Source organism: Pseudorca crassidens, chromosome 3 (assembly GCF_039906515.1).
Source record: "Pseudorca crassidens isolate mPseCra1 chromosome 3, mPseCra1.hap1, whole genome shotgun sequence".
NCBI classification, from domain to species: domain Eukaryota; kingdom Metazoa; phylum Chordata; class Mammalia; order Artiodactyla; family Delphinidae; genus Pseudorca; species Pseudorca crassidens.
Window position 1 is genome coordinate 30,614,012 of NC_090298.1, and position 208,860 is coordinate 30,822,871.

Consider the following 208,860-nt stretch of genomic DNA (forward strand, 5'->3'; position numbering starts at 1 on the left):
TGATTGTACATGTGATGGATGATGAATACCAATTTGGGCATGTTGAGATGATCCTGTATATTTTCTGATTTAATTGCTTGATATGATGTATTATATTTTATATTAATAAGTTCACATCTTTGCAATTCTGTTATGAGCATAATTATTATGGTGAATTCTTTAAATAACTATTGAATTGAGATTTTTAGTATTTAATTGAGGATTTTCTTTAGTCTCCATTTTAAAAAATTTTGGTCATATTTTAGTCTCAGAATTCTATTAGTCTAAGAAAAATAAACAGGGTAATTTAAATCACTTTTAAGTTCTGAATTAATTATAAACATAGAAATCCTTCATTCCATAAAAGTTTAGATGATCTGTCAAGACTCAGTAATATTTCAGGATAATTTTTAAATAACATTAAAAGTATGTATCTTTGGTTGGTTGTTCTTGGTCAATGATAAAAAGTTTGTATTTAAAAAAAAAGTATGGGAAAGAAAATTACTTTTAAGCCTACCTTTCAGAGATAACATTTGGTATATTTCTCTTAATCAATTTTTAACTTATAAAGTTGGAATTATAATATTTATGCATATATATACTCTGATTTTTATACTCTATTATGTGCTTATTCTCTTAGAATCTAATTTTTAAAAAAATATATATACTTTTTATAACATTCAATTGGTAGACATTTAAGTTTTTACATCTTTGATATTATAAGCAGTGCTTTGTTTTTTTATGATTTCCTCCAAAATACTTGTTTTTATATATATATATATACACACATATACATATATATATATATATATATATATATATTTTTTTTTTTTTTTGTACACGGGCCTCTCACTGTTGTGGCCTTTCCCGTTGCGGAGCACAGGCTCTGGATGCGCAGGCTCAGCGGCCATGGCTCACGGGTCCAGCTGTTCCACGGCATGTGGGATCTTCCCGGACCGGGGCACGAACCCGTGTCCCCTGCATCGGCAGGCGGACTCTCAACCACTGCACCACCAGGGAAGCCCCAAAATACTTGCTTAAAAAGTCTGTTCACATCCTGAGTTCTGTTAATTTACCCAAGTAATGTATAATTTTTAAGTGGATCTGTTTTGTTTTTACATTTAAAATTTAGAATTTTATCTGTAACTTATTTTAGTGAATGTGATCATCTAGTTTTTTTTTCATTCATTTATTTTTCAGTTATTCATTCAGTGAATGTTTATCAAGTATATATTCTGTTAGGTGCTGGTAAACCAGCCATGGTCCCTGCTGTAGTGGAATTCACAGTTTAGGTGGTAAAGGCAGACATAAATCAAATAATCATACCAGTAAATGTATAAATGCAAACTGATATTAGTGCCCTAAAGGAAAGGAATTGTGGGGTCCTTGGCAGCAGGGAGCACGGTATCGTTCAAAGCACTGGGAAGAGAGCCAGGGTGCCTAAAGCACAGATTGCAAGGTAGAGATTAATGTGAGATGAGGCTGGAAAGGTAGGCAAGCGCACACTATGCAGAGCCTTGCTCCACATTAAGAATTTTAATCTTTATCTTAAGAGTAATGAGAACCATTTAAAGATTTTTAAGCAGGAGGCTTACATGATCAAATTTATGTTTTCAAAGGATTGCTGTGGCGGCAGGAGAAAGAGTTGGAGGGGGGTCATTGTGGGTGCCAGAAGCCCAGAAAGTAAGCTATTGCAGTAACAGGTGAGAAATGATGGCAATCACTTCTGGCTACCAATGATAACTAGTGACTAAGACTGGAGACAGAGAAGTGACAGCTTCAGCAGGTACTTTGAAGACAAAGTGAAGATTTGGTGGTTGACTGAATTGGTGGGGTGCCTGGGAGATGAAAGGGAGGGGTGTCATGGGCACTAATCTCATAAGAGGGGCTGTATCCTCACGCCCTCATCTAATCCTAAAAGCCCTATCTCCTAATACCATCATATTGAGAGTCAGGGCTACAACATACGCATTTTGGTGAAGGACACAAACATTCAGGGCATAATAGAGCCCAAATAGCTAACATGATTATATTTTGTTTGGTATTGCAAGCAGGGTAACTGAATATACTGAACTTGAGACTGCAGAGAAAAAAATAAAAGAACTGATGAGTTGGTGAAAGAACTATACTTATTAATATTCAAACCAGAACATGGGGAGTGGGTAGATGTTACTTGGAGTGTGCATTCATGTCCCATATCAGAACTGCCTTGTGCTAAATGGAATCACAAAATTTGTAGAACTGCTGAGCTATTTAGTAGAAATAAAATCAAGATTTCTAAAGAAATTCACAAATTTTCATTAGCATGAATTATGCGTTGTTTCTGCAGCTGACTTTAGAGTGATGTATTTGAATGTTTTAAGTCTCTGCCTTGTAACATCGCTGTACTTAAAGAAGTACTGATTACGCTGAAAGCAAACTATGTCCACGAAGAACCCTTAGAATCTCTAGGATATTGAGGATGAATATATACATCGTAAGTAACTCTTATGAAATTTCTGGCTCTGTGGCCAAATTCTTGCAATATACGAGTCTTCCACCTCTGTTAATGTGTATTATATTCCCTTTCCTGAAACCATGGAAATCAAATCTGAGGGCCCCTTTCAGTAATATAAACCTGGAGTGAAAACTGAGATGTGTCCTCTCTGTATAGAGTCCTTGTTTTTTTTTATAATTTTTAGCATCTTTATTGAGATAGAATTCATATGCCATAAAATTCACGCACTTGAAGTGTTCAATTAAATGGTTTTTAGTATATTCACAGATATGTTCAATCATTTCCACAGTTAATTTTAGAATATTTTCTTCTCCACTAGAAAGAAACCCTATGCCCTTTAACTATCACCCTTCCCATTCACTCATTCCTGACACCCACAGCTCTTATGCAACTACTAATTTACTTTATGCCCCTATAGATTTCCCTGTAATACACCATTGTATGGATATAGTACATCTTGTTTACACCTTTGCCAGTTGGTGGACATTTAGGTTGTTTCCACCATTTGGTGATTCTGAATAATGCTACTATAAACATTTGTGTGCAAATTTCTGGGCGGACATATGTTTTCATTTCTCCTGGGTATAGCTAAGAGTAGAATTGCTAGGTTATATGGTAACTAGAGGCCTAATCATTTCAGGAATTGCCAGACTGTTTCCCAAAGCAGCGGCACTATTTTACCTTCCCACCAGCAGTGTATAAGCATTCCAGTATTTCCACATCTTTGCCAATGCTTGTTATCTGACTTTTTTTTTTAAGATTTTTTTTTTGATGTGGACCATTTTTAAAGTCTTTATTGAATTTGTTACAATATTGCTTCTGTTTTATGTTTTGGTTTTTTTGGCCATAAGGCAAGTGGGATTTTATCTCCCCGACCAGGGATCGAACCTGCAACCCCTGCATTGGAAGGAAGGTGTAGTCTTAACCACTGGACCACCAGGGAAGTCCGATTATCTGACTTTTTTATTCTAGCAATCCTAGTGGGTTTGAAGTAGTATCTCATTGTGGTTTTGATTTGCATTTCTCTGGTGACTAATGATGTTGAGCATCTTTTTATGTGCTAAGTGGCCATTTGTTTTTCTTCTTTGGAGAAATATCTACTCAGATCTTTTACCCATTTTAAAAGCAAGTTATTCGTTATTTTATTATTGAGTTGTAAGGGTTCTTTATATATTCTAGATACAGATCCATTATCAGATATATGATTTGCAAGTACTTTTTCCCATTCTATGGGGTTTTTTTCCCCATCTTCTTTCTTGATTGTGTCTTTTGAAGCACAAGAGTTTTTAATTTTGAAATCCAAGTTATCTTTTTTTGGGGGGAGGGGTTGCTTGTGCTTTTTTCTCATATCTAAGAATCCTTTGCCAAATCCAAGGTCATAAAGGTTGCCCTCTGTGTTTTCTTCTAAGAGTTTTATACGTTTTGCTCTTACATTTAGGTCGCTGATGCATTTTGAGTTAACTTTTGCATACGGTATGAAGTAAGGGTCCAACTCCATTCTTTTGCATGTGGCTATCTCAGTGTCCCAGTACAATTTCTTGAACAGCCCTTTGTTCTTGAGAGCACAGTTTGATCTGATGTATAGTAATATTCTCACTTACTTTTAAAAATTGATTGAAGACTAGTAATTGGCCCATAATTGGACTATTATATGAAGAAAGCTGAGTAAACTATTTGGACACTATAAAGCTAAATACTTTTGAAAAGTTAATAGATTATAATTCCATTATTGTTATGATTTAAAATGTATGTGGCCCAGAGATATATGGATTTCTTCTTTTTTAAGATTAAAAAAATATTTTATTTATCATTATTTATTTTTGGCTGCGTTGGGTCTTCGTTGCTGTGCGCGGGTTTTCTCTAGTTGCGGCAAGCGGGGGCCACTCTTCGTTGTGGTGCACTTGCTTCTCATTGCGGTGGCTTCTCTTATTGCGGAGCACAGGCTCTAGGCGCACAGGCTTCAGTAGTTGTGGAGCCGGGCTCAGTAGTTGTGGCTCATGGGCTCTAGAGTGCAGGCTCAGTAGTTGTGGCTCATGGGCTCTAGAGTGCAGGCTCAGTAGTTGTGGCACACGGACTTAGGTGCTCCGCAGCATGTGGGATCTTCCCGGACCGGGGCTCAAACCTGTGGCCCCTGCATTGGTAGGCGGATTCTTAACAACTGTGCCACCAGGGAAGCCTTATGGATTTCTGATTGTTGTGTTTCACTACTGAAAAAATGGATATCTCTAGACTATGCTATGTTTGCATAATCTTCATTTCAACCCTGTTATGCTAGTTTTCTGTCTTACTAAATTAGGTGGCAGGAACAACGAAGACTGTGATATTACCCTTGACTAGAAGAATCAAAATGTATGGAGACAGTGGAAACCGATGATGACTAGATAGATATTATGAGAGGGTTAGTCGTAAGAGAAACAGGGGTTAAGAAGGAATGATCTAAGTGAAAACAGCAAGAATAGTCAGGTAGATAGGCTTGCAGATTGGACTGGAGTGGCAACTTGGGGCTAGTATAGCAGAAACTACTTGGAAAGTTTGGACGCTGTTGCTAAACTTTCTAGATCTGGGTTGTAAATATTATATAATGTTAAGAAGAATTTGCTTCTTAGAAATAAAATGTCATTAACCTTTTCTATTATTCTCTTTTAAGAAAGCAACCTCTGTTCTCTTACTCTCCCATTTCCAAGTAAAATGTAAGAGAAAGAGACAGTAATTGAATACTTCCAAGATTAGGTAATATTTTATAGGTTATTGATTTTAGAGCCAAGCATCTGTTATAATATTTAACTAAATGTGTTATAAATAAAAAGGGTTCTTTTCAAATATTTTAGGGGAAAGTGGTGGATTATTAAACCATAGCAGACTTTGGTAGCTTGCTTTTTCCTTCGTAGTCCTTATAATTCTTTGGCTCTTTCTCATTTTATAAACTCTCCCTGGGTTCAACTCTGTGGCTTCAACTATCATCTATATGAAGATGACTCTCACGTCTTTATCCCTAGCTCCCAAATATCCACACATATTTTCAGCTGCCTATTGGATATTTCTTACTGGGAGTCTAATAGGCAACTCGGATTTAATTTAACCCAAATTTATTCTTACTCCTCTCTGCTCTCAGCCTGCACTTTCTCTTGTATGTATTATCTCATTTATTGACACCAGAGCCCTTTTAAAGAACTAAATCTGAATTGTCAGTGATCCTTGAGTCCTCCCTTCCTCACTTTATCTTACTTTACAATTCATTGGTTCAAGGAGTCCTCAATTCTAGTTTATCTTCCAAATCTACCTCCATCTGTCTAGCCATGCTCCCATAACCCAGCCTTCATTGTCTCACTTGAACAATTACATTAGCTCTCTTATTCACGTTTCTCCAGGCTCCCTCACATAGCATCTTTCCTTCATTCAGTTTCCTAAGCTTCTTTCTGCTTTAATTGAAATTTAAAAAGCCACATCAAGAGTCCAAGTGAGAAAGTTCTGTGTCAAAGAGCATGAGTACAAAGAGTATGAATACTCAGAATATATTTCTAAATAGTATGAAACTTGCAGGTTCATACTTTTATTTTTTTTCTAATGCAATAGGTACTTTTTAACGTTAATTTGCAGAGTGATTCTGAAATGCAAATTTTATCATATAATCTTGGGTGTAAAATTTTTTAATGTTTACCTGTTGAGTGTGGGATAAAATCCAAACACTTTATACTGGAGTAAGCAGATCCCAGACTCCTTACCTAACCTGCATTCTAACCAAACCAATTTTCAGATTATGAAATACAAGGAACTTTCTTATGCATCTATACCTTTTTATTTTTTAAAAAATTTTTATTGGAGTATAGTTAATTTACAATGTTGCGTTACTTTCTGCTGTACAGCAAAGTGAATCAGTTATACATATACATATATCAACTCTTTTTAAGATTCTTGTCCCATATAGGTCATTACAGAGTATTGAGTAGAGTTCCCTGTGCTATACAGTAGGTCCTTATTTATCTATTTTATATATAGTAGTGTGTATGTGTCAATCCCAATCTCCCAATTTTATACCTTTTTATATGTTCCTCTCCCTCTTTAGAATGGTTGATTTCCTTTCTTCCCGTCTTTCTTTGCCTGGAAAATTACTTCTCCTCTACTAATGTTCAAATTTTACCTCTCCTGTGAAGCTTTTCTCAAAACCTCCAGGTATCTTTAGTACTTTCATAGCACTTTTGATACAACTCATAGTCATTTATTTCACTGTTTTAAGGGTATTTGATCTAGTCTTCCTCTTGGCTGTGACTTGTATGAAGAAAGAGACAAGGCTATTCATTTGGATTTACTGTTTCCAGTAGATAGGTGCTGGGTACATGCTTGTCAAATGAAGGCTCTACAGTAAAAATGTTGTAAATGTAAGTAAAAAACACTTCTCTCTTAACTTTGGATATACAAATTCAAAATTTCTTTAAGAAAACCTTGTCTTCTGATACTCAGAATTAAAAACACATTTATTCAGAGGTCACACTTAACTCTTGCCATACTGAATATAATAGTTACATTGTAATCAGAATAATTTCAAACCAGTTTTCCGATGAGCATTTCTTAAACCGAGATTTCACAACCATGATGTTTTTACAGGAATATTATAGGGAGAATTAAAGCCCAAAATATTTAATGTAAATACAAGATTAAACATTAAATCATTATTAATTCTAAACTAAAACAAAATAGACATTAAAATTTTTTACATAACGCCTACAAGATGTGCAGTAAGTTCTTCAAATTAAAAATACATTTGCATATATAAAGTATTGTCAAGTACTACTATAGCTCTTCTAAATTCATAATAAGCTATTTCTCCTTACATAAAGCAAAAGTTACATAGTTTGTCTGGATATGATCTTGAGAGATCAGCTGAATATATTGGAGAAAGCTAATGAATGTTGATGACTGAATTAGGAAGAAGGCAATAGCGAGAAGGCTACACCAGAGAGGTGCTTTAGAAGAGATGCAGAATTCAACAGTGTAAGACCAAAAGAAGATGATAAACTAGAGACATGACTACTAAAGCAATTTGGATTTTGGTGTTGTTTTTTCAAAGAGAAAATAAAATATTTCAAATGTCTCAAGTGCAGCGTTAAAAACAGTATTCATGTGTGGGTATAAATTCCTGACTAAAATGTTGTATTTAATTTTTTTTAGGGAAAGCAAAATTCTTTACTCAGACCTCATTTTGTTCACTGGAAGTCACTGTTTGGGTGCTTTTCTTAATCTGTCACCATTCCCTATTCTGGAATAAGATAAGGTATGAGCTATTTTCTTTCCTTCCTCTGGTTTTATCTTTACAGAGCTTTAGATGTTAAATAAAAACTAGATAAAGCAGAAAAACATACTATGTATTTTAGACTCTGAAATGTTGACTTTGGTGACAAAGTTAATAGTTTCTATTGAATTTTGATGAATTAACCCATTATCATGCTTATCAATAAAAAAATGGTTCATGGCAAAGCTATTGCCACTTTATTAATGAAATTTTTAAAAGATCAGTATAGCATTTTCCATGGGTGAAAACACTAACAAAATTTAAAATATAATTAAAAGGTCAGGCTGTTTATGCACTTTTTAAAAATTAATTAATTAATTTATTTTTGGCTGTGTTGGGTCTTCATTGCTGCGCGCAGGCTTTCTCTAGTTGTGGCGAGTGGGGGCTACTCTTCATTGCAGTGCTCAGGCTTCTCATTGCAGTGGCTTCTCTTGTTGTGGAGCACGGGCTTCACTAGTTGTGGCTCACGGGCTTAGTTGCTCCGCAGCATGTGTGATCTTCCCAGACCAGGGATAGAACCCGTATCCCCTGCATTGGCAGTTGGATTCTTAACCACTGCTCCACCAGGGAAGTCAGTTTATGCAATTCTAATAGTCCATATTTATAGCAACTTATGTGTAAAAGAAGCACATAATTCGTAGTAATACTGGTTGAATTCTTTTTTGGCACTAAAATATCTCTACAGCTGCTATTAGATGAATTTTACTTATTGGATATTATTGCTGTGATTAACTGATTTGACACCAGATGACAATATATAATGTCAGTATAATGTAGTATTATAAAAGAACTAACTTACAGAGGTTTACAGTCTACCTTCTAGTACTCAATATTAAATGATTTGCTTCTAAGTGCCACCTCCTTGGATTCAATGGGCTGCATATTGAATTTCTATGACTATTCACATAATATTAATGAAATTAAATCTTTCAACAAGATGTAAGAATGAATACATGCTCCATGTCCTGTGGAGATAGTATGTGTTCAAGAAGTATATTTTTAGAATGAACAAACACATAAGTAAATATACCTATAGCTAAAATCTCCCTGAATCCATTGTCCTTCTATGCTTTGGACAGTATGTTTCCACAAACCTTACAATGAGTAAGCGGCTAGACTACCATTATTTAGTTTATTAAACTAAAATTGTTTGAGCCTTTAAATTTTTTAATTTTAATACAGTTAGCTAACACCCAGCTCTTACAATTTTACTTCGAATAATCATTCTATCGGAGATTTTGAGGTACTTAGAATATATTAAATAAGCTGACAGTACAACTGTCATTTAGCTACTATATTCCTCCAAACATGTCACAAATCAAGGTATTACTTTTTGTTTTGTTTATAAAGGGTAATGGAAACAATTCTATTTTTTATTTTTAAAGTGAAAAATCACCTCATATTAATTCACTGTAATCATTCTTTATTAAAATTTATCCTTTGTTTTTTAGATTATCAAAGTACATACAATTTTAATGTAAGATCAATCTATTTCTGCCAACTTGATCATTTTATAATGTGCCTATTAGAGACTAATTTCAGCTTTCAATAAAAATGGAATTATTAAGAAATGGTTTACTGTTACATCTAGTGAGTAATTCATCATGGCCCTAGGTACTATTTTCTTTGGTTTTCCATCTTAGGTTATAATACCAAGACATTTCCACTTTTATATTTCTACTTGAATTGCTTCTGCTTAATGGTTAATAAACTTTGCTTTGTTCTGATCCACCTAAGTTTCACCACCTATAGCAGAAAGAAAACCAATGTTAGTTTGCGTATTTTACTCGTTTAGTTTTTAACATGTTTTTAAAGAATTCTCTTTTATGCTACACATTCTTCGCAAGGCTGCCCTTAACTTAAGCGTAAGTGTTTCCTTTCAGATCGCTTCCTGCAACGTAATTTTGACAGAATTGTCCCCCTATCCACATCTGATACATTGGTAGCCTTCTTAGCCTTCTACTTGGCTTTTTGGTAGACTAAACTGAACAGCTGCCACAACAAACTCACAACAGGAAGTCATGTGGTCTTTCTTTACACTCCTATCTTTCAGGACTGACTTGGCTCCCTCTGCTGGTTAGTAATATAATTCCTTTCTTAGTTCAATAGGGTACATATTTGTATTGGTGAAGTATTTGGGGTGAATAAGCTTTGGTTCAATAATTGAGTTTGAGATTCTCATGTCAGTTCTCTAGAAAATTTTGTGTTTAGCTGAGGTTTTAATCAAACTAGGCCTTAAACATCTATAATCAAAAGGGAGCTGGTATCATATGTCTGAAAAAAAACCTTTCATTAACGCTCACCAACATTACAATACTGAAATCTATACTGAAATAAGGTGAAATGGTAATGAAATGTTTAACTTTTTCAAAATGTCTAAATTTTATTAAAACATTTCAGTATAACATAATTCTCATTTTCTGTTTGGTAGGTAGTTTTCATCCCACTGATCACACTATATTGCCTCCCTTTTAATTCTATACACAATTCTCTCATTTTAAAATTTCCCTTTTAAATTCTGCACACAGTTTTAAGTACATTTATTTAAATACACAGATGAGCTAGATGGCAAATGAAAGTTAACTATTTACTTAAAGTTAAGAAATTATTATTTACTTTGGCCAGAGAGAAAAACCTTATTGAAAGTTTGTTATTTTTCAGGAGTTTCATTTTCAGGGAATAACTTGTTCGTATGATAATCACTTTGTGAAGGTAGCAGTTTGCTTTGCACTCCTATGACTAGTTAATATCTGTTTTGAGATTGAAGGGAAGGTAGGAAGAAGCAGAAAAACATTTTTTGCGTTTTATTTATTATTCTGCTGTATTGGGCATCTGAGATTAGAAAATGCGCTACAACAAATCAGTAAGAAAATAGTTATGGACCTAAACACACCAAATTTAGCTCCACTAGGAAAATAATTCCTTCTCACAACTTCAACCAAATTTGATGTTTCCATTGATACATAGTTTATTACCTACCTCTTACCTTAAGATCACCTTTCTGTAACCAATATCAAACTTCTCTAAAATATCCTAGTGCCTCCTCTAAAATTCCTCACTATTTCATAGGCAATCAGAACTTTCTAGCATTTTTCTTTTTCATTTTCTAAGGGGGGAAGTAAAGGAAAATCTGAACGGTAGATAAAACGCTACTTTTTCTGGCCTATACCCAGAATAAAAAATATATTTTACAAGGTAACCCAGCACATGCACACACATAAATGGAATGAATGTTTATAAATACAGACTTTACCATGTGTGATATACTCTTAGATTTTCTATTCTTTCCTCTATTTCAAATAAAAAACGCTAGTCTCAACCCACTGAATTTATTTCATGACCCATAATGGTACATGACCCAGTTTTAAAACACTGGTCTAGAGGAGGTGCTTTGAAATGTGCATCATAAGCACTCCCTTCATACCTATTTTAGATGTTAAGTTTTTAATGGATTTTGTATTTTTCCTTCATTGATAAAATCTTTTTTTAAACAGTGTTGTTCCAGATTAGTTTAGTATTAAAATGCGTGTAGAGTTTAATTCTCTGGTTCACATTCAGCATATGCATAGGTTCCATTAAGATGAGGCTTTCATGATGATTTAATGACCCTAAATAATTTTATATTGAACTTATATTTCAGAAGTGCACTTTTTGAGGGCCCTACAGTAATGCAATGCACAGTGAAACTTGCAATGTAGTATAACACAGAACTAGTCACTTTGATCCAGGAACATAAGGCATAGCTACACAAAAATATAAAAAACAATATAGGAAAGTCACAGGATTATAAATGGATAGCATGAATAATAAAATCTATGAATTTAGAGAAAATCCTTAATTAGAGGCGAGAAGGATTCATGAAAAGACAAAGCCTGTTCTCCAAGGCCAACATGAACTAAGTCATTCAGGGGAAAAACAATTCATTTCTATCATCTTAACAAAAATCGATAAGATATGCTGAATAACCTTCATAAACACTATCACAAATTTGATAAAGGTATTTACTTTGAGAACTTGAAATAGAAACATTTACAGACTATTTGATATTTTTGTAGCTCACCCTCAAATCAACATCTATAATTCTTTGTCAAAGTTTAAGATAAAAACATTCCTAAAAGTAACTTTAATTATCCGATATGTGAAATAATTTTGGTAGTTTGAAATAATCTATGAAACGTATATACATGTCTATTTTTTCAAAATCTGTTCCTGTAAGTTAATTTTATCACTAACAAATGATAAAACTGGTAGAAAAAATGAGAAGAAAATTATTTTCTAAAATTTTTTATTCCTATCATTTTATGGCAAATTGTATTTATCTTAAAGAAAAATATTTTCAATAAAAATAATTCATAATTTGCCAATTGTACCAATTCCTGTTGATGACATTCAGTAGTTAATACTTAAAATCCATTTTAAAATATTTTATTAAATCTTTTGCCATTTATTGATCAAGAATACATACAGGAATATCCAGGAATCTCCTTGGCAAATAAAATGAGTAGTGCAACCCAGTTCTTAAAGCAAGGAGGCAATATTAGGTCAGATTAAAGGTTTACTGGGCTACCCTACAAACTAAGAATTGATACATCAATGATCTAACAATGAAACATAAGCCCACCATAAATCAACTGATTTTGGACATAAAGGTTTTAAAATGTAAGAGCAAAATAAATAGATGGTGGTGAGGAAAATAATTATTAAGCAAAAAGACCCCCAAAAAACAAACACCAAGAAACAATGAAATAGAGAAAACACTAAGATTATATTAATAGTCTACACAAGATCTCAACTTGGATACTTAAATTTAGGCAAGCAAAACACTTGATTTAATGCAGAAATATCCTGATATGCACTGAAACAATTTCATTAATTCTATGATTTGGAAAAAAATTGGTATAAACTATATACAAGTTAAAACACTTAAAGGCAGGGACCCTGTCTATTTTTAATTCACTAATGTTTAGGAGGTGCCTATTGTAAAGCTAATTATAGCACCTAGTTAAGTCCTTAATAAATGAGAGAAGAAACTAAAAAATATCTAAAATTTTAAATTAAATGCTACAATAATGCCAAGAATTTCGTTACCTGGACATGCAAAATTATCAGCTTACCAGTAACATTTAAGGAAGTATATAAGAAGATAATGGTGCTTCTCTAAGCAAACTGAAATATTAGTATTTTGAAAATGAACAAAAAACATATTCTAAACCATCTATATATTAAAGCTATTCTTTAAGATTAAAAGGTACACTTATAATGAACAAGCGGATTTACTAATCAGTGTCTAATTAATTGTATTAATGGTTATAAAATACCTTTTCTTGTCCAAAAATTCCATACATGAAATATGATTATTTGTAATATCACTGCCAAAGGCTTATAGCATAGTTGTTAGTTTCCTGGCATTTGTATTTTAATTTAAAAGCCCTGTTTATCCAACCACTAGAAAATAAAAATTCTCAATTTGTTTCAGTTTTCAAAAATCATTTATCAATTAATTTATTGGTATACCTGGTGCTTATCATAAAGTAAGTAAATGTAAATGAACAGCAAACTAAGAGGTGGATTAAAATATCCACACTAAGCCTGACCTCAGCATTCACTGAACCTTTTCTTCAGAAGGAAACTGTAAAAATAAATCTCACTAGCGTTGGCTTTGCTTGACAGCATAATTGAGTAGTAACCAAAGTAGCCATATGTGGTCCTTTAAGCCTCAGAAACACAGCACCTTTTGAATCTTTGTGCTGGGCACACATTTTGTGCCCGATAGATACTTGCTGAATGAACTTTTACAGTAGTGCTGGGTTTGTGCTAAACCAACCAAATTTTCAGACTTTAATTTAGTGATTAAATGATTAAACGATTTTGCAAGAAAGAGGACAGACTGGATGGAGAACGCAGGTTGTCATTCAGGAAGAGAGCAAAGCTAACTGCCCCAATATGCATACGATTATATAATCCAATAATGCACTGTCCTCTAGCAAGCCCATTTACAGAAACCCCAAAACAAATAATTATCACAGTTTGTGGGCTTCTGGTGTTGTTGTGGACGACTTTCAATATCTACAAGTAGTACCGTTTCCTAGAACTTTGTAATAAACTTGCATTTTTTTCCCTAGGTTTTTTTTTTCCCCCATAAATCTTTCATAAAGTTCTCTGTAGTGTGTAAGTATATACATATGTAAGGGACAGAGTTCAGAAACTGGTGTATTGTGTGGGTGGGGTCAGGGCCCTTACAATCGTCATTCATTCATTAACCAAATATTAAGCATCTGCTGTGTGTCAGGAATTATTTTCTCCACAAAACAACAGTGGAGAAAAAAAAAAAAACCTCGCCCTCCTAGAGCTTACGTTATTCTATTGGTTAAAACAGATAACGAGATAAACATGTAAGATATGTAGAACGCCTGAAGGATAAAATGGGGAAAAGGTACCGGGAACTAGCAGTTTAAAGAGTGGCCACGGAGCCCCGAGGACACAGTTGCGCAAAATCCTGAAGGTGAGGCAGCAAACTCTGTGGTCCTTGGGGAAAGAGCCTGGCCGAAGGAAAAGCCAGGACAGACGTCCTGCCTGCAAGGCGGCCGAGGAAGCCTCCCCCGGCCCCACCGCGCGCACCGCCTTTAGGCCGCGGTCAAGGCTTTGGCTTTTACTCCCAGCTAAACAATGGCAGGGTCTAGAGTCAAGGAGTGACAAGATCTGATTTAGTCCTTCGAGTGATGTGAGGCAAAAGGAATAACCTGTGGGGAAAATTTTCCTATTTAAGCGTACCGGTACATATGCATATATAATTAACATACCATTTAAGTAAACTCATGAAAATATAACACAGATTTCGTCCCGTTTGAGTAAAATTAGCTTACCTATGCACTTTTTACCTGAAGAATAGCCCCCTTTTAATGTACAGAAGTAAACTTAATAGTGACCTGTACGGTAAAGTTATTTCACGTGTTTCAGTCAGAGACTACAGGAGGCTTGGAACTGTACACACAATCACATTTGTACTCCAGCCTTGGCCAGTACCTCACTGTTTCGAACGTAAAGGAAAACGAAGTCTGAAATCGTCTGGCCCCAGGCCCCCCCGCGGCCCGCACTCCGCCGGCTCTCCCCGCGTGCTCGGCTCCACCCACAACTAGAGGGGGGCGCGGACTGGCTCCTCGCTCGAACAGCGTCGCCTATAGGCCCTTCTCCCGACTGCTAGGCAAGAGCCAAAACCACAGGCAACAAAATGCAAGACCAGAAAAGACCACATATTTCCAGAAATATATGCATCACAAACATGGTTCCATTTCAATCCAGCTGAGAATCTTCGTCTCCTCCACGCGTTGCGTTCTCACTCCTCAGAAATAATGCAGAGACTGGCGTAAAGTCTGGCCTCTCAAAAGGAGAGAAAGGTGTACAATACGATACATCCATCCACCCGGCTGCAGGGACACCATTTAAAAAATGCTCGGTCGCCGTCGGATCGCGGGCGTCCTCTACGTGGCCGCCCCGAGCTCGGCTCCCGAGAGCTAAAGACGAACAGTTGGGGCGGCGTGCGCGGGCTGCGAGACGGTCCGGGCCTGAGCGCCCCCCACGCACGCTACCACCACCGAACTCGGGCCCCGCTCCGGTCGGCCTCCAGGAAAATAAAGACCGGGAAGACCCGGCCCGCCCGTGCCGCAGCGAAAACGCCGCTCCGCAGGATCGACACTAAAAGGCAACATCCACAGCCGCCCTGAGGAGAAAGGCGCAGAGGAGAGCCGCCGCCGCCTTGCTGCCGGCCGCCGCCCGGCCCCGGGTGCGGTGCGGAGCGGAGCGGAGCGGGCAGTGCGGTGTAGCGCAGCCGAAGACGCGAACCGAAGTGGCGGCGGCGGCGCGGCGGTGGCGGAAGTGGAGTGGGGAAGAGGGGGTGGTTGTTAGTGTTTGGCGCCGGCGGAGGGAGTCATTCCTGCAGCTGCACTTCCGGTCGGCATTTTGTTCTGAGAGGGAGAGACGAAACGAGAGAGACACACACACAGGGCTCCTTCCCCCCCCGCCCTCCCCCCCCTCCCTCCGTCGGTACCGACTCACCCGACACCACCAAGCCGCAGGGAGGGACGCCCCCGCCGACTGGAGGATTGGTTCCCGGGCCGGCGGCGATGCCCCCCCGGTAGCTCGGGCCCCCGGTCGGGTGTTTGTGAGTGTTTCTATGTGGGAGAAGGAGGAGGAGGAGGAAGAAGAAGCAGCGATTTGTCTTCTCGGCTGGTCTCCCCCCGGCTCTACATGTTCCCCGCACTGAGGAGACGGAAGAGGAGCCGTAGCCACCCCCCCTCCCGGCCCGGATTATAGTCTCTCGCCACAGCGGCCTCGGCCTCCCCTTGGATTCAGACGCCGATTCGCCCAGGTAAATTCCTGCTCTTTATTTCGGCGGCGGCGGCGGCGGCGCCAGGTCCTCAGCGTCTCTCCTCCTCGCTCCCCTCCCCGCCGTTTCCTTAGCGGCCCCAGGTCTCCTCCACGGGCGAGTCTAGAGTTCGCTCCTCTCTGGTGGCAGCCGCCCTGGGTGGCGGTGGTTTGGTACCCTCTCCCGGCCGGCTCCGGTGGCGGGGACTGGGCTCCTGCCGGGCGGCCGGGGAGGCGTAGGCCCGGCGGAGAGTGCAGGCCGCGGGCCAGCGGAATCTACTTGAGCTCGGGGATTAGGAGAGCTTCGGGCTGAGCGGAGCTACTGCTGGTCGGTGACAGGCCTTGCCCGGGAGAAGAGCCGTAGCTAGTGAGGAGGCGGAAACAATACAACTAACAGCAAATGTGCCTTGACCGTCCCCATATTTACAACTTTCCTGGTCCGGGAGTGGGGAACGTCCCAGTGAAACAAACAACCCCCCTTCTTCCCCCTGTGACCCCATGAAGGGAGGAAGTAGTTTCAGTTAGTGAGACAAATGTAAATACTCAGACACGGATCCAGTGGTAATTCTTTTCCTGTGTAAAACTTGTTTGGACGTTGGAAAGTTAATAAAGACTCATTTTCTTTTTAAAAAGAATTAAGTCGTCCACATGAATATTTCATATAGGAACCCGTAGTGTGGTAGACAACTGCATATGACCCCCACCCACGCAAAGAGCTTTTATGTTGCTGTTTGACAGTGTGTTGCACATGGACTTTTTATTCAAAGACAAGTATAAAGTACTTGACAGGTTTACCCTGCCACTTTATATTTGTGTGCGTTGTATAAGGACAGTTTTAAACGATTATACATAACACACTTAGGTACTTCCTGATCTAAACGTGTAGAAGCTTAAAAAAGATTTTTTAAATATTCTGAGAATTGTGCTGAGATACAGGTACAACCAATTTTCTTTAGAAGGATGGAAATTAAGTTATGCTTAAAATCCCTGGGAGGTTAAAAAAAAATGTAGAAGGTGCCATCCTTTCATGTCAGGGCAGATCTTCTTGAGGTCCCAGGATTGTCATTGGCTGTTTGTGCCCATGATGTTTGACTGTGTAATGAGAGAGGTGTCATTTTAATAGGTCAAATGTATCTGTAAATGCTGGAGAAAAAGGTCAGTTCTATCTTAAATTCTAGTTCACAAATAAGTTAAGTGTTTAGGTCTTGCTTATGGAGGCGTTGGTAATGTAGGTTGGCATAAAGGAAAAACCAGTTTAAAAGTCCTCAGCCATACAAGTTGCACAGAAAAATAAATGTACCTGGGTTAGACTGTTTTGATACTTTGTCTCATAGTCACTGAAGGAAACCTTTCATTGCTTAAAATGAAGCAACACTGATCAAAAAAGTCCCTTGTTTTATTAGTGGGTGTTAACATTGGTTCGAATTTTTTGTGTCTCATTGAATTATTATTGTCATTGTAGAAGTAACTTTTCTGAAGGTTGTTCTTGAGTTTGGCCCTCTGCTTAAAATAAATTGTTCCACATTTCCTGCAAACGTATGGATAAATGTTAAAAAGAGTGAAGTTAATATAGCTGTCACGTACGAGGCATGTTTTTAATGCTATAAATCCGTGTAGTAGTCAGTAGCGTGTCCGTGATTTGTATTGGTCAGGGAGCAGTTTGAATTTTAAAAAGCCTGAAGCTCCTGCTGAGCCCCAATCCCGGCCTCCCTCCCTCCCACTAATCTCCCATTCCTGTCTTTGTGCTGCCTGCTCCTGTTAGACACTGTTTGCTACAGGGCCTCAGGCCTACACTGGGTGGGGGGCACGCTAATGGGGGCTGGGGAAGGGGGGGGAGAATACAGAAGGTAGGAACAGTTCACTTCTTAAGCGGAGGATTTGGGGGTGGGAGGCGGGGTAAGGGCTTCAATGTAAATGTTTAAAAGGCCCTTATATGAACCTGCGATTGTCTTTACAACTTAAAATACTGAGACCTATGTCAAGGGATGAACATACTTCTACTAAAGGTAATGGAAAGAGGAGTTCTGCTTGCTTAGTTTTCATCAGCAGGAACAACTTATCTTTAGCGTTTTATATAGTTAAAGGGAGCTTTCTTACACAGATGTTTAAATCAGTATATTAGATATCTATTTATGTGACTGATTTTTTATTGTGACTTGGAATTAAAGTGAATTAGTTCTTATCAGACCCTACTTTCCTAATTCTACATATTTAGTAATCTGTAAGTAATATAGGTTGTGTGATAGCTTTCGTTCAGATACCATAAATATTTCTTTAAATTACATTGAAAATATTTTTTGTTTAGTCCAAACCAATTAAATAGATTATTTTTAAAGGAGACATTGTGAAACTTGAGTAAAACCTAAACTTGAACTTTACATTTTTGATAACTTAGTTGGAAGGAATAATTTGTGTTTCCCTAGAGATTAGGAATAGTCTGCTCTACCTCCCCTGTATTGGTCGGGATAGTCACCAGTGGCTAATCTTGTATTTCCATTTTTTTTTTTTAATTCAGCGAAAGGAAACAACTATAAGTGTTCCAGAAATCTTATAATGCTGGTTATATTATAGGATAAATATTTCATAATATACTTAGAAGAAATTTCAACAGTATGGTTTATTGTTTCTTTTGAGTCTGCAGAGTTACCAGTAACTTATAATAATTACTTGAAAAGAAAGTAGTTTTAAAGTATATCATGAAAGTCTAGTAAATCAAATTAAAGTTGAATAGTAAATAATTACTCTAGTGTTTTGAGATGAGTATATTGGATGCTTCCTTTTGAAAGCCATTCAACAAATTTGTTTACTAAAGTTATTCGAAAGCCTTTTGAACCTGTGCTATGGATCATTATTAATACCGTCCACCTTTAAGAAGAAAAGAGTTATCTTCGAAGAAAGACTATTTCAGATTCTCTTTGGGGATGAAAAGTGAAAGTTTTCAGTTTGGTAGTAAGCCTAGTTTTGGTTTTCTGCATAATGATCATTATTAAATTTCAAAAATATTATGAGCAAAGCTGTACCAATTCAAACATGAAGTTTTCTTTATTTGGAGCCAGGCTACCCAACTCAAACATGTATTTTCTAAGGCTTCCTAAACTAATTTCATATTTAATTTTTTGGTACCAATTCATCATCAGACTGCTATAGAAACATTTGAACCCATCTGTGTTATATTTTGACATACTCTTCTATGCTATTTTTACTCTCCCAAAATAAGGTGTAAAAATTAATAATAAGGAGTAAATAAAAACTAAAGAGTTTGTGTTTTACACAGTTTCATTTAACTTTCCGCACTCTGTTGCTTATTAGGAAAAGCATAATTTGTAAGTAATTCTGAAATTTTTAAAATAATGTAAGATTTCAGTTTTATATAAAGTGACTGGGAAGACTGAGGTAAATAAAAATTCTTTTCATAGAAATGTAACTTCAATTCCGTTTATCACATTTATTTGCCATAAAACGAATAGGAAATTACTGACTAGGAACTTTATAGAAGCCTGGTAATTAAGTGTTTAGTTGACATCTTTAATATCCTGAGCATACTAAGTTGGCTTTGGTGGTAATGTATGGTCTTATGTAGCTTTTACAAATCATTTAAAAATATACTTTTTGAACAAAGTTTTTTTCTATTTTTAGCAGATGTCAATAATTATTCTCTGTATTTTTAAGTCAGTCCTTTTTCAGGGTGACCTGAGTTCATTCATAAATATTCTCATTTCCCTGCAAGGTAAATGACCAGCGTGATTTCCATTTTTTGATGAAAAACTCAGAGGCCACATGATTTGTAGAGATTCATGTAGTGACTCAGTGGGAGATTAGGTATTCTCTGACTCTTAGTAGTTTCTTATTAGATTATGTTGCTGTAAGAAACCTGTGAGCTTTGGTCATGAAGCTAGGTATTGCTCAGTGCTGACACTGATACCATTTGTGATTTTTTTCAATTATCTGAGTCCAAGGTGCTTTTCTCATCTCCATAGAGAGATATGATACTTGTCTTTTGGTTGTATTTTCCTGGTATGAAAATAGTACTTTTACATTAGAAATCTTGACCTTGTGTGTATATATTTGGTGTTCAGGTGATTAAGTTTATTTACATATGTCCCTCTTCAGGAGTGTAAGTGAATTAACTGTATGTGTAGTAAATAATGACTCCTTAAAGTTTTATTCTTATTCTGTTTTTTAACTACTAGAGTGGAATTTTAGTGTTTCTAATTGATTTAAATGCGATTTTAAACACCAAGTCTGCAGTCAGTTTTAATGAATTGAGTTTTGTCAGATTGCATTATGTTTTAAGGCAGGTTTCTTTCTATTCCCAAAGTGATATTACTAGGAGAGATCATTTCTTGATACAGCATTGCCAGCTAGGTAAGATTTTGAGGGGTTATTATTTGCCAGGAATTGTGTTAACGTGTGTATGCCCCCCCAATATTACCTCATTTAATTCTTCTAACAGGCTCCTGAAATAGAAACAATTATCATCCACAATTTACAGATGAAGAAACTGAGGCTGAAAATGTCAGAAAACTGTCTATTGTCTTATTAGTATGATCAGTCTGATTTATATTTGTTCTTAAGGACTTAGGATTCCACATTTCTGGTTTTAGTAAATTCTTAATTATTATCCTTTAGTTGCTCAGTTGAATCAATACTTAAAAGTCATGTAGTCAAGGAAATTATGTACTTTAGGCAAAGAACTAAAATAGAATCTAGACTATATATGCTATATATATTAATAATAATTTCAATAATTTTGAAGTCAGCACATCTTTACTGTCTTACATTGTAATTTTGAGTTTGTTAATCTGAATTTTTTACTTCTTTTAAGTTTTTTATATTGAGTTGAAACTGTCAGAGCATCTTTTTAGAAAGGGAAAATTGAGCTTTAGAGTGATTTTATTCATAGAAATGTATATGACCAATTTGTATTGTAGTAGATGAATCTATAAATTAGTATGACTGGTACTTTTTAAAAATTCCAGTATTTATATAGCCAAAGAATGTGGATTGTTTTGACGTTCTCAGCTTGGGAAGTTGTGCACTTATTCCAGAGCTGTTGCCATTACATACACTCTTATGGGGATTCTTTTAGTGAATACCTTTATAGACCTTGAGCTAGTATTTTTTTCTCATTCTTAATGGCATACGTTTATCTTCAGGGGTGAATTTGAATTTTAGAGACAGTAAAAAAGTAATTTAGAACTTAGGAAAGCTAAGATTTAAGATCTTTTTTGTGTCAGGCATTGTGTTGAGTGCCTTACATTTGTAATATGTAATATTATTGAGTGATTCCCATGTGCCAAAAACTGTGCCAGGAGCTTTATATGGATTTTCTCAATTCTTCAAGGTATAGTATGAGTTTGGTTATATTTATTACTCTAAGATATTTGAGAAAACTGAGATATAGAATGATTAAGTGACTAAGGTCATACAGCTAACAAGTGGAAGAAAGTGGAGAAAGGACTCTGGAGTTGATGCTTCACCCACCACCCTTAACCACTACACTGTTTATCGTGATTACCTCCCAACTATCCAATGAGGTTAGTGATAATGTTCTTGTTTTACAGACAAGGAAGTTGAAGCTCATCATGTTTAATAACCTGTCCAAGGTGGCAATTCTAGCAGGTGTTAGAGATAGGATCCCAACTCAAATATGTCTAATTCTAAAACTTCTATTCTTTCCATTCTGCCACTCTGTCTCTTCAAGATTTATAATACTTTTGTTTGTTTTTTTTTTTTGATAAAAAGAGTAGGCTTGATTATAAAGTAGTGAGACTTGTTTTTCTTGTGTGGCTTATAAAGCTATCCTATGGCTTAAAAAGAGGAATTCTAAAGTTTTTTGGTCAGTTATAGCTGATACATTATCTGATTACAGTCTTTTAAAATACACCTTGTTAACTTTACACTATACAAAATGTTCCTATGTACAGATGTGCATTTAAATAGAATATTGATGTTAAATATAATGCATGCTGTATTTTTTGAAAGTGTGGAAAAGCCACTTTATTTTCATAATATTGTGATTCTTGAATTATTTTTTATAAAAACATTAAGCATTAAAAAATATTCTCAAGAATACACTAAATTTTTAACATAATGTAGGTAAATTTTTTTGCCATCTTACGTTTGTGTAACATTTAACATGATATAGCAAAACTCTTAAAAATTTTCTTTTGTATGTATTTGCCTTTTGGCAGAAAGGAAAAACTTTAACAGGATGGAAAAACATGGAATTAGCAACATTGATTAATTTATTTATTTAAATAATTTTGTATACTTTTACCTCTCCTGAGAAATTCAGAAGCTGTGACATAATTTTGAAATACTGGATTCCTTTTCGTTAGAATGAACACATTTGGGTCACTTATACTCTCAATTCTTTAGTCTTGTGCCAATAAAATGCATGTGTACTTCATAAGTACTGTTTTTTAAAAATAGTCATTGATTCTAGATACGTTAAAAACTAACAGTGCTTGAAACACTAATGAATTATTAAAATTCAAACTATAGTTTACTGTAAAAATATTAATATTTATGATGGTATATTTAATTTCTTTATTTACAAACAAACAAGTCCTTGAAATTAGTCCTAGTAAGGAAATAGGAGTTTTTTCAACACTCAGTTTTCTCAACACTGCTACTTGGCAACCCGTTTGGGATTTTATTTTATTTGTTGTTTTGCTTGGTTTTTTCCTATATTTGCTATGTTTTATTTTATTTGGTTTTTTTTTTAATTGAAGTATAGTTGATTTACAATATTGTATTAGTTTTAGGTGTACACCATATTGATTCAGTATTTTTGCAGATTATATTCCATTATAGGTTATTATAAGATAATGGGTATAATTCCCTGTGCTATCCTGTATATCCTTGTTGCTTATCTATTTTAACCCTTTCAGGATTTTAAAATCTGCTTTTAGTTCTCTTTGTCTGATAGGATTGCCAGTTTCTACGTAAAGAAATTGATGATCTGAGTATAGGCTATACATAATTTAGTTTTTCTTTGGTAATGACCAAATTGAAATTTTACATGGGTATATATTGGCCCTAACTCCCATTAAAGAAAAGTACTGTTCTTAAAAAATTGTTGCACATAACATAATCTTTTTCCCAGGGTTCTGCCTATGTCTCAGAAAACTCTTAAGGTTGAAAGTTGAAATGTAATGGCCTAAAAGCTACTGCTATCATTTTTTTCCCTTTGAGAAAAGAATTAAGAATCCAGTATTCATGCTGTAACCTACTCCAGGTTATCCTGAAAGGCATATATGCAGTATGCTTTTTATTTAACTCTACTAATATTCTGTTTCCCTTTTCTTATGTATCTCTTTCTCTCTCTGTCAGTGTGCAATCTTTATCTCCCCCCCTAAGCAAATTTTTACACAGCTTGGTGAATATAGGTGATATTTTTAATGTTAATGAAACCTAGAGCAGTTTAAAAGGCCTCAGATTCTGAGATTTTCATAAGTTCAAAATATTGCTGGTGAAAAAGCATTGACACTAACTGTGAAAATATATACTAGGGTAGCATTCTTACTTTGTTCTGGAGGTGTGTTACTTCTCAAAACGTCAGCTCAAGGACCAGAAATTTTTTTTTAAGGAGAAAGAGAAGGCATGGCCTTTTTTGTTTAAGTTTCCCTGGCCATTTAATTTCATAGCATTTGTCAGTTTATTGCTTATACCTCTTGATAAAATAATTTGTTCCTATGTTTTTCAGACATACTAAACCACCAGCTCTATGAGAGCAAGGAGACATTTTCATGTTTATGTCTGTAACACCATCGCAGTGCTTGTCCTGTGCTATAGGTATTCACTACATTTTTGTTGAACTGATTAATTAGAATTAAACTATATGATAGTATTTACATATATCCCAATCAGTACATACATCACATAACTTATGTATTAAAAGAATCAAAGAAAAACTTAAAACAGTTATTTTTTTAGCTGTTAAGATTGTAAAGCATAGGAAGGAGCTTTTGTTTTGCTCCCTTGGGCAGTAGAATTGAGAGTAAGATACTGGGATTTATTGTAAGAGGGAAAGTATCTAAATACTTTGTTTTAAGCTTAAGATTGGTTTATTGTAGTTTTTGTTTTCTTTGCTAATTTAAGTATTATATATAATAACAATTTAGATAATTAGAAATACATTACAGCACATTAAAAATGCTGTTTACATATAATAGTGATATGGTGACTGAATTTTTTTTAAGTAAGACTTATTGAGGTATAATTTACACTATAAAATTCACTATTGCCGTTGTACAGTTTGATGAGTTTTGACAAACATTATCTTGCAACTGCTGCCTTAATCAAGACATATAATATTTCCATCACCCCCCAAAGTTCCCTTATATCCTTTTGTAATCAGTTTCCTACCCCTAGTCTAGCCCCTGGCAGCCAGATCTAATTTCTGTCCCTGTAGTTGTGTATTTTCTAGAATGTCACGTAAATGGAATCATACTTATATAGGCTTCTGGGTCTGGTTTCTTTCACTTAGCATAAGGCTTTTGAGATCCATCCATGTTGTTGCCTGTATTAGTAGTTTGTTGGTATCTGAATTTTGAAATTGAATTTGATATACTCTTTAACTTTGGTACTACCCTGTCAAAAAATACTTTGAATAGTTTTAGATATTTGTCTCAGATTTTGCAGCTGCTTTATTATTGGACATAATTTTACTTGCCCATGTTTACCCCTCAACTCCAAAAATCTTGTAATTTACATTACTGTTGAGTGGCATGCATTTATACTAGTCAATTCTGTTAGGTTAGCTGCTCTACCAAGTAGGTAAAATAGACATTGCCCTCTTTTTCATCATAATTAAAATAGGTAGCATCGTGTATTTTGAACATACAGCACATAGAAACTGGAACAATGGTGCAGTGATAACTCATCCAGAAATTGAGTTTACACTTTAGTATAAAACTGCTGTTTATACTAAAAATAGAGCATAGGTTATAGTGAAGAACAGTCATCGCTTCTCCTCTAATCCTTAAAGTTAGAGAAGTAGTGCTATTTCCTGAAAGTTGGGGCAGATAATGATGAAAAAGAGTTATTTTGTTTGACCACCTATTTTGTTCCCCCTCCCTCCTCCCTTTTTGAAACGGCTTTCTCTCTTGGGTGCAAGGATATCAGTCTCATTTGTAGACTCTTTGCTAGCTCTTCCATCTCTGCGCACTCCTTAAATATTGGTATTCCCAAGGTGGTTCTTCAACCTTCATTCTGTTCTCTCTTCCTATTGATTTAATCTATTCATTTGACTTATTTTACATGCTGATGACTCACATATCTCTCTCCAGAATATAATTTTCTTCTGAGACAGATCCAGCTGTCTTACCAGGCACCTCCTGATGTCCCATAAATACTATAAATTCAAAAGTAGTGTAGAAGTCTGAACTCATGTGTCAGTTCTTCCCTAACCTTATCCCCTCCCACTCAAAAAGGAAAAGTATTCTTAGAACTATGTGAAGTAGGTTAATGTTCCCATCATTAACTCAAGTTGCCTAAACTAGAAACTTGGTGATAATGCTTGACCCTTCTTCTTTAGTGTATCTCCAAACAAGTTGTTTACCCAGTTGTTCACCCATTCATAGCACGTCCCTGAATATCACTTGAATCCATCCCTCCTTTACAGTTTGATTCTGAGAGTGGGCGTGTACGTGCAGCTTGTTGGATGGAATAATTTATAGCATTTTAGGAAAGATTTAGAGGTAATTGTGAAAGATGTATTTAGTGTTAGGATACTTTTTGCTCATATGCTTGGGCTCTGATATTTAAAATTACGGTGTAACTTTCAGTACCTTTCATGTTTTATAGCTTAAATGTCAATGTTTTCTGTACCCATTTCCATATCTAAAATCCAGAACTTCTTACGTTAGAACCCAGTGTATCAAGTAGAACAGTTTGAACTCAGTCTTCTTTCCATACCTTACTTTTAGAGCACTACATTTCATGGATGTGTACGTTCATTTAAATGCTGCATGTTTATGTGTTCAGGGGCAGAGTCTGAATTGAGAAGAAAATGAGAATGTAGGAGCAAAGGAAGGCTTTTAATTGACTTTCCTGTACTGTGGAAGCAAGTTTACTTGTATAACATTTTCATTTTTATTGCAGGTAACAAAACTAAAGAAGCAAATGCAGTGGGGATATGATACTGTTCAGTTGCTAGGCATGCAAACATTTTTAATGGCAAGAGTCACATATACTGTCGCTGTATTACATGTTTGTGAGTTAGGAGGTTGTTGCTCATGGTTTTGTATAACCTTGCAATGTTTCTTCCTTAGAATAAGAAGTTATCTCCTTATTCCCCAGTTTGAACAGAAGGGTATGCTTAGAGTCACTGATTTAAATAACCCTAAGTATCTCTTGTGAAGGGCATCTTAAAATGTGATGCTACCTTGAAAAATGAAGTAAACATTTTCTTCACTGTATCTAGAATTTATAACTAAAGAAATAATAGGCGCTGTATTTTGTTCTAGTGCTAATTGCCATGTTTTTGAGAAAATGGGATCAATCCAAAGGCTGTTTACAAAGACTGACCAAGAACCTTGCCTAGTTATTGAGTTGTGGTGGCTTGCACATAGTAAGCATTCAACGAACAATTGTTGAATACATGAATTTGAATTATATTTTAGTTTTGAGATATAGGACTGATTGGAGTGACAGCAGATAGGTGGGGCTTGCTAAATATTAAGCAAATTTGATAGAGGAAAGAGAACACTGAGCCCGTAAAAGGTAGGACAGCCTTTAAAGCAAAGAATTGTGTAATTTAACTACTTGTATTTGGATAGTTAGGTTTGTTTAGCTGGATAAGAGGAAGATCTATGTACAGAAGTGTTTTTGAATTCTTTCTATTCTTTTATTCCCACTCCAGTTTTGCTTCTGATTTCAAGTGTTAGCTCTGGACTTCCATCTTCAGTGGTAAGGGACGATGTAATAGGCTCAGGGATAAAATGACCTGCATAATCCAGATATGCATATTAGGACATGGGAGGTGTTGGTGGGAAAGGGAGAGATATTATAGTTCTTCAGTCGTTTCCAATTATTCATGGTTTTTAGCTTATGTCAAAGTGCCATTGTCCTCAGTATTGAGATGAGGGGGCCTAAACACTAGAATTTAAAACGACTTAGAGATTACAACATGCTTGTTACTATGCTACCTCGATCTTGAGCCATGTTGCCACCTATGCTAATTATCATATGGTTTTAGTGATTCTGTTTTCAACTAGACGACAGCCACCAAAATTTTAATGTTCTTTATAAAAATTTCATACTTCAGCCATTCTCCATTCCCTTAGTTTTCTTGGGAACCAAAACTACTTATAGTTTGCTGGTATGATAGGTAAGGCTAAATTGTGGGATTTAGAGCTTAAAAAATTTTAAGAATCTCAAAGCGAAAGCTTTTCCCTCTCTTTTTTCCTTTAATTATAGAAGCAGTATGGAAAAAAACTACATGCTATTTGGAAAATAGGAAAAAAAATATAACTCATATTTTATGTTTTTCCCTACTATGTTTTTAATAAAAATATTTGTAGAATATAATTATGGTTAAATATGTATTTACGGTATAAATATATGTACCTAGTCCTGTTTTCTCTTAAGGTTTTATCATAAAGATATTCCTAATTTTTTTTTTTTTTTCCTAATTTTTTAGATAGTGTTCATAAATATTTAAAATGTTACCCAACATTCTGTCAGTGGATGAACCGTAATTTTCTTAGTATTCTACTTTGGACATTTTACTTGCTGTCACTTCTTTCTGTACGAAAATGAGGCAGTGGAACATCTTTATATGTACAGTTTTTTTCCCCCTTTGGGGACTTTATTCATTTAGAGTAGAATTCCGTTAGTGGTAGTTAGGCCAAAAGGTTTGAACCTTTCTGTGGCGCCTAATATGTATTTCCAAAAATAGTTTTACCCTTCCATAATCTTTATTTTCGTTCACGTCTTAATTCATTCAGTGAATTCATTTCTTTCATATGATGCACCTTTCCTATTAAGATTATTGTTAGGTCATTTAAATGCTCATCTCCTCCACTGTTGTGGCTGTGGTCTCTTTTCAATATATTTTTGAACTTCATAATAAAAATAATGGGTTTTTCAAACTGGGTATATCATTTGGAGGTATTATATAGTGAAATTAGCATAGAATCTTGTCTGAACTAGCTACTAGCCAAGTGACATTTAGACCGGTCATTAAGCCCATTTCTTCAGCTGTAAACTGAAGGAGTTCTCAGCTTTTAGGATTTTTGTGGACTAATAAAAACACAAAGCAAAGGGGGAAAAAAGGAATTTAGATAAATGAAAGAAGAGAGTAGGTAGGTCCTAGAGATACAGTTATAGTTAAGGGATCATCAGTCTTTTATCTGCAGAAAAGTAGTAGGTAGATTTTAGATTGGAACGTATGAAAAAGAAAAATCAGTTTTTTGGTAGGTCCTATTACTTAGACTTAATTTTTGAGATATGAAACATCTAGTGTGATGTGGACTTGGCTTTGATCTCATATTCATTCTTTTGTTCATCAAACATCAAGTGTTTCCTCTATCTCAGGAACTATAAGGCATTACAAGTGGTGAAATAAAATATTTCACTCTTGCCTTCAAGGATCTTACAGTCTAATAATAGATAAAGATTTTGTTACAATATCAAGATTAACAAAGAGGATACAGTAGGAACACTGAGGGGGATCACCTAATTTAGGCTAGAGATGATGTATAAAGTAAGTTTAGAAGGCCATTAATTAGACTTGGGAGTCTGGGGCAACAGTTTGATTTTGGAAACTGCAGATGCTTTGATTATTGGAGCATAGGGCTGGAAAAGGAGCGTGCCAAAAAGATTCGAAGCTACAGAGAGGGGCAGGGTCCAGATTATGAAGGAATGTATATGCCTTTAAGAATTCTGCATTGGCTTCTGAGTTGAGGATTGATTCTCAAGTTCCTTGTTTCTGGGCCTTGAAGTATGAAAGTTCCATTCACTAAAGATCAGGAATATAAGAGGAGAAGTTTATAAGAGTTGGAAGATGGGGTTGTAGAGGAAGGGAAGGAGATGATATTACAGTTTTAGGCATGTCAGTGGGACATTCAGGTTTGTGGTAGATATGAGAGTCTCAATACTTCAGAGCTGAGAAGACATTAGCCTTTTCTTTGGCAAAGTCATAATTATGAATTAGTCTATTAGAGAATTATTTTTATGAGGACATTTCTAAATCTATGTAGACTTTTAAAAAGGATATGTAAAATTTAAGTTTAAAACCATGTTGATATCCTAGAATTTCTTTTATTACCTTAACTGAGACCATCCAAGGCAATATTCAATTTATTATTATAGTTCTCATATAGATATACAAATTAGAATTAGCATATAGCTTTTATTTATTTATTTAATTTATTTTTTAACATCTTTATTGGAGTATAATTGCTTTACAATGGTGTGTTAGTTTCTGCTTTATAACAAAGTGAATCAGCTATACATATACATATATCCCCATATCTCTTCCCTCTTGCGTCTCCCTCCCTCCCACCCCTCTAGGTGGTCACAAAGCACCAAGCTGATCTCCCTGTGCTATGCGCCTGCATCCCACTAGCTATCAGTTTTACATTTGGTAGTGTATACATGTCCATGCCACTCTCTCACTTCATCCCAGCTTACCCTTCCCCCTCCCCATGCCCTTAAGTCCATTGTCTAGTAGGTCTGCATCTTTATTCCCATCCTGCCCCAAGGTTCTTCATGACCTTTTTTTTTTTTTAGATTCCATATATGTGTGTTAGCATACGGTATTTGTTTTTCTCTTTCTGACTTACTAGCATATAGCTTTTTTTTTTTTTTTTTTTTTTTTTTTGTGGTACGCGGGCCTGTCTCTGTTGTGGCCTCTCCCGTCGCGGAGCACAGGCTCCGGACGCGCAGGCTCAGCAGCCATGGCTCACAGCCCCAGCCGCTCCGCGGCATGTGGGATCTTCCCGGACCGGGGCATGAACCCGTGTCCCCTGCATCAGCAGGCGGACTCTCAACCACTGCGTCACCAGGGAAGCCCACTAGCATATAGCTTTTGAAGCCAACATAAAATGAATAACTTTTGGCTGGTTAGTAGGAGTACAGTCTACCAAACACTGTATCACTTTTCACATTTTGGATGGAATGGATATTAAAAAATTTAGTGACTTGGTCAAATTGTTGTAGATACTAATAGTCATTTGAAAATTTCTTTCAAGGCTGACCTAGAAGATCTCTCCAAACAGTCTTAAATCAGGGTTAAAAGTAGTATTTAAAAAAAAAATCTTACTTGGTTTAAATTACCAGAAGATAATAATACCATTTCTTCTTATGGCTTTGTTTTCCAGTGTACTGACTATTACTATGAACTTAGGATAACAAAATGAATGTTCTTGTATGACTATTTTCTATTGTATAAGGCTGTTCTTAGGGCCTTCCTGGTGTATTTGTCTATCCAACATAATCTGAAGACTGCTTCTTTAGTTGGTTTTATACTAAATGCATACATATTATGAGATCTTTAGTGAGAACTATGTTGCTTTGCTCATGAGGGGATTGTCTTTACAGATATAATTTAAGGCCTGCTTTTAGAATAATTAAATAAAAAATGAAAAGCAGTAGCTTTTCAAAAGTATTATATGCAGGAATAATTATGAAGGAATCAAACTGATTTGTCAAAAATAATTTACCAGGTCAATATCAAAATGAAAATGAGTGCTTTCCTAGTATTTAAGTACATTTAAGTAAATGTACTTCTTGTTTTTTGTTTTTTTTTGGATTAGAGAGTTGGCGTGTCAGAATCACCTAGGGAACTTTTTCTAATTATAACCCTTTTATGGAGATGTAAGGTAAATTTTATAAGTTTCTCTATTAGCTAGTTCCTTAGTAATCATTCCACAAGAATTAATTGAATAACTATTGTGCTCTCAGCAATGAATTCTAGGCCTTTGATGCTAGGAATTTTTTTCAGCCTCCCTCTCAAAGTTTACGTGGGTGCCTAAGAGATGCCTCTATTTTATTTATTTTTTCTATTTCTATTTTATTTTTTCTATTCTATAAAAATATCATCTGCGAGGCATAAAGGAGCAAAGAACCATGGTGAGCAGAGTTATTAATGCCTTAAAATTAAAAATAGAGGTAGAATGGAGTGGAGTTTCTGGATACGAGAGAGATTGTAGTAGAATCAAGGAAAGAAGAGTAGCAGATACTACAAATGAATTTGGCAAAAGAATTAGTGAGAAAAATTGAAGTTAAAAACTCAAATACAGGGCTTCCCTGGTGACGCAGTGGTTGGGAGTCCGCCTGCCGATGCAGGGGACATGGGTTCGTGCCCCGGTCCGGGAGGATCCCACATTCCGCGGAGCAGCTGGGCCCGTGAGCCATGGCCGCTGAGCCTGCGCGTCCGGAGCCTGTGCTCCGCAACGGGAGAGGCCACGGCAGTGAGAGGCCCGCGTAATGCAAAAAAAACCCTCAAATACAAGTTAGCAACAGTACTTAGAATAAAATAAAAAATGATGAACTGACTGATCTCTTCGTAAGGGTGGCTTATGTTTAGAAAGTTTACTTAAAAGTCAAAGTGCCTTATTTTATACATGTTGGATATACACTTTTACAAAGTGATGTGTAAAATGCTTGGAACCGTGCTGTGCACTTACAATAAGTCCTCAGCAAATATTTATTCTTCCCAAACCCGTGTCCCCCGCATCGGCAGGCGGACTCTCAACCACTGCACCACCAGGGAAGCCCATATTTATTCTTTTTATTTGTTGACAGCTACCTTTCTAATTGGTGATTTGATGAAAAACATACTTGTCAAGTATATTTTTAAATAAAAGTCTGCTAGTTTGTGACATAATAAATTATTATTAGGAAGGTATTGGATAAGAAACAGAAAGTTATCAAATCAACTCAAGTTCATCTGGTATTGAAATGTGATAAGTACTCCTTCACAACACAACTTGGCTATATACCCCAAATCAAGTGAAGTATCCCAAATAATAACTCTACTTATACAAGGAACTTCATTTAACTCATTCTGTTATCTAAAGTTAATTATGCCTCTAAAGGTATTGTACTATACTGCTGTGTATGGCAATATACATATATATACAAATATATCCACTATATTTTGTTAGCTCATTTTGTATTTTCCAGCTTCACACCTTTTAGTCAAAACATTTACCTCCTTTTCTCTCCATCTATCCAAATCCTACCTTCTTTCTATCAAGATCTTAGGGGTTTTGGGTAGTAATGGAGGTAGGTAGCGTATTAGAGTCACCTGGGGTTTTTGTGGGTTTTTTTTTTTTTTTTCCCCAAGCTTACATTTCCTCTCTTTGCTCTTGCCCCAATTCATGTGATCTCTTCCTTTTCTAATACATACCGGAGTGTAGGAGTTAGTAATTTAAGTTATATGCTGACTCATCACATTTTCATATTGTATATCAAGCTATGGCTTATTTTGTTTCATTTTCACGTTATTTATATTATCAATCAGATTATAAACTCTTTGAGGGCAGGATCTGCCTGTGGTACCTTATAAAGTGTCTTGCCTGGAGCAGGCTTTTAGCAAGCGTTCGCTGATTAAGTGGCTCATCTGAACTAGTTTGAAAAGGTTTGGAAACTATTTCACATTCTTAAAAACCATAAAATTCACTCTTTTAAAGTGTACAGTGGTAAAAATTCAGTGGTTTTTAGTATATTCACAAAGTTGTACAACCATCATCACTGTCTAGTTCCAGAACATTTTCATTCCCCTGAAAAGAAACCCCATACCCATTAGCAGTCACACTCCATTCTTCCCACAGCCCGCGGCAACCACTATCTACCTTCTGTTGCTATGGATTTCCTTATTCATATAAATGAAATCATACAATGTGGCTTTTTTGTACCTGGCTGCTTTCACTTGGTCATCCATGTTGTAGCATGCATGAGTAGTTAACTGCTTTTTATGGCCAAATAATATTCTATTGTGTGGGTATACCACATTTTACTTAACCTTTTGTCAGTTGATGGACATTCGGGTTGTTTTCACCTTTTGGCTATTATGAATAAAACCTCTTCTGTGTTTTCAGTTCCCCTGAGCAGATACATAGGAATGGAATTTCTTGGTCATATGCTAACTGTATGTTTAACTCTTTGAGGAACTGCTAGACTGTTTTCCAAAGAAGCTACAGGGTTTTTACATTTCCATTAACACTGAGGTTTACACTTTCTCAGCATCATCTCTAATACTTGCTATTGTCTGTTTGAGTATAGCCATCCTAGTGGGTGTGCAGTGGTATCTCACTGTGGCTATGATTTTATTTTGGGCATCTTTTCATGTGCTTATTGGTCATTTATCTCTGGAGAAATGTTTATTCTAATCGTTTGCCCATTTTTAAGTTGTATTATCTATCTTTTTATTCTTAAATTATTAAAATTTTAATATATTCCGGATATGTGTCCCTTATCAGATGTATGATTTGCAAATATTTTCTCCGATTCTGTGGATTATCTTTTCACTTTACTTTCTTGATAGTATCCTTTGAAGTGCAAAAGCTTTTCATTTTGTTGATGTCTGATTTATCTGTTTTATTCCTTTGGTTGCTTGTGCTTTTGATACCATGTTTAAGAAACCATTGCCTAATCCAAGATCATGAAGATTTACACCTATATTTAGTTTGAGCTCTTTAAGTCTGATCCATTTTGAGTTAATTTTTTGCATATGGTATGAGGTAGGGATCCAACTTCATTCTTCTACATGTGACTATCCAGTTGTGCCATTACAATATGTTGAAAAGACTGTTCTTTTCCCATTGAATGGTCTTGGCACCCTTGCCAAAAATTAATGTAAATATAAGAGTTTATTTCTGGACTCTCAATTTAATCCATCAATCTGTGTGTCTCGCCTTTTGCCAATATCATGCTATTTTGATTACTGTAGCTTTGTAGTAAGGTTTGAAAATGAGAAGTATGAGTCCTCCAACTTTGTTCTTCTTCCAGATTGTTTTAGTATTGTGGACAGTGTACAAGTGTTGCACTTCTTTTGTTAAATGTGTTCCTAAGCATTTTATTCTTTTTGATGATACTGTAAATGGTATTATTTTCTTAACTTCATTTTTCAGATTGTTCATTGCTAGTGTATGGAAGTACAATTGATTTTTATATATTGATCTTGTATCTTGCAACCTTGCTGAACTCCTTTATTAGCTCTAACTTATACTCCTTTCTCTAGGGACAATTTACGTTTGTTCAGTATGGTTCATTCTGTTCTCCGTTCTTCCAGACACTACATGCCAACAGTAGTTACAAGACAGAATTTTTCCTGTTGTCCAATTCTGCTGCTTTGTGGGCTGGAAAAAAACCAGACAAACTTGTACATATATGGAAAGTAAGATTAGATAGCTCAGAAGAAAAATTATGGTCACATTATGTCAAAATTTTCATTTAGTGCTATCTGGCTATAGCATAAGATTAAAAATTGAGGAATTGTGATCTAGAACTTAAAGCAGTGTGCTTTACCTGTAGTAAGGGCTATCTCAAATGTTTGTTGCGGGAATAAATAAGTGCTTATGATAACGATGTGTATATATGGATGCAGAATAAATTCTGTTGGTTAGTAATTTCTAAAGTCTTTGTTTTCCACTCGTCAGTAAGTGATTTTCATTAGTGCATCTGGAGAGCTTGAACCATACGGGATGTGGGGTGGGGGGATAAAAAGAATGACTAGGCAAAGAGGGTAAGAGTATTAGGGAAGAGGAAAAGAAGGTAAGAGAGAAGAGAGGCAAGGAGGCAAGATTAATAAGTTGACTTTTGTTAATACAAGCAATATAATGATATAAAAAATATATCTGCTGATTAGAAACAAAAGAAGAGAAACAGTGATAGTGCATTATTATTCCTCAAATTCAAACTTCTGTTTTCTTTTAAAATTTATTTATTTATTTATTTTGCGGTACGTGGGCCTCTCACTGTTATGGCCTCTCCTGTTGCGGAGCACAGGCTCTGGACATTGCAGGCTCAGCGGCCATGGCTCACGGGCCCAGCTGCTCCGCGGCATGTGGGATTTTCCTGGACCAGGGCACGAACCCATGTCCCCTGCATCCGCAGGCAGACTCTCAACCACTGCGCCACCAGGGAAGCCCCAAACTTCTGTTTTTTTAACCTGAGTCAGAAGTCAACCTAAAGTGGCAAGTACGTATATAAAAAGATGTTCATCATCAGTGGCAATTAGAGAAATGAAGAGGTATACTCTAGTTAGCTTATGATGTGTTCTGTTGATCAACAAGGATTAATCAAATGCAAAAGTACCTTAAAATTGTTCTTATTAGATAAATTTTAGCTTCCATTAACATTAATACTGTTCTTATCACTAACCTTTAAGTGTTGTAATACATATAAAAATGGGTAGGGTAGTTCTTCCTGCTCTCCCTCCCCCTCTTTAAACAAACATTTATCAAAAAAATTCTATATATTACTCATGGTCATATTTAACACTCTTAGAAAAAACCTTCTGGAGTAGATATTATTTGCATTTCCAGGTAAGGAAATTGAAGCTTAGGAAGTCAAGGTTATACAGCTTACACAGGAGGAAGGAGAATTTGAACACAAGTTTTTCTGATTCTAAAGCCTAGTTTTGAAATCTTAACTACTATACAAGTACTGCTTCTCCAGTTCCTTTGAGGAGCCTACACTGAGGTTGATAATGTTATACATAATACTCCTTGGATCCTTAAACTATAAATAACTATTAAGTAAGATTTAAAGCAGAATTTTAAAGTTGGATTTTAATTTTACTTCAGAAAAATCTCAGGTCTTTGCTTTTGGAAATCAAATATAGTGTTTGCCCATTCTTTTAATGTTGCTGTATCACTCAGTTTTTGTGGTTTCAAAAATTTCTTTAGTGTCCTCACTTTGGAAAGTTGGCTCTTAAAACTCACGGAGTCAGGCTTTGAGTCCAGAAGCTAATAGACTCAGTAAAAGAGGAAGTCCTGGGAGAGTTCCTTGAATAATTTTAGGATGATAAGTTTAGCTTAAAGAGATGGTGGGTCAAAGTTAAGAGTAAAAGAATTCTGAGTTTTCTCTGTTTTGAAAACTTCTGTTTTATCTTAGATCTTAACCAGAGTAAAAAAAAATAAGTGTAATGTGGTTACCTTATAAGTACTTAAAAATTAATATGTATTATATTTCTTTTTGATTGAGCCTCTGTGGAAGTTTTATATCATTTGCTTTTTTGTTATACCTTTCTTGCGGAATTCCACATTCAGTGCACATCTTTGTTTTGAGTTTGGTTTTGTTGAGCTTTGAACAATAGGACTTTGTAGAATGAAATTTAGTTTAAAGAAATCATCCAAAACTTTGGATGGTGTTGTGCCCTTTTAAAAATGACTTTTTAAATAGGTTTAAAATAACTGATAATCCTTCCAAAGGATTGCTTTCTAAATCTTGGGTCAGAGACATGTTTGGCTCCTGATTTTGTGAACTTTTTCAATTTTAATCCTCAGTTTGTTTATTTTTTTCCTTTCCTCTTTTTTCATCAATTACTGCAGGTCTCTTACGCTGTTCAGAACATCCCTTCCAATGTATATCAGTTTCTTATTTTTAATTCTTAGTTTTTTAGATTTTAGGCCCATAGTGAATTTATTAAGGTTTTCTGTCTGTTATTCAATATTACTTCTTTTAAAAAAAATTTTTTTTTTTTTTTTTTTTTTTGCGGTACGCGGGCCTCTCACCGTTGTGGCCTCTTCCGTTGCGGAGCACAGGTTCCGGACGCGTAGGCTCAGCGGTCATGGCTCACAGGCCCAGCCTCTCCGTGGCATGTGGGATCTTCCCGGACCGGGGCACGAACCCGTGTCCGCTGCATCGGCAGGCAGACTCTCAACCACTGCGCCACCAGGGAAGCCCTAAAAAAAATTTTTTTTTATTGGAGTATAGTTGCTTTACAGTGTTTCAATATTTTTTTCTTTAAGGAAATCTTTTTTTTTTTTTAAATAAATTTATTTATTTAGGCTATGTTGGGTCTTCGTTGCTGCGCACAGGCTTTCTCTAGTTGCGGCGAGCAGGGGCTACTCTTGGTTGCGGTGAGCAGGGGCTACTCTTGGTTGTGGTGCATGGGCTTCTCATGGCAGTGGCTTCTCTTTTTGCACAGCACGGGCTTTAGGCACGCGAGCTTCAGTAGTTGTGGTGCATGGGCTTAGTTGCTCCGCGGCATGTGGGATCTTCCCAGACCAGAGCTCAAACCCGTGTCCCCTGCATTAGCAGGTAGATTCTTAACCACTGCACCACCAGGGAAGTCCAGTATTACTTCTTAAGTACACTTATACACAGAGTTGAAAGTCCTGCTACTAATAGAATCAATCCCAGATTGTATCATCAGAGACTATGTCTGTGGATAGATTAAGTGTTATTTTTAGTACTCTTTTGGGGGGACATTGTGACAGACTAGGGGTACTTAGTGCCTTGGTTGATGACATTATTGCTTCCTATACTTTGTAGAACCTAGAAGGAGTGAAACAGAAAAGTGTCCTTTTCAGTTCCTTAATGATTTAGAAAACAGAAGAATTCTTTACTAAAACCTTTAATTGCCTTATTCTTAGCAATGAGGATAATAACAGTAAAAGCAATAATGGCTAATATTTATTGAGCTCGCTGTTTTGAATATTTTACTTGCATTATTTAATTCTCACTACAATCCTTTGAAGTATACATATAGTATTATCCCCAGTTTACATATTAGGAAACTGATGCTTACAAAGAATGTGACTTGCCCAAAGGATAAGAGAGGGAAGGAAATCTCATGAGCAATTCGGAGTTGGCATAATTAAAATGAAAATATGCTCTCCTAAGTTGAATTAGACTCTAAGTTCCCTGAGGTCGAGAACTTAATATCATTTTTATTGCTTTGTTTGTATTACCTAATGGGATTTGAGTTTTGCACAAGTGCCAGGTGTATGGTATATACTTAGTTTTTTAAAATGAATAAATGAGGTTGTGAGAGGATGGTTCATTAGCCTTAGCCATGAGTCTTCTGGATGGAATCCATACGAATCTCATTTGCATTGCATACTTGTTCTTTTTCTTTAGACTACCATTTACCCTGTATCTGGCAGTGTACCTGGCACGTTTCTGTTCATTTTTCAAGTTCCAACTAATTCCATCTTTTCTGTTACCCCTTCTTGTCTCTTTTAGGCAAGATTTGTTGTTCCATTCTTTATCTGCCCATTTTTTTCCCTTTAGCCTTTATTATAATACCTATTATATCATATTGTAATTATCTTCTTCCCCTATCCTGGGAATCCGTATAGGTCAGGAGAAGGTTGGTGGTAGACTGTGTCTTATTCATCACAATTAAATTCAACAATGAGTATAGTTTCGGGCACTTTAGGTGCTCACTAAATGTTTGGGGCTGAATGATTTCATACAAACAAGCTAAAAGTAGACTTGTGGGTGAATGTTGAGGGACTTTATTTCAATGCTGTCCTGTCTGAATTACTGTCATTTGCTTTGTGACTTTAGATTAAGAAAAATCATTCCTCTAAACTGCTTTCTTTCAGAAATAATAATTGAGGAGATACTGTAGTATCTCAGGATTGTTACTAGGGCTTTCTAAGAAGTTCTTTGACATCCTTACCCTTTGGGGAAAAAGATTTAAGAAAGGAGGAAAAAACTTCATAAAAGATGTGCTCATAGATAAGCCAAATATCTAGGAATGAACAAGTTATTTAACAATTTGATTAATATTAGATTAAATTTTAGGATCCTTAAATACAGGACATAAGTCAGAATTACATTTGTTCTTACACATACCACATTGCACATGGAATTGTTTATGAGGTTCAGTAGAGATAATAAGAATAGAAGTGCTTATAAATAGGATAGTGCTATATGTTAGTTTCTGCAAAAGGAATTTTATTAAACTATTAGGACGCTGTAAATTAAATGATTCTTAGGAATTTTGTCAAAAACCATGTTAGTTACCTATTGCTATATAACAAGTCACTCCAAAATTGCACAACTTAAAACAGTAAACGCTTATTATCTCCCAATTCCTGGTTTAGCTGGGTGCCATGTAAACTCTGGGTGTCTCCCAAAGCTACACTCCTCCTACAGTCAAGGCATCATTGGGGGCTGCCGTCATCACAAGACTCGACTAGCAGAGGATCTGCTTCCAAGCTTACTCACTTGGCTCTTGGTGGACTCAAGTTCCTCACTGGTTATGGGCTGGAGACTTCTGTTCCTTGTCGTACGGACCTCTCTGTAGAGCAGCTCACAATACAGCAGCTGACCTCCCTTAGAGTAAGAGAGGGTTCTCCTAGCAGAAGCAGTAGTCTGTTTATAATGTAACCTCAGAAGGACATGTTGTCACTTTTTCTGTTATTGATTTGTTAGAAGCAAATCACTAGGTTTAGCCCACACTCAAGACGAGGGGGGGTTACACAAGGGCATAAGTACTGGGACGATGGCATCATTGGGGGCCATCTTGGAGACTTCCTACCGCAGTGCCCTATGGGATTAGAGTAAGGATTTAAGTATTGCAAAAGTTCAAAAATGCAACAAAAATAAGAACAGGTCGGGAATTCCCTGGTGGTCCAAGTGGTTAGGACTCGGGGCTTTCACTGCTGGGGCCTGGGTTCAGTCCCTGGTTGGGGAACTAAGATCCTGCAAGACACATGGTGTGGCCAAGAAAAAAAAAAAAAGGAACAAGTTGAGTTTTTTAAACATACTTTTAATGCATAAAGGATAAATTGCCTAAAATTATTAGTCAAGATAAAAAATATGTAGTTTGTCAGGAATCAGTTGGAAGAGGTAATAAGGAGTGAATTTGAGTAATCTAACTTTAAAGATAGTATTACTACAAAGTGTGCCTTCGTGGAATAGGGTCCTCTCTTGGTATACATTTCTCGTTTCTGTGTTGATTCTGATATAGAAATCTTTTCCTGGTTGAAGGAGATCCACTAATGGAGGATTCTTATTTGAAGATATGAGACTTAATAGTGGGTGATTGAGCAGAAAAGCCTACAGTTCGCTTATAAGATCAGGGTTAGACTTGACTATGGAATACTTTCTTAAATTTAGTTTTTCATGTACGAAAAGGGCAGTTTCCCTTGTGCTTTTTTTTCTCTTTCCTAAATTAGTCTTAATGAGGAATGTATGTGACATATAAAGAAAACTAAAACTTTGAGAAAGGCAAATAGAGAAAATATTTTGAAGATACCTATTTCTGAATCATTTTTTGGTTTAATATATTTTCAATCAAAATTCAGTGAGGTGTTGTGGAAACTTGAAATAACATTTATGTAATTTATCTAAAAATAAATAAGAAAAATTTGAAAACTATGAGTTAATAGGGAGGGGAAAACAGACATGCTTTACCATATGTTAAAGCATATTACCAAGTGACAATAGCTAAAACATCACTATACAGTAAATCATAATAGGTAAGTCAGTGAAACAGAGCAACCATAAAATAAATCCTGCTATCAACTTATGTCTGCAAATTAAATATATAATCAGTATAATATGTAATATATAGTATATAATAAATATACATAAAATATGTAAATGAATTGTGTATTTTTAGCTCTCCTAGAACAATTTTAAATAGTGATAGTGATACTAATAATAATATGATATCTTGGGACTGTTTTAAGACTAGTTTTAAAAAGAATAATTTATGTTAAACATAATCTTGGGAGCTGTTTACGTAATTTTTCCCGTTAAAATCATTGTGTTGTCTTTATTAGTCTTTCTATTAAGAATGACTTTTTTTTCTAGCAAACTACTAATACAGTGGCTTTTTAAAATTTATTCTGTGTTCATTGAATGTATCAATGAAAATAACAGTCTTGGTGGCTCCGAGTCTTCAGTGCTGTCTACTCTGATTCCATCTCCACTAACCACTTTAAAAGTTATTCAGTAAATAACTTCTTTGGCAAAGTGAGATGTCCAGGAACCAAGGATCTACCTGATGCTGTTCCATTCAGCTCCAGGTCTTGCTCCAGTGGGAAATAGATTTATAATGTTAAAATGATTCACGTTCTCCAAGTCCCACCCCCCAGCTTACAGCACAGAAAGATGCCCAGTATACATTATAAGCCTGTATAGCTTCATCAGTGGTCTTAAAATGATCTTAGAAGTGGAAGCCAGTAGTCCTCTTAGGTAATCTTTCTTTTACTGTAGCCTCAGACTCAAGGTTTTCTCCTTTCCTTTATTTATTTATTTGTTTGTTTATATGAAACATACCACTGTAACCTGAACAGATTTTGTTTTATTTATTGTTAGCTTAAAATTGTTCTCTGCAGAAGGAAGTGAGGTGAAAAGTTGATTACAATATATGGACTTTTCCTCTCTCCCTAATAATTTTCCTTAAATTAACTACGTACATTGATAAAAAAAAAATTAATTGACTTTGTTGCAACCTGACTTTTTATTTTGTCAGTATGTAGTTATCTTTCTCACTAAGTCTTAAATAGAAAGTATAGTTAATACTTAGTGATTTCTGAGTATTGGAGAAAAGGGCACAAAATTGAAGAGTGCTAGATTTTGAATATTTTCTAGAACTTTAACCTTTTTGTTCTTTGAGGGAATGATAGCTTATTAAACACTGTATTGCTATGGGAAAACTGATCCACAAGAAATACAAATGAGTTTCAGAGTAGTGCTAAAATGCTGTGGTGTGTTTCTTTGCACAGGTAATGACTGTGGTAAACTATGGATTCCACCTGTCTTGGTGAGCCATTTCAGGTGTCTGCATTCTGAAACAGTGGTTTTCAAACTTTGCTACATATTACAGTCACCAGGAGGGTGACTTAAAATCCTGGTTTTCCCAGCCCATACTCCTAACAGTGAAATCAGTATATACAGGGGTGGTACCCAAGGCATAAGTACCTGTTTAGAGTTTTCCAAGTGACTCAAGTATGCAGCCAAGTTTAAGAAACACTCTTAAGAGATGCTCACTGAGCATCTTTTTTTTGTTTTTGCGGTACGCGGGCCTCTTACTGTTGTGGCCTCTCCCGTTGCGGAGCACAGGCTCAGCGGCCATGGCTCACGGGCCCAGCCGCTCCGCGGCATGTGGGACCTTCCCGGACCGGGGCGCGAACCCGTGTCCCCTGCATAAGCAGGCGGACTCTCAACCACTGCGCCACCAGGGAACCCCTACTGAGCATCTTTTAAAATGCAGATTATGATTCAGTAAATCTGGAGTAGGGTCCGAGAGTCTGCGTTTCTAACAAACTACCAGCTGGTATGATACTTCTGGTCTGTATTCCACACGTAGAGTAGCAAGGTTCCAGAGTACTAAATGGCCTAGATAGACTTTAGTTGTTTTGATGTCTTTATTCAAAAAATACTTCATTCTGTTCTTGGTCTCATAATTGCAAGATATTTTGTTAAGTGAGTCCCATATGCTTTTCTATTTTAAACTTCACAACACACCTGCAAGAGTGTAGTACATGTTCATTATGAAAAATTCAGATAAGTGATGAGAAGAATAATAAAATTAGGTAGCTACCAGAAATTAAAATCATACTTTTTTATAGCTTTGTCTAAGACTCCAGGTAAAAGAACTTTAAGAAGCGTTTCATTATGTTGTCCCCTTAGGTAAAGGAAACAAAATACTGTGGGAGCAATATGGCTAAAACTGAAATGCATTTGCTCGTAAAAGACCAGAAACAAATATGCCAAAATATAATGCAGTTACAATACATTAGGGTGACAGAATTATAGGTACTTTCTCCTTTTACCTTCAGTCTAAAATATTTATAACGTGCATATATTACCTTCACAATAAAAAGAAAAGAACCTTAGACTTCTCAAAAATGCCTCTGAAGAACAGGCTTGACTACATAATTGACAATTCATATGAAAATCACCAAGATTTCAATAGATGAGCAAAGAATAGGTACATACTTTCTCCTAAAAGAAGTGCTTTAGAGCTGATTTCCAGTGCTGACAAGGTACAGTAAAACTAATATATTCATTAATTTCTGGTGGCACTCTGCAGCCTTTTGAAAGGCAATATGGTTAATGCAAAGAAAGATTATATTTAATATAATGCCAATAAAATACAAAAGTACTGTACACACTCCAGCTGCCACTATGCAGAATGTTTACATGCTGAAAGACAATTTTTTGAAGTAAAATCCCTGATTTGAGTGTAAAGAGATGAGACTGCAAAATGCTTTAATATTTACCAAAAAAATTATTTAATCTTGCAAACTGTCTCTTCAACTTAAAAAAATCAAGCCTGTCTAAGTTAATTTTACATATGATAGTCTTCTGACTATAGGGTGAACAAACCATATTTTATATATTATGGATGCTTAGGTTTTATTTGTTTTTATGTTTTTGGCCCTCTTCAGTCTATGTCCTATAGAAGTTTCCTAAATAATAAACCAATTTTCATCGAGATTTGTTTGTAAATTTCCTAATATTAAAGAGCCAACCTTTTATCGAAGGTTTTGTGTATGTATGTATGTATGTATGTATGTATGTATTTATTTATTTATGGCTGCACTGGGTCTTCGTTGCTGCGTGAGGGCTCTCTCTAGTTGCGGCGAGCAGGGGCTACTCCTGGTTGTGGTGCGTGGGCTTCTCATTGCAGTGGCTTCTCTTGTTGTGGAGCACGGGCTCTAGGTGCGCAGGCTTCAGCAGTTGTGCCTTGCAGGCTCTAGTAGTGTGGCGCACGGGCCCAGCTGCTCTGTGGCATGTGGGATCTTCCTGGACCAGGGCCCGAACCCCTGTCCCCTGCATTGGCAGGCGGACTCACAACCACTGCGCCTCCAGGGAATCCCCTAGTGAAGGTTTTTTGAACTGACTTTGTATGTCGTACAGGTACTGTGTAGGGAACACAGAATTAGGACCACAAAGAAATTAAGATTTTAAGAAATAAAAAGGTATTAAAGATGTTGCTTCAGAAATGACTGAAGGACTTGGGGCATCTTTAAAAAATAATCTCTAAGTTCTGGTTTCAGTTTCTTCTTTCCAGTATCCAAGGTTGCATCCAAAATAGTGCAGCCACTGCCAAACATATACCTTAAATCTTGGAGAGCAAAGAGAGAAATAATCTATGCCAGTAAGCCACAACAGTCAAAAGTTGAAGCAGGGAATTTCAGAAGTAATAAGTCAAATGCAGTTTCTTTAGAAACTTGAAGCCTTACCAAAGGAACTAGGTAAAGGAAAAGAAACTTACAATATTGCAGATAGTTCACAAAGCTCAAATTGTTACTGTGTCCCCACTTGAACCTCTGTGACTGTCTTTCCAGGCTTCTTAAACCTGAAATTGAGCAGCATACCCCAACTGTATATTTCCCAAACACAGGTTGGGTGAGTTCTGTTGGCATTTTGGGCAAGACATTCATTGTGCTGGACTGCTCTGTGGTTCAGTGTCTCACTCACTGTTGTCAGATGCATCCCTCAGGTATTATGAATACCAAAAATGCTCTCATAGTTTTCTGTCGGTTGATGAGTGAGTACCACCTTCCGTTGAGAATTTATCAGTCTAGTCTCTAGAAGAATGCCAGTTAACTCTTTTAAAAATAGATTAACTTAATGTTGTAGAGTTTAGATTGAAACTTCACATTGGACATGAGTGAAAAAGATTAGAGTTCAGTGTATTGGGAGGGATTTGGGTCTTCTTTTTTCATTCCAACAATTGATGGTTTAGAAATGCAGGAGAGGACTTGTTACAATCTTTTTGGAGGGTGATTTTGCACTACTGTGTCAGTCTAAATTTTAAATGTCCATTACTCACTAACACCACTTTGAGGAATCTGGCCAATAGAAATCTTGGAGGGCATAAAAATTCATATTTTAGGATGTGCATTTGCAGTATTGGTAATAGTGCAGTACAAATACACAGAAGTTGAAAAAAACAAACAATTAACCAACAACAAAAAACCCCACCCAACTAAGTGGCTATAAATAGCAGTTAAATAGTTGATAGTATATTCTGTACATCTACTTTTTTTTTTTTTAAAGGAAGTAGGACTCTATATACTGGACAAATTGTTAACAAACAATATACCATTAAAGGGAAAAAAACAAGTTCGAACAGTATGATTATTGCAGTCCCAGTTTTGCAATAAAATTGTGTGTGCATTCAAGTATATGTGAGGCCTGGAAGGTGATTTTTGATACTGTTTAAATGAATAAATTAAAAAGTAGAACCAACCAATTGTAAAACAGATAGCTAGTGGGAAGCAGCGCATAGCACAGGGAGATCAGCTCGGTGCTTTTTGACCACCTAGAGGGGTGGGATAGGGAGGGAGATGCAAGAGGGAAGGGGATATGGGGATATGTGTATACATACAGCTGATTCACTTTGTTATACAGCAGAAACTAACACACCATTGTAAAGCAGTTATACTCCAATAAAGGTATTAAAAAAAAAAGTAGAACCAAGACTTTCAAAGGTTGAGAAAGCGACAGTGTAATACTTTCTTTGTTCTAGCATACAGTTAGTTCCCCTATCATTTAACCTTCATTTCATCCTTTTCCTCCTTTAGAGAACCCAATTACATTCAACAGAAAAGCTTGCTTCTTGAATCTCTACATCAAAAGGCTTGAAAAAGATCTAGTAGCTAATGGGTCAGCACTTTCTTCATGGGCACCCTAGGCTCAAAATTATTTTTTGACTATTTCTCTCTTTCCTTGTACCTCTTCTTCACTTCAGTTGTTGGGTCCAACCTGCAAAACATTGTTCTCATATGTACCTTTGTTCTTATTGCTTTTACCCTAGTTCATATTCTCATTACTTTGTTTGGACTATTATAGTAACCTATGAAATTGGTTTCCTTTCAGCTTCAGCCCATTCCATTTCCTTGCTAAGCAGTGATTTCTGAGCATATGATAGTCAGGGTTAGTACTGTTATCTTAAATGCGCTTGCAGAAGCAGTCTTGTGTTGTGTATTTTCAGCTGTGCACAGGATACCCCAATAAAAAATGTTGCTTTTGCAATTTGTACCTCTTTCCTCTGTAAAGAAACAAACTTTTATCTCACCTCTTTTAGTAGTGGGGAGAAAAGGTAAAAGAAAAGGGAGATATAGAAGCTGTTACTACTGTGTTTCAGTACCAGTGTTCTATCCCTAAATAATTATTACATAAGCTTATACACTAATTCAGCTCTTCCAGGAGGAAAGGATGTTATTATAACCAAGATTTAAAGTAGTTTTATTTATGGGAAGAGCTTGCATGGTGAATTGTGTTTTAGGATAGAAATGCTATAGTGAATAAGCATGTCTGCTCTTTTCATATCTTTTAAAGTCTTGGTTTGCTTTATTCTTTTGATGTCATTCATCTTCCCTTTGAGAAATTCTTAGCCAAACTAAGAGGAAAAAAGGATTTTGTTATTGTGATCTGTGTCTTGACTAGCATTGTATGAAGACTGTAGAAATCTGGAGAAACTTGCTTAGAAATGGTCAGATGTCCTTTTGAGAGCAGATTCTTATTTAGAGGGCAAAAGAACCTCAAGAGCTTTTCCCCAAATGACACTTAGCAGATTCTGAGATGGCATCCCATTTATTACCATTCTCCCTTTGAGAATCGGTTTTAATGAGCCATTATTACTAAAATAATATGTCATATTCCTCATGCGTGTAGGGGCAGAAAACTGATTTAGAATAGTCGCCTTAGAGAAAGTGAGTTGGCAATAATTATGATTATTTTCTTCACACTCATGCCCAAACCTTTCATATTCTTCAAGGCTGCCAACTGCCACCTCTTCTAGGAAATCTTCCCTGACTTCTTTCCAGCCTTTCCCACTCAGAAATAATTTCTCCCTCCTCTGAACTTACTTGGATCTTATTTATGACCCTGGTAGTTTTCCGCCTACCTGTAATTGTATGTGTACCTTTTTAAAAAATCTATGTTCTGTACTGGAAACTCTTGCTAGAACAGGGTAGATGTCTAACTTTTGTATTTCTCACAGTACTTAATACAATACCTTGCACATACTGTAGAGGCTAAGCAAATATTTCCTGATCAAAGTATTTGTTGTGAAATTTACATAGAATAAAGTTCATGAACTTCAAATGTCATTGTTCTTCTATCTCCGTGAAATGCCTTTTGCCCCAGAGGAAACTTATGGCAAAAATTATAAAGGTGATATCCAGTGACTAAAGTGAAGAGAGTGATGTAACTGAAAAAAGTACCAGTGCAAGTTAAGAAGTGTCTAGAAATGTAGATAGGCAATCAACTTTGTAAATCTGTGTAGGTGATGTTGAGTTTGAACTCTTGTTATGTTCCTCAAAGAGGAACCATCGAAAGGTTTTAAGAGGTGAGTCATTTGATCAGATTTGTGTTTTGAATACATTAAACTGTTACAGTGAGGAAGGTATATCTTAAGATGGTAGCTGGGACCCAGTTAGGCTATTGTAAGAGGTCTAGTAAAGAAAAAATCCTAAAATTCTAGAACAAAGGCAGTATAGTTTGATAGAAGAGAATGGATTTAAGAAATACAGATTAGGGCTTCCCTGGTGGCGCAGTGGTTGAGAATCTGCCTGCCAATGCAGGGGACACAGGTTCAAGCCCTGGTCTGGGAGGATCCCACATGCCGCGGAGCAACTAGGCCCGTGAGCCACAACTACTGAGCCTGTGCGTCTGGAGCTTCTGCTCCGCAACAAGAGAGGCCGCGATAGTGAGAGGCCCACACACCGTGATGAAGAGTGCACCCCGCTTGCCACAACTAGAGAAAGCCCACGCACAGAAATGAAGACCCAACACAACAAAAATAAATAAATTAATTAATAATTAAAAAAAGAAATATAGATTAAATTGATAGGTCATCTTGGTGTCTTAGTTGATGTGGGTTAAGGCAGAGAGAAGTGTCTTGACTGGGCTTTAGAGATTAGATGAAGTGCTGATATTTGAGTTAGAGAAGGAATATAGGAGGAAGGAGAGAGTAGCATTAAGTTTTGTGGCTGAGTTGTTTTGAACATGCTACTGTAAATTTGAATTGTCTGTAGGACAGCCAGTTGAAAATACCCAACAGTCAGTTGGTTATATAAGCCTCAGGCTTAGGGAGCGTCATCGGCATGCAGTTTCAAAGTAAGAGTGGTTAATGTTTTCCTGGAGAGTATGTATTCTAGAGTTTAAAAACTCATTTCTTCTTCAGTGCTTTCTGTGATGACCCCACTAGCCAAGATTTGTTATGGTTTACTTTCTATATATTTTTTATTATAAAAACACAATCTCTTTTAACTTGACTCTAATCATGAGGGAAAAAAGCAAAGCAATTGAAATTAAGGAAAACTCTATGAAACAATTGACATTAACTCTTCAAAATATCAGTGTCTTGAAAGATTAAAAATGGGAATTCCCTGGCAGTCCGGTGGTTAGGACTAGGTGCTCTCACTGCCAGGGCCCCAGGTTTGATCCTTGATCCCTGCTCAGGGAATTAAGATCCTGTAAACCACGTGGCACGGCACCCCACCCCCCAAAAAAAAAGAAAGAAAGAAAGATTAAAAACACAGGTCGGGAAATGTTTCTGGGTTAAAGAAGACTAAAAGAGACAATGACCAAATATAATGTCATCCTTGGTTAATTGATTGAATGATCCTGGATTGCCCCTTTAGGGGACATTATTGAGGTAATTGGGGAAATTTGAATACGGACTATATAGCAGATAATTTTATCAACATTAAATTTAAGTGTGATAATTTATTATTGTGCAGGAGAATGTCCTTTTTCTTAGGGTGAAGTATCATAGTGAAACTAAATCAAGTGGTTCAGCATCCAAAAAAAGAGAGTGTATAGGTAAAGAGAAAGGTGTAAAACAAATTGGGTTTGTATTGTAAGAGTTTTTTTACTTATGTGAAAGTGTATTTTCATAAAATTGTCTAGTTTTCCAATTTTCCATTGGCTTTTAAATATTTCAGCCATGAAATGATAAACAGGTCGTTTCTACTTGTAGCCCATTAACCAGAACCAGTTGCATGGCCCTACCCTATTGGTAAGGGTCTGGGACATGTGGACAGCACATGGATACTTGGTGAGCAATAAATGTCTCAAATTTTGTAGTTCACCTCAAGAAATTTTTAGCATCGATAGTCTTTAAAACCTATGGATAATGGCCATTGTTGCCATAACTCTGCTTATTAAACTGTAGGAAAAGTTTTTATTACTTTTAGTGTCAGGAAGTAGCTTATTACTTTTATATTAACTATTTCTCACATAACCCATTTTTATTTATTACCTTCAAAACTGTATAGTAAATGTAAACTGAATTTGAGGGAAGTTTAGTAATTTGCCCAGTTACAGAGTATATCATTTGGAGAACTTGTGTTTTGAGATTTTGCTTTGCCATTTTATTATTTTTTTTAATTAATTAATTTATTTATTTATGGCTGTGTTGGGTCTTCGTTGCTGTGCACGGGCTTTCTCTAGTTGCGGAGAGCGGGCACTACGCTTTGCTGTGGTGCGTGGGCTTCTCATTGCGGTGGCTTCTCTTGTTGCGGAGCACAGGCTCTAGGCGCGCAGGCTTCAGTAGTTGTGACACGCGGGCTCAGTAGTTGTGGCTCGCGGGCTCTAGAGCGCAGACTCAGTAGTTGTGGTGCACGGGCTAGTTGCTCCTCGGCATGATCTTCCCGGATCAGGGCTCGAACCCACGTCTCCTGCATTGGCAGGCAGATTCTTAACCACTGTGCCACCAGGGAAGTCCCTGCCATTTTAATTTTAATGATAGCTACTTTTAAATACTACTTTAACATCAGACTTTTCTTGAGATTTTTAAAAAGGGGGTTTCCTCAGGTTTTATTTTTTATTTAAAAATTTGCATTATTTACATTTAAACTAGCATTAGGTACTGTTTTTTCAGTGTCGTCTATCAACCACTTGTATATAACCCTGTATATAATCATTCCTTTATTCTTAGGCATTTAACTTGACATTTCTCAGAGGTAAACATTCTAATGTATTTCTGAACAAATATCCAAAATGTTTATCTTAAATGCATTTGAAAAAGCTACATAGATTAATTAAACCTATATAAACTTTAGTAACATATTTCCGAGGTATGGTTCAAAATTAATTTCTAATATTAAAATTTTGGGTAGAACTACAAATAATAGAAAACTTCATTTTGAATATCTAACCTTAGGATGTTTGTTCTAAATCTATTACAAACAAAATCAGTTAACCAGACTCCTTGGTTGACCAAATTGGGTAAATTATAGGCCAAAGCTCTTGTTAAGTGAAGTTCTGAGGTCAGCATGGGTTCAGTACAGCCTTTTTGCCTCAGTAATTCTTTTTTTTTTTTTTTAATTTATTTATTTTTGGCTGTGTTGAGTCTTCGTTGCTGTGCGCGGGCTTTGCGGCGAGCGAGGACTACTCTTCATTCCGGTGCACGGGTTTCTCATTGTGGTGGTTTCTCTTGTTGCGGAGCACAACAAGGCGCGTGGGCTTCAGTAGTTGTGGCACACGGGCTCAGTAGTTGTGGCTCGCGGGCTCTAGGGCACAGGCTCAGTAGTTGTGCACGGACTTAGTTGCTCCATGGCATGTGGGATCTTCCTGGACCAGGGCTCGAACCCATGTCCCCTGCATTGGCAGGCAGATTCTTAGCCATGGTGCCACGAGGGAAGCCTTGCCCCAGTAATTCTTGATGGGAGTTTTGTTCTCAAAACAATACCCTTATGAAAACACATTGGAGCTGTATCATAACTGTAGAATCAAAAGGAGATAATTATTTTAATATTAAGAATGTATTAAGGTTTATATGCTTGAAACAGTAACTTTCTTTACCTTTTGTTCATTCATAGTCAAAAGAGGATTTTTAAAAAATAGCCACTCCTATTCATCATTCTCATTTAAGTCGTTTCTGACCTTTCTTTTGACATAGAAAGATGGTATAAATCTTATTGCATGGTAGTATGCGGTAACACATGCCTAAGGCTCTCCATGGCACGCCTTCATCTTTTGTGGAAGTGATGCTAACTGAACACATCAGAAATTCCTTGCATTTGTATCAGACTCCCTAAGGATCCAACTGTTAGCTTATAAGTCAGTGAAATCATATTTCATCATTTATTATCATTGGTAGGACACAGACTAAAAAGAAATGCAGCTGGTATCCATTTCTTTACCCAGAGCATTATCTTCAGTGGAAAATATATGTGAAATGACTGCACTCAGCTGCAAATGAATTGTCATTGTCATTTTATTTGTGGCAGTTTTCCTTTCTTTTTCCCCCAAACCATCTATTTCCTGAAGAAAAGGAAAATTAGTGAAATTTCTTCTCTCAGAATACTTTATCCAAGTTTGAAGTTTCCTAATGAAACTAGATAATTGCCTTCTGGAAGGTACAAGTTCATTTTGATGTTTGAATTTGTTTTTCTGGTAAGTTAGACGGATGACCCCTGTTTTCGAAGTTATTTACTAAAGTATTGCTTTAATTGAGAAGAAACCGACAGCTTTCTCTGAAACTTTCAAAAATACAAGTAAGCACCTCGCCAAAGTAAAGCCATCTCTTTATTTTTGTATTGGACATGCCAAGGGGTTTTTTTTGTTAAGTTTTAAAAGAATTTTATTTATTTAATTTATTTTTGGCTGCGCTGGGTGCTCATTGCTGCCCATGGGCTTTCTCTAGTTGCGGTGAGTGGGAGCTACTTTTCGTTGCGGTGCACGGGCTTCTCATTGCGGTGGCTTCTCTTGTTGCGGAGCATGGGCTCTAGGTGCGCGGGCTTCAGTAGTTGTGGCATGTGGGCTCAGTAGTTGTGGCTCACAGGCTCTAGAGCACAGGCTCAGTAGTTGTGGCACACGGCTTAGTTGCTCCGCAGCACGTGGGATTTTCCCAGACCAGCGCTCGAACCCGTGTCCCCTGCATTGGCAGGCAGATTCTTAACCACTGAGCCACCAGGGAAGCCCCTGCCAAGGTGTTTAATACCAGTGTTTCACTAGATGAAATTGTGGGACAGAATTGTTAACCTCCCTTCCCCCCAGGAGGGGACACATTTAACACAAAAAGGGTAAAGTAGGAAAGATAAAACTTCAGAATCAAAGACAGTCCTTCCACATATTAGTTGACAGTATCAGATTGATATATTTATGTCTTGCATTTATCTTTAATTCTCTTTTCACCATGTGCTTCTGTGAACTTTATTTTCATCCTTATTTGAAAAGCATGATTTTGAACGTTATCTTGTGATGAACTTTACAGTGCTTATTGCAATAGAAAAGGAGCTTTTGATTTTGTAGGGAAAGTATGTGGCAAGTACATGACTAGTAAAACAAAATATTTTCATTTGAAGTAAATTTGTTTGCATAAGCAGAGAATTCACTACTTTTTTCCTAACACAGCAAATTGATCCATATGCATGATGAAAAAAATCCTCTGATGACATTGACATACAGATTCTCATTAATTGCAGTGTTCACAGGGATAGAATTTTTTTAAGTACCACACAAACCAGGTGTTTGGTAGCCATCAATACTGGGCTGAATACTCATTAAGCCAAGTACAGACTTTAACAGAACTATCTTGGTTATCTTCTAAAATTATCCTTTAAAACTTGTTGTCAGATATTCTAGTTTATCTTATTAATTCTAAAATGGATTGTGACAGGGAGTCCATATAGTGTAGTCTTTAATGACTTGGACCCTGAAGCCAGGTTTCCTGGGTTTGAATCCCAGCTCTGCCACTTACTAATTATGAAACTTTGGATAAAATGGATTGTTATATTTGAAACTCACTAAAATTTCTCTTGCACATTTGATGTTAATATTCTTTTGCCATTTTCAGGATATAGGCTCTCATCATTTTTAGCTGTTACATTAGGTAGCCTTTTTGGAAGGGATAGGGGATGCAAATATCAGAAAAATATAAATATTGCACATTATGTCCCTGATTTCATAGGTAAAAAGGAGTAGTTAAAAAAAGAAAAAGCTTCACAAATGACACAAATGCAAACATTTTCAAAGACTAGGAAGACATAAATAGATGATGGCAGAACTTGAAAGGCATTTAGGTCTGTGTCACTTGAGAAGCACTTGTTGCAAGCATCTTACCGATTTGTGCTGCGAGCATTTCAACAAATAGCCATTTTAAAGAAAAACATTAGGTAAATAATGGTACACAGGTGATACTCAGATATGGTGAAGTCGTACAGGTAAACCTTGCATTAGAAGTGAACGTTTTAGGACGTATGTGACTCTCAACTTTTGATATTTGACTATGCAAGTTTAGAGTTGATACTTTAATTTTTTAGTAGGGTGAATTTGGGATTTATTGACTGATATTCTTTGGATAACAAAGAACACATTAATGTAGAATGAGAAACAGTGTTCTCAAATGGTAATTACAAGACTTTCATATCTGTGTTGAAGCATGGACACAGCACATTATGTTCTTTGGCTATTAAAATAGACTCATTTTATAATTGTTTTCCAGCAAAGAATAACTTTGCTTGTTGCCATGGCCACCACCACCATTGCATTCCTCACCTCAATGGCTTGGCTACCTTATATATTTTCTTCCCCCCCCCCCCAATTTTTATCTATCTATTTATCTATCTATTTATTTATTTATTTTTGGCTGCGTTGGGTCTTTGTTGCTGTGCGCAGGCTTTCTCTAGTTGTGGTGAGCAGGGGCTACTCTTCGATGCGGTGTGCGGGTTTCTCATTGCAGTGGCTTCTCTTACTGTGGAGCACGGGCTCTAGGCGCGCGGGCTTCAATAGTTGTGGCATGCGGGCTCAGTAGTTGTGTCTCGCAGGTGCTAGAGTGCAGGCTCAGTAGTTATTGTGCACAGGCTTAGTTGCTCTGCAGCATGTGCGATCTTCCCAGACCAGGGCTTGAACCCGTGTCCCCTGCATTGGCAGGCGGATTCTTAAGCACTGCGCCACCAGGGAAGTCCCAAGCTACCTTATATATTTTCAATGGCATCTTTAACCTGTGTCTGGGGTCTTGCATATCTTTTTGTTAGTTTCCTGTTTTCTTCAAAGACCACCTGAGCCTTTTCTCTCATCTTCAAGTACTTTGTTGTCTAGTTTTAGCAACTTTTGAAAAAGCTTAAATCATAAGGTTTAACCATAATGTTTAAATCAAACTTCGAAGATGTTTAAGTCATGCCTAGACTCAGAAATAGAGATCTGTATTCCCCAGCCTCTTCTCTACATGTGCCATAGGCACTTTACTCTCCATTCCAGTTCTTTGTTTTAACTACTGCAAAGTTATCTTTTGATTTTGTCATTGTGGGCCTATGTAAATTACATTTTACCATGGGTCAGGTAAAATTTCTATTGCTGCCCATTTCCTACTCTCTTGTTTTTTACATATGACCTTGGGTTTTGACCCATTTCTTAAAAATTGTAATTTCTTTATTGTAATTTCTGTACTTTTACTGTAAATATGCCTGTTAGTTTGATTTTTGAATAAGGAAAATCATGCTATTCATAGTATAGGTTAAATCTCATTTTGAGGTTACCCAATTTGGGAGTATATTCTTAGAAAGAAATTTTTGAGTCTATTAAGAGCTACATGTGAAAACTGGAGTTCAATTTTCCTTTGGCCGTTAGCGAGTGTTACACTTTTAAACTAGGATGAGCTGTGGGAAGTATCAAGCACACTTCTAATTTCTCTGGGCTCACTCTGGCTTTCTTTCTGTGGTATTTGGGACTACTACACAGTGAAATAAAACTTATATTAGGTTTTATTCTAGAAAGTCCTGGATTTGACTTTCCTGCTTACTCATTTTATGAAGTTGGGCGAGTAACAGTCCCTCTGAGATTAATTTTTTTTTTTTGCTTTTCTAATATATCACCTAATTTATCTGAAAGCGTTGTTATGCCTAGAGTTGATAATTTTATGTATCATGGCAATTTTGTTGACAAGATAAATGAAATGTCAAAACGCAGACCCTTGTAAATTGGTTTATCTTCTTTACCCTTCCTTTGATAAAGGGGATTTTAAAGAATGTGAGTGGTGACAGGGTAGGCAGTATGTTTGTAGATTTGAACTACCGCTTTCTTTCCACCACCTTTCAGTACTTTTAGGTACTTCCCAGTAATATTTCTGTAGACAGAGTTAAAGAAAAATACATTTGAAATAAAATATTTGTTATAACTGAACTGATTAAAGTTGGCTTCTGTGGGCCAGTGATGCTGTTCTCTAAGTTGAGGGTATTATCTTTATTGATATCTCTTAATTTGGTAACTGGGTTATTTTTACATTTTTAAAAAAGTTTTTATTAAAAACTACTTATCAGGGTCATCTGCAGAAATTGACCGTATCTCTCTTGTATAGTTCTTTTTTCTGTGACCTGAAACATAGAGTATTTGGTTATATTACTTTACAACTTAGGTGTATTCTTATAAATACTCATCTTGTGAAAACTCATATCCAGGAGAAATCCTTTTCTGCAGGCACAGAAGTTACTTATAACTTAGCTCAGTCTTTTAACCTCTTTTGGCTTTCTGTGTAAAGTCTGTGTTATATACCAGCTGTTTGGCTTGAATATGAGACTAAGGGGATATTTATTAATAAGTGATAAAACCCAGCTAACACTGGTAGGTGTCAAAGTGTTCACTACTATTTGTAGAAACTTGAAATATAGTAGTATATGAGAATTACAAATAGAGTCTTTTCAGTGTTTAGTCTTATAAGGTGTAAGGTGAGATCCAATTTCGAGAGTGTTTTATTGATGACTAATTTCCATTCTAGAAGTTCCTAATGAAGGTGGTTAAGAATTTTGTTTGCAAGTTCCAAGTTAGTTGTCTGCATTCTAATAATTGTCCTATAGATGGCATTGTTATAATTTGTTTGCTCATGCCTTTGCTTTCCACAAAGATCCCTTATTTTCATCTTTAGGACTTTCTGATTTATTAATGTTTGCTTAAGTGATTAATCAAACTAGATCAGATAATACAAAATTCTATGAATATAGCTGTTAACTTTGGATAACAGCTATTTTTCTCCTGAACTAATATCTGAATTTTTAATCTTTTAAGTGTTAAAACAAGTTAGCACAGAATATTATTGAATTAAAATTAAATAAAATTATTTTATTATAAATTATTAATAACACATTTGAATAATGTGATTGCTTTTTATGTTTCTTAAGGAAGTTTTATATAAGTTCATATAGTTTCGTAGTTGGTCAGCATTATAGAAGTTTTTTAAAAATTGTGTTAAGGGCAGGGACACGGGTTCGTGCCCCGGTCCGGGAAGATCCCACATGCCGCAGAGCAGCTAGGCCCGTGAGCCATGGCCACTGAGCCTGCGCGTCCGGAGCCTGTGCTCCGCAACAGGAGAGGCCACAACAGTGAGAGGCCCGCGCACCGCAAAAAAAAAAAAAAAAAAAGAGAGATCATGGTTCTTTTGCTGTTTACAAAAACCTTAGAATATTTTATTACATACTGAAATTTGCTGTCATAATCGCAGAAAGTTAAAGTAGTTATATGTTGTCATTTAAGTTTTAAGGAGTAAAGTGGGAAATAAGTTAGAAATAGTACATATATTTGGTTTCCAGAAAAAAGGAAAAGAAAATATAGGTTTATTAAATTTCTTTGTTGCTGATTTAATAAAAATGTTACTATTTGAGTTATCTCTTGCTGTGTAACAAAATACCCTAGAATTAAATGTGGCTTAAATTAACAATCATTTTCTTATGTCTCAAGATTTTGTGGGTCAAGAATTCAGGTAGGGCTCAGCATTGTTCATGTGGTGTTGATGGAGATTACTTGAGAGATGTTCAACTGACTGGTTTGTATGGTCCAAGCTGGGCTCACCCAATGAGTGCTACTTTAGTGGAGATGGCCAGAAAGCTAAACTCAGCTGGGACATCAACCAGAGTACAGAATCACAGACATAGAATCACCAGCATGACTGATTCATGGTAGTCTGACATTTGACATAGTGGATCAGAGCTCCCAGGGAGTATAATAAAATGCTTGTGTGGAAGCTGTAAGGTTTCCTATAACTTAGCCTTGGGAGTCCCAGGTCATTTTTTGCCATATTTTATTTGTCATGAAAGTCACTAAGGTCAGGCCAGGTTTAAAGGGAGGGATATTAGACTTCACCTCAATATGAGGTCTAGCAAAGAATCTATGGCCATTTTTAATCTGCTACAGTGAATCACACCAGTTATCTGAGATTGTGCAAATTCAAGTGAAAAATGAATTGGTGGTAGAGAGGGCAAATGATTTCATGTATTTTCTACCATGAACAGATTTAAACAATTATTGTTAGAGCAGCTGTAACTGAAGATCTTTTCCTGGAACTCAAGAAAAATATTTATTGGTTTGATTTGAAAGGAGATGGTTTTTTAACATTAGAACTATAAATCCTTTTCCCTATAAATGTGTGTATTCTCCCTGTAATATTTGTTTTATAATTAACAGTATAAAGCCATATACTTTTATCTCACATGTCTTGAGTTCAAGAAGTTAGCTGTATGGGATGTGATGAAAGACAAAGAATCCCCTGCTCCATTTCTTAGCTTCTGAGCCAACATTATATCTTTTTCACCAGTTTATATAACACTTAAATATTATAAATAATGTTTCCTAAAATAAGATGCAGGCTAGTATTTTACTGAGCGAAGAAAAGAGTGTTAAAGCACATTTCTGGTTAAGAAATATTATAATTCCTATTCAAAACTTGTATATCATTTTAAAGATTCTGGTTTTTATCCTGACTGAGAAAGGAAGTTATTGAAGGATTTTGATCAGAGAGGAGTGACATGATCTGACCTATATTTTAACATAATATCTGGCTGCTGTGTCAACTTGACAAGGAGTGGTTGGGTTAGAAAAGACCAATTAGAAGCCTATGAGGGAGGAAGGCGGCTTGGAAATGGTTGAATTCCAGATATATTTTGAAGGTAGAGGCTCATGATCCAAAAGTGGGGTGAGAAAGATAGAAGTCAAGAATAATAACAAGGGGCTTCCCTGGTGGCGCAGTGGTTGAGAGTCCGCCTGCCGATGCAGGGGACGCGGATTCGTGCCCGGGTCCGGGAAGATCCCACATGCCGCGGAGCGGCTGGGCCCGTGAGCCATGGCCGCTGAGCCTGCGCGTCCGGAGCCTGTGCTCCGCAACGGTAGAGGCCGCAACAGTGAGAGGCCCGCGTACCGCAAAAAAAAAAAAAAAAAAAAAAAAAAGTCTTACAGCATACTTCTAATGAAGCGTATTGTAGAGTCATTGAATTCTAATGAAGCATATACTGCAACCTGATTGCCACCTTCCTGGTTTCATATAACATTGTCAACAATTGTTTCAGTGATTTTTCTGTAGCTCAAAAAACAAACGTTATTATTTGTAAGGTTAACAGATTACTTGCTGCTTTTACTTAAAAGCCAATGTTAGTATTATGGAAATATATTTTTGTTGTTGTTGTTTGTTACCTAAATTTTTTTTCCCTACCTAAACACTGTAAACCTTTTGACAGAAAACTTTCAGTCTATCAGAAACATTATAATTTTCAATTATTTGTACAGTTTCTTCACATTCGTTTAAAAACTTTGATTTTTAAGTAAGAATATCCAGCTTTATTGATGGAGCTGTTTGAGCTTTTAAGTGGATATAATCCCAATTCAAGAGCCTAGGCAAAAAATAAGAATAGAAAAACACAAGTTTAATAGAGGAATTAATTGAATTAGAAGTACAGGAATTAAAGCTTTTAAATGAGGGTAAGGTTTCAAGAATAGAAGAAAATTTCAAAGGAGGATGGTATTCAGTTCTGGAATAACACAATAATATCTAGAATAGTGGTTTCCAAAGTGGTGAATGTGTACAGGAAAAGGTGTAGTATGGTGGGACTAGGGATATGCAAAATAATTTAAGCTTATTGTGCAAAGGGAATTAGAACCTGTAGACATTTTAAAAATCTTATCCTTTTAAAATGTGTATGTTGTGGCTTTTCTAATAAGCATAATTTTTGTATATTGGAGATGTAAGCACAAACAATATTTATTGAAAGGAATTGTTTGGAGATCACTGCTGTGAAGTATCTGAAAGAAGTGTGGAAAAATGGGCATGGGCTTTAAAATCAGATAAATTTAGTTCTTTTAAATTTTGGCTTTATTATTTATAAGATTTCTAGTAACTATGGCAATTTAATTATTATTATTTTTTTAAATGTTAGGGTTTTTTTTTTTTCTTTTTTTAATTTGGGTGCACCAGGTCTTAGTTGCAGCACACGGGATCATCGTTGAGGTGTGTGGGATCTTCACTGTGGTGTGCGGGATCTTTAGTTGCAACATGCAGGATCTAGTTCCCTGACCAGGGATCGAACCTGCGTCCCCTGCATTGGGAGTGCCACGAGTCTTAACCACTGGTCGGACCACCAGGGAAGTCCCTATTTTGAATTTCAGTTTCTCCAGTTATTAAATAAGGTAATTCTCGGGCTTCCCTGGTGGCGCAGTGGTTGGGAGTCCGCCTGCTGATGCAGGGACGCGGGTTCGTGCCCCGGTCCGGGAGGATCCCGCGTACCGCGGAGCGGCTGGGCCCGTGGGCCATGGCCGCTGGGCCTGCGCGTCCGGAGCCTGTGCTCCGCAGTGGGAGAGGCCACAGTGGTGAGAGGCCCGTGTACCACCAAAAAAAAAAAAAAAGGTAATTCTCTTCATGAGGATGTTTTGAGTACTAAATGAGATAATAAATATGTAGAAGGCTCTCTAAAATTTCCCTTCCTTGTTTGTAGAATACAAAAGGAACCAACAATTGGGGTTACAAGAGATTTGTTCATAGGGTGAAAAATTAATCATTTGCTTAGCTGTTGCCTAGATATTTTCCCTGTGATTATTTTTTATAATCTTCTACCATTTTCTTCTTTCAGTAAAACCATAGTCAGTGCACAGAAAGAGCAGGAAAGTTAGGAGAAAGTTAGGAAGACCGGAAAAGATTGGGAAGCTTTACAATTAACTTTCAAAAGTGTGCTCTTGAATGTGTCATTTTATCTCTTTGCTCATATGTAAAACAAAGGGATTGGACTAAGTTATTTATAAAGATGCCTTCCTTCTCTTAAGTGTCAGTGATTCTATTCAAAGTAAGGTAATTGTATTGAATGTAACTGCCATCATAGGGTAAGTGAAATAGTCTTTACATGCACGTGACAGTGAACTTTCTTAAATAAACATGATTGCTTTCCTTATTCCTCACTAGAAGTTTTAGTCAAGTGCAGGTTAGAGCTAGTTAATGCCACCAAATCAGTGTCTGTATTTGAATTCCCAGAAGTTGTTAGTATATGACTAATATGTACAATGTTTTTTAAAAAATTATGTATCATTATCTTTTTAACCAGTCTTCTTTTTTTTTTTTTTTTTTTTTTGCGGTACGCGGGCCTCTCACTGTTGTGGCCTCTCCCGTTGCGGAGCACAGGCTCCGGACGTGCAGGCTCAGCGGCCATGGCTCACGGGCCCAGCCGCTCCGCGGCATATGGGATCCTCCCAGACCGGGGCACGAACCCGTGTCCCCTGTATCGGCAGGCGGACTCTCAACACTGCGCCACCAGGGAAGCCCTCATTATCTTTTTAAAGAAAAAAAATATTGAACTATGGAAAAACATATATAGCCAGCTCAGGGAGAGTAATTTCTCCAGTTGCATTTTTATTACTTTATTGAGGTATAGTTTACATGATATAAAATTCACCTGTTGCAAGTATACAATTTACAGTGTTTTTAGTAAACATTTAGAGTTGTGCAGCTATCAACACAATACAGTTTTAGGACTTGTCCATCACCACCAAAACACCCCACAAGCTGATCTGTGCTCAGTTCTCACTCCTATACCCCTTCCCCAGCTTCTGGCAACTACTGATCTACTTTCTGTTTTTATAAATTTTTCTGGACATTTCATCTAAAGGGACTCATACTATCCATGTAGTCTCTTGCACCTGGCTTCTTTCATTTAGCATAAAATGTTTTTGAGGTTCATCCATGGCATAGTGTTTATCAGTATTTTGTTCCTTTTTAATTTCTGGATGATATTTCATTGTATTAATATACCATATTTTATTCTTTCATTAGTTGATAGACATGTGGATCATTTCCAGTTTTTGACTATTATGAATAATGTGTTTTTGAACATTCATGGACAAGTCTTTTTGTGGGCATATGTTTTCACTTCTCTTAGGTTCCCAAGAATGGAATTGCTGGGTCGTATAATAAATTAGCTTTTTAAGAAACTGCCAAACTGTGTGGCTGTACCTTCCTACCAGCAATGTATAGGGTTTTAATTTCTCCACATTCTCCAAACACTTGGTCTTTTTTTTTTTTTTTTTTTTTTGCGGTACACGGGCCTCTCTCTGTTGTGGCCTCTCCCATTGCGGAGCACAGGCTCCAGACACGCAGGCTCAACGGCCATGGCTCACGGGCCCAGCCTCTCTGCGGCATGTGGGATCTTCCCGGACCGGGGCACGAACCCGTGTCCCCTGCATCAGCAGGTGGACTCTCAGCCACTGCGCCACCAGGGAAGCCCGGTCTTTTTGATTATAACCAATTTAGTGGGTGTGTTGTAGTATCTCATTGTGGTTTTAATTAGCATATTCCCAGTGACTAATAACGTTGAGCATATTTTTGTGCTTATAAGTCATTTATATGTCTTCTTTGGTGAAATGTCTATTCAAGCAAGTCTTTTCTCTTTTTAGATTGTTGTCTTATTCAGTTGTGAGAGTTTATCTGTATTCTGATACAAGAGTATTGCCAGAAATATTATTTGCTTATTATTTTCTCCTAGTCTGTAGCTTGTCTTTTTCTTGTCTTTTTGGTGTCTTTTAAAGTGCAAAAGTTTTTAACTTTAAGGAAGTCCAGTTTATCAGTTTTATCTTTTATTCATCATACTTTTGTTATCTAAGAACTCTTTGCCTAAACCAAGACTCAAAGATTTTCTCCTGTAGTTTTCTTAAATGGTTTTATTGTTGTAGCTCATACATTTAGGTCTTTGATCCATCTGAATTAATTTTTGTGAATGGTATGAGGTAAGGGTTCTCGTTTTTTTTTTTTTTTTTTTGCAAGTGCTATCCAGTTATCCCAAAACCATTTGTTGAAAGACTATTCTTTCTCTCATTGCATTATCTTGGCAATTTTGTGAAAATTCAATCAAACATAAATATAAGGTTGTTTTTCTGGACCCACATTCTCTTCATTGAATTATCCTTATACCAATATTACACTGTCTTGATTACTGTAGCTTCATACTATGTTTTGAAATTGGGTAGTAAAAGTCCTCCAACTTCCTTGTTCTTTTTCAAATTGTTTTGGCTATTCTCAGTCCTTTGATTTCCCTATAAAATTAGGATCAGCTTACTTCTATTTTTTTTTTTTTTTTTTTTGCGGTACGCGGGCCTCTCACTGTTGTGGCCTCTCCTGTTGCGGAGCACAGGCTCCGGACACACAGGCTCAGCGGCCATGGCTCACGGGCCCAGCCGCTCTGTGGCACGTGGGATCCTCCCGGACCGGGGCATGAACCCGTGTCCCCTGCATCGGCAGGCGGACTCTCAATCACTGCGCCACCAGGGAAGCCCCTTCTATTTTTTAAAAAGGCCAGATGGGATTTTGAAAAGGATTGTGTTGAATCTATAGATCAATTTGAGGAAAATTGCCATATTAACAATATTGAGTCTGTTGGTCCATAAGCATGAAATGTTTCTGTTTATTTAGATCTTTTTCTTTGAGCAGTATTTTGTAACATTGTATAAATCTTATACTTCCTTTTTTTCACATTTTAAAAATTGAACTTTTAATTTTGTGATAATTGTAGAGTCACATGCAGTTTTAAGAAATACTACAGGGAGACCTCTTGTACCCTTTACAGTTTCCCCCAGTGGTAACAACTTGCAAAACTATAGTACAGTAAGTATCACAGTCAAGATGTTGAGATTAAAACAGTCAAGGTACAGAATATTTCTGTCATCACAAGGATCCCTTTTATTGCCCTTACCTAACTCCCACTTCTCCCTTCTCCAACCCTGATACTTCTTTTAAAGGTTTTTTTCCTAAATATTCTTTGTGGTGCTATTTTGAATGGAATTGTTTTCTTAATTTCATTTTCACATATTTGCTAAAATATAGAAATGCAGATGATTTTTGTACTGTGATCTTATATCTTGTGACCTTGCTAAGCTTGTTTATTGGTTCTAGTAGTTTTTTAATGGTTTCTTAGGATTTTCCATATGCAGGATAATGTCATCTGGTAATAACAGTTTATTCTCTTTTAATTTTTTAAATTTAATTTTTAAAGTTTCTTATTTTTTGACAACACTGCGCTGGCTATAACCTACGGTACAACATTCAGTAGAAGTTGTAAGAACAGACATCCTTCTGTTATTCGGGGGAAAGCCTTCATCATTAAGTATGATGTTAGCTGTGGACTTTTCATAGGTATCCTTTAATAAATTGAAGAAGTTCTCTTCCATTTCTAGTTTTTTGAGCATTTTTTATAATGAATTGATATTGGAATTTGTCATATGCTTTTTCTGCATCTTATGAAAATGATCATGTGGTTTTTTTCTTTATTCTATGAATATGATGTTTTACATTAATAGATTTTCAGATCATTAAACGTACCTTGCATTCTTAGGATAAATCTCACTGGGTGATAATATATAATCCATTTTAATATGTTGTTGAATTCAATTTGCTAATTTTTTAAGAAGGATTTTTGTATCTATGTTAATGAGGGATATTGATCTATAGTTTTCTTGTGTTTATGTCTGGCTTTGGTATAAGGTAATAATGACCTCATAGAACGAGTTATTTCTTAAATATCTCAAAAGCTTCATTAGTTAAACCATCTATTCCTAGGCTTTTCTTCGTGCGAAGATTTTTAATGTGTAGTTCAGTGTCCTTAACTGTTATAGATCTATTCAGATTTTCTGTTTCTTGTAGTCAGTTCTGGTAGTTGTGTCTTTCTAGGATTTTTGACTTTTTAATGTAAGTGCTATGATTTGTTGGTTTAAAGTTGTGTATCATATTCCATTGTGATCCTTTTCATTTCTATAGGGTCGGTAGTGGTTTCTTCTTTTCCATTTCTGATTTTGGTCATTTGTATCTGCTGTTCTCTTATTTTATTTTTTTTTAATCATTCTGAGGGTTTGTCAATTTTCTTGATTTTTTTTTTTTTTAAAGAACCAACTTTTGAATTCATTGATGTTTCTCTTTTGTTTTTCTGGGTTTTGTTTCATTCATTTTTACTGTAATCTTTACTATTTTAAAAAAAATAAATTTATTTATTTATGGCTGCGTTGGGTCTTTGTTGCTGTGAGCAGGCTTTCTCTAGTTGGGGTGAGCGGGGGCTACTCTTAATTGTGGTGCGTGGGCTTCTCATTGCGGTGGCTTCTCTTGCGGAGCGCAGGCTCTAGGCATGCAGGCTTCAGTAGTTGTGGCACATGGGCTCAGTAGTTGTGGCTCGCAGGCTCTAGAGCACAGGCTCAGTAGTTGTGGCCCACGGGCTTAGTTGCTCCACAGCATGTGGGATCTTCCTGGACCAGGGCTCTAACCCGTGTCCCCTGCATTGGCAGTCAGATTCTTAACCACTGCGCCACCAGGGAAGTACTACTATTTCTTCATGCTTTGGATTTAATTTGTTTTTTTCTGGTTTCTTAAGATATAGAAACTTACATTACTGATTTGAGACTGTTCTTTTCTGATATAGGCATTTGAATCTATAAATATTCCAATAAATACTGCTTTAGTTGTATCCTATAAAGTTTGATGTATTGTATTTTCATTTTTATTCAGTTCAAAATATTTAATTTCCCTTCTGCTATCTTCTTTGACCCAGGAGTTTTCCCAGATTTATTTCTGTTACAGATTTTTAATTTTATTCTGTTATTATCAGGAAACATCCTTTTTGTGATTCTAAATTTGTTTAGATTTGTTTGTGGCCCAGCATGTGGTCAGTTTTGGAGAATGTTCTGTGTGTGCTTAAAAAGAATGTGTATTCTAAAAAAAAAAAAAAGAATGTGTATTCTGAACAGTCTTTGGGTGGAGTGTTTTATGAATGTAAGTTAGGTTAAACTGGTTGATAGTGTTACTCAAGTCTTTGGCATCCTCGCTGATTTTCTCTCTAGTTCTGTTTGTTCATTCAATTTCATTATGTCACTTTTTGCCTCACGTGTTGGCAGCTCTGTTGTTAGGTATGAGTGAATACATTTGTAAATGTGATATCTTCCTGATGTATTTATTAACTCTTTTATCATTATGAAATACTCCCTCTTTGTCTTTAGTACTGTTTATCTCAAAGTCTATCTCATTTGCTATTAATAATAGCCACTTGAGCTTTCTTATTGTTACTGTTGATATGGAATAAATTTTCCATTCTTTTACTTCCAACCAGTTTGTATCTTTGAATCTAAAATGTGTCTTTTGTGGAAGTAATGTCAGTTGGTCTGGGTAGTTTATCCATTATTTTAACGTCTTGCCTTTTGAATGACATGTTCAGTCTATTCCCATTTAATGTAATTATTGATATGGTTGGATTTATGCCTGCCATTCTTATCTTACTGCCTTCTTTTGTGTTAAATATTATTCTAGGGTACCGTTTAAATTCTTCCTTTTTTTTTTTTTTTGCCACTTTTACGAGTTGTTTTTTTAGAGGTTGCTGTAGGGATTACAATATGCATCTCAACTTATCACAGTCTACCTTTATAGTTGAATTTTTATCCCAATAGAGTAGTGGAAAAGGAAAGTTAAAACTAGATTTGTCTAGAATGGTAGTCGTAAAGTATTTTCTGAATAATCATACATTTTTTAATACAATGATGATTCTGTTTATATTTCTTTTTTTGTTTTATTGTGTTTTTTATTTGTTTTGTGTTTTTGTTTGTTTTAATTGAGGCATAGTTTAAGTTTCAGGTGCACAACATAGTGATTCACAATTTTTAAAGGTTATACTCCATTTATAGTTATTATAAAATATTGGCTATATTCCCTGTGCTGTACAATATATCCTTATAGCTTATTTATTTTATACATAGTACTTTGTACTTCTTAATCCCCACCTGTATCTTGACTCTCCCCCCCTTCCCTCTCCCTACTGGTAACCACTAGTTTGTTCTCTATATCTGTGAATCTGCTTCTTTTTTGTTATATTCACAAGTTTATGTTTTAGATTCCACATATAAGTGATATCATTATAGTATTTGTCTTCCTCTGTCTGACTTATTTCACTAAGCATAATACCCTCCAAGTCCATGCATGTTGTTGCAAATGGCAAAATATCCATTCATCTTTTGATGGACACTTAGGTTGCTTCCATATCTTGGCTGTTGTAAATAATGCTGCTGTGTACATTGGGGTGCCTATATCTTTTCGAATTAATGTTTGTTTGCTTTGGATACATACCCAGAAGTGGAATTGCTTCATCATATGGTAGTTCTAGTTTTAGTTTTTTGAGGACGCTCCATACTGTTTTCCACAGTGGCTCCACCAATTTGCATGTCCACCAACTATAAACAAGAATTCTCTTTTCTCCACATCCTTGCCAGTGTTTGTTACTTATGGTCTTTTTTTTTTTTTTTGGCTGCATTGCATCTTCGTTGCTGTGCGCGGGCTTCCTCTAGTTGTGGCGAGCGGGGGCTACTCTTCTTTGCGGTGCATGGGCTTCTCATTATGGTGGCTTTTCTTGTTGCAGAGCACAGGCTCTAGGCACGCAGGCTTCAGTAGTTGTGGCATGTGGGCTCTAGAGCACAGGCTCAGTAGTTGTGGTGCATGGGCTTAGTTGCTCCGCGGCATGTGGGATCTTCCCAGACCGGGGCTCAAACCCATGTCCCCTGCATTGGCAGGTGGATTCTTAACCATTGTGCCACCAGGGAAGTCCCCTACTTATGGTCTTTTTGCCGATAGCCATTCTAACAGGTGTGAGGTGATATCTCATTGTGGTTTTGATTCACATTTCTCTGATGATTAGTGATTTTGAGCATCTTTTCACATGCCTGTTGGTCATCTGTATGTCTTCTTTGGAAAAATGTTTATTCAGGTCTTCTCCGTATTTTGTTTATTTTATATTTCTAAGCTATGATATTGTTCTAGTGTGTTTTCCATGGTAGTTAACTATGCATTTCAGTATTTTTTTTTTTTTTTTTTCTTGGCTGCGCTGGGTCTTAGTTGTGGCACGTGGGGTCTTAGTTGCAGCATACGGGATCTCGTTCCCTGACCAGGGATCAAACCTGGGCCCCCTGCATTGGGAGCACAAAGTCTTAACCACTGACCACCAGGGAAATCCCATGTGTCAGTATTTAATAGAATTTATATCTAGTTAAAGGTGGTATCAGAAGCTATATTGAGTTCTGTTATTATGTGAGTTTCACAGTTAAAATAAATTACCAGTTTCCCTGTTACAACAGCTGTAGTAATGACATTTCTCCACACTGTTGCTCCCCAAAAGTTTTGTAAATATGCAGCATTTCCTGTTTCTTATGTAAAATAAGCAAGTTGGACTAGTAATCCTTAATTTTTCTTCTACCTTGAAAATTTTCTGATTCTATTTAGTCAAAAGATCTGTGGAAATTATAATATTTAATTTGAAACATTTGCATAGTGGTTATTTAAAACTTACCCATTTTTTGGCTGATATCTGATCCGATAGCAGTAGAGACATTTCTGGGCTTTGGTTTTAGAGAACTTCATCTCTTAATTTCAAGAAGAAAAAAGAGGCTTGTAAATTTAGGAGCCATCACATGCCGAAAGTAGAAGTTTGTTTTTAATATCAACTTAATGGTAATTTTTGATAAAGAATTTAATTTTTTTTAAGGATTTAATTTTTTAATATAGTAATTAAATCTAAGACTGAGCAGATTTTAGTTGTGGTTTCAGAAATCAATAGCGAAAATTACCAGAGTCCATTTAATTCAGCACAGATATCAAGTGGATCTGATTTTTTACCTCTCCTGTTCCCTCATCAGCTGTACAGCATTTATGTTTGATAAGTAAGAAGTTAGTAATATTACTAGCTTCTTATGGAGCTGTTTGGGGCTTTATCCTAGATTTTCCCAAGGATTTTAAATTATCAGTTTGTGTAAAAGTTCAACTCTAACTTTTCTAATCTCCTTAATAAGGTTATTGAAAGGGGGGAGGAGAATTTTAGAGTTTAACTGATAGGTTTCTCTTAAAATGTGTTTCCCTTTCCAATAAAAACAGATATGAGGCTGCTAATATAAGCTTAACGTGAAGATCATTGTTTTAAGGTCATCTGATTATGTTCAATTATGACTCCCTGCTGTCATCACCTTATATATGGACTTGCTTAGCATCCACATTTCAAATTCTTTTTACCTTGTGTTTGATTCTGTAAGGCCTTGAGTTATTTGTCTAATTCATCTTCTAGCAGTTTCCCACTGTTTTCATTTCTATTTAACCTACTAACCATGTGACCATCATTTTGTTAGGTATTATGGGAAAACGGAAAAAAATTAATGAGACAAGATTTTGCCCTTAAGGAGCCAATGAAATGATTAGAGAGAGTATAGCTATACATGGCCAGATCCTGAGTTGTATGCATGTAACACAGGAGTTAATTAAAAGAAAAGATAATGAAGTATGGTAGTGGAAGAAGATTTCAAGGAAGAGGAGCTTGAAGAATGGGTAGAAATGGTTGGATATAGAAAGGAAAAAGAACAGTATAAGGAAATGTATTGGTGCAAGATTTGAGGATAAGCATGTTTTGGAAATAGTGAAAAGACCAGTCTGGCAAGAATTGACAGTTTATATTGGAATAAAGGAAAATATACTTGAAGAAAAAACTAAATTATGGAAAAGATTAAATGTGAGGATAAAGGCTTTGGAATTAAGTTTGTAGATGTTTTTATTATAGTTAATTATGGAAATAAATAATAAAAACAATTGTTTAAAGGCAATTCATTGCATACCTATATGAAGGACAGCCGAAAGTAGAAAAGTACGGAAGTTTAAAAAAAAGACTAGCTCGTTGGTAATCAGAATAATCCAGGTGCCTGAGAATGAGATTTTTTAAAAATGCAGGTTAGAGTTTGGGTGGATTTTTTTGTTTGTTTGTTTTCTGTTTTGTTTTGATGCTTATAACCCAAGAGTTTGGATTACTATGAATGGGAACAGTGGTAGAAATCATAAGATACAGGAATTGATTTTCATTTTAGAAGTGTTATTTGAGGTTCTGACACTTTGAGGGAGATGATTGTTGAATGTCAGACGTATTGACACATTGGTACTGTAAGAGTTTGAAGTGCCAATGAAGAATCATGAATGAATTCTCATATAATGAAGCCATACAGGTCTTTGAGAAGCCCATGAAAGTAAATGAATTTTGGAGGAAGTATACATAGAGTCGAGTAGCTAGACTTGAGAAATGATGAAAGGTAGTAAACCATTGGAGAAAGTGGAATCAGTGAAGAGTTAAATCAATAAGGTACAAGAGAGAAGATAGGGTTACAGAAATCAAAGGATTAAATTATTGCAGGATGGAAAGACTTATTCACAAGCAAAGTCATCCCTTGGTATCCACAGGGTAGATTAGTTCCAGGACCCACCATGGATACTCAAGTCCCATAGTAGGCCCTCTGAGTCCACAGATTTGCATCTGTGGATTCAACCAACTGCAGATTGTGTAGTACTGTATTCACTTTTGAAAAAAAAAAATCCACTCTGTGAGTGTGCCCCCACGGTTCAAACCAGTGTTGTTCAAGGGTCAACTGTACTGAATGTTTTAGTACTGTTTTTCTTTACCCTGATACCCCTATTTCTCATCTTATACCTTAAATTCAAAGGTCAGTCATAGGAACCCTCTTGCACTGTTGGTGGGAATGTAAATTGAATCAGCCACTATGGAGAACAGTATGGAGGTTCCTTAAAAAACTAAAAATAGGGCTTCCCTGGTGGCGCAGTGGTTGAGAGTCTGCCTGCCAATGCAAGAGACATGGGTTTGAGCCCCGGTCTGGGAGGATCCCACATGCCGCGGAGCGACTAGGCCCGTGCGCCACAACTACTGAGCCTGCGTGTCTGGAGCCTGTGCTCCACAACGAGAGAGGCTGCGACAGTGAGAGGCCCGCACACCGCGATGAAGAGTGGCCCCCGCTTGCACAACTAGAGAAAGCCCTCGCACAGAAACAAAGACCCGACACAGCCAAAAATAAATAAATTAATTATTAAAAAAAAAAAACAAAAAACTAAAAATAGAACTACTATACGACCCAGCAATCCCACTACTGGGCATATACCCTGAGAAAAACATAACTCAAAAAGAGTCATGTACCACAGTGTTCATTGCAGCTCTGTTTACAGTAGCCAGGACATGGAAGCAACCTGTACATTGACAGATGAATGGATAAAGAAGATGTGGCACGTATATACAATGGAATATTACTCAGCCACAGAATGAAATGAAATGGAGTTATTTGTAGTGAGGTGGATGGACCTAGAGTCTGTCACACGGAGTGAAGTAAGTCAGAAAGAAAAACAAATACTGTATGCTAATGCGTATATATGGAATCTACAAAAAAAGAGAGAAAATCATTCTGAAGCACCTAGGGGAAGGACAGGAATAAAGATGCAGATGTAGAGAATGGACTTGAGGACACGGGCAGGGGGAAAGGTAAGCTGGGACGAGGTGAGGGGGTGGCATGGACATGTGTACACTACCAACTGTAGAGTGGAGGGCAGCCGCGTAGCGCAGGGAGATGGGCTTCGTGCTTTGTGACCACCTGGAGGGGTGGGATGGGAGGCTGGTGGGGGAGATGCAGGAGGGAGGAGATGTGTGTGTGTATAGCTGATCCACTTTGTTGTAGAGTGGGGGCTAGCACACCATTGTGGAGCAGTTGTACTCCAATGAGATGTGAAAAAAAATTAAAAAATAAATTAAAAATAAATAAACAAAAAAGTCAGTCATACTCGCTCCCTTGCATACATTTTCAGTTCCTTTGGCCTTCTCTGTCTTGGCAAAACTACAACTATGGTTAAATTTCACTCTTAACAGTTGAATAGAACTGGAGAAAAATAGTAAAACCATGATGACTGGTCTTACTCTAAAATAATAACAACAACAGTATACTCTTAATGCTCTCAGCATTTATACCACACTTATTTGATCCTTTCACTTTCCTAGGTGACTATTTCATAATTTCTCCCCGTCCTTAAAACCTTCAGCATTTTCTCCCTCACTTTAATTTTAGCTGATGAACTTACTTTCTGTAACAGTGAGAATATTGAAGCAATCATAAGAGAGTTTTTATAAGTACCTGGCATCACATTTATTTATCTATCTACTTACCACTCTCTATACTATATATGCTATAGAATACATGTATACTCTATTTTCTCTTCTGTCACTATAGGTGAGCTGTCCAGGTTCCTAAATCCAACCCTTCCACTGGGGTCTCACTCCCTCGCGTACTCAAAGATACCACACTCCTGTATTCTCCCCTCTTTCCTGTGTCATTTTTTTCCCTCTTGATCATTCATTTTCATGAGCATACAAACATAATGTTATATCTCTCATTTTAAACAAAAACTTCCTCTTCTCTTGACCCTCCTGCTACTGCTCAAAATCTCATCTCCCCTTTATAGAAAGTTTGTCTGTAATTCACTCTTATTCCTCTCCTCCCATTTTTTCTTAAGCCTATCCTAAACAAGTTGTTGCTGTTACATTCCTTTACTTTCTAAATTGGTCTTCTCAGTGTTACCAGTAATTTCCATGCTGCCAAGTCCAGTGGTCATTTCTCAGACTTCAGTAGTAAGTGACACAGTGGAAGATGTTCTTCACTTGACTTCCAAGACCATATTGTATTTGAATTGCTTTATTAACACCACTGCCAAAATAAAACACACTAGGCAAGTTTCAGGATTTCTCTTCAATCTTTTCTGTCCTTAGAATATATCCCAGTGCATTCGTTTACCAGGGCTGCTATAATAAATTACCACAAGTTTGGTGGCTTGAAACAACAGGAATTTATTCTCTGACAGTTCTAGAGGCCAGAAGTCTAAAATCAGGGTGGTAGCAGTCTCATTCTCCCTCCAAAGGCTCTGGGGAAGAATTCTTCCTTGCCTCTCTTCCAGCTTCTGGTGGCTCCAGCCATTGCTTGGTTTGTGACTGCGTAACTCCAATCTCTGCCTTCATCTTCAGGTGGCCTTCTTTACTGTGTGTCAGTGTGTCTCCCAATTCTGTCTTTCATAAGGACACGTTCATCAGAACGTTCGTGTCCTTATCGGCCCTGATTTAGGGCCCACCCTAAATTCAGAATGGTCTTATCTTGAGAGTCTTACATTCTTACATTTGAAAGACACTTTTCCCAAATAAGGTCACATTCATTGGTTCCAGGTGGACATATTTTGGAGGAGGCCGCAATTCAACCCACCACACCCAGTAATGGTTTACAGTAAGAGCACTGTGGTGAGAATTACTTGGATTAAATTTTTGTGTGTGTGATGATGTTATTGTTTGATAGTATAGTTATGCTGCTTGTGTTTGATTTTAGGGTTTGCTTTTTTATTCAGTTTGATTTAATATTGATTTTTGAATGTAACATTTACATGGTTCAAAAGTCAACACTGTATTTGGAAGGTATACTCAGAAGTCTTGCTACAATTCCATTTCCACCTTCCCTATGGATAATGATTTCATTACTTTCAAGTTTATCTTTCCTGATTTCTTTTTATGATTAAACAATACCTATATATAGTTTCATTTCTTCTTCTTCATTAGAGAAAAGATTGTACTCTGTATATACTTATTTGGTACCTTGCTTTTTCCACTTAGTTTATCCTGGGAATTACTCTGTCTTGGTTCATAGTTATTGCTCATTCCTTTTAACTGCTATATAATATTCCACGATGCGGATGTACTATGGTTTATTCAGTCAGTTTCCCATGCTTGGACCTTAGAATGATTCCAAATATTTATACTGCAAACAGTGCTGTAATGAATAACATTGTGCATATATGTTGTACATATTTGTGGAGGGTCAATTTCTAGAAGTGAGATTACTGAGGCAAAAGTTTTTGTAAATGCATATGTACTTCTGTTAGATATGCTAAATTCAACTACATTTTGCATTCGTACCAGCAATGTATGAGAGTGCCTGTTTCTCCACAGCCTCCACAATAGTGTCTTAACATTTCTCATTTATCAGGTTGGCTAGAATTCAAAAACTTGCTTTCTCAGTGTAGTTTTAATTCACATTTCTCATATATTAAGAGTAAGGCTGAACATCTTTTTTTGTGTTTAAGAGACATTTTATAACTTTTCTATCGAAATGATGACAAATTGATTTTGAATACTGATTCCACATTTTAACTAATTATTATATTTTGGGCTAGTCATTTAAATTTGTTCTCATCTTTAAAATGAAGATAATGAGACATATTCATTGGGTTATTATGAAGATCAAATGAAAAATAAAAGGAGAAGAAAAGCAACTGGCACAGTGCCTAGCTCATACTAGCAAGTGGTAGATACAAATTTTTTTCTCTCCTTCTATGCTGCAGAATATAGGCCATATACTGCCTACAATTAAGCAGTCTAGTAAGTGTATGGGGCAGGGGGGACTTTTCTATAATGGAGAATTTGTGATGTGTTAAATACTATAGGCAATATTGCCTAGAGTAAGATGTTTTATTAACTTTCTGGCTTTCAGATTCTGAAAATTGCAATAACATTTTGCATAATTTATAGTTAGTAGAAATTTGGCACCATGATCTGCTCATTCATCCATGTATTAGAGCAGCATCAGAGTTTCTTTTTGAAGAAGAAGATTCTAACCTGCCTGAGGTTTCTATGTAGAAGTGGGACATGTTTTGGGTAAACTTCTTAAACTTCATAATGTTATCTTCTCTTCATTTTCCTTGCCTTGATTGATTGTTTGGTAAAACATATATTGCTGCCCTTAGTAATATTGCATGTTTGTATTCCACCATGTACTCTGGACCATCTCAATTTTTCAAAAGCCCAGTTCTGAGAAAATGTATTAATGGAGGACTGCTTAATGGCGATATTCTGTCCATTCCTCTGAATATTTAAAATCTTACTCTTAGATTAAACCATACCATTAGAGATCCGTGTACTTGGATAGATTGCATTATTTTGGCCCCTTGTAGATTTGCTTTTACTGAATTGTGCATTTAGGATGTGATTTTTTTTAAGACATTAAAAAAATTAACTCAAAACAGATTTTTGGTTTTTTTAGGGATGCTTTCAAAGACTTTCTCCATTATATCATCCAGAATCTTCTTTATGAGGACTCACTGGTGAAATTTCTCTCAGATTACAGTATCTTAGAAAAGCTGGTACTTCTCCTGAGCAACTGATTCACTTTTAACAGGCACTGTGTATTTTCTTCTTTGCCTTGCTAACTAGGAGGCTTAAGCCACATTTGAAGGCCAACTCTCGGAGTTTTGGAGAGCAATATGCTGTGCTTTACTCTGTGCTATTTTTACTTATTTTCTTTCTCTATTTATTTTCTTTATCCCAGTGTATCCTTTGCCTTGAATCCTTCACCTATTTATTTTTCATCCTATGTATTCTTCTGGTAAACTGCCTCAAATCCTCGTGAAACAACGCAGGATGTGGTGTCTTATGTTTATGAATGAATGGGTATGTGCATATTACACCTTCAGTTGCCCAAGCTAGAAGCTGTAAGTTGTCCTAGATTCCCTCTCACTTACTCTCCACATCCAAGTTGTCACCAGATTTCTCTCTTTTATCTCTGTATATCTATCCCTTCCTTGCTGTTACCTTGCTGTGTCTTGGTTCAGGTCTCATTGCTTCATTACTTTATTTCCTACCTTATTGTTCTGCCTACCTTCTGGCACCTTCCTACAAGTCTGGCACCTTTTCCTTTTCCACAGTGCTGCTATAGAGCATGTTCTAATATCAGAACCTGTTCATATCATTTTCTTAATACAAAAATCTTCTACGACTGCCTGTATCAGTCCAGTCATATTTGGACTCTTTAATCTAGCACATAAGGCTTTTTAATGATCTGACTTCTGTTTAACCTTTCCTCAGTCCACATACTTGTCATGCAGTTTCACACCTATCTGCCTTTGCACTTGCTTTTCCCTCTGCCCAGAACACCCTTCCCACTCTTCATCAGTTCCTACCAAGCTTTCAAAATTCATTACAGGTGACATCTTCCTCAAAAGGTTTTCCCTGTCTCCCAGCCCAGTAGTTACCAGTGTGGTCCCTGGATCAGTAGCATTTGCATCATCCTGGAAAATTATTAGAAATGCTAAATCCTTGGGTATTGCTCAAGGCTTACTGAATTAGAAACTCTGGGCATAAGGCCCAGCAATCTGTGGTGCCCATTGGTTTTCAGATTTTAGCATGCATCAGAATCACTGGGGGTGGGGGGTGGGGGCTTGTTAAAATATCAGATTCCATTTCTGAAAAGTCTTGGGTTGGGTGGGTGTGATGCATTGTATTAATAGCCCCAGTTCTTCACCCCTCCCTGCATCCAAGCCCTTTCCCAAGTGACTGTGTAGTTCCTCCCACTCTTAAAGAAGCAGAGAATATTTCCCTGCCCCTTGACTTTGTATTTGGTCACAGGACATGCTTTGACCATTGGAATTAGTGGGTGTGACATGACCAAAGGCTTGTAAAAACGTTTGCAGGATTGGGCTTGCACTTTTTGTGCCTCTGCCATGTCTGAAAACCAACATGTCCAGCCTGGCCCACTGGTTCTAGGAGGAGATTGAGAGACTATTGTTTTAAGCCACTGAGTTTTCTGTTGCATATATACCTAGGAGTGAAATTGCAGGGCCTAGGGTAATCACCTAGCAGATAATGTCCCTTATCCAAAGTGGTTGTACCCATTTTATATGCTCCCACCAGCATTGTATGAGCATTCCTGTTGTTTACTGTGCTGCCATTCCAACAGTTGATTAGTCTTTTTAATTTTAAGTGAATCTCATTATGGTTGTAATTTGCATTTTCCTGAAGACTAATAAAGTAAAGCACCTTTTCATATGGAAAATTGATCCAGTTTTCCGTATTATGATCTAAGCTCTGTGAGGGCATACAGGGATTGTTGTCTGTTTTGTTCACTGCTGTATCCCTAGCCACAACAGTGCATTGCACATTGTAGGCATTCAATAAATATTTGCTGAATAAACAGTGTAAGAGCAGAACTTGATGAGCATTGAATTGAGAATTTGCTGACTTTGGCTAATAATTTATTCTGTGACCATATTCAGGATACCTGACATCACTAGGTCTTGGTTTTCTTGCCTGTAAAATAAAAGAGTTGGTTATCCCTGAGATATTTTTTGCCTATGAAATTGTATGATTCTGGAATTTATGAATTGCTTTTTCACGTTTATATTATTTTGGGACCCCTGCTTTTACATATTTGTTTTCTCTTGATTCTCTGTTTTTCATTTAATGTGCTTGACTTACAAACGATACACCAGTAGCAGAGAGCACAACTAGCACTGTATCTAAATATTATTCTCCACTAAATAGAATCAGAGCGCCTCCCTCAAGAAAAGGCTGGTTTCCACTACCGGGATAGGGAAAGTACGAGATGCAGTTGGAACATCTTCTTGCACTGGAAAGTAAGGAATCTCTTAAAGAATGATAGAGCATAACAGAAGGACAAGGAAGTCAGCTTGAAGGAGCTGCCACTGTCCAAATCTGGGACAATTTGAGCATCAAAATAAATGAATAATAATAGATTGTAACCCATTCAATAAAAAAGAAGTTCCCAGTCCATACTGATATGAATGAATGAATGAATAGGGAGGAAAGGATGTTCCATTACAGTAGAATGTCAACAAATAAATATAAAATCATTAATGGTGTTAAAATTCAGGAGTAAAAGTTCAATGGGAATCAGATATTTAATAGCCTCTCTCAAAGTCTCTCTCCGCAAATTACTTATTAACTAACTGCAAGGGGTAACTTTATAGTGGAGAACATGTCCCACACCACATTAAAGTGACCAAAGTTAACATCACCAAATTAGCAAAACAGACTGGTATCAGGTGCTTCCTGATATAATGCACTAAGAACCTTTGGTATACCTACCAAAAACGCATCACCTGAATCCCAAATCTACAGATTTCCCTATCTACAGTGATTTGAATTCAAGTTAATAAAGACTAAGTAGAGTCTGTGTGAAAACGGAGAAATGGATTAAAAAATTAAGCAACTGCAGTTGATGTGTTCAGTAACTAAGATATGTAAATGGCCAGTAGATTACTTTTTTTTTTTAAAGTGGCATGAATCGAAATCAAAAGCCCCTCAACCTGGCCCATCAGGCTAGGTATGATCTAATTTGTATGTACCTTTTCTCCTTAATCTTGTATCAGTCCATCATTATGTACAGCCACATAATCTTCTTTTCCTTTGTACTAGGTTCTGGCCTTCTGTAGGGACTTTAACTTGCTATTCACCCACCCCCCACCCTGTCCCCATTTCTTCTTCCCCTTTTGCCTATCTAACTCTTATTCATGAGACTTCCTTAATGAGTCATGGTTACTGCCCACCCTCCAATATAAACTTGATACAGCCTTTTCTTCTCTCAAAGTGTCCAATTCTTTTCATTTAGGAAAAGAGCAAGGACTCCAGAATGTTAAGATCAGGCACTCTGGAATCAGACCTTGGGCAAGTCACTTACCTTTATATGCCTCAGGTCTTATTATCTTAAATGAAATTAATAGTAGTACCTGTTTGATAGGATAAGGATTAACTGAATTAAAATATGTAAATATGAATGAACTAAATATAAATTAATATGAAATTAAATATGTAAATCCCTTAGAACAATTCCAGGCATATATTAGATGCTAAGTGTCACCCATTATTGTTGTGAAATGTATCACAATATGTAGTTATATGTTACATGGTGATTATTCATAATATCACTTCTACTGGACTCTCTAAGCTCTATGAGGGTATTAACCAGGTCTGGTTTTTTTTTTTTTTACCACATTATACTCAATACCCACCATCTGTCAGATCCTATTCTAGGTGTTAGGTGCTAAGTGCATAACAGTGAATACATAAAGACTTAATGTTTTAAAAATCAGGAAATCAGGTCATCAAGAAAAAGGAAATGAGTCACTTACAAATTTCATCATCTACTGATAGGCATACTTAATATTATCAGGTACTGGTAAAGAGAAGCTAAACTACTTCCTCAAGTCCAGGCAATTCAGTATTCTGATTGAAATTGAAAGTGTTTATTTCCATTTTAAGTTTAGTTTGCTTTCGTGTTTATGTGTAATAGTGACTTGTGTCAAAATATTATTTGAGAAACCAACCTTTTTATTTTTTTAAAAAACTTTTTAAAAAATTTATTTATTTATTTATTTTGGCTGAGTTGTGGCATGTATGCGGACTTCTTAGTTGTGGCATGCATGCAGGATCTAGTTCCCCGACCAGGGATCGAACCCAGGCCCCCTGCATTGGGAGCATGGAGTCTTACCCACTGGACCACTAGGGAAGTCCCCAAACCTATCTTTTTACATCCCTCTTTTCTGCACACCTTCCTCCTCCCCACCAATTTTACCTAGATTTCTTAAACAACTATAAAAGTCCTCTATAACACACAAAGTCATTTTATTCTGTATTTCCGTTAACCTTCTACCTTAGAATATAGTTGATGTTACATTTTCTTTTTAAGTAAACTTTCATAGAAAGTTTACTTTTGTGTAACTCATCATTATATAAATCAGAAACTCCACTTAAAATTTAAAAATCCATTTTTCCTAATGAAACATTAGTCAGACTGATAATGAGAGAATTTAAATAACCAAAAATTGTTTTAATTTTATATACAGAAAGGATATGGCATTTGATGTTATAAACATCTGCATTTTATGATTAGTTCATTTTTCAAAAATATACATCCTTAATTTATATACTTATGTCCTATAAAGTGACATAGTGGGAGGGACCTAGTGGAAATTATTTAAAAGTTTCCTGTAGGTATGTGGATGAGAAATTGCTTTTTCCATTTATTGTTTCTTTTCCTATAAATTGAACTATTTAAAATAATTTTGATATTGAGCTTCTTAATAAGGAGTTGTTTGTTATTGGTTTTAACTGATTTTTTACAAGGTTATCTTCCCTGAAAAGGTACCCCAATATCTTTTCCACATTCATTAGTTATATAATAATTATATTTGGGTCTCTTGAATTCTTTTACTGTTTTTTTAAAAATACCAATTACAGAAATAGAGTCTGAGGGAAACATGGTATCTTAGTCCATTTAGGCTGTTATAACAGAATACCATAGACTGGGCGGCTTATAAACAACAGAAATTTATTTCTTACCATTCTGGAGGCTGGGCAGTCCAAGGTCAAGTTCCCAGCAGATTCATTGTCTTGTGAGAGAACCCACTTCCTGGTTCATAGATGGCCGTGTTCTTGCTGTGTCCTCATATGGCGGAAGGGACAGAGGAGCTCTCTGAAGTCTCTTTCATGATGGCATTAATCCCATTTGTGAGAATTTGACCCTCATGACCTAATCACCTCCCATGGGCCCCACTTCCAAATACCATCACACTGGGGATTAGGGTTCAATATACGAATTGGCGGGGGGGGGGGCGACACAGACATTTACTTCATGGCACATGGTTTAGCAGTAATAGGTCTGATAAAGAAAAGGCTTTACTTAATTCTGACTTAAATATGAGACAATGATATTTTGTACCCAACAAAAAATTTCCCTTAATTAAAAAAAAATTTTGAAACTTAACACATTTTAAATCAACTATATTCCAGTAAAAATTAAAGAAAAAAAAAGAAAAAGCAAGATACATATGAAAAAAAAGCTGTTTATTATGGAAAACTTTGTATGTGCAAGGTAAACAGAAGAGTTTAATGAATGCCCAGTGTCTATCACTCAGCTTCCATAGTAATCAACATGCTATCATTTTAATTTCATCTATACCATCATCCATTCTCTAACCATTGCTAAATTATTATCATTATTACTTTTGCAGTATTTTGGAATTTGGTAATATTTAGATATATTGAAAAATAGAAATCTTGGATATACTCATGTAACCAATATCTCTCCATGATATAGAACATTTTGATCACACCAGAAAGATTCTGTATGTCTCTTTGTAATCAAATCCCACCACCACCATCATAAAAGCATATATTTATAAGTTGGACTTCATCAGAATTCCAAAAGATATTAAGAGGATGAAAAGGCAAAGCAAAAGATGATGATAAAATATTTTTAAATAGTATCTAATAAAACTTTTATCTAAAGCATATAAATCATGCTCTCAGAAGTCAGCAATAAGATTGCCAACCTCTACTCTAGACCTGTACTTACTGGACATCAAAGCAGAGATGTTGAGTAGGTAGTTGGATATATGAATATAGTGTACGGGGGAGAAGTCAAAGTAGGAGACATAAATTTTAGAGTCATCAGCATACAGGTGCTATTTTAAAATCATGAGATCAGGGACTTCCCTCGTGGTGCAGTGGTTAAGAATCCACCTGCCAATGCAGGGGACATGGGTTTGATCCCTGGGCCGGGAAGATCCCACATGCCGTGGAGGAACCAAGCCCGTGCGCCAAAACTAATGAGCCCACCTGCCACAACTACTGAAGCCTGCGCGCCTAGAGCCCATGCTTTGCAACAAGAGAAGCCGCCGCAATGAGGAGCCTGCGCACCGCAATGAAGAGTAGTCTCCGCTCACTGCAACTAGAGAAAGCCTGCAGGCAGCAACAGAGACCCAATGCAGCCAAAAATAAATAAATAAAACTTTTTAAAATGAATGAAAAAAATCATGAGATCAGATGAGATCAACAGCAGAGGTAGGACAGGAAGATGAGAAGGAACCAAAATAGGATTCAGGAGTGGCCTGTGTCCTATGAGGAAAAACCAGAAGAATATGTTGTTCTGGAAAACAGAAGATTGATCAACTCTGTTGAATGCTAAGTGAAATCAGATGAGATATGAGGTTTGTCCATCACGCTTAGCAATGTAGATGCATGCCATTACTAACCGTGGCAAGACTTCTGGTGGAATGATAAGAATAAAAACACATACAGTGTGGTTTCAAGAGAAAGAAGAATTAGAGATGAATATGGACAACTGAAGGAATTTTGCTGTGAAAGGAAACAAAATTAAGTAGTTGTTTGATGGAGGGTATAGGAGTCAAGGGTTTTGTGTTTTTTGGGGGGGGGAGTAGTAGGAGTTATCAACATATAGATGTTCATATGCTGATTGGAGTGATCCAATAAGAGGGAAAATTGATACAGGAGAGAGAAGAAAGTTGCTGGAAGTGACATCTTTGAATGGGTTAGGGCAGAAGAGGGATCATTAATGCACATTATGCATGAATGATCATGATTTTTTTGCATAACTTCTGTGTATACCCTTTCTCAATTGTTCTTTTAGGTACTTTAAGTAATGATCTTTAACTCTTGAATTGGAAGAATTTCCTAAAGTACTTGAAACATATCCATTTATTCTCCTACTGAGTGTCTTAAAGAATTTATTGTTCCTAGGGAATATGTCACATAATGAGGATCAAAATAACCAGACAGAGGACCTGGATAGGCATTTTCCCAACGAAGACTTATAGATGGCCAAGAGGCATGTGAAAAGATGTTTGACATCACTAATCATCAGGGAAATGCAAATCAAAGCCACAGTGAGATAGCACCTCACACCTGTCAAAATGGCTACTTATCAAAAAGTCAACAAATAAGGGAACTCTCATGCACTATTGGTGGGAATGTGCAGCCACTGTGGAAAACAGTACAGAGGTTCCTCAAAAAATTAAAAATAGAAGTACCATACAATTCAACAGTTCCACTTCTAGGTATTTTTCTGAAGAAAACAAAAATACTAATTTGAAAAGATACATGCACCCTATGTTCATAACATTATTTACAGTGTATGGAAGCAACCTAAGTGCCCATCGATAAGTGAATGGATAAAGAAGATGTGGTTATGTGTGTGTGTGTGTATATACACACACACACACATTTTTTATGGCTGATGTCATTTGCGACAACATGGATGGACCTAGAGGGTATTATGCTAAGTGAAACAAGTCAGACAGATACCATATGATTTCATTTATATGTGGAATCTAAAAAATAAAACATGAACAAACATAAGAAAACAAAAACAGAGATACAGATACAGAGAACAAACAGGTAGTTGCCAGAGGGGAGAGAGGTGAGGGGATGAGTGAAATAGATGAGGAAGATTAAGAAGTACAAACTTCCAGTTACCAAATAGATGAGTCACAGTGATGAAATGTACAGTGTGGGGGATATAGTGAATAATAATGTAAGATCTTTGTATGGTGACAGATGGTAACTAGATTTCCTGTGGTGGTCATTTGAAATGTATAGAAATATCAAATCATTATGTTGTGTACCAGGAACTAATAACATAGTGTTATGGGTCAATTATACTTCAAAAACAAACTCGTAGAGAAAGAGATCAGATTTGTGGTTATCAGAGGCGGGGGTTGGGAGGTAGGAAACTGAATGAAGGTGGTCAAAAGGTGCAAACTTCCAGTTGCAAGATAAATAAGTACTAAAGATGTAACGTGCAACACAATAAACATGATTAACACTGCTGTATGTTATATATGAAAGTTGTTAAGGGAGTAGATCCTAAGAGTTTTCATCACAGGGAAAATTTTTTTTTTCTTTGTATCTGTATGAGATGATAGATGTTCACTACACTTATTGCGGTAATAAAAAAAAAAAATTTCCAAGTAGCCAGAGTTTTTTTGAAAAGATTCTTAGGGCAGCCAAATTCCAAGTAGCTAACAGGACCAAGATGGCTAATAAGACTATTACATACTTTTATCATTTAATATTAATGTAGAAGTCTTCATGTATTCAGGCTTTTCTTATATTTTATATGCATCCAAAAAATTTGCTTGTGTGTGTTTAAACAAAAAGAATTACAGACTTCAGGATCTCTTGCTTTCTAGTGGTGTTGAATGATCAATTCAGAAGAATCTGGCCAATATATTTGATGCACTAGAAAAAAAAAGTGAATTAAAAATTTTTACAGTAGTTGAAAGTGTGCCCTCTTGTGGACTCTTCAGTAATTTTACATAAAAGCATTTTCTCTCATAATTTAGATTAAATTAATTGTGTATCATCAAGTGTGTAATGGTCAAAAGTTGTAGGTTAGACCTACATCCAAATGTTATAGTTCTTTAAGACCTCAGCCTCATTTAGAAAGAAATAAAATGACCATTGTTTGATTTTTGCATTTCTAATACCATTGTATAGGAAATCATCTTGTGTTATAAGAATCAGTCTTAAACTATATTGAGATAGGCTCTTTCTTTTGCAGTGGAAAAGAATGAGAAATAAAATTTTCGATGTGAAGGTGTACTAGTAACCCAAATAACTCGTAGTAGCACTTGGAAATTTCCTCCATGGCCTCTATGTTTTAAAAAAAAAAACAAAACAAATTCCAGGGCTCAGGACTATTTTTCTCCTGATGAAGCTTGCAGTTTTGTGTATTTTGTTATCATTAGACATCATGTAACTACTCTGCACCTCTGTAAGTCAGTTTAACTGTCATAATCAAGGGGGACCTTTTAAGGTAATATGAACTTTTGTTAAAGTCAGTTCAAATAAAAATGCATGTGAAATAAATTGATAAGAACAAGACTGATTAGAGAAATATATAAAGTTATACTAATTGTTTTACTTCTCAGTGAACATACACATATTCTATAAAGTGCTTTTGAGACACCCTAAATCTCAACCAGATTTACTTCTTAGTGACTTCTCTTTCTCTCTCTTTTTTTTTTTTTTTTTTTTTGCGGTACGCGGGCCTCTCACTGTTGCGGCCTCTACCGTTGCGGAGCACAGGCTCCGGACGCGCAGGCTCAGCGGCCATGGCTCACGGGCCCAGCCGCTCCGCGGCATGTGGGATCTTCCCGGACCGGGGCACGAAATCGTGTCCCCTGCATCGGCAGGCGGACTCTCAACCACTGCGCCACCAGGGAAGCCCTCTTTCTCTTCATAATAGTACTCAGTAATGTAAATATATCTTCCTATTACATACTAAATATATTAAGATATAACAACATTGCTGAATACGCGTTATTGGTATCCAGCATGGTGGCTGCAGAGAGCTCAGGATTCCAAAAGCAAAGCATGTGTTTAGAGAGAGCTTTAGAGCTTTGTTTTATTTTGCATTTTTCTTATTTAATGGAAATAATTTAGAACTATAGAAAGGGAGAAATGTTTTAAAGAAGTGAAAATTTTTACAGACAGCTGATTGGGAACTGTTTTTGAGCTAGGATTTGAAGAAGGTCTTTTGGAAGTGTCTTTAAACAGAATGAAAAATTCATTCTTAAATAGTAGGCAGCAAAAAGGAATCTGGAGGTAGCTTGATAAAGTGAAAGGATTCTGCTGGAGAGGTGCCACTCTAGGGGGTCGCTGTTACCTATTTAAAATAGTAAATAGTACAACATGTATTTATTTATTTACTTATCTAGCTACGTAGGATTTACATGCCACCTATTTCCCAAAAGAATTTGAGATAGCTTATTCTATTAAATGTAATATAAACTGAGACAATAAAACTGTACTAGTTTTAAGCCCTCTCGGGAGGGAGCCTCCTTCCTCACCAAAGAAAAAAGAAGGAAAAAAAGAAATTAACATTACTAAGGAAGAAAAGTGCTAATTAGCTAAATAGTCCACACATATAAAATGTTGGTTTATTCAAAATAATGTTATAATCATGTAAGACAATGTAGTATAAAGAATACTGAACTAGAAATCCAAACATTTGTAGTCTTGACTAGGTCACTTACAAGCTGTGAGACCTTCAACAAACATTTAGCTTCACTGAGGAACATTTCCTTTACCTTTTATTGGTTTGTCTTTTCTGTCCTAGCAATGTAGATATTTCCCAGTTTTATGCCCTTCAGATATGCTTGAGAATGTAAGGTTTGGTTAGAAACACCTGAGTTCACATATCAGCTCTGCTGTGTGCTGTGTAGCCACAGGCAAAACATTTAGGCTTTTAGCCTTATTTTTGCATCTCTGAGATAGAGATCATCTTCACAATCCTCTGACTTTGGTAATTAAGGAAATGTATGTGTTAATGTCTGGCATGTAAGAAGTGCTAAAAAAATTTCTACTACAAAAGTTACCTGGTCTCTTGCCTGTCTCATCTGTTATTATAATTTAACTGTTACCAGTCTTCTATGGATCACTTCCATATTTATAACTGTATTTCTGACCTCTTTTGTCGATTCCAGAATTTCCAAGTTCCTACTTTAGACATCTCCTACAACTGGATGTTACTTTGGCATTTTAATCTGAATGAATCCAAAATCAGACCATCATTATATTTCAATATTGCAGTATTCTTCCAACAACTTACTGCCTCTATTTTCATTCTCTACCACCCCATCTTCCTTATCACTCTTATTTTAGTCTTACTAAGTTCATTTATATCAAGGGTATTAAAAAAAAAAATCAGGGCTTCCCTGGTGGCGCAGTGGTTGAGAGTCCGCCTGCCGATGCGGGCGACACGGGTTTGTGCCCCGGTCCGGGAGGATCCCACATGCCGCGGAGCGGCTGGGCCTGTGAGCCATGGCCGCTGAGCCTGCGCGTCCGGAGCCTGTGCTCCGCAACGGGAGAGGCCACAGCAGTGAGAGGCCCGCGTACCACCAAAAAAAAAAAAAGAAATCAACATTTCATAACAAATACTTTTGCAGGGTCTAATTCATCTTTCTGGCCTTATGCTCTGGCCAAAGTGCTTATTAATGTACCCTGCATATTATATTAGTCTTTAACACCTAGCACCGGGTCTTCATACAGTAGATTCTTAACATAGGTTTCATAGATAATTATACAAATATACCACAGAAATCTGTGTACATATAGCAGCACCTGTTAGAAGGCTCATTTAATGTTTTTTATTTCAATACATATTCTATATCATTGTTGTTCTGATTTATAAAATAATTGTCTAATAGTTTTTTTTTAAATCCAAGCAACACAGATATAAATATTACAAAAATAGGAATTCCCCAAAATACCAGAATACATCCTAACCATTGCTAATGGTTAAAAAATATATTCTTAAAGAACCTTTTTTCATGCCTATCATTTGTATAAACATGTATTTTAAGCAAAAATGGGCTTGAACTGTACACATTGATATTATTTTCAGTTTGCAGTATCTATATGAGAAGCTAACATCCGTCTTCTCATGTAGATACAATTTAAAAACAGGAAGAAAAAAGGGAAAAAATTTTTTTCTCCTTGTACCTCTTAGGATTTAGATTTATTCTCTTAACAACTTTCCTATATATCATACAACAGTATTAGCTATAGTCATCATGTTGTACATTACATCCCTGCTAATTATAACTGTAAATGTGAACCTTTTGACCACCTTCCTCCAATCTCACGAGCCACTCCCCCACCCCCGTGTCTGTTTACTACAACTCTTATCTCTTTTTCTGAGTTTTGTTGTGTGTTTGCGCGCGCACGCATGCGTGTGTGTGTTTAGATTCCACATATAAGTGAGATCATACAGTATTTGTCTTTCTCTGACTGATTTCACTTACCATAATGCCTTCAAGGTCCATGTTGTCACAAATGGTTCAGGTTTTAATTCAATTATTGTTTTTCCTTTTCTCCTCCTGGAAGATACACTCCCTTTATAACATTCCCATAGCCAGACTCAAATTTCGAACGATAGAGACTGTTGCCATCTTGTTAACCATTGTACTTTGCTTGGCTAGCATAGTGTCTGACACAGTGACACAGAATACGTATTTTGGATGCATCGTCATGAAGGGCTCAATACTATAAAAGCACAGTGTGTTCTTTTGGCTACCATTTATAACTCAAGGAGTAGCTAGCTGTGTGGGTTTGGATGAGCTATTGATCTAACCTAGTATGACATTTTGAGACTATTTTAACTATCAGGTAAAAGGAAAATGCTTTAGTTAGGTCCAAAAAAAGGTGACACATATTTTCTGGAGAACAATACAAAGTACAATTTAATGGAATTTCACTTATTAATTTAAGGCAGACTGAATGGCTATTATGGGAAAAGTTACCAAATTGATATCTTATATTTAGCATACATTTATCTCATCGATGATATGCTCAGAAATGGAGGAAATAAGGGGTTTGTGCTTGACAATATTTAATAAAATGTTATTATATTATGCCAATTTTTAGAAGTTATTAACTCAGCATAAAAAGTATGAGGGTGTTAACTTATTCTTTATAATCTTTTATCAAAGACTGATTTTCTTCAACGTGAGTTTTGCTTACTGCTCTATAGTCCGATCAAGAAGAAAGTAAGAGTACTTGAAGTACCATAAAATGTGAACCAAGTTCAAAATAGACATGGTTATAAATTATCAAGTAAGGAATCTGATTCCATAAAGCCATAGTCGCCTTACTTTATATTTACATGATATAGTTTACTGAATAATATTCATTTAAATTTGATATTTCAGTCGAGCTATAAAATAATATTAGAAAAAGAAGGAGACATATCTGCATTTATGAAAGATTTCTGAGATAATGTGACAAATCAAGAAGTTTCCTCATTAAATAAAACTGGAATATTAGTACCTCAGGTTTATATAAGAATTGAATGAGAGTACATTTGATGTGTTTATTACCAGTTTTTATTATATAGTAGGTCCTCAATAAATGTTAGTTATCATTTCTACCAGTTTTTCACTACTAAAAAAGTGCAATTGTTGAGACAGATTATACACATTTTGGGGCTGTGGGGTACAAAGTGGCCGTCCAGGCAAGTTTATCTACCATCAGATTATGAGATTGCCTTTTATTCCAAATCCATTTCAATTTGAATATTATTATTATAACTTTTACCAATACTGTTTTATTTTCATTTCTATCATTTACATTAGGAAATCATAAATTTTGAAGTGAAATTAAATGAGTGAAGGACTAGGGTCTTTAAAAATCTTGGCAAGTGCTTAGAAGTTCCCTTCAGACTCATTATAATGGGCTGAAATGGAAATTTACCAAAATATCTTCCACTAATTAACGATTAGTAATTGTAGGTGTCTTGTATTGAAAGACCCCTTTCCCCTTATGCACCTGTGTTTCCCCTCTGCTCCTCCGGAAGTGTTTTTCCAGTTAGCAGTAACATTGTTAACTTTCTGGATCACTTACTATGTGCCAGGTAGTATGTCAAGTGATTTACATGCATTATTTTATTTCATTCTCATTACCACTTACGCAGTGGGCTACTTTCTTTACTCTTCCATTTCTTTAAATCAGCAACTTTCAAACTGCTTTGATTTGGTGACCCATCATTAGAAAGACATGTTACCTAGACTCTCAAAGCAATGTGCAGTGTAGCCTTACAGTTCTATTCTCTCCATCTCTCTCAGTATTGCTCTCAACCCACTAAATTTATCTTACAATCTACTATCAGTCACCATTCACAGATTTTAAATAAAGCACTGCCTTAAGCGACAGTTCTAAAGCACTCATCATAACCTTTACCATTTGGTTACCATTTCATTCTGGACACATTCTTCCCCAGAGATGATGACTTTCAGCTTCAGTTTTGGTAGTTTCATGAAAGACAGTGTACTTTCACAGAGGCAGGTGAACCAAACACTACCCAATCCAGAGCCAGAAATGCCATGTCTAATTAGGAGTGTGTATATTCACTTTTAGAGTTCTAGGAATGTTGTTTCTTGATGGTCTTTGGTCACCTTCTAGCATAAGGCAGCAACATTTCTATAGATTACTCATATTCATTAAGATCTATGACCTTAGCTACAATTATAAGTCTGTTTCTACCAAAGTCTTCTGTTCTTCAAAATCTTCGATTACATGAAGTTGTCACAGTTCAGCAGTATGGTGTAAATATTTGTCAGTAGCCAAATACTTAATTCATAGTTAAAGCACCAGGCAAGCACTGTTGCTCCCTGCTTTTTCCCCCGCTTACTCCCAGTTTTGAGTTGACATCAGAGTGTTTAGATGCCTTTATTATATCAACTGAGAAAAATATTATGGTTAGATTTATTAATCTTCCAATTCACACGTGGTAACTTAATATGTAAATCTTTTTAGGCTAAAAAAACCTCCAGCCTAGGGTTGGGTCTACTTTACATGTTACTTTTCTGAAATTCAGGAAAATAGAATAAAGTCAAATAGCCCACAATAGAATCCCCTAGCATATTGTTCTTTATGGGTTCCTATCCTCTGAATTAAATACTTAAACATGGTCACTTGTTACTTAATCTGCTTGAATGAATATGGCAATTTACGTGTTCAATAGTGAGTCATGTATGAATAACAGGAGGTTTTGTGCAGTTCCATACATAATTTGCATTCAGTGATTTTTTTTTCCCCCATCAATTACTAATCGTAAAATGGAACTTTCTTATTAACCTAAACTTAGAAAAACTGTACTGTGTTTTGATGACTCTGTCAGCTTTTAAATTCTGACTGATTTTTTAAAGTGCTTGATGCAACTGTTAAATATGCAGTGCTTCTTTAAACTTCTTTAGTGATTATTAAATAATCAAATTAATTACTTCAAAGTGTAAAGTCCATCGTGTAGCAAAAGGAAAAATAGAGGATAGCCAGTAGTAATTGTATCTTTCCTATACTATTTCCTGTGCCTTTTCCCTATAGTGGGCTTCTACTAGCAAGTTTTGTGTCAGTCATTCATCAAAGGAAAACAGTGTTTTTTCCTTAGCCAGCTACTAAAAAAGAATGTACATATAAAAGTCATTAAAGGAATAAAAAGAAAAGGAAATGATTACTGTTGATAAAAAGACAGGATAGTTGTTATCTTTAGAAGGAGCTAGATTGCTAGAGTGGTTCCATGGATGCTTTTTAACTGTTAAACCATACATATATGTTTTAGGAAGTTTCTCAGTATATCTCATTTATAATAAAAGTGAGGAAAAAGAAAGTTCTTAATTTTAACTACTTATATACTTCTACTTTTTTAATGAAAACAACTTAAATTGTAAAGTTGCATTAAGATATAGGAGTAAGGGGAGTTATTATTATATCATTACACTGTTTTGAAGTTTTTAATTCAAAAAACTTAGAGGTTCTCTTAAAAGTTAATGACTAGCAGGTATAACCTCAAAAAACAAAAACATTTAAACTGTTTAAACTAAAAATTACAATTCAGTTTTCTATTTTAGCACTATGTCTTGGATAATTGATGTAGAGCAGACTTCTTTTGTTTGCCATTTATTTTATGAAGCTATTTAATAAGACAAATCTTTTAATAATGTGCACATTATTTACTAGAAAGGCAAGTTGAAGCTAAATTTTTATGTATTTATGATGTGGAAAAGAAAATAGTGCTTGTCAAAATTGAGTATCCCTGTCTGGAAATATAGCCTACTAGTTACACGGACTCTTGAGCCAGATTGCTTGGGTTCTAATCTTTGCTCCACAAATTACTTGAAACTTCATGTAAATTAATTTCCTCATCAGTAAAATGCAGAAAATAATAGTACCTACTTTAGTTGGTTGTTGTGAGGACTAAATGAGTTATTGTATACAAAGCACTTTGCAGTGTGTAACATACAGTAAGTGGTGTATGCATGATGGCTATTATTATATAGCTTGAGCAAACAAGAAAAGCAGAAAATTTTATTTTTTAAGCACTTCCCTAGTAGTAATATATTCGACATATTGTTACAAATAATTGTCTGTTTTTTGTTGCAGTGTTTGGGAAATGGGAAGTAATGACAGCTGGCACCTGAACTAAGTACTTTCATAGGCAACACCATTCCAGAACTTCAGGATGAATGGGGATATGCCCCATGTCCCCATCACTACTCTTGCGGGGATTGCTAGTCTCACAGACCGTAAGTTTGGTTATTTTATCTAATTTATGTTCTACTCTGACATTGATTTTTAAAGAGACTATAACATTAATTATTTGCAGCGTCATAAATAACAAAATGTGTAAAGATTTTAGATTTTGAATGACACACAACATTATTTTCTTTGGTTTATTGGCATAAATGTGAAAGTAACAGAATTAGTGTAGTCAACTAATAATAGATAAGACCTTAATTTCTGTTTCATGCTAAGGACCCATTAAGAAATGGTAGTGTGTGTTTGTTTAAAGGTCTTATATGATAAAGGGATAAATGCAAAAGTAAGGATCAAAGAAGATGAAACAAAGCATTAAGAAAAATCAAAACCAGAGAAGCATGGGTTTGCATATAGGAACTATTACAGACTTTTAAAAAAGCGTTTATGGAAATGGTAAGTGAAACTGCCCTTCAAAGAAGAAAATTTGATAGCCCAACATAATCTGATTTCTTAGTGACGTTTATTTTGGATGTCATGTTTAGTAATCTTTTGGAGTTTGTCATAGATGTCAAGAGCCTATTTTACCCTGAACACTTAAGTTTAAGAACATCTTCATTCTCTTGAGATTTAATTAGTGTAGCATAATATTTTAGGGACTCATTCTTTTGGTAGGCAACTCTGATTCTCAGTCCCTGGGTAATGGTGCAAAAAGCTCCTCACAATGTTAGTCTTTATCCTACCTGAATAAAGGGAAAAAGAGATATGAGAGGGGAGGGTAGACTGTGAGGAGATGACATACTTTTCTTTGTATAGCAAGCATTATGCAAGATATGGGGCTTCATAAAAGGAGCTATAAGAAAATAACTTCAAGAAATGTTTTCATCTGTTTTCCCCAAAATACTATTTTTTTCTGTTATTAATTTCCAGCTAGTTTAAGTGGGGGTAAAATAGATAACAGCCTACAGCTTTGCAGCAGGGCTAGTTTATAAAATCTGACATAACAAGAAAGTAGCCAGTAGGGTTAGAATAACTCAGGTAAGAAAGCTTTTGAAACAGTCTTTAGTTTTGGTTATCACTTTGTTATAGGTAAGGCATAAATTCATATAATATGTAGGAGTACAGAATCAAATATACTACCAGGAATTTCTTTGCTGGGGGGGGGGGTGCGGTGTCTGCCCATTATCTCAGCTGTACCTCATTTTAAAAATTTGCCCAATAAGCCCTACTTATTAAGTAATAATTTGTTTCCAGTGTTTTTATTAATAGAAACCGTGTTATTACCCATTGTGGCTGAGTGGCATGATAGTTATACTATATAGGTGATTAGAAATTAAACCAAAAACAAAGACACTGTAGTTAACTTTAACTATTAGTTTAGACAAATGAACAAATTTCATTTATATGAAGACATTAAATAACTGAATTTAAACTACTGTAAAACGTTTATGCCCTTTTGTTTGCTGTCAGAATAAAATGAAGAGAGACTATTTAGTAATTTATAACTTAAAGCAAAATTCCTTAGATATTTTTCTTCCTTCAGAATCCTATTCTGTGGACATTATTCTGCTACCAAAGTGAACTCTTTATTTTTGTATTTATTTAAGCTTTTAAAAACACACATTACTTGTCTATCTGGTGAAGAGTCAGGTATTGTTACTTGGTTTATTTATTTGATTCTGATAAATCTTATAACAGAAATAATACAGTCTCAGTTCTTGGAAATTACTTAGTTTTTAACCCTACTTTTTTTACTCACTTATTAAATTAATAAAGATTTAAGACATGAAAAGTTAGCACAGAGTTTTATTCTTAGAGAGTAGTATAATCTATTATGGTCCAAGGGACGTTTGGGGAGTTTTAATAGAGTTGTTTGGGGTTTGTTGGGGGAGAGACGGAATGCCTTTTAATAAATTTGTCACATTTATATTTATAACTTATTTTTAATCCCCAAATACCTTTAAACACTAAAGAGATTTCTTTCTGTCACTCAGTTTCTAATAATATGATTTTATTCCCAATAGTCCTGAACCAGCTGCCTCTTCCATCCCCTTTACCTGCTACAACTACAAAGAGCCTTCTCTTTAATGCACGAATAGCAGAAGAGGTGAACTGCCTTTTGGCCTGTAGGGATGATAATTTGGTTTCACAGCTTGTCCATAGCCTCAACCAGGTATCAACAGATCACATGTAAGTACAATCTGAAATAAAATGAAAAGTTTTGGTCTTACTAAGAGAATCAGTATTCCTGGTTTTACTTTCATTTCAAAAAATTTTAATACATAGTTTATTTTAAATTATTTGAATATCCAAGTGAGAATATAGCCTGTGATGAGATATTAATGAGATTTAAATAGGCCATAGTTATTTTGAGACAGTAGTTCTGACCATGTGATTCTATGAGGATCTTTTCGATTCTTATAATAATCATGGGATTCATCAAGACGGATGTGTGCAGAGGTCTAATGTTGCTCACGAAGTTAGCTCTCTTTTTCCTGGAATTGCTGGAGTAGTTAGAATTCCCAGGCACTAGGGACTTTAATGCTGGCTTTATTTGGAGTAGGCTTATATGCTTTTCATGTAAAGTATAACAGGAACTCAAAGATTAACTTCAAGGCTACTACAGAATTTGGGACTAATTTTTTTCTAGAATTTATCATACAATCTGAACATAGGTGTGTATTTTCACACAATAGACTTTTCAAATAATATGCACTTAAATTACGTAGCCTATTTACAGAACTTTTGCACGAGTAGACTTTTTAAAATTTACTTTTTACTACAAAAGCAGTAAATACTTGTAATATCTCAACACAAAAATGTAAAAAAGTTCAGAAGCCACTACTCAGCGGTACTCATGTGTCCTTCCATTCTTTTACTGTTGGTTAACTTAAAGTTCATTATTTAGGGGAATGAGGATAAAGCACATTATAATGGAGAGGTCTCTGCCATTAGCTGTAGCACATACTTCAGGGCCATTTTTAAAGCTGATGAATTTAGGTGAAATACTAAATGTGAATTTTCTGATAGAGAAACTGAGAAATGATTGGTTATGTCACTCCAGAAATTCAACAGTGTCTAAATATTATATCACTTCTTATACATGTACATCCTTAATCAAAAGTTTTCACCACATATTTAAAGAGATAAGGGAAATAGCACATGTATAGTTATGATTTACTATATGGAGAGCTGCTTTAACATTGCCCCCAGAAATTAATTTTATCAGTGGATACCATCTTTATGTATCGTACTAGATTTAATGAGTGGAACAGTGACGTGTAGAATATAAGATTTAAAATACTGCCTATATTTAATTTTTTTATCATTTACCTTCCATAGTTGTGAACTTAATTTGCTACTTCCTAATTGCAGCTATTCTTAACCACTTGCTTGGGTTTTTTCCCCTGATGGCTTTATTTGAGAAGAGAATAAAGAGGGGAAAATTATGTAACCTTGGGTCTTGTCTTAACCAATGTGCCAACATTATTTCATTCAGAGGACATGCTCAAAAAGACAGATCCACTCACATTCAGATGTAAGGGAGAAAATATATTCCAAGCCCAAATATCAACTTCTGTGCATAATTATCACTTCTACCCTTCCATTATTTTGAATAGTTTAGAATAGACACTATTTTCTCCTTTGAAACTAATATGAACATTCTTAAATAAACTTAAAATTCCATAAAATAATGTTTGGGGTTCTTTTTTTTTTTTTCTGTTTAAAATAAAATGGGGGGGGGGAAGAAGTCCGTAGAAGAACTCCCCTCTATCATTTTTTTGATAATTCTCTTTCTTCTAGGATTAGCGTCTTCAAAAATCCACGAAACTGTTAGACATGCTTGTGTAATTTATTTTTATACCATAAGTCTTCTTGATTTTCTGCCTCAGCATTTTCTGAATTTCACTGGTGAATTCTTAATCATCCATCACTGTTTTAATGTTTTGTATTTATTTTTTCAATGCCAGAGAGTTGAAAGATAACCTTGGCAGTGATGATCCAGAAGGCGACATACCAGTCTTGTTGCAGGCCATCCTGGCGAGGAGTCCTAACGTTTTCAGGGAGAAAAGTATGCAGAACAGATATGTACAAAGTGGTGAGGTTTTTAATAATTGAATTTCATAGTATATATATATATTTTTAATGTGTCCCATATTAGAACTTGTTTCACATGTAATTAAAGTCAGGTGTGTCCTTTAACAAGCTAGCTTGTCATCTGTTAATGCCGTGTTGATACCTTGAATGAAGCCAAGAACGAAAAGGAAACTAAACGGATGTTAACATTCTTGCAGTTTAATATGTAACTAAATTCCTTGGGAATTAGGCAAAGCTTAATATGTGGTTTGCTAGATATTTCAGACTTTATTAGTTCATTCAATGAAAGAGCTTTAGGAATTTTTTTATTTAAAAAAAATCATAGAATAGATATGAAAGGAGTCTTCATTAATCAAATAATAAATAAAAATATCTGCAGAGCTTCTCAACATGTAGTACATGTATAAATAATTATACCAGGTATTAATTTTAGAATCGATGGTGACTATATTCATGGTTATGTAGTAATTGGTTTAACACTTCTGTTGCCTTAGCAATAGAAAAAGGTTTATAATAAGTATTACTATTAAGGAAAATTCTATTTATAGTAAGCATTAGAAAACCCATAAAAATGTGATGTCCAACACAGATATGATTTTTCTGTAGTCAAGAAGAACCTTTAAGTTAGGAGCATTGTTCTGGTCTGAAGCTTACTGAATCAGGCAAGCCCAAGTACTTGCTTCCCTCTCAAGATTAAAACAGTCAGAAGGGAATAGTTTAGAGAACCCAGGAAGGTCTAGTTTATTTAATTGGTTACTTGTATTCAAGAATATTGCCACATTTATTGACAGTACCTCCATGAAGCTTGCCATTCCATTTCTTAGTTTTATTTTTTAATAGTATTACTTTGTTGATTCTTTATATTTGTGTGTAAGTTGTGTTTTTAAAGCAATTGCATAGTTACTATCCATTTCCCAAAGTGAATCCAGGGAAATTTCCTTTCAGGAAATCAAAGGTAGGTATGCAGGGCAAGACTGTATCTTCATCAGAACTAATAAGCTAGATGGCAGTCGTAGGAGACAGATAGGAATGGTGAAAGGAAAGCTAGAATTACACATACTCTGGAAGAGTGTTGGAATGAAAGAAAATATGGAGAGATTGTTGATTGGAAGAAAGGCTATAGGCATACCTCGTTTTATTGCACCTCGCTTTATTGTGCTTCTCAGATATTGCCTGTTTTACAAATTGAATGTGTGGCAACCACACACTGAACAAGTCTGTCAGTGCCATTTTTCCAGCAGCATTTTACTTTGTGTCTCTGTCACATTTTGTTAATTATCACAATATTTGAAACTTTTTTATTATTATTGTATGTGTTCTGGTGATCTCTGATTGGTGATTTTTGAAGTTACTATTGTAATTGTTTGAGGGCACTAGGAACCGCGCCCATGTAAGACAGTGTAATCAATAAATGTATGTTTTGGCAGGACTGGCAGTTCCCCTCTCCTTGGGCCTCCCTATTTTCTGAGACACAACAACATTGAAATGAGGCCAGTTAATAACTCTACAATGGCCTCTTAAGTGTTCAAGTGAAAAGAACAGTCACATGTCTTTCACTTTAATCAAAAGCTAGAAATGCGGGCTTCCTTGATGGCGCAGTGGTTGAGAGTCTGCCTGCCGATGCAGGGGGACATGGGTTCGTGCCCTGGTCCGGGAAGATCCCACATGCCGCGGAGCGGCTGGGCCCGTGAGCCATGGCCGCTGAGCCTGCGCGTCCGGAGCCTGTGCTCCACAACGGGAGAGGCCACAGCAGTGAGAGGCCCACGTACTGCAAAAAAGAAAAAAAAAAAGCTAGAAATGCTTAAGCTTAGTGAGGAAGCCATGTCAAAAGCCAGGATAGGCCAAAACTAGGCTTCTTGTCCCATATAGCCACCTAGCAAAGGAAAAGTTCTTGAAGGAAATGAAAAGTGCTATACCCCAGTGAACACTTGAATGTTAAGAAAGCTAAATAACCTTATTGCTGAGATGGAGAAAGTTTTAATGGTCTGGGTAGAGGATCAAACCGTCAGAGCATTCCCTTAAGCCAAAGCCTAATCCAGAGCAAGGCCCTAACACTCTTCAATTCTCCGAAGGCTGAGAGAGGTGAGAAAGCTGCACAAGAAAAATTTGAAGCTAGCAGAGATTGGTTTATGAGATTTAAGGAAAGAAGCTATCTCCATAACATAAAAGTACAAGGCAAAGCTGCAAGTGCTGATGTAGAAACTGCAGCAAGTTATCCAGAAGATCTAACTAAAATAAAAAATGAAGGTGGCTGTGCTAAACAAAAGATGTTCAGTGTAGACAAAACAGTCTTGTATTGGAAGAAGATGCCACCTAGGACTTTCATGGCTGGAGAGGAGAGTCAATGCCTGGCTTCAGAGCTTCAAAGGACAGGCTGGCTGTCTTGCTAGGAACTAATACAGGTGGTGAATTTAGGTTGAAGCCAGTGCTCATTGACCATTCTGAAAATCCTAGGGCCTTTAAGAGTTATGCAAAATCAACTCTGCCTGTGCTCTATAAATGGAATAACAAACCTGGATGACAAACATGTTTGTTTATAACATGGTTTATTGAATACTTTAAGCCCACTGTTGAGATCTGCTTTTCAGAAAAAGATTCCTTTCAAAATATTACTGCTCATTGACAGCACATCTGGTCATCCAGGAGCTCTGATGGAGATGTACAACAAAACTAATGTTATTTTCATGCCTGCTAGCACAACATCCATTCTGCAGCCCATGGATCAAGGAGTCATCTCAGCATTCGAGTCTTATTAATTTAAGAAATACATTTCATGAGACTCTAGCTTCCATAGATAGTAACTCCTCTGATGGATCTGGACAAAGCAAATTGAAAACTTTCTGAAATGTTTCACCATTCTAGATGCCATTAAGAACATTCATGATTCATGGGAAGAGGTCAAAATATCAACATTCACAAAAGTTGGAAGAAGTTGATTCCAGTTCTCATGGATGACTTGTGAGGGGTACGAGACTCCAGTGGAGGAAGTAACTGCAGATGTGGTAGAAATAGCAAGAGAACTAGAATTAGAAGTAAAGCCTGAAGATGTGACTTAATTGCTGAAATCTCATGATTAAAGTTTAATGGATGAGGAGTTGCTTCTTGTGGATGAGCAAAGAAAGTGGTTTCTTGAAGTGGAATCTACTTGTGGCTGAGATGCTATGAAGATTGTTAAAATGACCACAAAGGATTTAAAATATTACATAAGCTTTAGCTGACAAAGTAGCAGCAGAGTTTGTGAGAATTGACTCCCAATTTTGAAAGAAGTTTTACTGTGAGTAAAATGGTGTCAAATGGCATTGCGTCCCACAGAGATGTCATTCATGAAAGGAAAGAGTCAATCAATGCAGCAAACTTCATTGTTGTGTTATTTTAAGAAAGTGCCAGAGCCACCTCAACCTTCAGCAACCACCATTCTGATCAGTCATCAGCCACCAACATTGAGCAAGACCCTCCACCAGGAAAAAGATTACAACCTCACTGAGGGCTCAAACAATGGTTAGCATTTTTTAGCAATAAAGTATTTTTAAATTAAGGTATGTACATTGTTTTTTTAGACATAATGCTATTGTACATTTAATGGACTACAGTATAGTGTAAACATAACTTTTATATGCACTGGGAAACCACAGGAAATTCATGTAACTCCCTTTATTGCGATATTTGCTTTATTGCGGTGGTCTGGAACCGTATCTGCAATATCTCTGAGGTATGCCTGTAATAGGAAATAGGATAAGGGCATTGAGTATAGGATGACGTAAATAAATGTAAGGTTGAATAAAGGAAGTCTTCCGAGGCTATTTATACTACATTTTTATAACTTATATCTTTAATAAGAAACTTCGAGTATTCACCTTTCAGTCGCATATTTTGTGGTTTTTACTATATATGCTTATTTTTTAGTCTGAAACATTGTTTCATTTCTCCATATCCTACTTTGTAAAAACAAACTAGCATTTAAAAACTGATTCATTGCATGTTGTGATTTTTTTTTCCTAAGCATTTTCCATCTGGCTTTAAAATTTTAAAAGGTGATTTTTGGTTGTTAAATGTAAATGTGAGTCACACATTTGGAAAAAATTTAATAATGTGCACATCACTTCGTTCATAGTTCTTTGGATCTCTGAGAGAATCAGAAAGGACTACTAGTATTTCATTTGCCCCTTTTATTTATAAAGCCACTGCCTCCAAACTAGTAATTCCAGCTTGTCACAGTGATGACTGTTAATTCAGGAGAAAATACTTTTTAATTCCCATCTCATGGAGTCTTGCCCCCTTTCTCTCAAAAAAAAAAAAAAAATTCAGCAACAGTAGTTATAGTAATTAAATTATTAAGCCATGGAATGTATGATTTAGTACTGAATTTGAGTTGGAAGAGAAAATTCATAAATTGAAATTTAGACTACATAGAAAACACGCTATTAGTGTTAGACTTTGAGGTGCTCTCATCTCATTCAGCCACTGTGGTAGAGCTAGAATCCTTTCTGTAGTTCCTGGCAAATGAACATGTAACTTCTGTTTGAATGTTTCTGGTGAAAGGCACTTTTCATAGCAGCAGCAGGAAATGAAATTTGGGGAAATAATGTGATACTTGAAACTCCCAGAAAGATTGGCTATACATACCATAAGAAAGGTCAGAGTTAATCATAGATTTTTATCTTTGATTTTAGAGTGTCTAAATAGCTGAATTTTTCTGCATCTCCTATATAACAAAATGCCACTTATGCAACAATTGAAGGAACAGTGTCTAACTTGAAAAGAAATGTGAGAATCTGAAAGCTCTTTTCACACTTTCATTCATTAAACAAATATTCACTTAATCCTATTTTATGGCAAGAATTACTGTGGAAGAAAGAACAGGAGCATTCTGTTGTTTGTTAACAGACTTTCAGATGGTAATTTCAGTACTTCAGACTTTGGACCCTTAAGTAAAGTACTTTTTAAAACTTAGGTCCCGGGCTTCCCTGGTGACGCAGTGGTTGAGAGTCCGCCTGCCGATGCAGGGGACACGGGTTCCTGCCCCAGTCCGGGAAGATCCCACATGCCGTGGAGCGGCTGGGCCCGTGAGCCATGGCCGCTGAGCCTGCGTGTCCGGAGCTTGTGCTCCGCAACGGGAGAGGCCATAACAGTGAGAGGCCCGCGTACCGCCAAAAAAAAAAAAAAAAAAAACTTAGGTCCGAATCACAATGAAATAGAGTTGTAAAATTAAGCTCCTAAGGTGGGAGATGTATGTAATAAAGTATTCCATGTAATAGAAAAACCATCCAAAAGCCTGTTGTAGACAGAAGTGTGTAGTATTTGGAAAGAGGTTAGATAGAGCAACTTCTGAAAGTTCTTTTCAATTCTAAGGCTAAATGATAGGACAATAAGTAAGCAAGTAAATTTAAAAACAAAAAATTATATCTCTGTCTCTGTCCCTGGATTAGTTATATGCTAAAAGGATGTTTTGGTAAAATTGGTTGTACTTGAAATTTATAGTTTCTATATTTTGCTCTACAAACTTAACATGTTGGTCAAAAAGAAAAGAACAGAAAGAACTTTTGAATGTTTGTGAAAGAATGGTTGATTTAAATCACTTAAAGAATGCTTTACCATTGGAAGAAAATAACATGTTTTACCATTTTTGTATGTTGTGTAGGAATGATGATGTCTCAGTATAAACTTTCTCAGAATTCCATGCACAGTAGTCCTGCATCTTCCAATTATCAACAAACCACTATCTCACATAGCCCCTCCAGGTAATGTATATATCATTTTATTAAGTACTGTTTTCTGTAGTAAATATGCTTAGGAATATATAGTGTATACATACATTTAGGTAATGGTGAATTACGTGTAGTTAAAAAGTTTAGATGCTTAGCCTTAAATAGTAACCCACATGAATATTTGCCTTAAAATGTTATATGTGGAAATGCTCTAATATACTAATTTAAATAAATAGTAACTTATTTTCATACAAACAAAAGAATGTGTTAAAATAACCAGCGTGTTTGAGATAAATAAGAAAATTCATTGAGTAGAATTTAGGGAGCATGTAAAATAAATGAATTACTCCAGTTTTTACAAACTGCTTAATATAACTCTTAGATTATGAATTGTGAATGACTTTTGTATGTTATTTATTTTTCAGAATTTTTCTGTGTACATATATTTTATACAAATTAGAGTTTGGAGAATTTTATGACAGTGAAATATCAAGGAATATCATATTTATTTCATTTCCTGATATTGTTTATTTGGATTTTGGGTTTTAGCCGGTTTGTGCCACCACAGACAAGCTCTGGGAACAGATTTATGCCACAACAAAACAGCCCAGTGCCTAGTCCATATGCCCCACAAAGCCCTGCAGGATACATGCCATATTCCCATCCTTCAAGTTATACAACACATCCACAAATGCAGCAAGGTAAGAAAGTTGCTTGTTTATTTAAAGGGAATGCCTCTAGTTCCCAGCAAATTCATTTTTTTCTTTTTATAAATTTTAAAACACAAATACTAAACTGTATACTTTTTTGTCAGTGAACGTTTCTTTTAAGCTGTGGCTTATATTATTAAAAATGTTACATTTATTACTTGGGAAGTCATCTGGGAGATAAAAAGATCAGTGTAATTTGACTCTTTGGATTACCTTATTATATTATACAACTGAGTATATCTGGTTATGAAATTAGGAACTGCTTTATTTAATTGGGCTTCTTACAGTAGCACTAAGTCAAAGAAGAATTACGTTTTAATTAGTAAAGTATATGTTGTGTGAAGATTATAATATCAAGTAGATACAGTACTGGTAGAGGAAAATTAATAATCTTGGATTCAAAATTTTCTGGGATTAGATTATTAGTTCTCATTTGAAGTCAATTGTTGATAATATGATGTCTTTTTTTTTTTTTTTTGCGGTACGTGGGCCTCTCACTGTTATGGCATCTCCCGTTGCGGAGCACAGGCTCCGGACGCGCAGGCTCAGCGGCCATGGCTCATGGGCCCAGCCGCTCCACGGCATGTGGGATCTTCGCGAACCAGGGCACGAACCCGTATCCCCTGCATCAGCAGGCAGACTCTCAACCACTGCGCCACCAGGGAAGCCCTATGATGTCTTTTTAAGATCATACTGCGTTGGGCTCTATGTCATGGCTATTAAATAATGTATTTACTAGTATATTGTACTTTTTTAAAGAAATTTTGAAAAGTACAAAAGATAATATAACAGATATCTGTGTTTTTATCCCTCATAATTAACAGCAAATTTTTAACATTCGCAGTCAGTCATTAGTACCTGTTTGTATTCTTGGTTTTTTATTATGCATGGATCAAAACATGCTTCATTTATAAACTTTTATCTTACAAACTTTTAACTTAGTGTCATCTATTAAAACAGCCAACTTCTGGTTTTCCAAAGCTAGATAATGAAATGGTAGGTTGAGCCTATTTGATACAGTAAGTCAAGGAAAAACTTGGAGACCAATCACACCTTTGGAATAGACACCTCCAAAATTTTAGAATTTAGTGTGAGTACTGAACAGAAGTATGCGTGTATATGGGCTCTTGATACTTGTTAAATATTACTCTGGTATGCCAAAGTTATGTGAAACATTTTAAATGTAATTAATAAAGAGGGAAAATATTGAAAGGACATATTTGCTTCATACGGAAATATCCACATAAATATGTGTAGAAAAAAAACATAAATTTTTACTCTAAACACTGTTGTTGTTTTATAACAAGATAAACCCAGCTTTTTCAAAAGAATACATTGAAATCACAAAATCAAAAGAACAATGTAGTTTGAGGGCCTATTCAGTAATGAGTCATTTCTTAGAAATTCTCAGATACTTGAGAGACCAAAAATAATACAAGGGATTAGCCCCACACAGATACCAAAATTACTGTAAATAAGAAAATTTAATGTGGTAAGGAACAAATAGATTGGTAAATGGGACAGTAATGGGTCCAGAAATAAGGCAGATGTCTGTGGGAATATAGAGTTTGTGAAAGGTAATATTTAAGAAACACTTTATAAAAAAAACAAAAAAAACACTTTATATTATAAAAATTTTAACCATGCAGAAAAGTTGAAAGAATAGCACAGTGAAACATTTCACCAACAGGCATTCTGCCTCTCTGTCCTTAAATACATCTGCTAGGAAGTCAGTTCTCCTTTATAAACACCAAGTGTAATAATTTACCCCTAAAAAAATTAAGAACATTTCTGTAGTATCATCTGATGCCATCTACATTGTTTTCACCAGTTGACCTCAAATATGTCTTTTATAACCTTTTTTTCCCCACATAGGATCTAATCTAGTTTCTCACACATTGCATTTGGTTTTTACATCTCTTGACTCTTTTAATCTAAACAGTCCCATACCCTTTCCCCATGACAGTAATTTTTGGTTTTTTGAGGAGTCTGTGCTACTTTTGTTGTAGAATATCCCATATTCTAGACTTCACTGTTTCCTCATTGTGTTGTTTAATTTGCTTATATACTTCCTATATTTCCTACCAACTGGAAGTTATCTTTAAAGGCTCTGTTAGTTTCTAGTTGTATATTTTTGGCAAGGGTACTAAATAAGTAATGTTGTACACTTGATATTGCATCACATCAGAGGGCATATAATGGCAAGTGGCTTCATTATTAGTGACATTTAGGTGATGACTACTCCATGTCTTCTTTTATAAGGAACATAATATTTCTTTGCAATCAGTGAGCAATCTGTCACGTGATATTTTGAAATCATGTAACTGTCCTATTTCCTATTAATCTCTATCCTAAAGGGTTTACCATCCAATAATGATTCTCTTTTCATCAATTTTTACACTGGTCATTGGAAAATGGTGATTTTCCAATTTTGTCATTCTAAAGATGGTATTTTGAATCAGTGTGTAATAATGGATTGTTTAATAAATCATGTTGGATTGGTTGGCTAGGCATTTTGAAATTTTATTTGGATTCCTAGATCATCTAGAGCAAAAGTGTTCTAGACGGATGAACTATTTACATTTGTATTTTAAGTCATAAAATTATAAGAAGAAGGGGCTTCCCTGGCGGCACAGTGGTTAAGAATCTGCCTGCCAATGCAGGGGACACGGGTTCGAGCCCTGGTCCGGGAAGATCCCACATGCCGCGGAGCAACTAAGCCTGAGTGCCACAACTACTGAGCCTGCACTCTAGAGCCCGCGAGCCACAACTACTGAGCCCGTGTGCCACAGCTACTGAGCCTGCGCTCTAGAGCCCACGCTCTGCAACAAGAGAAGCCACCGCAATGAGAAGCCCGCACACCACAACGAAGAGTAGCCCCCACTCTCCGCAGCTAGAGAAAGCCCTCACACAGCAAGGAAGACCCAATGCAGCCAAAAATAAATTAATTAATTTAAAAAGAAATTATAAGAAGAAAACATGGGGTGAATTTTGGATACCTTAGGGTCGAGAAGGCCTTGTTTCTAAGCAGGACTGGATTCTAGAAATGGAAAAAAAACCCAGATTAATTCTAAATTTCTGTGTAATAGGAGAGAACAAATAAGAACAAGTAAATTTAGGGAAAAAACTTTTTCAATATTTATTACAAAGTATTAATTTTAAATACAGCAAGATCTTATGCAGGTTGATAAGAATAAGACAAAAATAGACTAAAGAATTAAACAATTTACTGAAAAAGAAAAACAAAGTGGATACGGAAAGATTTAATACATATACGAAAGTACGGTCAACCTGGCTCACAATTAAAGAGATGCAAATCAAAATTAAATTGAAATAAAATTTTATATCTGTCAGATTAGTAACATTTTATAGTGTGCAGGGAAATTTGAACTTCATACAGTCTTCATAGGGACATAAATTGATAAAACCATTTTAGAGAGCAGTTTGACAATATCTGTTCCCGTTTAAAATACATACCTCCTTCAGTTGTTAAAAATCTATCTCCCTGGGCTTCCCTGGTGGCGCAGTGGTTGAGAGTCTGCCTGCCAATGCAGGGGACACGGATTTGTGCCCCGGTCCGGGAAGATCCCACATGCCGCCGAACGGCTGGGCCCGTGAGCCATGGGCGCTGAGCCTGTGCTCCGCAATGGGAGAGGCCACAACAATGAGAGGCCTGCGTACCGCAAAAAAAATCTATCTCCCTTACAAGTAGGAGTGGGGCTAAAAATGCTCAGGCAGTTTTATCTCAAGTTCTAGCAAGCATTCATGGAAAAGATATTCTATTCTTACATGGATTAAAGACTAAGTGTGAAGAAACAAAACTATGAAACTTTTGAAAGAAAATATCAGAGAGTAATTTTTATGATTTTGTGTTCAGTAGGGAATCTGAATGTCCAATACACATGAAAGATGCTTGGCTTCACTGTTAATTAAGGAAGGAAATGCTAATTAAAGTGGCTATCAGAGACATTTCCCATCTTCAAATTGATGAAAATCATTGGCAAGGATATAGAGCAGTATGAACACTTATCTACTACCAGTAGAGTGAACATAAATAATTTGGAAAGCTATTCGTTAATATTTAGTAAGGTTTAAAAACAGGAATATCCAGCAATTTCACTCCTAAGAAACATTTGTAAAAAAGTCATATACAAGAATACACATTACAGCATTGTTTATGATGACAAAAATACTCAAGCGATCGAAACTACTAACAGGGGACTTCCCTGGTGGTACAGTGGTTAGGACTACACGCTTCCAATGCCGGGGGCCCAGGTTCAATCCCTGGTCCAGGAACTAGATCCTACATGCATGCCACAACTAAGAGTTTGCGTGCTACAACTAAGAGTTTGCATTGCCACAACTAAGGAGCCAGCAAGCCTCAACTAAGAATCCCGCTTGCCGCAACTAAGACCTGGCACAAACAAACAAATAAATATTTTTTAAAAATAAAAAAATAAACTAGTAACACAAGGATGGATAAAGTATGTACATTATGCAGCAGAATATATGTATTTATTCAAAGTAAATGAATTTAAAACTACATATATAAAAATGGATACATTTCAACACAATATTGAATTTAAAAAGCAAGTTATAGAAGGATATATACAATACATATACCATTTATACAAAGTTATAATGTGCAAAACAGTGCTATGTGTTATTTAAGAATATATTCATTTATAGCAAAGGTAAAAAGGTATTCATAGGTAGAGTGAACTCTAAATTCAGTATAGTGATTACTTTTAGGGAATAAGGGGAAAGAAATAGAGGAGAGGAATATGCAGATATATGGAGAGCTTCAGCCATATCTAATGTCTTATTTCTTTTCAAAAATCAATCTGAATGACTTGTGGCAAAGTGTTAAGATTTGATCAAGCTCTGGATAGTCAGCCAGCTCATTATATTAGTCTTTGTAATTTATGTATGCTAAAATATTACTTGTGAGCAATTATTATTGTCCTGTAAGAATTTTAACAGTTTATTTTTATAAAGCTTTTTTAAAATTCTTATTAATTTCAGCATCGGTATCAAGTCCCATTGTTGCAGGTGGTTTGAGAAACCTACATGATAATAAAGTTTCTGGTTCGTTGTCTGGCAATTCTGCTAATCATCATGCTGATAATCCTAGACATGGCTCAAGTGACGACTACCTACACATGGTGCACAGGCTAAGTAGTGACGTATGTAATATATTAGTTGTCATTAAGGTAATAAAATAGTTCTAATATTTGTCTTATAACCTAGTATTTCAGTTCTGTAATTTGAAGGATATCTACCTTTTATTGAGGATTATACTGGGTCTGAGAATCTAGCTGTACCTGTAGAGCAGGGTTGATAAACTGGCCAATAGTCTGACCCATAAACTAAGACTGATTTTCACAGTTATAATAAAGAGTTTAAAAGAACAACAACAAAGAATGTTATGTGACAAACTGTATATGATCCATAAAGCCTGAAATATATACTATCTGTCCCATTACAGAAAAAGTTTGCCAACCTCTGGTCTAGAGGTTGAGGTCCTTAATGAAATATACTTCATTTTTAAATGTTTGCTCACACAGATGTCCTCTTAAATAATGAGCCTTTATTTATTAGTGCTTAGCTCTTTTTCCCTCTAAGACTTGTACAGAAATTTTTTCCCTGAAATTTAATGTTGCTTTAATGTTACTGAAATATTCCACATACTGGAAATCTGTCTTGTCATTGGTTTGGTGGTATTATCGCATAAGTTACATGTATTTAAGTTTAACAAAGATGACATTGGACTCTGCCCTCAAGACATTTACATTTACAGCCTGGTGGGATGTTCAGAGCTCCTTTGGTAGAAAATAGCAAACAAAAATGGAGCATACTAGTAATACCAGTTTTCTTATTCATTGCTATGCTTAGGCTGTTGATTCTTTTGGATACAATTTCAATTCTTCTAAGATATACCACGAAGAAAACAGGAAAGTGCAGAAGAATAATGCTTTTGAATACCAACACTTTACCTGTCAGTAATTTATGTCTTTTATTGGTTCTCTTTAAGATTTCTATAAAGCCTCTTCTATCATTCAAGATATAAATGTTATACTCTATTCCTAGGATGGAGATTCTTCAACAATGAGGAATGCTGCATCTTTTCCCTTGAGGTCTCCACAGCCAGTATGTTCCCCTGCTGGAAGTGATGGAACTCCAAAAGGTATCATTGTAACTAAAATTTCCTTAAATTTTTCACATTTCAAGTTGAGTAAAGAATTCAGACTTCTTAATGCAGTTACCAAAAATTATTCTCTATTGTTTTTCACTTATTGTAGAAAAAAATGAACCTGTACTTACTGATACTGTTTTCAGATATATACAGTATCATTCTTACTAATAATCCAGTGGTCTTTTCAAACCACAGTCTTTTTCATCTTTCTTAAATATTTGAAATTATTGATCAGCTTTCCCTAATCTTCACCCTCCCCCCCAAACTTATTTTATATTGAATCCACCTATTTTCCTCATCCTTTTTTCATTGATTTTTTTTTTTCTTCATTAGCTCTTTTCTCTGCTCTATCGTTTCTCAAGATTTCTGTCATTAGATTTTTAATCTTCCATTGTACTTTTTTCCTTGGCTATTTTACTCAGTTTTGGTAATAGCGTTTGTTACTTTTATGAACAGGGCCCCCAGATCAATGTCTTTTGCTTCCAGTCCTGTCTCCCAAGTTGTAATTTTTCATTTCCGGACAAAACCTCCTCATATCTAGCTGGTATTTCAAATTCATGTTCAAAATTGTACTCACTGTTCTTTCTGCCATTCCTGTTTCTCTTAATGCTATTCCAAATCCTGAATTATCTTTAAAGTCTTCTCTTACTTCTTAGGTAGTCATTTATCAGAATCTGGCCTGTTCTATGTTAATTACTTCACTAGATCTCTTACACCTACTTTCATCTCTGCTTATTAAAATCGTATTAATTCTTCAAATTCTAAGTTAAATGGGTGATCTTCTATTGACCCTTCCCTGGTTTCCCCAAGCCGTTAGTTTCTGTTTTTTCTAATAACTTATCCTGTACTATCTTATGGACGTGAATTTTATTTTATTTATCTTCAAATTCCCAAAGAACCTTGCGTGGTCTTCTGTGTATAATAGAGTCACAAAATTCTGAGTCCATGTTTGAACTATTTTTTAAAATACTTAAAACTAAGGTCTAATAATTGGAGTCATCCAAGTTTGTTGGAAGAGAATATTGTATCCACTTTAAAGAAGTAGCTTTTAATTAATTGCAATATAGCTGATAATAAATTTTATCTATCTGTGACAAATTCTAATTATAGCCGTCTAAAACATGGACTGGTCTGCCTCATTGTAAAGATTTTTTTTTTCAGAGATTATGTTCCAACTCTTTGATCAGGGATATTCTTCATGTGGTGAAAGTTGAACTTTTATGAGCCATTCTAATTCAATAATTAGAATTATGAGCCATTCTAATTCTATAATTCTGTGAATTTCCAGACATAGAAGTAACCCAGCTTCTGAAAGAGAGAACAACTTCCAGAGTAACTCTATTTGTACTTTAGGTGTCAAAGTTAGGTACATATCTCACAAGTATTTTCAGAGTAAGAAATAATCAGAGTGCCAGGGAGGAATAACAGTGGGATAGCTGGTTGCTCTAGATAACCAGACCATTTTTCCTCTAACTGTTGAGGATGGATAGATGAGTGAATGGATGAATGGATTGTTAGGTGGATAGATAACTTTAGATAGAAAGAGAAGAAAACTTTAGGACAGTTAACCTCACGAACACATTAGTCATCAGAAGCCTCTATTTCTGTTCGTGAGGGGTTTTTCCAACTAGTTTTGAAGGTTGAATGCATCTTCAATTAGCCTAGTTTAATTTTTAGATAAATTGTTGGAATTTAAAGTTTGTTCTAAAATATATATAATGTGACATGTAAACTTTAAATAAAAAGGCAATATGACGTGTTATAATGTGTAAGATGTTATGGAAAACCCGAACGAACATTTTTTGGCCAACCATATATAAAGCACTTTTAGCTTGACTGATTTTTATAATTTCCCATGGGTTTTTTAAATTTTTATAATTAATTCAAAGAAATGTATATATTATTCAGATACAACTATACTTTTATTTCTGAAGCATATTGATGTAGTTCTTCCTCATTGACAACTTGTTAACTAGGAAAAATTTTCCCATTCGATTAGCTTACTTTTAACACTTCCTTATATCGTATAGTGTTTAATTTAATGGGATCTGGGCTGAAGATATTTTATTTGCTGGCCCTGCATATTTTTCTAATAAAAGGAGGATTAGCAAGCTGAAGAGAGTATGTGAATGATGTTAAGTGGAGGGAGAAAGAGAAGACCACATAAAGGTATAAATTAATACTTTACCACCAATTTTTTAAGTAAGTGAAGACTGATCATTGTAATTTTTCCCACTTCCTTTTTCTTATACCATTAAGTATTCCTGTGAGTGTACACCCTAGGATTATTTTTTTTATTTTTTTGTAATTTGACAGACTTATTTTTACTTTATACACATCAGTTTTCTTAGATAATAAGTGAGAGAATAGAGATTATCATACCCAAAATATTTGTGTTGCATCTTTAGAAATAGTGAAGTCTTTGCCATTTTCAAGCTAAGTATTTATATTTTTTACGTGAAAAAATAGAAATAATACTGGTCTGGAAGATGGAATACTCATATTTTAATTCAAACCTGGATCATCTGCCAGCAAGCAAAAAGACCATGGGGGACACATCTTTAGGCTTTCTTTTCATATTCTGTAAATAAGTAGCTTGGATGAGATAATTTAACATTTTTTCTAGTGGTACTGTATTGTCACTTATTTAATGTGTCTATCACATTGTCTGAAAATGTAAAACTAGCACAACTGTTCGTTCCTGTTGAATTGTTTTTCTAGGATCAAGACCACCTTTAATCCTACAGTCTCAGTCTCTACCTTGCTCATCACCTCGAGATGTTCCACCAGACATCTTGTTAGATTCTCCAGAAAGAAAACAAAAGAAGCAAAAGAAGATGAAATTAGGCAAGGATGAAAAAGACCAGAGTGAGAAAGCTGCAATGTATGATATCATTAGCTCTCCATCCAAGGACTCTACTAAACTTACATTAAGACTTTCTCGAGTAAGGTCTTCAGACATGGACCAGCAAGAGGATATGCTTTCTGGTATGGAAAATAGCAATGTTTCAGAAAATGATATTCCTTTTAATGTGCAGTACCCAGGACAGACTTCAAAAACACCCATTACTCCACAGGATGTAAACCGCCCACTAAATGCTGCTCAGTGTTTGTCGCAGCAAGAACAAACAGCATTCCTTCCAGCAAATCAAGTGCCTGTTTTACAGCAGAACACTTCAGTTGCTACAAAACAGCCCCAGACTTCTGTGGTACAGAATCAGCAACAGGTATCACAACAGGGACCTATATATGATGAAGTGGAATTGGATGCATTGGCTGAAATTGAGCGAATAGAGAGAGAATCGGCTATTGAAAGGGAGCGCTTTTCAAAAGAAGTTCAAGATAAAGGTAAAATAGTCTCATTACTACCACTTCATGCTCATGGCAAATATTTAATTATAATGTCAAAAAAGTTTTTTAAAGTAACTCTTCTTTTTCTCATTATATTTTATAATTTTTAATGTTTCTCCTCAATTATGGTTTTATTACTAAAATGCTCGTCCCTCAGAAGTTAAAGCTTAATTTCATTTTTTATCTAAAACCACTATCTGAGATATGGTAATTCTATATAACACATCTGTCACCTATTATATACCAAGTGATTTTATCTGTGTTTGTCTACTAAAATGAACATAAGCATTTCTATATTACATGTGTTTTCCACAAGTTATGTTAATAGAATTTTGCATCTTTATCTTTTTTCTACCAAAACAAGGTTAACCGCTATAGAATTATTTTGAATCATTACATTTACGAAAAGTTTGTATGTTTATTATGCGATTAGATTTTTCACTTAGTTTCTAATTCTGTCATCTCTTAATAAATGTGAAGGTTTTTTTAAGTAAAAAAATTAGGAAAGAATTTTAATATGAAATAGCAAACTTTAAGAATCAGGGATCTTTTGTTGGTGATTATGGTTAAGTGTTCTCTTTTGTCTGACTAGTATATTAGGATGGGTTTTCAAGACACCTGTTCTATGAGTTTATGGGCTTTCTTTTTGTGCTTTATAAAAATTATAATCAAAGTAAGTTTTGTTAATTTCTTGATTATTTGGTGAACATTATGTATCAAATCTCTTAAATTTTTAGAGAGACTAATGAATCAGTGGTTGAAATTAGTAATTTATGAATTTGATGTCTCTACAGTAGACGCATATACATATTTGAACATTCAAACCAAAGAATACTTTAATATTTAATTTTATAGTTAACTATTCTAGATTAATTTATAGTTCTTAGAGTTTCTATTTGGTCATTATAAAACAAAACTTCTTGATGTTGACTAGAGCTCATTTTTATCTATGATCTTGTTCATTATGTGACAGGATCATTTCTAGATAATTGTGTTCCTCTGCTGAGAAACATGCTGAAGATTCATACTATGTTTCCTGTCTATCATTTGTCTCTTTTTAATGTTACTGGAAAAACAGACTGTATTTGGTAATTGTTGTATTACAGTGTTTGCTAAGTGCGTAAATCACGGGTAGATGCAAATAAAGAGATTGCTAGAAATCTTCATTTTATTGGCTAGGGAACTGGTGGTGTTTTTTTGTTTTGTTTTTAACTAGCAAATCATGGACATTAAAGATGAAATAAAGTGTTGCTTGCCCTTTTTCTCTTTGCTTAGTAGTGTGGGATTTAGGAAATAACTCTATGTGTTCCAATATATATCTCTTCCTCTAACCTCTTATAAAAGTATACGCATGTCAAATGAAGAGAGCAATATTATTCAGCTGCTCTCAATAATATTAACCTTTCCAAAATTCCTGAGTCCTGTGACAGTTTTGCAGAAAACATATACAATTGTAATTTCTTGACCAAGAAATATTAGTTGCCTTGAGAACTGAACTTTTGCATGACGTTTTAATCTGTGTTTTGGAAAATTATATTCTTTAAAAGGAGTATAATCTTTTTTTAATGACCTGATTGTTGGTAGGAATGAAAGCAGAGGAAATGGTGAACTTTTTTTCTTACTTTTTTGAACTTTTACTCTGTCATATTTGTTAAAACCAAAGATTTTACTTATAAAAACTGAATGGAAATAAGGATAGTAAATAATGCTAATTGCATGTTAGCAAACTTATTTTAGACTACTAACTTTTCTTTGGGAGATTAAAACAGAATCGACGAACAGCATCATACTGTTCTTCCTGACACTTGTTATGTATATTTTAATTTTAATTATCAGTTTTCTCTGTAATCTCTGATGGTGTGACTATAACAAAGATAATTGAAAAGTTGAGTGAGCAAAGTTGACTTACAATTTTGAAACAATGTAATTTGACTTACAGAGGTATCTGGTTCTATGAAGATTTAAGGGAAAAGATGAACTATCTGATTTTCAGTTTGATTTAGATGGTTTTTCCAAATTGGTTATGCTGATTTGGCCGACCTCATATTAGTGCTGTCATCTCTAAATTGCCTTCTGACAGCTTTATTTGAAAGCCTTTGGAATTTTAGGTACCAGCTAACATTTGTATCTTGTCATTTTATATTCAACTTCTGCATTGTATGATGAGATAGTGTTTTATATATAAGCAGTTATCTTGAGATTTTGGAAAGATTAAAGGGTTGGTATGTTGCTCTAAGTTTGTAGGTGAGGTCATAAATAAAAGTAAAGTTTTCTGAAGTGGTAGTCTTACAGTCGGCCCTTGAGAGACGAAATACTTCTTTGAAATGAATTTATCACTAGTTACCACTACATTTTAGAACTACTGTATATTGTAAAATTGATATTTACTGTATTCTAAAGTTTGACACTGAGTACTTTTTTATAACTATTTTATTGCTGGTAGCAAGGAGCAAACAAGACTACTTGTGTGGTATACATGGTTTTACTGAGTGCTCTGCTCTAGTTTCTGAGCTTGTTTCCCATTATATTCATTTGTTACGAATGAATGAAGCGTTCCCCTCGATAGACCATAAATCAAAAACCTGTACCTTGTAAATAGATTAGAAAGTTTGGCAAACATGGTTGTTTGATAACTATGGAATTCAGGAAAAGAGAGAGAATACTCTTAGAAATATTTTACACAGGCTGTGGTATAACCTAATACACCTCTGTTGCACACACAGAAGACACTTTTCTGGCTGCTAGATATTTATGTTCCTTTGGCCTGTTCTCTCTTCTTTGGAGAGATTTATATACACTGATAGGTTAATTCTGTGCAACCTAATATTTTATAATATTCCTGAAGGACCTTCTTCTCAGTCTTCTGCTCAAACTTTTAACATCTGTAATTACATAAATTAATTTCAAAAGGCTCTTTTTCTTTGCTTCTGGGATGAGCTGTCATAGACATTAATATCTCCATGTGCTGAAAATTCCTGCTTTCTCTTGTTTAAGAGGGGGTTTCTTTGTTCATCTTTGCCTGTTTCATCTTTTCCCAAGGTCCACTTTCCATGTTAGCAAGTATAAGGAATGGTCTAGCTTCACTAATGTTTTTTATGATGTTAAAATATTCTTGCACTGTAACCCTGATTAGAAGTAAATTATTATCTATTGTCATTTGGAATAAGAGACTGGGATTTGGGACAGGAATAGGACAATTAGTCACTTAGCCTGTACTGTGGTTTAGGTATGGGACTTTTTCATTTTTTAAAATTGGCTATTGTGTGTACAGTTGTTCTGCTTTTTGCTTTAAGTGTTTTCATTTATCACTTGTAGATTTAGGCAAGTGATATAGTTTGTTTCGTACAAGCACAATTGAGTTCACAATTTCTTTAAGGGCCAGATATTATTTTCAAAATACCAGTATCAAGATGACAAGTGTTGTTGGTCTTAAAATTATATCTTTTTGTATGCATTTTCTTCAGGAACACCTGTATTTTGATAGCTAATTTTATGGCTCCCAGTGCTTTAGAGGGCTTACAGGTAATAGTGTCCCAAATATTAAAATTATTCTTCATAGAGATGGCTTTCCATCATTAGGTGAAGATTATTATATAATGAAGACTGATAACAAAAGTGAATAGACAAAAGTGGCCTGTGCTGATTCAGAGGCACTTTACAGGAATAAGTTCGTGGTGGAACTGAATCAGATGAAGTGAATCAGAACCTGCATGCTCTTAACGTATCCAGGAGTTCTTGCAGCAGTAATGTAATTTTTCCAGGTTTTACAGAACAGATGTAGTACCTTTCAATAGTTGAAAAATTTGAACTTTGTATTTAGCAATATTTTATGCATAGTAGAGAAAATTATAAGATCTTCCCCAATCTTCATACACCACTCATGTGCAAATGCTTTTCATGTTTTTATTATAAATAATCATAGTATCTATAAAGATAACTAAATCGAACATGATAATTCTTTGAAATTAAACACTTTGCTAAATTTCCATTTTAATAATGAAAGATAAATTAGAATGAGGTTAATGATCTATTAATTATTAAGTATTTTGTAATCTTTTAAAATTTAGCCTTCAAGTTATTTTAATGTTCTTCTGAAAGATTGTTCATATTTATAGGATGAGCCACAGATCTCTTAAGAGAGATCTTCAGATGCCTGAGATCTATGTTATTAATAGTTCTTAAGTATGCTTAGGTTACCATTTTAATGACTTTCATGAAGCATATTTCATTGAAAAATATAAAAATCTTAGATTAGATTATACTATTTAAATTTCTAGATCCTTAAAATTTTTTTCTAAATGCTTATCATAGAAGTTTAAGGGATAAGTATAAGGTTACAAGCATCCTGTTTTTGAGGTAATAATTATTTGGTGTGCCCATTGGCAAGATATAAAGATGATTTTGTGTGGCAGAACATTCAAAAGCAAAATTCTATAAATTAGTATTCTAAGTGCTTTTTTCTTAGGTATTGATGCAGAAAGCTTCATATAAGTTCTTACCAGGTTAGTTTTAACTAGGGAAAACAGTTTAATGATAATATACTTTATTATTATCATCGTGTAGTTATTTCGCAAGTGGAGTATATGTGATGATAGATTTGACTTCTGAATTACTGAAAAAGCAGAATGGCTTAGTTCTTCAAAAAATTACTGGCAAATATCTGAAGTAAATTTTAGTAATATTTGATTAGATTGTAAGCTGTAAGGGACTGCTACTTCTCACTTTCAAAACAAAATGATGAAACTTTGGTGTATAAAAGCATCATTACTATTAAAAACATTTTTTTCAGAACTTGGTTCCCTAATATTAAGGGGCTGTTTTTAGTGGTCATTTTGACTTTTCACCTTGTGATCTTTTCCTTAAGTGATACTGTATCACATTAATGAATAGTATAAGAGAATCTAAAGATTCTCCTGAATAATAAAAAAGATTAAAAATAACTTTTAAAACAGCCAGGCAATTCAGCAAGTATCATTAAAGCAGGCAAAGTCTCAGGGTGCTATAATGTTATAGTTATATATCATGTTATGATTCCCAAGACCTAATTGGAAATTCAATTTATAGAATTGGAAATTCAGTTTATAGAAAATGACCTAGGAGCCTCTTGAGTCAAGTGGAATCATGCACAGAAATACATAGCTGTTAAAAATACCATGACATTTTATTATAGTGGTAGATTTGTGTTTGTGTGTATTTTTGTCTTTAAATTGCACATAAATACTGTAAATAATTTCTTCTTAAGCCAGTATATAGACCCCTAGAACTTTATGTTGAAGAGCTGAAGCATTTTTCTTCAGTTGAAGTTGCTTAAGAAAGATAGCATTTATCTAAAAAGTTCTTATTATAATGCTTCTCATTTTTATAATTATGTTTCCTTGTCTAAAGATACTTCTAACTGTGTGTTAGCTTTTAAATTCCATTTGTGCTGTTGACACCTTGAAGAATTTGAATCCTGGATCAAAGGTTAATAACAAACTATTAAATTCTTTTTTTTTTTCTTACTCTCCTCATTTACCTATTTTCCAGTGGCATGATTTCTATTTTCTTTTGAGTTTTATTCTTTTCCATACTTCTCTTACATGTGACAAAAGCACCCTGTTTTGTATGTTGGCAAATTTGGGGCTCTTTGTAGTTTTTATTCAGTTAGCAGTTTAAATGATCTTTATACTATACTTGTTAATATTTATTGAGGTACAGCAAGCATGAATATTTCCTCAAACATTGGTTTAAAAGTATTATGCCATTCGTGCCTACTATTTTATATATGTGTATTGACATTTGCATTCACCACATTTTTAAAAAATGTGACTTTAAAAAATAGTCAAAGTCCATATGGTTTTTAATAAGATAAGAATATATGTCTGTTACTGATACTGAATATTTATCTTTGAATTTCAGATAAGCCTTTGAAAAAAAGAAAACAAGATTCTTACCCACAGGAGGCTGGGGGTGCTACAGGAGGTAATAGACCAGCTTCTCAGGAGACGGGTTCTACGGGAAATGGGTCAAGGCCAGCATTAATGGTTAGCATTGATCTTCATCAGGCAGGAAGAGTGGACTCTCAGGCCTCTGTAACTCAGGATTCAGACTCCATAAAAAAGCCTGAAGAAATCAAACAATGTAATGATGCACCTATTTCTGTTCTTCAGGAAGATATTATTGGAAATCTTAAATCTACACCAGAAAACCATCCTGAGACTCCTAAAAAAAAGTCTGATCCTGAGCTTTTAAAGAGTGAAGCGAAACAAAACGAAAGTAGATTGGCAGAGTCTAAACCAAATGAAAACAGATTGGTAGAGACAAAATCTAGTGAAAGTAAGATAGAAACTAAAATTGAGGTGCAAACAGAAGAACCTAAACAGAATGAGAACAGAATGATCGAATCCAGACAAAATGAGAGCACCGCAGCCGAGCCTAAACAGAATGAAAACAGAGTGTCTGACACAAAGTTAAATGACAACAAACAAAATAATGGCAGATCAGAAACAACAAAGTCAAGACCCGAAACCCCAAAGCAAAAGGGTGAAAACCGACCTGAAACTCCAAAACAAAAGAGTGATGGGCATCCTGAAACCCCAAAACAAAAGGGTGATGGACGGCCTGAAACTCCAAAGCAGAAAGGTGAGGGCCGACCTGAAACTCCAAAGCAAAAAACTGAAGGTCGGCCTGAAACACCAAAACATAGGCATGAAAATAGGAGGGATTCTGGAAAGCCATCAACAGAGAAAAAACCTGAAGTGTCTAAACATAAACAGGACATCAAATCTGATTCACCTCGGTTAAAATCAGAAAGAGCTGAAGCCTTAAAGCAGAGACCTGATGGGCGATCTATTTCTGAGTCACTAAGACGTGACCATGATAGTAAACAAAAGTCAGATGACAGGAGTGAATCTGAACGACATCGGGGGGATCAATCTAGGGTTCGAAGACCAGAAACATTGAGATCCTCTAGTAGAAATGAACATGGCATTAAATCTGATGGTTCAAAACCTGATAAAATAGAAAGAAAACACAGACATGAATCAGGGGACTCACGGGAAAGACCATCTTCTGGGGAGCAGAAAGCAAGACCTGACAGTCCTCGTGTTAAACAAGGAGATTCTAATAAATCAAGACCTGATAAGCCTGGTTTTAAATCACCAAATAGTAAAGATGACAAAAGGACAGAGGGTAACAAGAGTAAAGTAGACAGTAATAAAACACACCCTGACAATAAGGCAGAATTTCCAAGTTATTTGTTGGGGGGCAGGTCTGGTGCATTGAAAAATTTTGTCATTCCAAAAATCAAGAGGGATAAAGATGGCAATATTACTCAGGAGACAAAGAAAATGGAAATGAAAGGAGAGCAGAAAGACAAAGTAGAAAAAATGGGATTAGTTGAAGATCTAAATAAAGGAGCTAAGCCTGTAGTAGTCCTGCAAAAACTGTCTTTGGATGATGTTCAGAAACTTATTAAAGATAGAGAGGATAAATCAAGAAGTTCCCTTAAACCTATCAAGAATAAACCATCAAAGTCAAATAAAGGTAAGAATACTTACTCTGATGTCATCTGTGTTCTAGTGAGTTTTCTTTTAAGTTTTAGGGTTACTATGGATAAAAAAAATGGAAATTTACAAAAATTGAAACACTACTGCATGGAAAGAACAATATAAAACAACAGTGAAATTATTTGCTGTAATAATAGATAAAAAGTTCTCATTGAAAATTCTTTTTCTCCCACCCCTACTACTCACCGTAGTCGTGATTTTTACTGTTGGTTCACAGAGAAGAGTTCCTTTTGCTGTTTAATTATTTCAGTATTTTTGAAAGTTGCTTGCTAATCAAGTGAACGATTTGAATGGATGACTGAAATAGATGTATTTAACAACTTTTTAAAAAGTTATTTTGACTGTAGAGAGAATCCATTCTCTATAATTAGGTAATAAATTGACTGAGTTTTAATTTCTAAAGTCTCAGTAAAGCTATGTGGTATAAAAAACTCAACATTATAAATTCTTTTAAGAAAATTAAGTGTCTCTTAATATTGTTTTCTCACAGATCTGTCTCTGAGTTAATTACTGATGAATAGTTTGAATGTATATAGTTTAGAAAGTTATATAAAAGGTTATTTCATCTTTTTGTGGAGGAGGTGATTAGTTATGAATGTTTCATTTTTTAAAATATGTAGTTTTACCCTTTTCTGTGGAAGAGTAATAGGGAATGGTAGTTACCTCTTAAATTGGGTTAAATCATCAGTTTTAAAGGTTTTTTGGTATTTTTATTTGTTTGGGTTTTTTTTGTTTTGTTTTGTTTTTGGGGTTTTTTGTGGTTTTTTTTCTCATGGTTCTGAGTTAAATTCTCTGGTTACATAAATAGTATTGTTTCCAGGAGGAAAAAAAAGTCTTAAGTGCTGAGAATACAGTGGCAGTTTGTATAGAAAATATTATTTTGTGTTCTTTTGTATACTATTTTTTTATATATGTATATATAAAATTTAATGATGCTGTGTGGTAAGACCTGTTTAGCCCATGCAATATAAATAGATTGGGATATAGTTTTTAAGGCAACAGAGGTGATAGTTTATTTGATTTTTAAATTCATATTCTATGAAAGAAGTTCATTAAGAACTTAGATTTATACTTATTAACAAATACATGAGGGGCTTCCCTGGTGGCGCAGTGGTTGAGAGTCCGCCTGCCGATGCAGGGGACACGGGTTCGTGCCCCGGTCCGGGAAGATCCCACATGCCGCGGAGCGGTTGGGCCCGTAAGCCATGGCCGCTGAGCCTGTGCGTCCGGCGCCTGTGCTCCGCAACGGGAGAGGCCACAACAGTGAGAGGCCAGCGTACCACAAAAAAACAAAAAACAAAACAAAAAAAACCCCCCCCCAAAAAAAAAAAACAAATACATGAAACTCTAGAGTTGTGATGTCCAATATGACAGTCACTAGCCTCTTTAGGCTATTAAGTTTAAACTATATACAATTTAAAATTTATATTTTCAGTAGCAACATGTGACGTGTTTACCTTATTAACACAGAGAGAGAACATTTGCATCATCACAGAAAGTTGTGTAACTGCACTTAATGTATTAGGAGATACAGAAGGTGTATTGGTTATTAGTTTTGTAAAATGCCGTTGTACCTTCTCTATCAAAAAAAGTTCGTTGAAAACAGTATTACTACTAAGAACTGTATTCGAATAAATAACGTGTCACGACTAATCTGTTTTTATTCTTGTCTTCTCAAACGTTTACTTTCTCACTGTTAATTTATTTGGTTTTGTCTTTCAAAAATGAAAACAGATTGCCTCTGAATCACTAATATTTGTACTATTTTAGTGAAGCTTTCAGATTTTAAATTACGGCTGTCAGATCTATAAAAATTAATTAAGATTTTAGCTTTAATTAATAGTCTTTAGTATTTAACTTGAATGCATGTTTTCAGAATCGTTTAGGTAAAAGAGCTTGTTAGAATGTAGTAGCTTGCACTAGAATTGTTGTCTTTTAGATAAAGATTGTCTTTATTAATTTTCACTGAAAGTTTGGAAGTGGCTTATATATATAAACTAAAGAGTATAAGTTATACAACTTTAGAAGAGTCAGATGGAAAGATGGAAAGTGGTACCCTCTTGTCCCCTTGATCTAGACCATCTTTTTCTCCCCTGCCCTCTGTCAGCTTATTTATGCCAGCCTTGCTTTTCTAAACTCTGTTCTAACAAAGAATCCTTATAGCTGAATATCAAGAAATGAATATAGCTCCTAATTAGTAACTGCTGTATTATTTCTCCTGGTTTTTTCCACATGTGATTTCATTGCTTGTGAATACAAAGTTTTTAGTACTAATCCAGTGTTTTTCCTAAATATACCTTTTAACACAAATGTATATACTTGATATGTTGATGTTAGTGAGTAATCTGGGTGTGTCTGCCTGTTAGAGTATGGTGTTTGTGTGTATGCACGTGCATGTATGTATATACACACACATATATCAATATATATGCAACTATATTAAGTGAACCTTTTCATCAATGCTTAGGTTCATTTCGGGATCCCATGTAGATATCTTTTTGGCTTTATTTATACCATAGAATTAATATCTGCTTTTCAGCAATGTACTAATTTTGCTTTTATTTTAGATCTCTGCTACTAAGTTAACAATAGCAGAGGTATATAATTGTGGACTTTTTAAATTACATGCATAAGAAGGCCAGTTGTGGATTACTGACGCTTTGTAGTACACATTACTTGGTATTTTCTTCAGAGAGTCACAGAAAATCACATATTCTGACATATTGGTGTTTTCTAAGTAAAAACTGAATATTGCTGGGATACTTTTTTGTTGATCCTTAGGGCCAGAATTCTTGGTAGGTTTTCCTTTCTTGGAAGAGCCATAAAATTTCATCTGATACCCATATTTAAAATAGCCATCCTTTAGGGTAATTTTAAATTCCTTGAATATGCTTTAAGCTGGTAAATTTTGCATGGTAGGGGTATAGGTTTATGACTCCCAGTATAGGTTACTTACTTTTGTCTGTTGTGTGAACTTATTAAATGTAAAGTGACATTGTTACATTTAATTTTATTTCTGTGGGGATCTGTGTATGCCCTAGTACCTAGCATAATACCTAGTACGTAAAAAGAGCATATTGCACTTCCCTGGTGGCGCAGTGGTTGAGAGTCTGCCTGCTGATGCAGGGGACATGGGTTCGTTCCCCAGTCCGGGAAGATCCCACATGCCGCGGAGCGGCTGGGCCCGTGAGCCATGGCCGCTGAGCCTGCGCGTCCGGAGCCTGTGCTCCGCAACGGGAGAGGCCACAACAGTGAGAGGCCCGCATACCGCAAAAAAAAAAAGAGCATATTAAATGCCTGTTTAATGAATAGACTGTATTGCTACCATGTTAGAAAAGGCTTTTGTGTGCAGATTAAAATTGTATATGTATCTTTTATGTTCCCACCTGTAGATCCTAGCTCAAAAGCTACATAATTTTCAGCTGTTCCCTGAACTTTGTAATACCTCTTTCCACCCTGTCAACTACTAGTTTTTGTTAAGCTCCAAAGGAGACCTACTCATATTCATGTCTGTTTAATTTATTCTTTACCTTTATTTTGCTCTATAGCTGTTACAAGATTGGCTCAGAATCCATTCTGTTCTGATTTCCTGGGGCTGTTATCTTCCCAGTCTTTTTACCATCACCTTGTTTCTTCCTTGCCAAGGGGAGATGGGAGTGGAGAACCAACATAACCTTTGTAAAAACTTTAAATTAAAAAAAATATCTTCTATCTATTAAAATATACTTCAAGCAGTATACTAAATGCAAAAATAATGTCTTTATGGTTAAAATATTTTTACTTAAAATATTATCCTAATATACCCTAATGTACAGTATGTCTCCAAATTAAAATATAAACTTATACCATCTTTAAGTCTGGGCATGATCATTAACTAATTTGCAGTATGTGTTGCTAACAGTGTATTATTTTTAATTACACACCATAACAATTTGATTTTGGTTTTTTACAATTCCTGAGTGTCTCAAAATACCTAAGCTTTATATCCAAGGAAATCACTTTTTCTTCTTCCTCCCCTTACTTCCTTCTTAATAGTGTATTGTTTTCCATCATTTGCACTTACTGCTTTCAAGAATATAACATACCATCTGTTATTTGAGATCATGGCCTTTAAACTAAAAAGTTATCTAACAGCTCTAATAGTCAATAGTGTTTAAAATATAGTGCTCATTTGATTAGTTAATGATTGCAGTCATTATTAGAGGCAGTTATTTCACCTCAGTTACTACTGTAGTAAAATGTTGGTCACTAAAATTAGTTTTTGCCTTTTATGTAGCATTCATATTTTATGTAGTATTGGATTGTGTTTAGGACTCTAGGCTTCGTAATTCTGAGAGAAAGTACTGTTTCTGAGTGAATTTTTGGCATAGTTTATGAATTCCTAAATTGAGAAATCCTCAGTAAAGTAGTTATGATTATAATATTCAAAATCCTTAATTATGCTACAGTAGAAATTTACTTTGGCTCATTTGAACAATATATAAAATACTTTTCTAAAAAAATAAAACTTTTAGTTTCCGTAAAGACTTTATCATTAGCTTTATCTTTAGGAAGTTTTTGGAGAGTATTTATTACAGAAGTTGGCATAATACACACTTGACTTGTGATTTTAGAGCAATACTTTGAAAAATTTTGTCCATGATTTCTATTTATAGAATTTCTCTGGTTCAGATATTACTCAGTAGATAATTGATATAACTATTGATTTAAAGAGATTCATTAAGTAGAATTTTTTCATAAAAATTAAATGTATTGAAGTTTGCTAGCAGTGTTCTCTTTACTTCCCATTCATTATCTCAGGCCAGCTAAGGTCATAGCTTCTATAAGTTTTTCTTATCTGTAGAAATAGATATATGGTTGAAGGGTGAGAGAAAACAAATGATTAATTCTAAGAGAACCCTCTACTGTTTATGAAGAAATACACATTACTCCAACATACTGAATTCTCTCATTCTAAAAAATGTTTTTGAAACCCACCCCTACAAGAGCGTGGTACAGATATTAAGATAATGAATACCTACTTGATAACTGTAACATTGTATGTATATCATAGTATTATATTAAATAGTTAATATATTTTAATATTATTGTATATAGTATAATACAGTATGTTATAATACATATTATAATGTATTATAGTATATCAAGTAGGTATTCATTACCTTAATATCTGTATCAAGTTCTCGTATGGGGAGGTTTTCAGTAGTTTTTTTAAGAATTCAGTATGTTAGAGTAATATATATTAGAGTTAACAGTATATGCTGTACTATACTATGATATAATATGATACAATATAATATGAATTTTTAAATATGGATCCTCTTCTGCACCTACAAAAAAATAGCATTCTTTGACTACTGACATGCTAACTTTTGACAATTCCGTTAAGCCCATTATACATTGTAGTTCAAAGAGCACTGGAATCAGAGCCTTCAACAAATCATAGCCTTTCAAAGCTCTGATTCAGAGTTCATTCACTTTTAAAATAGAGGAACCAGTTTTTTTCCTACTTTGTGCAGTTATGAAGACCAAAGTGAATCTTATAGTCAGAGCTAAAATTTGTCTAGTTTTTTTATATAAAGAAATGTAGTCATCCCTTTTTTTTTTTTTTTGCATTACACGGTCCTCTCACTGTTGTGGCCTCTCTCGTTGCGGAGCACAGGCTCTGGACGCACAGGCTCAGCGGCCATGGCTCACGGGCCCAGCCGCTCCGCGGCATGTGGGATCTTCCTGGACCGGGGCACGAACCCATGTCCCCTGCATCGGCAGGCGGACTCTCAAACACTGCACCACCAGGGAAGCTCCAGTTATCCCATTTTTAATTGAATTTATCTAATGAAGTAATTTTTTAAGATAAGTCTCACTTGTGTATACATACTTTATATTCAGTGTATATCTGAAAACATTGCTGCCATCATTTATTTCATTCCAGTTTTATTGAGATAAAATTAACATATAACGTTGTTTTAGTTTAAGGTATATAAAATAATGATTTGATATACAGTCATCTCTCGGTATCCACAGGGAGTTGGTTCCAGGACCCCTCACAGATGCTTTCAGGTCCCTATATAAAATGGTATCATACAGTCAACTCTTTGTATCCGTAGGTTCCCCATCCGCAGATATGAAGGGCTGACTATACGTATTTATTGTGAAATGATTACCACAGTAAGTTTAGTTAACATCCATCATCTCATGCTGTACATTGTATTCCCAGAACTTATTTATCTTATAACTGGAAGTTTTTACCTTTTGACTGCCTTTACCCATTTCATCCACCTCCTACAGATTGCAAAGATCAATCTGTTCTTTGCTTCTGTGAATTCTGTTTTTGTTAGATTCTACGTATAAGTGAGATCATACAGTATTTGTCTTTCTCTCTCTAACTTATTTATCTGTCTTAGCATAATGCCATCAGAGTCCACCCATGTTGTTGCAAATGACAGGATTAACTTCTTTTTTTGGTTGAGTAATATCCCATTGTGTCTATATGCCACATTTTCTTTATTCACCCATCAATGAGCTAAACAACTTAGGTTTTTTTCCCATGTCTTGGCTATTACAAATACTGCTACAGTGAAAATGGAAGTGCAGATATCTTTGAGATAATGGTTCCATTTCCTTCAGATATATAACCAAAAGTAGAATTGCCCAATCATATGGTAGTTCTATTTTTAATTTTTTAAGGAACCTCCATACTGTTTTCCATAATAGCTGTACCCATTTACATTCCCACCAGCAGTACATAAGGGTTCCCTTTTGTCCACATTCTCATCAACACTTATCTGTTGTCATTTTCATAATAACCATTCTAACAGGTGTGAGGTGATATCTCATGGTTTTGATTTTCATTTCCCTCATGATTAGTGATATTGAGCACCTTTTCATATACTTGTTGGCCATCTGTATGTCTTCTTTGGAAAAATGTCTGTTCAGATCCTCTGCCCATTTTTTAATTGGATTGTTTGGTTACTTTACGTATTGAGTTGTATGAGTTCTTCATATGTTTTAGATATTAGCCCCTTATCAGACATTGGATTTGCAAATGTTTTCTCCTATTCAGTAGGTTGCCTTGTTTTGTTGATGGTTTCCTTTGCTATGCAAAAGCTTTTTAGTTTGATGTAGTCCCATTTGTTTATTTTTGCTTTTGTTGTCTTGCTTTTGGTAAAAATCATTGCCAGGACCAATGTCAAGGAGCTTACCGCCTGTTTTCTTCTAGGAATTTCATTGTTTTGGGTCTTACATTCAAGTCTTTAATCAATTTTGAGTTGATTTTTGTGTATGGTGTAAGATAGCTGTCCAGTTTCATTTTTTTGCATGTGGCTGTCCAGTTTTTCCAACACGATTTAATGAAGTGACTATCATTTTCCCATTGAATATTCTTGGTGCCTTTTTGGTAAATTAATTGACCATATGTGCATGAGTTTATTTCTGGACTCTCTGTTCTCTTCCATTGATCTATGTCTCTGTTTTTATGCCAACACCATACCACTGAAATTGCTGTATCTTTGTAATATAGTTTGAAATCAGTAAGTGTGGTGCCCCCAGCTTTGTTCTTCTTTCTCAAGATTGCTTTACTCTTTGTCTGTTTTGTGGTTCTACACAAATTTTAGGATTGTTTGTTCTATTTCTCTGAAAAATGCCATTGGAATTTTGATAGGGATTGCATTGCATTGAATCTGTAGATTGCTTTGGGTGGTATGGACATTTTAACAATATTAATTCTTCCAGTCCATGAGGATGGAATATTTTTCCATTTATTTGTGTCTTCTTCAGTTTCTTTCATCAGCTATGCCTTACAGTTTTCAGTATACAGATCTTTCACCTCCTTGGTTAAGTTTATTCCTAGATGTTTTATTCTTTTTGATGAAGTTATAAATGAAATTATCTTAATTTCTCTTTCTGGAAGTTTGTTAGTGTATCAAAAAAGAACTGAATTTTGTATATTGAATTTGTATCCTGCAAATTTACTGAATTTGTTTATTAGTTCTATCAGTTGTGGTATAGTCTTTAGGGTTTTCTGTGTATAATAACATGTCATCTGCAAATAGTGACAGTTTTACTTCTTCCTTTCTGATTTGGATGCCTTTTATTTCTTTTTCTTGCCTAGTTGCTCTGTCTAGGACTTTCAGTACTATGTTGAATAAAAGTGGCAAGAGTGGCCATCCTTATCTTGTTCCTGATCTTAGAATGAAAACTTTCATCTTTTCACCGTTGAGTATAATGTTAGCTGTGGGCTTGTCATATGTGGCCTTTATAATGTTGATGTACATTCCCTCTGTACCCATTTTGTTGAGAGTTTTTATTGTGAATGGATGTTGAATTTTGTCAAATGTTTTTTTTATGCATCTATTGAGATAATCATGATTTTTATCCTCACTTTGTTAACGTGGTGTATCATTGATTGATTTGTGGATGTTGAACCTTCCTTGCATCCCTGCAATAAATCACATTTGATCATGGTATGTGATCTTTTTATTGCTAATATTTTGTTGAGGACTTCTGGATCTCTGTTCATCAGGGATATTGCCGTGTAATTTTTCTTTTCTTGTAGTGCCCTTGTCTGATTTTGGTATAGGGGAATGCTGGCTTTGTAAAATGAGCTTGGAGCTGTTTCCTCCTCTTCTATTTTTAGAAGAGTTTGAGAAGAATTGGTTATTAATTCTTCTTTAAATGTGTGGTAGAATTCACCAGGGAAGTCATATGTCCTGGGGTTTTCTTTGTTGGGAGGTTTTTGGGACCAGTCACCTAGTAATTGGTCTGTTCAGATTTTCTATATCTTCATGATTTAATCTTGGTAGATTATATGTTTGTAGGAATTTATTCATTCTTCTAGGTTGTCCAATTTGTTGGTGTATAATTGTTCGTAGTAGTCTCTTACAGTCCTTTGTATTTGTGTGGTATCAGTTGTAATGTCTCCCCTTTCATTTTTAATTTTATTTGAGTCTTTTTTTTTTTTCTTGGTAAGCATAGCTAAAGGCTTGTCTACTTTGTTTATCTTTTCAAAAATCCAAGTCTTACTTTCATTGATCTTTGCTATTCTCTTTTTAGTCTCATTTTTGTTTATTTCTGCCATGGTGTTTGTTATTTCCTTCCTTCTTCTACTAACTTTGGGCTTAGTTTATTCTTCTTTTTCTACTTTATTCTTTTTTTTCTAGTTCCTTGAAGCAAGTTAGGTTGTGCTTCTGTCATTTCTTTTTCTCACTGTGTATATATATTAAGGAAAGGATCTTATGATCCCTGCTCCTAGTTTCTATATTAGGTAGTAGTAAATTGTCATTTACATAAAAAACTTCTAAAATAAAATGTTTCCTTTTGTAGTTCTTCCTCATGGTAATTTGACAACTGCACAATATCAAAACCATGATGCTTAAAACAAGAGTTTTCTTAAAATCTTTTCTTGTGCATTCTTCATTTGTAACAGTGTTCTTTCAGTTGCTTTAAACCAACTCCTTGGTATTTTGTCTTCATTAAATAAACCAATTTGCAATGGCCTAAACTGTGCAGAATATACCTATATAGTGACTGCACTTGCAGGCTGGGTGGCACTTTGTTTCATATTGAATAAAGTATAACAGGATATAAATTGGGGTTAGGCAAACTTCTTGTGTAAAGGCCCAGATAGTAAAATATGTTAGGCTTTGTAGGCCACTTATCTCTAACATTGTAGTACGAAAGCAGGGATAGACAATATGTAAATGATTGTGTGTCAGTGTATTCTAATGAAACTTTATATACAAAAACAGGTGATGGGGCAAATTTGACTCACAGGCTTTAGTTTGCTGAACATAATATAAATATAAAATTGAAATTTTATATAGGTGCATCTGATAACTAGATTCCTTATTCTGTAGCAAATGAGACTCAAAATTTGTATTTCACACTATCATTTGAGTATTAAAAAGACTGATCTAGATAGAGTTTTGAATTATTTTCCTATTTTTTATCCAATATTTATAAATGTAGTATGAAATTAGCCAAATATAATATTTTTGCCAGGATATTTAATATTTGTGAGCACTTAGTTTTATGTAGTAGAATTATATATGTTATTCGTATATTAATATATAATTGATATATTAAATATAAACATATAACAAGTGTATACAGGCTGAAATTACCTTTAAATATTTTATACTTGTTGCATGTCAATTATGAAATCTTCTCTCCCATCTTTTCATTTTGTGGATAACTTCTCTGTAATTGTCAATGTAGAACAACTAAGAACTGCTTTCAGGGTTTAAAAAAGAATTTTCAATTGGAAAAATTTCTTGAAAAATCTCATAAACTTATTCTAATGATTACACTAATCATTCAATAAATATTTATGGCCATCTTCAACATCCCATGCGTTCTGCTAGATGATGCAAACTGGAACACAAGTCTGTGACTTTATCAAGCTTATGATCTCATGGAGAATATGGGTAACTAAAGATACAGTGACAGTGTAATATTCTTAAGAAAAAAGGTGTATATGAATCCAGAGGAATAAGGAATCACATGTGTTTTTAGCACAAGGGCAGAAGGAAAAAGCACTACAAGTTTAGAGAAGTTAAACATTTGGCTAATTTAGAGTACAATGTGGCAGAAGTAAGGTAAGAGTAGATTAGTTAAAATTAAACATTGTTTTACAGCCATTAGTAGTAAAAACATAATCAGGAAATATGCCATTCCTAGTGTTGTTAGAAAATGTTTTTCTAGCATATTATAAAATAAATGTTGCTAAAATTCCCTACGTATTCAACCTAATTTAATAGTAGTTAATTGAATAGCTAATAAACATAGTTTAATACTTGATCAAATTGATTAAAATATTTAAATAACAGATGTCAACAGTGAATTTTGTTGTCCTTGATTTCATATTTTCTGGTTTCTTCGTGATCTTAAACATGTTAAATAGTTAATATTATTTTGAGCTAAATATTCCTTTCTAAAGTTTGGCATGATAAGTATATAATAGTAACATTACCACTTTTCGAAAATGGTTAAATTCATGGCATCTACTTACTTTTTTCCCGAGACATATTGAATATCTTTTAGAAGATTTCCTTTCTAATGTCTTTCCCCTTCCAGTCCATCCCACAAATTACTGCTAGAGTAACATTTCTAAAGTACATTCTGATTCTGTCCCTCCTCAAAAAGACTGTAACATCTAAACCCTACCTACTTTCATGGGCTTACCTACTTTTTCTCCCTATTGAATATCATGCTCTGTCCAGAGCAGACAGAGCTGGAATGCTGTAAAAGGGCTACCAGTTCCTAGTGCTTGTCCCCTGTTCTCCATCCTCTACCTCAGTCCACCTCATCTCTGTTGAAAACCCACTGTGTTCATGAAATACCTCCTAATCCCTCACAAATAATCATTGACCTTTTTCTTGTTTCCATAAAATATAACTTTTATTTCTTTAGGAAAATTCATCTCAAGTTGGTATAATATTAGCATTCATTTCCTTCAACTCCTGTTACAAATATCTTTTACAAAGGTGCAATGTAGTATACCTATCATTTTGCATTCTGTTTTCTTTACATTTACTATCTCTGTACTAACATTGTTCATAATTATACTTAATATGATTTACTCTTCCACTGTGTTCCCCTGTTGTTGGACATTTTGATATTACAATAGATAAAACTGATCTAAACATCTTTCTTCATAGAACCTTTTGTTATACAAATTTCCTTGGAATAAATTTCCAAGGATGGTATAAATGGGTTGAAGGATTTGAACACCATTTGCTGTGTGTTATATATTCTATCTACACTGTTAGCAGAATCTGAGTGTACACATTTCAGCAAATTGCAAGCAGACCTACAGAACTCAGAAGGAAAGCATAGATCATTTTATATCATTTCAAACAGTCTTATGCATAGCAGTTAACTCCTAAAGGCATTGCCATGTAAAGCAAAGTGGAAAACTTGATCTTTTCAATGATGATCATGAGTCAAGAAACTTGTCTTGTTAAAAAAAGATGCATAAAGTGCTTTTTTAGAAAGGTTTACATAAAAAATAATTAAAAGAGTAATTTCTGAGTATCCAAGGTTTTATTGTAACAGGGCTTCAAAAGTGTAGTATTGGCAACTTTTATATCAGACTTAAAAATGTAGATAATTAAGTTCTCTGATACAAGGTAGTGAATATTCTATCACCATAAGGTAGTGAATATTCTATCAACTTAAGGTAGTGAATATTCTGTCAACTTATAATGAGTAGAATCACTTTGATTTGAGTATATTATTTAAATTATAGTTTATTTTTCACTGAACCTGTAGTTTAAGAAACAATGGGCTGGGAATTCCCTGGCGGTCCTGTGGTTAGGGCTCCACGCTTCCGTTGCAGGGGGCATGGGTTCAATCGCTGGTCAGGGAACTAAAATCCCCCAAGCTGCCTGGCATGGCCAAAAAAAAAGAAAAAAAGAAACATTGGGTAGATTAAGTTAGAAGGACCTTTTCAATTTGAATTGATTCCTGTTTTGAGAAACATGGCAACCATAAAGTTTGATTGTGACCTAAGACAAATAAGATGCATGTTGTGACCTAATATGCACATACAAACACATAATAACAACACCTACCTTTACTACAGGCATAACACTAACATCTTCTCTTTCATTTTAAACATATTGCTAGTCAACACCTACAAAACTGATTCCACAACTTGCTTATGGGTCACAATCTGCAACTTGAAAAATTGCTGGCTAAAATTTAAAGGGAGACTTGCCAGTTCTTAGGTTACAGCATTCTTTATATAGTGATTATATAATGATGATTTACATTAGTTTCAGGAGTATTTCTCAAAGACCATCAGGAAGAGAATAGCTTCAAATTTGACCCTGATGACTGCTCCATAGCCACAAATGAATAACTAGTCTTTCTTTTTAAATTAAAAAAAAAAAAAATCCTGAATAAGCTTCTAGCTAATGCTTAGGATTTCTGCCTCTTTACCAAAATTATGACAACTTTAAACATGATTATCTCATTATACATCATTTCTTTTTATCCTGAACCATCACAAAAAAACATACCTTTCAGTTATTTCTTAATCCTTTTCTTCTAGAGGGTGTAGTCTACCTGATCCCCTCTTTCCTTAAATTAAGACCTCCTCTTCAGTTATAAACAGATCCAACCCCCTTATTATCCTGATGACTGTTAACATCTACTGTAGAAGATGTGAATTTCACTCCCCTCATTTTCACTCAACCAAGGAGCCTTAGCACCAAAAAGTAATATCTCCTTTTTCCTAGTTTGCTATTGCTCTTTCCAAATAATTGATAAAATACACGTCAGAGTTCTTTGTCTAAGGTCAGTGTTTTGTGAACTCAAAACTTTTATTCATCAATATTCAATGTCCCTACGTTCACTTTGGATTTTGGCTGTTAGTGCACAGTCTTCCTCTTCACCCCTTGTTCTGCATCAGATTAGGTAACGTTGGGGGTGCCTGTGGAAGGAACATTCAGTGTTCTGGTCTCATAGTTAAACCCCACGTTTTTTCAGCTTCTCTTCACGTTGCCTCCCTTTGTTTCTGCCTCCCAAATGTTAACTTTTTTCAAGGCTGTGTCATCAGCATTTCATACTCTTTGGATGCTCTTCCTATTAGTGGCTTCAAATAAAGAAGTTGACTTGCATTTAGAAACCATTTGCACCAAAAAATACATGTCTTCAAACCATATTAACTTAGGATTCCAAGAGGGGCAGATTGACAACCTGCACTTCTGAACTTTTTTTTTTCTTTTTGACCCTGATTGAAGTAAAAGATCCATTTGTGCTAGGTTATTGGAAGGATTGTCACTGAACTACATTATGCCTACTCAAGGTTTTTTCATGACTTACCAAATTTGGAGGTTTATGTGAGTTTCTTGGTTTGTTTCTGAACATGACTGGCTTCCATTGTCTGAAGCTTCAGTCCTAAAGAGTTCATTGATTGAAGTGATTTATTTTAATCTCAGGGTTTCCGCATTTAAAGAAACAGACAGAACACAATGTTAGTTATCAAATCAGTGACTCTTCGGGACTTTTAAGTCTTTTGATGACTTCTGGTTTTAATAATCTGGTAAATGTGCTAGCTAGTATGAGTGATTTATACTGGAAAACCAAGGTTGCTAAAATGTAGCACATCTAGAATTAAATGTATTCTTTAGCTTTATTAGAGCCAGAAAACAGAGATACACTGTATCTAATGGAATATATATCTACAGAAGTGTGGTGCCAAACAAAATTGTGACTAAATGGCATTATCCCTCAAGCCACTAAGTTAAAATTTTGTGGTATTTCAAACAACCTGATGTAAAGCATAAAGTAGCTGGGACGAGAGAAATGAGGTGAGAAAGATAATCATAAAGTATTAGCAGTCTGAAGGTTTTAAGAACAAATAGCTCAGCAAACAACAATAATCTCTAAAATCATCAACGTATTAAGAGGTAGCCAGTTAAACACTGTATTTGCATTATTTAAAGGACTATTTCCTACCTAATTCAGGGAAAAGAACGTAACCAGATATGTTCTAGGGATCATTTGCAGTACTCACGCTTTTTTCATTTCTCTTGAAGCTGAGTCAGTTATCCAAACTTTCATGTATTAAAGATCCTGAGTGTGAGTATGGGAATGTCAAGCATTTTATTGCTTACCCTTTATAATCAAGGGACCTTGCTGAGTCAATTTATAAAGTGTTTTATGAAAAGGAAGAAATACAGAAAATACATAAAACTGTGGAAGAGATATTTCTATTCAAAATGAGGCAGTCCACTTTTGGAGGACAGTATACTGAGAGACATTAACCATTGCTGGGTTTGTTTTTTTTTTAAGTTGGTCATCTTTAGAAGTGGAACAGTTGGTCTTTGAAATATACTGCCGTAACTTTCAGAGTTGTACAGAGGTTAAAATGATGTGCAGAATAGTAGAGCTCTTAAATCTGATAGTATTATTTTTAATTTAGGGAATAAGAAATGGTAAACTACCATGAATAAACTTTGTTACCTGCTTTATCAGATATAAGACATAAATTTTCTGTATTTGGCTATTGTGCTGATTTTTTTTTTTTAAAAAGAGAACAAAGAGAGCAGAGTCCTTGTTCTTGGGATATAATAAACCATTGTAAGGAGAGTGCAAGTACCCATACATATCTTAACCCTTGATTATTTATTGTATATTTATCTGCAGAATAATTCTATGATATTTTATCAAGTCAGCATATCTTTGTGAATGGAAATTTAAGCAGAACATAACAATTAGGTAAATCTGCTTCTTAAAAAAAAATCTCATGGTGAACTAAAAGCCAAATACTTTGGGTTATCCATATTTATAGACTCCAAAAGGTTATGTTTCATGTAGTACAAAAAAGAATTTCCATTAAAAAAAATTTGGAACTGTCTTCATTTGTATAAAATATAGCAATTCTGAAATTATACAGGAAGTACATCTGTAAGTGAACATAAGTAATTGTGAACCAAAGAGTCAGAAATCATTTATTGACCATCTATATATACATACTTAATATTGTAGGTCATGTGGAAAGGGGAAGATACATACTAGAAGATATGATCCTTCCATCAAAAAACCACATATTTAGTTAGTTAGAGGTGCTCAGAGCATTAAGGACTTCTAAATGAGATGAAGAGTGTGTTTACCTTGGGGGGTTGAAGATACTGACGATCCAAAGCTAAAGTTGATTTTTTACCTCTAATAATATTCTAAAAAGTGGAGCTCACTGATAAGATACAGTTAAATTAAGAAAGACAGAACAAAGAAATGTAACATGATTTGAAAATGACACAGATAAGTTAAACTCAACATGAATATGTCACAATTCCAAGCAATGAAGTCTTTGGAATATTTCTAGTCACGAATGTTACGTCTTTGTTGGGTAAAATTGTTGCTGTGCGTGTCCTTAGAAGAATAGAGGTTAACAGTTACTGAAATAACTCCATGATGTTGAATAAAAGTTTCATGATGAATAAAAAAAGGATTATTCTTCATTTGAGATTAATAATTTATGTTTCATATTCTTATATTATTAGTATTGTATATTCTTGAGGCTTTTAAATTGTCTTAATCAGTACCCATTTATTTTTGGAATTATTTATTTTTATTCTTTATTATCATTTGAATGTTATAGTCTTAATGTTGATTATAGTTACTAATACTTCCTGCTGTAAACCACTAAGGTACTCTTTGCTCCCAGTTCTTAAAATTTAACAGGTAAGACATCATTTTTATACTTCCACTCAAAGATTTGCATGGTTAAGTTTAAATCGTCATCTTTAGGCATCAAGGACAAATTATCCTGAATAAATAACTTTTTCTAGTTCTGCTTTATTTTTAAGCTCTCAACAGGATGTTATGGATTTATTTCTTCATAGCAGCTGTTTGTGTGTTTGTGTATATGTGTGTAGGATTAAATAGTTAATATTATGTTAGTAGTTCTAATTATATTTTGTTGATATATGTTTATCCTGTCTTTACTCTTTCATGGAAAAATATGAATTTATTTCATAACAGGCTTGAATTTACTCTTTTCAGTTATTGACATTTATATATTAAAGTATTGTTTTCCATTTATCTTGCCTTTCATGTTCCTGTTATGTTCAGTTAAATGCATATTTTGGTTTATCTGTTTGAGGAAATTTTCCGTAACAGTAAAGGCATTACCGTGCCTCTCAAATAGACAGTGATGGGTAAAAGCATATAAAACTCTTGTCACAGCCACGGCACAGGGCCACCAGGATGATAGCGGATGAGAAGCAAGTGTTAAGTAGAAGAGAATGAGGTGATAAGTGTCTTCCAACTCTTCTCATCTGTACTGATGGATAGCATTGCTTTCAAACTAACTGCTCCAGACCTCTATAAAACAAATTTGGGTGCTACCAAGAATGTGAGATGTACCCCCGACTACAAATACACCTGATAATGCAAGTGGATCTCTAGTTTCAGAAAGTTTTTAGTCAATGCAGACAAATGAAGGCACTAATTGTAGTAAAAATTGATGATATAACTACCCTCCGTTGCTATGATAATAAGTATGTATTTTAAAAGTTGCTATATGATGATATATGTATTAAAAGCTGCATTATCAGTTTAGGATTAAGACTGTTACAGTTGTAAATATGAACGTGTCTTATTAAAATACAAAAGTGACTTAGAAAACTTACATAAATATTAATATTTCATTGTGCTTAATTTAGTTAAAATTTCCCTTTTATCTTCAGATTTATATTTTTTCTTACCTTTTATTAATAGGTAGTATAGATCAATCAGTGTTAAAAGAATTACCCCCCGAACTCCTGGCAGAAATTGAATCCACCATGCCACTTTGTGAACGTGTGAAAATGAATAAACGCAAGCGTAGCACAGTTAATGAAAAACCAAAATATGCTGAAATCAGTTCAGATGAAGATAATGATAGTGAAGAAGCTTTTGAATGTAAGTATATAACTTTATTATTACTTTAGAATTAAAAAGCAGATTGATATGTTTGTTTCATTTATAATTTTGGGGGGTTAGCAAGAGTACCGTGATCATAATATAATATAGCAAGTTTTTTTCTTTGTACTTAAAAATGTGTGAAAGATGAGATCAGTTGGCACCAAGAAAAAAATTTTTAATGAGTTATAATTAGTGTCAGATAACACAAGTATGCCTCTATATGCATTTAGCAAACATTTATTGAGCTCCTCCTATCTGCTAGGCAGTGAGAATAAAAATATAACAAATAGGATGTGGCCCCTATCTTTGAAGAGCCTTCAGTCTAATGGGGGAAATATGTAAACAATTGTAGTACAGTGAGAAGAGTGCAATGATAATAGTAAATCCAGGGTGCTGTGGGAGCACATTGGATTGGCATCAAAATTATACTGGGGTTCAGAGAACGCTTACTGGAAGAGGTGACACTTGAGTTGAGTCTTGAAGGACACGTAGGAGATAGCCAGATGAAGAAATATTTTAAACCATACTATCACTAAATTATGAATGGATTAGCCACATTGCCAATTATCTGTGTGGTTTGGACCTGGCTTCTCCTTTTTGCCCAGCTGTGTCCTGGAATTCCTCCCTTGTTTCACTGTTTTCCAGAGCTGGCTTCTTCACTACACAGCTACCTCTCTACAACACTGTGATCACCTGTCTTTGCACTAGACTTGCTATACCTCGCCTGTCTTCCTACTGGTCCACTGAAAAAGTTCTTCTCTTTTATCCCTATCTTCCTTCTACTGGAGCAAGAGAATTGAGCCTAGCCAAGAGGGGTCAGCAACCTTGTTTGACTTAAACGGCATTCAGTGGAAACAGACTATGGGAGATCTTCACTTGTGTGCCAACTGACTTAGTCATTATGACCAAAAGAAGTGGGAAGACTACCAGTGTGTTCTACCTTTTCCACCTAGTGTCCGTAGATTGAGGTGTGACAAGCAAGGGCAGGAAGGACAGATGCATGCTGCCATTTTAAAATGTATATCGCTGATGGAAGCCCTTCACCTCCAGAGTTTTTAATCTATGTTCGTTTACTCTGATCTTCTCAAAATTGTGAGCTCTTGAGCTATGAGCAGTAGATTATGAATACTGAACAAGTCTGAACAAAGTTTTAAAATTGAAATAAAATATGGCAAAATTAATCTGACATTTAATTATATGTATAAGTGTTATAATTTGTATTATCATGAGATGTATTTACATGCAGTATATTTCAATGGCTAAAGCTAATATTTTTATTATAATCAAACATTTTGTTCATACGGGAACATATGATCTGGAAAGAGAGAAGAGTAAGGAGATCTGGTGTCCTAGAAACTCACTCCCCTTTGTATACATGCCTCTGCTTCACTTTCCTTCCTTTCCCCTGATACCTCACCCATTTCTAAAAGGAATAACTAAAAAGGAGTTCCTTAATTGCAGACTGATTTCAAATCACACTTCAACTCCAGTTAATTGAGAGTGGCTGCCTGCATTGCTAAGCTGATGAGAATTTTGTAGCTACCTCACAGTTAAGTAAAAAGGGTAGCATAATCAGAAAAGCCCACCAAATGTAAAATAGAGGAGAGAGCCACACATGCCTCATGTTTGTCCTCATTGCAACTTCTGTTCTTTGCTTTCTATGATGAGAGATATTGTCTCATCTTACGGGAGCACATAATTACATCTTAAAAGCCATGGATCTATGCCCCAAAATATTGAAAGCTAATATTAGTTAAGGAACCTTAGCTTCAGCCCCTGCTAGGAAAAAGGGAAGTTTCTCTGGGTTTTTCAAGAGACCTTAGAATATAGTTCCCTGGTTTGGGGGGGTTTATTTCTGTACAAGTAACTATAGAAAAGTTGACTCTGAGGCCACTGAAATGAGTGATGAAAGAAGCTGACATAAACAACCAAATAGCCATTATACCACACCAAAAATAATGTAATAAAAATAGAGTACAATACAAAATGTAAAAATATTATGAGAACATAGTAGCAAGCATTATCCTGATTTGAGAGAGAGAGACCTTTTTGAAACAAAATTTTATTGCAGTTTAATCAAACTGGTTTCCTAAAAATCTAAAACTACGGAAATAGTTTTGTTGAAAGATAGGGGGAACTATTGAGGGTTAACTTTGAAAGTTCGGCCACAAAGATTTGGATAGTCATAGCACAATTACAAAGTCTCTGGGTTGCTGGGGAAGGAGGAGGGGAGATAGAAGAAGCTAAAGAGACATACAGGTGAAATTTGGAAAGGGTTAGGGTGGAAAACACCTAAGTCATATTTTACATACCTCTCTGTTGAATTCTTCCCCTGCTTCTTCCAGGGTAACAAGACATATAGAGAATGAACAGACGAGTCATAATGAATTGGGATCCTGATAGAACCTTATTGCAGCATACAGTATATCATAGAAGTTGTGTTTCTTTTTTTCCTTAATTTGCCATTCCTTTTTTTTCAAATTGCTTAGTTTAATGAATGTGAAAAAAAAATCTCCAAGACCTATAAAAATTACCACCGATACAGCATATTGTATGTACTTGCTAACCATAAGGTTTTTCAAGCATTTTCTACTCATAGAATTAAAGGATTGAAATAAATTTCTTATGAAATTAATTAAAATTCAAAAAGACTAACTAGGTCATATTTGAGGTCATAGAATACTACTTTCTGAACAAGTTTGCTTGTTAGTTGTTATTCCTCAAAGTAGGTATTTCGGTACTTGTTGAAAAAACGTTTAGTGAATGCTATACATAAACGACCTGTTTCTCTGACACATGCATACACACCTACTTTTATTAGTATATGAGACAACCCCTCACTAAGAGAATGTTCCAGGGCGCACTAATCATAAAAGGGGGGAAATCCTGCCTCTCCTTCATATATTTCATAGTCAAATTTTTGCCTAATTATGAAGAAAATCACTGAAGATTTAAATACATCCGTTTACATTCGTCCTCTTGCTATGCCAAACCTATGACCACAAAGAAGAGGAAACAAAATTATCTTTGCCATGCTGTCAGTAGATTCTTGAATAGGAATAACTAGGGCAGCATATAAAGGTAAGATTAGCCAAGGTATAGACATTGATTACCCACACAGAAGGACATCGGCATAAGCATAGAGTGCATGGGCCAAAGGTTGGCATCCTTAAATCTTAAGCCAAGTAGGGGACTAGGGACTCAAACAAGAGTTTTGTCTTAAATACTTGGGTATTTGTCATAGTTAAGGATTCAGAATAGAAGCGAGTCACAAGAAAGCAAGGGAGTCAGATTCAGATTAACAGACTAGAAAGTAATTCACTGTCAGCAACAAGTGGTCACTCCAACAACCAGTGTATGATCCCAAGATGTAGAACATATCAGTTCTCTATCCTGGTTTTAACGTGGTAGTGCTTATACTCTAGAGCAGGTATAGTAAATATTTTTCACTTGTATTCCCTCCAGTTCTCACTGGACAGGCATTTCTAATCAGTCTTTCTCGCTGAAATATAGTGCTTTGTCTCAGGGCTCAGAATTATTCTCAACATTATGCTTTAGGCAGCTACTACCAGTTGATCAGAGTTGATGTGTCAGATGAGATCTGTTTGCCAGTTCTGCCTAGAGGCTCCTGTCAGTACTGATGATTTTAGCAGAATGCTTATACCTCTGGAAGAATGGGGAAGGGATTGAAGGTAACATACATAAATATGCTTACCTAGCATGCATAAGCTCACAAGTTGTCTCCTTGGGTTTAAGCAAGTATATTGTTGGAGAACTGAATTCAGTATGTGAGTATTTACAACTATACAGGTTTATTCTGTCTTTGTAGTTTGCAATGTTAGGTTATCAGAGTTTGTTGAATTTATAGCTGAGTTGTGGGCTTAACTTGGCTGTTAATTGACAGTATGCGTGGTTACCCACATTCTGTAACACTTTCTCAAAAGTTTACTTTTCCTCCAAACCCCACTCCCCATTAACAATCCAAATGCTTAAAGGTGTTTCTGGTTTTTATCCAAACTCTAGATAAAGTTTGTTTTGTATGTCTTAATTAACCCTGAAGTTTAGATATTATCTTTACTGACTCACTGAATACCTCTTTGAAATGAGCACTGTGGTTTAATTCCCAGAACATTCCTATCTACATTTATTAGCAAACCCATTTCATGTAAAATTTTCTAAATCTAGATAAATGCTAAAATAAGTGATACCATTTCTGTACCACAATTTATATTTCTGCTTAAACAGAATGATTCAGAATTTCCTAGACCCCCACAATGAAGATTTTTTCTTCCATGTAATTCATTTTAAAGTACAAGTTTTAATAGTCTTTTAAATGAGGTAAATTATTTGTCATGGGGATTTGCTTCTAGCCTCTAGGAAACGACATAAAAAAGATGATGATAAAGCTTGGGAATATGAAGAGCGTGACAGAAGAAGCTCTGGGGATCATAGGAGAAGTGGCCATTCTCATGAAGGAAGAAGGAGTTCAGGTGGTCGTTATCGAAACCGAAGCCCGTCAGATTCTGACATGGAAGATTATTCTCCTCCTCCCAGCCTTAGTGAGGGTAATTCATCAGTGTCAACGGATTTCTTACATAAGCTGATTTTAAATTTAGGGCTTTAACTTTGAAGAATTTTTATACCTTTTTTATGGACTAATAACTAATTTTTAATCAAGACAAAAGTTTGGATTGGCAGTGATTATTGTTAAAGTATTTAATGTTCAGGAAGAAAGTGAAACAAATACATATATTTTAAGTTGTAATTACTGCATTTCAGTATTTCTTTTTGTTCATTTTAGTTGCTAGAAAAATGAAGAAAAAAGAAAAACAGAAGAAGCGGAAAGCTTATGAACCAAAATTAACACCTGAAGGTAACATTTTAGTTTGTCTTTATTCATAGTCTTCAACTTCAGTTTTCTACTTGGAATGTGGATAATAAGTTTTGGGGTTTTTTCCCTCTGTTCCAGAAATGATGGATTCTTCAACTTTTAAGAGATTCACAGCCTCAATAGAGAATATTTTGGATAATTTAGAAGATATGGATTTTACTGCATTTGGTAAAATCATTTTAAAATATATTTGTTTACCTCTAAATATAAACTGAATTTAAGATATATTTATTTACCTATGTGTTAAGCTTTCTGCCAGTTACTCTAGTGGATACAGAGTACAGAGGCATGGTCTGTGCTCTTAAGAAACTTGAAACCTAGCTGTGGAGTCAAGTCTAGTCTGTGTTATCAAGTAACTGAAAACTTTGGTATAAAAATCAAGTATTAAATTAGTTAAGTGTTGATAGTGTTTTTTTAAGAGTCCTGAGAGTGCAGCTACCACAGTAGGTTAGAGTAATTAGTAAAGCCTTTATGCAGATGAAACTTGAATGGGCCCTAGATAAGACGGGTACTAATATGAGTAAAGATGTAGAAATAGGAACATATTTAATTTATTCTAAAAGCCAGTATTTATTAAATAATTGCTGTTTGTCAGTAGTATGTTAAGTGCAAGAGGTGCAGAGATAAATACCCCAACCTCTGGCTTTAAGTAATACAGAATCTAATATGGAAAACAAAATAGAAAAGCAATCAATACAGTAGGATTAATGTAATATTACATTTACGGTAGTATGTAAAGGTCATATCTATAGATCTAAAGGTGTTAGGCTTATAAAAAAACACTGCTTACAGTGTTTAGAGCTACTCTCAACAATTTTATGCCACTTTCAGTAGATACAAACACTAATTTATACAACAGCTAGATGGCGTACAATAATTCTGATATTAGTACATCTATTTGAAAATGCATTAAAAGGTATATTACCCTTTATTTTAAAAGTATTTGTTTTTGTGACAGTTACTTGCCTAAGTATCATTAATGCATTTCCCCATTATTTGAAGTATCTATCTCATCATTTCTAAAACTTTCCAATTCTGTGCTGGGAAACTGTCTTCCATGTCATTTAAGATCCCAACAGGAAGTCATATGGCACTCTCAAATTAGGATAATTTGAGAAGGAGTTATTTACAAAGAGACTGATTACAAAGATTGGGGCAGAATACAGCCAAAACCCAGACTTCGAACTTTTACCATCCCTACACCCAAAGGAACAAGGGTAAAGTGAAATCAACAGAACTCAGTCAATAGGAAAAGGAAAAAAAGTTGTAGAATAGGTTGCCGTGAAAAAAGAAGTAATCTTTTGGTCAGAGGACATAAGCAGCTTGAGCAGACCTTGCAAGGAAGGAGTCAGGGATATAAATACCCTGACCTCACTCTCCTCCTCTTTGATCTTCTGACAGGGCAACCCACTGGCTGAACCCAAACAGAAGCCAGAGGGCATGGGAGACTGTTGATGTAGTCCATACAGGTCAGCCTCCTGGGGCAGAGAGTTTGGTTGAGAAGGGTCATAAAGTAGTAAAGATAAGATATCTCATCTTCCCATCTTAGTCAGAGCTCTAATTTTAACCTCTGTCCCCTTTCATTCAGGGTTTGCTTGAGGTTTACAGAGGCGTCCTAGGATGTTATTTTAGTTTGTTTATATCTGTTTGTATATCCAGAAATTATTAAGAAATAAAGCTTACTATTTTGAGCTGTTTCTTTTACCTAAACTGTGTATGTTTGGATTGGTTTTTCAGGTGATGATGATGAAATTCCTCAGGAACTGCTGTTAGGAAAACATCAACTTAACGAACTTGGCAGTGAATCTGCTAAAATTAAAGCAATGGGTATAATGGATAAGGTATCTACTAAAGTAAAATTTATAACTTTACTTAATTGAAATTAAAGTTTTAAAGGTAAATTGCAAAGTTTACATAAAGTAATGATGAAAAGAAAATTCACGGTTGCCTTCTGAGAGTGTAACAGAATTATTATTTATTTTTTTAAAATATATTTATTTATTGTATTTATTTATTTTTGGCTGCATTGGGTCTTCCTTGTGGTGCACAGGCTTCTCATTGCACTGGCTTCTCTTGTTGAGGAGCGCGGGCTCTAGGCGCGTGGGCTTCAGTAGTTGTGGCTCTCGAGCTCTAGAGCGCAGGCTCAGTAGTTGTGGCACACAGCTTAGTTGCTCCACAGCATGTGGGGTCTTCCCAGACCAGAGATCGAACCTGTGTCCCCTGCATTGGCAGGCGGATTCTTAACCACTGTGCCACCAGGGAAGTTCCCAGAATTATTTCATAGAAAAAAGAAAAAAAAAAAAAAAAAACAGGGCTTCCCTGGTGGCGCAGTGGTTGAGAATCCGCCTGCCGATGCAGGGGACACGGGTTCATGCCCCGGTCCGGGAAGATCCCACATGCCGTGGAGCAGCTGGGTTCGTGACCCATGGCTGCTGAGCCTGTGTGTCCGGAGCCTGTGCTCCGCAACGGGAGAGGCCACAACAGTGAGAGGCCCGCGTACCACCAAAAAAAAAAAAAAAAAAAAAAAAACAAAGCTTGAATCCAAGAAATATTCTGCAATCTTCTAAAGAAAATCATTTTTGCATTGAAAGAGGCACAGTCCTGGATTTTTGTCACTGTTTGTTTTTTCATTGTCTCACATATTTAGATTATTTAAATGCAGAAATACACTAAATTTTTCTTTGACATTTCCTTTAGCCATTTACATTGGTGAAAGAATAAAGCCACGGTTTTAACACATTAATTGTTGGGGTTTTTTTTAGTTTATTTATTGAAGTATAGTTGATTTACAATGTGTTAATTTCTGCTGTACAGCAAAGTGATTCAGTTATACATCTATATATATTCTTTTTCAGATTCTTTTCCATTATAGTTTATCACAGGATATTGAATATAGTTCCGTGTGCTATATACCTTGTTGTTTATCCATCCTATATATAATAGCTTGCATCTGCTAATCCCAAACTCCCAGTCCTTCCCTTCCCCACTCCCCCACCCCCTTGGCAACCACAAGTCTGTTCTCTATGTCTGTTAACACATTAATTGTTAATAAGTACAGAACCTCATTGCTGTAGGCTTTATAATGACTTTCGTGAGTTGTCTTTCCTCTGAGCTCTCTGTTGCTGAGTAGTCTCATTACACTAATGGAATAGCAGAATATTTTTTCATTAATAATAACTTTAAACAATAGTGACAGCATCAAGGGCTAGCTTCCCATAATCTTTATGAGCTACCAGTCACCCCCTAAACCACTGCATGATTGCTATGCAAATATAATTTCAAGACAAATCCTCTCTCCTCATCTTCTAATCAGTCTCCTCTTATACACAATTATCTACTCTTAAGTCTTAAGTTTCTTAGTCTATAATGTAGAGATAATGATTTGTTCTCCAGGAATAGTAAAAGAATTAATAGAAGACTATATTTACCTGAAGAATTTATCCTCTCAACAAATTAAACTTATTTATTGAGTTTTAAAGTAGACTGGGAAATATTTTAATGTTTTTTTCCAAAGTTAAGATATAATCACTTACTCATTTTGTATTCATTTATATTAGTTTCAGGTGTACAAGGTAACAATTCAATATTTGTATGTATTGCAAAATGATACAACGGTAAATCTAGTTAACATCGTCACCACACATAGTTACAGATTTTTTCTTATGATGAGACCTTTAAGTTGTATTCTCTTAGCAACTTGCAAATATAAACTGCAGTATTATTACCTATAGTCACTGTGCTGTACATCATATTCCCAGGACGTACTTATCTCATAACTGGAAATTTGTACCTTTTGACCACCTTCACCAACTTCACCCACCCCCACTTCCCACCTTTAGCAACCACCAATGTGTTCTTTATATCTATGAATTCTTTTTTTTTAGATTCCACATATAGGTGAGATCATAATGGCATTTATCTTTCTCTGTCTGACTTCTCTTAGCATAATGCCATCAAGTTCCATCCATGTTGTTGCAAATGGCAAGATTTCCTTCTTTTTCATGGCTGTATACACACACACACAGACACAGACACACACAGACACACACACACACACACACACACACACACACCCCACATTTTCTTTATCCATTCATCTACCAGTGGAGTGGACACTTTGGTTGCTTCCATGTCTTAGCTATTGTAAATAATGCTCTACTGAACATGGGGGTGCATATAGCTTATGAATTAGTGTTTTTGTTTTCTTCAGATATGTACCCAGAAGTGGAATTGTTTGATTATATGGTAGTTCTATTTTTATTTTTTTGCGGAGCCTCCATACCGGTTTTCCATAGTGGCAGCACCAATTTACATTCCTACCAACAGTGCACAAAGGTTCCTTGAGTTTGGTTTTTAAAGCTATACAGACATATCACATAATTAACCAAGAATTAATGTACTATTAGTTCACATTGCTATTACTGTGTGCAATGAGGAATATGTTGATTTCTTTTGTATACAGGAATATGGCTTCAGTTTTCTGAAGTGCCAATGCCAATCTTAGGTTTTATTTCATAAGTTCTATAGTTACATGTAGCTAATATTTCTATTTCAAAAGGTGAATTTGCTGAATATTTTCAAAGCATGGACAGTTTACCAAAAGTCTCAGTAGTTTAATCTGTTGTGAAATTATCTAAAGCAATATTTGGAGGAAATTTTTTCTGTAAGCCAGCATACGAATAATCAAAATGTACTTAATGTCAGGTTATTCTGTTGATGCTCCCATTTGACTCTTCTGGCTGATTCCAGTAAGTGTCCTAGCTGCATGATAAGAGTCTAAAAGGAGACCTATTCAGTCAAGGGAATGAGTAACAGTTGCTTCCTCGCAGAACCTCTAAATCAACTATTAAGTTTTTAAATATAGGAAACATTATTTGTAAGAAATGAAACATATTTTAAAAATAAGAAAAATTTCTACCAAATAAAGCAGTGTTATCACATTTGTAACTTTTATCATTCTCAGATTCAGGCTTCTGTTATTCAAAATATTACCTGGGATTTTAAGACACCCGCTAAATAACATTGTAGTGTGGAAACCATGTTATAATTAATTCAACAGATGAAATGTTTAGAGAGTGTGTGTTTGTGCCTGTGTGTTCATATGCATGTTCAGTGTCACTTTCATGAGAGCAAGGGGCCAGACATCAGAACAAATTCAGTCTTAAGTAGCTATGTGGTAAGATTTGAGTTAGTAACATACATATGTGCCCATTCTGTGTTTGCTATCTGTCTTTCAAAAACAAGTAATTAATTTCTCTACATAATCAGATTTTAGTAGAGGATCTAAGTAGGAAAGTTTTATGTTTCCACTCTTTAAGAGGGTGTTAATGCTGTATATTCCATTGGCCAAAGGGAATAATTGTACAGAATAGTTCTTGAATAATTTATTACATTTACCAATGATTGATGAAAGAATTTATGCTTCAATTTTAGCTTTCCACTGACAAAACTGTGAAAGTCCTAAATATCTTGGAGAAGAATATTCAAGATGGGTCAAAGCTCTCCACTTTGTTAAATCATGTAAGTTTAAGATCCATGTTGTTAATTTTACCCTTTCTATTGTTAAGATGTAACATTTTTCATATGGAACTTTGATTTATAGGGAAAATTCCAAATTTCATTAATTTGAGCTTGTTACCACATTTACTAGTTCACATTTAGCCTTGCAGTTAGAATTGGATTTTTAGCTGTTTAAAATTAATGTTACACATTATCAATTCACAGATTTGATATAAATAAGAATAGTAACAGATGTAAATTCATTCAATTCAAAAGACCATTCTTTAATCTTACATTATGCTCTTCCTTTTGTAAGTGGATGAGTGTTTAAAATGTCTTTTCATTTATAAAATGTTAGTAGGTAGTAATTCTTTTCCTTGAACTTCCCTGGAGAAATAAATAGTTGGAAACCTTATGGTGATTTCCTAATGTATCCTAAAATGTTAATCCTTATGTATTGTTTTTATATGTAGCTCAAATGGTTGTTGAAAGGATATTAAATAAATTAATTCATGTAACCTGCTTAACAATGTCTGGCACATTATAAGTTCTCAATAAATGTTAACTGCAACTGTCGTTACATTTTAGTGTGTTTTATCAAAAGCAGTGGCAACGTGGTATAATGATTTATGAACTGGGATCTACCTTCCTAGCATTATAGCAGACTTTCAAAATCATATGTGCATTTGAATTGATCTTGGTGTCTAACATTAATGAATTCAAACACTAATTCTTATTGGAATTTAATGTAAGAGATGAGGATCTGGGAATGTTTTGAGTTAATGAAATTTCTTTATTTTTAAATGACTGATTACAAAAGTAGTGTATTATAGAAAATTTTCAAAACACAAAAAACAGAAAGGTTCCATTTTCATCCAGCAGCAACCACTGTTAACAGTTTTGGTAGATAATACTTCCATTCTCATATGTACATATGTACTATATGTATTTAGCACGTGCACTGGATTATATCTCGTGAGGGAAATGTTCTTGATGTTTGCAGAAGCCACAGGAGTGCTAAGTGATCTACATGGAATTTAAAAATGTAGAGAAATAATGTCAGGTGGTATTTCTATGCTTTATTAAATATATCCATATTTTTCCAATGCCCTTTTTAAATTAGTTTTTGAATCATAGAAACTAAGGGATTAGAGGACCTATAGTGGCAATATACTACATTTTTAGTCTACACGTTTTATTTAAAACACTTTGGCAAGAAATTGTGGTAAATATCAAGAATCTACAGTTCTGGAGAACTGGCTGAGTCAGTTTTAATGAAATTATTTTCATTCCTGAAAACCTTAGCACTATTTAGTGTGTTGCATTTAAGCCTTAATGTTTGATATGAGTGATGAGCCTCCTAAACTGACTCTTCGAAACAGCAATTTCAATATCAAAGAAAAGTTACTTTATTTTTTTAAGAGGTATGTAAGTAGTAAAATGAAAGAGATAGAGTTTTTAGGCATGAGTGATTTAGAAAGCCCTTCTGTGTTTTACAAATATTATATTTTATTTATTCCTTTTCCCAATGTTATAAGGTTTTTGAATAGCATGCATACACAAGTATTCCTAGAACATAAAGTTGATATTTCATAACTAAGGATGTGATAGAAGAATTTTCACTTTAAAAGTAAGATTTAAAGCACTTTTTCCCAATTGTAATGCAGGTTGCTGATGTGTAAGTTAAAATATAGTCTGTCAGTTGTTGAATAATCTATTTTAGAAAATAAATTATGTTTTCAGTAGTCTACATAATCACCACTTTTTAGTCTCAGTTTCAAAAATACAGTATTGTTGAAAAACAGTTATTAGGAGTGATTTGAGTCGATAACATTTTACTACTTTTAAATAAGGGTCTATCCTTTGTTGTTAATTTTTATTTGCTCTCACAAGAGCAAGCAGAACTAAAAAGCTTTAATATTATCATAATGTTTTTAACCCCAAACACAAAATGATTTATGTATAATTATGATCTTTAACTAAAATCGTAGATTTGAATAAATTACACAAAAGATAAACATAACTATAAGTTTGTGATTGGAATGTCATTTAGTGGTGAAATTAGGAGATAAGAGTACATTATGTTTGAAAACATTGAAACAAATCATACTTAATGTAATATAAGTATTTGTACTTCATTCCTGATATTCTTTAAATATACATACACACACCATAACTCTCACCAAGTTTTCAACCGTGAAAATCAAATATATTATAATTTTTTAAAAATATTTAACCTATAAATGTGTTTATTTCCATTTCATTAACAATGTACTGTTTTATAGAATAATGATACTGAAGAAGAAGAAAGGTTATGGAGAGACCTTATTATGGAGAGAGTGACAAAATCAGCAGATGCCTGTCTTACAACTATCAACATTATGACATCCCCTAACATGCCAAAAGCTGTATATATTGAGGATGTAATCGAAAGAGTTATACAGTACACTAAATTTCATTTGCAGAATACACTTTATCCTCAGTATGATCCTGTTTACAGATTAGATCCTCATGGAGGTTAGTTTGCCCTTTTATACTGATAGTTTTTTAGTATAATATCAAAATTACCTGTTATATAATTTTACCACGTCGGATGGGTCAGAATGCAGTGACTTAAAATGGCACCGAAATTGTTTGATTATATAAATTGTAATAAACACTGGCTTACATTTGACTAGAATATAGAACTTGTTTTAATCCAGTACTTGTTCAGTAATAATTTCTTTAGCAACTATTTACATATAATAAGAAGTAATTTCTACTGGTCTGAGATTTTCCTAGGTAATAGTAGCTTCTGGTTCCATTTATCACTTCCCCCAAATTTTACCCAAAATACTATCTACAAAATGGATTGATTAAAGATATATAATTCTTTCTCTTATTTATAATCTTTATAAATGAGTCATGTATGTTAACATGTATACATTTAAAGAGGAGGGCAAACTTGGATCACGAATACCTACCATTAATTACCTGTTGTTTAATTATTGCAAGTTGATTTCAAGGGAAATATAATCTTAATATCCTGCTCCAGTCAGTGGAAAAAAATAGAAATAAAGTAATCCTTAAGATACAAGAATTTAATAGCCACTGAAATGTACCATGAATTATCTGTTATAAGAATGTTGACTTTCTAACTGAATATTCCCTAAAGAATAATTTTCTCTTTTAATAAATAAACAGCTTTATTTGCCAGGTTGTATTTTTATATAGGGGGGGAAAAAGGTGTGTTCTTTTAATTCAGAAAGCGGTTTTATTATTTTTTAATAAACATTATTAAAAGTTGATATATTCCTTGTTTTGATTTTTTTTTCATTTTAGGAGGCTTGTTAAGTTCAAAGGCAAAACGGGCTAAATGTTCTACCCATAAGCAAAGAGTAATAGTAATGCTTTATAATAAAGTTTGTGACATTGTTAGCAGCTTATCAGAACTACTAGAAATACAGCTTCTTACAGACACAACAATTCTTCAGGTAAGTTTTTTTCAAGCATTTTCCATATTTCTAGACCAAAAAAATAAAGGAGAATAAGGGACCTAATTGAGTTCAGTATAACCTCGCTCACTCAATAATACCAGCACTATGTTAATTTTTTCCATTCAGAGTATTTTATATCTAAATGGAAGAAATAAGAGCCTAGGGAAGTTTTAAAAAGAAACGTTTGGGGCAGAAGACAGGTGAATGTAGTATAAATTCTAAACTGTAAATTATTTGAAAGATAAATGATCATTTCCTTTAAAATATGTGAGGATACTTCTTCCAGAACAGTGAACTTTTTTTGTTTTTTACATTCCTGTGACATTTATCAATCCAGAAGTTAGAAATCAGAGGAATGGCAGCTGTGAAGGAAGGTCTGTGCTAATTTGCTTGAGGGTGAAAGGGAACAAAAGGAAAAACTAGGTGCTGATTGATGAGGGAAAAGAAAATGCTCTCGTTGTTTTCCAGAAGTTTATGAATGCTTTGGGATTTAGTAAGGCAGAATGTTACTGAAATCTCTTACAGATGTGTACTGATTACTGTCTGTGTCTGTGCAGGTATCATCAATGGGAATAACACCATTTTTTGTGGAAAATGTCAGTGAATTACAATTGTGTGCCATTAAGTTAGTCACTGCAGTAAGTATAATCACTTCACATTTTTAGTTATCTCTCAGAAAAATAACAGTGGTATCCTTCAATCCAAATGTGCAAAAACTAATGCAGATTTGAGTTTTCTGTGAGGACTATTTTAGTATGCCTTAGATTTCAAACACTTCTAAATATTTAAAAATATTTCAGTTAATTCCTTAATATTTACTATAAAATCAATTATTTTAAATCATTTAAATCTTGGCTTACGTTTCATACCCAAGATATCATATTCCTCTAGATGAAACTAGCATACTATGACTTCTACAAGAATGTCATAATTAATGATAGAAAAGTTGAGCAAATTAAGTCATTGCCATCGAAGATGATGAAAACATTTTCATTCTGAATGGCAGATAATATTTTTTATCACATGGTATAGTATCATTTTTGTTTATTTTCAAATAATTATAACAAACTAAATTTGGAATCTTATAATTACTAAATAGGTATTCTCAAGATATGAAAAACATAGGCAGTTAATTTTGGAAGAAATTTTTACTTCACTTGCAAGATTACCTACCAGCAAGAGGAGCTTAAGGAACTTCAGGTAACTAACTATAGCAAAGTCTGAGTATAATGAAGAACTCCATTGTACTGTAGCCATCATATTTTAATTCTTTATCATTTCTGTCTGATTTTTATTTTGATGATCAAATAAAAGAGAGGCAATTCAGTCTCAGAACAGCGTGAAGAATACCGTAGGTGTGAGAAATAACAGTGCACATTTTAGAGACTTAAAAGTTCAGTGATTCTCAAGTGTAAAGATCTGTGGCAAGGATTTTCAGTCTTGGCGTTATTGACATTTGGGGCCAGATAATACTTTCTTGCAGTGCTGTCCTGTACATAGTAAGATGCTTAGCAGCATCCTTGACCTCTACCTAATAGATACCAAAAGAAATGCACCTTTTCAAATTACAATTACCAGAATTTTCACTAGACACTGGCAAATGTTCTCTGAAGGGCAAAATCATCCCTGGTTAAGAACTATTGGCCTGTGAGAAGAGCAATAGGAAATACGGCTCCAGAGTCAGAGGCAGTTCAAGGATTTTATAAGCCTTACGAAGGAACTTGAACTTAATCCTTTATACAGTAGTAAGTCATTACATAATATTTTTAAAAGAGAGCTGAAAAATTACTCTAACAGAAGTATAGAAAATAGACATGACAATTAAACGCTCTTAATCACTAAGCACAGAGTAACTAAGGAATGTTATCCACTGCTGTGGTCAGCATTATTGCCTTTGTTGGCATAGGTAATCATCATGATTTTCATAACTATCATTATAATATTCCTGGCTGATTAAATGTGTTGAGCTAGCATATAGGGTTATATTTAGATTGCTTTGAAGGCTGTCTTCTGTAAAATAATTGTTTTTATCTTAATTTTTTAGACTGTGTATTGATAAACATCTATTGTCCATTAAAACCTGAAGAAAAGCTATCAACATCTAAAGGAATTCTTACGTTTTTAACTATCTTTTAAACAAAAAGATTTAAAATTTGATTTTTTATATTCTATGTCATAAAATATTCTATAACATAGATTATTTTATATTCTATGTCACTCATACTCTAACATATGATCAGGAGCTGACTATGTAGCAGATTTTAATAAGAAAATGAATACCAGAATGCCTGGGCATTGGGAAATCCTGAAGACTTCTCATTTTAAAAATCATTTTGAAAAATATTGATATTTTTTGTTATAATTGTTCAATCTGCAGTACGTATATAAAGTATAGAATTTTATATTAAATACTGCATTTTTCCTTTGACTATTTTAATTATCTATGCATAGGCATTTAGTTGGTTTTTTGAGAAGTTAGAAATAATTAGACTTAAGGATACTATTATAAGCAGTAAAGACAATGCCTAGAAATATTGGTAAAGAAAGCATCCTGAAACTTTCAGATCATAGATGACATGTAAAATGAAATTCTCTTCATACTCTGTAAGATTTAAATATTTTCTTCTCCATTAAAGGTTAAACAGTAGTGATATGGATGGAGAGCCTATGTATATTCAGATGGTTACAGCACTGGTTTTACAACTAATTCAGTGTGTGGTACACTTACCATCATCAGAGAAGGACTCTAATTCAGAAGAGGACTCAAATAAAAAAGTAAGGAGTCATTTGTAAGTTTTATAACTGTGTATTTTTGTAGGAGGAAGCAACTATATTCTCTGCCATTCTTATAAAACTGAAGTTCTTAATTAGGGCTTCATGACTGGGCTTGCAGATCCTTGTAGAGCATTAAACTAAGTTTTAGGAGACTTGCGTTCTTGTCCTGACTTATTATATCCACCAGTCATGAAACATACAAATCATTTTACTCTGAGTTTGTTTCTTCAGCTATAAAATGGGGATGATAATACCTAACAAGCCTACTATTACAAGTGGTAAGACTCAAGTGAGATATTGAATGTGAAAGTGAATAATATTATAATTATAATATGTAGTATCTATAATCACATACAGTAAATAATCGTTAATATAATTAATGTTAAATTCATGCAGAAAATGAGTTTATGCCCTCACTATTGAATAACTCATAGCTAAGATTTGCTTTTGGTTTTGTAGCTCTTACCCATCAACACTTAAAATTTTTCCAAGTTTTATAGTTTTACCTCAAAGAAGTTCAAAAGAAAGAGGGATAATTTTATTTCCTAATTCTGTTATAGTCGTGGCTGTGTGTATAGTAATAAATAATAAAGTGACTGGTTAATAAAGTATAAAATGAATATCAAAAATGTTGAGGTCCCTGTTGTTCTCCCCTTCTCCTAATCTCACTGTTCTCTTTTTAGTTTTTTCCTTACCATTGGTGAATGTTTATCTTCGTCCATTTATTTATTTATTTATCTGTATAAATTTGATACAGAATTTTTTAATTTACATAAATGATATAGTGACATATTTACAGCTAATTTTTTCACTCACCATTGTTTTTAATACATGTAACTAATGCTAGATTCTTTTTGATTTAGGTTAAACACATCATATATGACATACAACAACTTGAAGCAAAAGTTTCTCTAGATATACTTAGAAATAGAATATTAAATCATAGTGTACATGCACTTTTAACTTCACTGGAACTTGTCAGTTTTCTCACTAAAGTGGTGTTCTAGTTTACATTCTTACATTTTGATTTTGCCTAGTCTGGTTAGTATGAAATGATACCATGTTTTATTTTGCATTTTTCTGGTTACTAGTGAACTTTTTCATATATTTATTCACTTTTCAGGTTTCCACAACTTTGAATTAACTATTTATATCCTGGTCTTTAAATTTATAATGAAGGAGTTGAATTTTTTTAGTATTCTAGCATTCCATAAACTTTGAGCTTGGAATTTTTTTTGAAATTCTTTTTGTGTTGATATTTTCAATCAGAACTGTTCTGATCATGATAAACAACTGTTGATATTTCATTTGTTAAACACATTTGTCACTCTTAACATATTTTAATAAATAAAAATGAACTCTTATCAATATTTTAATTTAGTTTTTATGAAGTATTGAAATATATTTAGTATGCTAATTGTAGCTTCTCTTTTTATATCTAATAGTTAAGATTTTTAGTATTTAAATGTATTGCCCCTATATTCAGTAATAACATGGCAATAGCAACTGAAATAACTTGTAGGTTATTTCTTATATCTGTATAAATTCATTTTTCTCAATCTAGGTTGACCAAGATGTTGTCATTACCAATTCTTATGAAACAGCCATGCGAACAGCCCAAAACTTCCTTTCCATCTTCCTTAAAAAGTGAGTAAAATTAACATAATCTGATTTTTATTTTCGCCATATAGAGAATAGTTCATTTATTTTATGTAAAAGATTAATCCAACTTCCTGCCATAATCTGAACCTTGACTATATCTCCCTGACCCCTGATTTCCTTATCTTTAAAATGAGGAAATTAGAATATTAAAAATCTAAAATTTTATAAACTCGCTCATATGTTGAACTTTCAAAGTTAAAGTTCTAGATTGAAATTCTATAATTTTTTTTCTGTGAATTTTGGAACTTTCTAATTGAATAGGAAAGTTTGGGGAGAGAGGTTTCCTTAGCTTTCATAAGAATTTATAGTAATCTCATAGAAAAACAGTGGTCATTATTTAAAATGTGTTACACTTACCAGAAAAGTATGTTAATGTCAATAAATGAATTCCCTGTAGTAGGGGGAAAAAATGAAGATTGAGAAACAGATTCATTTTAAACCATATTTTATTTAATGTACTCTCTTATACCATGTTTAGATGTGAGAGAAGAGGAAAACTTAGTTAACAAAGTTTTAGTCATATTGGTGAACATGTCACCTAAATTCACAGCCTTTCCATTATTTATCTTTGAACAGATGTGGTAGTAAGCAAGGTGAAGAAGATTACAGACCACTATTTGAAAATTTTGTTCAAGACCTTCTTTCAACAGTCAATAAGCCTGAATGGCCAGCTGCTGAACTACTCCTTAGTTTGTTAGGGAGACTGTTGGTAAGAGTATAGCATTTAAAGATTATTAGATTACTAGAAGACAACATAATGAGGATGTACTCTGATTCACAGATGATGAATTCTTTAAAAATGTGTAAGGAAATATGACCATTGCATCTCTATTTTTGCATGTGCATAACTGTACACAATACTGTCAGTACCTCGTAGAAACTTTGAAATGTTGTGACTTTCGGTGCTTTCATTTCATTACATAAGATAACAGTGCTTTAAAAAACTTTTTTTTGTTGTTGTTTTTTGTTTTGTTTTGTTTTGTTTGGAGGTATTGTTAGTTAAAAGCATCTCAACACTGAGTCATAAGTTATTGTAGTTAATTCATTTCAAAGCATGAAACTGATTAATGTGAACTCTGTCATCTTTAAGAGTATTTCTAAAAACATGACACGTTTTAGTCCTAATGTAATATTGTATTAGGGAAATGCAAAGAAATACTATTGTGATTTTTCTTTTTATCTTTAGACTACATTTGGACTTGTGCAATTGTTACAAAGTTTTTGGGACCTTACTTTTTGTCAGCTGGAAAACTTAATACTATTCTGAAACCAAGATAATTTTTCATAGGCATCAGAATTCCAGCCTAACAAATTCTTACTCAGTAATAATCCCATTTTATAGAGTTTAGCCTACATTTAAAGAAAGTGACTGTGTTCTTAGGAAGGTTTAATTTTATTTATATATATATATATATATATATATATATATATATATTTTTTTTTTTTTTTTTTTTTTTTTTAATGAAAATGTTAAAAATTCCAGAAACTCAAAAGGCAATTACTGGGAGTTTCCTGGTGGCCTAGTGGTTAGGATCCTGGGCTTTCACTGCCGTGGCCTGGGTTCAGTCCCTGGTCAGGGAACTAAGATCCCATACGCTCTGGGGTGAAACCAAAAAAATAAAATAGAATAAAATTTTTAAAAAAAATTACTTTGTGGAACAATATCACAGGGGAAAAAAGTGTTTAACTTTCAAATAATACAACATAGATTTGGTACTTATAAGTTGCTATTAAAAATAGTATAAATCGGTTAAATTAAAAGAAAATTATTTTTCATGTGTAGGTTCATCAATTCAGTAACAAGTCAACAGAGATGGCTTTAAGAGTGGCATCTCTTGATTACCTTGGAACTGTTGCTGCACGACTGAGGAAAGATGCTGTTACAAGCAAAATGGATCAAGGGTCTATAGAACGAATTTTAAAACAGGTATTGAGATAAAGAATTTGAATTTGGGGGATAAGTAATAGTTAAGTACTTTTTTTAGATATTCTTCTGTTAGTGTTGCATTTTATTTTGTAGATTCAGAATAAAATGTTACTCCTAAAAATGGGCTTTTTCAAAAGCTCCACTGAGAAAATTTATACCGTAGGGTGAATTATGTGTAATAGGAACTTTCAGATGATTTATATAATCCTTAATTTACTTTCTTTTTGTGAACTACTGTTATGAATGTATGATGCTATTTTTCTATTTGGTTTAACAATACCTTTTTTTTTTTTTTAAACTATGGACGAGATGGTAGTAATACTAAAAGTTACTTAAGAAAATTGATAGGTAAATAATCTCTAATCATACCATGCACAATGTTTTCATTTTCTTTCTACTCTTTTTTCTTTTTTTAATGTCCATAACCATATCCATTGCTGGCCATGACAAATGCCTCTAATTTTTTTTTCTTGTTACTATACTTTGTATTTTGAAATAATTTTAAACTTACAGAAAAGTTTTAAGACTAGTACAAAAAGTTCCCATTAATCTTTCACCCAGATCCCTTACTGGTTGACATTTGCTTTATCATTCTTTTTCAAAATACACACGCATATGTATCTGTATATGCATTTTTATTTTCTTCTGAACCATTTTGAGCAGACAGGATGCCCCCATGACCCCTGAATTTCAAAGTGTGATTCCCTGGACAAGCAGCACCAACTTTTACATCACCTAGGAACTTGTTAGAAATGCAAATTCTCAGGACTCTCTCTGGAACTACTGAATCAGAAGCTCTGGTGGTGGGGACAAGCAGTCTGGTTTAACAGACCCTCCAGGTGATTCTGTTGAATGCTGAAGTTTGAGAACCGCTGCTTTGTGTATGTTTTCTACGAACAAGAACTCTCACTTAAATATCCACAGTACAGCTATGAAAAGCAAGAAATTACCATTAATATAATACTACCATTTAATGGAATATTACCATTCCTGTTGTATTTGATAGATTATCATTTGTTGCTGTCATTATTGTAGCACTCAAATTGAACTAGATTTGACCAGTGGGAGCCCCTTTAAACTGCCTTTTGTATCTTTTTGATATCTTCCCATCTTTCCTTGAGGACTTTGTGGCCCAAGATGTTTCAGACTCATCTTTTACTTTCCTTGTGCCAGCCCTGGAATCAGCCATTTCTCCAAGTATTGCTGATTCCTTTCATTGAAGAATGGTAACTAGGTTATTTTCAGTATTTCTGAGAGTAGACCTAGGACCTCTTATTTGCCACATACGACCATGTACTGTACACTGTAAAACTTGAGGGGAGTGATCCTTGGTAAATATTTTTATGACTCTTGACAGACTTCCGAAAAGCTTTTGGAACTTTACAGTGTACTAGTTTACAGTTCTATGACTAATTTCTGAATGTATCCATTTCACTATACTCCAAGAACATAGGTTATTCTAATCTTTGTTTTCTACTTAGATATATTCTTAACCATATATTTGGCATTTCACATGGTAAACCAGAAAATAAGCTATAGACATTAATGTCAACTCAGAGTTAATTTCTCCTTCTGTATTGTTCTTGACAGAACCAAAGACTCAGTCCCTTTCTGATTCTAGATCAAATGCACAGCTCAAATATACCTACTGTATATTTAATATCCTACATGAAATAAAGTACTATTTTATGTTAATTGCAAATAAAAATATTTCCCTTTCAGAATGGTTTTTTAAAATAATATCCCAAAGACACCTGTAACACATAATAATTCAGGCAATAATTAGTTTCCATTTACTAGATTAAAAGTTTGGAATTATCTCTTACCAAACAGAAAACCAGTGCTAGACCTTCCTACCTCTGAAGATTTACATACATGTTGTTCTAATAATTATTATGTCAGCTACTTACGAGCTTCTTTAAAGAAAGTTAACATGTAGTTCATAAAAATAAAGGTTAACCTCAGCTCTTAGTACACTTCAGCTATCGATATATAACGTTTTTCAAAAATAGTATTCTTCTGTTTCTTCCTATACTTATATTTTTATCATTTATCAGATTTTTCCCTCAGATTTGTATGTGCAACTGGATGATTTGTTAAAAAACATTAGTAATATCTTTTTCGTTACTACTTGGTTTATTTTGTAGGTTTCAGGAGGAGAAGATGAAATCCAACAGTTGCAAAAAGCATTGCTTGATTACTTGGATGAAAACACTGAGACTGATCCTTCACTAGTGGTAGGATTCTATTCTCCCTTTTTATTGGAGAGTTTACATGTTTGTTTCAAACTTGGTCTGTAAGAAAATTGAGAAGTGTTGTGAAGAGGAAAGTTGTATTGGAATCTTGATTTATAAAACGGGTACATGATAGTCTAAACGAAAAAGGGTGATTATGGAATGATTTGTCTTAAATGGAATTCTGGTACAGATATTGTAGTGTACTAAAATTGTGTGACATGGGAAATATTTAGAAATCTTTCCATAGGTTATCTTTGAGACCAAGTGAGATCATTTGTCCAGGTGGTGCATGAGATGATCTGTTAGCATATAAAAAGAATATTAGAATTTTATATCTATATTTATTTTTAACTATAATCCTTAATTCTGTTTTTTTATATATTAGGTATCCAGAATATTAGTAAAAGAAGTTTATATGTAAAATTTATATACTATATTGGGGCACTTTTTAATTTTTTTTTTAATTGATGGGATATGCATCTAAAGTGGTTGGAGATAACTAAGCTGTTCAGCCAACTACTGCAGGTTTTCAGTCTTCGTGGAAAGGAACAGATTATACAGTGATGTACGTCCATTATTTCTCAATAAAAGTGAAAAAATAAACAGGAACAGATTAAAAGGAACAGATTATAGGTGTACCTTAGTGTTAATATATTTCAATAATAATTGGCTATGTATTTCTTGAAGAAGTAAGGTGAAATTTTGAAAATAACTATAGAGTCTTCTACCTTCAGCATTTTATCCATGTGTTCTAAACTTTTCTAGTTGACCCATCATCTCTAATTTTACTAACTCGTTGTGTGATACCGTCCTTAGTTAAGTAGTTATAGTAGTATTGTAGACTTAATACAGTTGTGTTTATAAAATTATCTTTTGATGTCATTGATATAACAGTTAGGACAAAGTAAAATAATAAGTTTTATATCATTTAGATATTCTAAAAGTTCTAGCTTTCTTAAAATCTGTCTTTATCTGATGGAAGTTTTTTTAAAGTAAACCTTGATATTTGTATTCCTGATTGTGAACACTTTATCAGTAGGTTGGAAATTTTGTTACTAATTTCATCAAACTCAAATCTCACCAAATTTCTTTCCAGTTTTCTCGTAAATTCTATATAGCCCAGTGGTTCCGTGATACAACTCTGGAAACAGAAAAGGCGATGAAATCACAAAAAGATGAAGAATCATCTGAAGGAACACATCACGCAAAGGAAGTTGAGACAACTGGTCAAATTATGCATCGAGCTGAAAATCGGAAAAAGTTTCTTAGGAGCATTATCAAAACCACACCTTCTCAGTTCAGCACATTAAAGTAAGATCCAAAGAGAAAACATCTTTACTTTTTCAGTTATCTCTTTGATATCTATTTACCTACTTTACAAAAAAATTAAATAAATTAAAATTTAATGACTTTTTGTTGCAGGATGAACTCTGATACTGTGGACTATGATGATGCTTGTTTGATTGTTCGATACTTGGCCTCTATGAGGCCGTTTGCCCAGAGCTTTGATATTTATTTGACACAGGTAAACTGGACCAGAATTCCTTATACAATGAAATTGATTTTTCTAATTCTGGTTACTTGCGTTTGAGTATGATGTCTATTCATTGTTGAGAACAGATATTTTAAAAAATCATGAAAGTAACATTTGTTTCTGTGTTCCATATTTGTTAAAATATCTTTGTTCTGCATGCCTTTTACCTATTGATTCTTGTTTTACAGATAAATGGATATGTATCTGTATGGTACAGGTAGAGTGATGGTGTATAGGTAGAGTGATTGATGTTATAAAAATATTCAATTCCAAGTTATTATTTAAATGATACTAAATATCCTTGATTAAAGTTACAGATAGGAAGGTTTCAGTGGGGCTACAGGTTCTTGCAGATGAAGCATAGCAATAAAAAACAGGTTTAATTGAGAATGCCAGGATAAAGGAAAGTCCCTAAAGCATAGAATGCCATACCATGTTTTAAGTTAAAGCTTTGGATCAGTAAGATAACAGATCTTTTACTCACTTATATAAAAATTAAAGGAAAGTGAGTATGATATTTATTTTAATTTTTTTGCATGTTTTCTTTCTATATTTTGTTAAATGTTATGTGTTCTAAAATTGATGAAAATGTCAATATTTGCTTGGCAGATCCTTCGAGTTCTTGGTGAAAATGCAATTGCCGTTCGAACAAAAGCCATGAAGTGTTTATCTGAGGTTGTTGCTGTAGACCCCAGTATTCTAGCAAGGGTAAAGAGGAGCACAGATGATTCTTTTTATTTGAGTTTTCTATTCAAATTAAAATATTCGTTCTACTTAGTATAAATTACGTTTTCTTTATTTTTCTTTAGCTGGATATGCAGCGAGGAGTTCATGGACGATTGATGGATAACTCCACTAGTGTCAGAGAAGCAGCAGTAGAATTACTAGGTCGATTTGTCCTTTGTCGACCTCAGCTTGCTGAGCAGTATTATGATATGCTGATTGAAAGAATATTGGTATGTTTGTTATGTCATTTTTATTGTAATTTATGAGTATAATTTTGCCTTCCTAATGTCACTTTTTAAAAATGTTAAGCTAGAAATGTAGATATCAATTATGTATTTATATTACCTAATCTGTAAACTATAGCAGCTTTCTAAAGAAGGACATATTTCAAGAGGAGGGCTGCTCAATATTGTAAAACAAATCATTGGCAAAAATTGGATTCCTTTTTACAGTTACTCTTGCCTTTTGATTATGCCAGTTTACAATGAGTAAATGATAGGAGCTACATGGCATAGTTAAATATTTTGGACAGGAATCTAGAGTAATTATATATGTACATATATAAACAGGAAGAATTGTTTCAGTGAGAACTAGGTATAGAACTTTGGTGTCTGACAGTATTTTTGGCCATTATGTATACTCGCATGTTTCCTGAAAGCTGAATTATGACAAGCTCAGATACCTGCAAGTTAAACAAGAAAGTCATTTGAGTCTTAAGACCAAACTTAAGAAACACTATTCTAAGATATTCTTTTCTTCTGTGTCATTGAATTCTCTGGCCCTGAAGTATTTCCCTGGAAAATGAAAGAATGAAAAAATGAAACACTGGCATTACAAAATATCTGTAGAATTTTCATACCACCCACTGCGGACATATTGATTTCTTCTGTAACTCAACAGAGATGCATTAGGTACAGGATTAGGTATTTCTGAAATGATAAGAGTTTATTTTATCACCTTTAGCCCAGCATTAGAATACAGTGGGACTGAGAGTTACAGATAATTTCATCTTCAACTAGCATAAAATCTTGATGGAAACAAAGAATTTTAAGGAAAGAGTGGAAGAATTTTTTCCATTTTAGTGCCTCACTCTTTTCAAGAGTGAAAGACAAACTCCTCAGGATTTTCAGATATAATGAACTCTGACAGTGTCTACCTTAGTAATGTATCCTAAAATATTTTCACAATTGCTAAATTGCATAATGGAAATAATTTTACAGAATAACTGTTCAATGCTTTTTATTTATTTTAAAAATGCTTTAATTATGAAAACTTGTAAAGTTAAAGAAAAATATTACAATGAACAGCCAAGTATCCACCACAATATTTCACCTCTATTTTTTTTAATATATAAATTTATTTATTTATTTTTGGCTGAGTTGGGTCTTCGTTGCTACACACAGGCTTTTTCTAGTTGTGGCAAGCGTGGGCTACTTTTCATTGCGGTGCGTGGGCTTCTCATTGCAGTGGCTTCTCTTGTTGCAGAGCATGGGCTCTAGGCACACGGGCTTTAGTAGCTGCGGCACGCAGGCCCGGTAGTTGCGGCTCGCGGGCTCTAGAGCACAGGCTCAGTAGTTGTGGCACATGGGCTTAGTTGCTCCACAGCATGTGGGATCTTACTGGACCAGGGCTTGAACCTGTGTCCCTTGCTTTGGCAAGCGGATTCTTAACCAGTGCACCACAAGGGAAGTCCCTCATCTCTATTTTATGTAGAGTATTCTCTAGCTCTTTTTTACACATATCCACCATGACACTGACTAATTTAAAAAGGCCAAGCCAGAGACTTCGCTGGCAGTCCAGTGGTTATGACTTTGCCTTCTGATGCAGGGGTGCAAGTTCCATCCCTGTTCAGGGAGCTAAGATCCCACATGCCTTGGGGCCAAAAAACCAAAAGATAAAACAGAAACAATATTGTAACAAATTCAATAAGGAATTTAAAAATGTTCCACATCAAAAAATCTTTTAAAAAAAGGAAAATATCATTAAAAAATAAATAAATAAAAATAAAATAAAATGACCAAGCCAGTATTGTTATTTCCTCATGGTTTTTTTCATTTAATCTGTTCCTTTGTTTCTTATATTTACTATAAATCATAATATAGTGACAGTGGTTTGAAAGAGTTAGGTTAAACATTTTTGTTAAATATACTTCATATGCTGTTTAAGCGCCAGACACTGTCCTAAAAGTTCCATGTTTGTTATCCCATTTAATTTTGGCAAGCTTATACTCTAGTCTTGTGTTCAGTGCCATTTCGTATTTTTCCATGTATTAGATATATTTTAAAAGCAAAGACAACATAATAAAATAACTTAAATTTATAGTAACATTAATAAAAGAGCATATAAAAAGGAAATATATAGACCATGTTTATCATGTTAATAAATAGTGTATATACTGCTTGTTGGTATTTTCTGATTTCATTTTACCAAATTTCCCACACCTAAGCATCTCAATTTTTCTGATGTTTAAAATACCTTTCTATTCCTAGGATACTGGTATCAGTGTCAGAAAAAGGGTAATAAAGATTCTAAGAGACATCTGTATTGAACAACCAACATTTCCAAAAATTACAGAAATGTGTGTAAAAATGATTCGCAGAGTGAATGATGAAGAGGGTATTAAGGTGAGATAAAAATGTTGACTACTTTAAATTTCATTTTTTAATTAATGTTTTAAATAATTTAAATGTTTATTTTATATAAATTTTGTTAGTTTACATATATATACTTTAAAGTGAATCATTTTAGATTATAAATTCAAGAAAAAGACATACTTATATATTTTTATTTCTAGATCTTGCATTGATTAATAAGATCTGATCTTAACCAATTTAGCAATTATAATATTTAATATCATTGTAGAGATTGCATTGTATATAGGTAGTTTATTATCAAGTTAAATTTATTTTGATTTTCAAATGGTATATGCTTGGTTTTCTAAATTAGTAAATACTTTGTTGAAAGTTTAATCCTGAGTTCATTAGTGAATTTACGTATATATGATTGTCCCTATATTTCTTTTGGGGGTTTTTTCTTTTGTTTTTTAACAACTTCTCCCCCAAAAGTAGAAAAAATGTGTTTTTAGTTTGATTAAAAGCATTTGAATGTGTACTCTCCAGAAGTTCTATACTAGGCATCGTATTACCCATTTAAAATCATTGCCAAGTTGAAAAATATTATAATTTTTGTAAGTTAATTGCTGATTTTAAAAAAAAACTGAGGATGTCATACCAGTAGTTTCTGGTAATTTGTGTTTTGTTTAGTTATTTATAGGTTTTGTTTTTTTTTAATAGTTCTGTTTTGGGCTTTAATGAGAATTGGGGGTTAAGAATTTTGCCACATTCATTGTAGTTACTTAGTTTGAAATTTTTCTTTCTTCTAGAAATTAGTAAATGAAACATTCCAAAAACTCTGGTTTACTCCAACTCCACACAATGACAAAGAAGCAATGACAAGGAAAATTTTAAATATCACTGATGTGGTAAGAACGACTGGAACAAGGGTGGTCCCTGTGGATGCAAACCTCATTGAGGTCTGCCTTGTCTTACAAAGGGAGAGACAATGACAAGATATTTGGTTGTTCTCTACTGCATCCCTTCCTTTATATTTCTGGGTGTACTCAAGGGATGCAAATAAGATGAGAGTGTTGTTTTCACCTAGCCCCACTTGTTGGCATCCACTGAGTTAAGCGCTGATATTAAAATTCTCCAGATTCTTCCAATGATTGAAAACTGAAAGGGAAAGGAGAAGTGGGTAAAAAGATAACAATAACCCATGGATGGCAACCTGAAATGAGATAGTAATTTCTACCTTTTTCAGAAAACATGAATTAAGATTAGTTTCATTATGTTTAATTATACACATAAGCCTCAATTTTTCTTGACCCAGAATACTGTTCATGTTTTGAACATAAGAAATTTTATATTATGGATTACATGATCAACTCTGTTTCACTAATGTCTTTAAATCTTCTATCTAGAAGGAAAATAAGAAGCAAACATTTCCATTTTTATTGTTTTTAGACCTTACAGATTTTTCTGATAGTATGTGATTCAATAATACTGTTCAGAATGTATACCATTTTTAAAATTTCAATACATTAATTTCTTGAATGTCTTCTAAGATATTTTTAGAATAAAGTTCTTTAACATGGTGAATTATTGGCTCACTGAAAAAATAGTTTACTCTAAAAATAATTTTTTTAATTTAGAACTTTGGATATTTATATACTTGAGGCTACAGCATAGCAAAAGTATATTTTAAAGTAAATTTCTAACTTTGATAGCTTCACCATTTCTCCCCTTAGGTTGCAGCATGCAGAGATACTGGCTATGACTGGTTTGAGCAACTTCTTCAAAACGTGAGTTTTTGTAGACTTTATGATTTAAAAGAAGTTTTTCAGTTATTTTTTAAGTATATACTTTGTGGTAGGGAAAATTTATTTCAATATATTAAGCTGAATGTTTTGGTTAATATCCCTGTTTAATGAATTGTTCAATTGCTTGCTACAAGTAAGTTTTCTAAATCACTAATATTGATATTCTGTCTTCCCATCCTTCTAGATAATTTTTTTATCCCTTTAATCTAGATGATAGACATGAGATCTATAAATAGGTATATAGATTACATTAAATATATATTTACATTATTTGACATGTTATAAAATATGTAGAATTTCCTGTAGTAGTGCAGGATTAAACCACAATTAGTGTTCTTTAAAAATTTTGTAAATTGAAATGTGAATTTTTTTTATTTAAGAATTTTCAAATAGATAGAAGTACCCATCACCCAGCTTCAAAAATTGTTAGCACTTTCCTAATATCTTATTTATCTCTATCCCTCCCCCATCTTTTTTTTTTTAATTTTTTTTTTTTGGCTGTAATACCTTTAAAGAAAATCCCATACTTTGTATCATTTCACCCATAAATACTTTAGTATTGATCTCTAACAGAAATGACTTTTTAAAAAATAACCAGAATATCTTTATCATCTATATCAAAATAAATATTAATAAAATTATTTCCTAGTATTTAATACCTTGTCGATGTTCACATTTCCCTGATTGTCTCAAAAATGTATTTTTATAGTTGGTTTGCAGTTGCTTTGGTTGACATGGCTGTTAAGTCTTAGTCTATAATAGTCAACCCTTCACTCCTTTTTTCATGCCACTTACATGTTTTCCTGTAGAGTGTCCCACATTCTGGATTTCATAGACCTCTTCTTTCTGGTGTCATTTAAGTTGTTCCTCTGTCCACCGTTTTTTTCTGTAAACTCTTAAGTTAGATCTAGAGGTTTACTAATACTGAAGTTCAGTTTTAGGAGTATAGACAGAAATACTTCACAGGCAATGCTAAATATTATTGCCTCACATCAAGAGGCACATAATGTTTGGTTGTTACATTTTCAGTGATTTTGATTGCCTGGTACATCTGTTATACAGTCTTTCAGGACTGGTTTTAAATGATCATTACCTAGATTCATTATTTTCAGTAGAAGTTGCAAAACACTGATTTTTTTTCTAGTTATTTTATTTATTCCATATTAATTAGCAAGGATTCTTCTTTAAAGAGGAATTTTGTCCTAATATTTGGCTACTGTAAAATATAGTTTGTACAGGAAGGGCAGGAGAAATACTTTATTCTTTTCCATTACTTAATCAAGTTTCAGAATAATGAGTTTTCCTGTCAATATCAATGTGAACTAAAAGATTTTTGTATCTCTGTATTTTAATTTATTGCAATCATAATTCTTTTTGAAGCTCAAATTGTCCCGTGTTTGCCCAGTGGTAGTCCCTTCAAATGGATCTTGTATCTTTTTGGTATAAACTCATTATTCTTTTGTAGCCTGATTACTTTCTGCCTCTAAAAGATGCCCCAGACTCAACTTATACATTTTCTGTCCCAAACCTGAAATCAACCATTTTTCCAAAGAGCCATGAATCCCTTTGGTGGGAATAATCTGGGTGCTGTGGATGTTCATTGCTAACAGGTTATCATAGCTTTGGGCCTTTTCAGAGGATAGAGCTAAAAGATATATATTTCTTAGAAAGAAAAACATAAATCAAGAATTTATATTGTTTTTTTTTTTTTTTTTTTTTTTTTTTTTGCGGTACGCAGGCCTCTCACTGTTGTGGCCTCTCCCATTGCGGAGCACAGGCTCCGGACGCGCAGGCTCAGCGGCCACGGCTCATGGGCCCAGCCGCTCCACGGCATGTGGGATCTTCCCGGACCGGGGCACGAACCCGTGTCCCCTGCATCGGCAGGCGGACTCACGACCACTGTGCCACCAGGGAAGCCCTGTATTGATATTTTTAATTCAAATTTAAGATTATGAGATTCTGCTTCTTTGATTTTATTATTTCCTTTAGGCTAAAAATCTTATTTCCAAGGAAATGGACATAATTTCCTATTTGCTTTGCCCGACTATATTGACAGTAAGATTACTGGATACAGTTTAAGATTTTTTTTTTTGCATTTCTTTTTATCTGTAGCTCACTAAACATATACCATTAAAAATCTATCATGAAGTAATTTTTTCTGTTCGATTATGTCAACAATTTACTATCTGTTAAGTCTGTTTACTTTTTTATTTTTAATACTACTTTTAGTAATAAAACTGTATTTAGCAATATTTTTAACAATCAATCAAAATTATTTTATTGAGGCATAATTTACATGCAGAAATATTCACCAGTTTTAGGTGTACATTTTGATTAACTTTAGTAATTATTTACAGTGATGTAAAGAATATCACTCTTAAAAGCTTCCTTGTGCCTCTTTGTAGTTGATCCTCTCCTCTTGGTCCTTGGAAGACACTGATTCACTTTTTGTCACTACAGTTGTCCCTCTTGTAGAATTTCATATCAGTAGAATCATACAACATGTAGTCTTTTGTGTTTGACTTCTTTTAACTAGCAGAATGTTGCTGGTGTATTAATGTTTTATTCCTTTTTATTGCTGAGTAGTGTCTATAGTATGGATGTATCATAATTTCTTTATTCACAAATTTATGGACTTTTGGGTTGTTTTCAGTTTGGACTATTATGAATAATCCTGCTATGAATATTGGTGTGCAAGTTTTTGTGGGGATAGGTGATTTCATTTCTCTTGGGTAAATTCCTGTGATCATAGTTGTTGGGTCATGTGGTGAGTGAGAAACTGCCAAGCTGTTTTTCCAAAATGGCTGAACCATTTTGCATTTCCACCAGCAATGTTCCAGTTGCTCCACATCCTCACCAGTACTTGGTATTGTCATTCTTTTTAACTTTAGCCCTCTGGTAGTATGTAGTAATATGTTGCTTTTAAAAAAATTTTAAGATGCCTTTTTTAAGCATCCTCATGGTGTTTGCCTCTGTTATCCAGTCTGTAATATCTTCGACTCTCTTCATCAGTCATCTTCCATTTTATAATTTTACATGATATATTTGACATCCTTTCCCTCCTAAGTCAAATAATTAGCTCTATATTATAGAGCCTTATGACTGTCTTAGTTATATTTATGTCAGCCATTCCAAAGGGGCATAATTCCTAGAAAACTCTACAACAACGTTTCATGTGATAATTGTAATAAAAGTTAAAGTAAGAATTAAGTATAGCTATCAGAAATGTCATTAGTTAGTATTAATAAAAAGAATCTAAGATAATATCCCTATGTGTTATTAGCAAGTTGAAAGTAGAAAAGAGAACACTAGATTTATAATCTCTTAGTAGTTTTATATTCTTTATATCTTTACTCTCTAGTCCTCTTTTAGTTCATTGCTTTCTGTTGCTCCCTATTCATTGCTTTCCTCCTTTAGTTTCTGCCAACAATTTAGTTTACCAAAATGACATTGTGACTTTCTGATACAGTCATTAGACTAGCAGAGTTTAGTTTAATGAAATAAAGAAAACTAAAAAATATTTATATAAATACATCTGATGGAGATATAACCACTCTTAGCAGTTGTAACAGCACTGTGCATAAATTTTAAGAGAAGCTGGGAAGGATACATAGAAGGGACTACTGGAATTGTTTGAAATTCTTGAATCAAAAATAATTAGCACTCTTACTGTTTCCACATGGATTCATGTACACACATTCCATTCTGTCCAATTTCAGATATTTCTCATTATTATTTTTATGTTGGGTCGGCTTCGTATAGATCAGTGATTCCCAATTCATGGAATATGATTTCCTAGGCAAACTTGAAGTACTACATGAAATAGCTTCATATTTACACAGGCATCAAACTCTGTCCACTAAGTACATACACACATTTTGTAAATGTATGGAAATTCAATTCCCTTATAACTTAATGAATTCATAGCTTTTTTGTGATTTTTTTTCCAGTAGTATGTGAAAGAAAAAGTTCTATCATGAAAGTCCTTACATTTTTTTTATTTCTAAAAAGTGGTTCAATTAATTTAAACCACTGTCATAGCCTATGGTGGGTACACAGAATTAATTTTACAGAGCCACTCATTGTCATCGTTTATGATCTAAGACTACAGCCTTTTTTTAGTTTACAAGAAAATGCAGGCAATGAAAAAACTTGAATAAACTATATTTCATCTGTTCCTGGCCTTTGTAGTCCAAAACAAGATCTCCTTCTTGAAGTTTACAATCAAATACTCTTATTGCCATCAATCAGTGAATGAATAGAGAAACTGATATATCCATACAATTTGATAGTGCTCCACATCATAAAGGAACAGACTGCTGATACATACAGCAACATAGACGGTTAATGAAAACACTGCAGAATGAAGGAAGCCTTACACAGAGGAGTACATACTCTGATTCCATTTATATGAAGTTCGAGGAGAAGCAAAACTAATCTGTATTGGAAAAAATCAGAGGAGTGATTGCAGGGGTCAGGGATTGACTCAGAAGGGACATGTATTAGTCATATTTCTCCAGAGAAACAGAACCAACAAGATACTGAGAAAGGGAGACAGATTTATTATAAGGAATTGGCTTATGTGATTATGGAGGTTCTTAAATCCCACAGTCTGCTGTCTGTAAACTGGAGACCCAGGAAAGCCCCTAGTATGTAGTTTAGTCTGTGTCCTAAGGCCCGAACCACGGAAGCTGATAGCGTAAATCCCAGTCCAAATGTGGGAGGAGACCAATGTCCCAGCTCAAGTACTCAGAAAATGGTTGGATTCTCCCTTCCTCTACCTTCTGTTCTATTCAGCCCCACCCACATTGGAGAGGGCAGTCTCCTTTGCTGAGTTCACGAATTCAAATGCTAATCTCATTTAGAACCACCTTTACTCACCAACACATCCAGTAATAATGTGTAACCAGATAACTGGGCATCCCTTGGCCCAGTCAAGTTAACACTTAGAATTAACCATCACAGTTCTACCCTTTGTTAACTTGGTACCCATATACATCTACTTAAACCATACTAAATCTCCAAATAAAGACAATAACAAGGTCATGGTTCTACCTAACATGATACAACTATCATGCATGTAACCAAAAATGCACCAACCCCTTCCCCAGAAGAAGTCCTTGAGTGATGTTTACTCTTCTTGATATCCCATAATTTAAGTACTGTGATGTCAGATTAACAACATTTAAATACTGTGATATGAAGTCAGTACACTTTATGTTATGTGATAAAGGAATAAGCGGGGGGTGGGGAAGAAAGATATTTTCTCACTTTCCCTCTCCCCCACCTCTGTACACACAACACACACACACACAAATGTATTCATGACAAAATAAGTAGGAAATACTCATGGCAATTGAAGTCCTTATTTCTATAACTGGTAATGTGATCACAGCTGGTATAATACTAAGAGATGGCCTAAGGGATCTCTTGTATTCCAGACATACTCTTCCGTACCTCCATTATAGAGTAGTACTCCAGTTTCTTCTTGGTAGTCAGGATCAATCACTCCATCCAGAACCCTAACTCCCTTCTTTGTTGTTGATTCAGAAGCATGAGGAGCACACAGTAGTTGGGTGACACTACTAACTTTCAGTTCAGTGGGATTATGGTTGTGTTTCCTGGTAGAAACATTCCCTCTCTAGAACCTCTCTCTAAGCCAGCAGAGCATAAAGTAGATGGAACAGAAGCAAAAATTTTGCTAATGGGTCACTAGGGGTAATAGTGAGTGATGCCCCTCAAATTTCCACCTCTTGATTCCTGGACTAATCCTGGCTATGGACTAAACAGCACCATGTATCAGTGCTGACTCAGAGCATAAGAGCCTGCTGGAGAATCTTGCCTGAGCCATTGCAGGATATTGCCACCTATCTGGTGCTGTAACTGAATCTTTAAAGGGACATTCCACATTCTATCAAGTCAGCTGTTTCAGAATAGTCGGGAACATGAGCATGGGCTCGTTGCTACACTTCTTTTGCTGTGAAGTGAGTTTCTTAATCAAAAGCAATGCTGTTGGGAGTACCATTATGGTAGATAAGGTATTCTGTAAGTCCGCAGGAGATAGTTTTGGTAGAAGCATTGCCTGCAGGAAAGGCAAATCTGTATCCAGAGTGTCTATTCCAGTAAGAACAAAATGCTGCCTCTTCCATGATGGAGGCAGTCCAGTGTAATCAACCTGCCACCAGGTAGCTGGCTGATCACCACAGGAAATCATTCCATATGAGGGACTCAGTGTTGGTCTCTACTGCTGGCAGGTTGGGCACTCAGTGGTAGCCATAGCCAGTGTGGCCTTGGTGAGTAGAAGTCCATGTTGCTGAGCCTATACATGGCCTCTATCTCTGCCACCATGGATAGTTTGTTCATGAGCCCATTGGGTGATGACAGGAGTGGCTGGGGAAAGAGGCTGATATCCTCAGAGAAGGTATCTGCAGAACAGGTCATCCTATCCACTTGATTTTTAAAATCCTCTTCTGCTAAGGTTACCCTTTGGTGAACATTCATGTGGGATATAAATATTTTCATGGATTTTGCCCATTCAGAGATGTCTCCACATGCCTCTTCCCCAGATTTCCTTATCAACAACTTTTCAATCATGTTCCTTCCAAGTCCCTGACCATCCAGCCAAACCATTGGCCATGACCCATGAATCAGTATATAATCACACATCTGGTCATTTCTCCTTCCAAGCAAAGTGAACAACCAGATGCACAGCTTCAAGTTCTGCCCAGTGGGAAAATTTCTCTTCACCACTGTCCTTCAGGAATGTCCCAGAAAGGAGTTGTATTGCTACAACTGTCCACTTTTGGGTGGTACCTGCATATTGTGCAGACCCATCTATAAACCAGGCCCAAGTCTTCTCTTCCTCTGTCATCTGACCCTAGGGTCTTCCCCATGGTCAGCTGAGGCCATAGGTGCAAGCTGGGAGAGAGAAGGTAGTGTAGCAGAAGTGGGAACCACAGGCATTTAGGCCATTTTTTCAAGTGCCCCTTAGCCTGCTCTGACCTAATCATGTATATACCACGTACATTTGATAATAGAGTACTGCTTTTCACACCCAACTTTATGGCTTGGTGAGTCAGAAAACACCCAGTTCATGACAGATCGGAATGCATGATAATTTGGTGGCCCATGGCTAGGCATTCAGTATCTACTGAGGCCCAGTAGCATGCCAAGAGCTATTTCTATGGAGGATGGCAAGCCTTTGCTCCGAAATCCTAAGGGCCTATACTGCAGTTCACCTATGGGGGCTTGCCAAAGACTCCAAACAGCATCCCTGTCTTCCATTAACACTTCAAGCACCACTGGATCTGCTAGATCATATGGCCCAAGTGGCAAAGCAACTTGCACAGCAGCCTGGACCTATTCCAGAGCCTTTTCTTCTGTTCTGGGCCCCACTCAACACTGGCAGCTTCTTAGGTCACTCAGTAAATGGGCCAGAATAATATACCCAAATGAGGAATTTGTTGCCTCCAAAATTCAAAGAAACCCACTAGATTTTGAGTCTCCTTTTTGGTTATAGGAGGGACCAGATGCAACATCTTATTCTTTACTTTACAGTGAATATCTCAACATACCCCACACCACTAAGCCCCCAGGAATTTCTTTGAAGTAAAAGACCTCTAAATTTTTGTTGGATTTATTTCCCACACTTTGACACGCGCATCTTACCAGTAAGTCTAGTGTAGTTGCTACTTTTTGCTTACTACATACAGTCAACATAATGTCATCAATGTAATGGGCCAGTGTGATATCTTGTTGAAGGGAAAGATAATCAAGAACATGCAAACTAAATTATAATGTATGGCTGGAGAGTTAATATACCTCTGAGACAGGGCAGTGCAGTGTATTGCCGGCCTTGCCAGCTAAAAGCAAACTGCTTCTGGTGGGCCTTTGACAGGGATGAGAAAAAGGCATCTGCCAGATCAGTAGCTGCACACCAGATCCCAGAGGATGTGTTAATTTGCTCAAGCACTGATACGTCATCTGGTGCAGCAGCTACAATGGAGTCCCGACCTGGTTAAGCTTATGCTGATTCACTGTCATTCTCCAGGATCCATCTGTCTTCTCAGGCCAAATAGGCAAGTTGAATAAGGATGTGGTCGGAATCACAACCCCTGCATCCTTCAAGTCTTTGGTGGTAGCACTAATCTCAGCAGTCCCTCCAGTGATACAGTATTGTTTTTGATTTACTATTTTCCTAGGTAGAAACAGTCCTAGTGGCTTCTAGTTGGCCTTTCCCACCACAATAGCCCTCACTCCATTGATCAAAGAACCAACGTGGGGATTCTGTCAGCCTGTGAATAAATCTATTCTAATTTTGCATTCTGGAACTGGTGAAATAACCAGAGGATGGGTTTAGGGACCCACTGGACTCACTGTGAAACAGACCTGAGCTATACCTTCATTGATCATCTGACCTCCATAAGCTCCTACTCTGATTGGTGGGCCACAGTGATGTTTTGGGTCTCCTAGAATTCGTGTCAGTTCAGAGCCAGTGTCTGGTAATCCCTAAAAGGTCTAATAATTTTTTTCCCCCAACGCACAGTTAACCTGGTAAAAGACTATAGGTTCCTTTGGGGAAGGTTGGAGACAGGATTAACAGTATAAATTTTCAGTAGTGCATGGAACTCCTTCCTCAAGAGGATTCTTCAAAGAATGCTGTGGATTGAATCTTTGTTGAATCTTCAACATAATGTTGAAGCTTAATACCCGGTGTGATGGTATTAGGAGATGGGGCCTTTGGAGGATAATTAGGTCATGAGGGTGGGGCCCTCATGAATCAGATTAGTGTCCTTCTAAGAAGAGACATGAGAGAAATTACCTGTCTGCTCTCTGCTGTGTGAGGATACAACAAGAAGACAGCCATCTTCAGGCTAGGAAGAGGATCTTCACCAGAAACCAACCATACGTTGATCTTGCACTTCCCAACCTTCAGAACTATGAGAAATAAATTCTATTGTTTAATCCACATAGTCTATGGTATTTGTTAAAGCAGCCCATACTAAGAAATTGGTATCAACAAGTGAGGTGCTGCTGAAATAAATACCTAAAAATGTGGAAGTGACTTTGGAATTGGGTAGTTGGTAGACACCAGAAGATTTTTGAGGTGCATACTAGAGAAAAACTGATATTGCTGTGAAGACATTTAAAGGCAATTCTGATGAGGGCTCAGAAAGAAAAGAGAAGAACTATAGGGAAAGCTTCCTTCTCTTTAAAGCATATATATAATCATGTACAGAATGTTGGTAGAAATATGGATGGTTAAAAGCCATTCTGATGAGGTCTCAGATGCAAATGAGGAACATGTTGACATTCTCAGTCAACAGAGAAAAGTGAGTCTTTGTTATAACGTGACAAAGAACTTGGCTAAATTGTGTTTCTGTTCTAGTGTTTTGTGAAAGGTAGACCTTCAAGTGATGAAATTGAATGTTTAGCTGAGGAGATTTCTAAGCAAAGTGTTGAAGGTGCAGCTTGATTTCTCCTGCCTGAGTTTACAATCAAATAGTGTCTGTCTCCATCAACCAGTGATGGGTTAAAAAAAACCTGATGTATCCATACAACTTAATAGTACACCATATCATAAAGGAACAAACTATTGATACATCCAGCAACATAGGTAAATAATAAAAACATGCAGAATGAAAGAAACCTTACACAGAAGAGTACATATTATGATTCCACTTATATGAAGCTCTAGGAGAGGCTAAACTAATCTATATTGGAAAAATATCAGAAGAGTGGTTGCAGGGGGCCAGGGATTGACTGGAGAGGAACATGAGGGGACTTTCAGGGGTGATGGTAATAATCTATATCAGTGGTTCTAAAAGTTATCAAGATTACCTGTGACTTGTTAGAAGTGAAGTTCTAAGGCTTTACCCCAGACTTAATCCATAACTCTGAAGTAGGAGCCCACCTAAACAAAGTCTCCAGATGATTCTGATATAAGTTAAAGATGGAGAAAGACTGTCCTTTATCTTGATAGGGAGTTTGACTTATATAGGTGAATACACTTAACAAAACCGGGCGAGTACACACTGAAGATTTGTACATATTTCATGTAAATTTTATCTCAAAAGGAAAAAAGAGGGCTTCCCTGGTGGCGCAGTGGTTGAGAGTCCGCCTGCCGATGCAGGGGACACGGGTTCGTGCCCCGGTCCGGGAAGATCCCACATGCCGCAGAGCGACTAGGCCTGTGAGCCATGGCCACTGAGCCTGTGCGTCCGGAGCCTGTGCTCCGCAACGGGAGAGGCCACAACAGTGAGAGGCCCGCGTACCGCAAAAAAAAAAAAAAAAAAAAAAAAAAGGAAAAAAGAGGAAATACACTGATGTCTGCAGCTTACTTTGAAATGCATCAAAAAGATGGATAGAGATGTGTATATGTTTACATATACATATGCACACATATATCTATGCATGCATATCATGGGGCTGGTTTAACATCACATGTGTGTATGATTTAACATTAAACAAAAAATAATCATGTCAGGATACAGGAGAAATCGTTGATAAAATTTAATACCCTTGAATGATAACTTCTAGTAAACTAGGAATAAAATCTGACAGAGAATAAACTATAAAACCTAAAATGAAAATCGTGCAAAATGGAAAGATATTAAAAGATCTCATCAAAATCAAGAACAAAAAGTATTCATCAACCTGTCAAAGTGATTAAAAAATGTATATGGAAAAGTAAAGAGCTGAAAATAATTGTCACTTCTGAAAATGCTGGGACGCTGATGTGCCTTAACACACATATCAGGACTTATTTTTAGAGATACAGTAATTAAGGTAGCATGGATTTTTCAATAAATGAGACTGGGTCAAGTGGCTATCCATAAAGTTTTTTTTTTTTTTAATTCTTCAACTCAGCAGTCAATTCCATATAGATTAAAGGAAATCTTTAAAACTTACAGAAGAAAGTATATGTGTGAATATATTTTTGACCTTTCTTAGGGAAGAATTTCTTAAGTCACAAAAGCCATTAACCTGGAAAGATTGATAAATTTCACTGCCTTAAAATGAGGAACATTTATGAATCAAGAAAACACAGGTCACAAACTGGGAAAGATATTTGATACACATATAGCTAACAAAGGATCATTGTTAAAAGTATGTAAAGAACTCCTGTCCTGCAAACCAGTATAAGGCAAGAGTCCTGGCAGGAAAACAGGAGAAAGTCATGAATAGGCAGTTCATAGAGGAGATAGCACACATGGCCTATAAGGTATTCAGCCTCATAAGTAATATAGGAAATACAAATCAAGACCCCATTTTACACCCATTTGATTGGCGAAAGTTGAAGTTCGGTGATAACAAATGATGGAGAAAAGATGGATTAAATAGCATCTCTTAAACACTGGCGCTGAGAAAATATTACAACAAAAGTTTTTAAATTTAGTATTATTTCATAAAGTTGAACTTTCATATATCCTAAGACCCAGTAGTTCCACGCCAAGGTATATACCCAAGAGAATCTTGCATATGTGCACCAGGAGACAAGAATGTTCATTATGCCACTAAAATTTTAATTAACCTATCTTCAGAAGAATGGATAAATGAATTGCAGTATGGACATAAAACGGCCTGTCGTATAGCAGTGAAAATGAATAAAGTTGTTTCATGCAACAACCTGGATTACAGTTAGTGACATGTTAAGTGAAAAAAGGCACATCTCAGAAGACTACATCCAGTATGATACCTTTCAGAAAGTTGAAAATCCAGCAAAACTATAAACAGTATTTAGCTTAGACAATTTTTTTTAAGCAAAGAAATGGTAAAATTCCTGATAAGTGGTACCTTGAAAGTTAAAGAGGAAGATGGGATAAAGGAAGGAGCACATTGGGAAATACAAGTTATTGGAAATATTCTTGAGTTAGGTTCATAGTGCATCATTATATTTATAAGTAAATAAATTAAAAGGGCACATAACCAGTATTGGCAATGTCATGAACTAAAATTTATGACTAATACTTTTATGTAAACTTGATGTCTTGGAGAGCAGAAAGAAAAAACAGGCGAGGAGATTGTTTTCTACTCCTGCCTGAAAAAGACCAGACTAGCATATAATTTTAATAGCTGCTTAAGGTTGAGTTATAGAGCAGGACAAGGAGAATTTGCTGTTCAGAGTTGTAACTGGGTAAATTGAAGTTCTCTTGCTTACATTTATTTCTTTAAATTGGAGGGAGCAGGGGAAATGTGTGTGATATGTTATTCTGATTGCTATCAGTTTTAATCATCCACGCATATTGTAGTGAAAGTTTAAACTTGTGCTGTCCCATACTAGCCACACATGTTTTTTCATTTAAATTAACTTGAATTTTTATTTACTTTTAATTCCTCAGTTATACTATCCACATTTGAAGTGTTTTGTAGCTGCATGTGGCTTGTAGCAGCAATAATGGGCAGCACAGATATAGAACATATCCATCATTGTAGAAAGTTACATTGGACAGCACTGGAACTCTTTTCAGAAATTAAACATTTCAGTTTCTTTAATAGCTCCAGAATTGTATTAGCTATTCTTTATTAACAAAACAGATATACCTTAGATGACTTTACCATTGACCTCTGATTATTATGAAAGATTGGATTGGTTTTATTTTTTGGCTATAGTTAAACTGATCTCTTTTCCTCATATCATTATTCGTAACACTTTTCTAACATTGTTTATTAATAACTTGGTAAAAGATAACACAGGGAAGAAATCCAGCCTTGTGTTTTATAATTGCGAATTATAAGGTGCAATTCAGATGTAGTTACAATTATTTTAAAAATGTACTTAACCCATAATATACTTTTTTGAGACATCAAAGAACTTGAAATAATAAGGAATGGAATTCTCATTCTTTAAAATCATTCAACTAACATTGAGTGGTACTCTTAAAAGAAGGTCACCGTTCTCATTTCTCTCATATTCTACCTTAGGTCCTACACATAGCAATTTAAATAACTTCATACTAAAATTGTTTGAAAGTATCTATAAATTACTGGTTTATAAGATATTTTTAAATATTTGTTACATATTTTTGTTTATTAATTTGCATTTTCAGTATTAAATTGTTAATAACCAATTGAAAAGCTTATTACTTATGGACACATTTAATGCGTTTATATTATTATTGTCTAATGAATAATTATACTGGGATTTTTTTTTTTATATATATACATATATAGTTGTTGAAGTCCGAAGAGGATTCCTCATATAAACCTGTGAAGAAAGCTTGTACTCAACTTGTTGATAACCTAGTTGAGCACATTCTTAAATATGAGGAATCTCTAGCTGGTAAGACATTTTATATATTGGTCGTTAAGTTGATTTTATAAGATATTTTAAAATACTTTGGGCACATTTCTCATTTTTGCCTCTAGCTCTGCTTAGCCTAATAATTAACTACTTCACTTTTAAATGAAATCTGTTTTTTGTTTGGTGTTGAATCCTAGGTTATATTGTTATGGTTGAGTAATATTATCTAGAGCAGTACAATAAAAGCATAGGACTTGTCTCTTCCACATACCTTTCAATAGCACATAATTTTAGATGTCATAATGAACAGGAATTAAAGTAAGTCCAGGGGCTAATATGTATTTAGCTAAATGCACTCATCCAAAAACTGTTCAATATCTTTTAAATTATATAAAATTTTCTATCAAAATGAAATTGTTTTAATTATTATAAAAATATTTTTAAAAGATTTGTAGTATATACCTAATATCATTTATAATTATTATATAACATGTGCTTAATCTTGACCTAGAAAGCTCTTAATATTTTTTAATTGAGAAATTCCTTAAATATTTAATATTTTATATTATTTATCACACTGTCAGTCACAAAATTGAAGTTAATGAAAATATAAATAATTATATAAAACTTATAAAAGTCATAATGGATATCTATTGCTTAAAAGCACACAAGACTAACATTATTTCCCATCCCCTAATGTACATTAATGAGGAACAATAGTCAGCCTCAGTCAGTTTTCAGAATTGGGGGCCAGTTGCCTCTATACAGAGGTATCATTTATGGTAAAATTGTTGATATTCTTTATATTTTTATTGCAGTTTTTTTTCTTTAATTTTTTTTTTCATTTTCCATGTTTACCTCTTTTTCTTTGTATATTTTGTTTCCCCTACTTTTCCCTATCCTAGATTTTAAGGGTGATACTGTTGTCACTTAATGTTAAAAAGTTTCTAATCTCCTCTAAAACCTCCTGAGAACCAAGAAACATTTTATCTCCTAACTAGCAACATTTTCCTCTCACCTGAACAGCATTTTGTTTACTTTTCTAATATAGCACTGGTCCACCTTCTTATCATTCCTGTCTTCTAACATTCTTCTGCCACAGCAGCATCTCTTTTTCTCCCCAGTACCCTTAAACACAGTATCACCTCAGCTAAATTGTCTTTGTCCTCCTTTGCTAATTTTCTTTCCCATACTCATTTCCATCCAGTTTTAGATATAATCAATACCATGTTTATTCTGAAAATTCCATCTCTAAACTTCCCAACTTTCATTCTACTTTTTAACTTCAGTCCTACTCCCCTCAGTGTAAAACTTGCCTTCCCTAGTGCAGCCTCCTTGTCCTTTATCCTTTACATATGTAATATAACAAAGAAAAAATGAAATGCAGGAAGTCTAGCATCATAAGAAATGCTAATCTGTTGTATTCAGGCATGCACTGAATCTATTCAGGGGATAGTATTGAGTAATTTAAATAATATTCTGTATAATTTCCATTGCCTTGTCATATTTTAGTGTCTTATTTCTCTGTTTGTTTTTCCAGACTCTGACAATAAAGGTGTGAATTCTGGACGATTGGTAGCTTGCATAACCACTTTGTTCTTATTCAGCAAAATAAGACCCCAGCTCATGGTTAAACATGCCATGACTATGCAACCATATCTTACCACTAAATGTAGTGTAAGTATTAGAGCTGTCCTATTTTTCTCTTATATAAACCATGTAGTAAATATTTTAAATTTAAAATTCACATTGTGTCATCCACATTTTCACTGACAGATGACAGTCATTTTCACTGACAGATCAACTGGGTTATGTACTCAAATGTTTGTTCTAATATTTGTGGCAAGTTATCTACAAACATCCTTTTTCTGATGTATTATAAATAAAGTTCAAGTCCCATTTCTTTGTGAACTCCTCAAGCTAAATCCTCAGTAATGCTTAATAAACGTTGTAATTATCGTTAGGACTTAAAAGGTGAATGAGACAGAGTTCCTGTCACTGAGAAATTTACTGTCTTTCGGATTCTGATTTTGCTTTTCATTTGTCATTTTTGATATATTTTATTTATTTTTATAACGTATCAGTATATTGAATATGGAAGACCTAGGATCATCAGAGATGCTAGGCTGTTATTTTAAGTTAATATTACACATACTATATTTTCCTAAAATCAAATGTGAAGATTAAATATTACTTGAGTAAGATAATCTAGCAACTTAACATGACAGCTTGGTGAGTTAAGTGGCTTATTATAACACTAAATTTTAAAATAGTCTAAAAACCTATAAATGTAAATAGTTTTTTACTTACTATGTTCCCAGTGTTCCTAAGGAGCTAACTTGAACTGTTTACTAAATTTGTTTTGTTGCCACAGTCAGGTTTTTTTGGTGATCTAAATTAACAAATTCTAGGTGAAAATCTTCAGGATGTCCTGAGAAATTTTAAAGACAGAGGAAAGTACCAGAAGATAAATGCATTAAAAACAATATATAAAACAATATATAGGGCTTCCCTGGTGGCGCAGTGGTTAAGAATCCACCTGCCAGTGCAGGGGACACGGGTTCGAGCCCTGGTCCGGGAAGATCCCACATGCCGCGGAGCAACTAAGCCCGTGTGCCACAACTACTGACCCTGCGTGCCTAGAGCCCGTGCTTCGCAACAAGAGAAGCCACCACAATGAGAAGCCCACACATCGCAACGAAGAGTAGCCCCTGCTAGCCACAACTAAAGAAAGCTCGTGCGCAGCAGCGAAGACCCAATGCAGTCAAAAATAAAATAAATTTATTTTAAAAAAACAAAAACAATATATAGTACTTCTGAAAACAACATTTAAGACAACATTTAATTCTATCTTTAGGACTTAGATCTTGGTGTTAGATCCAGAAATAAATGGATTAATATGTAATCTGTGGCTAATAATAATAGATAATATTTATTGAGCACAGTGCCAAACACTGTGAAGAATTTTACATACATTATCTCATTTACATTGTGAGGTCGGTACCGTTATTATCTCAGTTTTACAGATAAGGAACGAAAGCTTAGAGAATATAACTAACTTGCCTAGTGTCACACAGCTAACAAGTCCCAAAACTAGAATTCAACACCATGGCTTGCCTCTAGAATCTGAACTATAATGGAACCTTTATAAATTGTCCTCTTTTCAGTCAATATTTTTTTAAAACAAGGTTACTTTGAAAACATTTTGTATAATTTGTTATGCATATATACATATTTTTATATATACACCAATATAGAGTTTTATATAAATAAGGCCATCTCATAAATACAATAGACACATTTTAAAATTGTTTTTGTTTTTTATATCCTACCCCCATCTTTATTCCTCCTCTTCTCAAGATAAGCAATCTGGAATATCCTTGCCACTTTATCCATGTTTCTATAATTGTAGGCACACATAGACATGTAAACAAATGGTTGACCAGATTTTTTAAATATCAGGTCATGTTATATACATATCTGTTAGGCATTTTTACTAATCTCAAAACAACTGATATATGTTTAATTCATCCTTTTGAATGGCTACATAATATTCATTTTATGGACGTCCTGTGATTTATTTAACCATTTCCCATCTTGGCAGGTACTTATTTACATTGTTTCCTATTGATAGCCACTACAAACGATTCCTTAATAATCATTCCTATTCATATACTTCTAAATACTGGTGCTTTTTTTCTTTTGGGGTAGATTCTGAAGAATTAACTTCCCAGATTGAGGGAATTTTTTTTTTAGTTTTGGTTTTGGTTTTGAATAGATCTTTCCAGATTGCTGGTGGACATGTTTCATAGCCTCTTTGGAAACCAGTAAATGACAATCTGTGTCATTTTTGTACTCCTTGCCAGTCTAACAGGTGTAAAAGAGTATAGTTCATTGTTGCTTCAGTTTCCTTTCCCTGATTTCTAAGAAGGTTGAGCATCTTTTTTATGATATTAACCAATTGGACTTGATTTTCTGTGATTTGACTGTTGTTATCATTTGCCCATTTTACCTTTGAATTGTGGACCTTTTTTTGAAAACTCTTTAAATGTTTGAGATACTGAACTATCTTATGTATATTCATTTCAAATATTTCTTACGTTCTACAGCTCTTTTCCTTCATGATTTACATCTTCATTTAAATTTTCCTTCTAGAATTTAAGATACTTCATTTACTTGATTTTTCAAGCCAGTTATGTTTCAAAAATTTTTTACTACATATTTTTAAGTAAAATTTCGGCAGTGATTCTCAAATGAATTTATCTTACTTGACAAAAACTAATTTATCCCTACACCCACTTTAACTCATCCCCTGTTGCTTAAAGGAGGTGGGAGTGGGAGATGGCAGGGAACAATAGGATATCTATGTTACTTAGAAAAAAAACATTGATCTTAGCCTGTTTTTTTATTTAATCCTCTGTGTATCCTGAAAGGAAGGATGAATGTAAGGTCAGAAAGTTTTTAACCAGTGCGGTAATAATAAGCTCAAAGAGTTCAAAATGAGTGTCAAAAACCTGTTGCTAAGAATAAGGAATGAGGGACTTCCCTGGTGGTCCAGTGGTAAAGAATCTGCCTTACAATGCAGGGGATGCGGGTTCAATCCCTGGTCAGGGAACTAATATCCCACGTTGCCACAGGGCAACTAAGCCCATGTGTCACAACTACTGAGCCTGCGTGCTGCAAACTATAGAGCCCACACGCCACAACTACAGAGCCCACGCACCCTGGAATCTGCACACCACAACTAGAGAAGAGAAAACCCGCACACTACAACTAGAGAGAATCCTGTGCACCACAATGAAAAATCCCGCCTGCCTCAACGAAGACCCCGCGTGTCACAACTAAGACCTGACACAGCCAAAAATAAATAAATAAATAAATAATAAATCTTTAAAAAAGAAAAAAGAATAAGGAATGATAACTTGGCTAGATAAAAAAACGTATGTTAAAACCTTAGTCAAGGAAGAAAGAGAAAGGAAGGAAGGGAGAGAAGAGGAAAGGAAAGAAAGAACTAGTAACTTTATCTGCCTATGGGCAGGGACACCCCTGGGTGACTGGAGGACAGGGGTAGGAAAGAGACTTTTTACTGTAAATCCTTTAATATCTTTTTTTTTTTAATCACTAGCTTTTACTTTATTTATTTTTAAGATGTTTTATTTGGCCCTGCCGCCTGGCATGTGGGATCTTAGTTCCCCGACTAGGGATCAAACCCGCGCCCCCTGCAGTGAAGTGCAGAGTCTTAACCACTGGACCGCTAGGGAAGTCCCCTTTGTTTCTTGGTTTTTTCGTTTCTTAATGTTCTACCTATTTTTTAAACCGCTTAGTTTTTAATCAGCTTTAAAACTTTTAAAATTAAAAAATAATTTTAATAGAATATTTTAAATTTTAAAATAAAGGAGACTTATACCTAGTTCTGGGATTCCACATTTTCATCTATCATAAGAAGGGTTAACACAGGGCTTTTCAACCTCAGCACTGTTAACATTTAGGGCCGGATTATTTTTTGTTGTCAAGAGCTATTCTGAGCATTGTAGGATTTTTGGCAGTATACTTAGCCTGTATCCACCAGATGCCAGTAGCACCCCTGTGCCCCTGTTGTGACAACCAAAAGTGTCTCCATATATTGCCAAATATCCATTGGGGGGCAAAGTCACCCTCAGTTGAGAACTACTGAGTTAACATACCCTAGTTTGAAAAATACTAATCTTGAAAACGATACCAGTCTTGGTAAAATACTCTGTTAAACCCCATTGTTCAGAATTGACTGTTAGTGCATTTTAGGAAGAAAAAGAGTAATTGTAGCATTGTGATTAAGTGACCCAAAGATCACATGGTAAGTTAGTGACAGAGCTAGAATCCAGGTTCCTGTCACTATCTGCTGCTCTTCCCTTCATTCTTTAAAGAAGTTCTTTTCTACTAATGTTTTTGTTTTGAAAAAAAGCTTTATATAAATATACATATATATATATATATATATATATAATACCAAACCTCCCAACTACGTAAAGCTGTATATAGTTTGTTTTCAGATTTTGTTTTTCATAAAGCACTAATTTTATCCTTATAGACACAAAATGATTTCATGGTTATCTGCAATGTTGCAAAAATCCTAGAGCTGGTTGTACCACTGATGGAGCATCCAAGTGAAACTTTCCTTGCCACTATTGAAGAAGACCTAATGAAGCTTATCATCAAATATGGCATGACTGTAAGCATTCACTTTCCCATCTCTGTGTTGATCAGTATATAATTCACAAATGATAACTTAATCATGTGTTTTTACCTTTGTCTTTAACTTTTGTCTAAACAGTAACATTTTCTCTCTTTTAGGTAGTGCAACATTGTGTAAGCTGTCTTGGGGCAGTTGTAAATAAAGTGACACAAAATTTTAAATTTGTGTGGGCCTGTTTCAATAGATACTATGGTAAGTTCAGTGCCTGGGCTTTAAAATCATTCTGCTAGATCCTGCAGTGTATACAGTTCCTTTTTAACACATCTGATAAGAGGTAGTGTCAAGGGAATTATAAGAGGTGTGATGATTGTCCTCTCTGGTCCACTCTCAGAAGCAATATTTTCTGGTGTCTTTTATATTCCCTTAATAACCCAGTATGATTACTTCAGAAATTTATCTCCTCATAAGTAAATGTTGATAAGTTTTTTGTCTACCATGTAAAATAAAATTTAAATATCATTTTTTTCTTACATTAATTCTTTTAGGCTCAATGGAATGCCCTTATATTTCTAGACGTTTAATACTTAGAACCGTTAGTAAAATTTAATTTTAATTTATTAGCAGTAATTATTTGAACATAACAATTTAAGGATAGAGGGTTTGTTATAAATAAATATTACTTACTTTATTAGGTGCCATTTCAAAATTAAAAAGTCAGCACCAAGAGGACCCAAATAACACTTCACTGCTAACAAACAAACCGGCACTTCTTAGATCCCTTTTCACTGTTGGAGCACTATGTCGGCATTTTGATTTTGATCTGGAAGATTTTAAAGGCAACAGTAAGGTAAAGATCCTAATATTAATTATTTAGTATGCTTTAAAAACAGAACTGTGTGACCCTGGGCATTGAAAATGACTATAATGACTCAGGATGAAGGCGGCATTAGGGTAGTCTGGTTTAGTTCTGAAACAGTGCTACTCAAAGCATGGTCCTCAGACTGGCTTCTGATCCATGAACTGTTTGTTACAGGTCCATAATAAGATAAGTTTACGCAAGTTATATCAGCTTTGTGTTAGTAGGCACACTGCTTATGTCAGCAGCAGTTCATTTTTTTAACATTCTCAATGAATGTCACTGTTCTAAAATTCATGGATTTATAAATGTATTGGTGAATTATTCCTTAGTAAAGTTCACATGTGGAAGTTCTCATTGTTTGCTTTTAGGTATTTTTTTCCTTTATAGTTGAAAACCGATCTAAGTTAACTCTTCCTTATACACTTTAACATGGTTTTTTTCCCCCTTAGGTTAACATAAAGGATAAGGTACTTGAACTATTGATGTATTTTACAAAGCATTCAGATGAAGAAGTACAAACAAAAGCTATCATTGGTCTAGGTAAGATAAGTCTAAATTTCTGCATATTCTTTAGTTGTTTGAGAGGTTGAGCAAATTTTAAAATGTTGTGAATTTAAATTGTTGAGTTATTTAAGTATGTTTTTGTTTAAAGTAGGATCTGGTATCTCAAATATAAGTCTGGGGATTAAAACAACTGGGTTCCATTATTGGTTCATCCAGTGACTTCCTGGGTGACTTTGAGCAAGTCGTGTAACTTCTATTTGTCAGTTTCCTCATTAGTAAAATAGAGATGACAATACATTCTTCTACCCCTAATTCATAGGGTTTCATAAAAACATTCATTAAAATACTTTAATAAAGAAAGGTGATATAGAAGAATTTGTGCTGTTGCATATTTTTTAAATTGTTCTTTTTCTTTGCAAAGTTTTGTCATTATATGTGTCTGCCTCTTCTAAGGTGAAAACAATGGGCAGTCTACCCAAACATTTATTTATATAGAAGCACAGGGTAAACAACCCCACAGGAACAATTTGGATGTATACTTTTCCTGTATTATTGTTCAGGGATCATTGATGTAATAAATACATGTCTTTGCAGAAAATTAGGTTTTTGTGGCTTATCTGGAAAGATATTGGTATATGGGAGAAATATGAGAAGGGTAGAATTAAAGTACCTGAAATGAATGCACTGTAAAAAAAATTAGAAGAGCACTCTCTCCAGGTTTTTGTGTTGTTGTTGTTTGTTCTGTTTTTTACAAATACGTGTAAAGCTACTCAGTAAGGTTAACAACTTATTTAGAAATTTTATTTTGGCAGCATTAGCAAGGTTTATAATTTAATATGCATGGACAGTTGCTAATATTTCTAAGTCACCCAAACTTCATTAAATGTTTACTGATTTCTTTAAATAAATTTAAATCTTAATATCTTATTACTTCTTCATCTCTTTCAGAAAATTACATATAGCAAATATAGTAAAAATTCAGATATCACTTACTAGAGAGTTATATTGATAGAGTATTATCTTTTAAGTCACATGTATACATTTGAATATTCAATCTGGACATACATTCTATAAAGTGGCAAAAACTAATAGTGTTACATCTAATTCAGAGAACAAAGAGTGTAAATTTTAACTTGCAGCACTATCCAGAAAATAGTGCCTTTAGACTAGTTGATAAAAGACATCTTGCCTGGGCCATAGTTATCCTGTGTCACCTTGGGCTAGTTATCTGATCACTCTATGCTTTGAATTTAGTTTGTTATTTGGCATCCATAATACTTGCTTTCATCAAGGATCTTCATTTTATCTCACATAAATAAGCATTTTGTACAAATAAACATGGACAATATTATTTTGCTGCTTATTAGCTTGTGGTTGTAGAATTCAGCATTGTGGCTTCAATTATAATGACATATGAGAAACAAATAGAAGATTTTAAGTTTTATTTTAGAATTATTCCATTTCATCAAATGAATATATTTCAATATATATATTTTTAATAGCTCCAAGGTAGTACCTTCTGCTAGGAATCTAAAAAATGTTTGCAGACATTACCTCTTAAATCCTGAAAATATCCCATTGAGGTAGGTGGGTGGTAAATATTATTGTCCCCATTTTACAGATGGAGAATTGAGGCACAGAGATATTATGTGACTCACCTAAGGTCACACTACAAGTCAGTGGTGGAGCCAGGAATAGAACCCAAGACTCCTGACTCCTAATCCACTCCCCTAGCCACTAGGCCCTGCTCCCTCCTCAAGGTTTCCTCTTGTGTGAAATTCTCCTTTGAAATGCAATTTCTTGTTTTTAATTCATGGGGAAAGAAGTACCTGCTGTAATACTTCTCTAGGTAAGGCCACCAGCATATTCTTCCAGTCATTTTAAGTTTTAATTTTTGAAATAAGGAGCTGTTTGTATAATTTTATCAACATTAAATGTTATATTTAATTTTAATGTGAATATATCAAGAGAATTTTTGTTTTCTCTCTTCTTTAGGATTTGCCTTTATTCAACATCCAAGTCTAATGTTTGAGCAAGAGGTGAAAAATCTATACAATAATATTTTATCTGATAAAAACTCCTCAGTAAATTTAAAAATACAGGTGTTAAAAAACCTCCAGACCTACCTACAAGAAGAAGATACACGTATGCAGCAGGCAGATAGAGACTGTAAGTAAAAACATACTTTCAAAAATGCAGAGTGTAGCTGCAGTTAGCATACCCTATGACTCTTTTTTAATCCAGATATCTAATAGATAAGGAATTTTAGGTAAAGGAGTTCCGTTAAAGAAGAATCCTTCATAAACTCCCTGAAGTAGTTTATAAAATTTAATATATGTGCAGACGAAAACATTTTGATGGAGGGAGAGAGATTATAGTTCTCATCAGGTTCTCAAAGAGTCTCTAACAGACCCTCCTCCCCCCAAAAAAAAAAAAAATTGAGAACCATTGGGACAGCTATAACATTTTGTGCTTTTGGTTGTGGCCTAATTTAGAGTATTTAGTAAAGTTAATGTACATGTTCTTAGTATGTTTACTTCCTTTTGTAGGGAAGAAGGTTGCAAAACAGGAAGATTTAAAAGAAATGGGTGATGTTTCCTCAGGGATGAGTAGTTCCATCATGCAGCTTTACCTCAAACAGGTGCTCGAGGCGTTTTTTCACACCCAATCAAGTGTACGCCACTTTGCCCTAAATGTCATTGCATTGACTCTAAACCAAGGTCTTATTCATCCAGTTCAGGTAAGTATGTTTTATAGCAGCGGCACTTAGCAAAAGAGCCAGATTTGTTGCCATTTGACGACTTGGTGATTAGAAAATAAGTAGTTCGTTATTCCTCTTAGTTGTTGATTTTTTTTTGTCCTAAACTCTTAAGAATCCAAGTTTTAGTCCATCTTTTAGGTTGTCTTTACTGCAAAATACCCATATATTCATAACATCTCTATTAAACAAACTTCCAATTTATATTTGTAGAATACGTACTCCGAATTATTTCTTCTGAAATGATAGATATGTTTTAATTGATATTGACTCTTATCTCTAAGAACCAACCGTATGTAATGTCAAATATGTAATGTAACTGGGGTTAAGAGTATAATCTGTCTTAAACAGGGTGGATTTTAGTCCACAGAAAAATAACCTATATAATCTGAACTCAGTTCCTTCATCTTTAATTGGAAGTAATATCAAGTACACAACACCTCAAAACACCGATGTGTAGACTAGATGATGTACTCAAGACATATTAGTACTACAAGGAATTGGCAGCTAATTCTGATGTTGTAGTATTCACCATCTGACATGTTCAGGAGGGGCAGAAGTAAATTTGTTAGATAACCAAAGCCTGTACCCTCAAGATTTTTATTTTGGCTATGTTTTGTGGAACTTTTCTAAAATATGCTCTATGTTGTTATGCTGTGTTCTTCCCTGTGTCCTGAAACAAAACACAGTAATGTGTATTTAGCCTGTTCTTCATGATTCAGGGCAAGATTACTTAATTAAGTATACAGTACTATGTTGATACTCCTGAATTTTTTAGATACTTAGGGCTCTTTGCTGGTATTCTAAATGGTCTCAGGTGGTTGTGCTTTTATTATATCTTCTCTTTTTAAGCTTTTCTTTTAAATTTTACAATTATAAAAAAAATTGCAAGAGTGGTACAATAAACTTCTTTATACTCTTCACCTATATTTCACCATTTGTTAACGTTCTGCCACATTTGCTTTCTCTCTCTCTCTTAATACGTACACTTTTTTCCAAATCATTTGATAGTAAGTTTCAGATATCATGATTCTTTACCTCCAAACACTTCAGCGTATATTTTTTTAAGAACAAGGACATTCTCTTACAAAATCATAATGCAGTCATCAAATTCAGGAAATTTAAGATTGATACAATATTATCTAATATATAGTTCATTTTCATATTTTGTAAGTTAAGCTAATAATATTCTTTGTGGATTTCTCCCCCCCACCCCACCCCAATTCAGGATTTAATTCATGATGACCCATTTCAGTTATTGCTGTGTCTACTTTTTTTAAGTTGTTTTTTGTTTGTTTGTTGTTGTTTTTCTCACCTCCTCACCTCTATCTAATTCAGATTCACTTAACATAGTAGTGGTGTTTCCTGACTTTTAGAAGTGTACAGTGAGTATGGCTGTTACCAAATTGCTAGCTATCCAACTGTCTGACCATTGAAGCCATATTTAAAATCAACTTTGTGAGAAAAAATTTATATATTTCTAGTTTTGAGTATGGAAGACAAATTACTTTTTCCCCTCTATTATCTTTACATAGAAAATTCAGTCAGGCTTGAAAAATTATTGAATTATACATTTGTAGTATATATCATAATCTTAAATGGATATTCTTAGTCTGGGAGCCCTTTAGTTTTAAAGAACCTTAAAATCACACTGAAATTGCTTAAATTTCACCACATTATTTTCTTGCTGATACTCCAGTGCTTTTTTGCTTTAAGGGAAAGATTTAAGGGAAGGTTAATAGTTTTTAAAAAAAAACACTAAACCATGGCATTTATAGGAAGGCCTATAAAGCTAAATTCATATGTCCCAGATATATAGCAAGTTTTAACATATATCAAGATACATATAGAGCTTTTACTGTGGTGATGTCTTATGAATTCTTTATTTTTATTTCCAGTGTGTACCATATTTAATTGCTATGGGCACAGACCCAGAACCAGCTATGCGGAACAAGGCTGATCAGCAGCTTGTGGAAATAGACAAAAAATATGCTGGATTTATTCATGTATGTATTTTTAAATTGTGCAATCTAAATTTAAACATCGTTCTTTGGTAAACCATTTCTTTAGCAAATGTTGTGCTCAGATTCATATTAGAATAAAATATTTTGCTTAGTAGTTACTTTTAAACATGCAACTAAGTTTGTCCCCCAGGGTGTTTACTCTAGTTTAAAATTAACTCTTAAAATTGAGCTAGAGGTAACAGTACAGCACGCACACAGGATAAAAATCAGGATGCATGGGTTCTGGTCCCTACTTTGTATCTTGGCAGTGATGGCTCTTCTGAGTCTCCATTTGTTTCTTCTATAAAATGAGCAGATTGCAGTAGATGATCTGCAGTATTCCTTCCAGCACTTGCATTCTATGATTTTTATTATTTTAAAGAAAACCAAATAATGAAGTTTGCCTTGAACTATAATACTCAAAATTATATTTTTAATTTGACTCTTCTAATTTCTGTGACAAAAATAAGGCTTTTATTGATTTCAGATGAAAGCGGTGGCTGGTATGAAGATGTCTTACCAGGTACAACAGGCAATCAATACATGCCTAAAAGATCCTGTAAGAGGTTTCAGACAAGATGAGTCCTCTAGTGCTTTGTGTTCACACCTTTACTCCATGATCCGTGGAAACCGCCAACACAGACGAGCCTTTCTAATTTCTTTACTCAACCTGTTTGACGACACAGCAGTAAGTATTAAAAACATTATTTTAAGAAAATAAGTGTTCTATAAATTTTATGCCTAAAGTAGTCAACATTTTAAAAATATTACCATTTTAGTAAATAATAGAGGCTATCTTAAATGTGTTTATTTAGGTCTATGTTAATTGCAAGGTATACAGTCAAAATTGAAGGGGAAATTTTGCATGAGAATAAACACAATGAGGGATAAAGTATAATTGTGGGATAAAGTATAATTGTGTTTCCATACTGAGTGTCTTATAAACTTTGATAGCAGTTCCTTTAAGCATACCTTTAAATAAGCTACGTTACTAAACTGTCACTTCCAGGGATAGATTACATAGATAGATAGATGGATAGATGAAGTGAAATTTCGCTTGTTTCTGTCAGACTTGAATGCTGTTAGAGTAACTATTCTAATACGGTTTTGGCTGCTGAGATCCCTGGTTGTTCAGCCTGACCTCCTTTAATGAAGAGCCCACTTTTGTGTAATTACAATTTTGACCCTTTAGCGGGCTATTGCACAAGTTGTATTGGCCACGACCATAAGGCAAGAAAATAAAACATCCTGTTCTTTAAGCTTATCTCAGTTTTTTCATTCATCTTATATCAATATTTATTCAGCATCTATTTGCGTTATGGTAGCATTGTGCTAGGAGATGAAGATAAAATAGTAAATGGGACAGATGTGGTATCTTTCCACGTAGAGCTTACCAATTAGTGTATTGTGTAAAGCTTTAAAAAGAAAAAAAATATTTTTTTCCTATTTTAATCACTTGATAGCTTAACTTTGTTGCTGTTCCAACACCAGATTTTTTCAATAAAGTAAAATTAAAATTACCAGAATGTAGATGTCTTATTAGACCTCTTCTTTTTAAGTACAACATGAAATTTTTGGATATATTATCTAACAAATAAATATAACAAACTTCTATTTTAGAACTACTTGGACTATAATTTTAGTCATCGTCAGGGCTGTCATCAGTATTAAGCTTTCATTGTGTGTAAGATATTTAGATAGGAGTACAAAATGCTATGATATAGTGCTCTTTTCCTCATTGGATCTTACCTCCAGTCGGAGGGATAGGACACTAAGTAAAAGAACTAACGGTTAAGATTAGCATAATCTGAGTCCCGGTGGTTTGTATCGATACTGCCCTAGTCTTTATCTCCTTTCTGAGCTTAATTCCTACGTGGTTTCATTGCCTGCTGTATATCATTAGCTGGATGCTCTGTCACCTCAGCATGTGAAATGCTAAACTGGAAATCCAGCTGTCATAATACAGTGGATGTCAGAGGAGGAACAAATCTCTGAAGGCCTAGGGGATAAGATGGATCTACTCTTAAGGCAGGGCAGGTGTAAAAACATGAATAAAGGTACAAAGATAAGAATGTGTGGGAGGGACTTCCCTGGTGGTCCAGTGGGTGGGACTCCATGCTCCCTATGTGGGGGGCCTGGGTTCAATCCCTGGTGGGGGAACTGGATCCTGCATGCATGCCACAACTAAGGATCCCACATGCTGCAACTAAGGATCCCTCATGCCGCAGCGAAGATCCCGCATGCCACAACTAAGACTGGTGCAGCCAAAATAAATAAATAATAAATAAATAAATATTTTTTTTAAAAAAAGAATGTGTGGGAAATAATGAATAGATGTTATTTAACTGGAGCAGCAAGATCATAATGAGGCATGGTTAATGGAGGATCTTGTAGACAGTGGAAAACTGTTGAAAGTGTTAAATTCAGTGATGAGGACAGGTGCCAGAGAGCATTTTAGGAACACAGATTTTTTAGCATTGTGTTCACATTGAAGGTAATACGGGATTGACCTGTTACGACGAAAGCTGGAAAGAAAACAATGACAGTAGGAAAGAAAAGAAGAAACGTTGTGAGGAAGGAATAAATTAAATGAGAGTCTGTGAGAATAGTCAAAGGATAACTGAAATATTTTTGTCCTAAGCACCTAAAAGAACAGAATGTTGCTAAAAGCAGTTTGAAAAGGAGTTGGTTTGAGGAGATAGAAGAGGAATAGTCAAAGAGCTAGGAAGAGAAAACTAAGGAAGAAGGTTTCAGGAAGGAAAAGGCTTGTCTGTATTTTTCCAACTTTAACATGTAGGTATTGATACATATTTAAAAATAAAAACGTAGGGGTTTCATGAGTACTAACAGCAAGTTCATTCCGTCTGTCCTGTGGGATTTTTGTTATTACTACTGCTGATACTGTATTTTATGTTGTTTGGACAGCAGGATAAGGGAGATGGTAGGAAGGAGTGTTTTTTAATTGCCTATTTTTTCTTTTTTTTTAAGCTATAAATGTTTTAAAGGAATTTAAATATTAACATGTCTTTCTGTTTATATTCTGTATCATCATGTAAATGCTGAAAATCTCAGTTTGTTACTTCTTTTTAAGCAAACAACTAGTAGTAACCATAATTTGCCAGCATTAGTTTTTTGGTGTGAAACTGGTAACACCGTCAGAATGACTCTGATATTCTAAATTATGTACACATAGGAAACTGACAATTGTTTTATGAGTACATGAACTTTGATTTTTTTTTTTAACCCACATATTAGTACTATAATTACCACTTACTTTTGAAGGCAGAATAGTAACTGTGTGTAACTGATCTCCATATGGGTTAAACTTTTAGAGGCACAATGACAAATAATTATGAATTCATATGTATACTTTCTGATGTGGTATGGATTTATCTTAAAGATTCTATATACTCTATAAGAAAACTTCAGGGACTCCCACTTGGGTGCACTAAAAAAGTTCACCCCTTCCCTTCTTAAGGTACCATGGTTTAAGTCATTATGCAATCTCTTAAAATGGGTTTAAGATTATTCTGTAAAATCCGTTTCTGTTCCACCTCCTCCCTTCTTCCTTCCCTCTTCCGCTCCCCAACTCTCTCTCTCGTTCTGAAACATTAACTGAGGTGAAAGTGCCCTGTAATATTTTCTCTAAAAAGGCTTTTGTGATGGATTTCTAGATTATCCACTAAACATGTGTACCTTTTTTTCTAAAATTTACAGAAAACAGAAGTGAATATGCTCTTGTATATAGCAGACAATCTAGCCTGTTTTCCATACCAGACACAGGAAGAGCCGTTGTTTATAATGCATCATATAGACATTACACTCTCAGTTTCTGGTAGTAACCTACTGCAGTCGTTCAAGGAGGTAAGTTACACACATTACTATTCTTAATCTTTCAAAGTACAGGCATGCTATTTTCACTGTTTTGTTTCTCATTGTTCTTTTTATTCTTTTCATAGGTATATAAAATCTTTCTAAATAAACTTAACTGAAATCTGGGTAGTGCTTGAATTGGGGAGAGGAAGTGGGTTGCCATTTCATTTCCGTTAAGAAAGATCTTAAAACCATTTCATTCCAGATCATTTAGGTGGAATTTATACACACACACGTGCACGTGTGCATGCGCGCGCGCGCGCACACACACACACACACACACACACGTGGATTGTTCTCTTGATAAGCCATCCCGCTTTATCTCACTTCAAGCATTGACCTTAAGTGTTTGGTGTTCATTCATATATTTGTTTAAACCCCATTTTAAAACACTTTGCTATTTTATAAATCTGGTAATGCTGTAGATAATAGTAGTATACTTGAAGAAATACAGAATAAATATAAGTAGCTTACTTACAAGTAAACACAGAAAATTTATACTATTGATTTGCTTATTATCCCTGAACACCAGCATCATAATGGAGTTGGCATATTGTATGCCCAAAATCTTTACTAACTTTTTTGTTGTAAACTTTGTATCTTTTCTTTCATGGTTTTTAAGAAGGAAATACAATTGGTTTCATTGTAAAAGCACCTGGTATAGCCCTGGGTACATAGTAGGTGTACTCAGTAATTTCCATTCTTTGTAAATTAATTGGAGTATTTTCATGTACCTGATGATATAAGTATATATCTCATTTTACAATATCGTAGTGCTCAAAACTCAGCCTGGTCAAACTCGTAAATCAGGGAGATCCTTTTTTGGTTTTGGTTTTGGTTTTTTGTTCTTTTGGGGGTTTTTTGCTGTATGCGGGCCTCTCACTGTTATGGCCTCTCCCATTGTGGAGCACAGGCTCCAGACGCGCAGGCTTAGCGGCCATGGCTCACGGGCCCAGCCGCTGCACGGCATGTGGGATCTTCCCAGACCAGGGCACGAACCCGTGTCCCCTGCATCAGCAGGCGGACTCTCAACCACTGCGCCACCAGGGAAGCCCAGGGAGATCTTTTTAATACCTAAGGGTTGGAATTACAGAAGTATCTAAACCCTTGCTACTTGAAGTGCGGACCGAGACCAGTAGCACTGGCCTCACCTGAGAGCTTGTTAGACCTGCAGAACCTCAGACTCCACCCTAGACCTGTTGAAACAGAGTTTGCATTTTTAACAAAATCTCTAGTTGTTTAATATGCACATTAAAGTTTGAGAGGTTAATAATTTCCCAGGAACTTGATCCATCATGTTATCTTATTTTACTTCACTTACTGTTGTACATATACTTGTATTCTCCTGTTTTATTTTTTAGCAGTTACATTTTGAATATTGCTGTGTAATCTGGTCTTTTCCACCTTGAAACCAGCTGACTTTGTTTCTTTTTAAAAGCTAACAGTTTCGTAAAGTACAAAAAACCAGAATTTAAGTATTTAAAGAAAGTTGCACATTATCTTGCTGAAAAGTTTTTAAAAGGGAGAGTTTGATAGAAGCTGGGGAAATCAAGCCTATTATATTTTCCCCAGTTAAATTATAATTACTGGCTTCCCTGGTGGCGCAGTGGCTGAGAAGTCCACCTGCCAATGCAGGGAACACGGGTTCGTGCCCCGGTCCGGGAAGATCCCACATGCCGCAGAGCGGCTTGGCCCGTGAGCCATGGCCGCTGAGCCTGCGTGTCCGGAGCCTCTGCTCCGCAACGGGAGAGGCCACAACAGTAAAAGGCCCGCGTACCGCAAAAAAAAAAAAAAAAAATTATAATTACTTCTTTTCCTCTATAATGGCTTACCTGTATATCAAATTGTTACTTCTATAACTAATTTATCTTTCATTACTATAAGAAAATTCTCTCCCTTTGAATGATATTTCAGAATGGTTTAGGGAGGGTGGAACAGTGGTTGAAGGAGTGGATTTTATTTAGTCTTGGAACATAATTTTTTCCCCCAAGGATTGCATCCCCAGTTGTTTATGGAAAATCAGAGGGTTTCAGTATATAAAATATTAATATAAGGATACTTCTGAAGCTGTTAAATGGCGCATATGTATAGTTGTAGTGGTATTTTTGTTTTATTATTTTTCAGACAGAATAATTTCCTCTTTTTTTTCAGTCTATGGTAAAAGACAAAAGGAAAGAGAGAAAATCATCTCCTGCTAAGGAAAATGAGTCAAGCGAGAGTGAAGAAGAAGTCTCCAGGCCTCGGAAGTCACGGAAACGTGTAGATTCAGATTCAGATTCAGATTCAGAAGATGATATAAATTCAGTGATGAAATGTTTGCCAGAAAATTCAGCTCCTTTAATTGAGTTTGCAAATGTCTCCCAGGGTATTTTATTGCTTCTGATGTTAAAACAACATTTGAAGAATCTCTGTGGATTTTCTGATAGGTAAGGTTGCATAAGCAGTGAGAGAAAAAACTTGCTGTGTTCAAATAATGAACAAATATGAAACCCAGTTTTGTTGCATGCTGAATATTTAAAATGCTCTTTTTAAAAAAGGAATTTGTTCCTTTTAATTGGTGTATACTATTTTGTTGTATAATCTACCATAATTTGTCCATTCTGTTATTGAAGAGAGGAAAACTATTCCTCTAATTGGAGATAATGCATTATAAATTATAAATTAGAGGACTTAAATCCTTAATATACTTAAAAAGATACTAGAGAATTAGACTAACCTTAAAAATAGATAACAAATTCAAGTTTTTAAAGAGCTGTGGGGACTTCCCTGGTGGTGCAGTGGTTAAGAGTCTGCCTGCCAATGCAGGGGACATGGGTTCGAGCCCTGGTCTAGGAAGATCCCACATGCCGCGTAGCAAGTAAGTCCGTGCAGTACAACTACTGAGCCTGCGCTCTAGAGCCCGCGAGCCACCACTGCTGAGCCCGCATGCCACAACTACTGAAGCCGGCGTGCCTGGAGCCTGTGCTCTGCAACAAAAGAAGCCACCACAATGATAAGCACGCGCACTGCAACGAAGAGTAGCCCCCGCTCACTCGCAGCTAGAGAAAGCCTGTGCGCAGCAATGAATACCTAACACAGCCAAAAATAAATAAATTTTATTTAAAAAAGAAGAGCTATGAATGAAGAATAGATGCAGACCAACTAGGCTAAGTTCTAACAGTCTAGCAGCCTTTAATGTACACTATCAAATAAGAGATAGAAAAGTACTAATAACTTAGAGTGCCCTATAATTTTACCCATTGTCAATCACTATAGGTATCTCTTTTCTGCCTGTACCCGTGGAATTCTGGACATTTTTCACATTCATTGAAACCCTATGAAGTCACATGTTCGTAGGGACAGATAATGAAATGAGTAAAGTAGACCTGGTAGGTCAGTGGCAAAATGAAAAGAACATGTTTCTTCTAAAGGGTTTAGATATTACTCAGATGTTCATCAGCTTGTTGCCATGGAAGAGAGTGGGAACAATGTGGCCAGAGCTTCCATCTTTTCAAGAGAAGCTAGATAATCCAGATTTTAATGAGAACTATCTCGATGTTAAATATTGGCAGCCACAGGCATACCTTGTTTTATTGCACTTCGCAGATACTGCATTTTTTTCAAATTGAAGGTTTGTGGCAACCCTGCATCAAGCAAGTCTGTCGGCTCCATTTTTCCAACAGCATTTGTTCACTTTGTGTCTCTGTGTCACATTTTGGTAATTCTTACAGTATTTAAATTTTTTTATTATTATGTTTTGTAGTGACCTTTGATGTTGCTATTACAAAAAGATTACGATTCACTGAAGGCTCAGATGATAGTTAGCATTTTTTTAGCAATAAAATATTTTTAAATTAAGATATGTATGTTGTTTTTAGACATAATGCTGTCACACACTTAATAGACTATAATATAGTGTAAACGTAACTTTTATACACATTGGGAAACAAAAAAATTCATGTGGTTTGCTTTATTGCAATATTTGCTTTATCACGATGGTCTGGAACCAAACCCGCAACGTCTCCAAGATACGCCTGTAATTCAGAATAATTTAAAACCTTGTAAAGTCTTGGGGCAGTGCTAAGGTGTTGGAAAAATTTTGAAACAGAGTTGTTAATAATGTGAAACAGGTTTGTAAGCAATAATTCTGGTCACTGTGTAGAGAATGAATAGTTGGGGCACAAAACAGTAGAAGGAGGTAAACCAGTTAGGTAGTATTGAGTAGTTACATTAAAACTGTCCTACAGTCACAATCATGGTGCTAAGAAATAGACATGAGAAACTACTTTCATTTAAATGATACCTCTATTCAAGACAAATACTGACAGAAACAAGAGAGTATTCTTTTTAATCTTTGATTTTGTGTCTTTACTTCCCTTTTTAAAATTATATTTATTTTGTATACAATTTCACTGGTTAAAATCTATATAACAAAAAGTTTAATTATAACTAAATAAAATTTAACTAGAATCAATTTAAATGTAAATGCCTAAAAAATTTGTTTTAAGTTAATGGTTTTGCTTTCCCAAAACAGTAAAATTCAGAAATACTCTCCATCTGAATCTGCAAAAGTGTATGATAAAGCGATAAACCGAAAAACAGGAGTTCATTTTCATCCCAAACAAACACTGGACTTCCTGCGGAGTGATATGGCTAATTCCAGAATCACTGAAGATGTGAAGAGGAGTATAGTAAAACAGTATCTAGATGTGAGTAGTGAAACCAAAATATATTTACTTTTGATAATGACTTTTTTAAAAAGTAAATTCTTTTGAGACAGATAGCTACCTCCTTTCATTGAAGGTATGCTTCGCGACCCATCACTCCTTATTTTTGTCTATGTAGTTTTAATGAGTTAGTTTAAGCTTGTCTTTCCCGCTTCACCCACTGCACTACAATTGTTTTTTCCTAGGAAATACCAGCTGACCACTAACTTTATTTTAGTGAAAAGCAAAGTTTTTAGGCAAGTTTTAGAGAAAAGCTGTGACTATATATGTATTTTTTTAATTCAGTGGATTACATGGTTTATATTTCATCAAAGGAAAAACCATGAAAAGTCATCCTCCTGCCCTCTTCAGCCATTCTATTCCTCTTCCTTCTGGCAACCAATATTACTACTTTTTCATGTATTCTTACAGAAGCAGTACAAGTGTGTGTGTGTGTGTGTGTGTGTGTATTTGTATATCTGTTACATATAGACCCATCTAAGAAGTATGTGAGTATGTGAGTGTATAAATTGTGCTTTTAAAGTGTCTTTAAGAATAGGCAAATTCAGGGAATTCCCTGGCAGTCCAGTGGTTAGGACTCCGTGCTTTCACTGCCGAGGGCCCAGGTTCAATCCCAGGTCAGGGAACTAAGATCCCTCAAGCTGCAGTGTAGCCCAAAAAAAGAAAAAGGCAAATTCAGAGAGTCAGAAAATAGAACAGAAGTTACGGGGTGGGGGGGCAGGAATGGGGAGGAATGGGGAGTTGGGTGGGGTTTTTTTAGATTTTTTTTTTAACTTTTTATTTTGTATTGGAGTATAGCCAATTAACAATGTTGTGACAGTTTCAGGTGCACAGCCAAGCAACTCAACCATACATATACATGTATCCATTCTCCCCCAGATTCCCCTCCCATCCAGGCTGCCACACACCATTGAGCAGAGTTCCCTGTGCTATACAGTAGGTCCTCGTTGGTTATCCTTTTTAAATATAGCAGTGTGTACATGTCAGTGCCAAACTCCCTAACTATCCATTCCCTCTACCCTTCCCCCGCAGTAGCCATAAGTTCATTCTCTAAGTCTGTGAGTCCATTTCTGTTTTGTAAATAAAGCTCATTTGTACCATTTTTTTTAGATTCCGCATAAAGCAACATCATATGATATTTCTCTTTCTCTGTCTGACTTCACTCAGTATGACAATCTCTAGGTCCATCCATGTTGCTGCAAATGGCATTATTTCATTCTTTCTTATGGCTGAGTAATATTCCATTGTATATATGTACCACATCTTGTTTATCCATTCCTCTGTTGATGGACATTTAGGTTGCTTCCATGTCTTGGCTATTGTAAACAGTGCTGCAGTGAACATTGGGGTGCATGTATCCTTTCGGACCATGTTTTTTTCTGGGTATATGCCCAGGAGTGGGATTGCAGGGTCACATGGTAGCTCTATTTTTAGTTTTTTAAGGAACCTCCATACTGTTCTACAGAGTGGTTGTACCAATTTACATTCCCACCAACAGTGTAGGAGGGTTCCCTTCTCTCCACACCATCTCCAGCATTTATTGTTTGTAGATTTTTTGATGATAACCGTTTTGACTGGTGTGAGGTGATATCTCATTGTAGTTTTGATTTGCATTTCTCTAATCATTAGCAGTGTTGAACACCCTTTCATGTGCCTCTTGGCCATCCGTATGTCTTCCTTGGAAAACTGTCTAGGTCTTCTGCCCATTTTTTGATTGGGTTATTTGTTTTGATGATATTAAGCCACATGAGCTGTTTGTAAATTTTGGAGACTATCCCTTGTCAATCACATCATTTGCAAATATTTTCTCCCAATATGTGGGTTGTCTTTTCATTTTGTTTATGGTCTCCTTTGCTGTGCAAGAGCTTTTGAGTTTAATTAGGTCCCATTTGTTTATTTTTGTTTTTTTTTTCTATTGCTCTGGGAGATGGATCAGAAAAGATATTGTTGCGATTTATGTCGGAGAGTGTTCTGCCTGTGTTTTCCTCTAGGAGGATTTATAATGTCCAGTCTCACATGTAGATCTTTAATCCATTTTGAGCGTATTTTTGTGTATGGTGTTAAAGAATGATGTAATTTCATTTTTTTACATGTAGCTGTCCAGTTTTCCCAGCACCATTTGTTGAAGAGACTGTCTTTCCACCATTGTATAGTCTTACCTTCTTTGTCATAGATTAATAGACCATAGGTGGGTAGGTTTATTTCTGGGCTTTCTGTCCTGTTCCATTGATCTGTAGTTCTGTTTTTGTGCCAGTACCGTACTGTTTTGATGACTAAAGCTTTGTAGTATAGCCTGAAGTCAGGGACCCCGATTCCTCCAGCTCCATTTTTCTTTCTCAAGATTACTTTGGCTATTTGGGGGTCTTTTGTGTCTCCATACAAAGTTTAAGATATTTTGTTCTAGTTCTATGAAAAATGCCATTGGTAATTTGATAGGGATTGCATTGAATCTGTAGATTGCCTTGGGTAGTATAGTCATTTTGACAATATTTATTCTTTCAATCAAAGAACATGATATATCTTTCCATCTGTGTCTTCTTTGGTTTCTTTCATCAGCATGTTATAGTTTTCGGAGTACAGGTCTTTTGCCTCCTTAGGTAGGTTTATTCCTAGGTATTTTATTCTCTTTCATGCAGTGGTAAATGGGATTGTTTCTTGAATTTCTCTTTCTGATCTTTCATTGTTAGTGTGTAGAAATGCAACACATTTCTGTGTATTAATTTTGTATCCTGCAACTTTACCAAATTCATTGATGAGCTCTAGTAATTTTCTGATAGCATCTTTAGGATTTTATATGTATAGTATCATGTCATCTGCAAACAGTGACAGTTTAACGTCTTCTTTTCCAATTTGGATTCCTTTTATTTCTTTTTCTTCTCTGATTTCCGTAGCTAGGATTTCCAAAACTATGTTGAATAAAAGTGGTGAGAGTGGGCATCCTTGTCTTGTTCCTGATCTTAGAGAAAATGCTTTCAGCTTTTCACCATTGAGTATGATGCTAGCTGTAGGTTTGTCTTATATGGCCTTTATTATGTTGAGATAGGTTCCCTCTGTGCCCACTTCCTGGAGAGTTTTATCATAAATAGGTGTTGAATTTTGTCAAAAGCTTTTTCTGCATCTACTGAGATGATCATTTGGGGGTTTCTTAATATATAGATTTATTTATTTTTGGCTGCATTGGGTCTTTGTTGCTGAGTGTGGGCTTTCTCTAGTTGCAGCAAGCAGGAGCTGCTCTTCATTGCAGTGCACAGGCTTCTCATTGCTGTGGCTTCTCTTGTGGCGAAGCATGGGCTCTAGGCGCGGGGGCTCCAGTAGTTGTGGCACGTGGGCTTAGTTGCTCCACGGCATGTGGGATCTTCCCAGACCAGGGCTCAAACCTGTGTCCCCTGCATTGGCAGGCAGATTTTTAACCACTGCGCCACCAGGGAAGTCCTGATCATATGGTTTTTGTCAGTTTGTTGATGTGGTGTATCACACTGATTGATATGTGGATATTGAAAACTCCTTGCATCCCTAGGATAAATCCCACTTGATCATGATGTATGATCCTTTTAATGTATTGTTGAATTCGAATTGCTAGTATTTTGTTGAGGATTTTTGCATGTACGTTCATCAGTGATAGTGGCCTGTAATTTTCTTTTTTAGTGGTATCTTTGTCTGGTTTTGGTATCAGGGTAATGGTGACCTCACAGAATGAGTTTGGGAGTTTTCCTTCCTCTGCACTTTTTGGGAACAGTTTCAGAAGGATAGGTGTTAGCTCTTCTCTAAATGTTTGATAGAATTTGCCTGTGAAGCCATCAGGGCCGGAACTTCCGTTTTTGGGGAGTTTTTTTTTGTTTGTTTGTTTTTTGGCTGCGTTGGGTCTTTGTTGCTGCACGCGGGCTTTTTCCAGTAGCAAGGGGGGCTACTCTTCGCTGCAGTGCACAGGCCTCTCACTGCAGTGGCCTCTCTTGTTGCAGAGCACGGACGGGCTCTAGGCATACGGGCTTCAGTAGTTGTGGCACGTGGGCTCAGTAGTTGTAGCTCGCAGGCTCTAGAGTGCAGGCTCAGCAGTTGTGGCTCACGGGCCCAGCCACTCCATGGCATGTGGGATCTTCCCAGACCAGGGCTGGAACCCATGTCACCTGCATTGGCAGGCGGATTCTCAACCACTGAGCCACCAGGGAAGCCCGGGAGTTTTTAAATTACAGTTTCAATTTCAGTGCTTGTAATTGGTTCATATTTTCTAATTATTCCTGGTTCAGTCTGGGGAGACTGTACCTTTGTAAGAATTTGTCCATTTCTTCCAGGTTGTCTATTTTATTGGCATACAGTTGCATATAGTAGTCTCTTATGATCCTTTGTATTTCTGTGGTGTCAGCTGTAACTTCTCCTTTTTCATTTTATTGATTTGAGTCCTCTCCCTTTTTTTCTTGATGAGTCTGGCTAAAGGTTTATCAGTTTTGTTTATCTTTTCAAAGAACCAGCTTTTAGTTTCATTGATCTTTGCTCTTGTCTTCTTTGTCTCTATTTCATTTGTCTCTGCTCTGATCTTTATGATTTCTTTCCTTCTACTAACTTTCAGTTTTGTTTGTTCTTCTTTCTCTAGTTGCTTTATGTGTATGGTTAGGTTGTTTATTTGAGATTTTTCTTGTTTCCCAAAAGTAAGGTTGTATTGCTATAAACTTTCCTCTTTGAACTGCTTTTACTGTATCCCATAGGTTTTGGATCGTTATGCTCTCATTTTCATTTGTCTCTAGATATTTTTTTTATTTCCTCTTTGATTTCTTCAGTGATCCATTGGTTGTTTAGTAGCATATTGTTTAGCCTCCACGTATTTGTGTTTTTATAGTCTTTTTATTGGAGTTTATTTTTAATCTCACAGTGTTGTGGTCAGAAAAGATGCTTGATATGATTTCAGTTTTCTTAAATTTACCAAGGCTCACTTTATGGCCCAGGATGTGGTCAGTCCTGGAGAATATTCCATGTGCACTTCAGAAAAATGTGTATTCTGCTTTTGGATGGAGTGCTCTATAAATATCAGTTAAGTCCATCTGATCTAATGTGTCATTTAAGGACTGTGTTTCCTTACTGATTTTATGTGTGGCTGATCTGTCCATTGATGAAAGTGGAGTGTTAAAAGTCCCCCACTATTATTGTGTTACTGTAAATTTCTCCCTTTATGGCTGTTAGTATTTGCCTTATATATTGTGGTGCTCCTAAGTTGGGTGCATATATGTTTACAATTGTTATACCTTCTTCTTGGATTGATTCCTTGATTGTTATGTAGTGTCCTTCTTTGTCTCTTGTAACAGTCTTTATTTTAAAGTCTATTTTGTCCTATATGAGTATTGCTACTGCAGCTTTCTTTTGATTTCCATTTGCATGGAATACCTTCTTCCATCCCCTCACTTTCAATCTGTATGTGTCCCTAGGTCTGAAGTGGGTCTCTTGTAGACAGCATATATATGGGTCTTGTTTTTGTATCCGTTCAGTGAGCCTGTGTCTTTTGGTTGGCACATTTAATCCATTTACATTTAAAGTAATTATCGGTATGTGTGTTCCTTTTGCCATTTTCTTAATTGTTTTCGGTTTGTTTCTGTAGGTCTTCTTTCTTTCCTCTTTTGTTCTCTTCTCTTGTGGTTTGATGACCATCTTTAGTGTTATGTTTGGGTTGCTTTTTCTTTTTTCTGTATCTGTTGTAGCTTTGGGGTTTGCTGTTCCCATGAGGTTTTGATATAGCAGTCTGAATATGTACAAGATTGTTTTAAGTTGCTAGTCTCTTTCCTACCTAGAGGAGTTCCTTTAGCATTTGTTGCAAAGCTGGTCTGGTGTTGCTGAATTCTCTTAGCTTTTGCTTGTCTGTAAAGCTTTTGATTTCTCTGTGGAATGTGAATGAGAGCCTTGCTGGGTAGAGTATTCTTGGTTGTAGGTTATTCCCTTTCATCACTTTAAATATATCGTGCCACTCCCTTCTGGCTTGCAGCGTTTCTGCTGAGAAATCAGCTGTTAACCTTATGGGAGTTCCCTTGTATGTTATTTGTCATTCTTCCCTTGTTGCTTTTAATAATTTTTCTTTGTCTTTAATTTTTGTAAATTTGATTACTGTGTATCTTGGAATATTTGTCCTTGGGTTTATCCTGCCTGCGACTCTGCACTTCCTGGACTTGGGTGGCTATTTCCTTTGCCATGTTAGGGAAGTTTTCAACTATAATCTCTTCAAATATTTTCTCTGGTCCTTTCTCTGTCTCTTCTCCTTCTGGCACCCCTATAATGCAAATGTTGGTGCATTTAATGTTGTCCCATAGATCTCTTAGGCTGTCTTCATTTCTTTACATTCTTTTTTCTTTATTCTGTTCTGTGGCAGTGATTTCCACCATTCTGTCTTCCAGGTCACTTATCCGTTCTTCTGCCTCTTATTCAGCTATTGATTACGTCTAGCATATTTTTCATTTCAGTTATTGTATTCATCTCAATTTGTTCATTACTTCTTCTAGGTCTTTGTTAAACATTGCTTTCATCTTCTCAATCCTTGCCTCCATTCTTTTTCCAAGGTCCTGGATCATCTTCACTGTCATTATTCTGAATTCTTTTTCTGGAAGGTTGCCTATCTCCACTTTATTTAGTTGTTTTTCTCGGTTTTATCTCGTTCCTTCATCTGGGACATAATTCTCTGCCTTTTCATTTTGTCTCTCTGTGGTTGTGGTTTTCATTTCACAGGCTGCAGGATTGTAGTTCTTCTTACATCCACTGTCTCAGGAATGGGGGGGAGTATTGAATGGGTACAGATTGAGTTTCTTTGGGGGATGATGAAAAAGTTTTTGAAGTGACTGTGGTGATGATTGTACAACAGTGTGAATATACTTACTGTCAATGAATTAAACACTTTTAAATGGTAAATTTTATGTATATTTTACCAGAATAAAAGTTTTTTAATGTTTTCAAAAAATTTTTGAGATTGTCCTAAAAAGTAAAAATAAAGTCTTTAATTTTAATCTACTTAAAGCTGGTAGTTGAACACAACTAATAATGACTTTTTTTGACCAAGAATGTAATGTACACAGTGGTTTTCATATTATTCATAGACTGCAAACCTTGTACTCTAAATTTGACATTTATTTTAGTTCTTTAAAATTCTTCAACATTTTTTGTTTCCTGTTGTATCCTCTTATCTTGGTGGAGAGCAGAAAATGGGGGCAGAAATGTTTAAAAGTCTGTCAATAATTAGTAATCACTTGGCTGCTTGATAACTTGGATCAGGGTCCGCAACATCTGGCTTATGGGCCAAATCTGGCCAACTGCCTGTTTGTGTAAAATAAAGTTTTATTGAAACAGCCATGCCCATTCATTTTTGTATTGCATTTTGGCCTGCAAAGCCAAAAATACTTACTATCTGGCTCTTTACAGAAAATGTTTGCCAGCCCCCAACTTGGACAATAGCTAAAGTCTGTTTCACCCACACCAAACCACTACCATGGAAAACATTTAGGAAAAAATTTTAAATAAAGGAAAACATTTAGGAATTTGGCAGTCTTGTTTGAAAAAATTTACTTAAAATTCTAAATTAATATCTAATTTTTGTAGTTCAAACTTCTCATGGAACATCTGGACCCTGATGAAGAGGAAGAAGAAGGGGAGGTGTCAGCTAGCACAAATGCTCGGAACAAAGCAATTACCTCGCTGCTTGGAGGAGGCAGCCCTAAAAATAATGCAGCAGCAGAGACAGAAGATGATGAAAGTGATGGGGAGGATAGAGGAGGAGGCACTTCAGGGGTGAGGCGGAGGAGGAGTCAACGTATTTCGCAGCGTATTACGTAAAATGATTTTTATGTGCTTATATATGTCAGTCTATTAAATGTACACCAAGTAATGTAATACTTATGAGAGAAAACATTTTGTAGATAGAAATTCTCTACTTATCCATTTATACATCCTTTTGTAGAAAGTTTAACATAAAAGACAATAAAAAAGAAAAAAACAGAAATGAGATTTATCCAGCATAAAGGGTTATTAATTTTTCTTTGGATTGTATTAATGTGTGTTATCCTTTTTTATTGTTGATAAGTTTTATGTAGCTTTATGGTTCATATGTATATATAATTTTATATATCAATAAGAGTAAAGACACGGGTACAAATTAAGAGTTACATGGTTTTACAAGTATATGTTAACCCCTTGGCGCTGGCGGTCACGGTGCGTCTCATTGCCGGCAATGGAAGTGTGCTGGGAAATCCCAACTCCCGGCGTCAAGGGATTAAAAGCAATAAAAACAATAATTTCACTAAAATTATTTTGTGTAACACTTGGTCTTTTTTCCCCCCTCCCAATGTTTTAGTCATTGAGAAGGTCAAAACGAAATTCAGACTCTACGGAGTTGGCAGCACAGATGAATGAAAGTGTTGACGTCATGGATGTCATCGCTATTTGCTGTCCAAAGTACAAAGATCGACCACAAATTGCAAGAGTAGTACAGAAAACCAGCAATGGCTTCAGTGTTCAGTGGATGGCAGGCTCCTACAGTGGCTCCTGGACTGAGGCTAAGCGCCGTGATGGCCGCAAACTGGTGCCTTGGGTAGACACTATTAAAGAGTCAGACATTATTTACAAAAAAATTGCTCTAACGAGTGCTAATAAGCTGACTAATAAAGTTGTTCAGACTTTACGATCCCTGTATGCCGCCAAGGACGGGACTTCCAGCTAATGAATTTGTACATGCAGCCAAATTTACAGGAGTTTTTTTTTAAAGGCAGAAAAACTTGAAATATCAACATTCTGGCAAAAAAAAATCAGTTTTATGAAGAGTAAGAATGGAACCTGGGATGCAGGAACAAAAGAAGGAAATGTTGGGCAAAACATTTTTGTGGGAGCTCCCTTCGCTGTTGTGCAGCAGAAACAGATTCTCAGTTCATTTTTACTCCCACTGTATTATAGTTTAACAAAAATTGTTTATATCTTGGAAAAAAAACTTTCTGTTTAAAAAATAAACAAGTGAATGTTGGAAATTAGTCTGTTAATGTTCTTAATAAAGTGTTCTTGGAGTTTAACCTAGCAGCGGATGGCTTTCTTTAGCTTAGCCCAGTTTCCAGGGAAGCATTGTTTTTTCCAGGCTGTAAAATGGCAGAATCTCCTGGATATATAATTTATTCTGTTGGGAAAAAAAAAAAAAAAAAAGCATGCAGTATCTATGACCTATCTGCAGAAGGAGTTTTTGTAAATGTAGATTTTGATGTATTAGGTCACCCTGAAAACAATACAAGAAAAGGGATCCCCAGGCAATCTGGTGGAGCGAATACTGCAATAAATTTTTTTACTTCTCTTTGTTACTTGTCTGTTTCCATTTGAATTTCTTATTGTAAAGATCTGTTTAAATCCATTTATATTATTTTGCAGTCTTTTATGTAAAATTTATTATATCACTGGTTTTCAAAACAAAACATGAAATATTGTTTATACAGTTTGTATAGGCTGACTTCTGAATAATTGGTATCTATTATTTTCATTCCCATAAGAGGGTGTAAACAGTTAATTCCAGGGTTTTATTGTATCCTGCAATATTTAGTATTAACTATATATGATTTAGCACTGTGCCAAACACATTTTCAAGAGTACATTTTGATATAAAAAGAAACTATAGTTTATTCCTTGTATGCTTCAATTTCTTTCTAGTAATGTCATGATGGTAATATTTATTTTTTAAACCTTGGGAAAAGATAACAGTCTTGGGGAAAGGTAACAGTCATGCTATTTTGGAAAACTAGCATTTCTCTTAGTTAAAATTATGCCATGTGTTATTTTCAAAATAGAATTGAGATGACTATGACACTTCATAATAACATTACATTTTTCACAAGTTATTTTTTAATGCTGAAAAAGGAATAATTTTACTAGTTGAGA

The 208,860-nt window shown here is 35.0% G+C and overlaps 1 protein-coding gene, 1 long non-coding RNA gene and 1 pseudogene across 3 annotated transcripts; 1 reads left to right on the forward strand and 2 right to left on the reverse strand.

Moving 5' to 3' along the window:
- Positions 1 to 6,929: 6,929 nt before the first annotated feature.
- Positions 6,930 to 15,774, reverse strand: LOC137221213 (uncharacterized). The gene is made up of 2 exons (XR_010941927.1): positions 14,627 to 15,774; positions 6,930 to 9,509 (listed from the first exon to the last, which is right to left on the reverse strand). It is a non-coding gene; the product is annotated as an uncharacterized lncRNA (long non-coding RNA).
- Positions 15,775 to 15,776: 2 nt separating this feature from the next.
- On the forward strand, positions 15,777 to 208,285 carry NIPBL (NIPBL cohesin loading factor). 2 transcript variants are annotated; one of them, XM_067730541.1, is made up of 47 exons: positions 15,777 to 16,128; positions 90,650 to 90,792; positions 92,767 to 92,932; positions 94,714 to 94,841; positions 100,479 to 100,578; positions 101,095 to 101,246; positions 106,281 to 106,441; positions 107,346 to 107,442; positions 110,173 to 110,799; positions 116,701 to 118,326; positions 135,579 to 135,761; positions 140,135 to 140,329; positions 140,566 to 140,637; positions 140,734 to 140,823; positions 142,393 to 142,496; positions 146,089 to 146,175; positions 148,440 to 148,671; positions 149,476 to 149,627; positions 150,188 to 150,268; positions 150,730 to 150,830; positions 152,267 to 152,405; positions 153,970 to 154,052; positions 154,644 to 154,776; positions 155,851 to 155,994; positions 158,142 to 158,231; positions 159,328 to 159,542; positions 159,654 to 159,756; positions 160,375 to 160,473; positions 160,575 to 160,721; positions 162,981 to 163,115; positions 163,874 to 163,972; positions 164,798 to 164,851; positions 178,043 to 178,151; positions 179,653 to 179,789; positions 184,180 to 184,320; positions 184,443 to 184,536; positions 184,977 to 185,131; positions 185,593 to 185,683; positions 187,643 to 187,816; positions 188,197 to 188,387; positions 190,304 to 190,411; positions 190,896 to 191,096; positions 194,126 to 194,272; positions 196,433 to 196,707; positions 198,795 to 198,969; positions 206,551 to 206,780; positions 207,302 to 207,445. In XM_067730541.1, the coding sequence occupies exons 2-47, from the start codon at positions 90,729 to 90,731 to the stop codon at positions 207,306 to 207,308; spliced, it is 8,094 nt and encodes a 2,697-aa protein (XP_067586642.1). In that variant the 5' UTR covers positions 15,777 to 16,128; positions 90,650 to 90,728; the 3' UTR covers positions 207,309 to 207,445. The 2 variants fall into 2 exon arrangements, with proteins under 2 accessions (XP_067586642.1, XP_067586641.1); XM_067730540.1 differs by having other exon boundaries at positions 15,778 to 16,128; positions 206,551 to 206,739; positions 207,302 to 208,285.
- On the reverse strand, positions 170,259 to 173,735 carry LOC137220548 (uncharacterized; annotated as a pseudogene).
- Positions 208,286 to 208,860: the final 575 nt, after the last annotated feature.

Bases quoted from the DNA above. Each gene is read 5' to 3' on its own strand.
- NIPBL (XM_067730540.1), top strand. From the start codon at position 90,729: ATGAATGGGGATATGCCCCATGTCCCCATCACTACTCTTGCGGGGATT. The intron at 146,176-148,439 runs GTAAGTTTAAGA...ACTGTTTTATAG, and splicing joins TCTCCACTTTGTTAAATCAT to AATAATGATACTGAAGAAGA. The intron at 155,995-158,141 runs GTATTGAGATAA...TTTATTTTGTAG, and splicing joins TAGAACGAATTTTAAAACAG to GTTTCAGGAGGAGAAGATGA.